The sequence below is a fragment of the Diprion similis genome, chromosome 6 (genome assembly GCF_021155765.1).
Source record: "Diprion similis isolate iyDipSimi1 chromosome 6, iyDipSimi1.1, whole genome shotgun sequence".
In the NCBI taxonomy this organism is placed as follows: Eukaryota; Metazoa; Arthropoda; class Insecta; order Hymenoptera; family Diprionidae; genus Diprion; species Diprion similis.
Genome location: NC_060110.1, coordinates 14,962,941 through 15,211,860, shown reverse-complemented (window position 1 = coordinate 15,211,860; position 248,920 = coordinate 14,962,941). Strand labels below are relative to the sequence as shown.

The 248,920-nt window shown below is 41.3% G+C and overlaps 12 protein-coding genes across 17 annotated transcripts; 9 read left to right on the top strand and 3 right to left on the bottom strand.

Moving 5' to 3' along the window:
• Nucleotides 1-21,594: 21,594 nt before the first annotated feature.
• LOC124406628 (cobalamin trafficking protein CblD) lies at nucleotides 21,595-23,854 on the bottom strand. Of its 2 annotated transcripts, none has more exons than XM_046882107.1 (5): nucleotides 23,763-23,854; nucleotides 23,447-23,585; nucleotides 22,184-22,629; nucleotides 21,868-22,084; nucleotides 21,595-21,737 (listed from the first exon to the last, which is right to left on the bottom strand). In XM_046882107.1, the coding sequence occupies exons 2-5, from the start codon at nucleotides 23,583-23,585 to the stop codon at nucleotides 21,664-21,666; spliced, it is 876 nt and encodes a 291-aa protein (XP_046738063.1). In that variant the 5' UTR covers nucleotides 23,763-23,854; the 3' UTR covers nucleotides 21,595-21,663. The 2 variants fall into 2 exon arrangements, with proteins under 2 accessions (XP_046738063.1, XP_046738062.1); XM_046882106.1 differs by having other exon boundaries at nucleotides 23,732-23,841.
• Nucleotides 23,855-24,117: 263 nt separating this feature from the next.
• LOC124407542 lies at nucleotides 24,118-38,520 on the top strand. Its single transcript, XM_046883778.1, has 7 exons — nucleotides 24,118-24,222; nucleotides 24,784-24,897; nucleotides 25,055-25,166; nucleotides 34,782-34,930; nucleotides 36,670-36,973; nucleotides 37,152-37,566; nucleotides 37,750-38,520. Exons 2-7 carry the CDS (start codon nucleotides 24,786-24,788, stop codon nucleotides 37,999-38,001), a joined length of 1,344 nt encoding a protein of 447 aa, XP_046739734.1. The 5' UTR covers nucleotides 24,118-24,222; nucleotides 24,784-24,785; the 3' UTR covers nucleotides 38,002-38,520.
• A 538-nt stretch (nucleotides 38,521-39,058) lies between these two features.
• Nucleotides 39,059-41,096, top strand: LOC124407543 (zinc finger HIT domain-containing protein 2). The gene is made up of 6 exons (XM_046883780.1): nucleotides 39,059-39,073; nucleotides 39,352-39,436; nucleotides 39,534-39,804; nucleotides 39,904-40,170; nucleotides 40,343-40,552; nucleotides 40,733-41,096. The coding sequence occupies exons 2-6, from the start codon at nucleotides 39,390-39,392 to the stop codon at nucleotides 41,057-41,059; spliced, it is 1,122 nt and encodes a 373-aa protein (XP_046739736.1). The 5' UTR covers nucleotides 39,059-39,073; nucleotides 39,352-39,389; the 3' UTR covers nucleotides 41,060-41,096.
• A 397-nt stretch (nucleotides 41,097-41,493) lies between these two features.
• Nucleotides 41,494-52,528, top strand: LOC124407541 (phosphatidylinositol 4-kinase alpha). Of its 2 annotated transcripts, none has more exons than XM_046883777.1 (13): nucleotides 41,494-41,657; nucleotides 42,605-42,998; nucleotides 43,091-43,915; nucleotides 44,930-45,178; nucleotides 45,421-45,619; nucleotides 45,711-47,031; nucleotides 47,270-47,473; nucleotides 47,890-49,392; nucleotides 49,547-49,774; nucleotides 49,862-50,208; nucleotides 50,353-50,638; nucleotides 50,825-51,231; nucleotides 51,316-52,528. In XM_046883777.1, exons 1-13 carry the CDS (start codon nucleotides 41,568-41,570, stop codon nucleotides 51,539-51,541), a joined length of 6,279 nt encoding a protein of 2,092 aa, XP_046739733.1. In that variant the 5' UTR covers nucleotides 41,494-41,567; the 3' UTR covers nucleotides 51,542-52,528. The 2 variants fall into 2 exon arrangements, with proteins under 2 accessions (XP_046739733.1, XP_046739732.1); XM_046883776.1 differs by having other exon boundaries at nucleotides 41,495-41,657; nucleotides 44,930-45,184.
• A 668-nt stretch (nucleotides 52,529-53,196) lies between these two features.
• LOC124407544 (NADH dehydrogenase [ubiquinone] 1 alpha subcomplex subunit 7-like) lies at nucleotides 53,197-54,139 on the bottom strand. Its single transcript, XM_046883781.1, has 3 exons — nucleotides 53,961-54,139; nucleotides 53,611-53,789; nucleotides 53,197-53,344 (listed from the first exon to the last, which is right to left on the bottom strand). Exons 1-3 carry the CDS (start codon nucleotides 54,027-54,029, stop codon nucleotides 53,284-53,286), a joined length of 309 nt encoding a protein of 102 aa, XP_046739737.1. The 5' UTR covers nucleotides 54,030-54,139; the 3' UTR covers nucleotides 53,197-53,283.
• A 144-nt stretch (nucleotides 54,140-54,283) lies between these two features.
• LOC124407077 (CCAAT/enhancer-binding protein zeta) lies at nucleotides 54,284-57,686 on the top strand. The gene is made up of 3 exons (XM_046882896.1): nucleotides 54,284-56,170; nucleotides 56,334-56,762; nucleotides 56,860-57,686. The coding sequence occupies exons 1-3, from the start codon at nucleotides 54,406-54,408 to the stop codon at nucleotides 57,360-57,362; spliced, it is 2,697 nt and encodes an 898-aa protein (XP_046738852.1). The 5' UTR covers nucleotides 54,284-54,405; the 3' UTR covers nucleotides 57,363-57,686.
• Nucleotides 57,687-58,155: 469 nt separating this feature from the next.
• On the top strand, nucleotides 58,156-62,249 carry LOC124406518. The gene is made up of 2 exons (XM_046881956.1): nucleotides 58,156-60,641; nucleotides 60,758-62,249. Exons 1-2 carry the CDS (start codon nucleotides 58,156-58,158, stop codon nucleotides 62,247-62,249), a joined length of 3,978 nt encoding a protein of 1,325 aa, XP_046737912.1.
• Nucleotides 62,037-63,680, bottom strand: LOC124407117 (U3 small nucleolar ribonucleoprotein protein IMP3). Its single transcript, XM_046882953.1, has 4 exons — nucleotides 63,459-63,680; nucleotides 62,973-63,287; nucleotides 62,461-62,533; nucleotides 62,037-62,300 (listed from the first exon to the last, which is right to left on the bottom strand). The coding sequence occupies exons 1-4, from the start codon at nucleotides 63,593-63,595 to the stop codon at nucleotides 62,277-62,279; spliced, it is 549 nt and encodes a 182-aa protein (XP_046738909.1). The 5' UTR covers nucleotides 63,596-63,680; the 3' UTR covers nucleotides 62,037-62,276.
• Nucleotides 63,681-63,871: 191 nt separating this feature from the next.
• Nucleotides 63,872-67,383, top strand: LOC124407006 (parafibromin). Its single transcript, XM_046882772.1, has 4 exons — nucleotides 63,872-64,057; nucleotides 65,007-66,280; nucleotides 66,489-66,630; nucleotides 67,153-67,383. The coding sequence occupies exons 1-4, from the start codon at nucleotides 63,927-63,929 to the stop codon at nucleotides 67,187-67,189; spliced, it is 1,584 nt and encodes a 527-aa protein (XP_046738728.1). The 5' UTR covers nucleotides 63,872-63,926; the 3' UTR covers nucleotides 67,190-67,383.
• A 346-nt stretch (nucleotides 67,384-67,729) lies between these two features.
• Nucleotides 67,730-76,539, top strand: LOC124406865 (putative serine/threonine-protein kinase YPL150W). The gene is made up of 6 exons (XM_046882511.1): nucleotides 67,730-68,019; nucleotides 70,451-71,473; nucleotides 71,810-71,987; nucleotides 72,092-72,385; nucleotides 73,077-73,319; nucleotides 74,509-76,539. The coding sequence occupies exons 2-6, from the start codon at nucleotides 70,452-70,454 to the stop codon at nucleotides 76,441-76,443; spliced, it is 3,672 nt and encodes a 1,223-aa protein (XP_046738467.1). The 5' UTR covers nucleotides 67,730-68,019; nucleotide 70,451; the 3' UTR covers nucleotides 76,444-76,539.
• Nucleotides 76,540-78,292: 1,753 nt separating this feature from the next.
• Nucleotides 78,293-247,166, top strand: LOC124407646 (protein sickie). Of its 4 annotated transcripts, XM_046883975.1 has the most exons (22): nucleotides 78,293-78,579; nucleotides 89,090-89,187; nucleotides 134,853-134,970; nucleotides 135,869-135,921; nucleotides 158,299-158,468; nucleotides 174,784-174,938; nucleotides 192,048-192,201; nucleotides 193,071-194,640; nucleotides 195,309-195,700; nucleotides 206,144-206,357; nucleotides 211,570-211,920; nucleotides 212,801-213,031; nucleotides 213,328-213,742; nucleotides 214,031-214,172; nucleotides 216,449-216,693; nucleotides 217,351-217,502; nucleotides 240,597-240,680; nucleotides 243,513-244,160; nucleotides 244,600-245,666; nucleotides 245,812-246,014; nucleotides 246,120-246,484; nucleotides 246,764-247,166. In XM_046883975.1, exons 2-22 carry the CDS (start codon nucleotides 89,125-89,127, stop codon nucleotides 246,926-246,928), a joined length of 6,957 nt encoding a protein of 2,318 aa, XP_046739931.1. In that variant the 5' UTR covers nucleotides 78,293-78,579; nucleotides 89,090-89,124; the 3' UTR covers nucleotides 246,929-247,166. The 4 variants fall into 4 exon arrangements, with proteins under 4 accessions (XP_046739931.1, XP_046739930.1, XP_046739933.1 ...); XM_046883974.1 differs by lacking the exons at nucleotides 78,293-78,579; nucleotides 89,090-89,187 and adding an exon at nucleotides 128,443-129,201; XM_046883977.1 differs by lacking the exons at nucleotides 78,293-78,579; nucleotides 89,090-89,187; nucleotides 134,853-134,970; nucleotides 135,869-135,921 and adding an exon at nucleotides 144,407-144,890.
• On the top strand, nucleotides 240,689-242,564 carry LOC124407647. The gene has a single exon (XM_046883978.1). It carries the CDS (start codon nucleotides 241,473-241,475, stop codon nucleotides 242,538-242,540), a length of 1,068 nt encoding a protein of 355 aa, XP_046739934.1. The 5' UTR covers nucleotides 240,689-241,472; the 3' UTR covers nucleotides 242,541-242,564.
• Nucleotides 247,167-248,920: the final 1,754 nt, after the last annotated feature.

Sequence of the window (248,920 nt, the reverse complement as noted above, 5' to 3'; positions counted from 1 at the left end):
GAACCCAATTATCACCCTCATTAAATTTGAATATACTTAAAATTTAGGTGCCCCCAATTGAAATATGATATAGCTAATGAAGTAGTGAATAATTGATCAATATCGAAAATTAATTGAAACTGTTGCGTGGAGCGCTGAATTTTTCAACACACATATGAGACGAGACCAATTTGTCAGTCGATATTTTCGATTAGAGGAAATTATATATCGCGCTCTCCCATAGAGTGATGATGAAATTTTTTCTTGCCTTTTAAAACCAAGAAACGCTGTACCAAAGTTGTAGGCACTAGTTTACAGTGTGTACGACTATTTTGTGATCTCGGAAACGTAATTACTGCCCGTGGGAGTCTCGCAAGACGCATTATGCAGACGCAGAGATTTCTCCCAGACATTGACATGGGGTTGAAAAATAGATGTGCAGAGTTCCGCGCGACGCTTCCGATACGTCATATATGTATACCCTTAATATATATACACATTATATACCCTTAGAGAACTTTTACAAATCCAACATTTAACCATATATACGATATGAATTTACACAATTTTTTACATTACGATTTTTGTACCTTGACGGAGTGATAATTTGCTAAGAATACTATATACGCGATTGTGAAGAGTTGACATTCAACGGCTAATGCGTGTATGATATGATAATACTTATACAATACATGTATTATACACTTACCTGAATTGAAGTATATACAACAAACGAGTTTTGGCGATATCTATATAGCAAATAAATGATGGCTTGAAGAAAAAGCAATTTTAGATGAATATTACATTCGGCGTGTGTATGCGGTCCACTAGCTTGTAAGTGAAACGATAGTCAAATTATTATTATCATTATTATAATTATTATCATCATTATTGTTGTTATTATTATTATTATTATTATTATTATTCAGATCGTTATTGCATGGCGCGTTTTCAATATTTTAGTAGACAATAGAAAAAAAAATATCTCTTATATCCGTAGACGACGTTTAGAAAATAAAATATGTCTGCGCCGTCGCTTTTTAAATCCGATAGCTTATACACAACAGAATCTATTCGATTTATCACTGTGTCTACTTGTTAGCCTAGAGTCAATGTTTACTTCAAGTAATGTCCAGAATTTTCGCTGTGAATCATTGCTGCACAACCTTACGCGGCCAGCAGCTCGTGCCTAGACACAAAAACTACAAAATTTCATTCTCGAGCTATCAATCTTAGAACTTTCCTCACCTCCTTAGTATTCAAATCTCGGATAATATGGGAAAAATCGCACAAGAAACCAGCCATGGCACGCGTAAGTTACACGTTGGCAAGGAAAGGAATAAATTATGTAAAAAATCAATTTAGAATTCTTCTGAAATTAGGTACCAGACTTAATTAAATATAGGTAAATGTTATGCGAAATAAACGACCAAACAGTTTCCACTTTTTCAACATCATTAATAATATTGCAATCTTACAATGGCTAATCTCAAATTTACCTTTTTCTTATTGATATATAAATAGTGAAATCAATACTGATCCGCAAAGTGAAAGGAGAATAATGCTTGGAAAATTTCGAAACACGTTCTGCAGACTTTCTTCCCTGCGACTAATACCTTAGAATTCAAATACTTTGCGGCCACGGTAACGCACAGGGTGTTCGGTACAAGAGACGGGAAGACAAAGAGAAGCAGGAGGGTGGGAGAACATTGTCACACTTTTGAATACTTCTTTCAGCCTGTTTTCTTTTTATTCGAGTTAAACGCATACAAGGAGGAGGTCTGCTTTGTTTTTGAAACGTAATTTTCAAACGCCATTACACAGGGCAACAGATACCTTTTATCCAATGCTTGACCACCGGTAGCAAAGAGCTGACGAAGTCACTTTATAACGACGGCAGAATCGACGAATCGCTTTGATTTCCGGTTCATTCAAACGCTGTTCAAGTATTAAATATCCGTGGCTTGCTTCGCTGGCACAAAAAAGTCAGCTCATTAGCGAATTTTGAATCATTATTGTTACTTATATGGCTCTACATTCTGCAGTAACTACCGAAGATCTACCGCATGTCAATGAATATTATACTTGGTGAATTAATTATTTATGAGGAGGCGATAAATATTCATTACTCGATAATAAATGTTTCTCATTGATTGTACGCCAGGAATATATTCAATCCAAATGCAAACGTGTACAACGTTTTACTATTGCACCTGCGATACATTGTTGCAACAGGGAAAATCATACGAGCAGGGAGCCGAATGAAAGGGAAACAAAATTCTGTTGCGGTGTCATAAAACTGTTGAATGCATGAATATATTAATAATACGGCGAAGCTGCAAAGCAAATATATGCTTGCTCGTTATAAAACCCGTTTAAGCGCAGACAATTTAACGCGGTTAGTTAAACTCCGGTTATATTACACGTATATTCTTGTGCTTGCTTATCCCCAGTCTGTGTATAAGAAAATTATAATGTATATGTATATATTTAATACGTATTGCGTGAAAAGCGAAGGATACTTTTTAAAGCTCGATGTAATCAAGAGTCGGGATTTGACACGCTTTCCGGGCATACTTCCGATATGAGTTGTTATATATATCTATATGGGTATAATATCCTACAGAAATGCAAATGGCTCCGTTAACGAGTCTAAAGTTATGCATGACAGACCAAAGAAAAATTTGCTAAATTTGCCAGAAACGTGTATTAGGTTGAACAAGAGATGTTCGAACTGATTGATTTCCATAGCTTAGAATCAAAGCACTTTTTGACGTCCTGAAAGAAATTCTCATTTTGACATGTCTCATCGTTATACTTCACTGTGAGTCTGAACGAGACCAGACTGCTGTAGTGATTGATTTGCAGCACCCAAGTTATACGGATGATTCAACCCTAATTTACATCCAGTGCTTGATACTTTTTAACGGACATCTAGATCATAAAAGCAGGCCTTTTACAGTTCTCGCATCAAAGGAGCACCTTATGGTTTTTGTCCTATCGCAGACCCGCGTCATTTTGGGAGAACTCTTTGTACCGACTCTACGTACGAGTGAAAAGCTCTTCGTAGTAGGCTCAGAAAATCATAAAAAAGCTTTGCCGAGAGGGTATGCACGTGTCCATGGTTGAATAAATAAAGGTCCATCAGACTCGCGTGCAAACGCGTGCCTTGTTCGTTTTATGAAAAGGCGATACGTCCGTATGCGTGGGGATTTATTTGGAACAAGTTGAAATGAATTTTGAAACTGGAAGGGTTGAATGGAGAAGTTCGGCGGTCCAATCAAGGCGTGCGCTTGATTGCTCGTTAATTAATGCGGTTGAACCCTTCACTCGCCTAGCTATTTCTCTCCCGACGTCCTCGCCATGATGCGTATTACACATACGCAGGCATGTTTGGAAGTGTATAGCTGCAGAGTCAGCACGCCGGTTACGCAATGCGGTCACCTGTCCAAACCACCTGTTGTGATCGGGTTATTGCGGACTTGTAAAATTGAAGAATTCTAAGCGATTGGGGGAAAGACTCGAACGATAGGTGCGGATAACGGCAAACCTACGCCGTAAGCTGACCCAGCTGCGAAAAACACATTTATTTTCCTAATGCGCGAAAAGAATCGCACGTGCGAGAGAAGGTGAGAGTGAGAAAAAGATGAAACAGTTGCACGCATCATCGTCGTTCAAAGTTATAAATGAGTCCTGTGGCAGCCTCTTGTGGGAAAAGCGATTCGAGCCGAAGGAGTACTTTTTCTCGCGAATAAAAATTCTCCCCTGCTGTAGACGCGACGGTGGATTTTTTACAGACTAAGTACGAAGCTGAAGCCAATTTTTATCGATTCAAACTCTTGAATAATTGCGTTTTTTTACGGCAGTCTGTACAAGCATAGAGTGTTAATTGCATGTATTACAAGTTTGCAGAAATAACAGTAAAGTTATTCTTCTTTTCCCCTAACCAATGGTGAGTTCAGGGCCACAAGATTGCTGGAAATTCTTTTCCTGCCCGTTTAGACCGCCCCTAAAATTTATCTCTGTACAATGCGCGCATGTACGAAGGCTTGTACAAGATGCTTCTTTAACTTTTTTACTCTACTCGCCTGACAGCTTCGGTGATCTTATAAAAAATTACGGTTCGGCCTCGTGCGCCTCGTGCTTCATTTTTCAAGAGTTTATATCAGAGAAAAAAAAGAATCCTGCTAAAAGTACAAAAAGTTTTCCTATCTACTCGTACCTGTCGTCCTCCCTGACCGTATAATCGTATATCTATAGGTATGTATGTATGTGTAGACTTATATAAATAGAACTTAACTTTCATCCTTCGATAATGAAGGCGATAAAATGAGGCTTGAAATTGGTTGCTGAATTCTTCGAAAGCGGCCTCACCTACCTTTGCAAGAGTGCTATCTATTCTCTTATTATATTTATTTATTATTATACTAATTGGACCGGATTATTTTCAAACAAATTGCCAAAACAATCGGGTGGGTGCTTTTCCTCTCTAATTAGTGAACGGATTTTTCACCCATTTCTAGGGATCGAAAACGGTGAAGTGTGTTTATTCAGAACACACCATCCCCGCGCAACGGGAACTTTTTTCAACCTCGTCAAGTGTGGGCATGGGTGTATACGCGGTTGTTTGAAAAACTCTGAGAGCTTAACGTCGACGCCACATGGTACCACACGCCGTAACGAGGGACCATCAATGGGTTCCCGAGGGACGGATTAGTAATGAGATATAAAATGAAAATCCGAACGAACCCAGCAGCTCGGTGCAAGGCTTGTATAGTAACGGCCGCAGTTATGATACCTGCTGTGAAATGTCACAGCATTCCGCTTTAACGACAGTTTAACTGGCTCACGTTCAGGGCTTCGTGCAGGCGTTTCCTGTCCGGTGGTCAGAGCGACGCCGAATGCGAGAGATTACAATATTCCATCAGAGCTATCGATAGATCGGAATTGCCAATTAATATCCGAACGTTGCGATACGTAGAGGCGGCGGATTAACGTGACGAACCTACCCAGCTAATTAATTCATCGGACCACGGGTTCGGAAAACGAGTGTCCTTCATAAATCGCGTAATTGAAAAGCCGCCGCCCGCCGAGCTGAAAGTCAAATTGAGTTAGGCGTTGTGGCAATTTTCACGCAGTGCGTGAGTAAGGATCACGCAGGAACCTTTTCATCCCAAAAACAAATCGTGAATTTTGCTTGACGTTCGCAAAACCTGCAATGCGATCATAAACTATGCGTGGTGCATTCGGGTGTCTAGTCAAGTGGCTCGTCTGATTTTAGAGAAATCCAATTACAGAATATCCAAGGGAAACACTTGATGATATTTCATTTAAAATAACCAGTTTGCAGACCCGAACAGACCTCGAGGTCTCTTTCCAATAGTCGGGCATTTTTTCCTGCCGTCGGTTCGTTTGGATGTAGCTTCAAATTTTATTCGCGCTGCAATGCGGAGAGATCGTTAAAAAGTTTATTCGCTGGCTACCGAATAAATCTAGAAATTCAACCCCCGATGCTCGCACAATAATTGGTTGTGTATATTGTACATACATGTGTGTCATGTATTCGAAAGGTTTTAATTCTGCGCAGAACTGCTGAAATCGCATACGGCTTCAACGAACCGTGACCATTTGCTGTTGACTATTTGCAAATCAATTTAGAAATAGAACGGTTACCTTTTAGTAATTTTCGAAATCATTGCAAAAATAATAAAATCATCAAGATATGTATTCCAAATGACGAGATTTAAATTACTTCACTTCACTTTCGGATTTTCCTGTGAGCAGAAATTAATTTTTTTTTCTCCTACCAATTTTCATGTTACGTATTTATATAAATAAACTGCTAATTATATTGAAAGGTTTCGAGGTCTGTGGGTTCTTAAAAAAATTTAAGTTTGCCATTCAGTTGTTTTTTCTTGGTTTTATCATATCAGAAAAATATATTCACTCTACCTGTATGGTAATTTCGAAAGAAACTTTGCATATCAATATCAAGTGCATGTGGCCAAGTGATTGTAAAATTAATCCTGATCCCAGGCGTGACTCTTCGACATTTTCGTAACATCTTTAGACTATAAAACTTTCCTAATCATTTCAAATGTTCCAAACTTCCTGCAGTTTTCACGGCTTCTTTCTTTCACCGCGATAAAAAGAGACGTCATTACCTTTCTTCACCTCCGCGCATAAAAACTTTGCTTAAATTTACCACTCTTATGCCAATAAATAATTATGTGAAAGAGAAAGAATTGTGATAATACGTTTCGTTGAAACGTGAAGATTCTCGGTTATCTTGGAGGAATATGAAAGAGTGACCTAAATCACATTTACAGTTTTACCTTGGGAACCTCGTCGCGCTGCTTTTTATTATTCATTACCGGGAAACAATTTCTTCGCCTTCCTCGTCGACACGTAACGCACGTATATGGTGCAACATTAACGTGTCGGGCATTCGGCACGTAACCTGCATAACGTAACTCATTGCCAGTTTCAAACATGGAAAACCTTCTGCCAATCCGCAATTATGCCGGCTGAAGAATTAAGAATCAACCACAAAATTCGGTGCATAACGCGCCCAGAAACCTTCTGTAACCTATAACCTGTACTTACGAAAGTGCGGATTCGCGTGACCAAACAGAAGCCAAACAGCCTGCCGCCCGAGGGGTTAATTTCCGGAAATGTCTGTCGTTCCAAAGTGAAGACGTTCTCGAGATAGGATCCCTTGCGATATTTTGTCCCAAGTTTACCCGGCTATACCTGCCTGCGAATAAATTACTGGGCCCAAGTTTACCCTTTAAACTTTACTACCCCGTTTCGAATATAATCGTATTAATCCGACGAGATTAAGCCCTGGGGTTTGTTCGCTACAATCCCTCATCTCTATATGCATACATGCGTCGAAATCACGGTAGAAATTATTGTCTCTGAACAGAACAACCAGCGATGAGAAATCCCTCGACGGTCTTACGGCACGAACTATCCACAATAATCTTCTCCTCTCGAATTGTTCCCCAGTGTTGCGCCAAGCGTGGCCGACTTAGCGTCGCTCTTACTACTTATTTTTTCGTCGGACGAACGTAGCGTGTTCCAAAGATTTGAACAATGCGCTAGCTTTGATCGTTTAAATTGTACTTTTGGCCCTTCGGACTCACAGCTATCAAGAGTTTCTCACTGTTGTTATAAACTTTTTGCACGCACTCAGGACACGGTCCCCAAACGATGGGTGACTTCGTGTTTGCAAGTTTTCCGAGTCAATGATACTGGGTCAATTTTATTTTTCTTCTTTGGAAGGTGCCGGATTGGAGACGTAACAAGTTTAAATTTCTTTGCTATTAGGGTTGACCTAAGAGTCTGGTAGAACGAAAAAATTGAAGAACAGAAGTTTAAATGCAGCAATTTAACGGGGTTGGATGAAAAAACGGGTCGTTCAATTCACCATTTCGAATGAATCATTTTGACAACGTGTCATAACAGTACGTGATCAATCTCGTTTGTCATTGAACCGAAAATTTTTTTTGGTACCAATAATGTCTGGTGGGGCAAATTTTACGTGTAATGATAAGTGTTTTGAAATGTGTTTCATTCATCATAACAATTCCTAGTTATGGAGCGCAATGTAGACGTTCTATATTGGTTATAGCATTATTGAAGTGTGTTCTGGTCAACAAGTGTACAATTTTGGACAAACAAGTAAACGAGCAAGAAAAGCTGCCGAAATTGAAGAATCGACTGGCACGTGAACTCCAGCAAGGAGTAAGCTTATATTCTAACATTATTTTGTTCTTATTCATGTTAAATACAAAGCATACAGAAATCTGAAAGAAATAAGTGGAAGGAATTCTGTAATGAAATTTATCCGACTGCTTCAGTGTGACACGCAAACAAGATTGTAAGACGTTTTGGGGAATAGACTACGAAAAATTATTCAACAATTACAATTATTTTACAATTACAATTAATTGCGTGATCTGACTTAGATAGTGAATAGAATTTACCGAATGTAACAGATATATGCGTGTCGATAAATCCGACTGACGACATTGAGTTTTATCAAATGAACAAACACAGTGTAAAGGGGCTACAAAAGAACGCTGTTTTGTCACTTGTATTTTATTTATTTCACTACGGAGAAAATTGCAAATATTGACATTCGTGCATGTATTTTATATGCACGACGCACAACGGACGCGTTACTAATTGGGGGTCGTAACTTTTTCAGCTGCAATTTATCCCTGCTAAAAATTGTAACTTGTCACCTTTCAACCTTTGCCATTTATTATCTCTCTCATAACCCGGATAAAAATCTGCATTAAAAAAGTTACGTAAATAATATAAATAAGGGTGGGTGGTGTGTTTGTTGTTAGACCGACGACCGACTTCTACGAAAAATTATTTTTTGTGGGAACTGGCTGGTGTTCATCATTTTTTCCTCCCCTCTCACTCGTCTTCTCGCCGACTCGCGTATCTTTTCATCATTTTACTTTTCGTGCACGCAATTCTTGATTATAGAACGGCCCTCGCCTTGTGACAAATTTATTAATTACGAAGGCCACAATTACGCATTTCCGTACCTGGTATTATCACCATTGTAAAACGGATGGGAAAAAAAAATTATTCACATCATTTTCATTGCCCTGCGTAACATGATACTTGGCGACTATAAATTCAAATGAATAAACTGAGCCGGTGCATAATTTATCGTCAATGTAAATGAATAAGTGTAATGATATTGATAAATTTAATGAAATGGAAAAACTGATTGATTACGAACAAAGTGTTTTGGGCTAGTGGATTAACGTTATGCCCAAAAGTCAAACGGTTCTCCAGTAATTAACTTGACCACTCGTGAATGGATCGTTTTAATCAATGCGCATGTATCCAATGTTAACAACTGATTTGGGCAAAGATTATACAATTCGGGTTCGCCCTATGTTCGCTGAAAATTTGCAAATTCATAACTGAGAACACGGGGTCAAATTAAAGGGAACAGCAGTACCCTGCTATAACTTTTCAGAACATCAGTTAAGGTGGATCGAATTTGCATGATCTTCATCGAATTAGGATGATGGATCTAAATTAATGGATTATGTCCGTGAAAATCGATGTGTTATTTCACGACAAAGTTGGACGTTTTATTTTTTATTTATTTTTTTTGTTGACGGCAATGTGAAGTAAAAAAATTAATGTTACTCGTTAATAGGATTTTCTATTTTTTATTCATCTGTACATTAGCTTGAGTGACTCAAGTCGTATTTATCATATTTTCAAGGTTAGAAATTGAAAGTAATATAGAGTTTCATGTAAACAATTTCATTCAGCTGCTTTATGTATAACATTTATATAATAACTTCCGTATAACATTTTCACCATTTGAAATTTTGCAAAACGATACATCTTTCAATGCACCATGTTTCATTGCCGGAATTTGAACGCGTTAGATTTACAACATATCGATAACTCAGATTAAAGGTATTTTTTTTCACCCTGCTTTCGCGAGATGTACGATGCCATGTGTTATAAGCTATGTAGAGCAGATCGAGTTGGATCGAAGGGAATATTCGGTAAATTCTGATTCCACGACCCCAACCGCAAGTTATAAGCCACCTCGAAAGTATGAGATTAAATTCACCGCCTTTCCGGAAGTCGATAACTCGTAGCTTACTCGCTCGATGGAATGAAATTCGACAGACTCCTTTCCGGTTTCGACACGACCCGAACTATTTTATCCCGATGAAAGAAAAAGTCACGAACCATCTTCAGCAAGACCGAAATTATCCTCGGCAAAAACGCAACCTGCAGCGAACATCGCCGGTTAATTTAAGATGTCTGATGATGAATAATTTTGGAAACTTTTTATAAGTTCAAGAAACCATCTCGAGACTTGCGTCATCGAGTTACGAATTGTTTTGGATGATCAGTGTCCCCGGGTGTCGGTTGTAAGCACGTTTCAAATCTGGCAGGCTTTATTCCTCAAGACTTCGAGTTGAATCCAAGATAATGGGATAGCGGTCCCAATGCGATCGTAAACGCGATTCGAAAGGCTGGATGAGAAGCTGAACGACTGTGGACTCGGAAATATATGAGATAATGGAGAGCTTTATTTTGCCGTTAGTCAAACCAACCACCCGCAGAACAGAAATAGAAAATCATTTTGATCCATCCCCGATCGCAAGCCCTGCATTTATGCTTCACAGCCCCCCTCAAAATGCAAAACAAAAAATCTGAACACCCACTTCGTTTCTTTCTCTCCGATCTCCTTTTTTTTCACACCTGTCAACCGGACAATAACGCTGGGCGCAGCTCGTATTTATAAGAGGCCTCAGGCCGCGACGTCGATCCGCGACGAATCTAGTCAAAGGAGTCAAACGAGTCAAATGGGTCAAATGGGTCAATTGGGTGTCGGTTTAGCCATCCGACCCTGCCGCCTGCCTGGGTAGGTACTCGTTAATTTCAGGGGCCGTATACTGGAACAAAAAAAAATCTAGGGGCTTCCCCGCCGGCTGTTAGCTTTCACCCCCGGCCCCTCCCCGCTCCCCTGACCTCCCCCCTCCGACACTCGGTGGGTATTCAAGTATTCGCACTCGTACCCACGCGGTGTGGGTGCAGCTTCGTCTGGTTCGTCCGCTCTCATCTTCATCCCCTCTCGCGTTTCACGAACAAGGAGAGAATAACTCTGGGACTTAAGACTCGGGGGCGAGGAGATCGTTACATCCTTTGGCCAAGATATCGATCCAGCTTAGGATGAACCACTGGGCGGTCGGTGAACCGCTCACTTGATACACGGAACTCAGCATCGAGACCTGGTTAAAGTCTTTTTCAACCTTTAACCCTCCGCCGACGTACGAGACTCTCCGCTATTTCGTCTTGATCTAAATTCTATTGGAATCAGGGAAGAATTGCTCAGCCATTCCATTGCACCGTCTGGAAATACCTTTTCGCCTTGTATTTGCTCAGTCTCTGCCCTTCGCCGCGTACGTCACATGCCTTATCGTATACCGCAAAGCTATTTCTAATTCGTCCTCTCGATACCGTCGATCCTTGGAATTATTCCCATCCTTCTCTGTATTTTCACCGCATTTTACCTGCAACTCTTAAAGACAGCTTTCAATTCAAAATTCTGTATGAAAAATTGGTCGGGAATGATTGATCGGGCAATGTTTCATTGATCCTTGGTACTGATGTATCTGGATACTTGTACAGATCTAAATCGATTTCTCATTACGATCAGGGCGTAATATCAGCCTATCGCTTCTTTAATTCGTCTGATAGGACGATTAAAAGGTCTCGATGATTCATTCCTTAAATTTCAAATCGACACACGTCGTACCTGTGGATTTCCCATCAAGTTATCTCAAATCAATATATGGAATGATTGTTTGTTTCGGCGTTGTTCCGAATTTAAATCTCCGAAATCTGTTGTTCTTCTTGAAACAGAGGTAGTTTTAACCTTGTATTTTATCGAGCACCTCGATATCCCGTGTGAAACTTGTGCCAAATACATTAATTCAAAACTTTCGCAGAGCAGGGTTGAAAGGCTTCATTTCATTTCAACATCTGCTGAGAATTATAATTGCAATGAGATGATGAAATCGTCGCTGTGGAAAGTGTAAGTTTTAATTGCACAACCTCGCAGGTCGGATGATTTTCCTGCTGATTAAAACCACAAACCCAGTACCACTCTACTTCTCGTTGTGTCATCCCGCTTCTCGGAATCTACCAAGTTCTCAAACATTGGTTGCCTGACGGATATAGACTCGCTGTGTTCCAAAAACAGCCGGCTTCCTATAACGTGCAGGTGTACTTTAACGCGAAAAAACCACATCAGCCATTGCACAGAAAAGATTCATTGATATTTATTAACCAAGTCTGATATTGTGGTCAAATATTACTTCATGAAAGTATTGCAGATTTGGGAGAAAAAAAAACACGGCGATCTGAATAATACTTCCTTGATTATGTTGTCGCGAAGTCTATTCTATGGCACTGAAATTTGTTCAATACTGATAATTTTTTCACAGCTTCATCCTTCATAATGAAATGCAGGATTTGCAACATCATATATTCACGTAAAGCCTTGAGAAACTATTTCAACTTACAAATACGTTGAGCTCAATTTGAATATCCCTGATTCAGCTCGTTTCGCATTTAGACAAGTCAATTATTCAGCTTGAAAGTGCATTTCTTGGCTTACGCTTCTGCTCATTGCCATACGTGGGTAGCTTTCATCGTAACTTGAGTCTGCATTTTGGAATTCTTTGTCAGTTTCCTAGTGCTTTTAGCTTGTCTGCTTCCTTTTCTTCTTTCTTCCACGTTTCGCGAGGAGGATATAAAATACTGGTATAATAGCTCACCGAATATGCAGTGAAATTAAGGGGTAAAAATGGCCTGTTAAAATGTTCTTTGACAACTTTTCACCATCGTTAATCAAGTTCCCCATTAATTTGAACCGCTAGCAAACTTTCGATGAAAAATTTAAGGACAAACGAGATAAACCACATGACGCGACGCAGGCTTTTGAGGGCTTACGTGACGCCGATTTAACATCGGTAGTACGGGGTAGTATCGGAGTTTAAAAAAAATTTAATTTCAGCTTCGAGTAAATTTTTATTCGTTAGTCAATATTTTTATTTTGCTTAATTCGCGCGTGCTCACAGTTACGCCCATGTAATTTACGAGTAAAATCCGACCGTCACACCCTCCCAAAGTTTTTACTTTTTGTATACAGTTTGGCTCTGGTTCATGATGTCAGCCTCAATTCTCGATACAGTTTCGTTACTGCAGGAATTCAAGAAGTAACTTTTCGTTTTTATCTGCTATCGCGAATTTATCGGGATATAATTCAATTTGCGGCCGTTTTTAAAATCACTTCAATTAATTTAATTTTTCTCTGTTGACATTAATCGATCGATGGAGGGAAACAGGGAGAAAGAGAGAGACAGAGGAATAGAGAGAATAGAATAGAATAGAATAGAATAGGATAGAACAATTTTTATTATATTAAGGCAGTGCACCCAAAAGTATATAAAGCGTTCATGAAGCCAAGAACCGAGAGAGAGCACAATATTTTAAAATTAAGTTGAATCTAGATGACAAATAAGTAAGTATCAGCGAGATACCTGCATAGTAAGAACAATATTGTGAAGTATATAATATAGTTACACTAGTAGGTGGTGAAGGAACACAGATCCACGACTAACCTAGGCTAGAACCAATACCGATATTACTGTTGCCAAAGACTATGAGGAGCCTTGCATATGTCGAGGGGGGGGATGACGATTCTCGAGCCGAACAGCTGAAACCAGTGTCGATTTTTGATAAACAGAAGTCCTGCATACAGGTACGGCAAGGTTGGAGAGGGATGCTCTCGATGACTGAACACGCGAGGATTCATTACAACACACAGAGAGAAAGAGAAAGAGAAAAGTAAATAACCCCGCAGCCGTATCTAAAGTAATTTCTTCCCACGTTACATCGCGTAATTATAGCTATTCGTTAGGGAAATTGAAAATTTCCTCACTTTATATGCGTAACAACATAATAACCGTCCAACTTTTCGACGATTTCTTTGCATGCCATTCGTGCCACGGCGCCGGCGTTCCCTCGTCAATGTAAGCATTATGCATACGTGTGTATACCAGCATATTATACGTATATCTACACGTGCGGGCGAGGGTAAAAGATTACGGGTCGCTGGTCGGGAGTTCTTGCAGGTTGTTGTTTGCATAGTTATACATACATACGTATACGAAAGGGGAAGTTCGGCGACCCTGAGGGAGATTCGCCTGTTCTTGAACTAGCCTTCAGACCTTCGCGTCGCGGCGTCGCCTCAAAACCCGTGTTGTGCTTGTCTCTCGAGGGATCAGGAAGGAACTACGCCCCCCACATTTATTCGACCAGCCTTCACTTACAGCCAAACATGGCGCTCCCGTTTCTAATTGATTGTCAGCGAAATTCTGTTTTGCCTCCCTTGATAATTGCCCGCACTCAACTAATGGGTACCATCAATTTCGCCAACGTGAAAATATCCTGGCCACATTTACACACTCCAGGGTGCGGTCCTTGTTTGCGCACGGATTTACGTTGCCGTATGTCGGCGCAACAGGTTTAATTCTACTTATGTTGTTGCGAGAAACGGAGAAACTCATAATAGAGACTATATTAAAATGACAAGTATTGCCAAACGGATATTGAGTACGTCGATTTAAAATTAAATCGATTAAAAGCTGATTGTGGTACATTACATTATGCATGATGCATTTACTCTCGGGTGAAACGTGGATGGATTTCAGACCAATCCTCATATCGCTGTTAACAAGGTAAATTAACCACCGTAAAAAAACGCTCGTCCAGTATCGATGAAAGAGCAGCAAATGGTGTAACTAGAATTCTCGGATATTTCTGTTTGGTAACTATAGGTGTTTCTGTATACACACAACCTAAACGGGTCGAGCTTTATCTCCGTTTGGAAACGAGCCAGTACAGCGACACTTGAAATACACGTTCAGCTTGCGAAGAAATTGCGGGGTCCTGCAGGGTTGGTGTAATTGGTATTGGAAGATAATCGTGTATTCGTAGAACCACTTCTGAGCCAACAATAGCGGTCTGGAACAATTTGCGATAAAATCTACACGTTGGCGAGTCTCAGTAAAAGAAACCACGAAAGCGCAACGTAAGATTGTTAGGATATTTGTCATTTTGCAAAATAGTTTACGTCTTCAAACGCGAAAGGAACTAGAACCATATTCGCTGCACAGTCGAATCACAAACTATAATTTAACTATTAATCTCAACCCAAGAAAACAAGTCAGTTTGGCCCATTTTTCATTTATCTGCACCCCATATTTCACCCATAACGCTTTGTGACAACATTTCGGTAGTTAATGTAATGCGCAGCGGCAGGGAAAAGAGGATTTTTTAGCCAATATCCGAAAAAGCGTATAACGTAAATCGATTTAGCTCTCTTTGCCTTTCAGCGCTTCAATTAAAATCGATCACGAACACCTGAACTCTGCCTTTTTTTTAATCCAGTCTCCAATCCTTATCCATTATCTCGTTACAATAATTATCACATCCTCATGGTATTGAAACATTTCGGTAAAGTCTCAGACCGTTTGAAAAGAATTTTAGTATTAAGTGGTTTCCCGTTCTATTCATAATCCGTTCTCGCCGTGTGGACGTTACAGCTGTCAGTTGGTCGTGGAAAGTTAGCCCAAGGGAATCCGGGAGTGCCTCATCGGCCAATTAAGGAGCGCAACTTGCGATGTGAGGGTCACGAAGCCATAACGATGTCGAGAAGATCGATTGGTCTATACTTATGCGGCAAGGTACTCTTTCAATTTCGTTTAATTTTCGTTGGTCACATCGAAATTTCGTTCGTACAGTGAATATCGTGGCAATTACTTCGGCAAGCATGTGTATGTTATGAAACGACCAGTGGGGGTTGAAAAAGGGGGAGGAAAAAATCAATGAAACAAAATTACACCCTCCGCAAGCCTTTGTGATTGCCGCGTCACTGGAAAATTACTTCAACTCGATTTAACTTTTGAACTTCTCTAGTTTGCTCCCGGAAAATCGACCTGCCTTCAAGCCACCCCGTAGCTCAGCGCAATTCTAATCAGTCTGGCATTAACGAACCGTTTAGCTTGACTTCAGGATTGATACTCAGACATGAGGGAGAGCCAACATTACACGGATCATAATTGCAAATACTTTTCTTAGGAGTTTCAAAGCTGTGCTCGAGTAAACTACTTACAAAAATTTCCTCCCTGATGATTCTACGTCCCCTTTGACACGACCCGTATAACCACTTCACAGCACGTACATTTGTATATAAATTGAACATTTATCTCGTCGAATTATCATCCGTGGGCGCTCTTTCAAAGTATTCGTTTGACCAGAAGTTTCACCTGATAATCTACATTGCTGATTAAAGAGATAGAAAGAACGAACTTTTTCTGCCCACGCGTACGACGGCACATTGTGAGATTAGCATTTACCTGCGCGAAAAATCTTGTCAGAAAATGCAGTAATAAACCTGAAACGCGAATGCAGTTTGCGCAAAATGCGTTCGACGAGCTGAATGACGTATCGTGACAAATGGAAACACATGATATGACAGAGTTTCCAACGCCCTGTCATTGAAGTGAGCTCCGATACCCCGAGGGGATGGCGTTACACACTCAAGCATCGAAACACGTTTTCTGGTTGGTATAGGATCCACATAATAATCAGGAGCTACGCAGGTTTCAATATGTGACTGATATTTATGCACGTATGTACATATACGTCTGGCTGCTTTTAGTTGCGAATAACATTGAAAGAACGTTGTCTCAATTTCAAGATAAATGTCGACAGTATCCACCATGCAGGGATAAAAATGAAAGAATTTCACTCGTTAAAGTGCAGTGATGTGTAGTAGCGCGGATGTAACTGCAGTCTTTATACATGAATATTGAGATCATACCGATCTTAGATATTTCAACCCTAAACTCTAATCTACAAGTTGCAGAATTTAGCGAGGACTGCAAAAGAAGTGTGCTTCTTCAGCGTCAATCTAATCCAATTTCCTAGAAAAAAAACGTATAGGTAATGCGATAGTGAGTTTTTGTTATATCGTGTTTGGCAACATACGTCGGTGAAACCGCGGAGACCAATCGGCGGTGTCGATGCTTCATTGATTTCTTAAACTCATACCAATCACAACCGTGTATGTATCATACAACACTATGTCACTATTCGTAGTGGCTGCTGATTCATGTAAATCAATAAAATGTGCAGCCCACATTCAACCCTAGCGCATTGCAAGCTCATATTTATTTCCTCGCAGGCACTATACGGGTGTGTCATTTACTTGCTGCGATTAATTATAAAAAAATGTAGCGCAGGGTGCGTTCGGCCCGCATGATGTAACCCGATGGAACCTTGATCTACGCCGTAGAATAGAACAGCCCCAATTGCACATCATCCCCCTACGTTATGACATTATATCTCACGGCGTTTACTGAACTTACGAAACGACCGGTTGTTGCTGCATTGCGACCGCTGCTGCAGCTGCTGCTGCTACTGTAACTGGCAAATTTAAGCGCCACTCGTTCATTCAACCCGAACACAAACATTGCATGTATATGTACCTAATTTCAGTACAGCGTAACGCGGTACGTATGAATCGACCAGCTTGTCCTAAATCCCGATTGATTAATTAACCAACCCCTGCTGTATGAATTGGCCCTCCAAATAGTCGGAGTTGCGAATTCTGTACACCTGTGTACGTATAACTCCCAATTATATCCTGTAAGCATGAATTTACCCGCCAACGTTATATCAGAATAAGCAACATCTACTTGATACCGGGAAATTGGGAAATTTGCGAAGTTTGCGAACTGCAAATCATGTCTACGGTACCCTTTCTGTTTTTAAGCATGCATCGCAGTGACCTTTCCTCACATGTACAAGAATTGGTATTCATTTCGGATAAGGAGATACCTACAATTAAAAAGTTGTACGCACTACGTTTCTCTGGCAGTTAATCAGGTGGAACAAATATCGCGTGCTGATGAAACAATTCGCTCTTTTCTCCAGCATCGTTAGATCTTTCATCGTTTGCTTGACGCAAGCCAACATTAATACCTATCAGCTTTTACGCGCAATATATGTTGCATAACCGCGCTCATTTCGGCCAAGGTGATGATCTATTTCCCAATCTCATACCCAGCCCGATATCCCCTGTATAATACGCCGTCGGTATAGAGTCTACAGACTGAAACAGGCCACGGATAATCCGCATAATCCACGCGACGTGTTATGCGACGGAAGCCTGTGGGTCTACTTATGGTTAATAAACATGACGGAAATATTGATATAAGACTACCTGCACAGGCACGATTTCGAATTATTTGTCGCACATTTATACATACCTATAGTTGTGAAGGCTTTGAAAACGTTTCGTTTACTTTCTAAAACAAACGCTGTGTAGATTATCCTCGCCGTGCCTTTCAAGATCTTCGATGTATGAGGATATGATACGCGGATTTAACTGAATAAACTGAAGATATGAGATGGCATTATTCGAACGCCAGATTCGGAAATTATTCTTCAAATTCAAATATTTGACATGTCATAGCGTGGGGTGGAAATACCATTGACAAGAGAGTTTCGACGGACCGGGACAAAATCAATACAACCGATGTTGATTGTACGTTTGCAATTTCTTTTCGATTGTACGGTCATTTCCAGTACTCGTTAGTCTTCGAGCGTCAGTGATTTGTGCCCAATAAAATGACAGCAAGAATAATTTAGACACGATTTCATATCTAGGCTTCTATGGATGCTTGAAAACTGAGAATTCAACTTGCAAAACTGACATTTACTGCACGTATGCGTTTGGTACATGAATTGTCGACGGTTAATTAATTCCAATGTGTAGAAACGAGAGGAGTTTAAAGTCTTGAAGCAAATTTTTAAAGGTAACAGTACAATATGATTTTTTTATTCCTGTTTTGGTACTACAATGTGTGATCTACGTGCTACTCAGAAATGTTCAACGTTACCTGATTAAAGTATAACTCGAATGAACTGCTTTAAATTTTTATTTGACCAACGTCAGGAGGAATTTTTTCTCATTTCTGTTTTAGCATAATTTTTTTTCTGGCGTAATAAATTCCTTCCGATATTTCTAATTATACCGCATTCACCTCCGTTTTGTTATAATAAATTGTAATAAGCAATAAAAAGGAAAATTGAATAATTTCGATCAAAGATTGACGGCATTAGCACGATAAAGGAGTGAATGAATCATGAAATATTAATAATACATGTCGATTGATGAGGAAAATTGAGTTTATCCAATTAAGAAGTCGATTGTAAAATGCAATTATATATCGACGCGGAAGACAAGCAATGAATAATGACTCGTGTCGTATTTATCATCAACTTTTCACCATACAATGAAGCATTTATTACAATCTCTACTCAAAGACCGACACCTGTTAAAACCGAATATACATGTACATATATACATATAGGTATATATACGGATAGAGAAAACGTGTAACCACACCGAAACGCAGTGCGCGTGAATTTGATTCAGGCTAATGAAAGCCCGAAGGAGCCTGAAAAGTTTCGAGACTATGAAAAAACGCGTATTCCAGAGCCCTTGCAGACAGCCATAATGTCTTTGATTACAAATTAACGAATAAATTAATTTATACCTGTAAAGTAAATATACAATAATTGTATAGTGTGATAAGATCGTATATGTGTAAGAAACAGATATTTGCGGACCATAGCCTAGCGAATAGGCATTTTTTTTAATATCGATGTTCGCTGTATATTATAATATAGTAAATTATCATATTACTGTAATTATATCGAATAAAGAAAACCAATCAAATATCTTATATATCTATATATCTATATTGTGTATATATATATATATATATATATAGATATAATATATATATATAAAGATATTCAAATAAACTAAATGTATCGTATTTGTACTATATCTCCGATATTCCTATGTATCCATACTTGTTTATTTACTTGAAAAATAAATCAATGATAAATGTCTAGTGATGGTGGTACAGCAAAAATGTAATATAATAATAATCAGAATGATGATAATAATGAACGGACGTATCTCAAAATATGCCAATTATTTTTCGTATTATAACCGTGACAACGGACAAGTACAGTTGCTTGTTTGACGAGAAATGTATGTACCACGCTGTCTGCAGGTGAATTACCAAAGCACCTGTGATGATTCAATTATTGTAATTAGACAAACCAATTTCACGTCCTCAGTCGCTACCACCAACTATTCATATGCCCATCGGCATTTTCTTCCGACGGTTAATTGATTTTTCGAATAATTAGCTTAATGAATGAACGTCTTCGTTTTACATTCAAGATTTATGCGACATTTTAAATTCACATTTAATATTATCCAAGAGAAGCAATATTCACAAACTTGGATAATCGCTTTTATATCTAGATGCGTTTTTTTATCATCGGGAATTGAATAATTCACTTTCAGTCTTCACAATTCAAATTACTCCAATGCCTATAATGCATCCTATGCCCATCAGCAAATAGAATTCATTGATATTGTGTATGCGGACTGCAGAAAATCAATAGCTTACTAATTAGTAGCTTACTAATTCTGTGAGAACAAATTGCCTACTGATATAATCTATGTGATCGTCTATCACCAGCCAACTAATTACCGCTTCTCTCATACCTATAGAATATATTACTCTTCCAACGAATAATGTAAAACAAAAAGATTATTTTGGTTGATATTTATTGTCAAACTTATACATGTGAATTTTTTTCTTTCCTTGACCGCCTAATAATTGTGTAATGAAATGCTGAAGAATTGACACTGCGAATATACTATCATTCAAAGAATACGATACGACATGTTTTAGATGCTAGTCAAGTGATGTTTTTTAAGTGCATACATACAGGAACGAAGGGAGTTGGGCTTGTAAAAATTTGTGTACAGCACATCAAGCATTCTTTTATACTCGCCATCAGATCAAATAATTGTATTAATAATAATAATAAAAATAATATTCATCAATTTGAAGAGTAAAAAACGGCATCATTTTTTCAAGAACACTTTGTACGTCAGATATAAATACAACTCAAATCTATTTCATTTCTTTGCTGTACTTCCTACACTATTGTATTCCTACACATACCTATTATACATATATTTATACTATAGTATACATATGAATCCTAGTTACCTATACTTCATTGTGTAATTTAATGTATCATTAATCATTTCACACTCAAAAGTGCATTGTATTTACATACATCTCGATACCTAATGGCAGAAACAAGATATTTGTATATGCTGCGTTGTATTATAATCTACCACTGTAAACTGCTTTATTCTCTGTGTGTTTTTTCCCCTCTTTCTCACTACTTTCGAGTATATTTTTTCCGCAGTTATACTTCAATTAAAAACTACCTTCGTAATCAATAAAACCAGCTCCGTGTAATAATTCTTTATACTTCAGATAAGTCGAGAAACGACTGATATCGGTTTTTAAAGAGTTTGAAAAAAAGGCTACATGGGGTTTTAAAATTCGTATTCCAGCGAATTTATTTTAATTAAACAATCCTGTAGTACATATTTTTCACTAGCGTAAATCTTCGAATTTCATGTTTATTTGATAAACTGAATAATTTAGTTCTTTCAATACTCATTGAATATGTTCACGATTTAACGTGAAGATACGTATGTACATATTCTGATTTACATTCAAGGTATCCATTGGAATAGGGAAGTCTCGCAGTGCCGACCAACCTAGAGTACCGATGGAAGTTAGTTATCGCTTCCCTTTGACAGACCCAACAACTTTTGTCGATACCAAAAGCTGATTCGTACTGCACGTCTCTGCCCTGAATGTCTTACAATTAGCTTAACAATCAGATATCACCATTCATCAGTCAATTTCTGGTTAGTGGGCTGCCATTGATGGTAGGTTTTTTATTAAATAAATTTTGCTTCATACGAACATAAGTATGAAGTGAATTGGTATTAAGAAGTCAATAAAATGAATCAACACTAGTTGGTATAATGGAAAACGAATTTTTCTTCTCTTTCTGTTTATCTTAATTCAACAACTAATCAGCGATATTGAATTGACAATTTCTTCTAACACCATTTGATACATGTCATTGCTCGTTTAGATCATTCACAAGGTCCTTTAAAAACTCCGTGCTGGGAGGTGCTGTTGTATAAAGACTTCCTGAAATCAAATTGAACACCAATTACTTGTTAAAAACTATATTGCTGACAGATATCCATGCTGCCTTCATACGTGGATCTGATTAATAACAGTCTTGTTCAAATTGATGTATTCTGCACAACCCACTCACCGATAAAATTCCTTTGATCACTATCAATTGAGATGACCTTGCAGAATCTTTTCTGTTCAATTTTAAATCCAAGGCATCTAAAACGCTCATCTGTTTTATACAGAGTACCATTTTTATGGGGGTTCAAGTACGGCTGTCCACTGAATGGATTTATGAAATCAGCCCAGTAGCCAATCATTTTGAGCTTAGTACAGATGTCAGATGCCGCAAGAAGGAACTGCAGAAAAATATAAGAAAAAAGAAACATTATGAATTGATGAAAATGAATGGTTGGTTCGGTAGTTTTGAGAAAAAATTTGGACTATATTATACTTACATATTTAGCTAACTTTTCAGTTTCAACTTCTTTGCTCCATCTCATTGTTTCAAGATTTGGTTTTTGACTGATGGTCACGATCGTTAACTGCGGCGAGTTTATCTCCATACATCCAGGGAATAACTCGGTTATACCTTTTCGCAACAATACTGGGCATTCTTGAGCCACACAATGTAAAATTGGTCGACTAGATTCAAGTAAAGTATCGTCAGATTTTTCCGGTACAGATTCATACGTATCTGAGCGTTGTGGACAAGAATTGGCGGCTTCCATCAAATTCTCAATGCTATTCTCATCATCTAACACTATTGAACGCGTTTCCACCTGAGCCGTTGTCGAAGCATCTAGCCAGCCAGGACCAACACTCCCAGGTAAATAAAATCGGAAACCCCTTGGCGCCAATAATTCCCAGTTGGGATTTGCCCCAAATACAGTGTTTTCCACATCTAAAAAATACGCAAACGTTGAGTTTTTTTTTCCAAAAGGAGAATATTGGAGTGGCATGAAAATTAGTCTTGGCAACTTGCTGAGGCTGAGTAAATTTTTACACATGATCATTCTTACTCTCAATTGTGTCATTCAATCAGTTGTCAATAGTTTGTAAAATCAGTACTTTCTAAAAAGTTCTGATCGGAACTGATACTCAATTTATCTAACAGTTCATTGTAACGTGTAAACAACATATTCACTTCTCAGTTCATCTATGAAGTACCACTTTATGATAAATAATGTGTATAAATCCTTGATTAGTACATTCTGAGTTATGATTGCATTTTTATTAGTAATTTTCATATAATCTTGGTTTTTGCAAACAGGATAAAACAAATTTGTCCTTAAAAGATCAAGTTTGACATCAAATTCATTTTCCAACTATGATCAATCCGTCAATGAATTGCAATTCTATTAAAAGAATGACTGCCAAATATGACGCGTAATGATGAATGTCAAGTATAATCAAAACTTGAATTATTTTCAATGAATATATCAACACTTGATGTTAAATGTTTTAATAACCTCAGATATTTTCTTATTGCATCACTTTATCCATGCTTCATCAGATACTAATATTTGTAAGATAAGACCGAATGAGCCGAGGATCCAAATCGTCGAAACATTAATCGGTTCTGACTAAATATATGTATTTAACATAAGGTCGTAAAGCCAGCTGAGGTCATATTGCCAAATCTAGAATAATGTTAGCCTGTTTTTCTAAGGTCAGTGATAGCGCATGAATAAAGAGTAAAGACAAATGAAGCCCTTTACCTTCGAGCGGTTCGTTGTTGGATTTAACAACCTTGTATGTACTTGTATTCTTTTGACTGCGTCGTGAGTACTTAGCCTTCAAAATGAAACTGACGGAGGTAGAATTGCAATTCCTTTGCAATATTTTGGCGCAAAACATCTAGAATAATATAAAATTGGATGGGTTAGGTTATGCCTACTGAAATCGCACCAGTTTCTTGATGAGAAATTTTTCTAAACAAAATTGCTTTGCTATTCCAGAGGTTTCTAAATGAAAAATTTACAAAAACACAATGTAATATGCGCCTTATTACCATTGAGGTGTAATTTTACATACTAGATTTAGATTACGTATCGAAGACGATTCAACTACCCAAGTTTACTTTCGCGGAACTTCATTTTGCACATTGACTGAAGCTTATCGACGCTAGATGTAGCTACGTGTTCGGAATTCAAACAAACCGGTCACGTGACTGTGATACGCGCGTGTTTTGAACTAGCAACTCTGCTATTTGTATATAAAAATACCCTAACCGTGGCTAATAATTTACGAAAAGAGAAAAAAATTTCCAATTTATTTTATTAGTAATTGTCCTTGAACACACGCCTCGGTAATTTGTTTGTAGAATGCAGGAAGTATACTTTCTGGCAGAATGGAGTTGAAGCTTTTCGTCCGTTGACTGAAGATGTATATTCGATCAACGCTTTGGCTGCCAGCCGCTAGGATTCCTCAGCTACCTGTTTTGTGTGTTGTTTTTATATAATTGCTTATCGGCCCTTATCCGGGTACTGAAAAAGTAAGTTTTTTAAATGACTAAAAATAGTATAGATCCTCACTTAAGCTGCCAAACAATTGGCAGTACATCTCACTAGTTGACATTGTCTTCTTCTATCTCAGCATTTCGGTGAAGGAAATGGAACCCTTGAGGTTAGAATCGCCACGGTCTTACGGTTAGCGGTAATAAAGAAATCCGAAACTTCTTCATTGATCTTCACTTATTTTATCTAATAGGTTAATCTATTTCAGTGAAATAAAAACAGAGTGTACACCAATCTACCAATCTGTATACTCTGTGTTTGAGTATATACATTTCTTATTGAAAACAATATTGCGCAAAGCATTCATTGTTCCTTTATTTATAAATTTTAAACATTCTTTGGATTGTTTGTTCCGTTCCATAGACTGGAGCTAGGAAACAAAAGTGCAATGAAGTCGCCAATTTATTTATACGATTATTATTGTATCGTTTGAAGGTATCATTCATTTTATATCTATGAATCCTTCTAAAACTTTATGCGAAACGATGGATAGGTGTGAAATTCGTTATTATTGACACTGTCTCATCGGTAAATTTCAGCCATGACAAAGACCAAGTCATTGGACATAGCCAACCCACTTCAAAATGACAAGCTGAGCGTGAATGAGAAGATTCTTAAAGAATGTCACAATCTCTACATAGAGCCGGAAAAAGGTACCATATGCGCTTCAGAAATATTGAATGATATCTGCTATATGAAACTGTGACTTCGTGTTCTTAAAATCTAAGTGTTTCATCCTGGTTCTTCAAGCTCTGGTATTTGAAGTACTGCAAATGCTCATTCGATCATGTCTTCTTTCTATACCTGCAGGTCTAATTCATATAGCAAGTCAATTTGGGTTGAAATTACTTGCCCCAAGGAAAAAAATAGTCATTCTACTGATCGGTAACCATTCTGCCGGCAAATCATCATTCATCAACTGGTGAGTGAAAATTAAAGATCTTATTGAAAAGTGTCGATTATACCATATTAAATTATAAAGCAATGTATCATTTTGATAACAGCAGAAGATCAAATAACTAATGTAATTGTTATAAACAAGAAATTTGATTTCAAATGTCTTTTCACCTGTATAAATTAGTCTTTATATTCTTCCATAGTAAGTCTTTTAGTTACAATTATTTTTCTTTGAGAAACTAATTATTACTGTAACAGCTATTAATTTATTGCAATTGATGAATCATTTTCTTTATTAACCTTGATCGTAGCACAAATAGCACAAACAGTGGCTGTGCATCCTCACCTAATTCACTAGGAAACACTCTTAAAAATCTCTTTACACGTATAGAAAAACTTCCACACATGAAAAGTATAAACACTTTTTGTGTCCTGCTGCGTTTAGTTACGGCCTGAGGCCCAGATGCTTTGGCAGTTTTTTGCTGTAGTCAAGTGTACGCATCCCTTTTCTGAGCTTATCTCATCATACACTCAGCAGCTTTGGTGTCCCTCGAATTTGTCTACTGCAGGCCGTCTTCCGTTATCCTAAGTCAGTTTAAACCGTCTAAACGGATTAGAAAACATCTGCGACTTCCGAAACATTCTAATATAATCCTATTAACAAGTTGGTAACTTAGAGAGGGAATACGACTATTGGCAAAGAAGTAAAATGTTTAGTCTGAACAAGTATCGAAAGAACACGATGATTAAAATTATACAGTGTGAAAATGTATTAAACATATTATACTGTATTCCTTGGAAGTTCGGCAATATTTTATTTTTCATCTTTCGTAACAGACAAATATTGCCGAAGTAAAAACGAGGAAAGAATGAGAAAAAAAAAAAAAATTATTTCATTCTGCAAGCATAAAATTGTTTTAAAATCAGGGCAAGTGATCAGAATTAAAAAAGCTGGCTAACGTGCATTCTTGTCAGACAAATGGCGCGACAGCCAAATATGTAACAGAATGCAGCATTGAAGACCGTAAAAGTAACGCGCCGTACAATTAGGTGCGTACCTAATTGCCGCATTTAGTTCGTAATGATATCGGTCGAGGTCAATTGTTGGCGCGAACGCTAGTTGGCTTACGAATCAAAAAATTATGATCAAATTCACGATCGCGTTAATCCGCGAATGAAGATAAAACGAGTCTGACGAGTTCACCGGATTTTTAAGACAAGATTTATAATGCGCCGCGCCGGTTACACTCAGCGACTGCAACAGTTTTGCTTACAGCATTCTTACAACTCGAAATATAATTCCCACCGCGAAGCAGAAGGATCGGCGACAAAAAATTGACCCAATAGAATAAGAAGAGTAGCCGAATGGTGCATTCCAACATTCTGACTCGGCGGTGCAACAATATCCAACCGAAATTCATTGCCGAACGTAATGCTCGTAATAGTTACGCATCATCGGTATACAACGAAATCGGATAATTTTCCAACGTTCAATATTTGCGGAAATTCTAGTTAAACTTGACACGAATAATCCAAGCTTTGTCGTCGTTCGCGCAATTTTACAACATGACACGCACCTCAACACGTGCAACATTCCTCGAGAATGATTGTTATTTATGAAGAAAACCTTGAATTTTTTTTTCTTTGTTTTTTGTGGTCTGTCTAATTATAATATAAGGACTTAAACACGGACCTGTAAGAAACAGCTGCTACGATAAAAGTTATGTTAAATAGCATACTGTGGTCTCTCCACATCGATATTGTTTGAGGAAACTGAGCGTCAACTGTTTACTCAATGACGCAAAAACATTTACTCAAATGCGTAGTTTTTGCGTGCACGTATTAACTTGATATCTTTTTTCTTAAACCACCGGCTATCCTGCAGCAGGGTAGGTAGGTATACCGACCCGTGGTTTTCGTATCAGACGACACACTTCCGTACTAGATTGTTTCTTGGTGAGACCGCGAAAAACGGTTGGAATTATTTGTTCCAAGAATTATTTCCTCTACATGCAAACATAAAAATATATATAATATTTAAGGAAACCACCTCTATTCTTCCGGTTCACGCTTCATCTATCCTTGGTAATAAGCCGGAAAACTTTTGTACCCGGTGATATAGAACAAACTGTTGTTACACTCGCATACAGGTCTAACAAAAGCATTTATCGCTGCATTCGAGACACTGCAGCTGAGGCTAGACGGAATGCAGCTAACTGCAGATATAACGCAAAACGTTACACATAGAGTGTTTTACCATATTCATCAAACGGGAAATGCAAATGCGTTGTCTCTCGACTACATGCTCTCGTGGTTAGGGACACTGCCCTCTGACCCTATCCCACCCTCTCCCTCTATCGCCTGACGGTATTTTTCACTTACAATTAAACCTGCTCTATCCAGCTCTCAGACCACGATCCAAGAATTTTGATTTCAACGGTCGTCGTTATCGCTTGTCTTCGCCTATAATCGTAAGCTTGGCGCCTCGAAACCATTCGTATGCGCAAATTAAGTATATAGAGAAAATAAAACGATACACCGTTTCGTCTGTAAGCACCACTTATCTTCTTTCCTAATCATATCTTTTTTCCAAATTAATTCCTAATAATACTTCCGGTTAGTCACCGGAAATGTCGTTGATAGTTCTTGCTATTAGCCAGCGGTTGTTAAAAAAGTAAGCCTACGTAAGCCGCAGATGTATGTACATATTGAAATTGTAAACTTACAGAATGGGATAAACTCTACCGGTGTGAAACTCAAAAGTGCGATTAGGAACCGGGCTGCACGTTGCAGGAACGGATATCATATATCCGCAGATGTATTCTGGTGGTAATTTATCTATCGCAGCATTCCTTTGTATTATGTATCTCGTACAATCTCGACTGTCGCTCATTATATGCCCGATGCATGCAGTGGGTATACGTGATCGAGATAAAGTGTCAAAAGTTCCAGGGAATTCCGACTGAGATTATATTAATGAGTAGGTTGGACCTTCTCTACACATATACATATACCTATACCAAATTACGATATCGACCCCTAAAATTTTCGTCTTATCTTCTGCCCGTGGATATCTCACATCCGCTAGCATTTATATGCCAGCGTATTGGAGTTTACGGCTGCTAAGTAACTGCAATCAACCGTATATATATGCCATATACTATTTTTGACATTATCATTAAATCGCATTAACCTGGACCAGGATATCCTGTCAACGTGCTTGTTACACAAAGTCTGTGTATAAATTGTGTAACCGAAAAACGTTTAACTTTGTATCACATGTATAGAAGTCCTGAGATTAATACGTGATTCCCCTAGCCTTAGACACCTGCCCGCTGCGCAAATTCCCATGCACATTTGCGGCGCATCAGGTAGAAAAAACAATCCATTGCACACCTCCGTCGAAGCCGATCCCGAGAGCCCCGAGTTACATACCAGTTATACATACGAGTACATACACGTATGACTGTACCGCATGTGTTATAGGCATAGATCAAACGTGCAGTCGACAAGTCGTTGAATTCTCCATGTAAAAAGCATCGCCGCGGGGGCCTGAAAATCATCGTATATTTGTACAACGTGTACGTACGTATATGTACATATAACGTATAGCGTTAACATCCTCTTTAGGGGGGCCCTTGAAAAGCGCGCGAAGGTAAGCAGCCTCTTGCCCCTCTCCTACCTCTACCCTCATCCCCATCTGCACCAGAACAGGACACAAAGAGCCTGCGTGTGTACATGCGTATACAGACACACATACGTACATACATACATACATACATACGACATCACCACGTGCTTTGCGCAGCGTTTGTCTCGCCCCCGACCCCGCTCCGGGCCTAGGAGATTCAACTCAGTTTTATCTTGGACACCATCCGAGTCGTTTGCGGTTGCGTGGCCCTGCAGCAGAAACGGTGCGATTCTGAATATCTGAGCAAATTTTGTTATTCGTCTCGGCTGTAATATAACATATATACCTATACTTGTATATATACATATACATATATGTATACATATGTTTTTTATTTTTTTTATTTTTCTATTTTTCAACAACTCGCACGCAAATCATGTCGAGTCGACGCAAATCTCCAAGGGTTATCGAAATTCTAGTGGACAAGTCGCCCTCCTTTGCGGTGCCCCGGCAAACCGCATCTGCTGCTTGCCGGGGAAGGAAAACTTGTGATATTTGAGTGCGGTTTTGCCGAGCTTATGCAGTGACTCATACTATTTTAAAGTAAGTGACCGCACTGTGTGCGATAATATGTGAACCTACATGTATTGTACACTTTATCTTCTTGACCGCCCTTTTTTCTTATCCTTCAACTCTTTTTTTATTTGTATACGCCTGCTTAGCCATAAATTATGTTATTTTACTTGGAAAACTGTGATTTGCGATAACGCGGAGGGTAAACGTACATATATATAACACATAATGCAATCGCCTTAAAGCTTGCGATATTTTCTTTCCCGAGTATTCGTCTAATCTCGCTCACGCAGATGTAATTCGTCGTACATACGCGCACAGCGCCCACCAAAATTTCAAATATGAAAGAGAACAACGCGCAGCTCATATGTGATGTATGATATGATGTATAATACCTACTGTGTTATACGAGAATTGTTCGCATAATTTTAGAGTCGGATAGCTTCGGTTTCTTACGTTCTGTTTCAGTAAGTATATCGATGCATTACGCCGGGACCTCGATTGCTGCACAATCATCCGTCACTTATGCATGTAAGATTTTACACTCATTTATTTCGTTACACTTTGATGTACTGTACATATTACGTCAACTTTCAATAATACGGACTCGGATGCAGGAATGACGAAAAAGTCAATATCGAGCTTACAGTCAATATCTTCAACTCCGAATGCAAAAGGCTATGTAACCTCATGTGTAATGCATGATTCACGCGGAAAAACATTCTGTGGCATAAATAGATATGTATATATGAATGTGTTGAAAAAACATTCGTTCACTGTCACGCCGTGTGCTGCACCGGCCAATTTTTATCGAACGATCGGCAAGTCACACTCGATCTCTCGAGTTCAAAAACCTCGAAAAAAAATATATTTTCGTTATACATTTTTGTATGACCGAACGGAAACTGCGCTCAAAGCCGGAGCATCTTTAAAGTCGAGAAACGCGAGTGTAGACTGCAGGTATGTTTAACACTTACGCGATGAACAATGATAATATATAATACTTACCTTGGCAATGTATTGAGAATACGTGAATAATTCATTCGTCAATTCATACGCAAAAAAATACTGCGTTCAACCTAAGCGTCAAGGTTCAAAACGGATTGTTCATACAGTTTGCTGTGTTACTTCTGTTACTATGTTATTTGAGCTATCTATATATTTTCTGGTGAAAAGGCAACTCTGGATTTTTTTTCTTCATCGCCAGTATTATATTCGGGCCCATAAACTTAAGGAAAATGAGATTCACTAATAAGCGCTTGGACCGTTGGACGCGAAATATTTCAGCGCTCAAACCATTTGCCAGTCAACGTCAAGTCGTCAACGACATAGCGTGGCCTTATTCTCCCGTCAAATCGACCGATAATAATTGGGAACTCCTGGCTCCATAATTCGTTATAATCCGGCACATCCAACAATAAGACTGTCATAGCCATATCGGAGAATTTTACGTACGCCGTACGTCATCGACTGTATTTTTTCTGCGGAATTATAATCATCATGTACAATACACATGCGTTCCTTCTTTCCTATTACAACATCGTGATGCTATAATGCGGCTGTAGGATTGTATCGATATTCTTATTAGTAATTAAAAAGCGTTTCATGCTTCCAGCTTGCTAATTATATGATTTAAAGATCCGATAAATATTCTGCTTTCTGTTTACTATTATGCATAAAAGAGTACTAATAATGATAATTTGATTAAACTGTAACGCAGAGCTTTCCCAAAATCTGGTGGAGACTGAAATCAGCGCGTCCCTAATATAAGGCGAAACGATCAGTGGGGCTAGAAAACGCATTTGAATGATACAGTTGTTGATAGCTTTATGTAAAATTTGCTGGTAACTTTCGTGTACCTACATATATACATACATACATACATACAAAGAAGCATTGATGCGTATATGTATAAAAATGGTATACTGATTGTGAGTTTCGTGAATTCTCGCATTGCCGATGTTCATACCGTGGAATCCGTACAAAGGCTTCTTCGAGGAAACTATAATATAGTATAGTATAGTATAGTATACACACACATATATATATATACACACACACACACACACATGTGTAGACCCAGTGTTCAATTTTTTAAATTTCTATAGAACGCACTGAATAGACCATCGTGGGCCTTGCCGCCTTATGAGCGTAATGGCCACACATGGGTTCGGCATAAGGCGAAGGGAGACCGCATAATCTAAACATTTTTTCTTATCTTTTTTTCAAACTTTCAACTCTATTTGGGCGTATAATAAACTGCAACGACGGCGCTACACGTTGTTTTTCCTTCACTTCTACAGGTCAGCATTAACATTGTAAATTTCTCTCCAACCGCTGGACACTGGTTTATTTATGTCCTCCGCTGCACAAATATGTCGTGCTACTACTAACCTGTCTCTTAGAAGGTTAATCGAACTTTTTTAACCGCATCAGAAATTCGGTTCAGAACGAAGCTTACAACGAGTTACACGCGTTACACGTCTACGTAATACTATTAAACGTTGAAATTACGAAACTCTGAATAAGTACGGCGTCAAACCGCCGGTGCTAATGCCCATTTCGATAACTGTGTCCAGCTTCATCGACGTTTAAGAATCCGTTGGATTTTTCATGCTGCAATTATTTGTGCCAGTTTTAGTAGGTATTCGCAAACTAATTGGCTAATTATCGAACGATATCTAAACGAGTTGCGCTTCTGACGTAACACTCGGAATATTTTGCGATCATGATGATCCATCGCGAGCGGATCTCAACCCCCTCGACTCGAGCGTTCTCGAGTCTCAACATGTGGGTCAACCGTGTCGAGCCATGCATGTTGGAAGCTGGATGGAGTGGCTGGGGGCTAGTAGGTACCTTTGGGATTTTTCAAAAAAATAAACCGTTTCCCTTGGGTCTAGCCGGGATTTACGACACGACCGCTACGCTCCGTGTAAGGTATATTACTATATGCGAGAGAAAGATGAGCCTGCACGCTGCAGCTTATAGTCGCCTCGAAAAGGTTGCCCACATCTGGTGGCGCAAGAAAGCGTCGTTACCGAGAATCTTCATGGGAACCCTTCTCCAAATGCTAATCAGTCATGCCTTGTCACATATTTTCTCCCTTTGTTCCCGCTTCAATTCTCGATTTCACGTACCGCGTACCTTTTTATACCATTGCAACTATGTAGGTAATGGCATGTATGGCTAGTACTCTTCAATTTTACCCTTACGCAAGCGACTATTTACATGAATGACGGATAATGCCAACGGAAATGTGCAGTGTTTCACGTTAGTGTATGCAAAGTATAGCATTATACGTGTGAAATGTGCTTGAGAAAACAGGAATGTCAGTTTGAACCATTCAAGCCACTATAAATATCAGTTGTCGTGGAGGCAATATACTGTACTCACAATAAAGCCATACGCCGTTATACTTGACGTTGGAAATTAATGAGACCAGGGTATGTTGACTTTGACAAATGGAGAAATTACAAATAAAACGTTGAATTTTTTCGTTTTTTAAATTATAACAGAGTGGTTTAGTATTCGGAAATGGTGACGAAGTGAACCTGCGTACCCTGGATCGCCTGCAGGCAGTAGTTTTAAATTCACAAGAAGTGCCTAATACGGTGTTGACAAGTTCATGTTTTTACAACAGATACGGGTGTATGTTATTTCAAGCCCGCTGACGCATAGTTATGGTATAAATAAACGTCATTTTGCGCTCTAATGTGGCCGTAATTTATTGTTGAAACTATAACGGATTCATAATCACTATAATTCTCATGTTATAAATAATATCGTGATATAATACGTCAATATTAACTATTCTCCGTTATATCGTCGCATTATTCGTAATATTCTAATCAGCCGTCAATCCAGAGGCCAGAATTTCCTCTTTGTCGTCACATTATCTCTTCTATAGTTAATGTCGGTGACTCGCAACTGTATAATAACGGAAGCTGGAGAACGATATGCAGGTTATTTTAACGATGTGAACAGAAAACGAGTTTCATCACCAACTTGCAGGCGTGAATCACCGCACTGTGCAAATTGATATTATTCATTTTTTCCCTCATTTTTCAACTTTACATCCGAGTTTTTGTATCTCTTTGTCTTTCATAATTGTATGGCAAGCAAATTTCTGACAAAAAAAAACCTCTTTGTGATTACTCAACGTGCAGTTACATTACTGTGCGATGTATTCATATATAAGATAATTATACAATTTCAAACGAGGTTCAGATTGATAACGTTATATCGTAACGAAACATTTGGAAAAAATTTACGATTTTAAAAAATTTTCTAATGATTTTTTTATGTAGCTAAGATTTCGAAATATGAGTGTGTTTTGTTTCGTCATGGTTTACTGAATTTCAGACCATTCCAAAAATGTGAGATAACGGTTTTTCCTCAGCATGAACCGCTACGATAACGTTACTAACTTCAATACGATAAATTCAAGCCTTGTGACGTTTTTTCTCTGCGTCGTGAAAAAACGCCGTCCCGATGGTACCGTCATTCCCACCTTCCGAATTTCATTCTCATGTATATTATTTACCTAAATTAGTAATAAAATAATTCAATGACTTGTCGAACTCAAAGCTAGCATTTCTCAATCAATAATATTTAAGTTGAACGCTGGTTAGCAAAACAATGAATGATTTCATATCCGTACAGATCACTAGTAAAGTCAATATCGTAACGCGATTACTGCGATTTCGAAAGCCACGATCACAAGGTATACGCTCTCCGTATACGTAAATCATGCGATCCACAATAAACGCATTCAAAGTGGAGTTTACCATATTTAACATTATTTATACAAGTAAAGATGTAAGATTACGAAGTACGCCGCATGTTTCCCGTTTCTCGCTCGCCAGTTCGACCGCAGCGATAAATGCCAATGTGGCGTACGTTGCACGCATTGAAGATAACAAGTCTGTTCCACAAGCCGAATCAGCGTTTTGCACGTTCTTATTATTCCACCGATGTATATTATTTCATAGAAAATAATTACCGCTGTATTTTATTCTCACACCGTTTGCAACGTTATTGAATCAATTCACTTTGTTCATTTATACTGCGTTGATCGTCGTTAACTTAATTGTATAAAGAATTACAGTCAATTTTCCCATTAATTATTCATCACTACACTTATCGTTTTTATTTCGAATTTCTTCTTCTTCAATAGCAAGAAAACGTAGACGCCGCAACGTATGTAAATCGTGGTTTATATGATGTAGTAGACCTTACATATAAGTCTTGAAAAAAAGCGACGGCATTTATTATCAAACTTGACTGTGATTTCAATTTCTGATTCAAAAAGGACGACTTTACCTGTTTCCTACTTTTTTCGAATATTTACGGACAATATTTTGACTCTTTATATTTTGAAATATTTCGCCAGATAAGTCTTAAGTCCAACTTAGTTACAATATTTTTTAAATTTAGGTATGTCGAAGAACATGTGCAAAAAACTGGGGTCGCAATTGAGACGCAAGGTATCTGCCTCGTGACATCAGGCAAAAGGCGAGAATCGTTGATGGGAAATGCAACGTTACATCTTTACCCACACTTCAAGCCTCTCCAAAAAATGTCGGGTATGTGTTTAAATTTTTTTTAGCATATGTAACTGTTCTTGCAAAATTATTCTAGAACGTCTCAAATTGAAATACAATAAAGTTAATTCTATTGCTATACAGGTGTCAGGTTTTCATTTCTTCCATATATCCGGTTCATTTATCTTTACAACTTTTTCCTGATTGCTTTAAGTTCCCAATTAATAGACCAAATAAAACCATAATAAATACAGGAGGCATGCCCCCTCTAATTCAACTCTGATTGTCTTGGGTTTAATCAACATGTTCCGGTCAACAACAGTCATTCTTTCTCTATGCCATTTTTCAAATTTTTACCCTTTGCAAAAGAGGCGGTAAAATTTTTTCTATTCATTTTGTTGTGAATAAAAAAGAAATTAATATCGTTGACTGAAAATGAAAATTTATCAAAACTATGCCTATTCAATATAGTTCTTGCGACACTTTCAAAATCGAAATTAATGTAAATTTGTAAGTTTAATAATAATCGAAAATAAATAATGGTTCAAGATGAAACTGCGAATACCTTTTGAAATTGGGGCAACGATGTACGAAAAATATTATTGAATCCGTGACAGTTAGATTTGACCATGAGGGAAATTGACGCGAAATGCTTTTCAATTTTTTTTCCCTATTTTTTTTCATCGGATTTCAAGAATAAGGTAATAATAATAACATGGTATTGTTGTGCAACTAACAATCCGTAATCTTAGTTTCGCTTCTGAATCTTCAGTAATTATTTATTCACAAAATAATAAGCACCGTTTGATTGAAATTAAATAAGTGTTAGCAAGAAAATTAAAATAAATGTTACAATACATATTCGGAATTTACTATTTGGTCGTAAAAATCAAGACTCTTTCATATTTGTAATACAAAAATATTTCATTCAGTTGATTGATATTTTTTTTAAAACTTGTAAAGATCGGATAACCAAACAGGCTATGAGAAATGAGCATGCATTGTACGCTCTAACTTGGGAGAACTCAGCTAAGCTCCTGGTATCTCGGTTTGTGTGATCAACGCCCCTTCCTGTTTCCTTGCCTTGGTTAAAGTCAGTCCCACAATTTCCTGTGGGTGGAGCAGAGATTCCCATATATATTGGTTGGTTTTACACAAAGTTCTCATATTCGTATTGTCGCCCAAACTGAGTAGACCTCTCTTAGCTTAGCGTTGAAGTGCTGCCTTGAGGTACAAAGAAGTTAAAATCCTTTCATGTAGACATTGGCAAAGGATAATGGAAGTAAAAACGTGCACTACCCATCTCACTGTCACCGGGATTACTTGACATGGTATGAAATACTATAAATTTAAAAAAATTTCACTCCGCTTAGAGATTTATCGACTCTCTCACAATTTACAGTTACTGTATATTTTACTTGAAAATCTAATCTAAAACAACGAAGAATGGAGGAGCTATGGCGACTGACTTTAATCTATAGAAATAGATATATTTCTTAGGACGATCAACACTCAACTATAATCTGAAGAGTGAAATATTGGAGATACCTGTCATTCGAAATTAACTACAGTGCGGCTCATCATCGGGCACTTTGCTATTTTAAATGCAAGCTGCCTAGTGAAGGGCAACATTGTGGTTAAATACCATCATCGCCAGCGCACCTCAGATACCTTGCTGTTATTATTAGCATAATTATACGAGTCAAATATATTACACATAGCAATTTCAATTTTTCAATTTATTTCAATCAAAATCTTATTACTTTCAATTTATGTTATAGGAGTCCTGGATTTTTTGTCGACTGAAATTTCAACTTCTAATAAGAAGAAATTTAGTCTGGTTACATTTGTGGATACTCCAGGGCTGGTCGACGGTGACATGCAGTACCTATTTGATGTGAACGAAACAATTCTGTGGCTTGGCAGCATGGCAGACTTGATATTTGTATTTTTTGATCCAATTGGCCAAGCACTGTGCAAGAGAACCTTGAATCTAGTCGAAAAACTGAATTCAACAAATGCTGAGAAAATGAGGTTTTATTTATCCAAGGCAGACGATGCTGGAAATGAGTCGGACAGACAAAGGTATGCAATATCGAAAAAAAAACAATCATAATTACCTAGCTCTGGATATTAATAGATTTTAGTCGGTTGGGAAAAATTTAATTAATTACATGTCAGGAGATAGAAGATTATAAAAGTTGAGAGTATTTGTAGACATGCTGTCACTACCTTTATTTAATAATACTTTTTTGAATTTCAGAGTAATGATGCAGATAGTTCAAGAGCTTTGCAAGAGACCAGGATTAAACCGTACAGGTTTTGACATGCCAACAATTTTTATACCAGAATTGAACAAGCCTTCTAAATGTACTAATCAAATTGAAGAAATCTGTCGTGATATCGAGAAGACAATCGATAGAACTATACAGAATACCTTGAACACGTTGGAAAAAGATTGCAACAATATTAAAGCTCTAATTCGTCAAGGACTTTCCAAAGATGAAGCTGACAAAAACTACAATTATAAGACTATTTTACGCACTGCAATGATGGGAGGCGCTGCTGCTATCATGCCCTTCCTGCTGTGCTTACACCTCGTCATTTCTGGTCTGGGAACCGATTTTATGCACACGGTATTTGGCGAGGAGTTTACATATATACTACACAAATATTTGGTAAATATCTACGGTATAATATATCTAATCTGTGTTTCAATTTTTTAAATATTTTGTTCCATTAGAAATCTGTTATTAATTGTTGAGTTATCTGTTAGCCTTAAAAAATTTGAAAATTAATTCCTAGATATGCATTCAAAATCTTAATCAGTTCTTCATGTGTTTTTCTTCTTTTTCTCTTAGAGCCCTGTAAGGATCTTATGGTCGATTGTGCCTGCAAGTCAACAGTGGAACATATTTCTTCTGGTGCTTGCCTTGTCTGCTGTTTTGTTCCTGCTAACACAGTCATCCCTAGGTCTGAGAACAACATTGACACGCAAGCAGAAGCACTCGTATATTGAGATGTTAGAACATGTCTGCAATGTTGTTGTTCCTAAGAAAACGCAATTGTATTTTGAATACTTGGAACAGAGTGTAGGTGATCATGATTTGTGAAATTGAATATCTGTTCCTTGTGAGGTATTGATAGATGTATAAACTTCGACAAAAATATTTTATACCACGAACCTAGTATACAATTTATCTGACAATTTTTTCATTCATGTACGCCATTCATCGTTCTCCATGTTCATTGTACTAGATCTATGAAACTTTCAATCCAATCACAGTATTGACCTTGCTGGACGCAGAGTGAATTATTTTCCGAAATTTCGTGTTTATTGATTGCCAAAAAAAATTACTAATTGTATTACTTTAACGCCGAAGAATAATGATAGAATAATTTTATTGAAAACTTGTGATGTGGTATTAACAATTATTGTATTGTTTTATTATACTAAAAAATAATCTCAATTTACAGAGATCTGATTAATTGTAAATGACTACCAGTGGCGTTTTAATCACTTAAGTTGCCTGGATTTACATGACAAAATGGCGGCTACAGAAATTTAGATGTCAAATCAGGCATTTATTGAATTTTTAAATAAATATGCAATACACTGTGATTTTGAAATACAGCAATTTATACTCATGTTATTCCATCCTTTAATAAACACATCCCTAGAATCTATCACTGTGATCTGTATCTTACAGGGACTGAAGCATACGTACATACGTATACAGATCTCGTCATAGACACTTAATTATTGAAAATTTCAGCTTTCATAATGAACTGATGAACGCATATACATTTTACTGTCATATTGTTCTCAGAAAATATACATGCTTCTAGCAGAGCCCAACTTTTTATTTTACATCAAGCCTGAAACATGCAATCTCTAGGCTTTGATAAAAATCCACCAGAAACCGCTATGACTAATACAAACCGATATTGAAGTAATTGAAAGTACTCGAGATGTGCTCGAGATATAGGCTCACCCGGAAATTTTGGAATATATATCAAAATAATCTGAAAATATAAATTCTTGCTAATCTATTGTGTAAAAGCATGTCGAGACGTCGTTGGCAACGTTGTTGGTGATACCGATTATTATAAAACATTCGATTTATTTCTCATATACTTTGTGCATCTAATTGCAGTTACTATCAAAGCACAGCAATCATAATACATTTGGAATATTTGCAGAAAAAATGTATATCGAGATTTCTTTAGCGTTGAACTTCCAACTCCGTGTTATTGCGCAGGTATACATACACCGGAGCAGTTCATTAGCCGTCATTTCAAATTAGAGATTTGCGCGGCACTACAGACACATGTGACTCAAGACGACTGGTATGACGTGATCTAGCCTAACCTAACCTAGTACAAAACAATTATTCGTAAACATGGAACTGTATGGAACTTACTGGTAATATTAACTAAAGAAGCATGTTCAACAATAACTCCAGAGAATAGTACGAATATCTAATTTGAAAACAATAAGATGGAGGGCAACTCATCGACGGAAAACTACATCAAATTGTGTAAAATGCAAGTATTGCCTATACGCTGAATTCAAGCTTTGTTTATTATTGATACACATTAGCTAAGCGTTGCAGTTATTTAACCAATAAGATCATTTGTACAGATGTGATCTCAATGTGCACAAATATCTGTGCCCCAGATGTGGTATAGAATATTGTTCCGTCGATTGTTACAAATCTGAAAAACATTCAGAATGTTCAGAGAGCTTCTACAGAGGTTGTGTTGAGGAGGAATTAAGATTCAATGAAAAGGACCCAGAAACCAGGAAAAAGATGCTGGAAATTTTGCAAAGAATGCACGAGGAACATGCGAATGACATGGAAGAAATTGAGGAGCTAGCGCAACAAGAATTGGACTCTGACGACGATGAAGAAGTTAGTCACGGTTTATTTTATTACCTAATTTTAAGTTAACTTAAACTGCGACATATGTGGCTTCAACTTTACATCACTATAGACAAATTTCCCCCGTAGGTACCAGATTTATCTGATCGTTTACAAAATATCGATTTGGATGACGCTGATTCTGTTTGGGCTGCTTTGACTGATGGTGAAAAACAAGAATTTGAAACTTTACTACGCAATGGTGAGATGGAGAAATTGTTGCCTCCATGGAAGCCTTGGTGGTCTTACCGAGCAGATACGAAACTAGTGGAAGATCTGAGTAAAACAAGCAAGGCATTTGACTACAAACAAAACTGCCCACGGATAAAAGATATCAAACACTACAATGAGATATCGGTAATTTGTTATTTACATATGTCGGGATAGCCCACAGTTGTAGAGTTCATACGAAATAAGCTTTCCGAGGAAAAAAACTAAGTCATTTATTCTACTGAGTACCATTTGGTATACATAAATATATTGAAGTTTATTGCACTCTAATCGTGTGTAAAATTGTTTGTTTGTTCAGAAAGTGCCACCAGCTGAATGTGTGAAAAATAACATTTTGAACGTCCTGCACGCTTATGCTTTTAGCGCTTTATATTTCAATGGCGACCATCACAATTTCCCTAAGGAAGCAATATCTATACTTATAGAACTTTCTAATAATCTCAGAGAAAATGAAGTTTTCATTCAAGCTGATCTAGCCATTGAATCTGTTTCCCAACAAGCTATAAATGTGAGTATTATTTTTTTGTTCTGGTTCTATCCTTGTTATTCGTTTCAAATTTTTCCTAGGCTATACAAAGTGTAATTTTGACGAAATCGCTTCAACAGTTGAAAAGCATTACTGTTAGATAAGTGACGTCCAATGGATTAAGCTTCTTCATATAAAAACAATATTTCTGTTGATACACAGTGTCGTTCGCTAGTCGTTGACTCGGAAAACATAGTGGCGACAAAGAATGCATTGACTTGCATTCTGCAAGGACCTGAAGATTCCAACAAGTATTTCTACGTAAAAGCTGCTTTTTCTGACCTACATCAGCTTTTTTCAAAGTGTATAGAGTCAAGCAAACTAAAGAATACCTCTAGAAGCACCAGCAACGAATTCTCCAAACGATTTCCCGACCATGGTGCAATTTCTGCAACGGATATACCTCGAAACAAGTTGAAACTTTATTTGAAAAAAATCGAATACTATCTTTCTTGGGTTGAAAGCTATGGCTCGAACCTGTACACGTAGATTTATCATATGAGAATAAAATTATTTATATAAACCACATAGCTAATATTATTGACATGGTTCCTACATGGCATAATTATTAAGTTTAAATTTGCTGCAGACAAAACAGTTGTACAATACTGAAAATCCAAAGCATAACTATGCTAAATGATACCAGGATTAAAGTTTGATTATTAATAAAACCAACAATTGATCGCCTTGACGGTTTAATGTCTCCTATAATCATAAAACAGAAAAACATATTGCGGCTACTATAAAATGCTGAAAAATAGCAGATAAACGACCTCAGGATCGATAAATCGATTTAATCCTGTTAAGAATTCCATGCTAATTAAATAGAATATCATGATGTTCGAAAAGGCGCATGCGCCTGATTGCGATAAATGCGTCTGTGAGATAATCGGGCGGCGTGGGATTCAGTTCATCAGAAACGCAAGCACACAAGTTGTAGGTAGATAGTGCGCCTGTCTGTCTGCCGCGCTGACTGGCGTTGACAGTTTCGCGCAAAATGGCAGCTGATGAGAAATTATTTTTCTCAAATACTGTTCAACATTTGGCGAGATCATTGGCAGCGATTAAACCTACACCGTGGGAAAAGGTGAGCTTCAAGAACTATCGACCGTAAATTCAATAGCTAGACCGTAAATTAACCTAAGGCTTGGAGATCGAGTTAGGTTATCTTTCTCGTTCATCAACAAATCTCTTATGATTCACTGTCAATTTTAGATGACACATTCCGATTGTTACGTAACTTTTATTTATAGATAAACTTTTAGAACTTGAAGATTAATTCATTCGTCAATATAGGTTTCTTTATAAATACCCACTCCTAATTATAAATCAATAATTGTGTAGGAAAATTAGTTTCTATTTTTATCTATCGTTTCGTTATTTATATTTTTTCTTTTTTTTTAATCACATTACTGTGCGCTTAAAGCTAAGATAAATTTTCTGTAGTAGATATGCGCTTAATGAAATTCCATGCATAATAATAGTTGTTACTGATTCGATAACCCACAATTTCCTGTGATTACGACTTGCAAATGTAGCGTAAACAACAATTTCTTGCGCGTCACTCTCGGTTATACAACAATAGTAGCACACTTTATTGACGTGAATAATAAACACATACAATTATATTTTACCATTTGTCAGTATCAGCTAATTATTTGTTAACAAGTATATACCATGTAATTATATTAGGAAAAATATTATTTTATTATATTTATCAGATTATTTCAGAACCTGTTGAATGAATAATGAATAAACATGCTATTGACTCGCATATTATATGGTTAATGAACCTTAATTCATCCAAATTGAATCTGTGCCAACTTTTGTTCATGTTAAATCTTCATGCAGCTCTCTTTTCTCCTTGATGTTTTGTTCTTTTTATATTTTATTTATCAAATGAATATAAATAGCAATGTATTCGAAAACGAAGTTGCTATTACTGCATGAAACAAAATGAATGAATCATTTTTCTTCAAACAATTAAAGCTGAAATTAATTATTGTACTCTAGTATGGCATATTTTATCTTTAGGTGAACAGGTTATTCAAGTTATGTCCACAAGAATCAGCACAAGGTGTATACAGACTAGACCATCGTGGTCAGGATGCGGTCATTGCGCTGGGCATATATTTTTTAGAATCACATCTCCAGCACAGAGACAAAATTCTGCCTTACTTACTGAAGCTATTGAAAGGTCTTTCAAAAGCAGTATGGCTCGCTGAAGTCAAAAGTACTCCTAATGACAGGATTCCAATCGCTGAACGATTCAGCTTTTGTTTGAATACACTGCTTAGCGATATAGCTACCAAATGTGAACCGGTGAGGGAAGAGATCATAACGTCCCAAGTTGAGATTCTAGGCGTTTTAACGAACTTGATAAGAGGCTGCAAAGATCAGGATGGCACACGGAGTATGCAAGCAAAATGTGAGTTCAAGTGAGCTCAGCTTCACCATTGAAATAAACACTTTATTTACTTTTTTTGTGACACGAATTACCCATTTCATTTTCATTATCAGTGTCCCTCTGCAAATGTCTGGTGCCCATATTGATTGGACTTGCCCGTTCGATGGGACGATTTTGCAGTTCGGATCCGCCACTACTAAGTCGTATTTTTCCACGTCCAGAGCCTCCAATTCCACCACCGCAGAGTTTCACTGAAAAATCTCCGCTCAACAAGAAAAAAAGTTTCAACAATTTTCGTTCCATAATTCCACGCTCATTGAGTGGAAATTTGAATCCACATACGTTAGAAATATTACAGTTAACAGATGTTGTGGATTACGCATCGACAACCAAAAGGCCATCGCTGCAGTCTTATTCGTCAGTTCCTTACGATGCAACGACATACTTTTTCAGCAAATATGGCTCGAGTTTCAATCAATTTCCGCAAATGCGGTTCACTGAAAGCCCGGAGAAACGAGCTACTCTACAACTCAGCATTGTTCACTTGCAAAGTGTCCTGGCATTAGCAAAAAAATTACTTACTAAAGATGTGCTCATATTCCTTGATGAGGAAGCTCAACAGGTTTATAACTCTGGACAGGTCTTGGTATTTCCATACAAAACATTCAGCGAAACAATGAATCTAGTGATGGTAACACTACTCAGAGAATTATTGCAAAATCAAAGAGACTTACCAACACCTTTCACAAGAGATGTCCAAGAATTTGTTAAAGGCTTGTTTTTATCCGGTCAAACAGAACTACAATCTAGGAATCATGATGCAAGTGAGAGAGAAGATATGGACACAAATTTTCAAACAGTCAATAAATTCAAAGTAAATGTTATGGCAAATTCAGCTTGTGTGGATCTCTTGGTTTGGGCTATAGGCGATGAAACTGGTAAGTTGATTTTCGAATATATAAGGATACATAAATAAACTAAATACCAACCATACCAACTAAATCGCTTTATTATTTTTTTTATTCTTTCGGTTAAAATATGTCAGTGATACAAATATTTTCTGAAATTATGTAAAAAGTTTTTGTGACGAGGTATTCATTGAAATAATGAAGTTTGATTAGCTTTCGATATGTTTCCAGCAAATGAGGAGTATGATTTATCCGCATTGTACGCAGATATAAGTTCTATGCTGATCGGCGAGGGTATTTCAGTTCCCTTGTGTTCCGTTTTGAATGATTCCTAAACTAACAATCTGTTGTATTCTGTATCCTTGATTTAAGGTAGATTCAATTCATGTATTTCTCACAAGCAAGCATTTGTTGATCGCCCAAAAACTTGTGCATAAATATTGGTCAGCAAAAATCCAAGATTTTACTTCTGAATATCAGGTATCTGTATGTAGTTATACAGAATACAACTTTACTCATCTTTGTGCAATAGTTTAGAAGAATTAATCGATGCTGCTGTCTTGAATTGATCATAAAGACTCTTAGTTACTGTCGATTGGAAAGCTTCATCAGAGGTTTACCAATGGTGATTTCGCCTTAGCAGATTTCACTGTCGTAGACAGTTCTTGCTACTTTCTACATCAACAATCCCTGTGTCATGGAATTGTAGTAGTGCCACATAATTATTTTATACAGTTTACTTTGTTTGCAGTATCTCTCATCTGTCTGCCAAGATTACTATAAATTTTCATGATGAAATAAAAAGAAAACCTCAATGCCATGATAAGATCCAATTCTCTTTCTTTGCATCACGACAGTTAGAGGCGTGTGTAATTAGCATGGTGTACAATTATTTGACGCTCTATAAATTATAATGGCAACTACTGATGTAGTAAAATCTGATTTATTATGGGAATAATCGAACTTCTTTTATGAAAAAAGTAATGTAGATAAATAATAACTATATTTTACAATTACGATGATTAAAATTTCTCTCTTTTTCAGGTGCTGACAGTCTCTGTGGAAGGTTAACCGAGAAAATAAACTCTAACCACGGTCACAAATTAGTACTGGCCCATATGCCTTTGCTCATGGTTTGTCTTGAAGGGTTGGGGAAACTAGCTCAGAAATTTCCGAATATAGCTACGACCTCGATTTACTGTCTACGCGACTTTTTGGTTACTCCATCCCCTATTCTATCAAAACTTCATCGCCAACACAATGACAAACATGGCAAAGATCATCAATTCAAAGTTACAAGTACTTTAAATCTCTTAATTCATGTAATACGAGTAATACTTAGGTGATAAATGCAGCTTGAAGGTATCTAAATTTCTCTGGGAACTTTGGAACTCTGTTCAGTTTTCTGTTTTCATTCTTTTCTGTGTGAGTGCAGTGCTTTAGAATTCAAGATAAAGTTTTACTTTTAAGCTGCAAGCATTCCGTTGTATTATTTTTTATTGAAATAGATATTATCACGTGATATTTGATTTCAGTTCAGGGAAAGGAAATGAAGACAGTGGATACTAAGCAAACAGCTTCACAGACGCAAAGTGCTTTTGAAAAACTTAGAGATGCTGCGATTGAAAATTTGTGCATTGCCTTGGAAGCGGCTCACTCGGTTGATCCATTTTGTGTGCCTGCTTTGGTGGCAAGTGTTTCCAACAGACTATTCACAGCAGAAAAGAGTGACAGGTATAAATACTGTCCGTTAAGTATGTATAAAAATTAGTGTATTATTAAATTTAATGAAATATCAGTTGACCTCTCTGTTTTTTTCCATTAGTGAAACTTCTCTTATTTCGACTAACATCGTTATCATGTTGGGACACGTAGCAGTTGCACTGAAAGATACGCCAAAAACAACTGATACAATCCTGCAATTCTTCCAACAACGATTTTGCCGAGTACCAAGTGCCCTAGATATTTTGATTGTAGATCAACTAGGATGTATGATCATTTCTAAATGCGAACCCCAGGTTTATGAAGAAATAATGAGAATGTTCACTACAATTACTGTTGAATCAGGGAGTGCTGCTTACACCACAAATGATGAACGAAAACAGTATAGACACGTTTCCGGTGCCGTGATAAACGCATTGGCTAATATTGCTGCAAATCTCAAAGGAGAATCAGAATTGAATGATTTGTTAGTTCGATTACTCGAATTATTTGTACAACTTGGCTTGGAAGGAAAACGGGCTAGTGACAAAGCACCTAACCCACAGAAAGCTTCGAGCAGTGCTGGTAACTTGGGTGTATTAATTCCAGTAATTGCAGTGCTTATGCGGCGGTTACCTCCAATAAGACTCCCGAAACCTAGGTTATTGAAGTTGTTCAAAGATTTTTGGTTATACTGTGTCGTAATGGGATTTACGGCAGCAGATTCAGGGCTGTGGCCATTAGAGTGGTATGAGGGTGTGAAAGAAATTGCAGTTAAATCCCCATACCTAATTTCTCAAACTTCAGCTCGCTTGGAAATGCGTGAATTGCAATACACATCTGCTGTCAGAAATGATAGCGTGTCTCTCAATGAACTACAGGAATTGAAGTCACAGATACTCAAGATGCTAAATAGATCCAGCGACATCACAACATACGTAAATAAGTTACAATTTGCTCAGTGTACTTATCTGTTATCAGTCTATTGGCTAGAAACATTGAGGGTGACATACAGCCCGGAACCAAGCTTGCAACCGATGTTAGAATACCTGAGTGACACCGCTCTCCAAAAGGATAAAAGTGGGATGTGGCAGTGCATTTGCTGCGTCAGCGATTCAGTATTTATGAAATTCAAAGAAGTTATGCAACACAAGCCAAAAGATGAACAAAGGGAAAAGGAATTAGAAAGTCATGCTCAATTCTTATTGGTCAACTTTAATCACGTACATAAACAAATCAGAAGGGTTGCCGATAAATATCTCAGCACTCTGGTCGACGCCTTTCCACATTTATTATGGAATTGTAGAGTTCTTTGGAGTATGTTGGATATTTTACAAGTTCTTTCATTTTCGCTACAACTTGATCCAAACGAGGAAACACCAACTCTAAAAATACCCAGCACGCCTTACAGCATTCAATTAATGGATACTCGTGAAGCAAGAGAAGTGAGTAAATAGAACAGTAATTATGGTTTTAAAGTAGAACTATTTCTTGGGTAGTTAGGACCGAATATTTTACTTTAAAAGAATATTTTATCAATTCCTTTCCACAGTTATTCCAACTGTCGTGAAATTTGAAAGTTACTTTGACTATATTTCGAAGGTGTTGAACCCCGATTGATCATCTCCCGTTTTGTACTTGAGAAATTAAAATGCTTGAGAATATGGTTATTACTTATTTCAGAGTATAGTGAAAGATTTTGCTGCAAGGTGTAAAGGCATTGTTCAAGAAGCCATGAAGTGGGCGCCTCATGCAACCAGGTCACACTTGCAGGAATATATTAATCAGATACCGTCATCCGGAATGTGGCATCATGCTGGATTGGCATTAGCTACTGATTCGGTCTTGGAGTTTACTGACATCACCATTCACACAGCTCCAATTAATGTATGTATACTTACAACCTCGATACTCATTAATCTCTGTGTGTAGTTTTGGAGTCCTAAGTTATATTGAATGGTAAATTTCATGGTGAAAAATTTGGATACTATGAATTGTTTCCTTTCAAGAATTGCTGCTAAGTATGGTTTTTTCTGTTGTGTATTATAAAATTCCCAGGTATACGAATTGAACATCAGAAAACTTCATACTGAGTGCATTTAGAAATTCGATAATCAGGTTGCTTTTGCTACGTCATTACAAAGTGTTCGCGTCAATTGCCATTGTGTAATATTATATTAAAATTTAAGTCGAGCTGATATTATTAGACATGTTACGAACATTTGCAATAAACACAGTATTACACTTACAGCAAATATACTTGAGAGTTACTAGTAAACAAAAAATTTTTATTTTTGTTATAGACAAATTCGTTAGACAAAAAGGCAAGATACGTTAAGGGGAATAGTTCAAAACTAGTCTCTATGATGTCAATGCGATCACGTTATGCAGGTGAAGTTTCTGGAATGTTAGCACTTGATCAAGATGAATCCCCATCATCAGAACTGATAACCTTTAATGTGACCCAGAATAATAAAGTTATCAGTAAGTTAATCTCATCAGTCTGGAGGGCTTGCAGAAACAGAAGTGATTCTCAGCACAGAGTTGCTCTCTGGCGTGCAACTGCTCTGTTGATTTCTACGCCTGGAATTCATAGAACATTGTTGCACACAGTAGCATGTTCACAAATTGAATTATTCACCGACGATGCTATGATAACAGCAGTTGAATGTTGGCAATGGATACTAACGGCACGACCAGACCTGAAACTGAGATTTTTACAAGAAATGTTAGCTGCTTGGCAATACACCGTAGACAAAAAAATGGGTGTATTCTCTTTAGAACAAGAAGAAGTCAGTGCCCTAGCCGTTTACGAGGGTTGTCAGCTAGAACCGAATTCACCCTATGTGAAGCCTCACGATATTTGGGTGACATTCATAGCCGAACTAATCGAAACTGCAAAGTATTGTTGTCAGGAAACAATCGAAATGATTGCAATGCTAATCCATAGATCTTTGCCAATGGCTGTAGGGACATGCGAAGATCACTTGAACAGACATGTCGCTGCTGTTGGAGTTCGTTTCAAGTTGTTATCCTGTGGTTTGCTGCTACTGCAGGGAGATATCCTACCGAAATCATTGAGCAAGAATGTGCTCAGAGAGAGAATATACTGCAATTGTTTAGATTACTTTTGCCGGGCTCCGCAAACACCAACTCAAAGTATAGGTCAACTCAGCGAAGACATAACAACGTTAATACGATTTTGGCAAATAATGCACAGCGACAAGAAGTACTTGACTGCAAATGGAGTCGGTGACTTTGATCTCTATGGACCTCATAACAATTTGACTTCAACATTACAATCCGACATAAGAGCCTCTACAACAAGCAGTGAATTAACAAGACCTGTTACAGGGTGGATAAATACAGTGCCTTTATCAGCTAGTACAAATACTTTGAGTAAAAGAAGCTCTCGTAGTAAAAGAATTGTCAATGCTGACGTCTTTGTTAAAGATTACATAAAGAAACGTAATCTTATACTAGAGCTATTGGCTGTTGAAGTAGAACTATTGTTAGTCTGGAGAAATCCTGGAGGCAGACAAGATTTGGCAATGGCTGGTGAAAATCATATTGCTGAGTGGAGAGCTAAAGCAACAAACGAAAAAACATGGAGAGACTACACTAGGCTTGCCTGGGAGATCAGTCCTGTTTTGGCTGTGTTTCTACCAGTCAGACTGAAGAACTCTGATAGCATTGTAAGCGAAGTATCCCGTCAAGTGAGATTGAACCCAATATTAGTGGCTCATGTTCCTGAAGCTCTGCAATACTTAGTTACCACTGACACACTACTGAATGACGCACCTGAAGTGAGTATATTACTGGATTAACCGAGTATTTACTTGCAAGGATTAAGCTTCGATAAGACTTGAAAACTTACCGCATTCAGCCAAAGAACTGCAAAACAAAACCATAAAGAACAGAGTTCTAATATTCACTGATTCGAAATTATTGTTGTTTCAGCTCGTGTACATGTTAACTTGGGCCCGAGTTTCTCCTATTCAAGCTTTGGCTTACTTTTCACGTCAATTTCCACATCATCCAATTTCCGCTCAGTATGCGGTAAGAGTATTGAGCAGTTATCCGGCTGATGCCGTTCTATTTTATATCCCACAACTCGTGCAGGCTGTCCGGCACGATGCTATGGGTTATGTAATAGAGTTTATTAAGGCCATTGCTAAAAGGTCACAGGTATGCAAAACATGATACTAATTACACAGTCAAAGACTGTTATGTTACGAAGCTTGATAGCAGATGATATTATAAGTTATTTTTTAGGTGGTGGGTCATCAATTGATTTGGAATATGCACACAAACATGTATATGGACGAGGACAAACAATTAAAGGATCCAGTGCTCTACGACATTCTAGATTCTCTGATCAAAAGCATCCTCAGTGCTCTGTCTGGTCCTGCTAAACAATTTTATGACAGAGAATTTGACTTCTTTGGTAAAATCACAAGTATTTCTGGTGAAATAAGACCATATCCAAAGGGTGCAGAGCGCAAGCAAGCCTGCTTACAGGCTTTAAGTAAAATAAAAGTGCAGCCTGGGTGTTATTTGCCATCTAATCCTGAAGCTGTGGTTTTAGATATTGATTACAACAGTGGAACACCTATGCAGAGGTGAGTTGAAGAATTTTTTAGGTATCAATTTATTTACATAGCACATTCAGATGGATTGAATAGGCTTTCTTGTTAATTATTTAAAAATGATGCTGCCAAGTATAATTGGGAATATCTTTGTACTTAATTGTGTATAAATTTCAGTGCTGCCAAGGCTCCATTTCTTGCACGATTCAAAGTGCAAAAGTACGGTATCAATGAATTGGAGCATATCGCAATGGCCGTGTCTACAAATTCCAGACTTGAAAATGGAAGAGACCATCATAATATGGGTGTGGAAATGTGGCAAGCAGCAATATTTAAAGTAGGCGATGATGTGAGGCAAGACATGCTGGCCCTTCAAGTGATTGGGATCTTTAAGAATATTTTTCAACTCGTTGGTCTAGATTTATATCTATTTCCATACAGAGTTGTAGCTACAGCACCAGGGGTAAGAATTTTTCATAAAAATAGATGATTTAATTATTTGTATGTGTGCATTATTTTTTACATTTTTCATTTCCAACTTCTGCACAAAGAATATCCAAGATTTACCTGCATGTGTAAAGAATTAAAAATAATGTAATAATTTTCACTGCTTGCAACTTTCAATAATTTATCCAAAATAATTTTTCAGTGTGGCGTAATAGAATGTGTACCACATGCAAAATCCCGAGACCAACTTGGACGACAAACAGACATCACTATGTATGAATACTTTATCACCAAGTATGGAGATGAGCAAACTAAAGAATTCCAATGTGCGAGAAGAAATTTCATCAAATCTATGGCAGCCTACAGTGTGATCACGTACTTATTACAAATCAAAGACAGACATAACGGGAATATTATGCTGGATGATGAAGGGCATATTATTCACATAGACTTTGGATTCATGTTCGAATCATCTCCAGGCGGAAATCTCGGATTTGAGCCAGACATAAAACTTACCGATGAAATGGTTTACGTTATGGGTGGGAAAATGGAAGCAGCACCGTTCAGATGGTTTATGGAACTATGCGTTCAGGCATATTTGGCGGTTCGGTCAGTATACATATTAAAAATACAGAGTTTTACTCACATTCTACGTCTTAGTTTTCCTGGCATTTCGATTTTTTTTTCCTTCAGGCCATATCAAGAGGCAATTATTTCGCTTGTGTCACTGATGCTGGATACAGGATTACCGTGCTTCCGTGGTCAAACAATAAAGCTACTACGCTCTCGATTCGCTCCATCAGCCACCGATCGTGAGGCAGCTGCATTCATGCTCAATGTCATCAGGAGCAGTTTCCTTAATTTCCGAACTAAAACGTATGACATGATACAATATTACCAGAATCAAATACCATATTAAGTCACATGGTAAGTATAAGGCCAATTTAATTACAGTATTGTACAACAGTATCAAAAAAAAAAACTTTAGTAGGTATTTATATGATTTCTCCTGAAAGTGGAAATATACCTTAAAGCCACCCACAGTCTGAAATCGAAATATATGTGTAAGTGTTAGGTGCTAATATTTTTTAAGGACTGGTCGTACCTGCCGAAATTCTCCTGTAATTGGTTTCATTGAAATAGCTGGAATGGCCTTGCAATACTACACAGTCAAGAAGATCACTATTTTTTTCGTCAAGACCATTTTGTACCGTTCATATTAAACGTAATGAAACATGATTCAAATTCTTTATCGAATATCGGTTTTTAGAAATAAATTTCACTCCAAATACACCAGTTCTTCAAAAATATCACTTTTTGTGGTATATTTCATTTTAGTATGAAAATTTTGTGAAATTATTTAGTAAGTCAGCTGAAAACTATTTATTTTGGCCCTTAAACAAACGATGTATACAAAGATTAAAGAAAGAACTTGTGATGATTCCTTGTTGTTTGCAAGATATACGTCTCCGTGTAAGTACCTTCATGCAGTCAAATGTTTTAGCAAGACTGTGAAAACATTGCATATTGGCTCACATACAATATACTTCTATGTTTATAGAGATGATGTTTATATGTTCCACTTATACCGCAAGCACCAAGGAAGGCGAGTTCAGTCAGTTATTCAGTACTTCTTACATTTCACTTTTGAACTGTGGCTTGCAGCCTTCCAATTAATATACAGCCACACAGAATTGAATCTTCAAAATATCATTGTAAAATAAGGATATTACATCTTAGGTATTCATTGTTCAAAAGGATATTACTATATTACTGTTATCACTGTTAAATGAAATGATATTACCAATATTTATCATGTTAACGAGAACTGTGTACATTCCATTGATTTATTTATTGATTTACACTTAGGAATTGTTACTATGCAATAAATTAATAAAGATACTATCTATGTTCATCTCATTATCAGCCTATTTCGGCATAAGAAGTGCGTTAAGCATAATTTTTATCATTTTATTGATCAACTTAACAGGTGATTTTAGGATCATGTACAGATTTAAATAAGCACAACTTAATTTATTTTGGTCTAAAATCTCAGATATATTGAATTTATTATGAATCTCAGGCAGATTCTTTAATGTTTCACCTTGCTTGACACGGTAATATATTTATTCTCTCCTGTTTATGGTCCTTATTATTTAATAATAAATAATGTTCTTATAATTTAATATATTACAATTCTTGTGAGTAATTATTGTATGTACATACTAAGAAGTGGAAATTAAAAAGGCATATATATATGTATATACTTTATATGTATTTTCCATATCTCTTAGGAAATGTCAGAATTCATTAATTGAAGAACATACATTGACAATAACGGAGAATTCTAAATCCGTGGTGCTACAAATGAAATACAAAATGTTAAGGTACTTGAAATCAGTACATCTAATTCATGAAATAATTAATCAATTCACGTAATCGTGACTATCAATGGATCCTCACTACAACAGGCGATACTTAAAGACTTTGTTCATCTTTACGGCATTATTCATACAACACGTCATAAGTAATCAGGTTGGGAGAAAAAGTTCAAATTGTATCCAGCATCCAATGTAGTAATTATCAGCATATATTTATTTCGTTTATTTACATTCAAATTTCACCACTGTAATTCTACGCCAACTACCATTTCTTAATTACTTAATTACATTCGAACACTCTTCCAGGTGTGACCGGTTTAACTTCAGTTGATACTGCGCCACTAAAATTGCAATTAAAAAAAATTATATTACTTTTCTTTTACTTTGAGAACTTATCGATACAGTTAAAGTATAGTATTTGATATAAAAGAAAGATCTACGTTAAATGAAGAAACTTTTTTAAAGTACTTAAAAAAATGTACTGAAGGTTTTCTCTTCCAGTCTCGGAACTATACATAATAATCGAATTCTAGTCATATTGGTGAATAATTATAACTTATAAACAACCCTAGAGTTGTCGAAAATATGTTATAAGTGAATGACTCACGATGGAGCGATTTGGTGACTGGTGGGAATAACTGTTGGGGGTTTCACCTCACGTCTCGCATCCCTGGTAAAGTAGTAGATCTTTGAGGTCTTGTGATATGGACCACCAGGTATTTCAGGTGGAGGTTGTGTGCGGGCAGCAAGACAGTCAGCAAAGCGCAGAGCATTTACATGATCTTTCTGTAATCGAGAATTTTATACACATAGAGAGACAGCAATAAAAAATCGGTGATATTGAAGCAATTTGGCTTGATGTAATCGAACTTGGTGTATAATCATTATGTAAGCAATCAACTTAACCTCTAAACGTAAATTATGTCGTTATTTTTAAATATCAATCCGTGGGCTTACCCCACGTAACCATTTACGAATTAGATTCACCATCCCGGTGACCGAACGATGTTCAACGGCGCCAGGCATTATTGCTAATTTATGTTAACTCAAATTATGCGAAAATTTACTTCACTTCCAGCAGGAACTGTCAAATAACAAATCCTCACCGACGATCACAGTATTTTGAGATAGTGAACTCAGTTCACTCAGACGTCTGTAAGAACGAAGCGCAGTGCGCCATGAAATGGCCATGAATCAATTTCGGGCATGGGCTGCCGCTCTACATTGCTCTTACGCCTATGGCGTTGACTGGCGTTGACCGTTGGAGCAACATGGTTAACTTGGTGGTGTGCAGTTAACACATGTGCGCTTAGTTAACCTAAAAACCAACCTGAAAACTGCTGCAGATGATCATCATTTGAGAAAAACTCATACAAGTGCGGTGACAATAACGAAAGTGACAATGTCGAAGTCAAATCACAATGTGAGGGACCTGAATAAAGCGAAGTTTGACAAATGGTATGAAGAATTTCCTAAAACACATGACATCATTGCATCTGGTAAAACCGAATTGGAAATTATAGAGCTGAAAGATGAGGCTAAAAAGTGTTTGGACGCAGATACAGCAGCCTTCAATTTGAAACAATCGAAGTTGGGAAAGTCAGATTTTTCCTGGATGAAAACGTTCCTGTCCAAAGGTACAGTCGCAGACAAAGTCGCAGCGTCGGTCATACTGATTCAAGACAATCCTAAGTACAATTTGTCGCGGCTAAGTAATCTCGTCTCAATGGTTAAAGTTTCTAAAAAGAAACAATGCACAATGATTATAGATACGTTGCAGGAATTATTCTCGTCAGACTTACTACACCCAGACTACAAGTTATTTACATTCGAGCAGCAAAATTTTATCCTGTTGAGCGATAAGCTTTTCGCCAACAATCCTATCAAGCGAAGGCAGCTACTTGCTCATTGGTATTTTGAAGATCAGCTTAAGATGTGCTACTCTCAATTTATCGATGCATTAAACACTGTTGCTCACGACACGCTTGATGCAAATAAAGAAAAAGCTATTACCAATATGTACAAATTGTTGGCAAAAAACGCTGAGCAAGAAGAAAAGCTCTTGGCACACATTGTGAACAAAATTGGTGATCCAAGTGCTAAAGTTGCCTCCAAGGCAGTATTTTGCTTGGGACAATTGCTGGACGAGCATCCGAACATGAAGCAAGTAGTCCTCAACGAAGTGGAAAAGTTATTGTTCAGAAAAAATGTAACGCCAAAAGCACAATATTATGCAATCTGCCTGCTGACACAATTCGTTCTTGATGATGAAAGCAAAGAGGTAGCGAATAATTTGATATCACTATACTTTAGCTTTTTTAAGGCTTGCCTCAAAAAAGGAGAAGTCGACTCTAGGATGATGGGGGCTCTGCTCATGGGAGTGAATCGTGCCTTTCCATTCTCAGAAATGGATCCAACAAAACTGGAGGAGCATATTGATACTATATATAAAGTCGTTCATATCGGGTCCTTCAACGTCAGTGTAAATGCTCTCAGTCTGCTGCATCAAATCGTTGGTAAAGAAGATAAACAATCTAATCGATTCTATTGCGCTATGTATAAAAAACTCATGGATCCACATATTGGAACAACAACTCATCAAGCGATGTTTCTTAGTCTACTGTTCAAAGTTCTCAAAAAAGATACTAGCATTATACGCACGAAAGCATTCATCAAAAGAATACTGCAAGTTTCAATTTACTTACCTACGAATATGATTTGTGCTATTCTTTACATGATCTCACAAGTATTCAAAGCTAAAAAAGGTGTCTACATTGGAATGTTTAAAAAAAATCATGACGCTGCTACTTCGAGAAATACAAACACTGAGATAGTGCTCGATGATACTGAAGAAGGAATACTGAAAAAGGACGAAGCGGAAGATCAAGAAGAAGGAGAAGAAGATGAAGAAGAAGAAGAAAGCGAAGAAAAGGAGGAAGAAAAGACTACTATTACATTATCTAATGTTAAAGTAACGCCGATAGAAAATTTGCTCGAAACTGTGGAGCCGAAAATCGAAGTAAAAGAAGAAAATGTTAAAGCATATAATCCTTTTCACCGGAATCCACTTTATTCAGGTGCCAACTTGAGTTATTACCATGAACTTTGGCCACTCACATTTCATTTTCATCCTACGGTGACTCTATTTGCGAATACAATAATCAAAGGTAATGTATAAGAATTCAGAGTAAAAAATTTTCAAGCAGTTTAGGAAACAAAATTAATATGTCAGAAATTTTTGTACAAAGAAATTTAGAAATTTAAATGAACTGATGTATTAAAAATGTATACCTCTACATTCAATAATTATCTAATTCATTCTTAATTCAGGAAAACCAATCGTCTACACTGGAGACCCACTTCAGGATTTCACCTTGATTAGATTTCTTGACAGATATGTGTTCAAAAATCCAAAGAAATTGGAAGAAAACAAAATATTGATTAACCAAAAAAATCCTCTTGCTAAGCGTTCATCTTATATGGCGAAAGGTGTGAAGTCAATGCCAGTGAATAGTAAAACGTATTTAAATGAAGATGAGAATAAAATACCAGCAGACGAGTTATTTCTATACAATTATTTGAAGAGCCAAAATTTGATAACTAAAGACGATAATGAAGACGACGATGAAGATGATGACTTGGAGAGTGTAAACAGTGAGGAATTTAACACAATGCTGGATGGACTTGGTAAAGACAAAGATTTCGATGACATTGACATTGCCGGTGAAATAAGTGCCTCGAAAAAAAAGAGGAAAAAAGGTAAAAACTTATCGCAGTTACATTCTACGATAAGATTTATAAAATCATAATGAAAGGTGACACGATTAGATACAATATTTATGTTGTTTGTTTCCAGGAGAAGAAGAAAGTGAGAATGAATCATCAGATGACAGTGATGTCGATGAAGATAGTGATGAATCTATCGACCAAGACGATAATGGATCTGAAGAAGAGATACTAAGTGATATGGAGCAAGACGATGAAGATGACCTCGAGGGTATAGATGATGAGGATCTTAGTGACATGGACTTTGGTGACGATGATGATGATGAGGACCAGTCTGATGAGTCCTCTCCCCATAAAACCAGCAAAGGCAAGATGAGGAAAAAATCGAATTATGACCAAAACGTGTTTGCTGCTGCAGAAGAATTCGCAGAGCTTCTTGACCAGGAAGGTACCTCAAAATCTAAACACGGTGGAGCAAATACTTTGAGCAGTGTCGATAAAGCAGCGGTAAAACAACTGGACTGGGAAGAGAAAAGGCACAGGTGGATCAAAGGATATAATAAGAGTATAGGAAAATCAAAACCTAGGACTGGTTCACAAAAAAAGGGTGTTAAAAGATTTAAAAAACGATGACTTAGGATGGATTAATGTAAATAAAACGAATCAATGGTTCGTGTTCATTTTGTAAAATGGATTAAAAAAAAAAAACGAAACGTATCGCTTAAGATTTACTCACGTTATGAAGTGAGTTCTCGAGATCCGTAAATTACCTATGTAATTTCAATGTCAGATAAGTGATTTTTGGTGCATACTTGAACACCGAGTAAGCTACTTCAACGTCTTTCAACATTATTTCTGGTTACAAGCTACCCAGGAACTATGGGTTTTTTTCTTTGTTTTTCCAATAGCTAAAATTCATAATACATAACGATACCACATTACTCTATCTATTCAGTGATCAACGACTTTTTTCTCAATACAACCTCACCGTTCTAACATTCATCCCATGTATACGATATATCACAGCAATGAAACAAAAAAATGGTCGCTAACGATAATCAACTTAATAAGTTTCTTTTATATGTATATAAGATTAATGGTTATTTTTGCTACCGAAATACCCGGTACAATTATCATAACCATGTTTCACGTTCATCACGTTTTTTAGTAGAAACGCAAGTTGCATGCTTCAAAATTCAAGTGAAATAAATTGGACATGAAAAGAAAAGTAAACAGCCTTGCACGCATGGTGTAAGTTTAAAATTCGAACTCGCCATTGGCGTAGCCGTGTAGGTTGTTGAAATGTGCTGACCAATAAACAGTCACCGTTGGGCGGAATCTGTGCAGCGTACACGAAGCTGATTAGATATTCAGTATAGTCAGTACGGAACCTGTTCAAAATAGTTTAAATCAGGGGCAGTCAGAAATGGCAAATCCGAAATATGAATTAACGATAACCTGTAAATCACCGCGATCGCCACAATCGGCCGAGAAAATAATTAAAGAAACTGGGGATGTACTTGAAGATACCCAAAGTATTAAAAGTATGAGTTCTAACTTTTTTGATGAATTTGAATATGGGGATAAAAACAATTGCATTAATTCGAACATAAAAAATGATAATTTCGTCACTACAAAAGTAACACCGAAGGATACCATTGACCAGATACTCACTGATGACCCAGCTCAGACCATGAACGTAAATGAGAGTTTTGATATGAATTCGGACATCCAAGGAAGCTTGTGCTCTCAATGCAAATTCACGAATAGACTTAACAGCTACATTGAACGCACCGTTAATACTTCAGTCGGAATGGAAAAGGAGTTTCAAGAATATTTTGCCATATCTGAAACTAGCAGTCTCTCACCCATGATGAAAGGAGCCATAGATGTATTCGAACCTGCGTATGATGGTAAAACCAAAAATGGAACAAGGTATATTTTTCCAAGCATTTCAAATTCATCAAATCCGAGTATTGGTTTACAGAATTCTTCATTTGCTCCTGATTTGTTATTAGAATCAAATCGACCAAAAATCTCTGAGCAGTATTCAAATCAAACTGAAAAAACAGCACTGATACTTGATCAATCCCCAACTACAAACTCCGTTGAGATTTGCTATAGGAAATCAAGCAAGGAGCAATTAATATATTGTAAACGATTTCTTACCGTACCGATTTCTGAAACTTGTTTGGTAGAGTTTATTCCATCAAAAAAGACTTGTTTTCACAGTCTAAGAAAGTTTAAATCTGAAGATAACATCCCAGCTAAGCTTGCAGGGAGTGAGAGTCATAACAGAAACAAATCTTCTGTTCTACCTGACAAATTTATGTCAGATTTGATTGAACGATTTGGACCGATACCCTTCACCAAAGGCAACTGTTCTACGGAGATTGTAAAATGCAACGAGAATGTCAGTAATGCTGTTCTTCCAAGACAGACAGAAAACAAATGTTCTGACAATTGGAATAATGATAAAGTAAATACAGAAAATTCAACACAGGTTTGTGTGCTGCGTCAAACTTTCTCTACAAAATTAGAAGACATAAAACAAGGAGAGGTGGGTACGGACCTCGGACAAACATGCAGGTCAAATAATAACACATCGGTTGAAAGCTGTGATATTTTTTTAAAACAATTAACGCCATCAGAAAATCTGAATGTACAAGATATTACCACAGAAGACAGCAGTTCTACATTTAATCAAAGCACAATTGAAGAAGTGTATTTCATGGCTTCTAATGATAACATTGACTGCTCAAGCACTACTGAAATATTCCAAACATTACCTCAGCACAAAACTGATGGAAATGATTCACTGCAATGCACACTCAATGACAAGATGATCGGAGATACACGTTCTACAGAAAAGTTGATTGATTTAAATCTTCAACAACTTACCAACTCAACTAGTCAACCCATTCATGACGAATCAAAGAAGAACAATATCACCATTAACAGAGACTCAGGCAGCATTGCTGACATGATTAATTTAAGATCTGAAAATGATGAGATGCAAAGTCCATCCACTGATCCTATACTAAAATCTGATCCACATTTGTCTGTAATACAGTTGGAGGTCATCCAGAAAGAAAAGGAAACGACAGGGAAGACCATCGTTCTTATTAATTCTAGCGACGATCTAGCGAAAAACTCCGAATCGCTAAGGGATCAACAGCTCGGAAGTGAAAAAGGTTTGGGAATTTCAAGTAACTCCTTCTTAGAACTTTCGGTAGAATCACAGATGGATAACATAGAAGAAAAAGACACACTTAGAATGAAAGAAATCATTCCTATTCATACAAATAATAGCACCACGAGTTTCATAACTTCACAGAATTTAAGTGAGGAAAATGCAGAGACAACAAACAGGCAGCTAGCTGTTTTAGATAAAGTTAATAATAATGTTGCTGGAGAAAAAATAAATTTATCAGATAATGTGAATAGAGAATTTCCGATTGGGGAAAAATTTAAGAGGGTTGAGAAGGAAGATGAGAGGACATTAGAAAAGGGAATGCCTTCTAACTCGACCAACAATATCTGTACAAATTTTGGTTTGACAAGAGATGATAATATTCGGAGTACAAAAAGTCAGACACCCCCAGGCAATTTTACCTTGGATATGCTGTCTGAGTCACAATTCCAAACGATCGAAACGGAGGCTTATGCTAAAGCGGAAGAAATAAATGTCCAATTAAAGAAGAGAGCAACAATTCAAGGCAGTGTAAACAAACAAAATATATTCTTTAAACCTGAACAGATAGGTATTACTACTATGGACACGAACGATCTAGTGCTGCCCAATTGGGTGGTAAATCGAGCTCCTGAACCAGACTACGACAAGATGAGACGTGCCTTTCAGAAAAGACGACAGTATGTGAAAATACTACTTCAAGAAATACTCAGGCTTAGGTATGCAGTATATTTTAGTTTTTCTGCATATGATATAGACAACGATCTATAGGTCAATAAATTACATAGTCACATTGATCATGATTGTAAATTCATCGCAACATTATCATTTTCAGTACAATAGTTTCCAAGGTAGGGACTATGCTTCGTGCAGAGCCCGCAGAAAACAACTTGAAGCCACATGTGGACAGTGTTTTCCAGCTTCAAGACTTCGATTCTATTCACCGAGTACATAATAGAGCAGATGACCTGTACAATGAAGCTACTATTTGTGAGACTCCTAGTGATACAAAAACCAATGTTCAAACTTCTAATGCAGTGAAAGACCTTAAAGGTAAAGACATATTTTATGTACCACCATCAAATATGTCATTTCCAAATACCCCTAAAAATTTTCCTAACAACGTAAATAATCTGCCCAATAGTATCGAAGTTTCCACTAACACGGTAACACTTAAGAATAGTGTATGCACTGATATAACAGCAGGTCTTAAAAGTGAAAAATTTTATGTACCTCCGACAAATAAATCCGAATATGATACCGTTCCAACTATCAATCAACAAATAGATACAAAGTTGAAGGATGGCAAAATTACTGAAGCATTTGTGCGTCACAATGCCTCAATTATCTTTAGCTCCCTGAAGCAAATTCCGAATAATCATACAACTTATAAACCAGATATCAGGACTGTATGGCACTCTGGCCAAGAAAGTGGTGCCATTCCGGAAAAATCGTTCAGCAAAACTAAAATTCCAAAAAACAATCAAACAGTTCGACAACAAATCGCTGCAGGATATGAAATGCCACAGTTAAATTCAAGTGCTTCAGTTTTTACCAATAATACAGCATCCAAAAATGTTGAAGATGGAAAAACTAACATATGTGACTTGGATAATTCAAAACCAGTTAATAAGAACACAATTTTCTATGTACCCGATGAATGGTCATCAGTGTCAGGTAATCACGTTGAATTAGACAGTATAAAAAATGATTCAACTCGTTCTTATAAGTTTCCAATGCCATCAACATCTCAAGCTAGATCAAATGAACATTCAAAACTATTGGTCAATGATGTATGGGCCATGAACACACAAAAAGCACAATTTAATAGGAAAAATCTAGAAAATGTGCAGCCAACTATTAAAAACATTTTTTATTCACCTCATGAATCATCAGTTTCAAATAATACATTATTTACAAGTAAATTCGCAGAATCAGCTGGTACAAAAACAGACTTTCCAATACCTTCTTCGGCCCATCTAAGACCAGATCAATGCCTTAGAATATCTAACAGTAATGTGGTAGTCTCAGACACATTGAAGAGAAAAAATAACATTCATAATGCGACCAATGCAAAGCGTGCTCGTGAAAACACAATTTTTTATTCACCTGAGAAATTGTCATTACCATCAAAAGATTTATTCTCAACAAGTGATTTCCCGGAAATACACAATACAACAAATCCGAGACTTTCTTCATATAATTATTCGTTGCCTTCAGTCCACGTGAGACCAGGGAGACCATCAAGACTGTTGAATAATTCTGCAGTTTTTTACAATGGTAATAAGGATCAGGTGACAGATTTCAGAGAACCATATCGCCATTGAATGTTCTGCGGCATTTTATTAAAATGTTCATATACCCTCAAAGTCATCTTTCTGAAACAGTACAGCAGATGCAATTGATTAGATAAATGATTGTCACAAATTATAGCGAACTTTGTTCAAGTATGTTGTGTATTGGAACATTTTCTTAAATTTTGCAACACAAAGTGTAACCGACGACATAATATTACTTGCTCTAGAAAGTGATACCTACCATTTCATTGTATTCCAACACATGTTTCCTTATTGCCGAGGTATCAACCCATGTCACAAAGTCTTCCAAGTTTCTAGAAATGAGGATTATTACAATTAGTATTTTAAGAATGTCAATTTGAGATAGTTTGCAAAATTTGAAAATTTATAAATATCTATTACAGTTAATTTTATTTGGTCTTAGTATTTGCATATTAGAACTAAATTTAGTGTTTAATATCAAACTGAAAAATTACTTCATGTCTTTCAAATGTCAGGTGAATAAGAATTATTTTTTAGTTCTAAGAACTTTACTGTGAACCAGGAAGAACTCTAAAAGTATTCACAGAAATATCTTTTACGTTACTCTGGTACGTTATAACCTAAATACAATATGTATTATTGTCTAATTTTATTAACACTATTGTCAACTACCTTTCGTAAGTTAAACAATTATATTGCTACATTTTTAAAAATAATGCCATTTGATTTTGATTAAATTAGGTAGTGAATGATTTGAAGAGAAGTATGTACCTTGTTACAAGGAATGCCGGGTCCTTGATGACTTCAGGTCCAACTCGTACATGAGCTTGCTCGATTAGTTTTGTCGCCGTTTTGATGGTTTCACTCATTTTATTGCGAACCATAACGACAGCTAATCTTCTTCTACAAAAACAACTGGCTGTAACTTTCTCGCACAGAGATAAATCCCACTTGGTGGAAATGAGACCCATCATGTACAATTTTTCGAGCAACATGGCACTTTGCTCTATTCTGAATGGATGCTCAGCATCTACTTCCTTGATCTTCCTAGCCAGTTCTCGAATTTGTCGTGATAATTTGTTGTATCTAAAACAAAATAATTTTTTTACGTGCACAGAATTTAAAGATTAGAAACACAAAGTATAGTTTTAGGGAAACAACAGCTCGGGTAATGTCAATATCTCTCATCAAATAGAAATGTTATGAATGAATATTTTGATCATATGGAGGTTATATTGTAAATGACAGTTAACTCACTTCGTATAATCTTCTCTTTTTTGGATTCGGTACTTTTTCAAAATTTTAACCTCATGCAAGTTATTGTCTACCTCCCAAGAAATGAAGTCTACTTTTTTCAGCAACTTCTTCTCGTGATGTTTCAATTTTCGAACCATCTTTCGAATTCAAAAATATCACGATTTGCACGAACACGTGTTGTCTTGTCGACAGGCGAGACTGGTTTTCAGCGGAAGGCAATGGGTGCGTTCACTTAGGCGCTTGCGGCGTTCGGACATATATATAGGTACACACATACAACGGCGTATAAAATGCTGTAAGATGAGGTGGCGCTCGCAGCGCTCAAAGTGTTTCGAAGCGCCCAAGCGAACGCACCCAATCTCGACTTTGTAATATTTGATTTGGTCTGTACGCGGTGCCTGTACAACCTCGGTAGAAGCGTGCGTGGACAGTAGGAATTACGGAACGAAACCATCGCAGTAAACAACCATGGCGGATCCGTTGAGTTTGCTTCGCCAGTTCAACGTAAATAAAAAGGAGATTATTGAACGCGAAAACCAAATTATATTTGGTGAATTCTCATGGCCAAAAAATGTCAAGACAAACTATTTGACATACGGGTAAGGATCTCATCGAAACAATCTCATTATATTTCTGATATTACTTTCCAATCTGGGTAAACTACAACTGAAAATATTGTCTACTGTATAGCTTTTCGTTTAACTTTTTTTGCTGTAAAGATTGTTCAAGTTTTCACATTGCATTCATGTGTAGCTGACTGAAATCAGTGCTTGACAATCCTTATTTTTCATCACTATTTCAAAAATTGGTTACTTTAATGGCAGATGAAACGCGACGCAGACCATTGCTCAAAGAATTTGTACACGTACAATCAAGTGAAAAGCCTGTTCGCATGATGCGAATAAGCTCTGATACGTTGAGTAAATGTGGCAAACAAACGCAGTATAGTTGAAGTGCTCCCTTCACTTTTGCATTATTTTTCCACTGTTTACAAATTTGAAACCTAATTTCTACTAGCATTCAGATATTGTACTTTGATGGCAAATGTTCAAATATTATCCACGATGTGAAAAAAGAGGTTTCATTATACCTTCTCACATACTTTTACTCCAGTGATTCGCATAATAAACAAAACATGTTAATTGAATTTATTATTGTATAATCATGGATTTAAACACTATAAAATTTGAAATTGAAACTGTAAACAATTATCTATATCTATAATTATCCAAAACGATCGCGCAGTGTTTATATATTGATTTCAAATCGATTGATACAATTGGTCCAAACTCAGCGAGAAATCAGACTTCAATGACGTGATGAAACTCAAATAAGAAATAATAGCTTAATCATTGTCAAAATGTGAAATGTCATGAATTTCATGAATTGTCTGATTTTTTTTTTTATATATAAGAAGGTAAGATCTCAATTGCAAGCGTTTCAATGCCATGTTAATTTTTGGGTTTGTCTACAAATCGACGTATATTTTGGAGCCTGTGTAATTACTTGAATGTGAAATTCTAAAAGTTTTTTGGTTACATTTTGCAGATCTGGAAAAGAAGGCACTCCTAAAGAGTACTATACCCTTGAGTGCCTTTTGTTTTTACTGAAACATGTCCAACTCACGCATCCAGTGTATGTGCGGCAAGCCGCCGCGGAGAATATACCTGTGGTGCGCCGTCCGGACAGAAAAGATCTGCTGGCATACCTTAATGGTGAAACAGCCACTTCAGCCTCCATAGATAAATCAGCCCCATTGGAAATCCCAACACAAGTAAAACGGACTGCCGAAGATGGGCTAGACGCAGGACTTTCTAAGAAGCCACGTTTCGAGGAGACACACGTTCAGAAAGTAAAGGAACAATTGGCAGCGCGACTGGATGCTCCAAAAGAAGCTTCTGTCACAGTTGACAATATTAAATCTCTTTCAGAGGCAATGTCTGTTGAGAAAATTGCTGCAATCAAAGCTAAACGTTTGGCAAAAAAACGTACCACAATTAAAGAAAATGACGATATCGGCATGGGCTCGGATTTGCGTGTTATACTAGACATGGATGTCGATGATACTAAGGACATCGTATCTAGAGAAAGACAGTGGAGAACTAGAGCTACGATACTTCAAAGTGCAGGCAAAATGTTTGCCAAAAACATATTTGCCATACTTCAAAGTATCAAAGCTAGAGAAGAAGGCAGGATGCAAAAAGGGCCTACGATACCCGCACCAATGGTTACACCGAGGTCTACACCTATGCGCCCGTTGCCGCAACCAGCCGTCTACAATCGTTACGACCAGGAAAGATTTATTCGGCAAAAAGAAGAAACTGAGGGATTCAAAATCGACACAATGGGAACTTACCATGGTATGACGCTAAAGTCTGTGACTGAAGGTACCAATCCTGCAATAAGAAAGCCCACAGTCAATCCCGCTGCTACACCAAGCTCCGGGTTACTTCCTGCATCTGCTGCAAAACTAACTCCACAACAAGCAGCTCAGAATAAAAGACCAAGTAGAACACCGATAATAATTATACCCAGTGCAACTACATCTCTCATAACGATGTACAATGCCAAAGAAGTATTGCAAGAATTGAAGTATGTTAGCAATGAAGAAAAGCGAGCGCAAGGTGGTAAAAGGGAGAATGAGATTCTTCTTCAGCGAAGAAAAGACGGTGGTCTCACTGTCCCTTATAGAGTTGTTGATAATCCCCAAAAGTTGACCAATGCAGATTGGGAAAGAGTCGTTGCGGTGTTCGTAATGGGCCCCGCATGGCAGTTCAAAGGCTGGCCTTATGACGGAAATCCTGTTGAGATATTTTCGAAAAGTAAGATAACTAATTCAATATATTTACATCATTGGTTAATCTCACTTCGATATGTGATAGATCCTGTAGTTTTATTCTGTAAATAAGTTTTTCTCATCAAAACTTTTTTTTTACTTTGTAGTGGGAGAATTCAAACAGGTTTTTATATTATTGCCTTTTAGAAGAATGCCTGATCAAGTTTTATGTGCTCTTACTAATATGATTTCAGTTTGTGCCTTTCATTTGAAGTACGACGAAATGAAGCTAGATGCAAATGTTGCCAAGTGGGCAGTAACTGTTGTGGAATTGAGTCGCACCAAGAGGCATCTAGATAGAGCAGCATTGATGGTTTTCTGGGAGCAATTGGACAAGTAAGATCAATTTATGTATCAAATAGTGAAGTTCATAATTTCCCACAATTACAGAATATCAAAAGCTGTTTTGGCGTTCAGACTATTTTTACATTTATTTGAAATACATTACAGCATGCGTGTTGTCAAACTTTCGCGTTTTTCCAAAGTTTTATTATTATTATTATTTTGCTGTTAATACCAGCAATTTCTTGTAAAGTTACATGTATGAGGACTCGTGTTACCAACTTTGTTTAAACATCGAACTCGACTTGCAATGTAGTTTAACTCCGTTCAGAGTAGAACAGGGTGAGCATAACCAATCCCTAATAGATCAGCAGTAGTTTGCAGGAATAAACGGATTGGAAAAGGCGTAGAGCAGTTGACTTTTTTTTGTCAACTTTTTGTCTATGAAGAGAGAACTAGAAGTAGATCAAATTCTGAGAGTATGATTTCTGGTCTCCAGTACGTAAAAAGACCTGTAAGCTGTTGACTTTCTAATTTATGAGATACGGTGTCGTAATGGTTTCATTTCTGTTTCAGACATATGATCAAGAATAAACCACATCTGCGATTTTAATAACTGAACATGAACCGTGACTCTAAGCAGCCTGTACTATATAGATGATATGATCATCCACTCACAGCATACACATGCACCTATATTAAGTATATAACATAACTAATACGGTTTATAATTGTTAAAAAAAAAAGAGAGTATAGCATTATCAAGTGTAAATATTGGTATAAAAACGAATAAAATGAGTACATAAAATTATATGGAAATGTAGATTAACAAAAATGAAAATAACGTGTGTTAATATATTGTACCGGCTAAGTCGCATAATATAAACTAATTACCGTTGTGTATAACGATAAGTACTCAGCTAGTTATAAGTGGTAATAATTTTTTTTCATTCTGAAAAATTTTCTATCCTGTCATAAAACGTAAATGTTTTCGTAGCTCTGAATGGTTAGAATGGTTTGCGGCTAAGCTTGTGGTGTGAGGTCTCAGCCCGTGGAGATTGGTCTGCCATTTTTTCCTCTTATCCCCTTCCGGCAGCCGCTGTGTTTTCGTTTACGCGTGGCTTACGCCTATGTGTTATGTCGGTATGTATCTACACGCTTACTCTACAAGAATTATCGGATCGCAGTCTGCCTTCGGAGAAAGATCGTGGTGCGTGAATTGGGGATTTGTGCGGGGAAGAAATCAATCTGTCGAAGGGAAATAAAAGATCGCGTGGGTGCTGTAACGTAATATAGGAGTGTTTATTCTCTAGTTGAGTAACAAATCCGTTGAAGCGTGAAGTTTTGTTTCCTTGAAAATATGTCAGGCCAGTAGTGAATCATTTCTGCCGTTCCAGTCAGCGTATTTTATCAATCCAGCCATCGTCAGTTGCAGAGAGACAGGTGAACCACCGTACTTTAATCATTTCATTATTCCTCCTCCGTTATGACTAATGAAACGACTCTTAATACGATAGCGAGCCGAGTAACAACCCAGGGTTTTACATCCGCGTTGAGTGTACTACGTTAAAGGATTAGACCGGATCTGTAGGTTAGAAAACCCTCCGTCGTACGATCTGTCAGAGTTGCCTCGTTATCTTTATACGTCAATACCAATCGGCCGGTATATACAGTTAATTTTTCTATCACGTGTAAAATTGTGACCGGTAAACCTGCGCGGATTCTACGATATTTTCATGAATACATTTGCGATGAGATTGCCCGATTCTTCGATTAGTAATTTATACTGCCGGGATTCGTAACTGTGAAAATTAGCGTATAAATTAACGCACGTACAGGGTGTTGCAACTCGGACTGTTAGGGATTAACGCAATTGTTATACCAAGTTTAAACATACATTTTGAAACAGTTTAATTGCTGTTACCGTGGGTCATTGTACCACCCTCTCTTAACGCGCCAGCCCCTCCCCTCCTCCTACGAGTTGTACCCTGTGCATACCTATAGGTATGATATTTATACACACAGAGCATGCACGGTATACCTATATCTACGTATGGTTTAGATCTTATCGTTATATCTCCCTCTCTTTTCTATGGTGTTGTCGCGTTTTGGCTGATATTAGTCATGCGTTTTGCATGTTTTGCATACTGATTTGCAATTACAGTGTACCCTTTGTACACTGATTACCTATTATGCAGTTATACATCATTGCAGTACTTACCAGAGCGTACGATATGTATGCTCAGAGGCAAAGAATTTTAAAGCTATGGGATTAACTCTGGAATTTTAGGGTGGTAACAGATATAGTTTAAACGCTTACCTGTGATTCCATGGCGTTACCACTTTTCCTCAATTATTTACTTTCCTAACACACTTTATATTGATGGCTAAAAATAATCCAGTGTTGTAATCGTAGTTGCCTAAAGTTCATTCCCCTTTTGCTTTTCAACTCTTGCTTACCTGTTCACTGATGTAACACAATACTTTAAACTCTTATTTCCCCGTTATTCAGTCACGCTTTTATACAATCACTCCTTTCTTTGTGTGTACATGCAGTTTTGCTCTTCATTCATGCATATTTTTATTCGTGAAAATATAGACAACATATCAAGGTAAGGAAAATCTTGGAAATTAAACCATCAGTTGCTTGTTATCCAAGTAAAGTTTCCAATTCACATTGCAAAGTAACTGTATATTAGACATCATCTTGATGTGTATCGTTCTGCTTTATTTGGATACAAATTATTGCAGCAAAACTGCTTGGTATTGTGTTATTAACAAAAATACTTGTCACATTGGACGACAGAATCGAAGCTACTTATTGTTTAACCAAATCAATATTGTATTTATTCTCTAGCTTTTCAGTTGTTGTTTAATAAACATTTGTATCAGCTTAAAAATAAGACAAAAATTGAAGTTATCGGCAGAAACCATAATTTTGTATATTCAAAAATACTTTTCCTGAACAAAAATACCTTGATCGAATGTATTTTGTGAAGTGAAACTTTCTAATAACCGTGTAATGATAAGTTGCCGAATATGGTGCTGCCTTAGTTAATCACATAGCTAGGACAGTAGATGAAATTATAGTTTTCAAAGCGTCAATTACGTATTTATTGTAAATGGCAGTTGGAATTTTTAAATTCTGACACTAAATTTATAAAAAATTTATTCTTGATACTTTCAACACGACAAAAATGTGCAATGATGTGCCCTGTATCTTAAAATTATTTAAAATAAGAAACAAGCAATGGAATTATTTCAAATGCATTACTGTTTCAAACTATTGAGTCAGGTCTTGTTACTAAATTCAATTACGTTACAAACAAGAAAAATATTCATGGGAAATATTCAAGTACCATGTACAGTTAACTCGTCATTTTATCATCATGTGATTTTCTGTTCAGCATGTAAAATTGAATAATTAACAAGCTAAAATGGTAGAAGTGCTTGTAAGCCATTATAACGAGCCCAGAACAGTGGTACGATTTTCGTCAAACATTAGGGAGAAGTAACTATCAACATTTATAAACAAGCTTGATTTGTTGAAACAAATGTAATCCATACCAATCTATTGTTTATTATGTTTTGTCCGAACCAGCTGTTGCATAGAGTTTAGTAAACTGTATATCACTCCTGATGATATAACTGTATGTGTGGTAGTCAGAAATGGTGGATTGGGGGAATTTTTAAATTTGTGAACAATATCATAGTCCTACTGTTATATTTGCAATCACATTTAGATTTTCCTTAATACATGAACACAAGATTTTTGTTCTATTGTTTTTTGTAACTGGTAAAATGTCTTGAAGTTAGAATATATTATAAATGAATATGTTACGTGATAGTTAAAAGTTGATTGTTTGAAACGCAGGATGATGGAGGAACCGTTGAGTCGGGGCGCCTCGCCTTCGGGAGGCAGCAGTCTCTCTGGAGGAGGTGAAGTAGGCGCTATGACAAATGTGACACTGGAAGAACGCTTGCTTGATGTAACATCACGGCACTCGTTGAACTTGCTCCGAACACCACCAGCAAAGAAGGCGAAACGCGTCCGTTTTTTTCGTAACGGAGACAAATTCTATACCGGTGTAGTAATGGCAGTGACCCCTGAAAGATACAGAAGCTTCGATAGCTTGGCAACAGATTTGACAAGAGCATTAATTTCAAATGTAACATTGCCCAATGGAGTTAGAGCCATTTACACAATGGATGGAAGGAAAGTGGTAAGTGTCGGCGATCTGGAGGATGGAAAATGTTACGTTTGCTCTGGACAAGGTGAGACTTTCAAAAAAGTTGAATATTCTGCATCAAAAGTTCGGCGGGGCAGCTCGCTATCTGGACTTCCGCAGTCACCGGCTGGAACCGGTCGGCCGACTACTTCTGTTCCTATCTATGTTCAGGCCAAAATTGTGACGCTGATTAGGCATGGAACGAAACCTCGCAGGGTGTTACGGCTCTTGTTGAACAAACGAAATGCTCCGAGTCTTGAGCATGCTTTAGAAGCCATCACAGAAGCAGTTAAGTTAGATTCTGGTGCTGTGAGAAAAGTTTATACTTTGAGTGGTGTTCAGGTCACAACGTTGGAACAGTTTTTTCAAAATGACGAAATTTTCTTGGCTTATGGTACGGACAAATCAGCTCAGGAAGATTTCGAATTAGACTTTGAGGAATCCAAAGCCGTTCAAAGCTTCAGGAAAGGCCCTTGTCTGGCTAAGAGATATGGGGGTCCCATGCCTCCGATGCCGAAAAAATCAGGAAAGAAAGCTCTCAGCATACCACAAGTCAGAACACCAAGTCCTGTTTTCGTACAACTACCACTACCGCTCAGGATGCATTTTGTAGCTGGACATGTTATCGGAGATGGAAATTTTGCCGTTGTACGGCACTGTATCCAGAGGTGAGATTCGTAATGATATTGGACTTTGTTCGTGCTTTTACTTATCATTCCACTCGTACAATAATTATAAAGTTTTTTTTTTACATACACATATTAGAGGAGCTTCAAAATTTTTATTACTTATTTACATTTATTGTAAAGATATAGTATTGTAAGATAAAAGATGAAGATAACGTATTGTAAGATTTATTCAATTACAGATTTTTCACTTCATGATAATTCATTTTTAATTGTGGTACTCATCGTCAGTGCCATTCTAAAACTGATTGCTGTAATGTAATTTGGTGTCTTCTGTTTGTCTATTTCACTTTCATTTTGAAAGTCTGTTGTTTGCAGGAGAACTGGAGGAGAGTACGCGTTGAAAATTATCGATAAATATAAATGCCAAGGTCAAGGAACAATGCTGGACAGCGAAATTGCAATAATGAAACAAGTTTGTCACCCAAATATAATTAGTTTGATTGCCGAACAAGAAACAACTGACCAATTGTTCTTAGTCATGGAATTAGTCAAGGTAAAGACAACCTGGTTTCACTACTATTGTTCTCCTTCCTCCATTCTTAGAACTACGTTCCTTTAGGTGAATTGCTTTCTAAACTAAACCTTATTTTTTATCAGGGTGGTGATCTATTTGATGCAATTGCTGCTGCCACGAAATTTTCCGAAGCAGAGGCTAGCGTGATGATCACTCATTTAATATCAGCCTTAGCGTACTTACACGCGCACCACATAGTACATCGTGACGTCAAACCAGAGAATCTCCTAGTCGAGATGGAAGGAAGTCGTGTAACATGTTTGAAGTTGGGAGACTTCGGTCTTGCACAACTCGTCAGGGAACCTTTGTACACGGTTTGCGGAACCCCTACCTATGTTGCTCCTGAAATACTTGCTGAAGTTGGCTACGGATTAAAGGTAAATTAGTCGGTTTTTTTTCTGTTCCTCGAAATTTGAATATCTAATGAATTTTATGCATCTATTTGGATAAATCATTTGGCACCTTCAATTGGTTTAAGTTTTGAGAATAAACTGAGCATTGAACAGATTATGGAATGCCGATGGTCTGTGTGAGCTACTTAGGAACATATAGACAGATATGGATAGACAACTTTCCTCCTACAGTTACACCTACTAATTTTGTCACAAGTCAGCTGCGTTTCCATTTATGTGTCAGTTAAACTGTAAACTTCTTATATCTGATGTATTCGTATATATATTCTTGGGCATGTGTACTTGAAATTCACATGGATAACACTATCTCGTTTATACTCGAGGGTGGAAAATATTTGTAAATGGAAAAAGTTGTCGAAAAAAAGTGGAAAATGCTGTCAATTTAAATTTTCAAGACAGGCAAAGTTTCTTTGAATTATTAATTTTTTAATTACTTTAAAAGGTACTTGGTGATTTTACATGGATGAGATTTACAATTAGCTTCAGTCATTCACACTTACCTGACCATTCACCCTGTACGACTTATTCTTTTCTGACTATAAATATTCTTAATCATACATTAATCTGCCTACGCTTTATATGAGAAATATTCATAAGTATAAATGAAGTTGATTTTCGATGCAAAAGTTGAATGCTTGCTTTTTTTTATTCACAGATTGATGTGTGGGCTGCCGGTGTAATTATGTATATTCTGTTGTGTGGCTTTCCGCCATTTGTGTCTCCCGAAAATGAGCAAGAGGAGTTGTTTGAGCGTATTTTGAGTGGTCATTACGAGTACACAGCACCGTACTGGGACTCTGTATCTGAATCAGCCAAACAGCTGATATCGAATATGCTCCAGGTGCAACCGGAGCTGAGATTTAGTGCCGAAGACGTTCTGGACCATCCATGGCTTTCGGTAATTTTTTTCTCGTATATTTTTTATAATTAGATTCACTGGGTCACACTAGTTTATCTTTGCATGCCTGAAAACTCATACCTGTAGGTTATTTTTTTGCAGCCCTAAACGCCCATTTCGGTTACAGTAAAAACGAAAATTCTATGAATGGTTAATTCCAGTGATAAGTTCTGTTCTGTCTATACGCAGCTACATTTATCCCTAATCGAATACATAATACTTCAGCATTTTGTTGGTTAGTAGCTTGATTCAATAGCTTTATTTCGAGTACAGCTTTGACTCTCATTATAGTCTCTTACTGGCGTATACGCTAGGCTCTGTTGTAACGAACTTTGAACTGGATACCATTTTATTACCTAGCACTTATTGGCACGTTTCTTAGCTTTGCATTATAAGACGGTCGCACTACTTGATTTCAGATTATAAAGTATTTCAAGTTTATCCATTGCAAAATGTAAATAAGGTGACATATAATCTTGGTGTGTAAACTAAATGTGAGATGTTCTCCAAGGGTGTAGGTGTAACAAGATTTAACCGTAGAAAGTACTGAAAAATTGGGATAAATTGAGTACGCGATTGCAATTTATGAGACAAAATTATTAATTGCATATTTTCAGGTTTCAATTCATATTGTTGAGGGGGGAATTTGATGCTACAATACTTCGCATTTGTAAATTTTCTTTCGTCATATTAAGATTGTGGTGATCACTAGCTGAGCACCTTACAAGTCACAAAACTTTGTACATCAATAGTTATATCAGGGATAGTCTCCAAGACTAGTCTGTCTGCAACAGATTCTTCATTAGTGAAATATCGTATTCTATATATTTTAAATTTCGATAATGGAGCCTGATGCGGTTTATCTTGTAAACCGAACAGAAATTAGGGTTTTCCGAATCTTTTTTTTATTTAGCATAAGAAAAAGGTGTTATTTTGGTAGTTGCACTTTACGTATAATTTATTACAGCTTATAACATGTATTTTGTTTGCCAGTATACCTTTTCTTCAGACAGTGTAGACAGCTCAGCTTCGTAAAATTGCTTACGTAAGAAGCCGTTGATTTGATCCTTGGTTGTGATTCGCTTCTGTCATACAAGTCACGCAGTGCAAGTTCCTCGCAGCAGCTTTTGTAGTGGTTTGTTGTATCTGTAGCGGTATTTTCTTTTGTTTGGTCTCTGTACACTAACAGAGCTTTTTAGGAGGCGAGCAGACCACTTCAGCAGCTGCAGAACCGGCGGAGCAATACTGGCATAAGCAGCGTAAGCCGATAAGACAAGCCACGTATGACTTCAGCTATGACTATGGAACGAGAAGACAAGAATCTAGCAATAACACAGGAACCGATGGTCAATACGCCTACATGGCGCCCACTTCGTCTCTGTCAGACTCTGTGTTTACTCAGGGACGCTGGTCTGAGTTTCCAAAATCTCAAAAAACATATTGTAATGTTTCTCTGTCCGCATCGGACACGCACATCAATGAAATTGATTTTCTGAATGGATATTGTAATGCTAATGAACCACAGTCTCTTGATACCGCCTGCTTGGAAGACATTAGAGCAATGACAAAATCCATGCATGACTTAATGAATAACATAGGTCAGATGAGTGATGCCGATATCAAAGAAAGACCAAATTCAGCTTTAAATTCTGTACCGTCGGTGAACGGCGCCTTAATCCATCCTAGTTTCAACAATAAAAATGGAAAATTGACTACTAAAGAGAGAAATTATGGTAGCTCTATGTCAGAAATTGCAACACGCAATGAAAGTCCTACATTAAAATCAAACCGTCGTTCGTCTTCCGTTAGGAATGGACATTCGTTGTCTGACGTCCGCGGGAGAATTAGTGCCGGATCGAAATCTTCTAATCAGCGGCAGAAGTATGGCAGTGGAGGTAGTATTGAAGAGAATAAAAAAGTACGTTCACGGAAAAGTACTCACGCCAAGTCTGTCGAAAAACTTCAATCATTGAAATCGACACATCGTGATCCTTCAGACTGCTCGGGAATTTCAGATCATGGTATTCAAATTGGTAAACGTTATTCTGAAAAAGAAACCCATTCTAAAATCAATTCGCATAAAGCGCAACAAACTTCAAACAATAATGCATCAAAATTCACAAAGTTTGCTAAGACTAGGTATGTAGATACCGTAGATTTAAGTACCGGGTCCAATTATGATGGAAGATCAAGCTCCGATAATGATATTGAAACTTCAGATAGCTTTGTCAATATACAATTTGCAAAGTCAGCTCATTGTCAGAGCTCTGACTCTTCTCACAGTATCGAGTCCACGGATAGCTTTGAAAATGTTCAGTTCATCAAGTTCACTAAGAGTGATAAGATCTATGAAGCGAAATCGTCAGATCAGACTGGCGAAAGAGAAAGGAACCCTATTTCTAGCACAGATGATAAAAAAAATGTTTTAAATTCAAGTCGTATCCAATCTCCATTGGAACACAGTATTTCCAAATCAGCCAAAAAAATACAGAATACTAACCAGTCACAAAAAGTTAGTAAAAGTCAGGAAAGCGCATCGAAAATTACTGGAAAATCTGTAGTCAAGCGAAGGGAAAAGAAACCATCCCATATCAGTAACTCTACAGATGAACTCAGTTCAACGAGGAATGAAGTTCATAGAAATAAAAGATATAGTTGTCATACTCCACACGTGGGTAGAAGGATGTTAGGTGGGAAGGATGTTGATGAAAAACTTAACCAAACGTTGAGCACTGAGTACGTGACGAAAAATAAGAAGTCTAGTTCCACTGATGAGCTGAACGATACGAAGCAAAAACAATCGAATAAATCGAAAAGGTATAGCTTATATTACACGCCACAGCCCTCGCGAAAAAATTACAGTAGTGATGGTAAAGATGCAAAGAATTCAAAAAAACTCATAAACGAAAGTATCTCACAGTTGGGTAGCCAACAAACAGATTTTGGAAAAAATATGACTGAGACAATTACCTCGAGCACAAGAAAGGATGTAAAGAATAGAAAGTCGGTTTTGCAAACGACAACAGCAGCCAGCAGAAATAGGTCCAACAAACAAAGTATTCATATAAAACCGGACATCGGTAACATTAAACCAACACAGACGAAATTAGTTAAAAAGTCATAATAATTAATATACCGACAGTTAATTAAGAACGATCTCGATTAGGGGTGACCTAATAGGCACAAAATATCTGAAATTACGTATGTGACTGAAGAAAAGGAAAAAAATGTTTTAGAGTCGAACTGACTAGGAATCATAGGAATGTGGTAGAATGAATATTTTTTAATGACGTATGCGTATAAATGCTTATAAGGCCAATTTGGATTAAGGTCACGACATGGAAGTATTGTTTGTGTTAAAATAACTTATTTATTTAGATATCTTAATTTCAAAACTGACGGAAAATATATAGGAACCAAAACATGCCAAATGCATTTAAATAGATTTATTTTATATTCTTCCCTCATAAAACTATAATACAGCATAATACTCCAACGTGAATTGATGGTTAATCGTTAAAGAGTATAGGCGTCTAGGGAATTAGGTGAATAGCAATGTAATATACAAGAGTCCCAAGACTTGAGGCTTTACCTCCGCTGGGTTACAGAGATAAGTGATAGGGCACTAATTCACGATTAACTGGTTACTGTATGCATACAACGAGTAGCTGTCTCTTTTGCTCAAGAAAAACTCCGCCTAACGTAATTGCTAGATGGGATATTTTTATACAAAATTATTACAACAATGATGACTCTGAGCAATAAATGAAACGGTAATCACGGTATTGAAATGAAAACGCCTTAAGAACAAAATCATTCAGTGACGTCCTCGCTTTAGATCTGATCAAGGCTGTTGTAATTATTTATAATTGTAATTATACACATTATCACGAATATTGATTTCTCTGTTACCCAGAATTAGCTGGATATCCCGCATAGTACTTTTCTAACGCAAATTAATTTTTCTATTTAGCTATGTACATAGAGATAGTATCATGTAATTGAAAGAATACCACAGAGATCTGTGTTTATTATTTACATAACGATAGCTAATTTTTAGACGTGTATGATAGCTTGTGGTAGCCGTGATGTAATTGTAGTCAATTCGTGAATTGTACTTATAATTAATCAATGTTACTCCCGTGTAATTTTTCCTCATACTCGCCCGCGGAGAGCGCCAGAAGTATACTGTATTATTAATTTATAAATGATAATTTTTACGAGGAAGTGAATAATAAATTCTTGCTATTGTTAACGTACGCCAAATATTGCGGAGTGATTATACGGATACCAAATTTCGTTAATAAACGGTATAATTTTTTATATTAAAAACATAGTATACACATTATAACTATATAATTATCAAGCAAATTAGATGTTAAAAATTCGCTACGCGTATTACCTAATCCTATGATATAATATATCCAACTAAACTAAAACTAAACGTGTAAATTTATTGTATTAATTTTATTATCAAGAACAAAGTAATTAAAAGACAAGTACAACTATACATTTCGTTTCCGGCACCATCTTTACTCCTAACACTGTTCACTTTTCTACTCCCACATTGATTTCATTCAAGTCAAAGAAACCGGAACATTATTAACTCAATGTTCATCTCCGTCAAGATTTTCAACACAAAACAGATGTGTATTAAAGTGGGTAGCGCAAAATTTGTTGAAAAAAAAATTCGTAAATCCCGCAGTTTGTTATCGGCGGAGCTGATAACAAAAGTGCGCGAACTTGAGTTCGCTTTCGAGTCTGAAGCGCGGAGCGACAACGGCCAACGTCGTGTTTTGAATAAACCGACGTAACGTAGCGTTAAACAGGCCGCAGAGTCAGTACTTGACGAATAAAGAATAAACTGTGTCTAAGCTAAATTCTCAAATGCGATAGGTGGTCAGATTGAACGAAGCCGCTAGGCGGCCGGCATTTGTTTCGACGTTACGCAGCTGTTGACGGATCCGTTGGCACACCGCGGGCGCCGCGATGTCTAACCTTCTCGGTATGTTTCCACTCGGAGCCTTTCGTCAGTTACACGCTTGCAAGCGTGCGGTGAGGGTGCCCGCCCTACAGGCGCCCTTTACCTGCCCGACTTTGGGAAATCAACGCGTGTTGACAATGCGAATAACCTGCATATCAACCAGTGACAGTCGTGCCTAAAATCCATATCAGTAGTTTCGAGTTTTTACTAGTGAGAGTTGTGACATGTTTCTGTTTACCTTGGTGATCGGTGATTGACTGGAGCACCGCTATATAGGTAATTGTTTACTGTCAAGATTATACTAGATATTGTACGACAATTTCAACATCCATGTACACCGACTAACTAGAGCAGCCAATCAGATCAAACGACTGTATTGTGGAAGGTTATCATGTGATAGTTGCTCACAGTTTACTCTTAAACCTCGCACAATCAACTCGGAACGAATATATTCAGTTTGACTTAAACTAGGCGAGATATTCGAAACCGCGGAAGGGTGATCCTCGTGTGCTTCGTGGTTCGAAATAGCGGTGAAATATTATTTACACTACGTACTCGGCGCACCGTGCACCGCTTTTAGAGCCTAAATATATTATCTACTATAGCGTACTTTGTCAACATTGACAAACGGTAAGTGAGTTTGGGGGGGGGGGGGGGGGGGTAATTTTTTTTTATCTGCTTCGATATGTCTACCTTTTCTACAACTTTTCATCAGACGAAAGACTGAGAGTAGAATAATATTTACTTGTTCATGATATTATACTAGTTGTTTAAAAATTACGGATCATGAGTCATACGTTTCCAAATTTTCAATTCATTTGGCATATATTTATCGAATGATGCATAACGTCTGCGGATCATCAATTGCGAAGATTAATAGAAATTCTGTTCAACAATTATTGTTATATGTTAGGTGGAACAAATGACGAACATTAGTAAATAAAATGCCGTAATAAGCTAGTGGAAAGAAAAATTCTTGAACGTACCAGACGCCTGCACAGATAACGAAATTTTTGTTAATGGTCTTGAAAAATTATTACCTCTCTGATAATATATCACGTAAGTATTCACGTGATTGCTGCAACGATAGGGAATATTCAAAGAAAGGTCATTTCTCAAATGACTTGATGTAACGAAAGAGTTTCGGTTGAAATTTATGTTCATTTTTGAATAAATTAAATCGATCAATTAGATCTGTATTCGATATACAGATTAAAATCCTTGAGTACAATTTCTATTTATACATTGATATTGCATATGCTCAGTGTGTGTATAAATTTAGTAGGTACTTATTTGAATTTCAAATATTTTCGCGAGATACCGTCCACATTTGATGCAGATTTGCGAAGACTTAGTGCAAGATTATTCTTCGTTTTCTGTACCGACAATTCATTAGCAAGCGTGATAAATTTGTCTGTGATTTCTACCTACCTTTCTTACTTCAAATTCGGCTTATCGTATCGTTGGAAACTTTTAATTAACGAACCTAGTTTGCCGCTCCCGGCAGTAGGGCTTACTTTTTGTGGACATCGGGTATGTCCATGCGTATACAATATTCATACCTACGCGAGGCTTCACTTGTACCTATTCCTTGTATCGCTGAACACCGCGTGATCTACAGATTAGAAAAATCAGATAACCGTCGTTTCCATCTTTCATCTGGACGTGCGTTATCCGTCGCCCCAGCATCACGTGACACGCTCAATTAATCAACAGGGGAAATTAGAGGGTTATTAATTACCTACGGATACGACAGATCTGTTACCTGCATGCTTGGGCGTTGCCAATATCCGCAGACGTTTTAATTTTTTTCTTTTCTTCAGTAAAATTACGCAATACCGTTTTACCTTTTTCGGTACGACTCGTCGTGCCATATACGTGAGAACCGTCTAACTAATCGCTTATATGATTCATCACAAATTGTATACGCTGCTGGCAATACACTTTATACCTACCTTAGTTATAGCCAATGGCCGATACCACGAAGGAGCGCGTTTTGTTGATGTTTTCTTTTGATTATTTACTCTTACCGATGACCGAGAACAACGCGAATTGCTGGTTCCTGTTTTTATTATTCATTATATATGAACATCTTTCACGCGAATCAGTAGACTGATGAATGAATTCTGTGTTATGTATATTTTGACCATATATAATATGTACATAGTATTTTAGTTCGGGTTGATACGAGAGGGAGAACGAGACTGTATTTATAAGTTGTCACATTACCCTTCACGGCTGCTACGTGAAAAGAGCTGTAGTATCCAATTTGTCAAAACCTTTTTGAAAACGAAACTCATGGGGCTGAAAGTATTATACTTACATGGCGCTTTCTTTACCCTTGGAGACGTTGATGTGATAAATTTTTTTTAGTCATTCGTTTACCGTCATTTGCAGTCGAATGCATGAAGATTTATATATAATAGATGTATGTGCGATAGAAGTAAATTGGGATAATGTTCAGAAAAGAGAAAACTTTATGCCGAGAGAAGATATACATTACACCTCGTACTTTACTCGCCATTGGTAGCAAAATTATATGAAGTGAATTACCCATACAAAGCAAATGAGGCAAGTTACTTTATGACAACGTTTACGTCGTTTCCGTCAACCTCATGAACTATAGAATTAGACAGTATATAACTATCCCCCTACGATATATACATACATATACGTCATGCAGTAATTTATGTGCATTACGTGGGGTGAAATTAACGCGTTGGGGCATTAGAGGTTGGAAAAAAACTCTTGCCGGATTTAGGGATACATATAGGTAGGTAGGTCCGTAGTACGTCGGTATTACACAAGTTGTGAGAAATTTTGGAAACTGTAATTTGTCCTCATTTGCTCGCACGGTTCAAGTTTTTTGGTGAGGCATGCAGTTCACAAAGTGCAATATTTTCACGTTATGGCGGGAAAAATAATGCGAGGTAAGTGGGTAAATCGGCCATTATTAACGTTGGTATGCAAATAAACAGATGTAGCTATGGCTATAGCTTATATAGTGAAGCGAGGGTGGAGAAACGCGTCGAGTCGTTATCGCGCCCGATGCGTAAATCAAAGTCGCTTAGAGTGGAGAATTACTACGTCATTAAGTAGTATATATTTAGCGAAGTGTTTTACGTCGTGGCAAGAGATTCGTTGTCAACGGAAAATGCAAAAACTGCGTGTCATCGTCCGGCAGATTTGCCTGCTCTGGTGATCCAAAGAGATCGTGATCCCCGTTGGCTCTACGGTGATCCTGCCGCAGATGAATGCCATCGCATTTATCACTTCGAGTACGTCTACTATGTATGTACGAGCATCGCACATGCGAGCGAGGCGAGCTAAATGGACGCTAAATGGTCTGACGTGAAAATTATCGCGCCTCATTTGAACGTTATCCTTGAGCAGAAACCGACAATCACCTCAGACTCCGAAGTTGGTAATTAACCGAACGAAGGGCATTCGGGATCGAACCGATCCAGTTAGTTCCATGTTTCGTAAGGTTGAGGTTCTCTCACTTCTATGTTTAGTATTGCGAAGCATGGACGTTGAGACTGTTCATAATTGCCACTTAATTATTATTTATTTAACAAACTTTTGTAATAATCGCCTAAATGTTGACAACAAGAGTGCAGGTGTGTGCGAGTTTTATTCTGAATCCGGAGGAAAAAGACTGCTGTAGATAACAAATTATATAGCCTAATTTGGAATCAGAGGTACCTATTGTATAATCTTACGACGGGAGTGATTAAACACGTTGTAGTAAACACGTAAACACACTTATTTAAATCATTTGTCAGGTCACCGATTAGCGTCAATGTTACTTTTAACGACACACGCCTGCTAACAAACGGCGAACACAGAGCCTCGAAAACGATTTACGTGACACGCAAGTCGTAAAGTGATAAAGACGTCCGGATTGTGATGTAACCGCGGATCGGATGCAGGAAGGCCTTTGTCTTTCTCGGCGTCGATGTGGTGAACGACGAAAGGAAAGGCAAGGCAAGGCAAGGAAGGGAAAGCGAGAATTTCACCCATCGCGTTTGAAATTCCTACGGGACATCCGCACGGAGGAAAACCTGGAGCTGTAAGGACTACGATGTACAACGTCGCCTAGCCGGAGGTGCGTCGACGTCGTCGACTATGTTTGTTGATATACTTACACCCGGCATTTGCACACGTCGCGTCGGTAAATGCCTATAGGTATACTCATACTATACATATAATACGTACGACACAATACGACGAGGGTGCATTGCGGCGAAGGGAAAGGCGATATACTCGTGTTGTAAGGGGTACTAATGGATGGGGCAGGATGCCCACGACGTCGCGTGTCTTGTGGCATAACCATAGACTACAAAGGAAAGATAAAGATAGGGTTAATTTACTTACCCTTCCGTGTTTAATCGATGTTACCGTAAGGACAAGTACATACTTTGGTGTCGTAGGTATCATCTATTGGTTATCAATGCGTTCAGCATCGTTACTCTATTTCTGGAGACTGAAAGATAATTTGGATTCAGAGATTCAAGAGGATCTATATCTATGTCGTGTACGTATACGCATCGTAGGAGAAACTGTAAAATATGAAGTGATTACAAAAGACGTGGTATCTGATGACGAAAAGCTTCAGTAGCTCCGTTGGTAGTTTGTTGTACTCTTTTTTTGTCGACTATCATCGTTCCTCTTGAAGATTAACCGCCAAAAGTAGGTTATCCGAATTTATGAAGCAGCCCGTATCATTATTCTTCTTTAAGAAAAAAAATCCGTCCTACGTCGTAAATCATTTGACGCCGATAACATTTCGGATTTTTTTTTTTTTTTTTTCTTTGAACACGATAGATTTTCACCGTCATTATTTTGTTGGTCAATTGTTGAGATGGTTATAACGAGAAACAGAAGCAATCACAGAAACTGCCAAGATCGTAAAAATCTCAAAACGATATTGAGCGAGATGGGCTTACGTGGTAGTTATTCATGTAAAATAATGTGATGTCAATCGAATCGTTGCAAGTACGTTATTCAGTCATTGCTCGATGTCCGTACTGACGGTTTGGCACAGCGATTACTGCGTCTAGTCACGTAACATTTTTCGTATCGTATACAATTTAGTCATAAAAATTCTCTAAATTCCGCGTATACCTATACGTGTATAAAGTGTAGGGTGGATTTAACTCGACCGTGAGGAATTGTGTGCTTGTCTGACGCTTGGAATTCCCCTGAAATCAAGTCTTGCGTACATTATGATCCTGCAGTTTATAGCAGCAGCAGCAGCAGCGATTCGGGGGAGGAAAAATATTATGGGACATTACAGACCTGTTATCAAAAAATGGTGTGAACGTAATTGACCTTTAGCAAAATTTTTCTCACCCCAGGAGTTATTCGACTTTAAAGACCTCCTCTTCAGCGACTCGAAAGCTGGCACTGAATATTCTAACCGTTTAAACCAGCGCACGCTTATAGATATAACGAAAGTAAAACGAGATCCGCGCAGGGTATGCAGCATAAGAATGCTGAAGCTCAGTGGGGGAGGGGGAGAAAAATTGAATTGGTAAATTCGACGGACACGGTGTTCTCTACAGGAATAACAAATCGAATTTTCTGTCCTCCGGAGAAATCACAAAATCACGGAACACCATGGCGGGGGTGGAAGGAGTATTTTTTCCCGCCACTCTCTCCTCCTCACCCTCCTCCTCCTTCTTCTTCTTCTTTCTCTCCTTCTTCTCTTCTTCCGCTCCTCCAAAATATCGAGGGTTAAGCAAACACTCATGGAAGTGCGCAAGGCTCTCTCTTTTATACCCTGCATACCACACGCCGCTCGGCTTGGGGCTATCCAAGTGCCCACGAAGGGTTGAGGACCTGAGGGACCGTCGCCAGAGGTGCCGGATACGGGATTCTGGATCTTCCAAGCTGGATATGGATGGACTGCTCTCCTGAACTCCTCTGATAGAGATATTAATCTTTCCGTGCCCCCCGGTTAGCTCCGTCTTTCTCAGGATCGGCTGGCTTACGTGCGTCTAGGTGCCTTTGTGAGTTTCACTCTCTGTCACACTCTCTCCCTCTCTCTCTCTTCCGTCTCCCTTACCCTCGCACACGTATGAAAAGTGAAGTACCATATGTCTGTGTCCAACGGATAAACTACGTCGGGTCGGCTGCCCAAGTTTCGACTGTGTACCGGGGAGTTTACAGCTCGTGGGTGCGTGACCTCGCCTTTTTCATTACTTTTTCCCCCCTCTTCCCGTCATTTTTTCATTTTTTTTCTTTCTCCTTTGCCTCTTTTTCGTTGCAAACGATCCTCCATGGATAAATATAAAAATAAGATGATGGAAAATAATAAGATGAAGGAAAAAAGGGATGCACGATGTTCCCGACGTCCGACAAAGGGTTTCATTGAGTACGGACACCGTCGTTACATTTTTACGATTTCCTTTTATCCGCATAGTATAAAGTTCGCGAATTTTGCACCACTCTAGAGCTAATGGGGTCTTCTTATCGGCCCGCATCTATATTATTTCAACACCGAGGTACCATATCAATTCTGTGAAATTAAGGTCACCAATATTTACACTATACATATACAGATTGTTAGATAGAAAATTTTGAATCAAGCAAAGTCTTTGAAGTAAATTTGTCCGATACATGGACAGTTGCGATAATGCCTATACGAATACTACAAGAAAAAATATTGCTCAAATTTAATCTGCAGTCACATAATCCATATAATTTTTCTTGATCATTGTAGTTCAACGTTTACAGATAAACTTGTTTTAAATCATTTCCTCAGAACTCCCTAACGATTGTACAAGAATCAAAGATGTCAGTTTGGTAGTTAGGAGGAGTGCATTTACCGTCAAGTTCATTAAAATTCGCGCGCCTTGATCAAAGTTCCATTCAAGTAAGCCCTGCACCTCTTGACAGTCCCTCCGACTCCACAGGCATGTAAACTTTGTAAATTCAATCAGACCTGGTAAAAGTTTGAGTTCTCATTGCATAGTCATTACGCGACGTTCGTGCTCATGCGTACTGTACGACCTGAGTCATTACACACGTATACTATACGGTAATGAGGACAGGTGGTAAACCACGATCATACGCACCACGGACAAAAGAGAAAGAGAGAGAGAGAGGGAGGAGTGTATCGCTCTCTCCCCCTCTCACACAAAGAGGAAGGGGGTAGTGCACACCGCGTACGGTGTTGCACTCGGTTGTGTTATGGCATTGCGAGGGTGGGGACGATATCGATCCTCTGCAACGGGGAGTAGGTAGACCTTATGGTGCCGCGCCGTCCTCGTCGCCGGAACCCGGGCCGACGTATACCACGTGTGTCTTCCGTTCAAGAATTAAACTTACTTGTTAGTGCAGCAGAAAATATGTTGGAATGTCTCGATTCGAATGATTGTCTGCATCTTTTTCATTAGAAATTACAGTATAACGGTAGAATCGTTTGATGTTCGGGTTCTGAAAAAGGAGGAGGCAGGAGAATTTTTTTTTTTCTCAGATTGTATTTCATGCGTGGGAAAATGTAGAGTCGATTGGACGATCGAGTCTACTTAGAATGTTATTCGTATATCGGTATATATCAGACTTTATTTATTTATTTATTTTTTTTTGTACAATTTTAAAACTTATATCATATCACATTGACGTGTTAACAAGGTGAGAAAAAATGTTGCCGAGACTTGATTTTCAGAGAGTCTAGATTGTGCGTGTATATTATGTAAAAATACACCGTAAGCATTGAATAGCGTGTGCAATGGCACAAACTTTCGGATATGGTGATTAAAGCGATACTTCCGTTAGCTGTTATCCGAGAGTAGATATCATCGGGTCTTTCAATCACTGTCACAGTGTAACCCTCAACGCGGTGTCACCGTTGGCCGAAAGTATCACCATTAGATTGATATAAAAGCCCGTTATCTCGAATAGAAAGTTCCGTTTTTGTGTCGTTTTTTTTCGCTTCACCTCTAATTATTCTATTTGAGAACTAAATCCGATAAAATATAGAGCCCTGACTTATCGATGCTTGGCCATTAATTTATTTATGGAGCAATAATGTACCGAGCCAGCGAATGGGCAAGCCTATAAGTATATTAAACGCAATGGCTGCTGGGCAAGTCTATCTTGCACCCCGTGTCAGGCCTCATTAGACGGCATGGGACCCCATATATATTGCCTCGAGGGGAAACCCCACTTCGAGTACTGAACCGGAAACTAACGACGTGAACCTCTCTCGCGGCCTGCACTTCCGATATATCGGATATGGATCGAAGCGCTAAGCCATTGGATACATCCAGTGGAAACCAATTTGTTGCATCTTATCTCGTAGGCCTCGTAAATATTGCGAGGTATAACTGAAATTTTACGCATGTCAGGCTTTCGTATTCACAATTATTCGGAAACCAAGCGAATGAAAGGAAAACGAAGAAATGCGAGAAAACGAGATGGAATTTCAAACGCAAAAACCGGATTAGTTCTTTTAGACGTATCAATGCCAGGTCAATTTTCATTTCCGCCTTTAAGAAAATTGATACTTTTGAATATGTTATGTGATGTTATTATAATTTTTTAAACATACGTTTCTCATATACATTCAAATAGTATCTGTAAAAGTGAAGCAATTGAGGAACTCCTTCACAAATTGGCAATTGCGAGTTTAAGGATAGTGATAATAAATTCCATCTCACATTATCTTGCACCAAGTCTCTCCTTGTTGCTCATGTACTTGAACCTTGCAGCATTTGACCTTGTCACGTAGTCATTATTCCATAACATTCGAGGTACTTTATCTTTAGTTGCTGCAACAGGCGGGCCTCTCCGTTCTCGACCATTTTTATTGTACACCCGTCATTAATCACCGCCAATTCTTGCATGATTAACACGTTTTAGATTCGATTAAATTTTACCCGCGAGCACGTTTCATTTGTCTGAATTTAGTTGATTGAATTTTTCAGCTCTTCACATAAGCGTCCGTGTTACATTCATAGACGAGAACGTAATTACACGTCTAGCCATTAACCATTATCGTCTATCTTTTATTTTAGGGTTTCTTGTACCAAGATGCAGACTTTCATTCGATTCTTTGGAAAATACGTGAAACACTACACCAATAATAGTACTATTGAATTTCCTTCATGCGGATGGCAAAAAAATCTCGAAAAAATTGCCACAGTAATCCGAAAATTTACGTTAACAATTTTTTTTACGATGATGTACGACTATAACACGCTGTAGGATCTGCAGGATCTGCAGCGTGTAGAACGCTGTTAGAATCTCGAGGATATATATTCGACGGCGAATCCAAGGGAAAAATTTTGCTCCCCCGGTGTTACTCACGGCTTCCTAGCTCCCCGCAGCATCCTGGACAGGCTCTCCCCCGTCAATTGGTACCTGGGTCACGTACCTCTTCGTATTGACAGCCAGCCAGCCAGCCAGCCTGCCTTCCTGGTTTCCTGCAGACTCATGCTGGCGCGTTTCGCCCTCTGTACCCTGCCTGACATCCCTTGGACGCCCTTGGTTGCTGGGAAAATGGTAAAAATGGTGAAAATTCAGGAAACTGTGGTGGGTTAGGAGAATTCGAACAGAGTATTTGCAGAAATTTAATCATTTTGGAAAATGCTGTCTGTACAAGTTTTGCAGTATGTGGAAAATCAGGTTAAATTGTGCTCGGTTAGGTGGAAAATTTGAGGAATCGGAGATATTTCGAGTCTCAAGGTATATGAGATATTCTTGAAACGTATTCGCAGGTGACTTGTGTCACGTTTTAGAACGAATTCTAATGTTGAGTCATATTTATAGTGGCATGCGTCAGCGGGTTTTCGAGTATAAGGGTCGTTTTTTCAATTCCGTATCGCTTTTGTACCTTGGATTTCTCAATTTCGCTACAATTCTGAGGATCGGTATTTTACACGAGTAAAGGGATAAAAATGCGCTCTAGCAATCCTCAAAATACTCCATCCAGTTTTGGCGCACATTTCAAATTTCACAAAATCAAAATTACGATGTTGTATTAATTTATTTCTTATCTTTTACAAAGACGTCCTCAGCTTTTTAATAAAAAATTCGATTCCATGCCGCTTCAACATTTATAGCTTGTGGTTATCAAGGTCTGTGCCAAGTTTCAAGTCAATCATTTTACGCCTCGCTGTTGTACGAATGACACGACATACCGGAATTTACGCGAAAAACTTCCCTCAGGCTTGAAAATCTCTCTCGGTTGATAACACCGTGTGACAACAGATTGGGGAGATGTTGACGGGATCTTTGCACGTGTTAGAATCCGTAAATCGATGAACCGCGATAAACTTCTATAAATCGGCGAGTAATCGTGGCTCGGATTTACTGCCGTGTTCGGTTTACACGACCTTGAGATGACCAGAAGATCACAGCAGCCCCATCGGCTTCGTACTTCGTACGCGTTTCACCCCTCAAGGGTCGTGATGAGGATGACCTTCCCCGGCGAACGACGTAAAGGGCCGTCGCCTGGAGGCTGTAAATTGCAAGTCACCATATCCAGGCATGCAACACCGCCTGTTCGAGGGTCGACAAGCAACCGGAAGTCAACTGCTGCGATGTTATTTACTTATTTGTCTTCCTCGATATGCCCTGTATATATAGTCGAAGGATCTCGTAGAGCAGAGCTCGACGACTTAGCCATTAAGCCGGGTCGTCGGCTCGACTTATAATATATATATAGGTGTCCAAAATCTGGGCGTTACATCCCTCGATAATTTCCTAACATGTCATGTCCTTTACCGATTAATTATTATCCTTAACCAGAGGTTTTTGTTTCTGATTTTTCCAGGGATATCGCACGTTCACTGCAGTGATGTCCTAGCGATGAACCTGCAGGTCCAGACGGCGAGTCAACGTGCGAGGTGCTCCCCGCAGGAGACCGTCAAGGTAAGACTAACACGCTGCAGATCGTATATTTTAGTCACATTCTACCATAGCTGATTCCTTGAAGTTCTATTGGTTGTATGATATCGAAGAAACCTGAACACCCTCAAGTTTTTTATGACCAATTCCATAAACCGTATAAGATGAACGTGAGATTTCGTACGTTTATAGGATTATCCGTTTCTCAACGAGTTCACTAACAATTTCAAGATCATTATTGCATATACACAATTGTTATATCGCGATGTATACTTTCACACGTGGTACACGCGACATCAATGTTGGGAGTATAAATTTAACTCCACTTTGACTTTTCATTTCAATTTTTACCGTGAAAAGTCAATTGTCACTCATCATGATTAAAAACGAATTGATGATATATACGGTCAAACATTATACAAATAACAAAACAACATGTTTAAAGTATTTTGTGAAGATTATTTATGCGTTCTTAAAAAAGATCTCCAACTGATTATATATCAGCTGTAAACTGTAGAGTATGAAAATTGTTGATCTTCAAGCTTGACGCGTATTAAGTTACACGAAAATTATGTACAAATTCTGTAGCACCTTGACGTCAACAGTGACGATGCTGAAGTCGCAAGTTGTGGATTTTTGCATAAGAAAAAGGCAGCTCACGGTGCGGGGAAAAGTTTCAGCAAAGCGTCGGGTCGCGCGCCCTGAATATATTCCTCGCGTTAACCGAAAACAGTTGCGGTTGCGGGTTAACGCGGCCCGTGGCTCGAAAATGCGGGCTTAGCTCGCGGGGGCGGCTGCAGAGAGGTGAGAGATTTTTGGCGAGGGGTGGGAAGGGTGGTGGGGTGGAGTAGAGGAGAGCGGAAGAGGGTGCGGAGGACCACGCCCCGGCCATGAGGATGAGATGATACGCGCCCCCGCCTCCATCCCTTGAGATTCCCCAGTTTGCCACCCCGCGCGAGCCATCCCTGAGTCGGATAATTAAGGGTACAACAGGAGGCAGCCACCGGCGGGTTCTTCCGTGAAACAGGGGAAACTCGGAAACTAAATGTTAAATTGGCTTACGCCAGCTTACGGGCACAATGCCTGCCCTGGCAAATTTCCCTATTATTTCAGACATTATCTAAACGTTTCTCATCTTCTCTTCCGGATATGCCCGGAGGTACGTCGCGACGCCCTCTCGATTCGCGTCGGGATCAGGTTCTCCGGCATCCCGGCATAACAAAACACCGCGTATAACACTCGAGTCGATTTTCTTCTCTCGGATGACGCGACGGTGTGCGACTACATCTATTTACCTACATATACCCAGCTTCGTATCATTGTCCCGTACTCCGCACCCTTCGCAAATATGACACCACACTTTCGATGGGGCAGACATGTGCTCATTGTGTAGCCCTATACTTGGATGATACTTGCTGTGTATTGTACCAGGTACGGAGACGCGCTCAACTCGATTTAGAGAGATTGGATTCGGCACATGAGGCCATCTAGGCACACGTAGAGAATAGTACAGGGTGTTCTCAATAATTAACATCCACACGAATATAAATTGATGTGGCAAAAAGATTGTCGAGGGAATATGCAGGGATGTTATATAGTTGGATCTCGCAGGAACCATGAAAACTTTTGTGCAAATCGATAGAAATAATGTTCGATGTCAAGTGTGATTCGTTGGCATTCATTTTAGCAACGAAATCAAATTTATTGCAGGTGTTAAACATGTCACTTCTGAGAGAGATTTGAAAAGATAATGCGGATGTAGACATATTATCTAGATGTCGAATGAGAATATTGTCTAAAAAGTGAAAAAAAATTGTAGAATCCTATCCTACGATGACATATGAATTCTAATCAAACGCAGGTTCAAACGACGTCTGATTCCAATGCATTTATTTGACTAGTATCGTGTAGAAGGCCGGTTGGCAGTGGCAGCTGTCTTTACACGCGGACATCACGTAGGTTGGTTTATCTCCAGACTCGTCATCTCGAGTTTCGCTGACGAGAGCACAGCCGCCATGTACCCCAGCCATTTACGCTGTGCAGGATGTCGGTTCCTGGATTTCAGCCTAGGTCCTCACCGACTTTCTCCGATAATCGTTTTCGGGTCGTGACGGATTTCGCCCGGCTGACTCTTTTTTCACCCCACCCAGCTGTAAATTACCGGTAATATTAATCTTCGATTAAACCTTATCGCAGTTCGAGTCCTCGGGCAGGCAGGCAGCTGGAAAATTCGTTGGTGCGAAAAAGTGCCTTATCTCGGCGGGACCTCGGCTTCGACCGACGCCTCGCTGCGTCGCGACGCCTCGTGGAGCGCGTGAAAATGAGAATGGGGGAGACGGAGACGGCCCGGGTACAATATGCCGTTGCGACGTCGTCCCGACCCTCCCCAGCCATTCCATTTCCCGTCGTTCCGGACCGTTCTCAAACGGCGGAGGGAGAGACGCCGAAATGCCGGGCCAATTTCGAGAGCCGATAGCCTATCGATATCAAATGTTAGAATTCTTAATCAACGCGTCTCGGATATACGCGGAATTCTCTGCAGTTCTCGGAACAGCGAAAATCGAATGTGAAACGCCCCCAGCAGCCACTTTAAACGCGCTTTTCTCGGCTCCAAATGTTTCCTTCTTTCACCTTTTTCTTACTTTACCGTTTTTTCCCCGTCTTTTTGGGCTCCTTGTTCCTGGGGTGAAACGCCGGGGTCGCCGATATGTATCGTCTCCGAAACGCGTTGGAGTAAACTTGATCTCTCTCGACCTAAATATCACTCGAAATCCGAAAGGACGGACCATGCTCTGCGGCTCGGAACAAAAGTTGAACAAGATTGAATTATTCAACGCGCGGGGGGTGTATCTCTGCCTGTCTCATCCCTGATGTCCTTTTTCCACGAACGACGAGCTGCCCCTCGGCTGATCCCTGATGTGATGCCGCGCCGCATCCTGGGCTCTGCAAACTTGTCCGTTGGTCGTCGGACAACCAGACCACGTTCCTTGTATGTCGACAATCTTTGTGGTCAAGCTGCGGTTTCCCTTCAATGGCATTCGATGAATATGTGATGAGAGAAATGAAAATCAACATATAACAAGGAGGAAAAAAGAGAAAAAGAAGCCATGTTAAGGGAATTCTGTCCTTCGGAGGACTATCAAAATGAATGTAATATCCCAGTTTGTGCTCATTTTCAGTATGAATAAAATATCCGGGTTTTATTCTTAAGGTGTAACCAAAATTTCTCTACGTAACAGCGGTTCATTATGCAAATTCGATTCAATATTACCAGATAACAGTTCCAAGAAACCAGAGTAATTTAATAAAACATTGAATTATCATTGATAATGTGTCAAATTTCTTCAATAGTTATTCGATATTGTTGTTGAAAATCAAGTTTGGAATCAGGCCATGAATCGACTGTATATAATTGTATTTGAAAACTTTTGTCACGCAAAAAAAGTTTTCATAATACTACAATAGATTATCCGTCTCCTCCTCGATCACGATTTTTTTATTCGTTCGTCCAGTTCATGTCCGCATAAAAACGACGGTGCATATACCGTCGATCAAATCGTCACGCCATCTGGCGTCCCTCCATTCGCCATCCAAATATTACTCAGTCCTCCGCACGTCATTTGACTGACGCAGCTTAATATTTTGCCTTCGTGGCCAAAGGGTTAATAATTATTAGACACAGTTCGGTGAACTGCGCGGCAAAGTTTACATACAAATGTACGAATTTGGGGGCTGATTGTGAGTTCTCTATCGCGCGCAGAGTGGTATATTCGGATAATATAAATCTCTTATATACATATATGTCATTGCAAAGGACAATCTGGTGCTCGAATAATTGTTGCAACATATTATCGAAAAGATATTTTAAGGAAAAAAAGTACAAGTCATTTTTAAACATTCTTCAAGTAAAATTCAATGGAAAATCGTCTAGAAAATTTTTATTAAGAAAAGATCTTAGATCGTTGAATCTTTCAAGGCCTTAATATATATACAATTTTCAAAATTATGTTAATTGCAATTTAAAATCCTGTCAAATCGTTCCTTCATCGTTTACACGATTGTTGTCTTCGCTTATAGACTGTAATTTTACACTGAGCGGGTAAAATCGTGCATCTAAAAATTGTTCGATTTTACCAATTCCGAAATCATACAATCTCGGGAAAAGCAAAGTATTCCGGATACGTTTTCGAATAACACGTCACTAATTCAGCCGGTAAAACAGCGATCCTATAATATTGGCAAGCGCGTTGACTTGTGCGATGAAAGTTGTTCGGAGGAGCGTCGTCGAGTCGTTTACTGCGGCAGTAGTGCACGTAGGGTGTTAGTCAGACACGCGCCAAGTGGGCTAATCCAATAGGTTCCGCACGGCGTGAATTCGGCGGATAGGTGAATTTAATTCGGTTCCTGGAGCATCCCGGAAGTTCATTGCGGCGGCAGCCCGAGTGGCAGGATGGCTCGGTAGTTGGGTACATTAGACGCAGGGCTTGCAGCGAGGCATCGCACAGTAGTCAGAGCCGTGTTGGGCCCGACCAACCCGCAGGGACGCCGACGGCGCGCACCACTCGCTACAGCTGCTGTCACATAAATATCCCCAAACCCTCGGATTCTGGAGTCTCTCTGCAGCCCCTCGCTGGTAAAGTTGTACAAACTCAGCTATCGATTCTCAACTCTTATATTGCCGACCAAAGGCGGCCCCTGGAAGATGCTCAGATTCGAAAAGCTCAAAATCGTGATCCGAAGTTTTTACTGGGTTTTCAAATTCCCTGATAAGCTCTAATCTCGTGGTATAATGAAAGAAAGAAAAAAAAAATTTGTTGTATTCGTCGTTGTTAGTGTGGAAAGTTTACCTTTCGCTCTACGATATGCTTTTTAAGGTCTATAACAAGAAGATCCATTAGCTTGTAATATATAATGTGAAAGAAAAAAGTGAAGAGATTTTTATGATCTCAGTTTATTGGTATCAATTTCTTACTTAGAATCGATTGAAGTTTGAAAAAGATTGGCAAATTCTGTGCTCGAGTTATAAATTAGAAAAAACGAAAATTCTTATCTCAAAGATTTTGAATTTTCACAACACGCAGAAATGTAAAGGAGTTATTTCTTGATACGAATTGAATTTTTTCTGCTACATTCTGCTTTTCCTTCTTTGTCTTCGTCTCAAATCGCGATAATGAATCCACGCTAGATTGACGTTGTGCACTTCGGGAATTAGCAGCGAAGCGTAAGGGGAGACGGACAAGTTTCTTAATTGGCTGAAAGTAACGGGTCCGTTTTGCGCGCGAGTCTTCCTGAAAGATCGTCAGGTGGTCGTGGCCCTCGCTATAATCGAGGTCTCTCGCCTCTCCAGGACCCTCTTGGAGGGGTGGGTGGTGAGGGTCAGACTTGCGAGTCTCGACGGAGAAAATTTTCACAATTCTGAACCTCTGCAAGACTCGCCTGAGACCCTGGAATACCATAGTCTGAGGGTCAGGACACAGAAGCGTCACTTTTCGTTCGTTGAACCTTTTTGCAGACTTGTCTCTCTGCACCACGTGTAACGTTGTAACTCAAAGAAGAACGATACGTCCTTTGTTTGAGAAATTATGATTTCGGTTGCTAAACAATTTTTCCTTCTCCTGACGTTTTACTACCTCGCAGCAAATGTAGCCATGACGAGAAAAAAAAATATTTCTTAATTAAGCGTATATCGATATCCGTCCATTTGTTTTTGCTTCTAGCAAGATGTATTCGGAAACAACTATTAGCGTCTTGCACCGTTCGGGGGTGAAACTCCCTTTCAAGACTGTGGAGAGTGAATAATTGCTTGTGATTAATTATCGATGGCGCAGCTTGTACAGACTGGGTAAAAAGCTTGGAATGATAATTGCACTATATATTCTTAGGTAGCGAAAAATTATGCGCATTATTCAATCACGCGAGGACCTTGAAACTGTTCACATTACAGTGGGAATCGAGTTTTAATAAATGTTAATAACAATCGTTCCTGACCGTAGAAAGAAATTCTAACTGCAATTGACAAGAAGCTGATTTTAAGTTATACGGATGAACCAAATGTACCCGAGAAAAGTGATTCCAAATATTGGGTTGATTTTATTTCGATGAACATATCTAACAACGTCGTGTGCGCAAAGAGTTGAAAGTCGATTCACAGTTTCGCGATATCCGTGCTGTTTCTACGAATTTCTGCTTCCTATTCCAGTCTAGACTGCACGTATCTCTGGTCTCACGTACGCACCAACAGGTATGCCTGAGTTTCCTAACTGAGGAATGCGACCTTGATAGCTGAGAATGGCGGGTTGGATTTCACCGGGCGTTTCTTTTCCCGCTAATTTCCATGCCGAACGATTCGAGTTTGTTGGATTCGGATTCGGTGCCGCCTTGACGACACTCCGACACGCAGCGAAGCGTGCGTCAAACGACTCGGTTTACCGCATCGTTAAACCTCCGCAAACGATATTCTTTAATCTCCCCCTATATCCACATAACAGAGAGTCGAGGCTGCATGGAACCATTTTTTATATCAGAATAAAATTAACCTTTAACCGTGCAGGCTGCAGTCAAGCTTATATATTGCAGGGCGGATGGTTTATCGCCAACGATATTCGACCAGACAGACCACGATTCGTCTTTGCAAAAGACGTTTGATCAAAGCTTACGTTAGCTCGAGTCGTCGGAGATTCGTCTTCACCAGCAGCCCCATCCTGCGAATACCCAGTCGAGTGTCCTCGCGCCGCCGAGTGTCCTTCACCCTTAATGGAATTCATAACGAACGACAATATCACGGGGGTCTCCTTGCCCCCATTTTCTCGCTCCTTTTTTATTCAGCTTACTTTCCGCTCTCGCCTTCCGCCCAGGAAATTTCATCTCACGTGTATAAGGTACGTTGTGGATCGCGATACGTCTGTGCACCAACCAATCCTGAAATTCACAACAGCTCTCCATTGCGTAGACTGACTTTCGCCCCACTGCAGACCTCGGCGTTTATCGTCTGCAACGCGGCGCCGAATGGCGGAGGTCGATGCTGCAGGGTGTTGCTCCATGAGCAACCAACGCGATGTTTGCCGCTACTGCGGACCCTACGAGGTACATTTAATTAGAATATAGTAGGTACACCGGCGCCCGCCAACGTTCAACGGGGATGTTTTGTCAGCCGGTTTCTCGCCCCCCTTTTAAACTCAGCCAGTTTTAGCACGCGATGAAATTTAACAAAATTATTATCCATCCCTTCGTTAGGATCAGTGCGTGTAACTCTGTACATCGGTATAAAATTGATCAATGTAAATCGGTATTTAAAAAAGATCAATCAAGAGGAATCCATCTCGGTGGTCAGATTTCACGACGTGATATTTTTACCCGGCTTACGATAACTTCAACCGGTTGTGAAATATCGAATTCTTCACCTCCCTCATCCCTCACACTCCGCTAAATACGAGGTCCATTATTCGCATGGGTACCCGCTGTAGCGATTTTGACGTGGCTAATTAAGGGAGCACTTTGCATACCTACACTATAATGGGGATGGATACACAGGCAGGTACACTCGCAAAACTATCGCTGGAATGGGATGGACAAACTGTCTGTGCGTCGTGGGTGTCACCTAATTTTCAAATTTTTCAAATTTTGATATATCGGTCATTCGCAATATTGACCCTTTCAAGTTTTGACCTTCACCCACGGAGAATTTTGGTTGGAATTGATTTAGCTGAATCTGATCGTGTACGGATACATATTTTTTGACACGTTCGTCATCTTGATGGTCGAGAAATGTGACTTTTCTTCATCCGGTTGGTTACACTTGGCTTGACGAATTGAATTGAATATTTTAATAAGGAAATTATTTTGTCGAATACATCGTAGATATTACTAGAATAGATGTCGAGCGCTAAACTTTTGTTTCCATTAGCAAATGCGTATTTGTTTTGCTACGCGTAAGATGGAAGAGGGGACAAGGAATGGAGAAGATTTGGAAGGGATCTCCACACTGGATGTTTGACAACTGAATAATTAGGGCTGCCAATCAACCTCCGAATTACTACCGAGGGTGCAGCGGTGTCAAATGCCATGAAATCCCACCAAACCCAACAGCATCTGTGTTTGGGAAACGCGGTTTTGCAATAGCCATTTTGCCGTGGATAATCACTCATACCGAATGGAATTACTTTTCCTGACTGTAATATCGACGCGTGAAATTAACAAGAAAACGATCTTTTTTTTTATAACAAATGAGGGATAATTCTAATGTGTTAATCTGCCGCATAACATGGAGTTTGTTTTATAACCTCGACCGAATAGCGCCGACTTTTACTTTTCCGGCATGAAAAGTGAAATCGACGAGGCGCCGTCGCAGCTTGCGCGAACAATTTGGCTAATTGTAATTGTGCACAGCCGATGCCAAACTCAGCGTATTCCTGCCCCCATTATTCGAGAAGTATGTATAAATTTTCAGACTCGGTCGTTTACCCACGTGCGCGGAGGCCGCCCACGTGACGAATGCTGCGGCGACGAACGTACAACGACGTCGTTACGCCACCGTCCGCGTCGCGACGCCCACGAGCAATATATATCCTCGGTATGTGTTATATGTATAGGTATATACACCCGCGATACCGGCGCACCGTCATATATCGAATCACCGCGGTGTTTGGTGAAACATACATAATTCACCCTGCACGACGCACGTATAGGTATACAGACGTGGGGAAATTCTCACATTGGCAAAAATTTGTCTGCGTGTTATAAAGGGGTTTGAAGTTACACCTTTGCAGGCATCCTTTGACCCGCCTTGAATCGAACCTTTCGATGCGCAAAGGGTGGACAGTTGTTTAGTCGTACGTTTCGAGAATTGTCTTTTTCTTTGTTTTTTGAAGTATATAAGAAAAATTCAGGGATTTTTCATGGGTATAATACTTGAAAAATCATTTCGAAAAACCGTTCATAGCGAATGAAAACTTTGTTACCATTTCCTTCTTGTTCTACTGTGTTTATTACATTTTATTTCACGTTTTCATTGGCTGATTGATTGATTGTTTTCGCAACTTCGGATAAACATGAGAAAAATCCTCGAAGCTCCCGTTCACCAAAAGTATATTATAACAGAATTTTATTACCCGCTGTTTCGTCGAGAAGAAGACTCGTATTTTATTCAGGAAACCGGTGTATATGCTCGAGGAACTGCAGGGGGTTGGAAAGGGCGGGCCAAGGTGCGCGTGACAGTCGGCAATAACGTTAAGAAAGAAGAAAGTGTCTCTGGAAGTCGCAGCGGTGAGCCTCTTCAGGGAGACCCATCACCGGAAAAAAAACTCTCGTATTTATAGGCTGTACCTTGCAATCGCGACACGTAAGTGCAGGTATATCAATGCTGTAACCCCATAGCGATAGGGTGCGCAGATTGCGATACACGGGTGAACACGTTATTCATTTGTTGTTATTTGTTGCTCTAATAAAATCGGACGATTAACGAAATGTTTGAATTCCCGGCCACTTTTTCGCGGGTAATTAAAAGTGCAGTCCGATTGTTAATCAGCGGTTCTCAGGTCGTTGGCATTTGCGTTGAAATTGGTAAAAGCCTCTCGACGGTTCGAGACAATCCCTTAAAATTTAGAGCCTCGCCACCCGCCTACCCCGATACATATATATATATATATATATATACCTACACCTAGCTGCTCTTAGGCAAGCAGAAGCACCTTTATCTGACTAGTAATAAATAAGGGTCTTGATCAGGCCTAGAGAACTCGCCCCTCTACTACCGTTGCCCTGGCAATACTGCAACGCGATAACTTTTCTATCTCTTCCGTGGAACTCAGGTGCTCGGAGTCCTTTTTAGTCTTGTACACTTGTCGCGCGGAATGTTTGCTCTTATCGCCGTCAAAGCTCGACTTCAGGAGTGTGCTTTTTACTCCTGCTGCAGGAATAACTCGGGTGTATAATAAGAGAGGAGAAAAACGTGAGAAATAAAAAAGTAGAATATATAGAAGAGACTTTCGCTGTACGCGCGTTATTATATGATTTAATTAGAAAAATTAACTCGTGTGATGTTGCGGACGGAACGTGTAGGCTGTTTATGCTTTCAAAAAAAGAAAGAACTTCTTTTTGCCGCCGTCACGCCGTCTCACCCCTTTTTATCCGGTATACGTCGAAAAGCACACCTGTGGCAAAGTTTACATCACACGTGATATGTGATATCGTATTTTCCTGCAGAAAGTATTTTAGCCACGCCGTTGCGAGGCGGAGGGAGAAAAAAAAAATTAGAGACCCTAGAAAGAATTTGGAAAAGCACTTTTGTCAAGTAAAACTTTTTTCCCCTGACGTAACGTGAAGTCGAAGTATATTATATAATGTATTTTATGTAAAAAATAATCGCTACTACTATGTACCACCGTGAAGAGTTCAATTTCGAAGAGAATTAAAATTCGAAATTTTCTTTGGAGAGAAGTTTCAAGTTCGGATAGCGTTCAATCAAATAATTAAAAGAGTGACAAAAAAAAATAGTTTGCGTTTTCTTTCTCGGTGTGAAATAACCAAAAAACGATCAATAGTTTTAGAAAATTCAGTGAGCGGCGTTTTCGTATGATTTTTATAATTTTTGCTCCTCTGCCGTTTCGCCAGTGCTTTCCAAGGGTACGCAGGTATTACAGTAAGTACGCGAAACGCGCGGCAGTGCGTTTCTTGGACAAAACTTGAGCGTCGCGACGCCGCGCAAGCTCGGTAGGGCCACGTGGGAGTACTAACCCCCTGTATTGTGCAGGGTGCGTCATTCGAGACGACGAATTCACCGTGAAATCAGCAGAGAAATCTTGAGATTTGCTTGTACCTGCGCTGCTTCGCAGCATCTTTTCCTGCCCCTATCTTTTCAGACAGAGTATATATAAAATTGCCTTGTATAAAAGTCTGCCTCGTTTTTATACGGGGTTCATTTCGCGTGATATATATGTTAACATCGCGCATATAAATGACGTGAATGAATAAATTTCGTCTACAATATTTATAGATAAATTAACTTATTACCATGATTAAACACTTAGAATTATAATTTATTTGCTTCCCGTTTCGATTCACGCATCCGCCATGGGGGATACAACATGTGGGTTACTGTATCTCAGTTTCGTTAACTTAACGAATTGGGCACCACGTGCTTTTCACGAGCCACAACCGCTTCCGTAAACAGAGGGTAGACACGGATACATATATGGAACAACACGCGTGTTCTATTACGTCACGGTGACTTGCAGCCCCGTAAATTGGTCACAGCACATAGCTACCGCTTTATTAGCTTACCCCACTTTATCGTTTCTATGCCTGCATGGCACGCGTAGATTTTCATTCCGATTAGAAAGATTTTCGATACAGATTTTTCAAATCGGGTAGGTATTACTCACTCTGAGTGTGTTCATAAAGTGCATACGCGTGATTAAGTTCTCAAAATCAGAAATTATAAGAAATTTATAGATCCTGTTCTGATCATTGATCTAGTAGTCAAATTTGATTTGTTGGTTTAGATTATTAAAGTGATTCAGTTTTGCGACCGAGCAATTAATGGATTCGAAAGTGAATAATTAAAATAAGTAAAATTGGAATCGATCGATTCCTTTCCGTTAATCGAAGATTTCGTCGATGAAGAGTTTAATGTGAATTTATAATTCTGCATTACTTATCATCTTCTGCGTTGTTTTCGCGTTATAATTCGTCACACGAAAAATTGTATACTCTAAGCCAGTTCTGAAATTCATTTCAAACATTTCTCATTGGATATTTAAACATTCACAACACAATTCCAAATCGCTATCGAGTTAAGGTTGCATCTATGCAGGTAGCCGAGGTGGTTGCCGAGTAGTTGAAGTTCCCACCGTAAAGTCGGGACAATAGAATCGCAGCGGCGGGATTCGAATTAATGGCAAATCCATAGTCACCCTTTGCGCTGCTTGGTTCTCAGAGTCGCCGAGGCGACGAGTTCGTTCCTACGCCACTGGCAGCGCGCTCTGCCTTTTTATCATCTGCACAGTAGTTCCATCTCTGAACGAAAAGCGGAAATGTTTTCGGGGTGGTTCCGCGCTTTTACAGGGGTGGCAGGACGCTTCCTTACCGACAGGAAATGGGGGAGGGTTTCATCAATTTCCAAATGATTTAGCAATTAGGTAGCACCGTCGCACCGTCGCACGTTACTTATTGAAATATTTATCAGCACCCCTTTTTCAATGAATATATTAAAACGCGTATCCTCACCCTCTCGGAGGATCGACCTCAGACAGGGAAGAGAATGTAAATAAAGGTGTTAAAGTTTTTTTTTTCGCCTCTCGCCTCGACACGGTGTTTTACTTTAAACTCATTAGACCACGTGGTAGGTACCGTAAATAAAAAGAAATTTATCCAACCAATTTAAAAGTGCAACTTGTATACTTTTTTTTTGTTTTGTTTGTTTCTTCCTTTTTTTTTTTGCACAACTTTACCCAATACCACGCTTTATTACCGCAGCAGCCGAGTGCGGTGATACTCTCTCGTAAACCGTGACTTTCTCGTTTTATTAGTTTCTCAAGAGCGTGCAGCTGTGTATGTGTCGTGTGGAGACGTATGAAATTAATGCCTGGGTATTATTTCCGCCAAGTAAACAACCGTATCTGGTAACTTTTTTAATATAAAAGTAAACTCGGACCGCGCGACATGTTTCTGATTATTACAAGATGGTATCCCGAAGTGATTCGTATTTCCGAAAGTTTCCAATTCAAAGTAGAGAATTCAATTATGGAAAATTTGTTAGAATTTTATTAGGGTAATGAGATTGCTCAGACCATTAATTGATTATTACATATGAAAAAACTCAAGCGAGTCCGATTGATGCCTCCAACACATAAAAGAGGTAGTGGCTCTTCGGCTATATATATATATGTATACGTTTTTTTACACACAAGGATACAGTATTTATACACCTACATAAGTTAAACGACGCATAATTGGAACTAAGCCGTTTTCGGTAGATCGAGGGGGAGAATATAATCTTGGTACGGGAGTGCAGGCAGCATGTAACAGGATAGTGGGGATTATAAGTTGTAAGCCTCCGTGGCGAATCCATTCGTTAGCCAAAGCTTGCGGGTGACCGAAACCGGATTTTGATTCGACAAAATTTAACCAAATTTCTCTTCCCATATCCCCGCGGTCTGTGGTCAAGCTGCTTTGCCACCGGCAATTTTTATCCTTCCAATAATATATCAACGGTAGTAAAGATGTGAAACGGTAATGGGAGTCGCGAGCAATGACAATAACGCGCTGCAATTTGCGAATCAAAATAAATGGCGCAAAGTGTGTCACTTCAGACACTTTGAAGCCTGAACACCAATGATGATGTAAATCGTCATTCATAAATGGAGTTTGGATGTCATTCCTAATACGATTCTACACGATTTGACCGATTTAAATCGTCGAGGATACTTTACCAGGGAGCACACTGTTGGCTGTTAATTGACTTAATATCGACATAACGTCGACTTTTTCTAGTTGAATAATGGTCAGCCTCTGGATGAGTGTACTATCTGGGTTTGCTAGTTATGCATCTGTCCATTCTGGAGCTTGTTTAGATTTTCGAGGGTATAGGAAAGAGCAGATCGATGCATTGCTCGTCTGGCTTAAAGCAATTGAGACTTTGGAGTGACCAATAAGGCAATAACGTAAAGTGGATTCCACTTTCTCCACGTCGATGCTGAGCTTATTTCGCATCTCCTCATTCGCAAGCTTCTTTGTAACTTTCGTATTTTCAATCCTATTTTAGCATGATCCGCGCTACTGCACACTCCACATTTTAATACCGGTTTCTTCTTCGCGATTTCTCTCACCCGTCTCACTTATCTTCGCAAAATAGTAGAATCGCAGCCCTTACCCTTTATATATCACTGAGACACCGTACCAAGTGCTCCACGTAACGCCCTAAGGAGTATTTATTTCGCGACCTGAGACAGCTAAGGGATGATCTTTCACTCCCTTGTTCCTTTCAGCTCGAGCTAAGTTCCCATTCCTCGAGGTATACAGCGCAAATGGCAATGAGTCATAGTTCACGCGGATTTTCACACGGGATTTTACTGGTGTGTTTGTCTCTTTATCGTGGACACCTTTCTCGCTGGGATCTCGGCGGGTTCGCCTTAGCAAACACTGAATCGCGATTGGAGCCTGGTCCGGAAATGAAATTCCCTGATTGAGGATGACGTCATCTTTTGTCGTCGTTGTCGTCGGATTCTTCCTCACTGACTGGGCAAACTTGCAGAAATACTCTCACCTCCTCTCACACCGTATACTCTATACACTATACATATACGTATACATCGCCAGTGGAATTACTTCCTGTTATCATTTGCTATACTCAGGTTACCTATTTATTACAATACAAACACGGGTTTGTAGAATATCTCATCTGAAATCTAAATGAGTATTTTTAGAATGAACCAATAGTGTGATCACATCCGTTTCCCCGCTGGTGGTCTACAGGCTTGATCATTACTCTTCGCACCGATCTCATCAATCGTACATTCTAAATGCAAAGCTATATGTTCATGAATTTTTTATTACACCCATTTGGTCTTGATCGTCATTGGTTGTTCTTCGGGTATAAGGAAGGCATCGATATACTTATCTTTGTATCGTTTCAAATTTCAAAAACTCAAGTATTTCGACTTACGAATGATTCACGAGTTGAAAATTTACATCATCTGCAAGCTTTGATGATATTATAGGATTGAATAATCTGAAATGTCTCTGCCAAATGCCGAGCTGATTGCCTAACTGTCCTTTGTTCTACCCCAGGGAGCTATTTAATGTCGTTGTATATTTTTATCTGTGTGGAGTAAAAAACAAGGTATTCGACACATGGCCGCATATTAGCCGAACACGTGGTCGGTTCATCGGATACTCCTCCACCATTATGTAGATGACAATCGAGTTGATCCCTTTTTATAATTACGGATGACTGTTCTGATGTTACTTCAACTCCCCAATGCCACATTTCGTTTATACTAAATTCCAGTATAATAAAAAGATAACTCGTCAGAGAATTGAGAAATGGCAGTTTATTATACCGTTGAAGGTCCGCCCATCGGACACGTTTTTGTCCGTTATGTCGTGTATTAGAGCCAAAAACGCTGCACCGAGTCTCGGGGGTGAGTTTCGACGTCATAAATTGTCCCATCGAGCGACGCGGTGTATAAAAGAGCTTCGCTTTTTGTTTTATCGAATAAATAGGCTAGCCGGTTTCTTCTCTGCCATACATATAACGCGCAACCATGTCAATCGATCGTTGTGCCCGATTGCGTGCTCGTTTCAACCCCCCTGCATAATCATAAAATATTTTTCTTTATCTTATTATCTCGGCGTGGTAAAGCGTTCCTCTGATCGACGTCGAACATTGGGATGCAGAGATACTCTCTTTACGGAAATACGGACGAAGGTATTTGGAAGAAGAATCGAAATCCTTGATCAATCCGGTTAAATTATTCCGCCGATTTGATCCTCGCGTCGCCCTTCCCGCGTCCTGGCCGCAATTGGTGTCAAAATATTTTCAAACAAAAAGGCACCACCCCGCACCCTTTTCTCATTGTGTGTATATAACGCTCGTGCCATAACTGCAACAGTGTTGCCTCGCCCACGGCCAGCAGTAGGGGTCGAATCATCCCTCCTACGTTGGGGCCGTTCGCCCTATGGTATCAGATGAGATTGTATCCAAATGCTATTCATGAGCCACTGTGTATGCCTTCGTTCGACGTTGTGAAACCCCGGACACACACAGTGAGCTGTGTAAAGAGATGGAAACAACTGATATCACAAAGACATTTCTATCGCTGTCCACCTACCCTTAATACTGCCCATCAACGACTACATCGAACTTCTCGCTTAAATGACCATACTCAGTGCGAACGTAATCGATTTTCATTGTCGATGATGCCACACATTCTTTCCTCCACCCTTGTGCAATCGCACAACTCATCGTCAGTCGTGATGAAATGATAGGATTGTTTTCATTTGGTGTTTATTTTATTTTTTTTTATTTATTATCATTTTTCAAAGCTTGCCCTTCACTCAATCTTCACATACATATCTGATTAATGTGTATATCCATTTTCTAATCTAGTTTCCTGCTATACAATTTAAACGTGTTTCACTTAATTTCTTTGATATCCTTACGGTAAATATCGTGACGCAGGTTTCGAGTATCACTCCCTTCACTGTGCCAATAAACATGAAAGACGGTGTAACAGAGAGTGGAAATTTGAGCGTCTTATCAAGCGCAGTCCTTCGGGAGTCGTTGACCATTTTGTTCACGCTGCGTATGAAATTGCGAATGTGCAGGTTCGAAAGGGTGCTCCAAAGCCTGTTGCAGGGAAATTCAGTGACGCATTTCTGGTGGCGCGGTTTCAGATGTGAGGTTTGCCCTGCGTCGAGTCGTGTCGAAGGCACATGGGACGTGGTTTTCATGGGTGTTGCGTGTTTCAATATGGTGCATCGCACATCGCGCATCGGGCACCCACCACCCCGTACACATAGCTTGCCCCTGCGGCCCAATATAATTAGTTTTTCGCCCCGTGGCCATGATAGGGGATGGATGCGTGGCTGATGCCGCAAGGGCTAGGACCTCGGGCAATGCTGTTGCAGGCTCGCAGGAGCCGTAGGCGCCAGGACGATCGTCGAGGGTAACTTGCCGAGGGTCCTGCCGCTCCTGCTTAGCCTCGAGGCATAGTCAGTTCGCTGGGGGCACTCTTGGCAAGTGCATCTATTGTCTGGACGCAAGAGTCCGCGAAATACGGTTATGGTGTCTGCACTCATCGAGACCTGCATGAGCAGAGCCACCCTTCCTTGCATTCGAGATTCCGTCAAATCCCCGCCGTCACAACACGAGCTCGATGTGCAAGGATTACAGTGCGTGGTTTAGTGGTCTGCAGCCTTGACGGATTGACACTTGATACGATCGTCATCATCATCGTCTGCAGGAATATTCGACAAGAGTTGAATATACAATATTTCGTTGGTGCCATGGTGAAGTTGGTGAAAAGTGTATAAGCTAACGTGCAAAAATCATCATAGACACGTTTCGCGGCATGAAAATAGATGCTGGAGAAGCTTGATGATTATTTTTACCGGTAGATGCCTGTTTTTCCCAGAGATTTAACTCGGGGTGAAGAAATCGAAAAATGTACACCGAATATACGCATATGCAATTAGGTAACGGAGGAACCTTGGCAGCTGTTGGCTTTACATCTGATTTTTATTAGTTTTATCATCAAGTATGAGTTCCGGACGCATAGACTCATCGCGCACTAAGTGCACAACACACGGGGTGCAGGAGGTATAAAAATGGCTAGATGCAAGCAGAACTTCCGGTTCGACTCGGCCGTCAAATAGGGCCGGAGAACCGGAGAGGCGCAAAAATACAAAAATAAAAATTACGCGCGTACGCGTAAATTCTTTTTTATTCTTTAATTTTTTTTTCTATGCCACATGTTGTGCGTACAGAAATCACGGGTCCATTAACTGCAACGTACTGAAAAGTATACACTAGCGGGGCAGAAATACGCAAGTGTGTTGAAAAATGAGCGAAAAATATTCTATATATTTAGATATTATGTCGCGGAAGTAGCCGCGGCAGGGGGAGGGGGGGATGGGAAATGATGTTCTCCAGACGACGAACTTTTCACGTCGACTGGGACTCCCCCAGTGACGAAACTGGAACCGTAAAGCGACGCCCGGCGTCGTTTAGCGTCTCGTCGCACCCCACGTGCCCCGGACAGTCTATATTTAACGCAGACGTAAGGAATTGCATCGAGAGCGTGCAATACTACCAAGTTAAGGACTGCACCGGTGGTTTTGGACTGAAGCTGGTAGAGTCCTTGTACGTGAACGACGCGTCCTCGTCGCCAAGGATTTCCACGGATCCGGGGGCGACGGTGATCGCAAGATTTATAACAGATGAGAAATCGATCGCTGGATCGAGGCGGGTGCCGAATACCGAGGATATATTTTCGGCTGATAAAGAAGAATTGGCTATTCAAAACAGGCCCGTTAAGGATAATAGAAACGGAGGCGGTTCGCTGTCGAGTTTTCGAACGGGTCTTCAATCTCTGCACCCGTCTGACTGTAAAAAGGATCAGGTTGAAAGTTTATCGGAGAATGAGGAGGATACGGGGCGAGATCTCGGCGTCGAGGAAACCCTCGATACTGAGGGCATCGATGATGATCTAGCAAAGAGGGCTCAGATCTCGAGCCTTGTATCACCTATTCGCCCTCCGGTTTCATCCACGACCTCCGAATTGCCCTCGAGCAGGGAAAGCTTTGGGCTTAAGCTAACGCAGAGGCCGTTCAAGTTCTCGTCGAGGTCGAAAATCCTTGGGAGAAATCAAACGAACGAAAGTTGCGACGAACCTGCATCAAGGAAGTCGGGAATCCCTAGACCAAGAGTGAAAAAATCTACCTCCCAAAACTTTGCACTGCTTGGCAGAGGGCTGGTCAATTCAAGCTCGGAGAGTTCAGGCATTGGATCTCCGCTCTCTCCCCTCTCTCCGAACCAAGATACAGCGAAGCTCCCCGCGACTTCCGGGAGGACCGGAAACCCCATCAAGACTAGCGACAGCGCCAGTTCCGGTCTGGGATCACCGGATTCTCCGCTTTCACCGGATAGTCAGAAGTATTCGGCTGCGTATCTGATTCACGATCAGCTGGAAAAACTGCACAATTGCTCCTGCGAGAGACGACAAGTTCAGGTAAAACGAAGGTCAATCAACTTTCACGTTGACACGATATTGGCTCGTTAGTATTCCCGGTTTTTTGCTTTCCTTGTTTTTGTGTTTTTGGTTTCATTCATTTTCGCACCGGTACTCGATCATCATCTCAGTTTATCATACAGGTTTCTTAATTATGTCTGGCTATAGATATATCATTTATAATAGACGGATGTATGGATTGGTTATCTGCGAGAGTTCGAGGCTAGCTGTTAATTAGACACGTCTGTTTTCATAATTAATAGATCCGTTGCTCTATGCGAAATTCGGTGTTCGAATTGACCGGAGGGTAATTACAGAGTCGAATACACATCGGATGATGTCGTTGGCGAATTTAATTGCGACTAATGCTGTCGGATCACTCAGTGCAGTAACCAGTCTTTTTGATACCCTAGGTGAAACAGAAATATTGCGCCTTTATGAAACTCGTCCGTTTTATGGACTAGTAGAACACTGAAATGATTGAGAAAAATAACTCATTAGAAGTATTAATATCACTTTTCACAAAGCGAGTAAAAAAAGGTACCGTGAAATTACAACATTGTTTTCAGTGATTGGAGCTGTGGCTGTAAACCTCTTTCTTCTACGACAAAAAATTCAGTCACCTTAAAAATTGTAGGGACGAACTGGTCTAGATGCTGTAGCAAGGAGTCGATTCCAATGGGTCTAAGGTTTTTAGGACGAAAAATGCAGAGTGACTTTAGAAATTCGAAAAATCTTCATCTCCGTTCTAAGTGGTTAGTATATTAGTTGTTTAGTTGTCGTTTTCGAGTTCCTCGTCTCCCGTATACTAGGAAATGGTTCGTAATGATATTATGATTGATGATTAATATTCGTCGAATTTTAATTTATTCAATAAAGTGAATGTGAAGATTATTATTTGGTGAATACAATCGAATGTGAGGTCTGGAGATGTGTCTTAAGAAAGACTTGGTTTTATTGTTAGAAAAGTGAGATATGTGCTCGTTCAATGTTAGAATACGAGCGAGTTTAGAGACAAAGCATGTGAGTGCAGAAAAGGTGTGAGAATCTACAGTGACGGGAATGGAATTAGCTGAGTAAGGGCGATAGCGAGTAGCGTAAGGCTGGATGGAGATGGGGGGAGGATAGAGACTACAGTGTTCATATAAGAAATGTAGAAGAGTTATAGCAAGTTGGAGTAATACACCGGACGTAACGGATTTTTGAAATCGTTAGAATTAATTATCTCATACGAATTATATTGCCAGATCGCTGCTACGAATGATTCTTAGATTTTTAGATACACTGAATGATTTTGTGTTTCAATTTCTATCATGGATTTCTAAAAAAAATTTTTTTCTCTCCTAACTTCCTCAAACATTTGGTTTTTTCATTTGCAGAATCTTTGAAATTAAATTTTCATTGCTGACGGTAATTTGGCGAATTCACTCGAATTTCACCGTGACAATGAAATTAATCGCGATGTTTTGGTGGAGATTTTTCAAAATAAAACGGAGTATTTCTTAACCCAATAATTAAAATTCTCAGCGTATGTCAAGCTTTCGTCGCAAACTGTGACGAATGTGGTTTCGATAAATTTTATTGCTTTTCAAAGGTAAGGTTGCATTTCCGCGAACACACGCTTACCTCTCCATCCGTATAACAAGTACCAAGTTTTATTCGTAACCATAAACACGCGTCTAATTCTAAGTACATCTACGCTACACATGCTCGTATTTCTGACACGTGGGTGTGTCCAACGATATGTCGCAATACGGCGAGCTGAGAGACAAGGACGAAGCAATTCGATTTAGCGCACGTTGCAGAATCCCGCAGATTGGGACGTCCAGTGTTGAAACAGAGGCTATAAATCTTGTGAGTCACATTCGGCGACGGGGGTGGGGTTGGGCTTTTGGGGATGGGGGTTTCCACGTGGTGCTGAGGAATTGCCCGGGACTCGGTGACGCATCCGGAGTGCGTAGGCATGCGCGAGGAGTCGAGATCACAGGCATGCACCTCTCATTCATACGCCCACAGGCCTCGCCCCGAATCCACCCTCTTTTGCACCCTCGTCCCTTTTCTTTTTCTACCTCAAAAGCTCGCAGTTTCCCGAGTTACCGCGGGGTGAAAGAACCCCGTCTTTTCTACGCCCCTTCTTTTCTTGCTTCGTCGTTCGATGGCGCCACTGTTGCTCTGCCTCGTGCTCGATCTCCTAATCTGCCAAACTAGGTCAACCCGGTGCCAATTTTGTCCCTTTTTTTAAACCACACGTTAATTGCGTCTTAGATTTATTGAAATATTAACTAGATTCGAGAGCGAACTTTAGTTTCTTTGAATTCCAGAATTTGAGACTTTTATATATCAATACAACAAATTGACGATCGAAATTGTACAAGTTTTATGCAAGTCAATGACTAGAAGTATATAGACAATGAAAAATGATCAATCTTCAAGTCTGATTGTGAATAATTCACGTTGTATAAACGAAAAAACTTCTGAAATTCGTACGCAGTGTGTCATCAAGTTTACACTGAGAAGCTTTCGGTTGAAATGTCGAAGAATGGGACTCGGGGTTAAGGATCGCAATAAGTCACTGCAGTGATAAGCTGCACGAAATTCCATTCGATTCTTAAGCAACTGTAGGGCCGGGTTGCAATTCTGAGTAATTTTATGCCTGCTGGTTGGGAATTTGGCGATATATCTTTGACCGAGTTGCCGTTATCTTTGCAGCTGCTGAGGGCAAGGGGAAAAAAAATGATATCTGTAATGGGATGAAGGAGGACTGTGAGACAGCAGCTGTGGTTGTGCTTGAGGGGAGAAAATAAGTGCGGTAAAGAAAGTTGATTATGGGGATAATTAACGGACCTTTGATTCTCGGAAATCCTCAGACTTTTTCTGTTCCCATTAGTACCTACTCCGAATTGTGGTTTGCATACGTCTATACCTACGGGGCAAACGAGGGATTGCATATGGTGTAACGGTAAAACAAATAATAATAGGCACGCGGCGGCAAGTCGCAAAGTGATGTGTGTGTGTGTGTGTGTGTGTGTGTGTGTGTGAAGGCCTGTGCGAAAAATCAGTGTTTCGAAGAAGATAAACAAAAAAACAAACAAAAAAAAGAAAAGAAAAGACAAGGAAAGAACAGATAGCATCCAACAACTTTGTCCGCCTCTTTGCGTCGCCCAGCCAACCTCGAGGCGAGACGGATATGAAAAAGAAACACTAATAAAAAACGAGGGAACGCTTACGCTTCGAGTGTGCAGTCTGCGTTATATTCTCGCTTTGAACTTGCGTTTTATTTTTATTTTTTTATTATTTTTTTTTATATTTTGCTTCGTCGTTTTTCACCCGTCGTATGTACCAGAGCCAGTCGCTAGTTCGAAAATCAAACGATATTTTCGCACTTTTGATCCAGTTGAACTTCGCAAATTTTACAGTCTTTTCCTTGCATTGTCACGCCGACTGCGTTCTTTTGTGAGTGAAGGAATTGTGGCCTATACTCAATTAATTTGCGATGAGTGAGCGCTTACTCAGTTGACGGATCGACACATCGATGTCTACAATCGATTCCTCTCAGCTGTTCGAACCCATTCATAGCTGTACTTGTTGCGTCATACTATGTAAGTAGGCGTCTAGTGTTATTGACTTTTAGTTCGCCTCGGGGAATGACATTGACCGTGGGACGTCGTTGCCTTGGTTTATTCTTACCTCGACGTATGAATTATCGCATATGACGTAAGAAAAAAATAACAAAAGTGTGCGGTTAAAATTATTTACGACTCTGGATTATCCAAGTCGGTAGTTAAAATATGGGAAAGAAATTCTTCGGCTATATTTCATGATTAATTCTCTAAAAGAATTTAAATTTCTCTGTGATATTGATGCAGTTACTAGTCCAAACTTTTTGAAAGACTAATCTACGCAAAGGAAAACGATAACCATTCATATTCGGCGATAATAATAATCGATTGCACGAGGTCCTTATTGCGGTGTACGTTTATCTAAATTGTCGGAATTAGACGATTCACTCCCGACGATTTATCCGGCGAATAGAATATCTAAACGTATATCCTCTCCACTTTGCATATCGGTCCCGTAAAACGAAAACTAATATCGCAATTTTGCAAACCTAATCCCATAATGCAATCACCCATTCAGACCAAGCTCGAGAATTATACATTCGGAAAAAAATATTAAGCGCTCGGAGGATGAAGCGTGGATTTGTAAATGCATATATGGGGGTTTATTTCTACTTACGGTATAGATATATTTAATATACATATGTATGGTATGTGTATATATATATATATGTATACTCACGCGTATGTATGATTCGTCGTCGAATTATATTGTACAGCGAGGCAAGTAAGCCACATCATCCCTCTTATATATACGCGGGACCGCATAGAAACATATTGAACAAAACAACACTTATTCCGCGCGGCTTCGCTCCCCTTGAAAAGCGTTTCCCCCCGTGTTTGTATAAGCACGCTCCCCCATCCCAACAGGTGAATCCATTTTCTCTCGTTTGTATTTTCGACGTTTTCTATGGCGTTTCTCCGAGCGATTTGATAGAATTTTTTTTATATCTCGTCTTCTCGTGCCTCTTTTTTTTTTTTTTTATTTATTTATTTTTTTATTTTATTTTGATTCCCTTTTTTCTTTGTCGGAATGCTTTCTCGCTCGCAACGTTTCGGGTCTTTCGTTCGATGTTTCGCAACTTCCTTTCAATTAACACTAAATGTATTTCGAGGGATGACGGCGAATGAAATAAAAAGCAGCTGCGTATATACAGACCGAAATTGGACGACCCTCCGGCTGAATGAAACATATTATATTCTCAGCCATTTATCCTTTTTTGTATTCTTCCTTTTATGGGAGGGAAGGATCACCGGCGTGTATTTCGTTAAAAATGAAAACCTCCTCCGTTGTCCACGTTGCGTTTAATACCTACCTACAGGAATTATTTCAATCACTTTGAAATGCAATAACGTCGTCAAAAATTATTCTCCTCTTATGTGGACTAAACGAGGCGAATTCGGTTCGTAAATGTAACATAAATCGGATTAAAAAGAAAGGAAAAAGATGAAAAAAAATATATATATAAAAAAAAAAAAAAAAACGCTTCACGTTCCATCGCTTGCGATACGTCGCGATTCGCAAAGGGGTCCTGCAATACCGAATATATAATATTCGCGGAATAAGTTCACTTTCATGTGGAAAAAATGAGGCCGTAATCCCGAAGCCAGTGACATGGCAATAACGGTTTCCGTAAGCTACCCTCGGCAGTAAGGGAGGATGTTCCGGGTATCGCTCCTGCGACTCTCTTCCTCTTTGACGATGGATCCGGGCAGAAGAACCCACCGTCCATCCGGATCCTTTCATTTTCGGAATGAGATACCGTTTTCGCCTGCGGTGAGAACCTCTGGCATAAAGCTGAGCCGCGCAGGGTTGACAGGGCGCATTATTATATTGAATCCGTAGAAACGGAAAAGCTATATAGTCCCGGTCGACTGCGGGGGCGGCGTTTCTCTGTGTGCGAACAATACACGGGTTCGACGTGTAGACGAGGACGGTTTACACGCCCTCGATGCTGCGGTGTGAGTTTATTAATTATAGCGGTGACGAGGCAGCCTCTGGCTTGGTGCCCTCCGGCTGTCCATCCATCAAAACCCCATAAGTCACACGCGGAAACGCTGCAGGTTGCGCCGCAAATCGATAGATGCGGCGATCCGTTTAAGGAGCCGCATCCTTCGTGTTTTCTGGCCCGATTTGGTCGACGGATTACAAGTGCGAGCACTCTATTAGCGTCGAGCCAACATTTCTTTCCGAGTTCGAAATACCATTCGTCAAAGCTTTGCTCACGCGTGTAACCCTATAAACGGTATTAATCATACTAATGAGCATCGTAGAAAACACTGTGGAGCAACGGCGAGTGATCATATCGATTTTTCTTCACTGTGTTGGAAAAGAATTTATACGGTAAAATTATTATACTTAATAATAGTGGGAAAAGTGTGGTGCGATGTATGTGGTATTAGTGAATTTTCATAGTCGGTATACATTGACTTACGTAATTAAGAAAACGAAGCGTAGCCACATACATGGAACGAAGATTAAATCCTTAACTGCGATCTCCAGGAAAAAGTTACGTCCAAAATAATAATCCCTCCGAATCCGAACCACATGGAGTAATCATCTCCTTATCGACTGATTGCTCTTGACTCTGTTACACTTTGAGCTAGATGAAAATGGAAGGAAAAGTTCGACCTTAACAACCCTGTAATGATTTCCGTACAATTGTATGCAGGCGTATATGTATACATATAGGTATATACAGAATGCACACCGGCTATGGGGAATGTCTCGCGAGTTCGGGCAGTCGTGACGAAGAGAGATACGTATCTGCTGGTCGAATTAAAACCCCATATAATAGGCCCGGTTGAGTGACGTGTGCGTGCAACAGTATGATGATGGATATGGTTCGGTATCTCCACGCTTCTATGGGCCACCAACTTGACGGCGAAAGTTAGTTAGGCGGTTTATATACCTCGGGAAAAGTATAGCCTTCTACTCTCCCGTTATGCATGCACTCGCACCCCCTTCCCTTAACCCTATATCGTAAAGCTACGGGGTTATAGGTAGCCGTAGTGGTGCCAATCCAACGTGCAGGCGACGTCAAAATACAAACTTATTTAGCATGCATGTAAAGTCTTCTGGCACGGTGAGCATTCACCATAAATATGTATGCATAATATGGCCTGCGGAGGTGCCGTTCCGTCGTGGATATGTATATGGTGGGCATGGGCAGCCGGCGATACACTACATCCCCACTATATTTTCATCTTACCCTCTCTTTCTACCGCTTTTCCTCCTCTCTTGTCCCCTTGTGCAGCCCTCTGCAAATGCGTTTATAATATTCACCCCCGTTGAGTGGAAAGAGAGTCGCAATGCCGATCGAGCCGTCCATGGGGCGCTTTCCATCCGGTTTCTGATGGTCGGAGTACCGCGCTCTACTAATTCACCCCCGAATCAGAAATTCCGCCTTTCAATGCTACGTCGGATCCTCATGGGGCATTGGGACCATTTTCTGCTCGTCGGAAATACGGGGTCTGTCTATTTTACTTCGGGATTTTAACACCGATGTAGAAGAATTCCTGCAGGACCTTGAACTGCAGATGTCCTGGTACACGGAGTGAAATATTCATACGCGAGTGCGTTTTTCGCAAAAGTTTTACATTGTTTTACAGTTGATTTGCCCTGTGAAATCTGCTATCATTTGAAGATTTTCAGCAACCTAATTTCACCACCGACTTTTTAGCGTTTCGATTGAAAAGGTCAGGAGTTGAGTGCCCAAGCATCCCCTTGGAATGGGATTGTTCACAGAACTTATACTTTACTGTGCTAAAAAGAAAACCTTGTAAAAAGAAACTAAAAAATATTTAACCAATGACTTTTCTCGATGTTATGATAAATAAAATAGATATGATCGCGATGAATCAATACAGGTATAATAACTGTATAATAACGTATCACTTTCATGCATAAACAGACGGTGATTAGCGTAATTGACGACCAGTTGCGAGAATCGTTAGCGAGAGGTATGAATATATATAACCAATTTCGTTTTGCATCGCTTTCCGTGTCCGCAGTGAAAACACCGCGAACTTCAACTCGTCCATCTCGGCGCTTCGATTATACCGGGTAAAACGCCAAACGAAGCCAATTAACAGTTTATTTGTCATAAAGAAAAAAGCGTCGTACCGAGACAAACAATCGGGGAGTTATATCGATCGTTAAAAAAAGATGCAATGAAAGCCAACTCCCGAAGTTATTAACGGTCATGCAGCCAACGGGACGAGTTTTATCGAACCGAATTGCAGTAGTACGGTTCAGGATTACGCGGGTGGTGCTGGCACGATAACAGCAAAGTTTCATCCAACTCCTGCGGAAGCTGTAACTCTAACGACTCGAGCAATTCTCACAAGCCTATCACGAACTGCCGCTAATTGTAAAACGCCTGTAAACACCTCGCAGCCTAAAACCGTAACACAATCAATTCGGCTCAAATTAGCTGGATACTTCAGCTCCAAATTTTGACATCCCGAAATACGAGAGACCGGGACGCAATAATAACGCGCTTGTCACTGCAGCGTCTGATTGTGAGCGGAATTCGCAACAGTGGGCAATAATTGGCGCTTTGGTCAATAGACCCATTAGCTTCGGATATGTGGAATTCCAGGCACACGCATGGCCAATTCTTACTCGTGAATGTTCGCAGTTCGTGCAGAGCGAGTCACGGTGTGGGTTCATGGTGAACACAACTAGCACACGAGTAAGAGCTGCACTGCCAAAGTAGCGCGTACGTGTTCGCGCGCGCGCCCTTGCACCAGCCGTTCGTCCTGTGGACGGTGCGCTCCTTGAACCATTCAGTCCCTGCGGGGAATCCTCGCGGGAACCTCTTACCGTGTCCGCTCAGTGGTAGTCGTCGTGAAAGAGCGTCCGGTGAACGGAAGTGGTCGAAGGTGTTCGAAGGTGGTGGTTGGAGAGGTCATCGTTTATTGTTGCAATCTTTTTTTTATTTTTTTTTGGAAACTCCTACGGTACTTGTGGAGTCGGTGTGGGTAAATTTGAAAAATGGGCGTACGATGTCAGGAAGCTCAGGACTGAAGCTACCGAGTAATTATAGGCAGACAGGAACCAGACCCAAGGTGAAAACGTCTAAATTGACGTCTCCAAAGCCGGTCAGGTCCTCCTCCATTGCCAATGGTAATAATAATAAGCGGCAGGAAGTCGGTTTTCAATCACTCACTGCCGAGGCTCGCTGTCAGAATTCTAACGACAAACAGATCAAAGTTTCCTCGAGTCTGTCGCCGAAGAATTCTCCGAAGAAATCACCGAGGAGGCTGTATATTCCAGCCGAGGATCAAGATCAGGACACTAGTTTCTCACCGAGAAACTCGCCGAAACGTTCGCCGAAGAGATTATTACCTTCTTTGGAGGACGCTTCTCGACAGGTTACCATGGGACTCGCTTTCAAGCCGCAAAATAACTTTCAGGACGACATGCGCGACATGTCCTTCCTCGAGTTTGAGACCAAGTATACCCTCGAAAAGGAGCTTCTTCTATCCAGGTACGAACTACGAAACGAGTACGATGGCTGTGGTGGCCTCACGCCCACTAGGATGGGCGTTTACACCGAGCTGCCTGACCCTTGTCGTAATTTTGAAACCGTGACAAACTCCTGCCTGCAACCTGCTGCCGAAGGATTCAGCTTTGCTCCTGGATGGGCGTTGAACGCTGAACATTTTTACCAGTGGCAACAGCGGGGGAAAACCACCAAAGAGGTACGCTGCAGTTTTATGACAAACTGCATCGACGTGCAGGTTCACCATATTGCTGCTGCACTTGCGCGTATAAATGCTCAGTGAAGGTGGTAAGAGACCGTCAAAATTGGCTCGAAATTTTTATTCGGAGATACTTACTTCACGCGACGAATTTCATGCCCAGTGGTTTTACGGTGTTGGAGTTTAATTGAGGAGCTACTTTAATCACGCGTAATACCGACTCGTATCTGAATGTGACTCATTCGCTTCGCTCGTGTTGGCTCGATGCCAGATATTAATATTCCGATCGAATTTTCAATGGTTTCTATCTCTTTGGACGAGCATTGCCCCAGGCGAAGAGTGAAGGGAATATTATGCCTATACGCTTTGAGATTCATGTTTATCAGCTAATCAAGGTGGCTCAGATAGTTGATAGTAATTATCACTGAATTCGATTTGATGTAACGGAAATATCCACATTGGTTTATCACTAAACGGCAATTTATCACACGTAATCAATCATCGTCAATTTACTCTGAAATTATAACCTGTCCTCGAAACAGGTAATATAAACGGTCAAGTTACATCGTTACCGAACGAATATCTATGCATCATTATTTCTCATGATAAACACATTAGAAGAAGAAGAATATATTTAAAATCTGAATGTAAATCGTGACAAGTCAATATTTCCTTATATTGTCACGATCAATTAGGTACTTTGAATTTGATCGTTGAATTCGAATTGATTCATTTAAAAATATCGCAATAAATACTTACGTTGAAAAATTGTATCTTCCAGAACGCAGAGTTAAAATTTTAAGTTTCCCTTTATATATATATAGAGTGAGTGGCGCGTACGACAACAATGAGATTTGATGCGGTGAATAAAGCGAGCGAAGTGCTCGAAAGGCCGGTGTTAACATAATTGAAGTTATTCCAGCACCGAAGAGTGAGTCAATTAATATCGTTGGAATTCGCAAATTTGCAAGCTGTCAGTTGCAGCTCTTCACTCGGTTTCGTCCGCCTCTGGCTTCTCCGGGAGAGAACAACAATGACTTCTTCCCTTTCCCTTTGGGTCCTAAAAGCCTCAGGGAAGTCTCGGTAGGCTCGGTGGCACGGCTTTGAAACCCACTCGTTCGTTCGTTCGTTTGCATTACGATTCAATTCACTTATGCAAAAATATCCATATATATATATATACGTATAGTGTACACCGAAGTATCTCTTCGAAGTTCATTCCTGCACTCCGCGGTTCGTTTTGCTTTTCCTTTCCTTCGTCAACTCTCGAATGGCGCATGAATGAGCACGCGATCCGACTTACGGCTTACGGTTAATTTTAATGGAAATAAAATCGTCCGGTTCCTCATACACTTGCAGGCACATGTATTGCATTTTTTATTTACAATATAATCCCAGCTCAGACCGCTGCACTACGTGGTGAAAGCTGCTGTTTCTTTCCCGCGAGATTTCTTATTTTACTTTTTAATCGAGACACTTTCTGTAAATTACCTAAGCTCGGTACGACGCCTCGAGGCACGTTTGGGGTGGCTGCATCATCAAGGAAGCAATATTCTCTCTTCGGTGGCGGCGCACCACCGAGAAAATACACCTCAATTTATATCAAGGCTCAAAATTATCCTCACAATCACTGTGCGGTCGCCCGCATCCATCCATGGGGTTTACGTAATTTTCATTTATTTATTTCATCCAAGCGTGGGATTCTGACGTCACGAGATTCTCTTTACCCATAAAATATTCAACAAATTAAAACACGAACCTCGTGCAGCCGTTCTTAGAGGCGTCGCGTCGGTATTTCCATCTTCTACTCTCAAAATTGTTGCGGTTATTCGCACATCTTTGCTCGCATTCTCGGATGATCCATCCTCACAGATCAGCCTGACGATCTGGTCTAATGCTTATCGCCTCTCCGACTGCAGAGGGTGTTTTTCTTAGTTGGGCGGGCCCGTACTCGATGCATCCATAAGAGGCTGTAGAACCGTATGAATTTCTTAGGGTGGTTTTAGACGGGCTAATACAGTGCCCGAGGGTGTCGAAACACTTTGATCAATCCCCTGTCCGCGCTTCGTTGGTGTTTACTCTGAGGGCGACGAGAGCGGAGCTACTACCAGCATCTTACGCCGCTGCAGCTAGAGCTCGAGATTCAATATCGCGAAATCTCTACCACGCTTCGTGGAAGCAGCTTTGCTGCAATGCAGGCTATCGTACGCCATGCGTCAGATGCCCGGGCGATCAATCGCTCGGAAAAATTGACTTTTCCCGCACATATTGCTTCCAGCTAGCCGATTCTTCACCCCGAATGTATATGTACATATATATATAGATTAATTTGATTAGCAACATATTTTCTTTATACCGCTGTCATAACTTTTACGTTCCCCATCCATGGGCATTGCAGACGTATGATGGTAGCTTTATGGTACGCCTACCGTGCTTTCGTGGTCATGGAATGTGCAGGCCGTGCCGAATTTCATCTTACCCAAAAATTACATCTTGACTATGATTTTCTCTCGAAGTATAAGTTACATACTCTTGGAGAACGAATCTTACTTTAATTTCGCAAAAACATTTTTATCGGCAAATCTTCAAGTCTAACATAACAGTCTTATGCAAGATTCTTTGTATTAAAATAGTAGCAAAAATAAGGGAAACGCTAAAAAATGAGGAAGGGAAAATGAACGCTCCAACGGCAATCGCGAGAGCTTCAAATACGTCTGTATTTATCGCAATATCGAATATCAAGTTTCGCAAATTGGGAACAGGGCGAGTTGTTACAGGTTCCATGAGTCATTGCTTGGGCTGATTGAATCAGAGATCCATTTTGGGCGAAGATTGTCGGATGGAGATATTTGGTTCGCCCCGAGGGCTTGGGGTAGGTTATACTTCCCTGCAGTCGGGACTTGGGCCGACCTCTGACCCCGCTCCGAGACCGGGTCGCGTCCCAGTTCTAAATTAGTTGCTTCGATTGCCAATTTTCGCCTCCCCCAAGTTGAAATTCTATCCTACAAACTCACGGGAGCTCGGCACACGGCGGCGGCTTGACTTACGACCCTCTCTAATGTATACACGGACACGTGTATGGACGGGTATACAACTTCCGGTTAGACGCTGCGGCGCGTTTTCTTCTTATATCTCTCCGTCGAATGAATAAAAATGGAATCGCTTTCTTCGTCGATGTCGTAGGTCGTGGACAAAGTCAAGTAAGAATCGTCATTTTGTTTGATTCGTTCGTCATATTTATGAGAGAAATTTTATCGTAGGAACTGACGTCATTCGTTAACAACGGCTAACTCTCCGTTTCCGGGAACGAGGACGCGTGTCTCGGGGGCCATTTCTTATCTCTTCCTTGTATACAAGCACATGCCTACACAATCCCGTTGGATTTATTTTCGTTTTGTCATCGCTCTGCAGCCAACTTACACGGGCGATGCTTATTGTCTGCGAATGAAACGAAACGCATGTGCTCCGCCTTATTTTAGGCCTTGTTTTTCTGTTGCAGTCATCCTAGAAAACTGTTTTTTTTTTTTTTTTACTAATTTCTATACGTCGAGTGACATGACGTCTCAGAGAATTTAGAAAAAAAAAAAAACCGGTGACGTCACTCTTTGTTGCGAAAATACTCGGTCAAAAAACACTTTGCTTCGTCCATTTGTGATCGAAAATTTCTGCGAATGAAACAGAACGAGGCCTTGGAGAATTTGTGTATTTTTATGGCACCGGAAGGTACTCGGAAGATGTCTTTCGAGATTTCTAAATATAAATGAAACTTGGAAAATACGTAACATCCGAAAGAAAAAACTACACTTTGGCTCTATTTCTATGTCCGTTGTACGTATACAGCTCGGTGAAAGCTGTGACATTTTTTTTGGCGTATCAAGGTGGGTGGTTACAAAGTGGAGGAAGCAATCGTCGTTTGAATCAAGTCACCCGGTACATAAGTAGCTACAGTTTGTCAGCGTTGATCCTTGTACGAGATATACGTTAACCAGCAACTGACGAGGTTGATTAACGCGAGTGCATTTTCCACCCGTGTAGTTAATCCTCGTCTTTGATGGCCAAACTTCAGCCCCGAGTGTTCCATTTCGTAAACAACAGAAAGCGAATCAGCGCAGGTAACTCGATAAACCCGTGCAGTCGATCCATTTGTTCGGCTGAAAATCAAGCTCACATTTCCCATCGAATCCCCCGGCGTCGTCTGGGGGCTGAAAAAATAGACAAATCCGTCAACCCTCCTTCGGCGGCGGACGAGCCCGTGTAAACGGCCAGATTTTTTCTCCTCGTCGCTTTTTCTTCTTCCTTTTATTTACCGTCGTGGACAACCGTGTTGGCGAGCAGCTCGTCACCCCATACGGATAAATTACTTGTCGTAATTCGATTATCAAGGGCGTTCCTGGGAATGACTGGAGGAGAGCCGCAGATGCAGCCTTCAATTGGGACGAATTCGAGCGGGTTCAAGGGAGAGGAAATCGGGATGGGAGGGATTAGTCCAAATTCCGGTGGTCCTTTGCATCCCGGATGGGATTTCGTCTGAGTAAACCAATTTGGACATCTGGATTAATGGATTGTGTATCCCGCAAATTAGTTGTGCCTACTACTCTAAATTGATGCACTCACGTCGGAATACGACCCGAACCGCGATCTACAGCTGATCAAATCCAGTGCGTCATAATCCATTTTTTTTTTCATCAGACAATTAATGCTCACCCCTCAAACAAATTTCCGTTCTCAATCGGGTACTTGAATTATAAAGGGAAACAATTTTCAAGTCTATAATACATTCGAATTTCAGACAAAACGCGTTGCTCCTAAAATACCCAATTTTTAAAAATAATTTGTCATCTTTTTGTTCAGAAACAATTTACACTGTTACACCGTTTGGTAAAGTCAGCGCCTTTCTCTTATCGTAGATCTTAACTCGGTCACGTTCAAATTGCTGCCATATGGGGTTACTCGAGCTTCAACGCTAGTCTTAATAACGCGAAGACAGCAAAAGCCGCCAACCGCAGCTTCACAAAGCGATCAAAAGTGGTAACAGCTAAATATAGAAACGTGAGTTCGTTTCTCCGAGGTCTTAATGAGGCTCGATTGCGCATTTGCATCTCTCTACCGTTCACGCCGCAGGTTCAACGGTGCACCTTCTTTTCCCCTCTCTTTCTCCTTATTCTTATTCTAATTGTAAGTACAGCTCAATTTTTTCGAGGAGATACATGTATTTATACACCCTTGATTTCATGATTTTTTGTAAGTGACCCCTGCAGATTCCGATCGATTTTCGATGTGTACCTTAGAAGCGAATGACCCCCTACTTTTCGGTCCATATCTTCTTTCTTCATCCCCACGTGCAATCTCATGTGCGATACAAGTCTTTACAAAATCTACCAATGAACGGATGGGTGCGAAACTAGCAGAGCGAAGACGAGGGCGACGTCCCGTTGATCTAGCTTCGGGTAGAACCCTTGGGGGCCAAACCCTGCCTCGAAATGTCAGGGCTCGTTAGGACGAACCCGAGTTAGGGTATCTTCCGGAGGTGCCCCGTGTCTGTCACTGCAAGGCGGCCGAACAGAATGCAGGCGCGTACGTGAGGAGGAAAAATTATCGCAATTCCGTATTCTGCCTGCGGGCGAATGTGTGCCGTTGAGGACGCCCCGATCCGTCAATTGGATTCGACGTAGTGGGTGCATTCTGCGATTCCTGAACCCGAGGGCTGCGCTTGTAATTTCACGCGTCCGTCAATCACGGCTTGTAACGTAACAGGGAATCGGCGTCTTATAGTTTATAGTCCGAGCTTTGAAAATCGGTGTAAAGTTCAGTTCCGTCAGGGTACTCAGGACGGAAATCACTCGCTTAACCTGCAGCTACATCGGTAAATCGGGGGAAATCGTAAAGCTCGAAAAGCTTGTAACGGTAAAAGTCCCGCTGGTGTCGTCACGACTGACTCTGCTTCGCGGTCATATTTCAGGGCTTAACGATTATTGGAAGAAGTAACGTGCTCGGTTGTAATTATACGTCGACACGTAATGCTGCTACTGCTGTCGCTGGTGACGTCGAAGGTTTATTATACCCAGTAATTGTACGCACCTATCTACACGCAGAGCTCATGTGTGTGGTTTTTCCCAGCACGACAGTGTACGACGGTCAAGGTTTCAGAGAATTTTTTTATAATCTACATGTGGTTTGCATTTTCTTATAATTCCTTAGTGGAGTATGTCGTTTAGACTTTTTTTCTTCTGGCCGTGAACAATTTTCCTTTTAGGGAAATGACGTTTTTTTATCTTAAATACGTATCATCTTTTATTTACAACGACTGTTCGGAGGAATCAATACCACTTTGAATATGTCTGGAGTTCTTTTCTTTTTTCTTTTTTTCATTGAAAAGAAAATTCTCGCTCTCAGCCGAGTGGAGAAATGAAAAGTAAAAATTAAGGTCGATGACGAAAATTCAGGGCGGGTATTTAATCGTAGTTCAACGATTATTATACACTTATAATAATTATACGCACACAGTATGTCATTATAGCCGATACTTATAACCTACACGAGTTCCATGGGTATAATAAATGTGCATATCGCGTCTAGCCACTCTCGTGTCGAGGCCCACACGGGTCCAGCTGACAATGGGAGGGTTGGGCTCGGAGGGATCCTTCTGGACGACGTCGCGATGCGGTTCGGCTCGTCGCCGGTCTTCTCTCTCGCCTCGTATATACGGATGGACGCGTGTGTGTTATAATGATATGTACGTCTCACTCATTCATAAAACATGCCCACGTGGTCGCATGGCGCCTACCCGAGTAATGTATGTCCTGGTAAAAAGACGATTGTGAGTAAAATAGCGTCTCTCGAACCGAGAATTGTGTTACCCGAAGAAAAAAGAAGCAGAAATAAAAGGCAAGGGGGTGAAAGAGGGAAGGAGAGAGAGAGAGAGAGAGAGATGGAGAGAGGATACGGCGGTTCCCAAATAAATTATCAGGGCTGCTCGGCTGCTGCTCAGCCAGTGCAGGTTAAAATGGGGTGAAATTTCAATGCATTATACACGCATAATGCGAACTTGTTACCGCATAAATATTTATTCGGCTACTTTCTCCGTCTTGAACGCATACCGATCAGCATCAGCTCGCTCCCGTGACATCCGAATTCACGCGCGACCTTTTGCACCTTTGATATGTGAGTATGTGTCTGTATACTATGTATGTGTACGTGTATACGGATACCGAGGCATAAAAATTACTCGGTTCGGTTACCATGGCAACTTTTACCCGCGAGGGATGCACGTATTCCTCTAGGACACGTACTACGCGCACGTCCTGAGGGAAGAGGGCGCATCCTCTAGCTTTTGGGGATCGCTAACTAGGTTACAGAGGTTCCCAACCGTCCAGCCCCCCAGTCACCCGACCGTCTTCATTATCCCTCCGATTCTCTTCCCTCTGAACCTACCTACCGTATCCTGTGCAAAACTATATATACGTGGCTTATTTAACGCCGGCTTGACCGACCGATGGTAATATACCCTTTGCATAAATTTGTCTATAAGATTGCCTTGAATTTTTTGAAGCAGAAATTTCCTCTTGACGACGATTTTTGCCTTCGAATTCTATTTTTCGTTTCGTTTAGTATTCACGATCGTATAAATGTCTATATAAAGTCTTGTCGAGTCTCTTTATGACTATGTCCTGGAATGAAAAAATTCATCTTCCATTAGTCACGTGTCAGAAGGAGCTAGGAAACGGTTGATGCTTGCATAATCATGTGTGGTTATAAACGTAAATAGACACGCGTTTGATTAACGTTTTCTTTGTAACATTGCGAAGTACTGTAAGGTATCTATAAAAAATTGCTATTTTCCCGTGTTCCTTTATATTAAGGATGTTCAAAAAAGTATATTAGGAATGGCTTGAAACCTTGTTTTTCACTTGTCCTACTTCACGCGTAGGAAAATTTTATCAAACGAGCAAAATAAAAGCAGTACGAGGTAACGCAGATTTGAAAATTGTTCAACACGTGTTTCCGCTCAGCACACGTTGACCGATCGCAGTTGTCGTATTACGTATTTACGTGCACACAAATATATACGCACGAAGGACACACACAGTTCAAACGAATGCCTTATGGCCGCGATGTGCGAACTTTACAACGATATATGTACACTCACGGAGGCGTAATTGGTGTGTGTGTGTGTGTGTGTGCGTTTGCGTGTAAAGTGTATATAGGAAATGGGCACTCGTCCAGCTGAAAGAGGATTTTCTTTTTTTCCACATTTCTTTCTGTTTTTGCTTTTACTACTATCCCACTGCGTTTTGCCCCTCTTCCTGCTCTACTCTCAACTCCATCTCGCTTCTCCGTGTCTCTTCGCCCCGCTTAACCCCGTTTCATATCAATCCCTCTTTATCCAGCACTCGCGGCGTGATCCACGCTGCACGTGTGTAGGTATTATACGTTTATAACGTTCACGTGTACAGGAGGCAACGATCCCCTACACTCGAGGTGGATGGAAGGCGAACATGTGGCCTCTGTTACTACTTAGCTTTTTCTCTCCCCCTCCCCCCTCCCCCCTCTCCCTTCTTCTCGGGCTATCCTGCACGAGCTTTGGCTCCTCTCAATTCGTCCGTCTCTCCTTTCCATGTCCCTACGCAGGCCCGCCTTGTCCGTAGTCCCTCACTTTTTTGCGTCGGAAGCGCCACGTGCTCGTGCGGAGCTTTTTTACCCGCGCGTTTCCCCATCTACCCTCCGTCGGACGGGCTTCATTCGTCCTTCTTTTGTTTTTACGCGGGAGATTTAAGATCTCGCGCCGGGACTTTAACTCGAGGATTTCAGATGCAGGGGGACGACGGTGACAATAATTAGACGTTATCTAGAATTTGTAATAATTCTGTCCTTCAACACGCGCGATCGTTACAACTTGGCTTCTGTTTGTGTTTTTAATTCACATTCTTTTTTTATTCTCTTTCTCTCTCTCTCTCTCTCTTTCACCCTTCAATTACAAAGCCTCTGACAGGCGTCTTTGTATACATGTATGTATATGTATATGCTTATATGTTCACACGTGGGTCGGGGGATCACCCACGAATCACGATTGCTCTCTGCTTATAACCCTGCGGCTGGGTCCCTCGTTTTTCGAGTTTCGTCTGCTCGTCAATCTCTGTTATACTTTATTTCTTTACGAATTACGAGGGAAATGACCTTTTATCTCTAAATATGTTCTTTCTACGTCGTGTAAACAGAAATTTTACCTTAGATAATCACTGTCTGTACTGATTATAATTTTTTCAAAACGTTTTACGTTTTATACAGCATGACAGAATTTTCCGTTAATTATAATATTGGGCTTTATGCTAAAAGCCTTGTCAAAAATATTTCTGTTCAGCTTTCATACTATGAATACGTAAAATTTTCACGATAAACCATTCAAAGGAAGTTTGGAGATAACAGAAAAAGAAAAAATGCGAAAATAAATTTCGCGGATCATTCGTTAACGAAAAGTTTGACTTTGTGGCTACCAAAGGAGAACGGCATCGTGAGTTCGCGACGTTAAGTTACGACAATTACCGAGGCTCTTCAGTCGCCCGCGGGACTGTTCTGAATCGTAATAAAGTACTTGGCGCATGATTCGAATGATAATGGGCATTTCGACCACATTGATACAACAAAGAATAACGAACTTTGCACTCCGTGAGGATTGGATGAATGAATGTGCGGTAACGCAACTGCATCGACGAATATACGGAGAGATTGAGATCATGAACGAGAAATGATCAGGCTGGCTGCGATGCAGAGGAGGCAATTATTTACTAATTAATTTATAGCCGCGGTAAAGCTTCGGCCAATGGCTGTTGGTAATTCGTTAATTTGTTTTATTTCCCGGGTTGTTAGTTAGCCGCAGAAGAAGCCTAGAAGGAAGGCTGAAAGTTAGCCGCGCAGTAGCTGACTAAAGTAACGCATCTATTCCGGTAATCTTATGAAAGTTACCGCGGCTAGGCTACAGGCTGCTCTAACCCTAATCTCTAATCACCCAATCATCTGTTCGTTTCTCTCAGATGTTATTTTCGTTCGGTGGATGGAATGGTATTGTCCCAACGACGGCCTCTTCGGCTACGCCGGGGCCGAGACACCCGGTGCGGATGGACGTTATTATTTCTTAACCAACCCACGAACTTCACTAGCAGCTCATTTTTACCTTCGACTGATATATATTTCGCCTCGAACCTTCGCCTTTTCTGTCACTTTTTTGGACCCTTAACCCTTGGATCCTCGTTCTAATAACTTTGATCATATCCCCCTGTTTGACAATCTTGTTTCTTGTTGGACCGCAGTATTTTACCTCGCATAAACCGCGGTACCATTTTGTTGTATAATAAATTACATCATTTTTTTGAAAACATATATAATTCCAGCGATTTATGTACGTTAGTGCTCCTCAATTATTATGTTGGCAGTTCTTGATAAATTTTTTGAATGGTCGGATTAATTTATAATGTTCAGTGGCCATAACATGCTGTTACACATATATGTTTTAGTGACCACAAAGCTTTGAATTCAGAAATCGCGTCATTTGAAAAGTAATTCCGTTGATCTTATATTTCCTCGCGTTTCTTTTCTTTTTTCATAAGCACATCGGCGAGCAAGGAAAAATATTTGAAAAGCAACTGGTATTTCAATTTTTATATCACCAGAGTGTATTCTAAATATTCAGAAGGAAAACCGTAACTTCTAAAAAGCGTTAAAATCACAAGCATGAAGGAAGTTTAATTGCACATGCATAAAAAAGAAGGGAAAATTAGAAAGGACGGACTTGCAGCCAACTTGATTCAGCGGCACACAGGTATGTCAGTGTAAAATAATCGACGTCTCCGTCCTTTGCATCGCGACTATTATTTTAGGTCAATATTTTGACTGCCTGAGGCATCTGCACACACTGGCGCACGTCGACGCCGGGCGTCGCAGTGGATTCAGTCACGTCTAGTACGCCGCACCGTCGAGACGCACGTTCCGCTCGTCGCGGTCTGCCTTTGAAAATGTGCGCGCCGATCAGGGAGGCCCAAAACGCTATTGAAACCTTCTTAAACACTTCGAAGATTCGTAAAAAGTTATGAAACTCGGGGTTAAATGTATAGTTGTCTAATATTAATGTCGATTATTAAACTTCACGGTGAAATATTATATGAATACAAAAATTTCTTTATAAATATATTTATCGGTATTAAATTTTTTACAAGCCAAATTCTATCACACAGTGCCAATATAACTCAAGGTGAACACCCTTGAGGATCATTTTTTCCCTTTATATAATAAAAAGCGTGATTTCCATCAAGAACGACAGCGAAACTTGATTTCTTAACAATTCACGCATTAGGCATCGAAGGGTTTGATTTCATGGTGCCGTTACCGTCTCGTCCTTCGGTCACGTGGTTGCACCAAGGATAGCTGAGTTCGGTTGAGTTTGAGCCGTGTTGTTGTGAATGTCACAGTTGATCCGACGTCTAGATTGAGTCTAGACGGGTCGAGATCATAAATTCCGTTGACAATTTGGTGCTGCGAAGAGAGGCTGACCGAGAGAGGATACTGGTGCAACACTGTAGTGATTGCGGGTGCTTTTTAGGTGTCCTTAAAAAGGTTCGTCGGAATCATTAGGTGGACATTCAGTGCGGTTTGTAAGTGGCGTAGAAATATATAGAGCCGGTGCGGGACGAGACGGATGCCCACTTCGGACACGCATACCTTAGCGCCTTTAAACCTCTCAACCTTTTAACCTTTAAGCTCTTTAAACTCCTTAAGCCTTATCTTTATTGCACGGGAGGACACCGCGACACTCTCTAATATACATACCTACGGACATATCCGTACTCACACGCTACTGTCCACCAAACGTGGCCTGGCAAAGCCTCGTTGAAGCACCAAAGTCCGGGATTATGGCTTGCATCAGAGCTCCAAGGTCCGTACAAGGCTCAACCGACGACGTCAAGATCGACCCTACTACTCGAAACATTGTACAGGTATTTCACCCTCCTATCCTCTCGACGTGGGACCCTCGTGTCATTTACACTATCCCCAGAACTTTCATTTTAACCCAGTCACTCGTTATAGCTTTGCCGGGAAATTGCTCTTACCAAATACTGTTGGTATATTGCTAGGCCAAGAATGGTGTAAAAGTGTTTAAATGCTGACTATAAATTAACGAACAGAAGGACTAGCAATATTTATGCCAAGATACTTTTTATTTTACACATATTAATTTCAACTGGTGTGTTCTAAGAGATTATACTGTTTGCGGATATTTTCAAAAGCTGAACGACTGAGCGTTAAAGAGAAGCTGAAAGTTCGGTGTTAGGATCCTTTTAGCAGTGAAATAATTGATTCCTCTTCATTACACCATTGCGGCATGGAAGTAGTTTGATTTTTAACGAATGCACATCTCGGATGATCAATGAATAAAGGCTGGAACCACAGATCCATCAATTACTGCAAAAATGCAACGTTCCTTTCGGTTTATATATTATATATGTATATGTATACTGGCGTATCATTAGAAAAGGAAGTGACGCTCATTTCGAGAGACGATTTACATCCACCTAGCTTGCACCTCTTACTATAAAGTTGTCAACGCGGTTTGACTAGCAGGCAAAACCCATTGTTCACGTAACTCATTCGACCATCTGTCTTCTGCATGGTCTATAACGTACCTCCATCAACATAAGCTTTGGATCGTTAAATTCTGAAAAAACATGTTGATCAAGACAAATAGAGGGATGAGTGTTGACTTTTTTATTGAAACGTCTCAGAGGCGTTTATATATTTAGAATGGCTATTCGGTTACTGCTGCAGTAGATAAAGATGATGTTGTGCAAAGACGATGGCAAGTGACCAGTCAGCCTTGTTCGTGCCGCAATTGTACATTCCATTCTTCCAAATGTCTCTGTATGATGCTTCTTTAAAACCTTTCTTTAAAAAAAACCTCTCAGATCAAAGTGGGACGTGTAGAGATCATTTAACGCACAAATCCGCGCTCACCATGATCATCTTTGCGGTGAAGGATGCGCCCAGAGCGCAAAAATTGTGCAGCAAGCGCAGAACAGCGCACGTCTAATTAACCATCGGGAAGACAGACGTGCGGATGAGGACAATGAGGATTCGTCCGTTGTGCACACCTACGCGAAATCTACGACATTAGCACGTTGGGTTAGGTTGCAATAAGCGTTGTTCAGTCCTCGTCGTGGGTTCTGCACCGCTTTATTAACACCTACGGTTAACGTGCGGGGTGGAAAGGTTAGGTTGGAGAACTCGAGTGGTTGTTCGAGGATTTGCGAGACCCTCATCCTCTGTGTTCGAAGCAACGCTCGGTAATTTGAGAATCGGCAATGCGACGAGCCTGGATTCAAGATCCACTCGTTCTTGGGTCTGAAATTGTCTTATCCATAGTTTCTTCCTTTTATCGCGTAACTGTAGTTACCGTGAATTGTTTTAAGATTATTCTCATACCGAACAACGGCTTATTATAATATATACAAAACCAAGAATTCAACGTAAAACGCTGACTCAATTTTTTTCACAATTAGTTTGAACCAAGCTTTCCCTTGTATTTATTTACTTTTTTTTTGTTTTTTTTTTTTCGTTTTACGCAGAAGCGGTGATTGATCGTTCGCTGGTTTGTGCAGGAATGACGAACGTTGGAATTTCCGGAGAGGCTAAATTTTATATTTAAAATAACGAGAAGTGTTGAAACATGTTAGTGTGCCAGTAGTTCGTATAGCTACTGTGAGCTGGCTAATCGGGCTACTAACCACACCGTATCTGGTCGTAATTTCAGGGCCATTACACGCCAATAACATCGTCCCATAACTCAAAATTTTACACCCTTAACCTCAATCCGGTGTGGACCTTGTTGTCATACCTTCATGACCGAATTTCGAACATTCCAATCGGAGGAGAAGAATCCCTCGTTGGCTTATCCCTTTACAGAAAATTCTTTTATCTCTTTTTGATCATGCGCGATCAAGGAGCGTACATTCATCTTATTCGTTCTTTGGTCACGAGTCCTGCCAACTACTTGAGTGAATAATTTGGCTCCCGGACGTTTGACTGTGGAAAACACAACACAAGATGATAACGGAAAATCCTTTGGACTGCTATCAGATATGCATCTCAAGTCGAGGCAGTGTTCGATCGCTTCTGGAGGCATTCAGCTCTCTTTGAGTTGTATGAGACTGTAAATCCGGAGCAAAAGAGGCCGCCAGAGTTATCGGTATTTTGGTATTTACAGTGGCGATGCAGGACGCACTGCCTGCGCTTGGAATAATAGAGATTAGGAGTGACCCGAAATTATGAAGGAAGTGATCTTGGTTTTCTCTTTGGACGGCTCAAAAATAGGTCCGCCGTGGTGTGTACGCCGGTGACTAACCCCCCGTCCTCTCTTCCTCTCTTCCTCTCTTCTCTCTCACTTCACTCCATTTTAGAATACCCTCTCCCGCTCTCCCTATCTTTTGCTCTCCAGCTTCTTCCTACTCTGTGACACTCTCCTCTTCTCTCATCTCCGCGTATTTTACCTCATCTCATTTCATCCTCTCTCTCTCTCTCTCTCCTTCTTCTTCTCCCTTTAGCTCTCTTCCCGCCCGTCGCAAAAACATTGGCTCTTTCCCAGCACAATAAACACTACGAATCCAAGAGTGCTGATGCACTCCACGCAAGCAATACACACACTGCCCATGCATACTTTAAATACGCCTTCTGTTTTGGCGCAGGACCTTTACGTCTCTCGCACATTATACAGGCATATCTATAGATCGGCCAACGTCAGAGGCTCCCGACGATGTACATACAAGGCACAACACACAGCGTGTAGGTACACGCATCGAACAATACACTGTATAATGTGCACTTTATACCTGTATATTATAACCGGGCGTAGGTTTCATTGTTACATCCGTCGGTCTGGAGGAGATTCGAGATCGTCATCTTTTCCGTTGTTATTATCATCGTTATTATCGTCGTCATCGTCGATCTATACGTATACGACAGTATTATTTTGTCACTCGGTCTAGCGATGGAACACAATAGACAACGTCGGGTCGACTTGATTACATCGAACTTAATGCTACGCGACGCTCATACCGATGTATGTATTTCTCACTTGCGTAGGACATCTCCACGCAGTAGGTAAAGATGAATTATAAAAGTCCGTTACACATACAACCCTCGTCACGCCTACGCACATACATTCAATACTCGCGATGGATTATTGTCGTACCTATAGTTGCAGCAATGCGTGTGCAACTCGGTGACTAACAATAAGTATACCGAGTGCGTCAGGCAACCGCATCACTACATTCACAACGAGGGTGGTGAAGAGATGCATTGTGGCTGGTACGTTTTGTGCGCTTTCAAGGGTTGGACACCGTCGTCAATTCCTTTCGTTTCGACTCATTCAGTCCAGACGCGTGCTAGCTTTTTTCGATTGACAACTTCGTTTACTCACCGATCTGATATTTTTCCTTTTTTTCTTTCATTTTCTCACAATCATCTTGTAGACTTGTACCAATGACTGCGAGAATTAATTATCGCGACTTCGTGATTCGTCTGCGAGCAACGGTGAAGGAAATATGTTATTCCTCGTCTAATTTCACCATAAAACCAATCTTGATGTCTAGTTTATACTAATATATGTAATCTTTTGTCTGTTTACAATAAACTCGAGAACCAGTGAACCGATTTACGTGAAAGTCGCACATGCATAAGTTATGAAAAATTGATCCAATTAGTATATAACAATTGCCGAGTCTAGTCTCTTACATACGGGCCATATAATGCAGTTCATTGCTGTTATATTTGATTCCATTGCCGATCAACTAGCTTCCCATTCCTTAGTCCTGATCCGTTGGGCCGTTATAACGTGACCGCAGCTACCGGAATTCGTAACCTCGATCGCAGCTGGTATCTGCACCCGTAAATTCAGCACCGAGGTGCACCGTATCACGAACCGAACAGGTGATCATTACGTATCACGCTCTACAATTAGGAAAAAATTGAATCGTGCTGAGAATTTTTAATTTTGTATGCACGATCAGACTTCCTCTCGAGATTTCTCGGTATTCTCATTTCTTCTCTTTTCACTTCTCTGCCGTGATCAGCTTCAAGAAAGATGAGCCCCATTGGGCAAATTGAGGTGGTATTTTCTCGAAACGTGAATGTACCACATTTCGGTTGACGAGAACAAAATGTTGACGAAAAGTCAGATGCTTCTGATTCTCAAAAATTTCTGCAATAATAACGTGACGATTCGAAGGCTTACGAGCTCGAACTTGACCTTCCGCGATCAACTGAAAATTGTCGCCTTTCTCTTGCTTTCTTATTTTCTTCACATTTGATCACAGAGTCGTTGATCCTTTGCTTCGCGTCTCAATCGAGTTTCTTCGACATTGAGATAAGAGGGCAAATTTTACGAGTTTACGAACGACCGCTTGTTACTAAATCGATTCGCTGTTACGATTTGAGATAGTGGTGGTATCGTGTCGTTGATGTGGTTCGAGTTGTTGTTGAGAGGCAATGAGCCAGTTCAGATAAGTTACGGATTGGGACGCGTGAGGTTCCCGAACCTTCACTATACAGTCCACCTTACACCCCAGAACGTCAATTATGGTACGCACGCGATTGTTCGCAGGTAACTGCAAAACGAGTTGCAGTTTGCATGCTACATATTTACTGCCAATCTCAGCTGCTACCGCAAATCCTCGACATCTGCTGCAGCACCGGGTGAATAAAAATATTAATCAACTCAACGGTTCTAGAGCTCCATAAACACGAGATCCTATTCGCTGACCGTTACAATGCCCTGCTTGTACGAGGCCACTAAAGTTTACAATTAGGTGCATGCGTGCATACCTACGCGATTGATCTTTGCACGGTAATGTTCGATGTTTATTTTCTCATCTTGATTGTAGCTCCTATAAATTAAGATTAATCTGCGAATCATTCGTCGACTTCAATGTTACTCTTTTCGATCGCTTTTGTATAGCGTGAAATATGAATCTTTATTTATTCTTTAAGCACGATTGTTCTCTATGTGGTTAAGATTCCATGTGTTGTAACCCTCAGCTGAATTGTAGGAGAGAGGAATATTTTGTTAGTTCTTTCATCGCATATCCATATGGCATGTTATTGTCATACAAAGTTTGGAGTGTTGAATCGAATATTGAAAAACAAAAAAAAAAATACAAGAAACGAGTCACTTACACTATCACTATATAGTGAAATACAGCTTGAAACATAAGAGCCTGATCCATTAAAGAAAAATCTCGTTGTACGAAGCTGAGGCTCGTTTTTTCTTCCTCGCGTGACAAAATTCCGCCGGTTTATCCGTGCATGCGTCGGGTTACCGTGGACAACTCTCTGCAGAGGTCCGTTATCATCAGCCTTCTTAGTAACCGAAAACGATCTAGATCAACGTCTTACCCAGAATACTTAGGAGGACCGGATAGAGGCGATGGTAGTAAAGGAGGAAGTGAGAGAGCGCGAACGTTTCGTTTCTCCGAAACACTCGATGGTTTTATCCGCTTCTCTCTACCCCAAATACATACATATATATTTATAAACGCATATACCTTGCAGTTATATGCATTTGCGCTAATGAACCCCTTCAATTTTCTTGTTTCAGATATACACAGACTGGGCGAATCATTATCTGGAGCGAGGCGGTTCTCGTCGAAGGGTTGCGGACCTCCAGGCCGACCTCTGTGACGGAGTTCTGCTTGCCGACCTTGTCGAGGCTGTCAGTAAGTACATTAATATCGTCAGGACCTCTCGCAGGACTCCCAGGCGAGAGTAGCAGGTGGTTTATTGTTAGACAACCTCCGCGGAGGACCCCAAATGCGTTGTACCAACCGGCGAATCTAGATCTAGTCTTGACCGAGGCGCGAATGGAGTACATCGTGTTTCTAGACAGTGCCAACCTCGTGCCAGAATTACTCAGTTTAATGCGAATTTAAACAGCTGGCTTTGACACGTGCTAACAGTGGCGGTGATGCGTTAAACATATTTCTCCATTTTACGATCTTCGTGTAAAATCGATTATTTTCATCCTAATACCTGGAAAGTAGGGAGAATTTTTGGAAAGCTCATCGAATGAGATTGCAGGGATTTTTTTTATTCGGATTTAGATACGCGTAGGCTGGCAATTGAAAAGAAACAGAGGTTTGCCATACGCGTTTCTAAGAATTTCTAAGCACCTTCTAAGCCTGTCAGCCCTGCACTCGCGTCCCGAATAATTTATTGTTCCGTTTTAACGTGGCGATGAGGGTTTTGGTATATTCTTTCAACTAAATTAGGAAGTAACTGTGCATGAAACACTTAAATGGTAACCGACAGTTAGAGTTTATGAGTCGTGTGGCTCACGTGCTAACTCGTAAGCCATATGCCAGGCGTTATGATATGTGCGTATGCACCATCCTACATTATACTCATACAGCCATACATACATAGGCAATTCCACGTTTATTTGATTGTGTTGGACAATAGGTATATGCAGAGCAAGCAGAATGTTGTCTCGATTTGATTGTTGCATACCGTTTCTCTCTATTTCAAATTAATATGTATGTATACATATATATATATATTTTATAGGTCACTGGCCAATTAATTATATATTGATTAACAATCAACTCATTGTTTCAGCCAATCAGAAAGTAATCGACGTCAATCGAAAGCCGAGAAATACGCAGCAAATGGTGAGTAAATTGTTTCCTCTTCTTCAATCTTTATTATAGATAAAATTTTCTTGCTATTTTCGTTGTATTGTATCCATAGAATTTTATTCAGAGAGGTTTTAACGCTATATCGAAAGTTACATAATACCTACCATCCGAACGTGGAATAATGCTATCGTAGAGAATTTTTCAGTGCGAAATAAAAAATGAAAATAGCCAAGATAATTAGTTAATGAAACTTTTCATTGACTTGAGGCGTGCATAAAATTGAACCCACGGATCTTTTTTTGACGAGCGATGACGACCGCGGGACAAAAGGCGCAAGTTTATTTTAAGTGCATCTTGAGATTAGAATCAATATGCCGGGGATGAGAAACGGACGGGTAGACCGAAGACGATTAGAGAACCGGGCTGTGATCCCATTTAAAATGAAGATATCGGCCCGCCTACGGGCTCGGAAAAGCCTTAAAACCGGTGGGCGTTTGTTGGGTGAATCTTGAGTCATCGTGGGTATCGAACTAAGACGCATCGCCTCCGACTTGGGGTTCGTTCGTGAGATGGTTAGACCGTCACGTATAAGGTGGACGGGATGGGACCGGACGGGACGCCGGGTCCCTGAGGTGGACGAGGAGTACAAAGTATAAAGGAACCGAGAAGTACCTACACGTGTTTGCGTTTCCACTCGATCCATGGGGGTCCCACCGGTGATCTATGGGGTCTTCGGCGCGCAGCTGTGCGGCGCGTGCCTCAACCGAAATATCCATATAAGCGCCATATTTTTTTTTCTATTTTTAAATAACTACCCCGGGTGCAGTAAACGGTTCGCACCGAGTGTCGAGTACCGCTGTAAACATTGACGACTAAGAACGGAGAGCGAGAGATGAAAATCCTATCGCGCACCCACGCGGCTATAAATATATGCGGACATGCTCGTACGGAGACCTAAACATACGTATACTATGAATCTTTTAAACAGTCATCCACTACCATGCAGGTTTCTGTGTCACTGGGCTGAACCATGCTTAAACGTTGTGATCCTCGAGTCGTCATTTCACACACACGCACACACATACATAATTTTTAGCAGAGGATCGTAACCTGGTGTACATTTCTTTCTTTTCATGTATAATATATTTCACAAATATAGATGTAAAAGAGTGCGGGCACGTTTTTGCTACATTCTTATCAAGGATGGTGCTGGTACTTATTAAAGTCCGTTTTTTTCATATGTTAATTTCACTTTCACGTGCAAATGTGTGGAATGCTTCTGCATTCGAAATTTGTATGGATGTACCTAAAATATATTTGTAGTAAAAAAAAGTTCCGTTCTGACAATCGAAGTGATCGTAGACCTCTTCGTACTGAGATCCGATCTATTCCTCAAATATGATTTCAGTCTTTCATCAGCTAGTTAGTTTGAAATTAGACTTTTCTTCTAATTAAGACAGATTTTACTAGCCGCTGCAGATCGTTGTTTATAAATAATATTTGTCGCCGGATCGCTATGGTTATACGACAACGACCAAAGTAAACGGGGTTAGGCGAATATTTTCTGGACAGATTCCAACCGCCGGAAGTATCCTCTCGTAAGAGCCGGGCGACGACGCCTCGTTACCGCGATTACTTTCTGCTTCCAGTAATTAGCTGTAATCACCTCGTATTACCTCATACACAGCAAAACCGTTCTTCGAAGATTCGGGCCAGCAGCTCGGACCAGTGACACGTAGAATCTGGAAATATTTACAGACTAGAAGACGACTAATGTTATACGTTATACGTTTTGCGTATCCGGCTTAAGGAATCCAAGATGATTTTTATGTGAAATTGAATTTAAATGACAATTATTAACGTGATAATTCACCCATAATCAAATCACCAGAACATCGTAAGTCGCGATTTGATTGTTGATACAACTTTCATGGTCAATAATTGAGCGACGTAAGAGAGAAATGAAAATGTGTCATTTGAAGGTAAAAAACCGTGACCAAGAGTGTCGAATTGAATACTCAAACGCGACCTAAGGTCCTGACTACTAGGCTCAGCAGGAGCATAAAACGATGATTTACGATGTCGGTCTCGCGGGCGATGAAATTTTAGAAAAACAAGTCTCCGTAAAATAAAGCGCTAACAAGCCTCAACACAGATACACGGCCGCCAAGGCTGATTAGCATAAGAAATAGCGTCTCGTCGTATCTGGTAATTAAACTGTCTAAAAATTTTACTACCTTCAGCCGCGTAAGTATTCCGCTGATTTAACCCACCGCGTGACGCAGCTGGATGCAAGTCGACTGTGTTGTTACTTTATAGTCAAATGTTAGGAAGTACTTGGAACCTTACCGATTCGCGAATTTTCACCAGCAAAGGCGCCACGCTGTACAACGTTGTCTGTTATTAAACTTTACGCGTGCAAAACGCGAGACTTACGTGAGTAGTGTTTTCCTGATTGTGGTTCACGCACTGAATTACCACGCCATGTGACACGCAACCGAGAAACCATTGAGCTCGGTCGTTTCCCCACCCCCATTTAGCTTTTTGATTGTTTGGATCGATTTTTATTTTGCAAAAATTGCGCGAAGAAGAAATCAAGAAAAAGACAATGTTAAGGAAATAATTATCCCACGAGGTTGGACAAGAAAAATCGAGATGCTTTCGGAACAAGCGAACGAACGGCAGCGTCATCTATGGAGTCGCCAGTGGTCTAGCCGCTCTACTATAATCTATTTCTATTTCACGAGATCCTATGACTCACGAAGATTAGTCAACTCCACTACCAGAGGCCTTAACAAATTTTCTATTCCAATTTATAAATACGGTGGAAAAATGGTCAAGTCTCGAGTCTGGACGTACCTGCAGCAGTTTAACGGCGTATTGTATGCATGTGTGGTTGAAGTTAGTAAGGTTACTGTAACGATGTGTGTTCAGGAAAAATCTTTACTTCGAACACATCAAAGTAATCGGAAATTAAGTTTGAACATACCGAAGCAAATATATCCTTATTTTTCAAAAGTCAACACCTTGAAAGTCATCCTAAAATTGTAGAATAAAGAATTTCTTCCTGATGTTTCGTGACGTTAACGTTGCTTACTTCAATCTCGTTATTGTATTATGACAACGATTACCTTGCACTGCAGGAAAATTTACAGGATAATATCTAAATAATTATACTCTGCTATAGCGATGAAAAAGTCGGTGCCCTTTACCCAAGTACCGATGAACATGACGATCTGGAGCGAGCGATTTGGACCGATCTAATTACCCCTCGTTTCTACGCGTAATCGACGATTCCGAGCCTAACTGCCTGGCGATAAACTGTAAGAGGTAATCGCGATAACCTCGGACCGTGTTATCTTGTAAAATTAATCGGTAAAACCTGACTTCCGAACGATGCGGTTAAAGTAGTCGAAGCGGCGGGTTACACCTGCTGCACATCGTTAAAGAGCACAACGGAAGGTCATCGAGATGGTAAGTTATGCGGTTGATGAGCAATTGACGCTGCACACTTATACGGTAGTACAAGGCGTGCTAAAGTATGCTAGAGAGACAAATTGTTAATTGCGGTAGCTACACGCGTCTCGTCGCTAAGAACTTTCTCTGCTGCGCATATCAGCTACAGAGAGTTCCTCCTTTCGACGCAGCTGATGATGCCACGCTGCGTTGCGCTCTGCAATTAAGCCGGAATGCTATACAGCTGTATTTGTAATTATTGTCGAATTCAGAGACACTCCACCAAATTTCAGAGGGACACACTCGGCGAGAGTAGAAGGCACGAAGTGTGTCTGAGGAAAAAAGAAGAGGAGGATAAAAAAACGAGGCGAGAGGAAGTTGAACGATCGGAGAACCGAGGTCTCGCCGTTTTTAACCGCGTGCTTAAATTCGACGCGGTTAAACCGATATTTTGAGCGAATCGGATCGGATCGGCGACCTTTGGCGTCCAGAAACGATTTTTTTGCAAATTCACGACGCACGCAGCTTTGATCGATCTTTGATAAACCGGTACAATGGCGTAATGCATCATATGAAATCGTTGTGCGGAACCGATTGAATGCTATATAAAATTTACTTCCGTGAACCGGTCAAACATAACCCAGAACGAATTAACTTCACGTTTCGACGGGCCGATGGTCCGATTTTTGATAACGATTTTTCACCGGTCATTCCAAGTTGGAAAGACGAGTGTATATATACAAGGTTAGTAAAAAGTGCGGTACGGGCAGTCCTTCTTTGACTTGTTGCTGCAGTAGCTGGTATAACATACCTGTGTGAAGATCCACGTGACGCGCATCGGTAAATCCATTGCTGTATTCCAACCGCAAGTATTTGTTCGTTTCTTGGCCGTATAATCGACTTGTGAGTCCCTCGAGAAGAAGTCGGCCTATCGAATCGCGGGAAAACAATTAAAATTGACGCTGGACGGCAGCATGGATTGATATGATCTGACTCGAATATATGTATTTAATGAGATACTTATCGAGTAACGGAATTGAATTTTGTAAAAGGAAGAAGGAAGAAAAAAGAAATGATACAAAAAGTATTCTCTATCGCTAATGATATTTGATTGAGGAAGGTGGAAGAAAAAAAAAAAAAAAAAAAAAAAAACTGATGGCAAAGGAGAATATTAAAACCTCATGGATCGTTGCGGGGCTTACATTCATAATGGCCTACTGAACGAGGTAATTTATTTAGATTGCTAGGAGTGAGAAGGAGAGAGAGAGAGAGAGAGAGAGAAAGAGAAAAAAGGAAAGAAAAAATCACCCACCATATCCCACGTAAAATATACTCGTTTGCGCCGTTACTTCGTCATTTCTCTAACTCGTCTAAGAATCAGTTGAATACACAAGTTTTCAGGAAACACGAAAATTACTGCGCGGGCGCACGCGATCTCCTAATATCCAACCACTTGACGCATCCTCGTCAACGGATCTGAGTAGGTGTGCGCCTACAAGTTCGTCTGGATCTCTGATATACATATAAACTTGAGGTAGCGCAGGGCAATTTGCATAATTTCCTAAAGGCCGTACCTATAGTTGTTAATTAATCCATTGCTACAGGCGTAGGAGTTTCCGATCGTTCATTCCCAGTCTAGCGCGATCAGTTCGTACGACGGGGACGTTAATTTATGGAAAACTGTTTTATTGAGATTAATTAAATCCACTCCGTTCAATGTTGAGATTAATTCACGGGCCAACTGGCTGCGTCGCGCTATTCTTATTGTGGGCACTCGCGAGTTGGGACCGAGATTAGATGATGGGTCGTACAGTTAACCCGCTCATATACACGTGTCTCTAGATCTAAGATTAGTTCTACGTACGTGATTTCTCGGGATGATCTCCACCCGCAATTATCTCGCGGATGTACGATGTATGTATGTAAGTAACCTTCCTAGTAATTGCGATTCTTTACTCCTCTTCGTTGAAACGTGCGTCCATTGTAAACCGCGTACATACAGTCTATGTATCTGCGTCTATGACTGAGATATTAATTACCGTATTTATACCGCAGTCATCGCGGCACGCCGAGGAATGTTGATCTATTCTTTTTCGCTGACAAAGGTACTCCGTGCTCACGATGTTCTAGATCAGTTGTGTTGTCGAAACTTACATATATGTACATACGTGCAGACAGAATCTATACAGCTAAAAATAATATACACCTTGTCATTTTTTTTAAATTACCTACAGACGTTTATCTTCTCGATTCGAAGCGTAATTTTATTTATTTTTCCATCAGTCTTCTATTGCCTGATTTTTTTTTCTTTTCTTCTCTTTCTCTTCTTCTATATAACCTATGGGAATAGTCTGCGCCACGATTTCAACGTGTAGAATGGTGTGTTGATATTGGAATTATTTATAGACGATTTATAATTACTGCTGGACTTTTAATCCGCAATGGGAATTTATATTGTTTCACGTTTTTTTTAAGGACAAGTATTTAGTTTTTTTGCTGAATGCTCGACGTATTGAGGAGTGACGAATGATTGACGAAATATTGGAATTCGTGAAGATTTCAGGAAAATTTTCAACTTCTGATAAATCTATTTGAACACGGGGAAAATGTCGTACAGAAATTGACAAACGTTTTTTTTTCGTTTTCTTTTCTACGCAATCATCTAATTGCAAGAATCTAATTTTTATGATTATTCAGGAATGCTTTGATACAAAAATATTGTTACAACTATTAACTAGTTCCGATTTCAAATCCGCCATCCATACGAATCTCATGAAATTCATAACCTTCACAGCTTCCATTTTCATTCTCCTTCGATCGGTCCGCGGACACGAATGATGCGCATCTCGACACGTACACGCCGCGCATGTAGCAGCATGGATATTCCACTGTAGCCATTCTTCTGTGGCACTTAAGGATCACGCAGTGATTTCTGTAGGGTTATATTTCATCCCTCTTTATATCTCTCTCCGCTCATCTCGTCCCAAGTAAAGGTGTATGGCACATATACATATACACATACTCACATCATTCTGTATGCATGCGTTAAAGTTTTGTAGAAAGGCCATAAACGTATATTAGACCGCGTACCTATAGTACAGCGTCGTGTAAGGCTGCGCGTCGCCCTACAGAGCTTGTTATCTGATTAATATTTTGATTTCAACCGGGTGGTCTCAATATTTCTAGATTTTTATAATCCGAAGAGGTTGAAGTAGACACAAGGATTAAGGCCTGACTCTGTATATACAATATACATATATACATGCTATGCAGAAGGAACTCGGCGAGCCTCTATAAGATAAAGAGATGCGGACGCATAACGTTTGTGGTCGAAATACGGAGGCTGCACCAGGGGTTCGGTCACGGGTCTGCCACACCCCCGTGAAGGGAGAAACCAGGCCACCTGTGGTGCCGGTTTTACGGTAACCGTACATAAAACATTTCACTTCCCTGGAGTACACCAGAAAAAGGACAGAAAAAAACATGTTCTTTACTCTAGTTTTTTTCTTTACTTTTTTCTTTCTTTTCTCGTTTTTCGGATCGCGTCTAAAAAGGAGAAACAGAGTAGGAGGGGTCAAGGGGTTTCGCGATCGTTTAGTGCAGATTCGAAGCGCGGCTTCTCGGTGACGCTGCGTCGGCTGCGGTCGTCGTAGCTTGTAAATTCATTAGTCGTCAGGACCAATTAAACTGCTTTATTCGCTTTCCAGTTGTATAGGTATACTAGCGCACTGTTCCGTCGAGTTCTGCAGTCGTTAGGCATGGTAAATAGTTGGCAAAAAGTATAAATAAATATATATATATGTATATATATATAAAAAAAAAAAACTCCGTCCTCGAGTATTCTATCACCGTGAAGCGTTGAGTGCTCCAATCACGCTGTGTTGTGGCAAGATGTTGTACCTGTGGATTAAGTGTTCTCGACTTGAAAACACCCAAAACTCACCGGAAGAGCGAAAAACAAATAATGAATAGCACAGACTTGCGTGTTTTAGTTAATTGCGCGAGTGAAACATAGCAAATTAGACACTCGTAATTATTGTAAATTGTTCGACTTCAAAAATTTCGAAAAAAATGTTAGAAAATCCACAAGAAGTAAAAATATTTCTTAACCACTTTTGCTTCTTGCCAAGTATAATACCTGTGAGATCCTTCACAAGGATTTTTCATTACCTAAATACCGTGCAGCGCAGCGATGAAAGATATCGGAGAAAAAAAAAAAAAAAAAAAAAAGAAACAAAATTGCGAGTCATGGGGAAGAACCTGCATCCCTGTTTTCGGTATAGAAATTAAACCCTCGTTTTGTACGAAAAATGTAGGTATAATATAGTTTTGAAAATAGGAAGGATATTTTGAAAAATTTCATCCAATCAGCCGAGCATTGTGTTCGGAATAGGAACTCCAGCGGGAATGTTTCCTATTCAGGGTTCCTCAGGGCCTTGGGGAATTAGTTATAACGTATATCCGTAGTTTCCAGCGTGTGCAACGTGCCCGTGTCTCGACCGAATCTCAGCGTATGCGTGCCCAAGTGACGTCAGTGGAACCGCGATCAAACGTCCAATCGTCGGTCGGCTACCTGGACCACGTGACGTATACACGTTACGTTAACATGCCTCGTAGTGCGTACTCGACTTGCTCGTACTCTCTAGTCTCTTTTATTCACTATCACACGTGGCTGTTCCCCCAGCGTGTAAGTGCTCGGTAGAGAGAGAGAGAGAGAGAGAGAGTGAGAAAATAAGAGAGAGAGAAAGAGAGAGAGGGAGAGAGGGAGAGAGAAAACAGCCTTATTGGAGCCTGAGCCTGAGAGTCGAGTGTTTCACCGTGAGCTAGTGTGTCGCGAGAGGTCCAGTAGCACGGATGCTGTGTCCGATCTCTTCGCAACGGTCCGCAAGCGTGCGACTGGCAAGCTGACTCGATCGGGCTTTCAAATTGCCCGCGCAAATTTGCCGATTTTGTTTATGACCGTGTCGCGCCACGCGAATAAAATACACTAACTAAGCGCAGTTTATTTCTGCACAAAATTTACTCGCGTTATTAGAGATGCGAGAGAAATACTCGCGTCTGTGATAAATAAACTCTTTGATAATATTGGCCAAGAGTTTGTGGACCAAGGTTTGATGGTGATTGCATCGGCTTCGCCCGAGCCTGCAGTGCAGTTAAAGTGAAGTATACTTAGACTCGGAATCGATTACTACACATTTCGACGTTGGTCGGTACTAAGAAAGATCTCATAGACGACGCTATTCCTAGATAAAATACCAATCGGTAATCAATTTTAACGATAAGAAAAAGTTTGTGTTTCATTTGTAAAACTTTTGTCGTTTCGTCCTTCAACGTTCCTGGAGTTCTATATGGTGAATTGGCGATACATGTTTTAATCAGTAAATTGAAATCGAGTTGATCGTCGTCTCGAATGACACTGGATGCCAAACTTTATTACGCTCGAGAAAATTTGAGGAAAAGCATTTTCCGATAAACTACTTAAGTTCAGCTTATAACGATCGACGAAATTAGTTCCTCGCAGCCAGGATGACATCGTGCTTATACAGGTAATTGATTTGGAGAATATATACAATATTTTTAGTAATCGTATCGAAATACCGCAAAACAAATTATTATGCTCGGTTAACCGTAAGAAATGAATTAGAAAATTTTCAATTTACAATTTACAAAAGATTTCCAAGCATTATGTGGAATATTACATTGATATACTTCTGGTTGCGTGTTTTCCTTAAAAATTGTGTAAACTATGGAATTGTATGGTTTTTCGATTTGGCAAAACTGCGACAGAAGTCGAAAATTTAGAAAGTCGTTTCGACTACCAGAACTGTCAAGACAATCCGAGTTTTTGTTGTACTTGATTATCGATTGTCAAAGGTGAAAAATAAAAACCTATATTTGAGGTTGTGGATAACCGGATCATTTTTGGATTTCAATTGTTGCAAGATACTATAAGTTGAAAAAAAAAAAAAAAACTAGCATACCTAATTTCTAGTCTAATAAAAACAGCAAATAACTGAATTGATCGTTAACTTTTCTATCACGTACGTAATATAAAATGTAACCGAACATGCATAGATCGATTGAAGGGATTGAAAAGTGAAACATGGACTGTTCTCAAGTCTTAAACTGTGCTCACAGTGATCGTACATCGATTACTGAAAGTGAGTTACATGGAGTAGTGATTCGAATACGTAAAGAAGAGCGGTCTCTAAATTTTTCATAGAATTTTAAGAATTTCGTATGCGGACGATGACGCTTTTACGCTCTATCAAACGTTCGTTTTCAAGTGCGGCAAGTCGAGGGAGCGGGTGAACGTGCACCGACCTACTTGTGCATGTATAAAGTGCATATTGCGAACACGTGGGTATTTCCAAATCACGCTATACAGTCGTTAAGCAACGAACGGTGACCAGGCATTGACCGGTTGTCAATAATTATGTAGATTATTGTTGGACCACGATCAATAGCTACGGGCATGTTCCCCCATACTTTTGAGTAACATGCATTGGTGCATTGGTGCATTGCCGCATTGGTGCATTGGTGCATTGTGCACGGGATAGGCGGCTAATGAGGACACCAGTTTTAAGGTGTTTTAAATCCAGGTTTTATAATCGCTCTACTTGACCGGCAATCCTCGAACCTGTTCTATGGTGTGCACGTCGATAATACGAGCCCAAGCGAAGGGAGGAGGGCAAAGAGGACTGATATTTATTCCCGTATTTACAAGCTATTTCTGAGAACAAGGAAATAACGTGACTCACTAGTTTACACTCGGTCATGCGCGCGGCTCGACTTTTCTACGGGATCTAGATAAATATGATTTCTTTCGAAACGATTCGTAACGCTCAAACCTGCAATGCGTGCATCAACTTACTTCTTTTTATAGACGTGACGACTTTTACACCAACGCATATTACGTCCTTTATGTATCCACGTGTATATTCATGTCTCGGAAATGTAATGTAGTCTTTTACTCGTCTCTCCCGTTGCCTGTGGTAACTCAACCAAATTGGCTGATCGCCAGGAGTAAATTGATCGTTGGATCCAGATACACGAGCATACGTGATACGATTCGTAAACGGGAGGAATTGGCTTTTCTCACATCCGTTAACTCGTCCGCGGATTCTGCATTGTTCGAAAATTCAGCAAAAACCTGCAGCTTATCGGCGTTACACTTCGTTTACGAGGCTGAAACTAGCAGCTACAATTAATAGCCAAACGTTGTAATGTTCATCCAAATCAGGTAGTGGAGTTCGAAATATTGTGAAACACCTTGACTCACCCCCCCCCCCCCCCCCCCCCCTCACCGCCAAATACTTTTATAAAATTATGAGAATAAAACCGAGACGCATTTTTCTATTTCGAAAAATTTGAATGCTCTTGGGTGTTGACTCTGGCTTCAGGTTTATACTTTTTTTCGTTTCTCCTTTCCACGATGTTTTGGAACAGCATACACTGTGTATATTATCTATGCATGGAGGCGGTTGAAAAAAGTCATACTGATAAGAATCGGTGATACCTACATTTGGAAAAAATTGAAAACACTTTGTCGAGCATCGAATTTCGTTGTTGTTGTTTTTTTATTTCGTTTCTTTTTTCCGTAACCTTGCGAATCTCTTTGCGAAACAAACCTCATTCCGTCAGTCAGACTCGTTGTGTTTTACGTAACTCTTAGCAAAGTCCTTGGTGCGGATCACGTATTGTTATGACTGGTTGCCGGAGTTTACCGTGTCCCCGGGTTTCCGTAGAATGGAAATTGATGAAAAACTATGAGTTATATGCGTGCATATAATATACACACGTGCGAATTCCGCAAGGAAAGTAGCGCCAACCCATGCACGTACCAATTAGCCGCTAGTGCCCATGGCACGTGTGTTCCTCGACAGCCACTCCAGCAGCAGCCTAATGCACTTACCTTTCCGAGTTGGTATGTAGCTTGGTTTCACCGTGGGGCTAACGAGTCGATTGACTCACCTCGAATAGGCATCGAATAGGGTATACATACAATAATACGAGTGTACATACGTATAGATATATAACTGGCGGTATTATTGCACGTGCGAAATGTGAATTGAAACGAAATGCAAAGCCAAGGAGGCGAGAAGCAGCTGAGAAACCAATCGTGTTATTTAATAATCCAGCTTACATCGCCTCTCGTCTCGTCTCGTCTCGTTTCGTCTCGCTTCGCGTGAATGCTGCATTTCGAGCCAAGCCTTCTGCGGTCTCGTTAAGACCTTATCATGTGACTTAATTGTATACATTCGGTTTGGCTCTTTCTCGCTCGCTGCCACACTCCGTATATGCATGTACGTGCATTATATGCCAATTCGGGCAGACGTGACAGCAACGGCTCGAACCACACGACGATAATAATTCAGTATTCAGCGTACACGCTCGCTGGTATGCGTGCTCGTTTGTGTTTACAAATATATACGTATGCGTATTTATATTTGTGTATATATGTATGCATAGGCGAGGGAAGTTAATGTATGAGCTTCGTTGATTTAATCACCGCATCGAGAATACAAGGACCTCTTTAATCCTTCGAAGGCGTTCTTCGAAAGTTACACAAACTTATTACATCCTGTCGCTCTAGATATTTTTCGCGTGATATATGCCACGTTATGTTCCAATTTGTCATTTCGATGAATTAAACGAATTTGACGTATATTTTGTTCACTCTCTGGCCTGTATTCTGAAATAATGATTGATAGTGAATCTGTGTATGAGAAAACGATGCGACGTGGTGTAGATTGACGATTCACCAGGTATACAATCTTCACTCCAATACCATCTGCAGATATCTTTCGGTCTGAAAAACTTGGACGGTTACTTTCTGGCATGTTTTAATACCGTCGTCAGACGATCCGAACAATTGGAACATTGTTTGCTGTGGAAAACATGTTTCGGTTCGTCGGCATCGCCGCTAAAACGAAATCTAGTGAATTTGATACAGCAAAGTTGTGACGAAAGGCATAATTATCCCCCTTCTTCCTGTCTTTGCAAGAGAATAAATTTTGAGAGTATTTTGACGTTTGAAAGTGCGCATAGTTTTGGCATGGTCAAGGCTGAATAGCCGGTTAAATGCAACGATTAAACTCGTGCCACTGACTTATTGGACTGTCTCGACGACCAGAGAGCGGGGAAAGATTCATGGCATATCGGTCGTTAAGACAACCATGTCACGATCTCCTGGAATCTTATTTGAAAAATTTATCGCCAAGGCCTGATGGTGTCATGTGACAGGTGCGTGGGAATAATAGATCGGTCCATCGTGAAACGAAAAAGGATTACCAACATATCACACCATGTTTCAAGTTTATATAAATTGCCATCAGATTTAAAAAATAACGCATCTTCGCATCTAATTGTGTTTCGCAATTTAAAGTCTTAAAGAAAAATTCCACAGACTATCTTCACGTAATATACGTCAAGAGATCGAATTCCCAGGACAATTGACCGACGCGCGGATGAATTAGCCCAACGACCTCTGAAGTGAATTAAAAAGAGAAGGGAATTTACCTGTAGGTGTGTGCGAATTACCACACGACTCGGGATCAAATTAGTCTGAAATATCTCAGTAAACAGTGTTTACCCATCTACCTTGCTACTTGCGGGTGATCCGCGCCCCGGGCAGTCGTCGTTCCAAATGTACAAGACGAGCTCGAAAGGTGTGGCTTACACGATACTGTGTTATTCCATCACGTTCGTCAAAGCCACGTGACGTGTATCCAGTCTCTCAGGTGTGCATTTCGTCTCATTGTTGGGACCGTGTTACATACCTGCCATTAGCGGATACAACGCTCGTTGCTTTCAGCTATTTCAATTTTCAACTTGATATCACTGGGAGGTATCGATCGCAAACTCGATACCCTAAATGACTAATACAAATCTGATGCGGTTGATGATTTCATTTTTTTCTCTTCAAAGTATAGCAAAAACAGTCAGCGATGTGAAAACGAGGAAGGGTCAATTAGCTGGGTGAAACTCGTTTTATGGTCAATTGATCGCGGTAATTACGGACGGCTTTTGATTGTTGAAAATATGGAACGTGGGTAATACTAGCAGAGCCATGTCGAAAAACTCGTCCATAAGTTGCAGCAAAAGTATTATCGATGATCTTTGGGTGCCAATTGCAGTGTGCTCGGATTACACAATTGAGGTCTCGGATTTTTCTCATTAGAAAAATTTGTTTTCGATATTGCTCTCCTGATTTTTATTTTTACACTTAAGATATCAATGAAGGACTGTTTTACACGCCATATCGACATCATTTTCTTCGGAGAATTGACGGTTACGGATAAATACCGTCAAAAACTAAAGAATCTTTTTTTTTTTTTGTTTTGTTTTCTTTTTCTAAGACATAAAGACTTGCACAAAAATTCTCAATGTTACACATAATCAGCAACTGAAGAGCACGATGCTGCTAATATCTCGCACATGAATTTGTAGAAAGCAAATTTTAGCCGTATCTATTCCAATAAACAATGTTGACATTCGATACTTATACGATTATTACGCGTGCGGATATTCTCGCTTTTTCTTGAGTAATTTTTCGCGCTGCAAATATTACCGCATCACCGTTACATTCCGCGGTCCGTTACCCCAGATTCAAGAAGCCCGGACCTCTTCTTCTGTGCCCGCGTTCGTTCGTTCGTTCGTTCCTTCGTTCCTTCGTTCGTTTACTCGTCTGAGCTCACCTGCTGGCCCACAGACCTCCTGATGCCCTCCGATTTGCATCTTTCTTCTGGGTCCGCAATTCCCGTTCTCGGATTCAACAGTGCGGTCACTTCACAAGGGCTCCGTGAGTCCGGAGGAGGATCACCTTCATACGACGAAAAGGATATGTGCTTATACATATACCTACCGCAGGATTTCTGAACCGACAATGCGCTGACTCTTTTATCGTTACAGACGCTATTATCTGTACAGTGAAACTATCATTGATTGCAAGTGTTCGAATATCGTCTCGGTATGTTGGGTATTAGGAAATATGATATTATCTAGTAATTGCTATTGCACTTCAGCTGAACATGCAATCACCAGGAGTTTAGCGTTTTTTTTTCGCTGCGCAAATGTCCAAATCATCGATGTAGCTACTAATTTCTTAATGGCAACGTATTTTCTGTTTTTACAGAATTGCCATTTACAGTCACACGAGTGAAATAAAAATAGTGTATTATACAACGAAGTACCTACGCATTGTGTACAAGTGGTTGTAACATTAGTACCTGCATATTAGTGTTCTTTATACGTCAAAGAACTCGATTCAATTATTTATGGTTCCGATTGTGGGTAGGCTTCTTTTTACCAGGAGCTGCGCACCGTCGTTCGAATCTCGTGGTACATGTGTCGCCTTCTTCGAGAATAAATTTAACAAGATACCCGTGACGTCCCGTAGGGACTGCACTCATGGGCACTCACTTTTTATCTTCTTATTACAACTATCTTTCAAATTCGTGGATGTGCACTGAGGAATAACTGTTGAAGCATGGGCGCTGGACGTTGAGTGACTCTCTAAAGAAAATACTTCTGCCGATGAGAATGTTTTTAAGAAGAAGAAAAAATTTCATCCAACGGTGATTAAAAAAAAAAAAAAAAAAAGCAACAACACAAACAAAATAAATAAATAAACACTCGCCATGCTTAACGCCGGAGGAAGAAGCGAACTTACATTTCAATCGAAGTGCGTGTAAACCGATGAGGGTAAATTTTTAACGATATTCTTGAGTAACGTTCGAAAGTATACGACGTTAAATATTTGTGAATTAACCGATTATCTCGCCTGTACGGCGTTACGTAATATGCAAAATTATTAGATATTCGTCGTTCAAATGTGAAGGACGAGTATTGCTCGACGATACTGAGGATTATCTTTTCTAGACACCGGTAGGCATCGCGATTACATCACGCGGAATTGTTGATTATTATTTCCAATTCGTCACCGTTGGACATTGCAGTGTATACCTACTTTATACGTATGAAATCGCGTGTGACGCTATAAACTATACACATGCCTGTCTCCGCAATTATTTTGCCATTAAGTAAATTGCAATTTCTCTCCTTATTACCTGGTAGTTCCCGCGTGTCGATGACGTCATATCTGTCATTCTCGATTCACGCCCCGATATGCCTAAGAGAGAGAGGGAAAAGAAAAAAAGAAAAGTACCACCATTCGCATCATTGCGTAACATCGTTCGCTGATTTTGGTCGCAGTGTTAATGACCGATGGCTCGTCCGACTGTCGCTACATGGCAAAGAATAACGTATATATATATATATATATATATGGATCTACCTACCTATACGTCTAGCAGTCGCGTGCCTTCCGCCTTTTTCAGGAAGCAAAACTATCATTATTTTTATCAGGAAGACGAGCAACAGCAGCAGCTTCCTGCGGGCCATGTGCGCCTCGAGACCTCTCTATCTAAATATATACATAACTTAGCTTAGCCGAGCGAGGCCTAGACTAGAACAGACAAAACGACCGACCGACCGACCGACGGACAGATAGACAGACAGCCGGAGCCGTGTGCCCACTACCATGATGCAGCGAGTTGGGCAAGCAAGGTTTGAAACGCTTTTTAGGCGCCGCAGAAATTTCCCTCGGTTATTACACGCGTCGTACACACGCTCCGCGTCTTTTCCTCTTCCTACAAGACAGCTTCGTCTCGTTCGAGGTGTTAAGGACTCGTTCCGTCTGACACAGGCGAGAATATCGAGCCCTAAGCAGAGCTTCATTAGGATCGGTTATTTTCGTCACCGTAGCCGTCAGGCTCTCTTCAACGTCGACGAGGGGATCTTGTGAAATATCGTGGAGGTATACGAATGGCCTGGAACCTCTGCGACCTTTCCAATGTCGAGGACTTTTCTTCTTGCGGCAAACTTGAACGGGTTGGAGGAAATCTGCAGGTAGCCTTGATCTTACACAGTTCACCGAAATCAGTCAAAGATTTTGCAATAGTTATTGTGCAAAACAGCGTCAAGTATTTTAATGACAATGAATAATTTGAAGGGTAACGTGTCGTTAATAAATAGCATAACTGTATCAGGTGTACCGGATCCCGTTTCCAGATGCTGTTAAGAGACCTCGAGTGGTCTGCGACGCGTTCGGGAATGATCTGTGTTTTTGTCGCCCTTTGTAACGCCTCGGAATCCGAATTTTTGTTGTCCTTCTGGTGTGACTCAACTGGCGGAATTCCAGTCGACGAACATCGGATTCCCTGCTGATCCAAGGAGTGTATAATAGCTAGAGGAATTGTTTGTCGTATTACAATTCGAAGCTCCATGTGACTAGAATTTTTAATCTGTATAATTTGAATGCCGGTTGTTCTCTGGTTTCGATAATGCGAATCATCCAACCTTTGAGATACGAAAGCGAAGTGATTTCCTTCGGTATTAAATTTATCTGAAATTGTTTTTTAAATTTTTATGCAAAATGTTCGCAACAACGAATTTCCCTGCATGGATCCGTCGCGACGTCGCGATTTTGACTAACTCTTTCCACTTTCGGACCTTTTCGCTTGAAATTACGAGAGGAAACCGCCCAATTAGCGGTAATCTTTTCATCGGTCGCTGGAATCAGTTGTATTTAATTTCTAGTATCGTGTAATAAGTTCTGAGCAATTGCCTGTGAGCCACGCGTTTGCCGAAGTTCTCTCTTCCTTCCATTCCGTTTCTTCCGTTGATATTTGACAGGAAAATAGCTCGGAGTCTGTTTGCGTGGACTAAAAATAATGAATCTAAGGTGGTAGGTGGCTGTTCTCGACACCATCAGAATCCCGTTATGCATTTCGAGGGTACCTACTTGAATAACGATGAAGTTTTCAATCGTCAATGTTTTCGGCAAAGATTTTATTCGAAGCATCAGATATTTTCCCGGTTCGTGACCTGTGAAGCGATTCTCTCTCTCCGCGTTCTTCTATACAATAACTCTTTTTCAGGTACGACTAACGCGATTCGAGAGCGGGAGGAGATCGTGTCGGTCCCATAAAGTCCGGGTCTTATGTACGACTATTCCCAATCTGTAACGCTGTCGTCGCTGCGTAAAATGACGCAGCATAATCTGAGTAGGTATCGTAGACACGCGGTTCTCGCTGATCGTATACCTACCGCGTGCGAAAAAAGGTGTAATTATTTTATGACTTGAGAAAAAAATGTGGAAAAAATTCAGGCTAATATCCATGTTGAACCAGCTCGTAAACAGAAGTCGAGAGAGCGAGAGAGAGATTGAGTAAAAAACGTGCTAAAAAAAGAAAAAGATAAATACGAAAAGCTGAGAGAATTGCATAATTTTCCGGGCTTCACGATCCTCTTTATCGCTGTGCGAGAGTTCGTGTCGCAAAAGCAAGTTAATTAATCGATGCTGCAAGCTGAGGGGGGGAGAATGAGAGGAGGGGGGAGATCGTCGGTGTTTTATACGACAATTAAACCGGATGGCAGAGGTACGTGAATTACCTTATCGAGAACACAAACTCAGGAGAGAAAACTCTGTACACGTAGCCCATAAATATGTAGGTGCCCGATTTCAAAGAAATTCCATCGCCCGTATATATTCCGAGCGCGCAGTAATTATTGCCCTCTCTTCCTTCTTCAAAAGCCTCACTCCGCGACTATGAGTGGATGAGTGGGGGGTGATTTTTCTTCTTTTTGTCCGTTGGCTGTCTTGTCTCCGTGCGTTCATACGGTATGTGTACTATACCGGCATCCACCGCTGGGAAGGAATAACTTGATCAGGTTACAAGAATTGATTCGGTTTCCATAGAGAGAGGATGTTGGACAAGTTGATCGTTGTCTGCCTCTTCCTAGCCCGTATCGTATATTCGGCCTTAACCCAGGTGTCCAAGGCAAGAACAAGTGGATTGAGATGTCTTGAGGAAATTTTCTACTCAAGTATAAATTTTAGGGAACAGGTCCGAGGGTTGGTGTGGTTCGGAAAATCCACAAACCACGATATTATACCGTTGCACTCGTTTCCGTTGAAATACGAGACGGAGAAGGACTGGAACGGAATATTTCATCCGGGACGAAGAAGCGTACCTACCTGCGTTATTGACACTGCAGTACGTTCCTCTGAGAAAATACTGATCCCTGGGTCTGAATAGACAGACGCTTTGCTGTTTGCACTGGATCTCTCGGCTCAGCCGAGCGAGTAAGAGTCGTCGTGAGCACCCCGAGCTGGAGTTGATATTACAGGTATTTGCACCAGAGAAAGGAGCCGCAGGACAGTTTCTGCGGATAATAATTTTTGTCACGCGTCTGATATCTCCGTAAAGGCAAAGCGTGTGAGTTTTTTAACGCATGCCTCGTTCCGGGGACGCGGGGGGCGCCGATCACCCAATGATCACTTTCTTCGCCGCCGCGTTCGCGGCACTCTGTCCCTGTATATATCCTTACTGTCCCGCTGCAGGGGAGAAGAGGACGACACCGGTCCCACGGGTCCGCAAGAAGATGTAACTCGCCGGGATTCTGCAATGGAACCCGGCGACCTGCCGATGCCTACTCGTGCCTCTTATTCTTCGATTGTGAGTCCTCCTCTCGCGGTCCCCGAAGACGATTCTCCTTCTCCGCGTCGTCGCGGAGATGTCCTCTTATGGTAGCGCTTCGCCTTCAGCGCCTCCGCGATAAAAATAAACAACAACAACGAAAAAGGAAAAAGGACAAAGATGAAATGTAAAAAAATATAATCGAGTTGCCCTCCGCTCGCTTGCAGCTTCCATGTACGCTGGTATAAGAGTGTAAGTTATAAAGACAAAACACAGTCGTAGTTTACGTCGCTGCAGGAGAGGCAGAGTGAGAGTGAGAGAGAGAGAGAGAGAGAGAGAGAGAGAGAGAGAGAGAGAGAGAGAGAGAGAGAGAGAGGTTGCGTAAGGATGCTGCATTTCCTCTCTCGTCTCTCCGCAACGAGACGGGATACGTTTCTCTAGGTGGTTTATCTGCTCGGGCGCATCCTTGTTTGATATTCCCTGGTGTCTCGTAGATTCGGACCCACTCTTCCTACGTACAATCTGGCCTTAGTCATGCACTCTCTAGGTAGGAGTCCAACGATGACCGACAACGAGGTTTCGTCCCTACTGCCAAGGGAGTGGTTTGGTTTAGAGGGTATAAGGGTACCATTCCCTTGCTATTCTGTAGGAATATACCTTTTTAGTATGAAATTTCGATGCCAGGTTCCAGTCGGTGATAAAAACTGTTCTTACATGAGATTCTAATATTATTGCACTTGAAATTGAAATTTATTGAAGAAATATCTTACATCACTTTCAGCTTCCAGTTAACTTCTTTTCTGTCCGAAAAGAAATGCGAGTTCGATTTTATACGAATCTTGTGATAATGATGTATAGAATCAAACTCGCATTTTGTTTCGTACTGAAAAAAGGTTAGTTAATCGAAAGGTTAAAGCGTTGAAGAATATTACTGTACATTGTGAATGTGTGGTTTTTTGACATCTGTGTTTTTCCTCCCACGATCCTTTCACACGTTGAACGATGGTCAGGTCAGCAGTAATTCATTATGTCTACTGCATCAGCGTGTTGCAGCAGAGTTTATTACCGTAGAGAAGATAATAATAATAGGTACTAATTAAAGCGATGCAGCTTTTATAGCATTCCGTCACTCAGCAACGATCATACCCAGTACTCCAGGTGCGGGGAAAAGTATTGTCACGTTACAGCAAGGCATAAAATTGCAATTATCAAACGTAAATAAATCCTCAATTTCCTAGGGTTGGTTATTCACTCCTATCTGGTCACTGGAAACTACCCCTCCGAGTACGAAGCGTAGGTGGTGAAGTTATTGTAGCTCTGAAGCCAATACGAGAAAGAGGGATCAGGCCGAACTTCCAGGCGAGCAACGAACCGACGAATTCCCCTGTCCGCAAGTGCATCAAAGAGATGAATTTCGGATGAAAGTGCACTGCGGAGACCCGGGGGAAGGGGGGGGGGGGGATCCCGGAGAGGAACACGAACCCCGAACCCCTTTGCTTGCGTCGCGAATCTGCGAGGAGTGGGTACCAAAGTCTAGATACCCATGCATACAGATACCGATTGTACGTGCAAGTGCATGCTCCGTCGCTGCAATCTCTCTCTCGCTCTTTCTCTCTCTTTCTCTGTCCTCTCCGAGTCTACCCTCGTTCGAAGGTAAGAGCGATCTATTTCAGATCCAGTTTACCTGGAAGCTGAACTCGAGCCTTGTGACCTTGCTCGCTTTGTTTTTACACGATTGCCTCTCTCGCGGCATCAATTGTCACTCGTAATCAGAGCGCGAGGAGGAGAAAGAACGAGATTATGTCAGTGGCTGCACCTGATGCAGACTGATATTGAATTGTCACCTGACTCGACGGTCTTCGCAGAGATCACTCTTGATCGGATACTACCTAGTAGGGTTCGTCATCTGATGTGAATTAATACCAGACTTCTCGGTGATTCTGAGACCTGGAGTAAGTCGGAAAGCGTTGAGAGGACTGATTGGGTGTAGTCGCGACTCGGTGGTCGGTGGTCGGTGGTCAACGTTGAAAACAGCTTTTGCAAGTATTGTTTGGTGACTCACCGTCAACAGGGTTCTCTGCACGCGGCACGGCTTGCTTTACGTCTAACGTAAGCCGCGAGGCTGAGGCTGAAACTAAGAACAATAGAAACAAAAGAACAACGCTTATGAAGGTAGGGTAGGGTCGTATACCTACATGCCAAACCCACCTATGTACACACTGGCATTTACTCGGAGTATGTAGAGCTAAACTATGTAGGCTCAAATAAAACTACGTACGAGTATGCTTGTGTGTATAATTACACGTACTTTGTTATACCTTAGGTATACATACTTGAGTATTCAGATATACGGTAGGTATACCTAGTAGGTATAGGAGGTAGGTAGGTACCCCATGCTCTATGGTCAACGTGCGGTCACGTTTCGTGGAGTACACACGTGGAGCCTGGTTGCAAAGGCCTAATTGCAGCTGGTTGACACAGAGTTGGGTGCATATTCCAGAGTCAGGAAGGCGACATGGTATATATGGATACACTACAGGGTGGTGGTGAGGAATTTGCTTGAGATGTGAATAAAGGCTAGAGAGGAGATTATCTCATCCTCTTTCGTTCCTTGGCAAACCGAATATAAAACTGGTGAATTTTAAATGCACATTTAGTCGATTGTACATATTTCAATTTTATTGCGCGGACAAGTGGATAGTGATAGTAGATAGCGAATAACGCGAATATATGTGCATGCAAAATCGAATGAGTGAAATCCACACCACTCCAGTTCCTGATGCGTATCATTCTTTTCTGTGTTTTGGTATATAATGTTTTATAATTGGATTAGTTCAATCAGGTTTTGTATGTTTTGAAAGGCTACGTTTTTCCATGCGGCAAATGTTCATATGATTTCTTGTTTAGACACCTCAATCATGCCTGGTTTGTTAATTTGAAAAGAAATCATTAAATATAATGAATTTTTTTTTTGTGTTTTACCCGAAACCGGTTGTGAACTATCCGACAAGTTCTGCACGGATACTTTCCGACACGTAAAAACCGACGGTAACAAAAAGTTTTGTGACACGTGCATAGAGGCAGCTTGTGGTTGGCGTGAAATTAACATTATAGGTATATGGAAATAGGTAGAGGGTTATGGTTACGGATTCCGTTGCATAATTCCTGCAGATATAAAATAAGGTTAGTGTGGGAAACGAGAAGTCAAACTACTATAATCTAGCGAAGATAAAATTTTATCAAGCAATTCAGTAATTACTAGCTTCTAGCTTTTTATCCTTAATTTGCAATGTAAACGGGAATCTGATTACGTTTACTGTTTTTGTTCGAGTCATTTCATGCAGGCATTGCATTAAAACTGTATGTGTATACATTAGCTTAAGCTGATGGGAGGAAAGTTGTAAGTGAAACAAATTCTTTGTTCCCTCCGAGATGACACTAATGCGTTACTTTAATATTTCATGCGTAGGTGGAGAACGTGAGCTTGTGCGTCGGGGCGCTTCGCGCACTCGGTGCAGACGTCGGGGCGGTGAATCCCGGTGAGCTTGCCTCCGGGTCCACCCTACGCCCCGTCCTGGCCCTTCTCTTCGCCTTGTCGCGACATAAGCAACGGGCCAAACAACTTCAAGACATGCCTCGGTGAGTCACGCTTTTGTTAAGTCCAAGCTGTTTCCAGAACCACCTTTCTGACTACTAATTACAACTGTAACAATTACTCGCTCCTGGAATCCCTATGATTTACTTGGAGCACAGTTTCAAAGCCATGCGCTGCTTTTCTGCGAAACTCGCACAAGTCGTTTAACTTTCCTCTGTTCTGGACGTGGACTTGGAGGAAAATTGACTGATTGTGTTTCCTCTTGATGTTCTCTCAGATTCACTATTTCCAGAAGTTGCGAGTTTCTAAATTCCACTCGCTTTTTAATAAAACTCCTTGTTGAACGAAGAATCGAATTTTGAAATACCTGCTAGTATTAACTCGCCGGAATCTAGAGATTTGTTAGATCGGTAAAAAAAAAAATTCGTCGGCTCATGTAACACACTTTCGTTGATACGATTACCGACGGCTTTTATCGGTCGGTAAGTTACCGGCTCATGGTAACTTGGCATCTGTCAATAACGTTATCGACCGTTCCCTGCTCCGTCTCATCGGTTGGTAACGTCGACTACTTCGAGACGCGCAGAAGAGTAGTTCGAATTTACTCTAGGTAGGTAAGAATCGGGAAATGTCGAATACCAGTAAAATCGCTTACAACGGTACAAAGAAATACAAAAAATTGCCACCGATTGACCTCCCACTTGCAAGCAATTGTAACTAATAGAAACTCGCTTAAATTGTGGGTACAATGAGCCATCAAAATTCATGTTACAAAATTTCCCATTGCCATAAATGGTATCGATTCCAAATTGTTCAGGGCCAGGTTCGAAATCAATTGAGCGAATCTATACATCCTAACGACGCATGTTAGGAAATGACGATTAGAAAAAATAGACACTGGATAAACGAAAGTTATAGCATCGACCATACAACGGAAGATAGTTATAGCGGAACGATTTGTTTGGAGGCCCGATTCGTCCGGAGTAGAACAAATAATTTACATTATTTTCGAACCGTCCCTGCAGCCGAACTGACGACGAAACTCAGTTAATTATTCTGCCCGTAACGGAGACTCAAGAAGTAATAAAACCGTTCGTAAAAAGAAAACGAATATCCAGGCAAGCACGGGCAGGAAGAAACGGGTATACGATTCTTGAGGCTCAACGAGGTCTGAGCACTAAAGCATCCCGTCTAGATACTGGGGTGAGATAGTCTAAGTGCACCGAAATGCGGCGGATATCTGGTTACTTGCATCAAGATTCTCAGCAGCACTGTATTCTACTCAGGCCTAGTGTTACCCACATTTATGTATGTGTTACGTGTGTATTGGTATACACGTATATTTGTGCACAGTAGGTATTACATAGCTGTCCAAGTAGATAGAATAAGCGCATATATACATACATCAGCCATTCATCCACACGAAATATACTCATTTCTACCTGCCTTAGGGTATTACAAGGCAAGTCTGCGGGTTCATTGTACAATGGAGAACCGTATTTCGCAAAACAATATGCACTGTCAACAATGATCAGAACAGATAAGACTCTGTTCAAACTTTGCGGGAAAGTTCTGTATCAACGGCTTCGTATATGGTTATTTATATCTGTACGTAGGTACTTTACAGAGTTGCGAGTACATTTACATAATCGTAATGTTCTCGCTCGAAACGAAAGGAAACGAAACGCTGTGATTGAATTCAGCAGTCATAAAATAGTTAGTTTATAAAAAAGCAATGTCGGTAAGCTGCACATTTTTTCTTTATTGTCCATACAATATCTAATATACTAACAAATGATTTTCTCTGTTATGCTCGACAACGAAGATGGAGTGTATTACTTATTCCCGGTAGCATTTTTGTTTTAATTAACAAAAAAGTGGAAAGAAAATTATGCAGAGGCTATGGGTCACGTGTATTCTGCTTCGCGCGGCTCGCAGGCCAGCCTGGCAACTTGGGGCCGAGACTTGAAATATTTTAATTACTCCGGGCGCAGTTAATTCTTAATAGCAACTGCCAGGGTGACTGTTAAGAGAGAAGTGTTCTGTGCTGGTGCCTCGTTCCCGTAGTGCGAAACAGGATCGTTGAGGAGGAGCACTTGCTCTCGGGCTTCTGGAGTTCCCAGTTGGAAATATGTGTATGTAATTGTGCGGTTCTCTCCCTTAGGAAATGAAGCTGTAATCTTGTTTGGCAGTTGAAGAATGAGTCTTGCAGAATTTTTAATCAGGCCACAATCCTTGTTTCTAGTGCACTTTACTCCTTGTAACGTTTCACCTGATGTTATACTTCGTATTGTTATTACACTGTTTCCTACTTCCGTTTTTTTCCAACGTATTTAACATCCGCACTTACTGGTTGTGCTTGGTGTGCAACATTAATCTACGATGATCATTTCAAAGTATCGAGTTACAATGTGGGTCTGCTAAATGAAGATAAATCATTGCTCCCGATTGTGATCACAGTCCTCATATTATACAGCTCGATAACCGTTTTACCGCGTGTACTCATTTATTAATGTAATTGTGCGGGATTGCCTTGGGAAACGAAGTTGTAATCTCGTTTGGCATGTTGAATAATGACTCTTACACAATTTCTTGTTATATACCACGCACAATGTTCATTATTCTTTTCGCTCAACTTCGAGGGTATTGTATGAGTCTCTTGTACTGCCTGCATAGATATATGTTCAAGGGAACATCAGTTTGTTCAGGTGCTTCAGATAATATATTCAAACTCGATTTTTGGTTTGAGAAATTATACTATTTCTGGAAGCTCATATTTAATATGTATATTTGCTTTGCCAAACGGACTGAAACTTGATTTCGTCGAAAAGTATAGTTAATCGTTATTAGAAAAGCAGCGGAAATGTCAAAGAACACAAAACTCCATGGAAATAAGGAGAAACTGCGGCCTTTCCACGACGGTGATTAAAATCCCATCCCAATGTGGATGCCGGCTCGTGTACTCATTTTAATACCCTGGACACCGAGAGCATATTAATACTGAGAACCCTTTGTGAAGCCTTCGGTGGTCTCTTACCATTTCAACAATGTACCATTATGCCACGCGCGGCTGTGCCGAGGCCATGCATGCGATGTAGGTACCTCATACCTGCGGCCGTAGGAGCCACCACCCATTATAATACGTTCCTCGGCAATGCTTTCAATACGAGCTGATGTCGTGTATACGAGGAATCATATATACGCAGCAACACACTCGTCAGGCTTGGATGGCTATGCGAATACCTTCCGACACCTGGTACATACACAGCGATGCTGCTGCAGGTACGAAGAGAGGAAGATAGGCAGCTTGAACGTGGCTGCTGGATCCATTGGTAACTGTAAGTACAGCGAACGACACATCGATGCAGAAGTGGAGGAGGCGGCGAGTCGTGGGGCGCACAACAATGCATCATGAGCGTTAAAGTAAAAATCTTTGGAGAACCGGGTAGGGGTGCGAGTCGAGCCACTCGGTTTGATTCTCGTTACCCATTCGTCCGCCCCAGGGGAAAGCGGCGACGCTATTGGTCATGCGCTCGACGAAGGGACGGAGGGGAGGCTGCGGAGACGAGAGAGAGAGAGAGAGAGAAAGGCCATGTGGCTATGGGAATCGGCTCCTTCCTTCAGTTTCAAACAGACCATCAACGATGCCTACACCATGGCCACGCCATGGGCTCCGTTGAACTTGCACTCGGCGTTTGACAGGCGCATGTGAGCGGTGCGGTTTTTGAGTTAACGAAAGTGCTGCACCGGAACGTTTGTTTTCCAATATTTTATGTGCTTCTTTGTGATGTTGGCTCCGGGTTAAATTGACCGCGAATTTCCTTTCTTTTTTTTTTTTGTTTCGTTTTAATTTCAAGTTTTTCTTTTTCAATTTTACCTGCGTTGTGTTTGGACGAATGTGACGATAATTAATTGTACAAATTGCAACGGATTTCGGTGTTTCGTGTATTAATCACGATGCGTTATCGGCGCGTCGACGAAATATCTTACTTTGGACATGTTGCATTCACACGGGGGTGAATTTATTCCAATCTCTGGGCAGATTGTTCTTGACACATGCTGTCAAATTCAGTAAGCATAAAAAGTTTTCGTCCCCGGTTTTGGGCTACGGTAAATCGCCGTGCCGTTTGGAATATGATTTACGATTTTTACTGCTCTCATCGGTCGCCAGGTGAGGCATAAAAACTTACATCCGAAATTGAAATGTCACGAGGGGATCCGGAAGTTTTGTACCAGTTGTTTTAGTTTCGTTAGTTTTCAAATTCCGGAAGATGCGTGATCCGATTTTTTGCCGCGAAAATCGATTAACGTATTTATACGATGGTGATTGTAACATATCTGAATACAGCTGTGTAAGTTAGGCTGTAACACATACCGATTTCTGGTGATACATAAATATACGTAAATATTATAAAAACAAACATAATCATTAGTATTAGCTGTCAAAGAATTATTTAAATCACATGTATAATAAAATTACTTATCTCGGGATTTTAAATAAAGTGATATGAACCGAGTTCACGTCTTCCTTATCAGTGATAAATAAATTAAACTAACGTAAATATGGGAAATAGCAACAGCAACAGTAGCAGCAGCAGAAAAGCGCGGAGTCTGCCGAACTCACCTGAGGCTCACAGGTATTTTTCTCACTGTTTCAAATACGCATATATACATAAAATACTATCACTGCCTGCGGGACTTTGAACACATCCGATCTACCAATAAATCCTCGGCGTTGCTTGCACTTCGATCGGTTATTTTTGCATTTGCAGAACGATCGCAACGGCCGGTGCGGGGATAATATCGCGATCGGAGCGCAGCAACAAAGGCGGGATTTACAAATTATTACACGAGCTGCTAGACAGTGTGCATATCGAAGCTCGGCATGGCAGTGACCGTTTGCTCGGATATTCGCTTGGCGATTCTCATTTGTTTCACGAGCCGTCGCGCACGGTACTTGCGATCTATATTAAGATTGAAAAAATTGAAAACCAGATCTGAGAGTCAAGCCCTCTGCAGAGACCGGTTAGCACGTTGTGTCTTTTAACACCTTTTGCCTTCTATGATTTTAAAATAAACCGGTGGGACACGCAAGCCCGTTTCTCCGAACCGATTTCAGACCTCGACGTTGTAGCTGTCGCGACTCGTCGGCTCTCCTGCACACGCATTTCCTTCGATTGGAAATCTGCACGGCACGCGAAACGATATCGACGTCAATACGATACGAGGACAATTCCCGCGTAACGCGAGAAAATTTACGCGGCTGCTGGAATGGTTTCGCCCAGAATTAAGCGTACACCTAATTCTTCGACTTCCACGTTAACCGGGCAACGTTCGAATCATCAGAAATGCCAAATATCGACGGTTACCAGCCGAGAAGCGTGGGCGGACCGGCCCTTCTTCGAACACGAATGCATTACACAGGTACTATATACGTTATGCGCGTTCCTGAGACGCTGGGAATATAAAAGGGGGTTCCCCCTGTTCCTGTAGCGACGCCACGCCGGGCCACGTATTATACTACCGGCAGGTAGGTAAGAATGTCGCGGGGATGAGCAAATAGTGAAATAAAGAACGAGAGAAGGGAAGGAGAGGAAATGAAACGACACGAAACGAAACGAAATGAAATGAAATAAAGCGTAGAAGATATTGTCGACGCTTTACAAGTCTGGACATGCGAGAGACGTTTGTTCTTTCATACCGTCTTTATAACCCAGTGCTTGCACAATAGGTTGCACTAACGAGATGCAGTGCGCATTCTCTTTGTCCCCGTAGCGTCGTCGAGTTGTCTGGATTGCACGAAAAAAGCGAGAACCACTTGACGAATTTCGAATCAGACGCGGGCAGAATCATTTTGTACGACGAAATTCTAATTGAGCTGCAAATCGGCGATACATGTGAAAAATTCATCGCAATCTGTCACGCGCAATGGGAGAGGGAAACGGAAATCAAAGAGGCGACGGGGACTCGTTGAAAGCACGTGGAGCTGACTGATGCACTTTCTCCAAATCTTTATTCTTCCTTGTATCCCTTTGGTCCTCGGACGTGCGACTGCGGTTTGTCGATAATAATAATTCCTTTCTTCTCTCGGTTCTCTCCATCGACGTTCCTCCTCTACGCGGGTGCTGCGCAACGTGTTAGTATACTCGTACATGTCTACAGTGCGTATATATTTATTATTACGCGGTATACGGTTTTTATCACGTTCAAATATCTTTATTTAGCAAACGAGTTCAAAGACATCGCAAGTGACTCAATGTTTTGGATGTGAATGACCACAGAAATAGATTTCTCGACTTTTGTACCTACGCAACGTGCGTTCGTATGCGGTACATGTATCCCTGTATGCATATAAATAAACGGTATATAGCCATGGCTTTTGTACATACATGATACGTATGCACCCAACGACCTATCGTACGTGGAGCAGTACATATAATACCGTACGTGCGTAATTTCACAGTAATTGTATCGTCGACTAGCCGGAGTGGTTTATTACAGGTCCCGTTTCTCGCATCCTGCGTAACCGATCAAACCAATAGTTTTCTATTCCATATTTTTAATTTATTTCTTTCAATTCTTTAAATTTACCGGAAATAATTCATTCATTCATTTATAAGAAGCTTGTAAATATATATAGAAGCTTCTTTTATATATATATATACAGCTGTGGATTAGTTCTAAAACCAGTGCAGGCTACACTCGTTCAAATTTCGATTGGATTTTAGTCATAGATTCGGAGTTGGCCGCAGGCGACTTGTAGTTAATGCAATAATTCGTTGCTCTGCAGATTGGAGAATCTCATTCTGTAGAGGCAAATTGGCTCCGATCGCTTTTCACACTGGGGATAAAGTCATACACCAACTTTCTTTGTCTGCTGTTTTATCGCGTTTTGGTACCAAACATAACACAAACACTGTATGTGTTATCTTATATATATTGCTTTATCTAACTTGTTACGAATTTTCTTGCCAAGATTCAGTCTAAGATATGAAAATATTAAATTTCATCCGTTTTGATTACAATTTCAAGCTCATCTTATATTTACACATCCCTTTCAAACCGCAGTGTATTAATATTAATGTATTATTCAAATTCAGCCCACACGCTCAATGACCGTTGTGGAAATACGACTGAATGACGGAACGCTGCCTGAAATTTACTCATTTTTCAACCTCGGTTGACACAAGGAATTAGGTACCTATTATATCCGGTATAATTTTGATACCGATTCTCGACAAAGAGGCTACGCCCTCGGCTTCCCTTACTTCTCCTTGGGCTTAGTAGCCGGATTTTAATTACGTTTCGACGAAAGAAATCCATTCCGGAGGAAGTGCTATTAATATTATTTAAACGCGCGAGCGTTCATAACTCATTCTCTTAGCTTGGGGAGGGCTTCGAACCCCGCAGCTGAGAGGGTGACAAAATCGAAATCTACCACTCGCCGGCGAATCCCTGTACCTACGCATCCGTCACACGCTTGTATGAACCGACAACACGCTGAAATTCAGAACGCGAGCGCGTCTTTCCACCACCCCGTTGTCAATCCGTTTCTCCCTTCTCGATATTCGTCTACGGCAGCTGCTTTGTGTCCGCCTATTCTACTTCATTCGTCTCGAGATTTCGGTTTTGCTCCGGGGCTTTTCGTCTGTTTACAATCCCTTCATGCGGCCTCACGCCTGACACATGTTACAAGCTATTTGGGGGATGCACGGCTGCTCGGTCGCAGCAGCGTCTCATATGTGAGGAAGTACTTGTCGAGGTGATTGGGACTGGTTAATCTTCGACAAAATGGAGAAAGCACAAATCGCACATTGTCTCGTGATATTAAAACGCGACTCAATCTGTGTCTTACATATTTACAAAATTCTTTTAATCATCTTCATTTATACTCAAACTCACCCTCATCTGTTCCAATCGTTTGAACAATATTGTCTATTTTATTGATCGTTTATTCTTATTATGATCACATTATGTCACGTTAAGTTTCATTTGCAGTTATAATTGAAGCAACCCGGTAAATCATCACGGTTTAACCAGGTGTAGCGATAGGAATCTGTTAGAGGTGCATGCTTGCATACGTGCAATCCTGGGTTTAATGCAGTCGAGGCGGGTGGGTGTGGATTCGGAATATGCGACGTGGCATGTACATATCGCGGCTGAACATTGCACAGTTACGCCCAGCTATAGTTGTACCTTTAACTCGACCAGTATGCGCTCCGTGTACGTAGACGGATAGGTTCGCGTCCGTAATTCATTCCGGCAATTAGGGGTAATTGCGTGTCATACCCTCGGGCCAGCGCTCAAACCGTCTGTCCGTCTGCCTAACCAAGGAAAGCCGTAAAGTGCGCTGAGCTGCACTCTCGAGGTGCAGGGTATATATTTAGAAGGGGTAGAGAGCCACCTTTCCTTCCGCAGCAAGAAGACAGAGAGTGAGACTACGGCATTCTCGGATAATGCGCCATACAGCCTCCGTTTCATGTCCGTTCGTCTCTGATAGGTACTCGACTCGGGAGATCGATCATCCGCCTGAATATACCATGCATCGCGCGTAGTTATACTTATCTGTAACAAGCTTGTGACGCTGGGTAAATCACGAGAAACCAACACCAGTTATCCCGAGGGGGTTGATACTTATTTTGAACAGGATATTGAGGCAAATTTATTGTAAATAACAGCACCGAATGGTCAGGGAGATGTTCACGAGCCCATGAAACGAGGATTGTATACATATAATAGTTTAAAGAGTTTTAACGTAGCTTCGCTTATGATCGCATCGCGTTACACGTGTGTTAAACACTTTACACATGATGAACCATCGCTCGAGCGAGCAAACAATATATTCAGTCACTCGGATCGTTCAACTTCCAATCCTTTGCGTCCGGTCGAAGGTTTAGAATGAATTTTGCGTCATTATAATATACTTGTTATTGAAATTTTTCACTCTTCTTCGGCAAAATTCACATACGATACAAAATGTTATATCAGCGTCGTAATGAAGTCACAGCTATATTTGAGCTCGGGTTTTATTTAATCCGTTGACATTAGGTGTGCCATTGGGATTTAATATGTCCGTTTGCGTGGGAATGCTCAAAAGCGACGATGAGCCGTGCTGTTGTGAACGCGGTAGTTTTTTTCTTTGTCGCTGATCTAACCTGTCATTGTCAAAACGCGTTGTACATATTTCATCCGCTTTTTAATAACAGACGTTTCTCACAAATTTGTATATTTCTACATGCTATTGTATATTGTACGTATAACAGAAGTCACAAATCTGCGCTGTCAAATTTGTCTTCTTTTTCTACAACGGAAATAAATCGTCGACTTAGTCGAGGGAGGACCCGTAACGTCTCATAGAATAATTACTTGGGATTAGCCATAAAAAGTGTACCATTTTGATTTCTAAACAATCCTCATTATTAAATCATCAGGAATGATTAATGCTCGACTCGCTGAATTAGAAAAAAAGAAATTCGAAGTAGAATCGTGCCATGACGATAATGGTGTTAAAATGAATGTGTCATTGCGTGAAATTACCTAATTACTGAATAATACTTGCTCGGAAGTCTGGTGAAACTCGAACTTTCTGAATATTAAAAATTCGTCATTTGACGGATGATTCTGCAAGGATATATCGATTCACATAATTAGCGAAGAACGAACTGTAACACCGTACAAGCAATTATCAAGCCTTGAAATTTCCTGCCGTTCTGCTTGCACTTACAAAAAAATGTCGGGGAGTCTATGCGGCGTGAACGGAGCCGAAAGATTTGCCACGCTCTCAGCGAGAGCTCGTATGTAGCTCTAACACACATCCAAGTATTTGTATATACTTGCATACGCCGCGTACGTATGTACACACATTGAGGTATCAGGTATGGTGCCGGTCGGGCAGGTAGGTAGGTATAAGCCGAGCTAGTCCGGCGAGCTCGACGAGCTGGTTCAGAATTAAAAGCAACAAAAAACGCTGCAGCACCGTGCCGCCGTCGTGGACATATTTACGATATCAGATGCGCGTTTGCTCGCCCCCGCCTTCTGGGGGGAGGGAGGCACACCTCCGGAATTCCTAAAGTCCAGCTTTGTTTCCGTCCTTCTACGGCTCTTCGTCGAGGCTCCTTTTTCTCCCATCGTGTTTCGAGTGTCCAATGAATATCGCTTCAGCCTAAGAATATTTATACAGATTGATTTTAAATCTCGTACGTTGCATACTCATCGCGTAAATTCGTTAAAATATTGTGCAAGTTTGTGATATATTTTTAAAGTAGTTTGCCAATTTTATTCTCGATCCAGCGATGAGCGAATATAACACGTGATATAGGCACAACGATTCCGCGACATCGACGATATATAATTTTCACAACGAGTTAGCGATGATGGAAAGCTTTGTTCTTACTGTAATTCTTACGTTCTCCGCGTTTCTTCCAGATCGTTGCTCTACCAGGGAAAGCGACACCTGCGATATAACTTCCGGCCGCAATCTGCGGCTCGCCGCGCTGTTTCCCTGCAGCATCCCCCTCATGCCAGATCAATCGAATTATCAAGTGACAAGGGCAGAAATACACTCCCGCATTAATTATCTCGCAACGGAGTCCCGGTTTACGATGCCGTTGTCGAAACTCCCCGCACCTCGAGTAGCTGCCATCCCCTTCTGAAGCGTACAATACTCCCTCAAATTGCTGAATTTTTTTCACCCTGTCCCTCTACGGATTATGTGTATGTCCACCGAGGCGCATGTTCGTGGGTATTTATTGCACGCGGTGGAGGCCACTGTCAGCCAACTGCAGAACCGCGTCACAACCCAACGGAGTTGCTGAATGCGAGCAGCACATGTGAGATCGTGAGGGGCCCGGCTAATTACCAGCCTCCCCCTCCCCTCCACCGGCCTCCTCTTTCCTCTTCTCCACACTTCGTACGGATGAACGGACCGATGGACGGATGGCTCTGCCTTGGAACTTCCCCTTCCCCGCCGCACACACGCGGAATTCTCACTGCATCCAGATCCCTGGCGGAATTGTCGTTTGTACTTTTCTACACACCTATAACGCTCCTCCGGTTGGACATGGACATGGACATGGACTCCACCTATACACCACATTTGTACGAAAGCACCGGACCGTGTTCCCTGCTGTTGATGAAAACACGTCATCTGCACACGCCGGTTATTTCCGACCGAGGAATATCAGACCGTCAGGGTGGGCGCCCTGACTAGGGTCGTGTTGGACACGTATGGCTTTCTTTGTTTCGGTGCACGTAATCGATCCTACAATGGACCTAATGAGCAAAAAATATTGCATTTCATATTCGGAGTGGAGGTCGTCGTAATTGGAGATTCGGAAAATTTCTGGTTTCATGGGAAATCGTACCGTGCTAATTGTACGAGGTGTTGAAAAATTGACTGCCAATTTTACTGGATGAATTTGTCGTCAAGAAAATGGATTGGCTACCGCGTAACGCACTTTCAGAATTGGATGTCAATTGAACTCTGAAACACCGTCCGGACAAAGATCAACACCAAGGATGCAGCTTGGACTAGCCTCTTAAAGACTTTTCGGTGCATGTGATCCAGGCTTCCCGCAGGAGTTGAGAAAATTCTCTCTAAAAACCGGTCGAGAAATGACGAGGAGGTGTTCTACCGGGCGGGCTGATGGTTGAAAAGCGAAGTGACTGAAAGTGTCACTTCTGGTAATATACCGTCACGTATATCGTGCTTATAGCTCAAAGTATGTAAATATTTGTATTATATGCACGTACTGAAAGGAGCAGCCACTTGACACGAGCTGCCCACGAAATGGTGGGTGGTGAGACACCCTCGGCTGAGTCTGTACCCGGTCTGGCTGAATAACGAGCGTCAACTTAAATTAAGGCTTTCTCGAGGTGTTAGCTACGCTCGTCCCGAACGAATTCCGAGTATCCGGTTTCGCTGTGAATTATCACTGATATAGTTGTTAACCATAACTTGCCGAAAGCGGATCAACAACCTTATAAACGAAGATTTTAACGAGTCTGAGATGATATTGTTGTAAGCTGACCAATTCGCAGGGCTTTCGACGCGTACAGGCGTGAGTCTCTTTTGGATTTACGAGGCTAAAACGTTGAGAGAGACTAACTATAATTTACACCTGTGCTTGCGATCGTAAGTTTTGAACAACGATCGGGGTGCGGGAAAAGGAAGAGGAGGGAGCAAGTCAGCAACCTACCCGTTGCCAACGCATTGAATCACTGCAATGTCAGGCCGTACAAACTGCTCGGCACAAACTTGACTTCGAGTTGTATTTCTTCCGAGCATATAACTCACGAGTCACGCAGCCTCCGAGTCGAACTTTGATGTCAATTGCATTTCGTCTCTCCCTATCCCTCTCCCTCAGACCGCCCAACTATACCGACTCCGATTTCACGTGCCGCCTGCTTTTTGTTCCCCGCTGCAGTGCAGCGGAGACTCCAATTCCAAGATTTAATAAGTCCCTGGTGTGAGGGAAATCTCGCGCAATCCGTAGGCAACACAATGTTCCTCCTGTGTCGCCGCTCCGGAAGCCAATTTCGCGCCAAAGCCGTTTCACCGCCTTGAAAATTCTATTAAACTTAGTCGCCGGCTCCTCCTACGATTTGGCCGCGGGCTTCTCTCTCTCCTTTGAGAATCACCCGCCCCGCGATACACCGTCTCAGACTAAATATTTACCCTCCCGTGTATAACTTAACCAGGTTTAAGTTGCGGCACGGAGAGACCGGGTTTATGGACCTTGATACACCGTGTGTGCTACCATTTGCCATGCGGTGTTCACCTCGTCACGATCGATTTGCGATACTGTGACGTTAAACATCCGCTTCATTCGCGCGGAATTCCGACATCGTATTTGCCAACTCGACCCCACGGGTTCACCGCCAGTCCCGAAACTCCATACAATGATCCCATGATATCACATATACCGTGACCCGATATTCAGAAGCGTGGCACAAAATTCACCCGTCGCCGTTATCGACTCTATTCTTATCTTCTTTATGTTTATGTGCGCGCGCGCGCACACTCTTCTCCTTCTTCTTCTTCTTCCACCTTTCATTTCATCGTTTCACGCATCAACCCCACCGCCTACTATATAACGCCGTATTGTGTAAGGGTAGATTTTTTTCATAACGTGATATCGCACGTGCAATGGACATCGGCGCGGGGGGGGGAGGGGTTCAACGAGATTGGAATGTATATATATATAGTGCCGAGTAAACGAATTATTCCGGAGAACAAATGTATCTTCTTTCATCTATAGAAGTTTCCTTTTCATAGATAGGTTTTCACCTACAATCTAACGATGGAAGACAGCTTGTATCGTCTTAATTGTAAAGTTCTGTTATTTTGTTAAAATCCTGAGGCAGACCTTCAAGCTAGCTTTGACAGTTTGGAGTAACAATCCAATTTATGGCCACAAACTTATCGCAGGGGCTGCTGCTTTTGTGTACGGTGAAATCTTCAGGCAGGTGTGTACCATGAGGAAACATTGACAAAGATTAGGTTTGAGCCACGCGCGTACCTGTATTGTCAACATACTTTGGCTGATGTTTTAGATGAGATTGCCTCGATACACTCAGCCGTAGCGACAGGAAGCTGCAGCTGCGGAACCCAGCACGATATTAGTGGACATTGTGAACTCGCTCGATTCTGCGAATTGCGCGACAAAGGAGGCGTATCATAGTCGTGTCGTCACAGTCTAGTGATCGTAACTTTAAATTGCAAATTACCTTTCCCTTTCCTCGGCGTTGAAACAACCGCGGGTCCGTTTGCATTAATGATCAATTGCATACTCGATTAACCAGGCTACGTTGCAAACGAACCCTAATCGATTCATAATACTTTTATTTGCAGTGTACGCGATATTATACGAAATTGCGAAATAAATGAACAAGTAGCACTTATAACGGCTGGTTGTAATATTTCACCCTGTATCAGGAACTCAGGGTATCTATTTCTTGATATAAGTGTGTATCTGGTCACTCGGAGCACAAAGTTCATAAACCATATTTTAATCCTGAAAGAAAATAGTCTATCGAAGGGATGACTGGTTTACTCTGGTACTAAATTAACATTCTGAAATACAGCGGAGCTGTGGGATTCCTTTTTACGAGTTTGGGACGACTTGTACATTTCACTCGTCTCGAGAGTTTATACTTTAGTGTTCAGGTAGTTGTCGCGTACAGCGGACGGGCTGCATTTTTTTATATTTAGCTTTAGTGAAATACTGTAATTACAGTACTGGTTACAAAACTCTCCGTAAGTACCGTCGTATCGTCGACGTAAGCGCATAGAGATTTTTTTGGTGAGAGCATAACGTGGAGCAACGTGGTGTTTCATTATTATCATTATTCAGTTTACACAACTTTTCATGTGATGATCGTCGAGATGTTAGAAAAACAGGATCGAATTGCTTAGACTCTCTTTGTGTTACTTTAGCTTTTTTTTTATTATTAGATAATGGATGACCGATTTTGTAGATATTTTTCAATAAGTGAAAAAGGGTTGCCGAGTCTTTTGACAATTGTTGCCGAATGTGTTTCAAAGGAAATTTCACACTGCAGCGGTACGAAAAAGGTGCGATTAATCAAACCAGTAAGGTAGACCTGTGAGTAGGTATAATTATCTATCTCTGGAGATTTTCATCTACTGAAACCGGTCGAAGAACCTGACATGCAATATAAGGAGACGGAAAATTTGCGAGCATTCGGTATGTGGAGAGTGAAGTGTTTTGTTACATGCTTCCGTACGAGTATCTAACCACCTTATAGCTGCGAGAGTAATATACCAAAGTTGCGGAGCCGCATAGTGGAGATCGGAATGCTTGGCATCCTTACCTCGCGGTGTTTCAACGCGGCTGGACATGTTATTTTGAGATAAATTTCCCGACAAATTATATCTGCGATAGTCTGAAGGCTCGGAGGGTGAAGTATGACGTCGAGTCGACGAGACGGTGGAAAACTCCGAGGAGCCGCGGTTATAAATCAACCGTTCAACGAGAAACATCCACGCTATCTCGGCTTTGAGATAATTTTTCGCTTCGCCCTTTCGCGGTCGCCCATCTCGTCCGCTTTTCTCATGAGACAAGAGCGAGGAAGCACCCAATCGGAAACTTCCTTCGCCGCAAGGAGGTTTTACTGCTTCCCTTCTTTCGGGAAAAGATAAGAAAATATACGTTTCAAATTCTAAAAAACACCAGCACAACGCACCTGATTGTAGAGAGCCTTGAATTCTTTCACTTCTAGATACCTCCGCTGAAAATTCTTCTCTTGGACCGACAGGTGCCTGTCTGGCAGGTGCAGCTCGCACTTCAGACTTAGAAAAAAAACGTTCTTGGAATACAGTAGAATTACTTAAAATATATTTGCTCATTGCCAAAAGGACTATTTGAACCCGGGTTGATTTCCGAGTGTGTACATTATGAGCACTCCGAATCAGAAATTCACTTTTCTCCACCTCTTTTCTCTGAACAAAGTGATCGCTATGCAGTGATTAATGTTGAACTTGAGTCGTTTCATCGCGACTTGGCATAATTGGACCAGTTACATTCGGGCATGTCTTAAGAATTTGCGAAGTTAGATGAGACTCTGGGATCTCCTAGCAGAATGATCGTTACGCGGCTCGGTTAAATTCCGTCTCATTATATGACGACAGTCAAGTGTCGTCAGGCGGCACTTTGCCGTCACCTTTAACGTAACGGGTACACGAGCTTACGCGTGTTTTACGCGATACAGTTTAGTAAACATAACTGCGTGCCGTGTGCCATTCGTGAGTGTTAATCCTGTCCGGCTTGCGTGGACGAGTGAATACGGGACACACGACAGAGTGCACGTACCTACGTGTGTCTGGATGCATAATCGTGAAGCGTGTCCGAGAAGATGGATTTGGACGGTTTGCTGGAATTTATGCTATTTACGAAAATAGAATTCAAATCTAGTCAGATTTCGTTGTTCTGACGAAATACTGGGGATAAAAACAGAGTTTACTCGTTCCATCAGACTGATGAGAATCGCTCAATTCTACTAGACTCAGATATTTTAGACACTGATCCAACCCTCGATCGGCAGTATTTCCCTCTTGCGGTCTGACAAGGAATCTGACACTTCCCTCCGCATTCCTTCACCCTTTCCTCGTCTCCATTCACACGTGAATCGGGTAACACTGGATGCAATCCGAATCGCTGGCATCTATGGTCGTTTCACCCCACGTATGGAGAGGCTTGTAATGTGTATCGAAGTGCAGGAAACTGATACAGGCGATAATTTCTCGTTTGCAATGCAGTAATAAATTTGTCTTCATAGACTTAAGGGCTAGCGGACGACAAATCGTTCCTTAAATAATTTCGTTCAATTTGATTACAGATTGCCTTCGCCCTACAATAAGCAGGCGGGTGCCGGCGGCCCGGGAGGTCAGGGTGGGACCAGCATCCCCTTGCCTGCGACCGTCGCTGCCACGAGAAGATGTCCTCCGGACAAAGTCAGGCCTGCACCATCACCGGCCCACCAAACGCAACTCGGTTAGTCACCGCAATCAATACTAATACATTATTCATGCCTGATTAAATTACCGATATTCTTAGTTCTGGTCATGGGGAAAATCCGTCCTCACTAAACGTAGGCGCCTAATGTGTCAAATGGACTTGAGAGGCCGCGAAGGGACGTTCGACCGGTTTTTATCTGAACTTTAAAGTACGATGTGCGTTGTTATTGACCGTTCCTGGAAAAATTTTGTTTTATATTTTAGAAAGCTCGAAAGTTATTGTGATTATTTTGATTTCACGTTAGGTTGGATCTAACCGAACGAGAACGTGAAAGGTAAAAGAAAGTTCATGGAAAAAAGGTATTCTAAAAATTTGCACGCAGTTATGGTAAGAGATGGATTTGCCGTTGCAGTATCAGGAGTATTCCGATTCCATAATGGAATACTTGTTCCAACTGCAGTACAATATTCCATCTAGTATAAAACTAATACTCATACTACGACGGGAAATCTATTTGTTAGTGTAGCATTCATGACTTCTAGTATAGGTATATCCATCCTTATCTCTGTATAATAGGCATCGCGTGCTACGTTTCGATTTGGGAATAACAGTGTAATTTTCTTGTTTTCCTGTAGGTGTTTATTTCGAGCGGTTGTCCTGAGGATTTAGTAAATTAAACGTGAAACGAGTCCCCGGTCGGCAGAGGGCGGGTCAGTGGGAATTCCAAGCAGAGATTCCGAGCGAAACGATTCGTGAATTATTTAAACGCCACTCATCTGGCCGGACCGAATTGCGTCAAGTTCACTCTCTCGTCCTCCGCAGACTCCCCGGGGGTCTTGTGTACCTTGTACGTTTGTGAAAATCTTCCCGCTGCCCCTTGATTATACCTATACACGGGGGTTGCGAAGAAGGGGAAAATTAAATTCGGCTTTCGAAGGGGGATGGGTTTTGGTTTAACGGAGAAAACCCCATTAGACCCCGTCAAGCCTTCCGCCTTTTAGCAACCCTTTGCGCATTTTGGAGCGTTTTAAGAGATATGGCCGCCGCCTCCGCCACGCAGCCTCTCTACCGTGCAGCAGGGGTTAATGCTGCACGCGTCTGTAAGCGAGTCTGCGTGTCCCTCAGCACCCACTGTGCATCCACACAAATGCAACATCGTACAACCAGCGCCCATATTATCCCCGCGTTCACGTCCACCTCTATACCGAAACTCCTCCATGCCTATGGGGTGCAACCCCATAGTTTATACTTTGCTCCATAATTCCAACTCCCGTGCCTAGGGCTCCCAATGTTACTGACCAGATGTGCACGCTGATTCCAGAGGGTTCTCAACGGAACCGATTACTTCTTGCTTCTTTGTCCCAGCTTCCCAGCACTCGTATGCCCGTTGATAAAATGCGGAGGTTAATTCGAGCGGAGTTTTCTTTGAATATTACTGAAATTGAGTGTATTCGATTCGTGTGTTACCTAAATGGATCGTGGGGGAATCAGGGACTTGCCAAAGTAATCATACATATGTCGTATTTCGTTCATACATGCTCGAATTAGACAGTCTTTATTGAGCAAGGGGCCAATTTCGCGATTGCGATGGACTTTTACTTTGTGTAAACAGAAAATAGATACTCCATTTGCGCGTATTGGCATTGCTCTTCAAACGGTGTTCGTATCACATCTGCGGATAGGGCTTTGAATTTCGTGTTTTGTACGACCCTCAAGAACTGATACGAAATCTCCAGAAGGCAAGTTCGTTAACAAAGGCCTAGAGAGATTCATTTTTTTAAATGGAATGGCTCTTCGGGATATACTAATTTCATAGGGACAAGATTCTTTTCTCTGTTAAAAAATTTCCAATCTGATCGACGAAAGTAAAAGTTGATCTGATCGTTATTCAGGGTAGCTTTACCCGCTGTAAATATCTTTGAGAGCACAGAATCTGACCGAGGTATGACCATTAAGACCATACGAGAGTTTGTGGATAAAAAATAGCATCAATCAGCTCAATAGAGAAACGAGATAGAGAGAGATAGAGAAAGAGCCGGAAATACAGATGCATGGGGATAAAAAAAAAAATCACGTGACGTACTGGTAAGACAATAAATACTTCATTAACGAGCCTGACTTGTTTTTTCGTCTTTTCGTGAGTACAATTCAAACACTGCCAGTGCGTTGTATGTACGAAACATTCGACTGAGAATCCGTGGCACGAGTAAATTGGAAGACTCAAAACCCGGTTGAGAATCTCTGGTTACGTTTAGGGGATGCTGCTGCGTTTTGCGTTGGTACATATACCCTACATCAAAGCGCGTGTCTCCCTGGATACGGACGGCGACGTCGACGCCGCGGCACCGTCGAGGACGCCCGTTAGAAATAGACGCGAGTCCCTGTTTTACGATACAGTTTTGAGCCGTTTTTTTTCCACTCTTCTTTCTCCTATCTCTACGATTCTCTATCTTTTCCTTTTTTCCATTCCGACGGCTCGGCTCGTGCCGTTCTTATTTATTAGATCCTTCAGACTAGACTCGGCTAGAACAGAGCTAGCCTAGGTCAGGATTTTACTTTACGGCAGTTTTACCGACGGAATAACAGACAACTCGGTTATTTCGGCGACTTAATATCCACGCACGATTACATGTATCCGTCTCGTAAACGTCCCAGGCAACGATCGCTGTTTGTGAACGGGGGCGAGAGCTTAAAAGCGTCGCAACGCTGAAGGACTCTGAACGTAGACACAGGGAAAAGGAGGAACCGACGGATGCACTACCGCGTCTAAAGCAGAAAGAGAGAGATTATACGAGGAGCGGAGAACCGAAGACTCATGAATTCACCTTGGGTACATGCCGACGGTACGTCTTGGGACTCAGGGTGCATCCCTCGCCACTGATTCCACCGGATTCAACGCTACTTAGCACTTAACGCTTACGAGCCAGTCAGGATGCTGCAGTCATCCTGCTGCCGACTCGGATATTGCACGAAGCCGAGACGTGAAGCTGCACCAGATACCGTGGGGAGGGTCGAGGGGGTTGCCCATGAAATTTATCAAGTTTATGGTGTGGCAGAAGTTAAGCTGCCGCCCGGCGCGTCTATATGGGGTCTGCCCAAGTGTTATGAAAATGATGATTTTTGGGGAAAGATTTCCCCGGAGGGTTGTAACAGATAATTCGACACGCTGCAAGTATCTTATGTATACGTATACATATATAAGTGAGCGTATCTATGTAGATATATGTAAGTATACGCCGCAGCATCTTGCAAACTTTTTTTCATTCACCCGCAGCCGTTTCCGCGATCGTGTCATTTTATTTGTTGTTATTTTATAAAAAAGTTAGAGAAAATCTGTGTATAACTTTACACCCGCATTTATTTTTCTCACTGCTGCGAGATGAAGGATCATATAGATCTTAAGTTTGTTGCGGATTGCAAACAATCGGTACACCCAACGTGTATAGGAGTAAAAGGAAAAATGAAAAAATAGCGGTACTGAAATTGTTTTCGTAATTCCCCTCACCCAAGCATCATAATTATATCTTGGAAAGTAACGCTCTCGAATATGAGAATGCTGGGAACTCGATGAGAAGTTTCGCGGGGGGATTGAGGGACTAATTAGTACTGCCTAGACTGACGGAGCGAGCAATGATAGTTTTCCAAGAGTTGGACTCGGACCTGCCGAGGTAATCCGGGTGAAATCTCGCAGTGTCTCAAGTAGTTTTAGCTCGGTGGAAATGGAGGGGGGCACCCTGCAGGGTCTACGTAATGGTCGTACACGCAGGGGTGTTAGTTTCGAAAGCGGGCGGTGGGAAATATTCGTCAGCACTGATATAAAGTATCTCCGTCCTGACTCGGGTAACGATCTAACCTAAGAACTAACGAGACTCGAGAAGAGGAGCAATGGATCTACAGCAGAAGAGTAAAATGGGGTTAGAAAGAGGTCGTCGCAGAGGAAGAGAAAAGCAGGAAGGGGATAAAACGACGTAGAGCAAACCTCGGACCGGTCCTTAACCCGGTTCGCGACCATGCAGTCAGGGGTGCTCGGTTTGAAAAACACGCGAAAAAATATCCTGCTGTCGAAACACATGTCAGATATTCGATGTTACTTAGGCTGAGAAGTACTGCTCGAGAACATTTGCGGGCCTTTAAATCTCTACGGTTAAAAATACAACCCTTCGGGTTATTCTCTTTCTCTCTCCCTCACTCTGACTCCGTGCGGAAGGAGTCAGTTTATACATCTATACATATACATATGAGCATAGTTGCCACAGCGTGACCGTCCGTACTATTTCTCGGTAATACATGTGTACGCATCATCCGGATAAAGATTCGGAGTGCTATTAATATATCAGGGGATTCAAAACAACGAGTCTCCACTCGAAACCTTTGTTTCGGAAATCCAAAGTCGAGTCACGGCTGATCATCCAGAACTTGCACCACGTAATCAGATACTAACGCTGAAAAACATCCGTGACTCGTCCAGCAGTCATGACTCTTTTTCTGTAACTTAATCGTAAAAAAACGTAAAGTACGATTACTGTTTCAAGATTCACCTGCTTCCTGACAGGTCAAAGCGGCGTCAACTATAACACAAATTACAGAATAACCTCCTTGAGCGATAAAAGGTATTACACCTTGAGGAGGTCATATTATTCACACCACGACTCCCTGGACACGGATATAATGGTCAACGCAATCCTGACACGCAACTCTTTGCCGAGCCACATAGCCGTCAAAAGCGATCCTTAGATAAGCTCGATTTAATTCGAATCGAGTTTCGCGGCTTGTCACATGAAGTTGACGACAACGCTGGCTACACCAACATCTGGAATTTAACTAAATCACGACGACAGCGAGTATTTATCTCAGATACAGTAGAAGTTTGTTGAAATTATCGGTGAATATGAATCCGCGATGCTATCCGTGAAACCGACCCGTATGTGGGGATAAACGCGGACCAATAGAAGATTAATGAAAGCGAGACTTCAATCTAATTGGTCGCAACGACATAGGGAACACGGTTATGAACCCGAGTGTGGGTGGCTGGATATTTCTTCACTCGCGTGAGATTCACGTCGATCCAGCAATTACATGGAAATATTGTACCTCCCTTACAACGGTGCTTTGGGGCTGACGCCAGGCTGATTCTCAGGGCTTGGTTTCTGCGCGTTTCCCCCACACCATCCGGGGTGCGAACCGCGTTTACGTGCGCCGGTCGGCGGGTGTTGGGGGTGCTGGCGCAGGTACTCGACACCCGTGTTGTAGAGTCGTCGGAGACCGACCGAGACCCGGCCGCGAGCCGAGGTCTCATGATCCATGAAAAACGCACACACCTCGCTTGATAAAAGAACACCAACACCGAGCCGCGTGGGCGGCCTTAAACAACGAGACAGAGACCCGAGGCCGCGAACACGGGAGTGAGTCGGTGTTACCTCGCTAAAGGAAATGTCGGATGTAAAAATCAGTTTCTCGAGGGAGGCTGCACTGAGAGGTGCAGTTGCCCAGGGTGATGTGGTTTTATAATTTTTACCCTCCGATCGACGGATTACCAACGCAAACTGCGGGCCAATTAGAGAGTATTTTCTCATTCTCAACGCCACGATGGACACGGACTTCGTGTTAGCTGCAAGGGTGAGTCCAATGCCAATGTTGTCTTCTTGTGTCTCACGTTATAGGTCCTGGTGGGCAGATGATGGGGCCGTTAGTCGTGTGTGCGAGTTTACGAAGCTCTTATATTTTGTTTTTCATTCATTGTTGCACAGTCACATCGTCTCCGTATAAAAGTTTCACGGTAGCAAGAGCACTCTGGATAATGCGTGGTACCAGAATGATGAGTAAAAGTTTATTTTCCCAAAATTCTGAGTACGGACATTTTTTTGATGGACGGAATTCAGGCATCAGAGATTTTCTCTGATTGTAAGTCGGTGGGAAGAAGGGTGCATACTTTGACGTTATTCGTGAATCGCGATTATAGAGCGGAGTTGGTGAATCCATGAATACGAACCCTTCGGTACGAAGTTTAGGGACAAGTGCTCGTCAAATTCTAGTTGAATTCAAGCCATTTGACATCGTTGAACAGTACTCTTGATTCGTTTCCGTTTTACCCGCATTCTCTGAAACGGAAATCACTGCTTCTATACGAGGGTCCGATCACTTACTTCGGGTTATGGAGTTATCGATTCTACTTAGAAAGCCGAAATTATGTTTCAATCGTTTATATCTCATCGCTTTACTCTACCCAATGTAAGTGATATCAGCAATACTAGAAAACTACCTGAGGAATTTCAGGCCACCACAAATTCTACTGCCGAAACATTCTTTGTATCGATTTATTTTCTCATTTCCTGTCCACTCTAAGCCCGGTTCGTGAATATGCTTGGATAAAATTCAACGACACGAAGGGGTGACCCCAGGAAATATTTGTACCGGAAATAAAGAAGCTTATAATTTTATTCCTCAGTCGTAATCGCGTGTATTGATCTTGCACACGCCTTGGTTATGATCGTGTTCCACGCGCTCACGGCGACACAACCTGCTGACCAGAATTAATCGCTCAGTCAGTCGCAACCTGATGTTAATCTTTTAGAATTCCTTTTTTTCTTTTGCCATTTTTTCTCCAGTACCGGATCAAAGACGTGGTAAAGAGAATCTGAAAGCATTTCGTCCTTAGTCGTACAAAACGCGAGGTCGCTGAGGTACCCGTCAACGCCCACATATGTGGAACGTCCCTTAAAGAGCTGCGGAAAAATCATGGATAGCTGCGAGTGCGGACGCACACAAATGTGTGTCTAGATCGTCTATTCACCGCATGTATGTCGTCCGTACTCCACCCCTATTCCACTATGTAGACGTTATGTAGATACATGTAGATTTCGCGACGTGTATAGGTGGGTAGACGCTGTTTACCGTACGGTTGTGGACCATCTTTACAGCTCGGTATAATATTCGCGTGCGCTTGTGCAACTAAAAAGAAAACAAACAAAAAAAAAAAATTGCACGTAGGAGATGCAGGCGCATGCACTACGCGGGTCGAGGTGCAGTTGGGTAAATGACGGTATATAGTAGACAGAGTTGCGCTTGCACACAAGAGAGAAAATACTGCAGTGACTCAAGTGAAGGCAGAAAACTCTTTTAGGTCCTCTCGCAGTCCTTTTCCTCTCGCTCCAGGCCTATGCAGCTCGCTCTGAGAGTCGAGGGTCAAAAATTTATTTATAGCTTCTAGCAGTCAGCTGTGTATCACGGCGATGTCGAATAGTAATAGTCGTTCTTCTTCTTTCTTCCTCATTAGGATTACTCTTATTATTCTTTCTCTCTTTTCCACAATTGGTGTGTTTCTGCTTACCCTCGTGATTCGTCCGCAATCGATCGACTCGAGTCTTGAACCCACACACCGCCATTATCGCAAATGTTCTGGTCACAGGTGAAAATTGTTAATTCCATAGATTCAGATTTTTCTCGTACATCGAAGTCTTTTTCATCCTCAGTAAAACCTCTTGTTTATACTGCAACGGTACCAGCTGCAAAGTCTCTCGGAGGTGTAGAGATTTTTTTTTTTTACTTTGATGTACACCGTTACGCAAGAGATGGCATATTCGAAGGCACAAAAAACCTTCGTTCCGGATTGTAATTATCAGAGATAACGGGATTTCCAGGGAATTGATGTAGCTCGTGTAATAACCACCCGATACTTTGGTGCTTTGCTCGTTCTTGCATGTCCCCTGCATAAGTCGGGCGGCGCTGTATATAACATTTTTAATGAAAGCACCAGACCGTCGTAAAAATCTTAATTAAAAGGACTTCGGGTCTTCTTTCCTTTTTCTCCTTTTTCCCTTTTCGTTTCTTTTTTTTTTTTTTTTTTTCTTTTACTTCTTATTCTCTTCTGGACTGACAGAAACGCGGCCTAATTTACAAGGCTGTACGAGGTAGAAACTGGTGACTGTTGACTCTGAAATTGCTCCAGGGGGATGCGGAGGGCCGAAAAAGAAAATAACAGGCCCGTTGAATGACTGGCGGCAACAGCTGTTCATCTCTCGAACGCTGCACCGGGAAGCTATTTGATTTTCACGCATTTGTACGGGGGGCAGGGCCGTGGCTTCTCTTTTTTCTTCTCCTCTACCCGAACTCAAAAACGACAAGTCTTACTCGTCGAGGACACGGACAAACCTGTACTCTGGATCTCCACCCTTGCCCACGCAAATCTAGGCGAAGGCAGGATCGAGTTTGCGCTTTCCACCGCTCGTCTCTAGGAGATATGAGAATCCTTTTTCGCCGTTGCAGGCGAGACTTAGGGAGATAGACCCGGCTTAGGACTCGATAGGATATTGGATTAGGGGTTGATTCGAGGGATGAAGCCAATTTGGTATATACAGAGTTACATTTTTCATGCACCCGTGCCGCACACACCCTATTTTCCCATCACGGGTATTCACGGGATATACGCACATGGGACTTCGTGAGCTGTTTTTTGTTCTGCATTTTTTTTATTCCTTGCACGGCGAGCGTTGGCGCGTGCAGAGCTTATCCAATTTCAGGTTATTGCTTTTGAATCAAATTTAACGAACTGATAATTTCGATTCTGAAATTACAAGTACAGGGACAACCTCTGCTGTGTCTTTGGAAAGCTAAAAATATGTCATATTTTAGTCCATGTAGTCGCTAGCTATAATATTTTTCAATTTTCAGAAAAGTAAATTTGGTATTACTCTTACAGTTCAATGATCTTTATTTGAAAATGGCAAACTCAATCCTCTGCTTTGAACGATGCAAAAATTTTTCAAAGAGAATTTGATTCTCGGCTAATGCATGACCAAGCGTAATGAGCTGTATAAGGCATTAAAATGTGGACGGAAATTCGATGGAACATTATTAGTCGTACGCCGATATTCTTCATTTCGAAATAACACAAATTACGCGAATAGTTCCGTAGTTTAATAAACTCGTTGTGTGATTACGACGTCAGTAAAAGTACGGTTAATTCTAATAATTTTTCCTGTTGTTAAAACAGTAGATTGAACGAGCTGAGTAGGTACACCGCACGTACACCGCCGCGGTTTCGTGCAGTATAAACTTTTCATATAAAGCATACTAATTAATTTCCCTTATATTTGCGTAGTTAAATTTCCTTTGCCAAGCTCTCATCCGGCTGCCCGACTCAACAGCTTTCCATCTTTCGCCCGGTATGGTACAGGGTAGGTGCAGAATGGGTGAATGGGTACTGCGTCTATATAGGGTTGAGCTCAATTCATCCGCGTCAAATTTTCATAAGAGGCTTACTCCGGCGGAGTTTATTAAGTCTTCGAGAAAAGATGATTAAATTTTATTCTCCCACACCTAGTGGTTGCGAGTAATGCTGTAGAGGTAGTATATATATATAAATAAGGTAGAGAGGTACGTTTGGCTAATCCGTCGGGGATGTTTAGTCCAGAATCACCTCTTCCTCCATCCATATCCAGAGGGGTCAATAGTTTACCGAAGCGTTGCACCCTCGCGCTGTCAGTTGCTTGTCTTATTTCCTTCGTCTCGTAACAATTTTTTTCTGATTTCCTTCGGTTATTTTTCTCCTCTCTTCTTTCTTTCACACACGTTTACATCCAGCTCGTGGGGTTAGCCGAGCCTGTGTCATGGGGCGGCTGCAGGGACGCCTAGCCAGGACTCCAGCCGGGCTGTCTAGGACACATGTCGGCAATTCTTTATCCGATGTCTCAATATAAATCGTCCTCTCTCACCTAACGGTATACTCGATCGATCGGTAAACCCGATGCCTACTCCACCGACAACCCCCATCCTCTCCCCCTCCTCACCCTTCATGGACGAGCTTCGAAACAACCTAGCTTTACATCACCATGGGTATGTATCCAACATCCAGCGGGATCTCCTACCTTCGCATCCATATACATGACGTCTGTACGTATGTGGATGTGTGCCTATAATCGATGTACAGGGTGGCTCGAGCCGTTCGCGGTTCGCGTCGAGAGATACATTCTTTATTTCCACTTCGTTTAAGAGATACTACGAGAAATGATCGCTGGGTTCAATCGTCTGAATTTTTCTTCTTTTGCTCTGTCATTTCTATGGACATTTATATTTTTCTTACACATTTATAACGTATTGTATGTAAGATTCAGACAGATAATATTTTGAAATTTTTTCACAAGTTATCGATCCACTTTAGTGAAAATCGTGGGCTAACTTATTGCGAATAATTTTTTCGCACAAGTAAGTCTTCATTTTGGAAATAGATTCCGACTGGCCGTGGGAAATTTTTTCAATTCAGTTGATTTTTAATCGCACTTGATCGTTGCGTGACGAATCGTTTTCATCTATATCTGTGTACTGGACTTTCTACCGAGGCAGGATTTCATCGCTGTTGCCGTTATCATTAATCTTTCGAATTCCAGTAGTTGGAAGAATACATTTGGCCGCGGATAGTATCTTCTTCTTCAAATAATATTCTTGAAATTTTTCTCGTTCCCCTCCATCTTTCACCCGCGAAATGTATCGTGTAGCTTCTATTTTTATGCTCACTTGCTAGACGGGAGTCCAATTAGTACAAATTAGTGCGTGTATGTAGGTAAAAAATTTAGAATTCCAGTTTTCGTTGTAAAAGCATCCGTCCCTCAGTTCCGTATAATGAGACAAGTTCGAGACGAACGGATTATCGGCACTTGAATATACTGAAGCAAGAGGGATCTTTTCCGAGTTAGATACAATATTTCCCTTAAAAACTCGGATTTATTACAAGATCATCCAAGCACACGTGTCGATATTTGACAAAGAGAATTACAGCTTGTGCGCTAACTGGGTTCGTGTTTCCTTACATCCTTCGTAGTAAAATTCAGGGTGAACTACTAGGGTGACCGAATAAAATTCGCTCATCTCCTCGTGAGTGTATCGTGTGATATAAGTATATATGATAGGGCTTGTCTCCGATATAGATCTACAAATATTCAATCAGTAGGCCGTAGCTGCCCCATGACTCACATCACATCCCATCCCTTCCTTTCCCTTCCCTCCCCTTCTTTCATCTCCTATCTCCATCCCCTAAAACACGAAGTCTGTTGAGCCTGACTGACACCCCCCTGTTTCCACCCTCGAGGGAACCGGACGCGTGCGGATCTATTCTCTTCGTCCCCGAACCGCACGTCGTTGGTAAACTAAACAACGTAATAGATAATAGACACCCTGAAAGTGAATGCTACATAGTAACAGACTGCAGAGAAGCTCTCGATCGTTACGTATTCAACCGATGCAAATGCAGTCTGTTATCGCAGAGTTCCTCCACCCGCCACCCGCCACCCGCCATCCACCAGACACGACGTGACGCGTCGCGACGTTACGCTGGGTATTTTGACGCCGGGGTTTCTCGCATGCGGAGGCTGTGCCGAAACACTTGGTGGTATTAGCCCCGTCCGGTCCCCAGGGCTTGTCGACATCGACCGTCAATATTAACGTAGCAGTAGCTAACATTCACCTACGTGTCGGGGGATACCTACCTACTTCGACATGCCGCACCGGAAAAATCCTTCGGGGTATTAAGAGATAATTCTGCTCGATGAGGACGGTCGTATTTCATCGTAAAACATCGCGGCTAGTATCATTCGTATCGTTTTTCAACAGGCTTTAGAATTTATTACTAAGCGAAAAGCAATTATTTAGTCTCGGGGGAAAAATTGCAGCAATTTGTGATCGAATGCTTCTACTTTGATATTAATAAATCTCTTTTTTTTAGGAAGAATAACTCGAGCGCGGCTAGGTTTCAATAATTGTCACGATTTCCGATTACTTGAAAAATAATTTTTATACTCCAATTGGGTAACGGTGAAACAGATATCGCGAGATTTGGAAAAATACTAAAATCAATTTTCCGAGACATTGTATAATAAGTAAATCATGTTTTATACGCTCTATACGCGTAATTTTACAGGAAAAAAATCGATGGCGAGTATCCCCGAATTGCTGCCATCAACTGTTTCATTCAATATTGGTTTGTTTATCATCCATTTACGCTAGGCAATACCTACTTCGAATAGGGCAAATGTTCAACAATGAATATGCTCAGTCCTTATCTCTAAAATTTGTACCCTAGATCATGTTACGCCTGAAGCATATAGGACCTCGTTATTCCCTCCTTTTGTAGTTGCTGTGCTGCGTTTCGCTAAAGTTAAACTCGAGACGAAATAACGAGGAAAAACCTACGGATATTCTCAGTAAATATTGATCTAGAAACGAACAGCTTTAAATTCATAAAGATTTGGCCACGGAACTCCACGGGAGCAAAGCCGCTTTACATCATACTTTCTTTACAATACGACGGTAACTTTATGTACAAGTTCAATGTAAGAAGCAAGAGCGAGGCGCAGAGGACTTGTGCGTTGAAAAAGTAGCCTCTGGTCAAAGAGAGGCTACTGTGTGCAGTTCCGACTAGCGCGGCACGCATCCTACAAGCGGAAAGATCGTAATTAATGGAGTGTGCAGGAGGCTCTAGACACTCCAGAGCTAATTCCCAGACGCGAAGGGCCCACCGTCGTTGTCGGAGAGCCCTTAAAAAAATTTTCAAATCTCCACTTTCCCTGGCAGTAGGTACAGTAGTTCGCAGTGTGCGAGAGAAGCACATGCATGTGTGTTCTATGAATAGAGCACACAGGCTGTTCGTCTATAACGCATGAAACGGTGGCCGTGCAATGGTGACTAACCACTGATTATCGGTAAGCCGTCAAACGGCCCGAGACTCTCCAGACACTCTTAGCTTCTTATCCCACTCTGACGTCACGGACGAATATGGAGAGAGGATATCGTCCATGGATGTCACTCAACGAGACGCAACTACCGGTCTGTGTAATAACGTTTTTCGAAAGAGGGTGTGCGAGAATATCTCCAAAGTAAATATTACATCCGTTCTGAAAATGATAACGTTACAAAGAAAAGCGAAAAAGAAAGAAAAAAATCGGAGGCACAGTTGTTGATAAATGTGAGCATTTCCATCAGACGTACGAGGCGAATCCAAACTTTGAACAATGTGCGGTGATTCGTGGAAAGACGATTGTTTGTATTTCGTAGGTCAATGTTAGCTGTCTCCTCGAGAGACGACTGTTTTCTTTCTCTTTTCATTCTTTCTTTTTTTTCTTCTGTCGAAGCAGTTAGGCACGCAGAGATAAAACTTTCGTCCCTATCTCCGTATGGTTATTTTTCTCTTTCTCGGATCGTACATCTCTGATCCCCACATCCAGCATGCATCTTAGTCTCACCGCGAAACTAATCGTCAGGTTTCCGAGCTCTGCAAAAAGTTCCTGAGAACACAGAGGGAAGCGACGGCATCCGAAGGTGAATAAAGAAAGAAAGGAAAAAAATGTGCGCGAGTGAATGAAAAAAAGCAAAGATAAACTCAACAGAGTGGGCAATTAAGATTAGCTCCAATTGCTCGTAAACCGAAGGAATATCCCCGACGTGACGACCGGGCAGCTCGACATTGCGGTACACATACCGGCGTGTAATGGACTCTTAACTACTCCTGCACGCATAATTTCAACGTGGTTCCCATCTCGAGTAGCCGCTGAGCCGAGGACGCGTCACCGGGTGTCGTTATCGCCGAGTTGACAATCTCTGAAGTTAATCTCCTTGGCCCGTCAATCGGCGAGTCCATCGTCGAGTGGCTAAAGTGACGTGTGTGCCTCCAGGCTTCGTGTGTTAACGGAGTGCGGTCGCGATGGGTAAACGCGTGGTCAATGCATCGCCTCTAGTCGCCTCTCCGTCTCTTCGCGTTACGTAGAGAGCTGAATTGCTCTGGTCGCAATTTCTGGGTACGCGGGTTCAGTCGGAGTTCATCTTCGTTGTGCTACTATATCGGAGTTTGCTTTTTTTGTATCAATAATCCTCCTGGAAAGCTACTGCTGGTCTATACACGTGAGTTTTCATTTACATTCTTACGTTGCGTGTGACAGAGACGCGGAAAAAGAGAGATATTTTCCTGCGAAAATATAATCAGCATCTCAGTTGAAGTCGAAAAGTTTATTGTACTCTGTCAGACTGCAGGGTAGCCAGATTTCAAGTGATTATACTATGAGGCACTGTCAAACGATGATCGAATCTATCTATAAAATAAGAAAGAGGGACGATTGCCAAGAGGAAATTTTTATCAGAGATAAGAATTGCAAGTGGATAGGAATTGGCGTATATACTGCATATAATATGAACGCTTTCAGGTAGCCGATTTCAATTTATTCTATTCAGCCTGTGACCTAGATGCCGAAGGAAAATTGGATCATGTTTCGTATTGGGATCTGAGAGCTCGTGCGGATATGTGCCAAGGGATGAGAACAAATTGCTACACACACGTTTCAATTTTTGTCATTGAATTCCGCCCCCTTTGTTTTAGAATGCCTGTCCTGTTTACCGAAATATTATTCCGTCATGAGGTTTTCTGTTCTATTCACTTGCGGCAACTTGTGCCAGCGAAATGTTTGCCAATTTAGTTTGTTATCTTATATGCACTGTACTGGCATCCTAAATACTTCCGCTTCGACATCTACGATTTGAATAAGAAAAAGTGAATTTGAGATGAAGCAAGAATGACACATCGCTGATTGGACCCGTGTACCGTGTTACAAAGCGTCGAGAAATCCATGAGAGTGTATTTTTGTAGCTGTATGGATCCGATCAGATTTTTAGCTTTGAAAAAATTACGTTTAGGTTTTTCGTTTTCCGCTGATTTCACCACGTAGCGTTTGACGGTAGTAAATTCGCTGTTATATTTATAGGTACAGGAGAAAAACGTGAAAGCTTTCCTTTGATCACCAATTGCCCACGGGGAAAAAACCCGGAGCGGACGTTTTCGTCCGATCCTAATGCATCCGAGGGATAAAAAAAATCTGGTCGACGTGGCTCTCGTGTGTATGTTTATGCCAATGAAAAAATGACCCACGTGTATATCGTAATGCTTGATTGTACGCACGTCAATTGTAAAATAGAAACTAATCCTGAGGTCGAGCGTTGCAATAATACGCGGCCCGGAGCCTCGAGCGCATCGTGGTCACGGGGGGGCTATTAATTTTACGAAAGATCGATCTTCGACGTAACTGTTCTTGCATACAATACCGAATGAATCATCTGTTCCGGCTAAGCAGCTCCCAGCCGATGCCTAGTCACGTTTAAAGCCTTCTCTTCTTCTTTTATTATCGGCACGGCGGCCAACCACCACCTAGCTGCCAACGTGTTTGGAATATATTATTTTGACACCCTATATTACGGTTGCCCGATGCCCCGGGCCCTTGGTGTCGTAAAAACCGTCATAAAATACGGATCTCAAGCCCCCGAGTTTGACACGCGTGACAAAATTCCGATTTTATTACTCTCGGATATATCTACGCTATATACGTAACCATCGTTGTTTTTATCATTGATGCATCTCTCTCTCTCTCTCTCTCTCTCTCTTTTTCTCTCACCTCCTCTCTCTCACTCGCTCACTCTTGCCCTCCTTTTTCACAGTGTTGATCCCTTTCATCCCAGGAAAAAAGCCATTACTCGATGACCATAGTCTCGTTGTTTTATACCTTTATCCTTTCCTTTTTACCTCGATTTTACCTTCGTCTTCATCCTTTTCTTAGCTGCAGCATTTATAACAGACTGGAATTTTTGCGAGACTGAAATCTCAATTGGGGTCGAGCAATTTCTAGTCGAGTGACTTACAGGCAGATTCACTTCGCCTCGGCGCTATACTCACGATTTACACATGCATGGGGGACTGTAGATCGTTGCTACAGATCGAGTGCTGCTTTTCAGAGCCGTTTAAATTAAGGCGACTTGAAACGAAGAGAGAAAATCATATTGGATCCCCCGTGAAGCCGTTGATTGGTGCCCTTGATGGTACATAAATACACCCGTACAGTCCCACGTGTATTATATATGATATTCGCCTACGTACATCATTTCGTCCAATTTATATACAGCGATAAATAGCAGTGCTGTGATTACCGAGTGTGCTAGTCGCCTCACCGCTACCCGTATATTCCTCGCCAAAATACCATGCATCCACATGTTTCGCATGGTTTAATATTTCTGCGCCATCCGGCAGACCATTGCGCAGTCTCGCATCACCCGGGTTCATACTGTATGTCAAATATATTAGGTATCAAAGACACATCCTTAACTCAAGCTGACCGGTACGGTTGTATAATTTTAATGATGCAATCAATCCCAATTTTATTTTACTGCCCAGCCATATTAGTAACCGTTATTCTCATATGATCTGATTTATCGTTAATCTCATACATGTTTAGTCGAATAAAATTCTGATCAAGTATTATAATTCGTCGTTAGTCTTTGTCTTTTAGCTACTCGAAACGCGCGATTGAAAATCTTAATTAAGAGACCAGCGTTCTCGATTTATTAAAATTTGTAGATTACAGTCCAAGCCCGTGATCGCTTTCATTATATTGCAACTATGTAATAGAAACAAAATACAGGGCCTGAAAATACATCAAAGATGATGTGCCAGGGGCAGGATTGTTTGAAAAATTGCAAGTGTGCACGAAATGAATGGTACATGTTTTAAAACTAATACGTCAAAAAATACGGTAGAGGATGGAGCATGATAACTTATGAAAACCATCAACCGTCGTGGTAGTTTAAGAAAGACGTGTAGCAACCCCAGCAGGAAGCTCTTATCCTTACGAAGCGGTGGGCATAACGTAGCAGTGAGCTAACGATCCAGAGAGAAATTTATAACGCTACACATATACATACTGGGAGAGAACGGGAGAGCCTGACGGATCCGACGATCATAATTTTGGCTTTCAAGCGTGCAAATGCCGTGGAGATTGTCGCCGAGTGGCGCCATCTGGGCAAGTTGTTGAGAACTTCGACCACCCCTTGGGCCTGAGCAGGTCTCCTCGGCAATCTCTTGTCCCCGTTCCTCCACACCTCGGCATGTTTCATCCTGGAAACTCTCTGCCCTCGCTTCATCTCCCCAGACATTATCATCTGCCTCTCGTGGAATACATAAAAGCTAAACAGGAGGTGGTTCATCGAAAATAGCATTATACATGCCTAGCCTTAGCGGGTCCCTTGAGCAATGCAGTCACCGGCATTGCCTTACACCAGCGTGCGTCTGATCGCAGTTTTTGATCCTTCCTTCTTACGATTAAAACGGTTATGTTCTCGTTTTAGGGCTGAAGCATGGAAACGGAGGGATAGGAAGCGCCAGCAGCTCCAGGAGCACAAGCCCTAGTCAACAGCAGCCCCCTCAGGGCGGCCTGTCCTTCATTCCACAGCCGAGAAGTCAGAACCCTGCGAACAGGCATCCTCCAGCAACTACTCCAAGGTACGTAGCCCCGCGGTTTTCCTTGTCGCTGATGTATACCGCAGCCCTTCAATCCCTTTCTCAACATCGTTGGGATCGAAAGAGGCAAACGAGTACTTTGTACCCCAGGCACGTATTTACGGCCCGCATGTAGACAGTTGGTACCTGCAAAGCGGGTGTCTGAGATATATACACATCAGCCCGGAAAAGCCTCGGCCTTTCTGGATTTTCGGGGTATTTAACGGCCCATCCTTCAATTTCACGCTTTCATCGGGTGAAAAGGTACAAGAAAACGGAAAAGCGAACGTGTACCACTACGCGCCGGGCTTTGTCTGTTCATCCCCTTCTCCAAATGCTTCGGGAATATTAAATCAAGCGGTTTTGTGACGGCCATCATTCACGCCCCGTTCGTCTTACACACCACCGTCGTTTTTCACCCTTCACGTTCCCTTGTTTCTTCGTTCATTTGCCAAATTTAGAGATATTACATCCCGAACGGTGGATTCCACCAGCTCTTCTCGTTGTCTCGTGTGTAAAGGTGTTCTTGAACTAGACAGGTAGCGGTGATCCATTGTCGTGGGTCGAAACCACTCGTATCTTTGATGTGTCGAAAATGTTAGTTAATTTTTATTTTTATACCCTCGATGCGCTTCCCGTGTAACGAAGCACTCTCTTATCCTCTCCGTTCTGCTCCCCTAAATTCCGAAGATCGTTACCCCTGTGCATGCACGTGGCAGGTGTTCGACCCTAAACGACCCACTGCAGAGTTGCCCAACAAGTGGTAGTTTGATGAGCACCCAAGGGATTCCGCCCTTCTGCTGCTCGTAGATTCTCGCATGGATTTCCGCCCCGTTCCGAAATATGTTAAACTCGGTGAATCTTGTTTTCAGCCCGCGGGCCTCGACCGTCGGCCGACCTGGTGGCCTCAGGGCGCCCCAGGCCTCGCCGTACGCAGCTCCGCAGCCGACGGTACAGCAACAGGGGAAGAACTCGGTCCTTGACAAATTCAAGCTCTTCAACAACAAGGAGAAGAATCAGGAACGAAGCAAAGCGTCTTCCGGCGTTTCAAAACGCACCTCAAGCTCGTCCGGGTTCTCATCGGCGAGGTCGGAACACTCGGACAGCTCGACTTCCCTCTGTGACCAGAGCAAGGTTCAGGTGGAATCCCCGAAGTCGAGAGCTCTCAAGTCTAAGCTTCAAGCGAAACCTGCGAAACAGGCGAGTCCCAAGGCGGCGAGGAAGGAACAGGCCAAGGCGCAGAGCAAAATCGCGAGGACGAAGGGACCAGAAAAGGGTCTCGCCTACACTCCGCCCGTAGACGACGCGAAGACTAGCAAAATCGCTAACATCACGCCGAAGCTCGTCTCGGACAAGAAGCCGAGCAACGCGGAATTCCTGAAGCCCACTGGTCAACTGCAGAAATCGAATGCCGCTCTGACGGCCCCGAAGACAGTCGCACCTCTGCAGGAAACTAAGATCGTTACGAACCAGAAATCGGAAACCAAGCACGCCCAGCGACCGAAAATGGAACTTCCGGGCAAAATATCCGACTCGAAAATTCAGCTCCAAGGGCTCAAGGGCCCTCCGAATGGACTGAACAAGGACATAATTGCCCAGAAGGTAGTCACCCCGAACAGCAACGGTTTCATCAAGCAAAACGCACAGGAGCACAACTATTCCGGGTCACCGATCTCACCGAGCCATGGGCAGGTCTCGCCCTTCGATAAAACCATGTCAATGAACCATTCGAACATATCGGACGCGCAGAATCATCACTTGGAGACGAATCAGCAGCAACAGCATTACTTCTCGACGGTAGACGAAGGCAACGAGAAGCAATATCTGACGGACGTAACACCCTCGCCGCAAAATGGTAATCAAAAATCAACTCCTACCGAAACGCGGACTGCAGAAGCTCGGACACCGAATCAGAATGAATCCTCGACGAAAACACTGTTGTCACCGGTTTCTCATCACCCTACGGACAGCGGTAATCAAGCCGATAATTACAACTCTGGGCAAGGTGACAACGACTCCTGCCAAAAGAAAATTAAGTCCGACGCCAGTCCCTCCGGTCAGGGATTCGAAACGCTACCGAACAACTTGGGCAATTCGATGCAAAATCTCGCGCCTGGTTCCAGCATTCCTAAACCCACCGCACTCGTCAAGGGCACCTCGAAACCCCCCAAGGATCCTTGCTATCTTGGCACTCCAACTCCCAACAAGTACAAGGCTGACAGTTTGCACCGGAAGCTCGATCCGAACACGGTCGCCATGGTCTCGCCGATGCCCAGTATTTCCGACCTCATGTCCGAGAGCTCGCACAGCAATTCGAACAGTACTGGACAGAGTAACTCGAGCGATAGCAGCGTCATATACAGGCCGAGCAGCGAGAGCGGAAGTGACATAAAAACTATTCCAAACAGGAAAATCGAGACTACCTTTGAACAAATGGAAAAGGTTAGTCGAGCTTACACTCGTTCTATCATCGTTGATCGGTGCTTTATTGATTGTCCGAAAGACGGGTGCCTTGGACCACGGAAAATAGATTTGACCTTTCACTTTTTTTTTTACTTCGCCAAATGCTAACAAAATTGACAGTAAAATTTATGAATGAATCGATATAACAGGCTTCGTCGATAGTATGAATTTCGTTTGTTGTAGGCTGTTAACGATGAGCGTATCTTCTCATTGTCAGTTTGATTTAGATACATCAGCCGTAATACGGTAATTAATCAGTCACTTTATATGCGTCGAGGTGGAGATTCGCGTTAAAAATGTTGACTTTACGCGGTCTTGAATAAACACGATAAGGATAGAATAAATTCGTTTACGAAGTATATATACGAAGTAAAAACATAAGAACCTGGGTTTACATTTACACATAGAATGATCTGTAATAAGGGTTCCAAAAATCATATTGGATTGAATCCTCTCTGTTTATGTTAGTTCGGTTATGCTCGGATACTATATAAAATTCAAAGATAAAAACTGTTTAGTATTGGCTGAAAAAAGATAGCGCTTCTTGTTATTAATTTTTAGAAATCTATTAGGATTGTACTCAGCTCTGACACGAACACCATGAAACCTTTCAACAAGTTCTAAAAACGATTGTTTCCTTCATCCAGGTTTTATCCGAAGTCCCAAACTGTGGAGGAGGCACCGTGGCGGAGGAGGACACGGAGATGACGGTGAAGCCGATGCAGCCTCTCCTCCGGGGGTACACGCCCGGTGCACGAGGACTGCAGACGTTGCCGAGCAGAACTACGACGCGGCAGTACACGGTGCTTCATTCATCGTCACATCACCACGTCGGACACGTCGGTCACGATTACGCGGACAGTGATATTGCTTCTGGGTATCTGAGCGACAGGGAAGTCCTGAGGGGAGGAGTCGGCGTCGGTGGCGGACCCGGGGTTGGAAGCAGAACTCTGTCGGACCTCTGCGACGGTTACATATCGGAGGGTGGCGCCCCGCTCTACGCTCGGAGAATCATCCCTGATTATTCTCACGATGACCGGTAAGAGATGAAAACGAGTAACCCGTGGTGTAGGAGAAAGTTGATCCAATTTACTCGGGAAAGATTTAAAACCAATCGTCCGAAAATTATTCGGCTCATCCCTTCGACGGAAAAGGGTTCGAGTTTTCAGCCAACCCAATTTCAAGCCTCAATTTTTCGCTGTCGTTTCGCTTTCGCTTGCCGTCCTGCTGGAAAAAGTTTAAACTGACGATCCGGTCACTTGCAATATATTTCAATGGGGATTTGAGTAGTCGGTGTTGTATCCCTAGTTGCGTGTAGGAATAGGTATTGGTTTTAGAAAACTGTCTCTCACAGATTTTTTATGATAAAATATTTTTGAATCGCGTGTAGAATCGGACCGTCAAAAATGTTATTCATTTCAAGAATTTCATTTTTCAATATTGAAGTCCTGTAAACCAGTCACAGCTTGAAGAATTTCAGATGAAAACAGGAACTTTCCATCACTTCCATGAAACAGCCGCAACGCATTACGAAACGCCCTTCTGGGAGTGGAATAAAATTTGTTCAAGCGTTTCGTGGCACCCGGGTTATATATGTATATGTATACGTAGAGCTGAGACAAGAGACGTTTCTGGCATACAGTACAGACCCTCCTAAAGAAGTGGACTGAAAGAATGATGGTACACAAAGACGAAAACCGCGAAACTCCCCACATAAATTCTGACCCAGTAAGCATGAAAACTTAGAAAATTGTACGACCTAAGCATGGTTGATGAAGTCGCGGGTATGAGAGGCCGAGAAAAGTGCGCTACGTCATATCGATGTCGACCTTTATCCTAAAGGATCAGCCACAATGTTTTCACATTTCTCAAAATTCGGTCACTTTTTGTTCCGGTGCAAAGGTTGCAAAACATGTTGAGCATATTGATCATACGTGTCTACTTAGTCTTCGTGTACTTACACGTATGTGAAAATGTAACAGAGCTTATGTTAATGATCAAAAGAACGATGCATGTGCCGAATAAGCCTACGAACGACGTGGCCGACCACCTGGCGTTGACGGGGACTGATTACCCCTATCTCGATCGACATTTACGACTTATGTATACACATGGAAATATGTAATGTTAGTTGATATCACATCGAGAGAGTGGGAGAATCAATTAGAATTGAAATCGAAATTATAATTTATTTATTTTATATAATTTATGGGACTGGTTCCTATAGGTGGCATGAAAAGTTAAAAAAGTAAATCAGAAACATGAATAATACAAGGAAGGAAGAATTAGTGACTTACAAATAAATGCAACTAAGGCTAAGCAAATAGCATTGTCGAATTTCCGTTCAACGTCAAGGAATTAGGCATATAGCTCGACCTTGAACAGCCGCGGTATTTTTACCTCAATAACTGCGGAAGGTAGCAAATTCCAGAGATAGCATGTCGACACAGCAAAATACTTTTGACAGCAGACCGTCTGGCGAAACGGCACTTATGAACGTTGGGTTTTATCGGCGTCAGCAACTATAAGTTGCGTACGAGACTGTACAGGGCAGAAAAACTCTGCCAGGTAAGCAGACTTGCCACTGTGCAAAGTGTTAAACAACCAGAACCCGATTCTATAAAGCCTCCTGCTCCATTGGATAAGCCAGTTCAGTTTGAGCCTATAACGCGTAATAAGATCATTTCTGGCAATGCCTAAAATAAATTGAGAGCAGGACTTGACGAGATGCTGTAGTCTATACACCAAGCGTGTGTGGTCAGTCGTTATAACATCTGCAGAGTAGTCAATGTGAGAAAATATCAATGCAGTCACTAGACGTTTATGAAGTGCAACTGAAAACCAAGCTCTATTAAATTTTAGCGAAATAGTACATAGTCATATATCCCGTCAAGCTTGTCGGGAACATGCTATTCGAGGAACGACAGAAATTGAGACCAAAGTAGCTTACAAACTTATCAAAATGAGCGACCAGGGATCGGACATCAGTATGACGAATTTCCAAGTAACCGTGACAGTGACCGAATGAAGCAAAACGACAAGCTCTTGGAGTTGACAACTGAAACCCACACGATGCAGAAGGACCATCAAACTCCGGTTAGGTAGAGACCGCTGATATGCTAGGAATATACAACCGTTGTGAATTCATTGGATGACTACTGTTAACGTGCGGAAGTCACATGCTGGTAAAGGGGCTGCTAAGGATGATCGCCCGGGAGGTTGTCCGCAGAGCGAATCCGCGAAGATTCAACTCTGGTATCCTTCTTGAGATGAACTGCTCTATGCCTAGCCCAGGCATCTTCGAAGAAATGTCGCTTACAATTAGCATAACCACACATCTTATAGAGGAGTTTCCACTCTGTAGAGAAAAGGCTCGAGAGAATCATCGATCGATTTGGCAAGTAAGACTCTCGTGGCGACAGAAGTGACGAGAGAGAGAAGAAACGAGAGAGTATGTTTCCTATGTAGCAAGTAAAGCGACTTTGTGTTGGACTTTCATTATGTGCGAGGGTTCGACAACGAGACGTGTGTTGGGGACCTGCCGACTCGCGGTAATGTAGTCGCGGAGTTAAAAGACCGCTTTCATTCCAATTTCGTTTAATTAGCCGTAATTTGTTAGGCTAAGTTTGGAGGTTGAGCCTCAGCCGCTAATTACAACGCGGGTTGGATTAATTGAATTAAACCGGGTAAACTCTCGGCAAATAATTAATACCACGGTATGGAGGACACGTGCTGCGTGTCTAGGCTAATCACAGCTATTTTAAAACATCGTACGTTAATCTAGAATGCTTAGACTCACGTTCGTACGAGCTGACATTGATGTGAAATTTTGAATTACCTCGTGCATAAAGGGTGAAAAATAAGTAGAAAAAATTGGTCTACCTAATTTGTAAAGCAATAATGACGATCATTGTAAGAATCGAGTGGCAACGCCGAGAGATGAGATGAGACGGAAAAAAGCGACGCAATTGGAGGAAACTTCATTTCCAGGCAGGATATCATCGGCGTGGGGATTGAGGATACGTGGAATTAGGAAATGCGGGAAAACTAGTAACGACCGGGACGCAGTTTCATGGGAATTGACCGAGTGTTTTCTTCGGTTGGGAAATACGGGGCTGGTAGTCACGCGCGCATTTAAGCCAGTCCCTCCTTAACCCCGAGGTGAACTTTGCAGCACCGTCTGGCGCAAAGTTTCGGTTACGGGTTGGTCTATAAATTCTTTCGGGTCCGGCATGCAATTACTAGAAAACGCGGCCTACTACACCCGCGGCTGGACCTTTGCACCCTGCCTCCCGAATACACAGCGCCGAGGTGAGATCGATTCGTAGCAGTGTGCAAAGAGAGGATTAAATTTCGGGAAACTGTATCACCTTTCAAACGAACGATATAGGTGCAGGCACTACAGGAAACATGAGAAGCCCTTGTGTACCGTCCTACAAAGTCTAATACACCCTCTGGCCACATCGAGGGACGGATATTTCCAGCAACGACTTTAACGCTGAATGGTTTCCCGCGTTCGAGTGGCAATATACATCCTTGGAATATCCAAACACGACGTCCAATATCCAGAAAAACTTGCATTATCCGATCCTAACCAGTTTCAAGTCGTCTATTTCTATACCGGTGAAAAAAAAATTCCTCCCCGTATTCGAGCACTCAATATTCGCCGTCGGTCTTTGCCAAAAATTTCGCCCAGGCAGCGCAGATATTGGCTGCTGGCTTGAGAAGAGCTGCTTCGAAAACAACGCAACGGGGCACAGAGTTCGCTCTTCCCCCAGCTCGAGCAGGCTTAACGTGGCCGAATTCAATCCACGGGATTTAATCGGGATTATCCGTTTTGGCCCACTTCCGCCGCGGTCTCGACACCCTCGCTTCTTCCATAACCCGCCTGAACCTGGGTATAAGGGTGCCGTTGCATGCAGGGGTAGGTTTAAGGAATGGAAATCTGACGGAGTTGGCAGATATTTTTGCGGGAATCGAATACTCCGAATATCAAGGGAACGTGATCCTCGGGCCGTGTTTTTGGCCGCGCTTCCTCGAGCGAAGAACTATTGTCTTCATTCTAATGCAAGGAACATCTACCTCCACCTCGCCTCTCTCACTTCGCACTTCACCTTTGACTCCTTCCCCTTCATCCTCTATCAAAATTTGCCGTTTTTTTTTCTAACGGTTTTACACGTGATTTTCATTTCCGGATTGTAGTCGGTTGGACGTGCTTATTAAGATAACGTAACTCGAGTTGATGGATCAGGGGGATGGAATGTATCGTCTCGGTATAATTCAGTGAAATTGTATTCCATCCACTCCGATAGGGGAGTCGTAAAAACTGGAAGCTTCGGAAACTAGGTCCAGGGGTAAAGACATAAAAAAATTTTAATGGCTCAGTCACGTATAGGAAGCAGGTTCCCGCCCAGTCTTGACGCGTCTTTTTATCCAGCGCGTGTGGTGCGTGAACGAAAGTGAACGGCTGTATCTTCGAACCTTCAGAAAATTCGACACTGAAAATTCATAATCGGACAATTTTCGTGAATGAATTGCATTGGGGATCGATGAAAATGAGTATCATTTTTTACAGCCTATGCCTCGGGCGAAAAGTGACAAGTATTAATTGCAGATACTGGATAATACAGTATAGGTATGTATGTGATACAATATATCTGCGGTTGAAAGTGCAGTTGCCGAGGGGCGCAGGGGGGGGGGGGGTCGTTAAGAACAATGAGAAATGACCGAGAGGCGTGTTGGTGCGTCACGTGATGCCGGGTGCATTTAATGAATGCTATCTCTCAGCTGAATGCTGGCATTGTTACGTCTGAAGGAAGTCCTTTGTCGAGAAAGGGGCAGCCTTGGGCCTGCCGGAATAGACTATAATATCTATCTATTATCCGTCGTTATATCAGGCGCGTTACACAGGCGGGCCATTCCGCGCAGTTTTCACCCCTTGGCAGTCTTCTATTATCATCGAGATTTTCTCGCCTCTTAAACTCTGATAAACCGTTAAATGAGTTGTGTAGAAAGAAGAGTAATGAAAAAAAAACAGACAAAAAGAAAAAGAAAAAGAAGCGGAAATAAGAAAATTAAGTCGAATAATGGCGTTTAATGCCTCGCATGCTTAGGTAAAAGCGATGAATTTTTATGGCTTGCAGTAAGTTCTGCACGACGATGGGGCGTGCAGCAAGACTGTTTAGCATAAACACGCCTACCATCCATGCGGCACGGCGGCGACTTTATTATGCCCACCTTCCTTTCTACCTTCCTACCATATCGCGTTGAAAACCAGCGCAGAGTCATTAAACCTAAGCGTTCGGCTTTCGCCTGGCTTATTGTAGCTGCGGCCGTGACGCCCTCGCGAAATCTTGGACTTTTCATCTCTGATCGATATGGAATGGAAACCAGAGCGGCTTAACGATTCCCGCTCATTTTGCCTCCGCTCCTCGCGATTCACTTTTATACGCTTCATCAGCGCAGTGTTATCGCCGAGGTAAGAGGCTTCCTACCTCGATATGGCGTGTAATTAGCCTCCCTTAATAAGTGTACGTGTACTGTACATACCTATCTCGATATGCATCTAAATTCACAAGATTAGAAAAAAGATTAGCGTGTAGTCTCTTGCCCTGCATTGTTTGAAATTTCCCTAATTGGCCCGGATTAACTTAATTCTACTTGTTATCGAGGTTACTTGATTCTCACAACCAGTTTAGAATCGACACATGTACATTCGACAATCACTTTGAACGCTATCTGCTTATTTGTTTTTCAAGAGGAATAAACCCTCTGCAGTGGAGATAATTAATTGGCAATTCGCTACCACTTAATAGACCCGCGATATGAGTTCAATTAGAACTCTGGTAAACGATGCTTGAAAAGCATATTTTATGTGGGATGCATGCAGATTCACCCCCGCTGAATAGCGGCCGATTATTCAATGACTTTCGCTGGTTAAATTTAGAAGAATCATCGTTGGCGGCGTAAAAATACTTGGGTATTGTCAGAGATGAGCCCAAGGAACCTGCACGCGAAACGAAAAACTTTTCTCGATTCGCGGGTGAGATTGGCAGTATAAGAAAATGTCGAGCATCAAGCGAGTTCACAAAACGTGTAAAAGTTGTTGCTGATCGTACTTTGCAGAGAAAAAGGGGATCGAGCAACAACGCAAATGATATACATATACATATAAAATAATAAGCTATTCAACTTTTCACATCTCGCTCCGTTTCCATTCCCAACGTCGTATCGGTGCGAGAATTTTTTGCAATCAGTCTAGCGTTGAGAATTTTCAATCATATCTATACGACTTAGAACAAAGCAGGCGAACTATTTCATACCAAAAACCGTACGGCGAATATCTGTCGATATAATCGTCTGACGCAAGAGGCCTGTGTCTCCTTATCTCCCCATCGTCTCAGTAAATCGTGGATCACTGGGAGCGTTCAATCATATTTGGCACATATCCCTGAACCTACGAGACGTCGTTACATTATCCTAAACTGCGCAGGGTGAGGTGAGGGGATAAGGCAGGGGCGAAAGGAGGAACGATTTCGCAATTCGATATCACTTTGTGCAGGGTGAATACCAGTCCGTGTCATATTTTCGCGGGAAATGACGTCGGTTGTGTCAACCGGCCTAAACCGTCAGGCACTAGAACCGTAGGCATTTACTACCTCGGCGGGTAGTACGAAGCGATGACGCTTGCGTCCAGGGCGTCCTGTGACGTCACGTCGATCGATCCCCGGCACATCGCGCGGTGGCGCGACCTGCTGGCGTCGCGACGCCTACTGGCACCACGACGGGCGGGGAGTCCGGGGCAGCAGCGGACTGACAGTGATGATCCTGGCCCGGCCCGTCCACCAGGGTGATCCGAACGTGCCTCTTCGGGGATCTACGAGGTGGACGGAGAAAACGGTGGAAATAATTGTTAACATTGCGGCAGAAAATTACGGGGCTGCTTTATTAAACGATGTGACTATTTCTCGGGGGTTTTTCGTGCGCCGTCGCCGTCGCCGTGACGGTTCGAGACGATCGTGTTTTTCGAGTTTGTTGTAGGTATTGGGAAGCGAGGAGCCGGAGCGGACAAGGTAAAGTAGACTTTCACCCTCAACCTTATTGTGTACTCGGTTACTGTACATGTACACGCGTCGATTGGTAATCGGGTATGCATGTTTGGGCAGGCTATATTGTAGGAGTAGGAATTTTGCGAATTTAGTGTTTAGATGCAATACCGAGTCGGCGAAAATTAGACGAATAAGCTTTTGATCGAATTTTATCTGTCAAGAATTTCAGTCGGATGTTTTGAGCATCGTGTCGCGGTTTTTACACCCTGAGGTATTCTTTAGATGTCGTTTGACAGTAGTCTAACGTGACGCGAACTTTCAAAGACTCAATCTGTATCGCAGATATTACTTTTTGTCAAACTCCAAACTTCGATGTTACTTCGTGAATAAATTTTTCAATGATTTTCTAGGTTCTTTAGTACACCGCGCTGAATTAGTAGTCAACGTAAATTTTACTTTGTCATTAGTAGTTTCCGTTCGAGATGTGGAGAAATTTTCTTTGCGATTCATTGTTTTCGCGAAATATTGAACGAAGAAGTTTTTTAATATGTTATTCACGTAGATTTAAAAAATAAAAAAGGTCAAATTGGTAGCGATGAAACTCATTACACAATTTTCACAAAACATCTTAGTCAGTAGTTTTTTCAAAGTTTTGTGAGCAAGACGAAACATGTTTTCACCTCTTTAGGCTATTTAAATTTAGCCTTGATAACTTCATGATTTTTCGAATGTAGCAAGTCATTCAATTTTCCCCAATTGGAATCTTATGGAAAGACAAACGAAATCACCGCTCAGGCTTTCATTGATAATCCAAGTTAAAGACTGTCAATGGACAACCTAGGGACACTTATCGTAACTTTGATAACTCCAGGCTATGGTCTTCCTATCAATTATGAAAAACCGTTTTCTGTAGTTTGTAACCGTTGGTATCATGGTATAACCAGTCTTAAATGTGGATACTTTATGCTCATGCATTCTTCATGCTCGTAAAGGCTTGTGAGGTAGCTAAATGTCGTTAACCCATTCTCTTTGTGGCAGATAAAAGTGTAATCTACTGCCAGAACAGTGGTTTTAATTAGATAAACACACACAAAGACCGTGCATTATAATTGATAATTTTCAATGGGAGGACACATACTTTGAACTTGTCCCATCAGCTGTATAGGATTGAAGCTATTGTTATCCAACAGAATTGGTCAGTTTTGAAAAAGTCTCTGGGTTAGAATACTCCGTAGAATAGGCGGGGATGTTATTTCAGTTCACGATACAGTTGCCAATTAGCAGTGAGACAGAATTACAGTCCCACATTGAATAAAACAATATTGAGCCTTGTCTAATTCTGCTCAATATATGCACAGAACAAAGGAATCGACGAAGATATTAGTTTTGAGCGGCCTTCATATATTGTTATCTCGAAATCACCCGACCGAACGTATAACGATCTTCAGGATATGCCCATTTGTTCAATCTTTGAACGTGATCTTACTTATGATTGCGAATTAGCCACAGACTGATAACTTGATCAATAATTGAAGATTCGTCCTGCGACGGTGTTGGACCAGCATTAACGGAGAGACGTCACTTGACGGTTTACTTGGCAACCGTAGATGGATGAAGTTGGATTCATACCATAGCTGGAACTATTCCCAATCTTGTGATTATTTTCCCCAACCTTGCGGTTGAACATCACTGACGAGAATGATACGTAAGTTTTAATTGAATTCGCTGATGTTCGCGATCCTTCTAAAGTATCTGACGTTTTGCACTTTGCACACAATTGCAGACGTTTGATAACAATGAGGAATTATTCATTGACATTGTTGCGGTAAAAATTCAGTCTGCAGTCGTCAGTTTTGACGTGTTGCCGTTACAACTTCCGGTCTTCCAACGGAAACGTTTCACCGAGAAGAGTACTAGAGACTTTTGAAAAAAATAACACTTACAGTTTACAGTTGAAATGAACACTCACTGGACGATGAAGGAGAGATTTTCATCTCCCGCCGATGCATTTGGTTATTTGTGCAATACCCACCGTGTAGATCAAAGGTTTCGGATCGGGGAATCCAATCACTTAGTCCTGGTAGAATTTTTCGGACGGCCTTCAGGCTATTGCTTATGTAGATTGGTCGAGGCGAGCGTTCCAACGGAAGGACTGGGGGACGACAGTGAATTGGACTCTGGTCACTACGGGGTGACGGGGTGGGAATATTATATTGGTGGCGTGGAATAGATTGGGCCGATGGTTTAATCTCGCTAATAGAGCTATTCCTTCTGGAGACATAACCGAGAAGGAAGGCGTCTCTGCTCGTCGTAGGAATTGGTTAAGTGCTCCGAGACACAAAGGCCTTCCAAATACCGATATTAAGTGTAATGGCGTGATTACGCGTCTTCGTGGTGTGGAACAATGTGCTGGTTCACAGCTCCCTGAAGCGGATGGTGAAGCGTTACCACAGCGCCGAGTGTTAATGGCTCCTCATAACGATGGTTGACGTTCGAGAAGGTCATACGAGGTCGGGGAATGCCGAAGCTCGCGTTGGCGACCGACGTCTCCTCATAAATTTCTGAACCACACAGCGAGAGTCTGGTTTTTAGGCTGTGTTATCCATTCCGTCAAACGTACCAGAAATATTTCTACCGAGATGAGAGCTTTATTCGAAGCTTAAGGTCACTTATGGACTAAACACGTTGTCTGGTAAAGGTAATGAACCCTATCCGAAGTACCCTGAATTATGTGATATCCATACCGAATATTTTTATCTCTGTTTGCCCAGAATTTCAATCGCTGCTGGAGTATGAAGAGTTGAATATTTAGGGGGTTGAATTCAAGATGACAAAACGCGTCTGAGAATCTATGAAAAGAGAAGAATAAAAGGAGAAGAGAAAATACGGAGGTCGACACGCCTGCGTATCAGGGTTGCTTCTTCGCAGACGAAAGATACAGCGAGATAATAGTCCTCCCTGGAGATCCTCGAACGTGAAAACACTCCATATTCAATACCGCGGTCTTTTCATACGTACATAAGTTTTCGTAGAAAATTTTCTATACCTCTTGATTGTATGGAGATTGCGAATGCTCTCGGTATTGCGACGCGCCGGGTTCAACGAAACCGCACGTACCTCTACCTACCTTGATTACGGACGCGCATGCAGAGAATTCCTTGCAGTTGTATTCACACTTGCAAGTCACGAATCGCACGTATTCGCTGTTTACAACCACTCCGCTGTGATTGAGAACTATTGAGAATCAATTTCCGATGAAAGAGGTCGGAAAGCAGCCTTGCTCCGTAGCCGCGAAGACTGGACATTTTATCTTTTAGATGGTGAAATGGTAATGCAAACTGCGCCATTGTTGCTTTCACGAGAATTCCGTTATAACACGGAGACGGCTCGCTCTTTCGATTAACTATAAAGTGGCTCGTTTTATCACGTTTCAGACTGGTGAGTGGATCGAGACGAGAATTGTCCGGAGTTAAAGATCTGGTGTCCTCTCGGAGGGTCCAGAAGAGGCCGTCGGGCACCGGGAGGTCAGATGGTGGTGGTCTTTTAGGAGGCTGTAGCGGTGGAAGCGACGCCCTGGCCGAACTCACGATCGAGGAACTGGCTTCCATACCCGCGGCCAACCACGCTGGTCATCCCTCTCATCACAAGGTTAGTCATCCACGATTAATCAAGCATACTTCGAACTGGCAAATCGTTCAATACACATTCGCGGGGTGATTGATGGTGATATTTTAGAATGTCGTGGTACCTTATTCAGTATTTTCGGAATCATCGGAACGCGTGGATTTCAACACACAATGTATATCGGAAAGATGAATTATAAATTGACGTGTTCTAGTGTAAGTAGACAGCTGGTCCAACCTCATACCGTCATCCATTAATCTCTATCGGCTAACGACCCTTCCGCCAAGAGGTTCGCCGTAATTACGTTCCTCCACCTAAACGCATTACGCTTCATACTCTGATTGGTAAAAGGGTAATTAACTCCACCGATACAGAGCCTACCCGCCGTTTATTGTGGGGACACAAAAGCTGTTTCATGACACGTACTAATACCTTCAAGGCTTGGATGTGTAACGTGTATAACGAATAGTATCTCGGGCAGCAAGGCACCCCAGAGATTATGGCAAAATTTTTGAAAGTATTTAATTCGACTGTGAACTAATTTCGTTCAGTCCCAATGAAAATCAAGAAAATAATTTATTTTTGATCCATCAATAATATCAACATTTATCACTGATTTTCTAGTTGAAGTTAGCGAGTCATAAACTCATCTCTAATTGATTTCATTTTCACAAAGATGAATTCCGATCCATTTTGGAATTTCGGATACCATTGCGATTATCTCGAGTAGTCGGATCCATCCCGTCTTCAGACATTAATCTTTCTTCGAAATCTATTCCCTCGACTCCTCTTGCCGTCAGCAAAACTTCTTAGTAGTTGCAAAACTTAGACAGACTTGCTGACGTATGCATTGCGCTGAATATTGAACAGGGTGCAGGGGATGTTAACCCCGTCTTCTCAGACAACGCCATTCGACGAAGAAGCCATACGTCCAAGTTATCAAGAATGAGCTATACCATTACTTAAGGTCAACTCACGGTTAAGGGCAGCTGCAAGACTAAGTCGACGCGTTTTAATTTGAAGCGGGTCTCGCGTCCCCTCGTTCCCCCATAGCGCGGGTGTTTTTACGGCTTAAACTTTAACTGCACGCCTTGATGTACGTACAGCAGCAAACCTGTTACGAGACCTCGTCGGACGGGGTTTGGGACGCTCGTCGGTCTAGTTTTCCTCTTATTAACAATCCTAAGTGGTTTATGCGCCGCGCTGAGTCTTTAGAGTTAGGGCTAACCTAGGGGCATATTCATTCATTGCTGCAGATACAAAAGACCTGGGCATACTATACGTCATGTCCAAATTCTAAGGGAGCAATTAGGCCAAATTATTATTATAATCTTGGTTTAATCACCGCTACTCGAGTTCCGCTCCTTAATACTTTATTATTCATACTCATCTGGAAGAAAGGTGAAGATTGGCTGTACTCATTTACAACACGCAATATTTATCATAATCTATTATTCATTCCTTTTACCTTTGACACGGTTTGAGCTCAGCGTTATAAATTGTAAATAATAACCACTAGCTGAGATCTTAGAAATTATAATTATTCTTCAATCGCAAAGCAGCTTTGAAAGAATTTCGAAGTAAGAATGACTCTTGATTCGATAGTTCTCGTTTCTACTTCGTATGCTTTTTTCTCTGAAATGAGTTTACTGCAGTTGCCGAAATAACACACTTCAAATCATGTGCCATGCATCCACCTTTTGTTCAAACTAAAACCACGCGCTTCCGATCGCCGAGGCAACAATCTGTACTTCCTTTTCTTACTCGTTATCTTTAGTTCTCATCCAGAAAGCCGAAGGCTTATTTTGTCATCACGAGGTGAAGCAGCCGAAGAAATGGACGGGGTTAAGACTAGCCTACACTTATTGGTAAAACATTTGACCTCCTTTGCTAACCGTCTCTTCGCCACCGGTAAAGAGTGCGCAGCACTTATATATTTCTTAAGAAGGCCTCGTCGAGGCATCTTCTTCTGGTTCTCGGTGCTTCCCCGACTCCCGGAGAACTTCAGGGTCTCTTATCGATAAACTTTGAACGAAAATGGAGTGCTACCAAAACTCCGTTCGTTGTTGACTCTCTGTTAATCGCCTCGTCTCCATCTGTACTCCTTTTGTCTTGTCCCCTCTTTCTTCTGGGCTCGATGAGGCTTTCAACTCTTTCGACATGATTTTTATTTCTATTGAAGATCCTTTGCCTTCCTTTTGCACGCATTTCACTGAATCCATAGGAATTCAAAAATCAGTTGTTTTCTGATTTGACGAAAGCGATTGAGCGTAGTTCTGGATTAGAAATTCATATTTCTTTGTGATGTGGTATCGGATCAAAACAAGGTTCGAATCAAAAACTCAACAGGCACTGAAACTTTGAAGGTCTAAAAGTTTAGTCAATCCATTAATCGCCCAGGAATCTACATTCTCATGGTCTTTAAAATGACGTTCTGTTGGTCCTTTTTTTCAGATGTCAACTCGGTGTCCCACCCTTAACGTGATAAGACTCCCGGTATTCACGCAGTACCTATATAATAGAGGAATGGCGAAGAGAGAATGCCTTACGTCAGAAATTTCGGGCAAAGCGGATGTATAAGTCAATTTGGTCCTCCTACCCTCCAACCCCTAAATTAATGAACCCAAAAACTCCATGCCATCATGCCTGACCCGAAATCGACTTAAGGAGACTCAGACCACAGGCCGAAGATTGGACATCTTGATTGAATTATGCAGACGGGTCACGCCAGGTCGAGTTGCGCAATCGATATCAGCTAAGTAACAACAATCGGAGTCGGGGTGGACGCACTCTACATGTCGCTCGCTTACGACTCGACGCAAAACATTCACGCATTCACAACGCATGCGTACTATTATACCACCACCGTGTAAACGGTCATGCAGCCCTTTTTTTCGTGATAGGGCAGAAGCGTTGAGCGTTGAGCGTCGAACGTTGCGTGCGCGCAGCGCTTCGCGTACGCGTGTGCGTGTGTCTTACGCACCGTACGTATGTGTGTGTACGTCATAACACACCCGGCTCATATGGCAGCTGGGGGTGGTCGGTATGGTATATGTATGCCGATGTGGCCAGTTTACACGTGTCCATCGAAGTGCGTGCAAGTACTGTCCGGTCGCTCCGCCTCTTCTTTTCTCGCACAAGCGCGATTACGCAGTTTACTCTTCTGTCGAGCAAAGCGTACGCACCTACGGAAAACGGACCTGCGTGCCAATAATTTAATGCAACTGGTGTGACCCAAATATTCTCGGAGAGTAATGAGAGACCGTGCTGTACTTGCGCCGATCGTTGTCGCATTAAAGTTGTGACTTCATGTGCGCGATAAGAGTAATTTTCTTTCGTTATAACCGTGCCAGCGGACGGATCGAAAATTTAACTGTGGTGTAATCGGTAGTGTGCTGATAGGGCAGGTACTTTCACTTAGATTTCGAAATAATTTCTGCTCAGATACTTTATTCTTGTTATTAAAAGTACTAATTTCAACGAATTATCGAAAGATTGACGACGAATAATTGCGTAGAAGTGGTTCCAATTGCGGTTGGGAAGGTAAAAAGCGTCCGAGTGCATGTGACTAATCAGGGAAGAGTGACTAATCAAACCTGTAACAAAAGTCGTTTGGTTAAATGTTGCGGAGCTGGTAGTCTTGGGTGCAGATACGTAATCGATGGTGAGTTTTAAAAGTTATTTTTCATCATTTTGGACGTAGGGTATTTCGTTTTATACGTTGTTACGGCGGCGGCTCCTGATGTATCAGAGGCGCAGCCGTCTAACGGTAGAAAAAAGTTCAAAGCTTCATGGGAAATATTTATTGTTTCTACGGAGTCTACGTATAATCATAAGCCCGAAGTCATGGGCAACGTCTGGGTGTGGTAGGTGTCAACCGCCTCTGACAGCAAGGAACACGTGTGGCAGCCGTATGGTCGAAGGTATATACGTCGAATATGGTCATGGGGTATAAGAACTTGAACCGTATAGTTCACCATGTATAAGCTAAAGTGCGGCTCGGCCCAAACTGCGGACAGTTTACGGGGTGCGGAACCCCCATGACTCACCCATCGGGCTCGGAGAGATCCGTCGAGTGCAGTCACGGCGCTTCGAGAGTCGAGAGAGAGAGAGAGAGAGAGAGAGAGAGAGAGAGAGAGAGAGGGGAGGAGGATAAAGAGACACACCCCATCGAAAAACTCCAGAAAGACCCTTACTGACTCCTCTGATTCATGCAGCGGGAGGCTCGATGATACGGCCCCGTGGGAAATCGATAGAATCAAATTGGTCGCACGAGGAGAGTGTACAGACTTAGGTACACAGGCGGCTGCGTCTATGCTTGGTGTAGGTCGTGGAAAATTATTCAGGTCGAGAGAATTTTATTACGCAATCTTCTTTCGTCGATATTTCAGTCACGTATCTCAACTTTTATAGCATCGGTACACGTCCCTCCCTTTCCGCCACTTCCTTGGTCTTCTTCTTCCATCACGTTTTTCGCACCGATTTTTCGTTTACCTACTCAAATCTCAGATGCGAAAATGTGATTTGACGCGATGCGGTTATTTTATTATATTTTGTTTTTCAGGGTGTGATTTCTTATTTTAACTAGCTCGCTGTATCTGTGGAGATCGTGATAAATCTGAGAGCGCAAATTAGTGATGATCATCGTTGGGCAAAAAATTTTAAACTGCTAGGCATCAATTTGATATGCATCATAATATGTGTGGCGTTGTGTTATCTGTATCAGTGACGCGTCGCTATTTTAGGTTTTTACTGAAACTTTTGATCCTGTCTGAAATATTATTAACACCCTTTCACCATAAGTTTAATTTCATGACAATTGTAGCTGTATGAAAAATGTTCATAGACTGCCCGAAATGCTTGAATGTCACTTTTTTTTTTTTCACTCGGTGTAATCTTAGAAACGAAAGCTCTATGGAAGTGTTGAATCTCACTGCAGGTTTTCCGAATAATTGTGAATCTAAAACATTATATAGGTACTGCCGTAAAAACAATCAGAGAGGTTGAGCTGACCGTTGAGACCGTTGAGCGTCTTGAAATTAAGACTGTCAAAAAAGTTTTCTGACAAGTTGTGTACCTTGTAGTGTTTATTTTTCAAATATAGTCAAAGAAGTAATGTCTGTCGTCCTCAGTTGTTAGTTCAAGCTACTTTGATCAGATAATCGAATTTGAATACAGTTATGTACGATATGAATATGATAAACATGTGATAATGAAGAATGATGTTTAAAAACAGAGGGTGCCTGGAGGCGGTAGCGCGGTTGTGGGGGGTGGCGTTGTGGGCGGGAGTGCCACCCCCCAAGGGCCAGGTGTACAACAGCAGCAGGGACACCCCGCTGGGAACAACGTGGTACACAGAGTCGTCAGTTCGAGGCACCCAGGCGGTCACCATCACGTGAAAAAGTCTGACAGCTCGCAGCAAACTGACACCTCGGCCTTCAAGCAGCCCCAACAAAACAGCAACAGCTCAAACAGCAACTCGAACAGCCAACAATGGAAAATGTACATAGAGGCTGGCGCTGCGAGAGACAGGGACCCGACTGGCCATCCGGGCCCACCCAGTCCTAGTCCCTCTAGGCGATCCCAGGTCAGTCATAAGAATTTCGGAGAAATCCTTGTTCGACATTTATTTTATCCCTAGTCGTTAAAGTCAATGGGCAATCAGTGACTCAATTTCCTGCAATTTCGGCAAAAAAAGTCGAAAGGAAGGATTGTTGGCAAGAGAAGCGCTTAGATATGAATGGAAAACACAGTTGTTACAAACCTGGCAAAACTGTGGAAACTAGAAAATCGTCACAATCAATCTTTTTGGCAAACCTGACTGCAATTTTATAGCTTCAGAGGATGAATTTCTTGCTTATCGTGAGCCAGAGTCTCCGGTTACTTTAAAAAAAAAATCTTATCTAGTATTATTTGGTACAACCTTATTTTATTATTTTTGAAGTTTTAAGAACAGTTACCCAACCTTGATTAATTGTTTGACTTGAGTCATTCATGGTTTTTATCTGTTTGGCAAAATTTGTGATTTACTATATCTTTTCAAAACGTATTGCTTATGAGCTCTTGCGGTTCAGCTGCCGGCTGACAGCTCTTCGGAGATACGCGAATAGCGACTAACGAAGTGAAAAAGAAATTTATCCGTTACCATCTAGCTCTGCGGAGGACGAGATAAGTTTAGCCGTGTTTCATCCCGGTAAAGTGGAATGGAGCGTGGAACGCACAGGAAAACATTTGTTCCAATGACTGTTGCAATTACTAACGCAAAGAAAGGCTTTCCTCAAGCCACATTGCGGACTGCATGTGTGTATACCATGCGTGCTGGCCAAAGTGGAGAAACTGATATACGAAAATAGTCCTCGTCGTTAGTCATCCTCTTTCCGTTCTTTCCTTTTTCTGCACTGTCGTGTATGCGTGTGGTATGTATAGCATTATATGCTGCCTCGCGTGACGTGTCTCGCTCTTTTCAGGACAAGCATCGAAAACAGGCTATGGCGGAGTACGCGAATGGGGAGAAGCCACAGAAGGTTTCTTCCGGTACCTCGACCAGCAGTGGCGGTAGCAGCAAGGTCAGGGGGGTTCCACAGAGCTTCGGATACGTCAAAAGGCATAGTGCCGGAACCAGCAACACCAATGGTTCTCAAAACGGAAGCAAGGATCCTACCAGGACGGCGCAGGTCAGCGCTGTTCCTCGTACGAAGGTCAGTTTGGTAACGAAATCCAATCATCTTATATTTTTAATCGCTATACCAAAGTTCACCGTCCCAAAAAGAATCAAAAATATGAAATAAAAAATTTTCAAACATTGCGGGGTTTGTAGCACTATGAAATGAAAAATACTCTACACCTTGTAATGAATCGAATAAAGCACATTTCGAGATTAGGACGGACGTTTGGGATTCCAGAATATATCAATCCGATGCCAAGTTGCTACGCGGGTTTTTCCAACCCTGTAAATCACTGAAAACCTTCGAATGATCAAATAAATTTCATCTAGGTCAAGGTATCGGGTGGCACACAGACCTGCACGACCGAGCTTCAGGCGAACTCGGGGCAAAATCAAGGTCAGGGTCAAGGCCAAGGTCATCACTACAAGAGCTACAGCCTTACGGGGGCGAGTGCCAGCCAGTTATCGCAGTCGGTACGGGATCGGCTGATGCTGGGTTCTCAGAGCCTTCCGAAGCCGGGAAGTCCAGAGTTCACTGCCCTCTTCGCCGCGGCGCACCATCGCGGCGGTGCAACGTCTTCCTTCACTCCGCGGGTTCTCAAGCCCTCCGACGGCAGCCTCAGCGACACCTGCAGCAACTACGCCGCCCCCGATGTCCAGGGGTATTACGCCGGCAGCAGCCCCTACGCCACCACCTCGTGGATGCGACACAGCAACACCTATACACCCAGCGGGCGCAGCCAAGGTTAGTAATCCCCGATCGTACTTAAAGGACGTCTTATCTCTTTCGCGAGGTAATGAGGGATGGACTTATTTCGTTAGGCGGAAACGTGAACTACACACGAATCCACGATGGATGATAATTATTGACTCGATTCAAACGTGAGCAAATGTTTTAAATACCTGATGAATTTCGGTCCGTTAAGTGAATATTAACGTTTCTGGGACCGGTTTTTGTGGTTATCAGTGTTACTCTGATATTTATCTCGCAAGTGTCAATTTTTATTTCATTCTTCTTATTACCATCCGCCAGGTATGGGCCTGTGTGAAGCGGACAGCGTCGAGTCGCTTGGCTCCCATCGAGCCAGTTTAACCCACGCCCGCCTGCTGATGCACCAGAGGGATTCCACCGGATCACCAGCTCCGCCTCGGCTGAACAGAAGCAATTCGATCAGGTGAGAAGCTCATTCATCTCCATTTTGTATATCACGAATTTCATCGTCTGGTCTAAGGCCAAAAGATATAAGCCTCGAATTGATCAACCAAACAAATGTGTCGTGAGATTAAATATATCGGGGTTGATGTTAAATTCAGTGTTTTTTTCTTGTTCTGTGTTTGCTTATGGTAATGTTGAAGTGACAGGATTTGCGAGTGACGATTATCAAACTGACTAGAATGATAATTTTACACAAATATTAGAAATTGAAATTCGAGGCTTGTATTCAACCCATAGACTTGAATTACGAATCGAATCCTCATTTTCTTGCACTGTAAAAACATCCATTGAAGCACCTGTGTTTTTTTCTTGTCTACAATAGTTTCAAACGAATAATTCTGTACGTATAACAGTGCGGTGATATATTTTGATAAATTTTTTTTTTCGTCCACACAACAAAACTGCAATGTGAATGGTTTTATTCAAAAGAACAATCAATCTCTGAACAAAATAACTAAGCGATTTGATACCGTTTTAGCCATCTGCGGGACAGGACCTTCCCAAGGTAGAAAAACTGAAACAAAAAAAACAAAGAATCGTACACACACGATATATACGGCATCGATGTACCGTCCGAATCTTTTGATTGTGACCAATTTGAACTACCCAAGAATTTGTATCCAGCAACTCGAAGCCATAAATTAGGAAAATACTATTTTGGCGCAAAAAAGATAAACCGAAGATTATTGTTGAAGAAGACGGTAATCTTCGGAATAAAAGTTTGTTTTTGAGCAAAAATACCGCGATCTCAAATTTTAATATCATCATGCAGAATTTTCTAGTATTCAAGAAAAAGCCTACTGATAAAATCAACAAGTTTCTAACGGCTACATAAAATTCAGTTTATTCGAGCCTGTGCGTATGCAACCCACCATGCGTTCCGGCGTAGCTTCAAGCGGTCCACGTGGAGGTGGCGTTCAATTTGTACTCTGTTAGAACGATGGCTGTTTCGGTCAAAAGATTCCCGGCACATCGACGTATGAGAAAGTTTGACACTGTACTGAGTGGTTCACGTTTGGTAATAATTGGAGTAATTAAAGTAATCGAAGTAATTGGAGCGACGTGGTCGTAACAACGCTCGATTGTCTTCTTGCATTTGACAAGCTTATAAATATGTCTACACCAGTATTTTTCTTTTCCTTGTTTCTTTTTCTTTATCTTCTTTCTTTTCTTAATTCTTAACTCTTTCGTTTCATGTTTTCGGTTACTTTTCTTTTTCCTAAATGTCATTTGTGCGCCTTCGCATGCGTAGCAACCATAAATACACATACCTTATACCTAGGTATAATCAGTTGTGTTGATGTGTACAGCTTGGCCCTAAAAGACTCTTAGCGATCCGAAATATCAAACGTAGGGAAATAATTTTTTTTTCTCACGCACAAGACGATGCTTGATACAAATCACGCTAACAAAAAATTCCGCTCTAAGACTTCTCCAGTCCATTCTGTACATTGAGTCACAAAGAGTTTATTCTTTAGATTCTCGAGAAGTGAAATGAGAGCAAAAGAGTAAATGGGGAAAAAAGTAAAAGGGCAGAAAACTTTTGAGGCACTAATTGAACGTTTATGGCGAATGTGTATCATCAGTGACTGCAGTTGTTGGCGTAATTTCAAACTCGCTTGTTCACGTTAACGTTTTCTTCTCCTGTCTTATAATACCTTGCAACTTTTAGCGGATTGAGGACAAGAGAAATAAATTGTTGTTAAACCTTAACGAGTGAAATTATCAACCAATATCACAACTCGAGAATACGCTCTCTGTTTTGTTACTTCTTGTAACTTTAACTGCTTTCACAGTGCCTGTATAACGATACACTTTATCTTCAATTATCGTTTATTCGTATGTAGACAGGAGTGTCAGCAGATTGCACGGATATATACAGTACTGCGGTAACGAAAAAGAAACTTGGATAAATGAAAAAATTGAAACCGCAATGGTAATGGAGAATACAAAGAAAAGAGTATCATAATCATTTTTCAAAAGAATCAATAAAATTCAGTTCTGTGGTCTTCTTTACGATTATCCTAAACCAGCCAAAAACTAAGAATTAGTTCCTACAGTGCTATATATCCGCTTTTTGACATTTCCGAAATCACGCCTTGCATTAACTATCTCTGCGAAATTTCACATAAATAATAATAATAATAATTAAAAAAAGAAAACCAAACGAAGGTAAAACAATAATATTTCATTAATGATCTTCAACGTATTTGGGTTTATCTCTGATCGGTTTAGGTCGACGAAAAGTGAGAAAATGTACCCGTCCATGCTCGCCCGAGGAAGTGGCGCGTCTTCCTCCGTTGGGGAGGAGGTTGGTGTTGGAGTTGGGGTCGGTGTCGGAGTCGAACCCTACTACAGCGTGCCCGTAGGCTCAGCGGGATGTCCTGGACAACACTGGTCTCAACCAACATCACCGACACCCACGCATGCCCCGAGGCAACCCCCGAACCTCTATCAACACGTCCACAAAGATGACGACAGTAAGTTCATGTAGCGTACGAATTCGCGTATGCCCGAATATTTGTTGGTTAACATATTTAAAAACTGAAAATGGTAACTACATGAAATAACCGGAGACCTTTTATGCTCTTCGGTGTTTTTTTATCAAGTCTTAGTTGTTTTTTTTTTTTGCGTATTAAGGATAGTTGCGAAATTATACGTTCTCGAAAAGTGAAATCTGAGAGTATATGTAGAAGTTTAGATAGTCAGTATATATAGTGAGTTCATTACGTCGAGTGTAAAAAATTCTTTACAAACCTTGGCAATATGGTAAATCCCTTAAGTCGTCTTAAGAATTCGAAATGAATTCTGCAGTAAATCATAACTTTCCGAATAAGTTTTACACCTTCAGCATATTTTTTTTTTTTGTTTGTGGCCCGGAGAAAATACTGACCATAAAAATGAGACGAGAGAGTCTGTCAATTCTGCAGAAGTCGGTAAAAAGTTGTTGCGCATTAACGGGGTTTTGAAGTCAGTGAGACGATGCCGAAGCCAGCTGTTATACAAGCGCACCATTAAATTCTAGCAAACTGGTAGAATTTTTAACGACCTGCTGGACGACAGAATCTTTTAGACGGTGTTGTGCTATTTTTATTCGCTGGTACAACAAGCGTTTGACCTTTTTCTTTCACCCGCAGTTCACGGGTCCTCGGTGTCCCTGGTATCAACTGCCAGCAGCCTCTACAGTTCAGCCGAGGAGAAGCAGGCACACGAATTGCGCAAACTGAGACGCGAGCTTCTTGACGCACAAGAAAAGGTTCATTCCCTCACCAGCCAGCTGTCGACGAATGTGAGTGCTCTCTAAAATTGAATCGATTTATGATCCCGAATATTAGATTCTTCGAGGAAAGTAGTTTTAATTTCTGTTCGCGTAATGCACATTGCGGTGCAAATTTGTGTAAAGTATATTTGCTCGGTCATTGCACAGACGACTCGACGGTTTTTCACACCACTGCACAATTACACCTAGGTGTCAACGGTGCAGGGTCAATTACTTCTGTTTCGGAATATATTGCCACTCTCGCCGACTTTGCATCGCAGTGCTCACGCAATTCCAACGCAATTTGCAATTTGTTGAAACGCGCGTGAAGTGATCCAACAACGAGATACCATTTTTGCGACGGCTGCTAAAACGTTGTGATTGTATAAATGCTGTATCTACAAAATATTTTTAATGTGCTGGAGAAGCAGAAAAAAATTTATTTCAAATTACGTAAACCGTGTGCAAATCTTTTAAAGTTGAAACGAAATTCTGGTATAATTTACATATATCTATCCGAAAAGCAATTCGGATAAGAATATATCAACCGCAACATGGTAATTGCCGCAGCCATTACGGGTGCCGATGGGTATCCATAAGGAATGGATGTGGGTGAGGTAGCAGCTACTGCGAATTCTCGTAAGATTCATCGCTGCAAATCGGTTGAATTCGTAATGCGCATTAGCTTGAATTACTATTAAAGATGACTATAACGTATTCCCATCAAGTGAATACCGCGTAGCAAGTTTGAAATCCCCATAAAATATTTAACGTTAATGATTCGACGCTAACGTTTGATGAGGGATAGAGATTCAAGATGTTTAACCATTACCAGATTCATGTATAATTTCTACGTGACGTACGTTATCTTTCGAAATAAATGCAGAAAATATTTATACACGTGACTCAATCCGAAATGGGACTGCACTCATGCGGGCAATTTAATGGCAAGAAACTTTTGAATAATCAGCTTGAGATGAAGATGTATAGTTATGCAATTAGAAAATATTTATATATGCTATTGGTCCGATTAGTAACAACAATCAACGATCGGCATTCACTGCCATCCGTGATATTCAGTAAGTAGAAATCGGAAAAAAATTGTCGATGTCCAGTCTATTGGACAAAACCGGGTATTTAATCGTATATACCGAAAATTCTATCCAATTCAATTTTCTAGAAGATTATTGCTTGCCTAAGCTCTTGAGGTGCTTTGGAGAAAATTTAACCTGAATCACAGTCAAGCCGATGGTCAACGACCATGTCACTGATTTTTAGAGCGCGTTCCGTTAAGTTTGGCGTCCTCTGTTATACATATCTACGTGTGCAAATGACCCGCACTTTCCCAAACGTGACTGTCGAAGCAAATTAATTTTGTCGCTATTCCAACGCCGTTTTTTGATACATCAACGAAATATGAATGTGCTGGGAATTTCGATTGACGTGAAAATTCAACAATACCTGTCGAAGGTGGCTAATATTTTTTCCATTTATCGTTAGTCAGATGTTCCCGTTGCGACACGTCGTTTTAGTCATGGTAGGTATATTTTTGTAGTTACGCGCAGTTTGTCGGAATCGATTAAGCCATTTCCATGGGACATTTAGTGAAATTGATGCGCAAGCTGAAGTCGTAAAGCCAAACGACAACCGCTGCACCCACGCTTGTGTATTTCAAACCTCTATGTAATAAATGATATCGGTAGGCACATACGTGTGTGTGTGTGTGTGTGTGTGTGTGTGTGTGTGCACGAGATTTCATACCCATCCGAAACCAACGAAAGTAAAGCATAAAATATTATCGCCCCATGCCCGTTCGAGTCAATGGATAACGCTGGCTGCATTTTATCGCTCGCTATTGGTCGCCCGGCAATCTTTATTGGATTTTACGCAACGATGCTGCTGCATGTGCCTGGGTGCAGCGCCATATGAGAGACACGTATGGGTGCCGAGTATTTACACATAGTCCACTCACGAATCTCTCCCCGCACCTCGAAACGTTTGTAAATTATTTTTTTTTTCATTTTACTCATCCCGTTTCCACCATTTTTTGTCACCGCAATCCTGGACGTGTATATATATATGTATATACACTAGTTTTATTTCCTAGGCCATGTTTGTTTGTACTTTTCAAAAATATGTACCCACCCATATAGGACATGATAGTATTTCCACCATACGAGACCACGACGACTTTCCGCTTGATGTATATCTCAAACTACAGTTTCTCTAATATTAGCTTAGGATATCCAGCCGTACGCGTTGCAGCTGAGTAGTGGGGAATGAAAAGTAGAATGAAAAAAAAAGTTGTGGATATCAGACAAAGGAGAGATAGGATCCTGCAGCGTGCACTCGACGAATGTCCTGTTTAAGGCGAACCGCGCTAACGGTACCAACACACGCGCGCGTCTATTAGTGTGTAGACTAAGTCTGTTTCTTGAGCCGGTCATCGCTGCATCGCAGCTGTGAACTCACCGTCCTAAAGTACAACTTTTTGCCTTGATTTTTTGGGCTATGCGTGCCTGCGTCGCCTCTATCTTTATATCTGGCTTAGAAATAAAATTCGACATGCGTGCGGCCGCTAAGAAGCCGTAATACGGTACCTAGAGCACATACCTGTAATAGTCAAAAGTTGAAAGTGGCTCGGATAATACCAGTTACAGTTAGCTCGATACATGATTGGAATTTAGTTTCAATTGCTTTGAATATTGCTGGCGTGCTGCGTCAGTTTATTCCCTCATCATTTAGAACTGTAATTATTTCAATCACGAAGTCTGATTGGATTCGAAATTCAAAGTTGTGCCTTTTATTTGATTTTAAATAGCTATTTGGGAGGTCGATTATAAAAGAATTAAAAAAAGAATAGACGTAATTAAAATAATTGAGGAAAATACGACAAAATTTTTGAACATGAACAAACTTCTGGTTCTTTTGTTATCTAATCTCCTGTTAAGGGCATAGAATTGCAATGGTTTAGTTTCATACAATTGTATTTTTGTGTGAAAAATTTTACATGCACATAATACTGGGAAACCAAAAATAATTAGTTCGTGGTTTTTCTTTTTCCGATTAAACCGAAGTTGATGTAAATTCAATTGATTGAAAACTAGAACAATATTGATGTCGCTCGTGCTCGCGTGTCTATTTAATTGCTTATAGAATTCGCAATTACGATTTTGGACGAACCAGAAAAAATACGATTTGACTGTTTATCGTTTCTCTGCTCTATACAGAAATACTTTTTTCAAGTGCAATTGCATTCGTTACAGCTATTCATTGCAGGCTTGTTTGAAAAGACGACAGTATCTTGTTAGAAAGCATGAATATCGTAGAAAATAAATCACTACAAATCAAAGAAGGAAACGTATTTGTCCGTCGTATTCCTCTTCTTTTTTTTCTTCTCTTTCCTCTTACTTTATCGTATACGCAATGCAATTCCATGCCGTAGTACAATTTTGGCGCGAAAGGGCAACAATGCGACGACTATTGTTGCACCGGACGGTTCAACAAGTACCCTGCAGAAGGATGTCGTGGGGAGGGAAGGGGGCTTACGACGTCGCAAGGTCATTGTGCTCGGGCCAATCAACGTGAGGCGTCGCAGCGTCGCGTCTGAGATGCGGACGGTGGGGGAGGCGAGGCAGTCGGCGTCGAGACGCGGTTGAAGCAACAGTAGTCGGTGCCGGGACAGGTTGCCAGTGAACGCGGGTGGACGTGGATGTGCAGCACTGTATAAATAAAACTCCGCAGTCGTAAAACGATATCGAAATCCGAAGGACCAATTTTACAAAAACCCCCCAAAAAATTAAAAAATTAAATAAAATGTCGACGTCACGCCGATAGTGTTAAAAATAAAAATATAAACAAATTGGAATCTATTTTTTTTTTGCGATAGTTTCTTTTGTCACTGTTGTAATTTTTAGTTCAGTCTAACAGTGATAAGTGAAAACGATCACGTAATTACACAATTTTGTATATAGCTCTCTGTTTGGTGGTGACTCGCCGGCCTTAATTCCTTTATCTTATCGATATCTATAGGGTATGCTTACATATTGATTTATTTTTTACGATCGAATACCTTTGTCGTGACGTGTACCAAGCTTGATTTAAAAATTGTACCAGAGTTCGGCTATTTTATCAGTTATTTTTCACATCACCAAAAACCCAAATTTCGACGATCGCGATCCCAAACACAATTCAAAGAAAAAACAAAAAAATTATCTTCGTATAGCCGTGTGATTCCTTCGTCAATTCATGAATCGATGAATCCCTTTGGAAGATGCTATCTTGGCACTCGCACGATCTAAAAGTTCGAATCAAGTACATCGATAGATCTGCGACATATAAGGCGAATCGTGCAGAGCTGTGCAGAGTGCGTCCGTATTATACCGTTGCCGTTTGCAACTTCCCGCATTGAACATTCCGCGTGCGACCTCTCTTTCCACTTTTCTCTTCTTCTTCTACTACTACTTTTCTCCTCTTACGCTCGTATTCCTCGATTTTCTCCTCTCCTTTCCCCTGCGTACAAGCTGCGTGCCTCCCCTCCTCCCCCCTCCCCCCTCCCCCCTCCCCCTTCTTCCCTTCACTGTAGTCTTGTCACAATTTATTCCTATTCTCTTTAGCTATACGAGCTCCCCGAGTCCACTCGCTTCCTTATTCCCACCAACGATTCAGACATCGGTGCACCTGCCACGAGTTAAAACATCCCTGCCCGCCGACCTCGGTGGTCGAATAATTTTCTTTGATCTTCTTTCAATTTTGGTTGTGGGATGAGAACAAGGTCTACTTCGGAGACCGAAACGAGGTGTCGGATACGCGTAGTTCGCATGCTTTCCTAAGTATAATATCATTCACCTGTCGTCAAAGGCACGTGTAAAGGCCTCGCGCTGATCCTCACGTGGCTGCCGCAGCCAACATCTGCACGCCCAATAAATGTGGGCAGACGGGATGGAGTGACTGTATTCGTGCGTAAGATGCAGAACCGTTGCACATGCAACGGAGAAATGAGGAAGCTAGTCGAGAGCACGACGACGCGTTGAACGCCGATTTTCTTGATATACCGGTGAAATTTACGACTCCGTGGCCGTCCCATGACGAAGGGAGATCAACAAAAGTACCCGGAGGGTATTTCTGGGGCCCCTTATTCTCAGTGGGCGAACAACTTTGGGCCAGCCAGCCAGCCAGCCAGCCAGCCAGTCAGTCTCTTGGGAAAAGTTAGATACATACGGAGAGAATCGTTTTGGGGTCCCTGCACTGTGTCAACAGAACAGAAAAGCGAAAAGCCGAAACTGGCGTTACGTGTCGTTGCAGCAGGCAACGGTCGAGTCGAAACCGCGTTGGGCCAGAGAAAAATTCCCTCTTTTTTCGCTCCTACCGGATTCCCGTTTTCTAAAGGATTCAACAATCAACCCCAAAACCTTGTTCCCAGGTTTTTTTTCCATCTTTGAACGTCGTAAAACGGCGGAGTCAGGTAGCCGATTCTCCCTGCGCCGTTCGGCATTTGTGCCCTAATAATCCCGCAATCTGAAATTATTCTTACCTTTCACAGAATCCTCTGATCACAGAGATTAAGTAAGTTACGAATTAAAATTTCATCCGAATTTTTAAAGTATGCAAATATAAGTACCAGCACCGCATGAATAATGAAAACGGACGTTGTATATTAATACTTCCGGTGTGAGTATGTATAAACTGCTATGAAACTCTGTGAAAAGAAATTGATTGACCCGCCATTCAGGTTATTTATAATTGAGAAACTTTAAGAACTTTTTCACGAGTTAACCACTTTACAGGGAAAATTGATAGTTCAATTATAAACGAAGGGGGAATGGAAATAAAGAGAGAGAGAAAAAACGAAAGAACCGGGGGGTGTCCGCAGGCAAGAAGAAGGTGCCAGACAATCGCGATTGATTTTCAATTAAACTCGTCGCACGTCCCAACCGCACGTGTATCTTGCGTATATGCAACGCATTGCATGTATCTCCGGTGTGACGTGGTTTATAGCGTCCGTAACTTTTGATTTCGGAAAAATTGGTTAAATTTTCACGTGCGGACATATGATACTGTTCGGAATAAAAATGGTAGCTGGACACTGTGCAGCTGACCAAGATATTCGATTGAAAAAATTGGTCCCTGATTAACATCACGGTTGAAATATCAATTCAGCGAATTTAAACGTATTAATAAAACGTTAAACGGCTGGTTAATTATTAATATTCCGATGGCAATTTAGCGGCGACTCACACTCACTCCCATTGGCGTCGACCGGATGAAATCCCGGGTGAAATAAATCCGATATCGAGTTACTACTATTCGGTCTACAATTCTCTCTCGAGCGGAGCAAGAAGGGCCCGGATCCTGTAACTCGCTCCGACGCACACCATGTCCGCCCATCCCTTATACGTGCCAACACCATCGAGGGTTTTTCACCCGCTCTCCTCGTCGTTCTATCTAGTTTAGCTGCTCATCACAGGATCGCGATTCTGGAATCAGGTGCGCTGCGCGATGTTTTCTACTGTCATTTTCAACTCGTATAGTATAATCTTACGCTATTAAAAATTGACGAAGAAATCTTACGATCTTCTTATACCCATTCAGGTGTATACGCGAAATCTTGATCCAATTTAATCCTTCACCAATTACCGCGATCGGTATTATTAGTAGATATAACGCAGCGCGCATAGTTCTCGCAATGTCTGCTTCACTTCAAGGCGATTGCACTCGCCTTATAAATTCGACGCGGTTCTTCACTAGGGCTAAAAGGGGACGACTATATACGAAGGCATCGAGTGGCTAGTCCGAGATCGGTCGGGTTAGGCTCGGTTGTAGACGAGAACAAACCCTTCCGTGTTGTGCGCTCCACGCTTCGGGTTGATCTTCACATAACCATATTTAGCATCATCGTACTCCTGTTCCTGTACGCATCTCGGTCGAGGTGAAACACGGTATTGATCTTACGAATCGAAATCAATGCTATACAATCTCATCGTATGTACCATTTCAATGCTCGAATTATGCAAAATACTTGTATCAGGTTAGACGGAAGATTTCTAAAGTCGACTATATAATTCACCGATTCGTCTATCGGCGATCGTCAGGAATTCATGATCTCAATATTTTCCTGCAGTAATCGTTATCATTTCGAAAGAGTATCGGTAGTTTCATAAAATATAAATACCGGAGCCAATTAGACCGCGAGTTTAATGAATAAGAAAAATTCTCTCTACTCCTCGGCGATAAAACTGTAGCTAATATAATCAGTAAATTCGACTTTAGATCATTCGTTGTTACTTCGAGTTAATTTTAATCCACTCTCAAATGCAACCGGCGTCGCTGCCACGTCGATGTGGTGGTGATGGTTTCTTGATAGGCGAGATGGATTGGGTATATTAATCGCGTTGGATAGATTGATAAAACGAGATTTTATTGGGTCTCATCACCGAGTCAATGAAACGAAACAAAGCGGGGTTAATAGAATCGAATTTACTCAGCGGAGGAAATAAGACTTTGTTGGTTGAATACCGAGGATGCACTTACGCTACGCCCGTGTGCACTTGCTGCTTGCACGATGCGCAAGGTCCGAAAGATGAGTCGTGGGTAGCGTCCATTAGTAAACAGTCGCTTTGCTCGCGCTACGAACGTGGCCGTCGAGTGCGCGGGAGGGGGGAGGAGGACGGGGTTGGCGTCAGCCCTTCTCGCGATGCCGAAGACCGAAGACCCCGTCTTTATTGGAGCCAACTGGCCGACCAATCACCGTTTCTGTATCATTAAAACTGACGTAGTTGTTTTGTCTTTTGTATTCTCTTTAACTCATTTACCCCGGCGTTACGCTAGCTTCCCGTAGCTGATCATCACATACGACAAACACGCCATCCGAGGAGTAAGAACTTACGCACGTGATCCAATTGCGACTATGATCGTCATGTAAAAACCACGCCAAGAAATTGTGAAAATTATATACTTATTTTATATCGAATCGCGATGAATCCAAGAGAAAAGTACTCGTTTCGCGAGTACCATGAATACTCGCGGTTTCTGTTTTGACACCTTATGTATGCGCAATTGGCGCTTTATTACCTCAATGGAATTTACTTGAGTACATAATATGTCGTAACAGGTTGTACAAACCGACCTATTCGCCTTGTTCGAAATCGGCGGAAACAATATTATTATACAGGCGTGTAATAATCGGACGTCTATACCGTGTCATATACTGGATTATCTGTATGAAATTGGTTCTCGGTAAAGAAAACGTTACGAGCGTCTCGTTGTCCGGCCATCTTACAGTTCTCTTCCAGCGCTTATTTTCTTCTTCTTCTTCTTCTTCTCCTTTTCCCCTTTCCTCTTTTCTGTATTCCATTTTCGTATTTCTTTTTCTTCAACCGCGCAAAGCAGTCCATTCTACAACTCTTTGCGCCAGAGCTTGAAGTATATTTCTCCTACCTCCGTTTGTTCGTCTCTTTGTAGACTGCGCACAGCTGCCGCCGCTTCTCGTTTCTGCCCTACGGGCTCTCTCTCTCTCTCTCTCCTTCTTTCTCTCTCTCTCTCTTTTGCGCCGCGAGACCTCCAGGATTTCTTTGATATACGAATAAGTAGTTATAAATGTGCCCTTACCAAGCGCATTTACTTCCGTGATATTTTTCGTGCGTTGGAAAGCACAAGTTTCATTATATGTATGTATATAGTTGAAGGGGATCAGGAAATCAAGCGATAATTAAACCGTTGGTACGTCAAACAGTATGAATAATTATCGTGTCAATTTTTTACAACTGTTTGAAATGTGAATCCAACTACGAACAGAACCAATTCTTGTGGGAAAAAAAATTTGAGTGACACTGATCTTAGACTGAAAATATGACAAATTGCTCAATGCCGAACAGGTGGTGGATGCCATCGAGAGTGGGTTTGAGGTCCTGAGTTCTCAGAGGCTACGTGAAATATCTAAAATCATTCGTCATAATCTTGACGAAGTGGCAAAAGTCTGGAATTTTTTTAGCCATGTAAGAATCTGCCACCTCTTCAATAGCATTAACGATGGCGAAACTTGTGGTCTGTTGAAATGATCATTTAACGTCTTCTGGAGAATTGGCATGAGTACGGGGCTCAAAATAGAATTTTCGGACGTGATAGTCTCATATCATAACATTTCAACACTTGTACAAATCATTTCCAACACTGGCAACTGGCGCAAAGGGAAATCCTAATCATTTTGATCTCGACTGTACCTACACAGGGTTTCATATGAACTCGGAGATTGGTCAATTTAGAATAACGCATGCTTCAGGATTTATAAGGCGCGGAGATGTTTCGCGATCTAGGCTATAGGGTCGAGTTATTATTTTATACCTGGGATCGTATGGCCCACGGCGAAAAGCGTAGGTGCCATCTTTATCTCTGTCCGCGATAAGACTATCTCGAAATTCTATCAGTAAATAAACGACGCCACAAATGGCTGCGACAACAAGGCGTCTCGCTGCTGCAGCAACGCTACCGGTCTCTAGATGCCGATTCCTATACACATATTACACTGTACTTTGTAACATGCGGCAATCACACGTACCTATCTATATGTATACATAGGCAGCTGACGTAGGTGTGCGGTCATTTCACCGAGTTCCCACAGCTTCTAGGTTGTCGTAAGAGAGTTTCTTTTGATTTCAAAGTCTTAAAATTAATACATTTAAAGTACAGTAAATGACAACGTTTCGAGAGAATAATTAAATAGGCTCCGTTATACCATATTTATTATTATATATATGTATATAGGGTATAGCAATTGCATCCGATTCCACTTTCAATATTATAATATTTATTTACGAACGTTTTTATGCTGCACGCGTACAAAGACACACGAAGTAGACACGTATTTTTATTACTATTATTCTTGTTATTATCGAATATCTCTTCAATGCCGTAACTCGTTTTAATGCTTGCGTATTATACATACACACATAATTTCGCGGTCGCCTCTAGTCACGTCACGTCGTTAATTCTCCGCACCGAGCGATCGGAAATATCAGCCACGTAATCCTCCACGATCGTTTCATGAAATCGTTAGAAATCCTTTCCGCAATTTTGCGCGTAACGTATAATTATAGAGGTGAGATAAAGTAGGAAATAAAGAGAAAAAAAAAAACAAAAAAATCAAATCAAAAAAACATCGTCAGGGGAGAAGGGAAAAGGAAGAAAAAGAAATCGGTGATCCGAAAAACACGTATATGTCGTTCTCCAGGAAGAAGATCGCCGCAATGTGCGCCATATTTATGTTTCTCATCGTCAGCTTGTTCGACGTGTCTCGTTCGCCATATTTTCCTTCAGGCAGGGTCAAGTGTGCAACTGCAGTACACTACGAGAGAAGGCAGGTTGAAGGAGAAGATTTCCGTCCCCCTTATAAGACGCGGAGAACAGGCATCATCTGTTTCCCATTAACCGCATACCTATGACGACTAGTCCTCGGAAATTGAAAAAAAAACCACGAAAAGAAATCTTCGCAGTCTTGACGAAAACCCACTAAAGTGTGCATAATTGCGCGTTGAATAAAAATCAATTGAGGAACTGTTATACGTTAAAAAACCAACAAACAAAAAAAGAAAACCGATAAATCGTGTTGTAAGTATAATGGTTCTGAAATTATGGTATTTCAAAGTCGTTGCAGAGTTTTACTAGCGTCAGAGGACTAATTTTCAGCTGTGGAAAATACCGTAGAGATACTATATAGCTTCGAAATGCAATTAGAAGCATGCCGCAGAGTATTGGTAGAACTAATGGTACCTAGTACGCTACTGTTGAACCGAGGGTAACCGATCCCATCGAGACTCTGACCACTCGTCGGTTAGCTATATTGATATATGCATATATTCAGGAAATGAACTACTTTATTTCGAGGTTGTGGCTTATTCGCGAGTCGCTCGACACTGGCTCTGGTTTCCATCCGCGAAGCGAGTACCGTATATTTTGTACATTTGCATCGTAGAAATGGTTACACACATTACACAATACTTACTGTATATGTATATATATATATATATACACACATTAGAGAAAACCTGATAGCATTGACATTCGAGAACTAGAATGCGCAACGTCCAGTCCGTTGGTGATCGCGTGTATCTGTCTTGTCTCTGTCTCCTTGTGACCCCAGACTACCGTTCATCTTCTTCGTTGCATAATTTACAACGCGATAAAAAATTACCAGTATATTTAGTTAACGAGCTGTATGTAAATACGAAAGTTTGAAATATCAATTCGCATTTGTAACCAACGGTTAGCAGAAGTTGTTGGTCGATGCAATACACTTCGGTCTAAACCCTTAAGCTTCTAATTTATCGCGTTACTTAAAAATCGACTTGAAGACCTGGGCATTAATTTGACGAAAACAGTACGAGACTAGCTTGCTTTGAATCATAGAATTACTGGACGGACGTATAGCATGAAATTAAATTAACGATGAAAATATTTTCTTTAGTTATGTTAAGTATTAACGAGAAACGCGAGTAAAACGGATCTGTTCAATTGAGATCTCCATTTAACGATTTGACAACCGTTATTTATAGTTATTGATTTATGGGTATTGAACAGTATATAAGTGTGCCAACGGTTATCGATGAAGGCGAGCGTTCAATCGCGGAATACGGACGTCACTAACGTATAAAATGTTTCATTGACCCGATATAATCATTTCGTACCCGATATTCATCGAATGATTTGTGTCTCTGTTTGGCTTCTTGAGGGGCTTAAAGGAAAAAAAAAAAAAAAAAAAAAATTGTATTCGTTCATTTAATCTCCGGTCCAGATAACGTGGCGTGAAGATTATTCGAGTATAAATCGTGCAGGGCACGAAGGTCCTACGCGTAGTCTATAATTCTTCTGTTAAAGAAATGGTTTATCAAGGGGTCTCAGCGCTAATAATTTAAAAATCGGAAGGCTTATCGTCTGCTGTCGTCAATGTCTCCCTTGCGTTTGTTGAAAACTTGCCTCTCTCTGCTCCATCTCTCTATTCCACTCTATCTCCTTATGTTTTTCTTCCAAGCGACCGTGGTTGCTGGTATAGATAGATTCATAATTTCACGTAAACGTCGTCTCCGAGGATTCCGTAGCAAAAAAACTATGCACCGTCTATAGCACAAGATCGATTGGGGAATACAAAACGAAGGAATCGAAGCGTGCAGTAAGCTTGCTAGCAGGAAGCGCGGACAAGCGTGAACTGAATAAATCTTATTAACCATATCTCCAGCCGATTAAATACCGGCTATTGATCGTGCACAGTATCGGGGATATATTGGTCGCGCGTGTAAGTGATCGCGACACAATTAATTCGACGTCGAAATAAGAGGCATGGGCGCGCCGGATCTTTGTCAGTCTGCCCGAGGATAGAATACCTATATCTGTGACTCGAATCGGAATAATCCCGTCGATGAACAAGCTGAGAAAACAAATTAGGTAATCGATGAATATAAACGTTCGTCCGGCTAATATTATGCGTTTTAGTTATGCAACTTGGATGTCGACGAGGTTGAATGCTTGGGTTATTATATATATAGCTAGGTTTTGTCGAACGTTAGTAGATGAGTTCCAAACCAGTCTTACATATACATGTTAAACAAATACCTATCGTAACGTTACTACGTGATTTCTCATTGCTGAATTTACCCCAAAACGAATTGGCAAAAGTTTTCGTCCTGGAATTGCGCTGTTGTCGTCGATGCAGTTGCAACTCCGTCTCACGTAATGACAATTACGTTTTTTTTTTTTTTATTTATTGACAATTACTTGTATCGTCGTATACGCGTCTCGCAAAAGAGTTATTATGGTACACGTCATGAACAGGATGTTTCCCTCTTATTCTGTATACCACAAAGAGTGGTACTTGGATTTTATTGCTTTTACTTTAGTGCGATCGTTCGTACATCCAGTTTATCTTAATCGTTGCTTATTGCCGTGACCAGGAACCAACGATTTTGATAAGGTCCCCTGTTACAAAAACGCCGATCTGGGTCACCAACCTCGGAGATTCAAACTTATTGTGAAATCAAGATGCCTGTTGCGAAATCGTTCGAAATTCAACTGACAATTAGCCCGGTTAGTTATGATTATTGGCGCACCACCTATGATTTAGAACCTTGCCAAAGATCGCTTTCGACAATTAGTCCCGCAGCAAGCGTGTAATTTGTTTTTTACGACTGACCATTTTATAATTCTATCGCTATTAATTATTCAGTATTATCACCAGAAGCCGGTCTTCGGTGATGTTTTTTTTTCTATTCACCCTTTCCTCGTTTTTGATCCACTGATACGTTGCTTTGACTTCGAAGTTTAACAAAATTTGGTGCTTCATATACTCTTCCTCAGAGTTTTCTTAGAAATTTTAGATTTGTCTTTACTGTATACCATATTCAATCAGTTGGTGTAATATTTCTCTCATTCCAACCAATAGCAATGCCAAACAATCACAAGTAACTAGAGCACACGTGTGGCAACTGACTTAATAAATGGGAAAGGGACGAACGTAGAGGGGCCTAACGATTGTGATGGTTATAACACCAGGCAGCTTTATTTCACAATGGCGTACCATAAATTTATGGTACTTATTCCGAACTAAGTAAATACCCGTTCATATATCAAAATACATAACATCTTGTGCCCCGACGTGAATAAATAAAAAGTGACGAGTGTGTAACTAGTGGGGTATTGTCCATCTTCCAGCGATGCAGTTTCAATGGAAAAAGAAAAACATTTTGAGTAAACGAAAAATGCTTGTGTTCTGAGAAAAAGAAAAACACCTTGTTGTTTCCGCTACTCGAATATAGATCCCCGCAATGCTTCGATACGCGGCAAAGCTGACGATACTGGTGGAGCAGAACGTCTGAAGTCATCCTGAATGTGAATAAGATGCGAAAACATTCGACTCTACCTTGATTACTGGAGCAAAAATCATGGAACTCAACGTCTGCTCGAGACGCGTCCATGACGGATACGCGACAATTCGAGCTCGAGGTCGAAGCAGGCCGAGAGCCGTCTACAGATCTGACTCTGAAGAACTTCTTAAGGAAACCAATGGTCCTTATGCACCTATGGAGATGTCGTCGATCGTTCCTCTCCAAGGATCGGCGCGGGTACCGAGGTGGTGTGACGCGGGGGAGGATTCCTTCGCCGAAAACTACGGCACCCTCAAGGCCAGTCTAAGACGAGCCCCGTCCTTGAACGAGGGTCGAAAGTCAACACCAGACGACGAAGTCCCGGTACTGAACACGTTTGCGAGCAAGAGTAGACCGAGACGTCAATCCAGCTGCACCATTTCCTCCGAAAGTGGGACCTCCTTCATCGGTAGCGAACCGGAAGCTCCTCAGACGCCTGTCGCCACACCCGTTCTCCAAAATGGAGATGAGGCGAGGCGAGTCTATGACAGTGTTCCTCTCGATGGCGACAAGCACGCTACGATTGATTCGAACTGGGTACAGAAGGATGATCAAGCCGATGAGGAAAGATCCGTCGTAAGGTCACCGGAGGCGGTACAGTGCGAGATCGGATGGAAGAAGTTTGTAATCAGTGGTAACATTAACTTGAATGAGAATAATTGTGCCGTGGATAACTACGCGAGTCTGAGAAGCTCCGGGCGGAGAGGAGATGACGGTTTTCTCCACGCTGATAATAAGAACAACAAAAGAACGCCGGCGAACAAGACGAGGCAGCCAATTTACGCGATTCCTAACGTGCCTCGGTTGAACAATAAACCACCGCGGGCACCGAGAGATCCTGGTGTCGAGGGTAATTACGTACCGAGTGGTGATCTGTACCGTAGCACGGCCCGGTATATCGAGGATTTGAATAGAAACATCGCGAAAATTGATAAGAACTATGCGGAAATGAAGTCAGGGAACAACAGGAACTCCACGTACGGTATAATAAACAAAATCGCCAAGAACGATGTCGAGAATTCATCGAAAAACATTTACGGTGTTCACAGAAAGAGAGATATGGCCCCCATGCCACCGATTTCACCCAACTTTGGCGAACCTTCAGAGGACCGGGACTTCGAGTTCAAGGCGCCGAACGGAACGGCCAAAAAGATGGCGAAGCCAAGGCCGAATTCGTACGGAAAATTGCCTCCAAAAGTACTACCCAGGTCTTCGTCAATCGAGAGTACCTCATCCCCGTCGAGAAACTCGAATGGTTCATCATCTTCGGCGAAATCTACCGAATCTCTGTACGCCATCAGCGAGGCTTTGACCGGATTGCCAAAGAGCAGAGTAACCTTCCAAGAGCCGAATGTCTCGAAGAATAATTTCGGCTCGAACGAGATTACAGCGGACGTATGTCATACTCTTCCAGCTAAGCGATCGTCCTTCAGGAACCGGAAGGACAGGGTAAGACCACTGGATAATTCCAAGGAGGATATTCTTTCCGTAACATTGACGAACGCAACGGGCCGATCGGTGACCCTCGGTCGCAGAAACACGGAACGCATCCTTCGACAGCATCCATCAGAAGAAGAGATGGTGGACGATGTGTTTGTCGAAAACGGGAACAACGCGTTTCGCAGTTCACCTTCGAGAAAGGTGAGTCCAAAATCAGCAAAGATTGTCAGCACGATTACCCGCCGGAACAGCGCGCGCTCTCACGAGGATATCCTGAGTGATACCCTCGCAGTAGGGACGACTTATGGAACACTGCCGTACCGGAAGCCCAGGATGTCTCCCAGGCCGTTGCACAAGTCGAGCGAAGACGTGCTGGACGGTGCCAGGAATTGTGGTATCGAGGCCGAGAATCTAGGCAGAGCCTACAAGAGTACCGTTGACGTGAGGGACCACACCGAGCTCCTGAAAATCCAGAGGAGACACGGTTCCGGGAAGTGGATTAACGCCGTGCCCGTCTGCCTGCTCGACGCCACCGACGTCATCCTCAACGGTCAGCTTCAGCGCTCGAAGGAACTTCTCAACACCGAGAAGCGACCCGAGGAGAACTCGAATACCGCCATGGATACGGTGGATCATTACGCCATGCTCCAAGCGCAATTCCGCGGCGAGGGTGAGGACCAATCGAATCCAGTGGACGATAAGACCGCGAGAAAGTCCAGCAGAACTCGGACTAGACATAATTCTTTGGAACTGGACGCCGACGCGTCGGTCTTGATTAATAATATGAACTACGCTACTCTGCCGCGAAGAAGAGGGAACGCAGCTAAAGACGACCAGGACTCCGCTGATTGTCCGAAACGCTTGTCTGGCACCTTGCCGGTCCTGGAACCGCTGTACGAGCACGCCGTTAGTGACCCCGTGAAACCTAGGAACCCGGATAATGTGATTCCGTGGTGGGAGCTAGCCACTAGAAAGTACAGGCATAGGAGCTGCCCATCTTTGCAGGTAACACAGTTGTCGAAACAACAATATGCATGGTCAGATCTTGTGTTGAAAAAGTTAGACTCCACGGTCCGCGCGAGCAGGCGCCATCTAAATTAGGAAAAAAAATAAATAAATAAATAAAAGACGAAAACGTACAAATGTGGTTACACAATCTAGCCTCTCTGAACCGGCAAGCTTATTTTTAAATAGATAAGAATTTTGTGACTCTTTTATCTCCGTTCTCTAAGTAAAGAGCCGACGTCCCCTACCGATGACTCGCGTATGACAGTAATATGGTAGACATAGATAGTAATAGTACACAGCAGATGTTACATGAATTCTGACTGCTGCTAGTGGTGTAATTAGCGGTATAACAACTGTGTCAATACCATCGTTGCTTCGTAAATATGTCACTATATAAGTATTTTATTCCACTGTACGAAAGAACACTAGGTAAGTATAGGTAAGCCGGTAAGTCCGAAGTAGGTACATTGTAGAACAGCAGGTAGCTTCGTTGCTTCTTGCCTGTATGATACGTTCGAATACTGTTATTCTTGCATCTTGTTAAATTGAGTAACAATCGTCTATTATCAAGCTCAACACAATATAACCTTAAAAAAGGGAACCGAAGTCTTCGGGGATCTCACTTCTGGCTGGACTAACAATTTCTTTTTCTAATCGTAACCGTATGTGGTATCTATAGCCATATGAGAATTCTCTCGTTGTTGGACTACCGACGCAACTTGGAAACATTAAATCAAACCAACGGACAAACGGGGAGAATTGATGATGACCTCTGCGCCGCCTTCGTATAGGACTCTCTCTGGCCAAGCCCTACTTATACATTATACCACACTCTCAGCCTTGCCTTCGTGTGCATGATATGCACTCGTGTACATACGTGGTGGACGAAGTGGGTACACGCGAGCGACGAAACCGAGATGGATGTGTGGGTTGAGTATGCGATGCTCATCTCTCCGAGCGAACAATAGATCTGATTGAATAATTAGACGTAGTTGCACTACCTCCTCCTTGTATTCTATTTACTCATTTCACAGGGTATTTCTACTTCTGTCGCATACGTACGTCCGAAGTGAAGATCTCTCCGAGCTCTTTAAGCACTGTTCAGTGGCGCAGATTCTGTAGAATCAGAAGATTTGACATCAATGGACGGGCAGAATTTATCGTGTAATTCGTAAGTGCGACCACGGGCGTGGGGCAACGGGAGTGGCATGTCGCGTGTGCACGGCTGCTGCTTCTTTCGGTTACCAACCAAAGATTTATTTCATAAGACGCAGAGACGTCCCGGGTTTTCGTACTCGTGCAACGCGTCCCACGTAGGATAAGAAACAGCTAACCAGATGATGTAGGGCCCGAGTTTGCGTGGACGCCCTTATACTTCAGCCTGCAGGGCCATGCTCCGCAGCTTACCGATTCCGATTCCGATTCCGCGGACAGCCCACGGGTGACATCACGTCTCTAATTATTTCGTATATAACGCGCATCTAATCCCATTAACTTCATCAGGGCGCTGTCAAGATGGCAACCACGTGTTCATCCGTGATGCTAAGCGAAGCGACGCACACACACACACACACACACACACACACACACGAGGTCTTGTGGTGGGTTGCCTCTTGCGCGTCCGTATCTTCCTTCGCGTGTCTGTAGCCTGTATAGAGCGCACGCACGCATGTAACGCTGAGATAATGTTTCACGCCAGTTCTCTGTGGCCTGGGAACTGTTACTCCAGTTAACACTCCGTAACCTCCACCATGGCTGGGGTGCCTTCACACCGAACGATCGAATGATCGGACTGTATACCTTTATAGCTTCACTCTCATCATCTGATCAATGCCACTTCTAAACGATCTAAACGATCGCTCAGAGCCGGAAGATCAGGTCTCGTATCAAAAAACGGACTCACGACTATTGTCTGCGACAGGAAATGTCGGTAGTACAGTTTTGTCGCGGCTTAGGAATACCAACTATCGAACACACCTGTGTTGTATCAATTGACAATGGGCTTGAAAACTTCCCATCGCATCGTGCCGCGCATGCTGCTGTGCATTGACGTTGCATACTGATTTTATGTTACTGCAGCCGTCAGTGAAACATCGTCGGTTGTTTATCGTCACGCCGAAATGCTCCCGCGCTCATCCATGTTCATTCCCCTCAATTTTGGTGTGAACGCTGCCTTGTGGGTGGATCGAGAGTTAAGGGACCGTATCTCGAGACTTGGTTTTGTGACTATAATTTCATCGCAGCTGCGTCGTAGCAAGTGCACTATTTGCACGTTTTTTTAACGTGATATGTGCGTCGTTCATTTCGGCGCAACGTCTTGAAAACATTCAGAAGGTCAGCCGTTCAAAAAACTAACATTTCTTACCTTGATTCTCGTTGAGTACTACGCAGCAAATGATATGTCATGGTATTTTAAGGTCGCAATTGAGACTCAATCTCTGGGTATGTTTTTTTCTCAACTCTCCAGTGAAACCGGAAACGAGTTGCAAAATACAAATAAAATGTGTTTACGTTGTTCGAAAATCTAATCTGAATGCGGGATGAGCGAATGCGAGTGGAGCCTTACTTCCATCACTCCGAGATATCCAATTCTTCGTGCTCTTTGATTAAACTTATTTTGATTCCAAATTAGACTCGACGAGGTCACGACTCGTGAGGTTTGATCAATCTTTCGTGACCGTTTATAAAGCTACCAAGAGAATCAAAGAGTTTATTATTGTGTACGTGGGTGGTGCCATTTTCAAGAGTTTACTATATGGACTCAGCTTACGCAAATATCCTTCAGCCATATGTGACTATATCTTTCATTCGTTTATGTACCAGAAGTCGTAACCCGATCGAGAAGGTCGTGTTTGGCTAAAGGCGCGATAACGAAAACCAAAACTGCACTTTGAGTAAACAACTCTCGTGCCTAAGCAAATTACCCACTTGGACGGACCTTTTCCTGCTGTTGATTCATTATGTAAACAAATACCCGACAATCACGGACACAGACTAAGTGCCATTCCCGAATTCTTCTTCGCTTACGGAAATTAAAGTAAACGAACCAAAAATATTTTACCCGACTTTAGACGCTATACGACGTACTCACGATGTTCTCGATATTCTACTGCTAAGAAAGTGTCATTGACTTTCATGAGAACTCGGTAAGACGTGGAATAAAGTGTAAGGTAATGTACGGGATACGCGGGGATCTGCAATGTTTGACGCTGATTATGGAAGCCATCTTGCCAATATCGTGGTTGAATTTTATTCGATAATCATCATCGAGATGCCGATGATCACGTTACAATACGCTGCGTGCGTGAAATTTAATTTCCCTCAATCCTTAGAATTGATTTGGTCGAATCGTGTTGTTACAAAATGAATTTCGCTTCAATCCGAATACGCGCAACAGCATGACAGCTGCTGATTGATTCTCATGAGTTTTACCGAACAGGGTGGTACTTAACAACCATGTAAGTAATATAAGTACGGTATACTTTCTCTAGAGATTGTTGCATGCGTGATATCGTGTGGCTAACTAGCAATTTTCGATACTGTACATGCACCAAGTTGCGAGGCCCTCAAGGCTTGAATCTACTTAATTAAGTGAACGTTGGAATTATGAATATTATAAAAACAAAATAGAGACAGTGAGTCAAAGACGTTGTCTCCCAGTTTGCATACCTTGCCTTTGACATCGGACTCGATTCGAAACTCGCAGTATCTTCGTCGATCCTTGCGCTTCTTGTGCAGTTATCTTATTCATTTATGGTGGCTATATCCGCGTGTACTTACGTATATTTATAATACCTTGAATACAAACCAATGCTGTGGGTGCGGCCGTAAACTTGTAAATTGCAACCTATTGTTGATAGAATAGAATCCGTTGGTACAGACAGACGTATAGACATGGTACAGTAGCCAGCTGAGTGAATGACGTAGTCATCTGGGTTCGTCTCCTCGTATAGCTGAATATTAAACGAAACTAGGCTTCACTAGTTACGCAATTCCAATTATCTTACCCACTCATGACGACCACGACATACGATCTCAATTCTCAATCAGACCTTTCGCTACACGGTCTTGGGTCCTCGCGTTACGATACTTACATCACATACATGTACGAAACTCGATGCCTCATCGCTGTAAAAAAGATCCTCTTAACGAAGACCGCAGAAAGAGGCAAACAAATAGAAACCATCAACAGTTCTCGCAGTCATTGATCTCGAGAGATCCATAATAGCAGCGAGTATCGAGGAAGTGAAAAAGAGTCGCCCAAGTCACAATCGGCTTGGTTGCACTCAAGTTCACGTGAATCGGGACGTGACACCGATCGGTGCTAAATTAACATGAGAAGATTCGATTGGAACGGGTTTTCGGTGAAGCGTAGGAGGAAATAGACGTCAACGCTTTTCATGGATCGCCGTGTGTGTTCGAGATTAGATATCGGATTGAGCCCCCACGTCATGGTACAATGTTCACGTTTCGTTCCCTGCAACGGACTCCGGTCGGTGAATTTATCCATAACACACTGTTTGCATTTGAGTCACCGTCGTAAAGTTCCAGGAATGTTGAAAGATAGGACACTAATGTGGTACTTGAGATCCTGATTCCACAGATCCTTCGTAGCAGTGCCGTATAATACTTTGTTCAATCCACGATCCGGTATATTCCCACATTTCGTGGGAATTTGAAAAATCATCCAGAAGACAGTCGGGGGCATCAGTTTCAAACCGCGGCCCACCGCATGATCTTTTCTCGAATCAACACGATCCAGGATCGATACAGTTTTTCCGACTTTTGCCCGGTGTTTCTTTGAGGATATCGGTATTATACATCTAAATATCACAGCTCTCGGGTAATAATTTCTTAAAACTAGTCAACTAGCAACAAATGAGGTAAGTATCGACTGCCGTAGGAGCAATTTGATATCAGAAACTGATATCCAGATGTTACGCGTAGCGTTATTGTATACATCTTTTTTCCTTACACCTTTCAAATAGAAAATGGACCATCTATCCACCCATGTTTATAGTATATATTATGGAGGGAGCGTGCATTCGCCGAGGATACATGTAATATGTTTACATACAGAAATTTCAACCGGTGTGGCGGTGCGACGCGGCGCGTGGGCGCCGGTTTGGGTCAGTCGCCCACTGGTGCAGCGTCTTGCCAGACTAGCACGAACAATTTGATACGGTTTTTCTTATTACCAAGAGTTTATACTGGGCCATTGAAGTGCAAGGAGTAATACAGAGTTGCCAGCGCCATTATTTCTCGGTTCAAGTACAGAGCAGATCCGGGTTCGCTCGTCGCAAGGCTTATCATACCCATCATGGAAATTAAATTTACCGATGAATTGTTGAATAAAAACAGCCAGAAGCTCCGGCGAGGCCTCGAATAGGTTATTAGGGCGTAAGCCAATAAATAGACCTCGCGGGTATAGACAGGATGTTTACGAGTTGATTACTTCATTAACGCCGGCCATAATCAGAAGCCAAAAACGCTGGTAGATACCAGAAAAAGATGACAGGAATGACGAGCGTAAACTGTAGGAGGCGCCTCGGTGACTCTGCATACCAACGTTTCTCATTGTTAGCATGTTTCTCCGAAAAGGTTTTACTGCACTTTGTTCTCCGTTCTTTATTAGTGAATCATCCTTTCAATTGCAGCGGCAACCGTCAAAATTCTATATCCAACCGAATCTACACAGGTATAAACAGATGTATGTGATATGTTTTTCTTTTACCTGCGCGCTGCCGGCTTATGCTTATATTCACATTGCATTACAGTACCTAGAATCGAAACAGTAACATTCAAAGTGTCGCAATATCTTTGAATGGATGGCTTTTAATGCTTAACATGTTATAATACTACGTCTTGAGGATTACGTTCATTGCGCGGGCATTAGTCTGTTCGCAGCGGGTTCACTGAACCACAAGAGGTTCTCAGGTTCTATATCAAATTTTCTATTTCCAACCGAAGAAATCATTTAGATAACTAACTCCTCTTGCTTGTACTATGCCTCTCAAGAAAAAATAGAATCTATAACTTCGGACGAAAATAAAGTAGATTACTGCACCGCGAATGGTTATCATTGTCTATTACTTTATATATATGTATAGATGCAAGGTGCCGTCTGGCGTCGATGCCGATATAAAGCTGACCCAGAGTGAATCGAATAGAGCTGGTGAAGAAATCACGAAGAATAATCAATAAAAAGATGATGTGAAGAAGCTATGGAGTAATTTAAGTCGGTCTAGTTTAGTCAGATTCATCTTGCGACTGGTTTTAGAGCGCGTCTTATACACCTGACAGCGGCTGCTTATCTTATTGCTGTCAGGCCCCACTGTTGGGAAATATCATCGTAATTACACGTCCAGACCTAAGGACTTGCGCTACGCATACAGTGGCCTGCCGGACTCTTCAGCCCTGAAAGCCCAGGGCCCGAGGCCGGGTGCGCCAATGAATTTTTTTCATTCATTTTAACGTGCCAACAACAACCTTTGAGCACGTGTGCAGCTGTGTACGGCCCTATGTTCTGAAGTGTATAATTTTCTCCGATTCCACGACGAATTTTGTACGAAGAATAAACAAACCGTGATCAACGGAAACGTGTCGAATATTTTAGAATATTTTATACGCTAGATTTACACTAGATCCTAGATCCACAGTCTCGTTTATCAATATCCACGCTGGGATACGGGACTTGAATAAAATGACTGCTATTCTCTCGGGCGTAATATCAGCCTTTTAAATATTTTTATTCCACTTCCTGTTACAGGCACACGTTGTATCTGCCTTCGAACAGTCCCTGTCCAACATGACCCAGAGGCTGCAGTATCTCACCGCTACCGCCGAGAAAAAGGTAATTATTCAATTCCACTGCATAAGTATATACCACAAGCACGCGTCGGCTTCACCAGGGTTCAAGCTGCAGTTCAAGCGGAGTTCATGTCTTGTGGATAATGCACGCCGCCACGAGTACGATGTTTGTGTCACTGCTGTAGTACTCCAAGTCTTAGCATTGGCGTGGTTGACAATCTAGTAAGCTACTTCAACACGTTGTGGTTGACTGGGTGAACGGTTTTCGTTACATGGGGAGTAACATGTGTTCAATGTTAGGCTGCAGCGTGTGGAGATAAAAGTTACTTGATGGTGGGAGGAAAAAATGTGACGTCGGGTAATACCATCTGGTGAATGAAACGAGAGCATGCATGAATTTCGTCTGGCATACTATTCGTGAAATACATCGTACCGCCAGATTGCATCGTCATTACTATACATATTCAGTTATGTGGCTGGAAATTCAAGCTAAGAAGGGCTTCGTGGCCGGCTGAGTTCTTGCGCTGTAACCTGAAACAATTTCTGTATGAAAAACAAAAGATATAACGTCAAGAGAAGTAAGATCTTATTCCGTGAAATCGTTGTGGTGTCGAAAAAAAGAAATTACAAACCTCAAAATTACAAACATATAAATTTCGGTAAGCTTTCGGGAGAAAAATTAAATAAAATTCGTTTAAAAAATTATCAATATAATCTCCAAGCCACTCTAATTTGAAAAATTCAGTTTTCCGAAAATGCTAATCGACGTGGAGCGTCCTGCAATGGACCAAAGCCCTCCGCTATTGAGTTGAAAAGAGCCTTGAGTGCCATTGATATGACAGATCCTGAATACCAGCGGAATATCAGAGCTGACGAAAATGCAGTTATACTGCAGGAAATGAGTCGCTCCATCGTTGTAGCGCCCAGAACGACGGAAAATCGTGCAGAGTCTGTAACCGAGGATTCAAAAGCTACTACGGTTAAAAAGAATCGGAATGATTCAGATCACCAGGTTTCTGGCAACTCTCCAGTCAGTGCGTGGAGGAGGGCTTCGGAAGCGATAGCAACAATCTTCAGAAGTGGCCAGCGGTCGAGTATCAATCCACCTAGAAACGATGACCAAGAGTCCGGTGGTAACTTGACTCCAGATGTTGTTATCCAGGATCCAAAAAACCCCAGCCGTGGTCCCCGGAATCCGAATCGCCAAAAAAGAAACAACCATGATCCACGACTCGAAGACCTAAGCGCCACCGACAATCCCTTAATCCCCGGATTAAATCAGATCATTTCGCCTCCAGCTATCCCCATTTTAATATCCACCCTGTCAGAGGAAGATAGAATCATGCGTCTCAAAATGCCACCTTGCTCGGCTTCTGCCGGTCTCAGAAGGACGTCTGGTTCTTCGGAATCGAAGAGATCAGAAGTAAAAGCGTCAGCGGGAAGAGCAAGCTCGAAAGCCGCTCCAAATAATGTCAACTACTCTCAGAACAAGACGGAAAATTTCGAGGAGTTGGAGGGTCAAATAACCGCGGGCAGTCTTATCGGTTACAGCTCGAAACTTGATCGTGGATTGAGAAGAGTATCCCGTAAGCCTGAGCCCCTGTCCAATCCTAATGCAAAGACGAAGCTGGTGCCGAACCGGAATCTGCTTCCCGTAGCACTTGAAAATGCTGGTGGAGCTTTGGGTATTGGAGGATTAAGGGAATCGCCCACTAGGACTATTCCTCAAGACGACAAGGCTGACAAGCCCCTAGATCCAAGCTCGAAGTCCATGAGACAACTTTATAGCATGGCTGATTCGTGGAGTAGCGATTCTGTCACCAGTCACTCCGACATTTGTTCCTGTTGTCACAACAATGAATTTTGTCCTATCCATGGAAAAGCCAATATCACCCAAAAATAATCAGCGACAGTGAAAATAAATAAGCTATCGCACTCGTTGACTTTTTTGAATGATCATGTACGTGGAGAAGCTTATTCATAAACTCGTACACTTATCATAACTGCATCTGCATGTACATAGGAACTGTAATAGAGCCATAGAATAAAATCTGTTGAACGATTTTACTTCAGTACTTTTAGCGTTACGGCCAGGGCCGAATCTAAATGTGGTGATACCCGGGGCGAAGAAGTTCATTCGTTAAGGAATTAATTTTGCCATCATTATTTTTCGAACTCAATAATCTTATAATTATTAGGAAGAATATTCATCCATCGATAAATTTTAGTAAAGAAAAGTTATTTCCATTGTTGCACTTTGACTATTTATTTTGTACCGCGAAAGACATTGTTTTTGACACGTACATGGTAAAAGTATAACAAAAAATATATTTTCGTTTCCACAAAAAGATTACACTCATACTGAGATCTGCATTCTACTCCCATGTAGAAATCAGCTTTGCGAGGACCCTCATAAAGAATTTTCACTGAAAAAAAAGGATACCAAAAATTAATTCACAAGTTACGAAAGAAAAAATTCAGCTCTTGTTCGCTCATTTATTGTCTCTCAGTAAATTTGTTAAAAAAAACTCCGTACGTCAACTTGAGTACTTCAAAATCTTTTGTCAAATCCGTGATATTCTTAATCAAATCGCTTGCTATTAAAGATCAATATGAAGAGTATGTTGATATCGAGAATCATTTTTATTATCATTGATAATGAGATTTATTGAAATAAAAATGAAATTTGTATGAGAATCTCTTGTAACACATTTGTGGTGAATCGAAGATTTAAAAGTTTTTTATAGATAGGTAAATCGAATTAAGATTAATTATGACACGTAACCATTCCGATACTTGCTTATCGGATGTCTTGTAATTTAAAACATTATCACGATTCAATGATAAGTAAGGAATGCCATTTTTTTCTCTTCAGGATTCCGAACTACAAGAATTGAGAGATACGATAGAGCGACTGAGGAAACAGAGTGCCGAGGCTGGACTGAATGCGTCGAATCAAAATTCCGCGACGAACGGACGTCGACATACCCTCGGTGATTCGGAAAGCACAACCGGGTGCACAGGATCGAACAGCAACCATCAAGGGTCTTCAATGGCGAGGCAGTTGTCCGCGGACAGCGTGACATCGTTGAACTCTTTGAGCAGCGCCTGCTCAGCCAGTAGTCATCACAAGAAAAAAGGATGGCTTCGAAGTTCCTTTTCCAAGGCGTTCTCTCGCTCAAGGAAAAACCGTCACGGCTCTGTCTCAGACGCTGAAGATTGCAAGGATGGACCAGGCGAAATGAGTGCACCAAACAGCCCGAGGTTACCCACTGCAGCTAAACACGAATCTCGAAGCCAAGCTCAGGGCCCGAGGAGCAACGGACAAAGATCTCCGGAAAATGAAAACGGACTGACGGGTAGCAAGAGTAGCTCTGCGTTGTACAAAAAAGAGGACGAGGATGTTGACGAGCTGAAGAAACAATTACGGGAGAAAGATATGGTTCTTACTGATATTCGGTTGGAGGCTCTGTCGTCGGCACATCAGCTAGAATCTCTGAAGGATACAGTTATCAAAATGAGGGTATGTATTGATTCGGTGATTATTGAATCGAACTCATGACTAGTCGATGTTTTTGCATATATTTATGTCAGAGATAATTCAGCCAGCTGCACTACACCATAACCATGAATGTATTCTTATCTTATCACCTTTGAACTCTGTTAGGAAATTTTACAGTTTATAACAAATGAGGTTGTTGAATGTTTTCATCTGCCGTTTTACCAATATTTTAATAGCTTTTTTGTCTTGTTAGACTTTAATCATGGAACGCGATGTTTGATATCATTACCAAAATTGCGCTGCGTCTTATATAATGTAACATATTTACGAGGTCGTTCAGTATCACGAGTTTGATAAGTAAAGCCCAAGAACTAGTCCGGAGAGGTCGGGTATTGCCAGCGTTATTTACGCACCTGTTATAGTGATATTTTCTAATTACGTCTATCTTTTATTCATCTAGAACGAAATGCTGAACTTGAAGCAAAATAACGAGCGTCTACAGCGTTTGGTAACATCGAAATCCTTGACCTCCTCACAATCATCGTTGCCAAGCGATCCTGAAAGAAGATTCAGCATGACGGAGGTTGCCTCGAGCGTTGCGGCAATGTCAAGCGGAGGCAATCATCCTCAGGGTACCGATCAACTCGAGGATTTATCCGTCCCGGAACATTCGGTGGTTCAGACAACGACGACGATGACGAACGAACCTCCGATCGAGCAAGACACCGACGGAAAGAGAATCAACGTGGCGGTTTACCTCGGAAGTGAACGAAGCTTCAATTTAAACGTGGTCGGAAACACGTCGACAGACGGAAAGAACGAGCCGGCTCATTGCGTGATCGCTAGTGTCTGTATATCGAACAAGACCACTTGGGATTCTCTCGACGCCACCGTAAGACGGTGCTTCAAAGAGTACGTCGCCAGGGTGGATCCGGTGACGAATCTCGGCCTTGGAGTCGAGTGTATCGCCGCTTACCACCTCGGTGAATCTTCCCGCTGCACCACCGACTCTCAGTTACCGGAACTGCTGCCGTGTGGTTACCTCGTCGGTCACGTAAGAACGATCTACTTGGTTTTGTCAGGTTACTCATGGCTTGCCGTCGATACCTTGATTCCAAGATCCATAGTTCAGCGGCTGGTTTCACTCCTCACGGAACACCGCCGTGTTATATTGTGCGGCCCAAGTGACACTGGCAAGAGTTACCTCGCTGGAAAACTCGCACATGCTTTAGTCGACACCGACACCGAGACGAAGTATGCTGCCTCGGTCGCTACTGTCAACGTAGATGACAAGCCCAGCAAGGAACTCAGGCAGTATCTTGCTCACATCGCTGAACGGTGCGATTCGAGCGCTGCCGATGAACTACCACGCGTTATTATTCTAGAGAATTTACAACATGCCGCATCGCTTGGTGAATTGTTTAGCGGGCTACTAGGCACCAGGCATTCCTCCTGTCCGGCTATCATTGGCACCATGAGTCAGGCTACCTGTAGCACTACCAATCTTCAATTACATCATAATTTTAGGTGGGTAATCGCAATTTATCTCTTCAAGCTCTCTTGTAACTGTTAAATAAGGAGGAAACGAGGACTACTTCCGATGACTTTATATATTTGACAAATTCGGCAAAGTTATTCAATCATTAAATTCTTGTTTCTTTAATTTCAAAAGGTGGGTTTTGTGCGCTAACCACATGGAGCCGGTCAAGGGTTTCCTGGGACGTTATCTCAGACGAAGACTGCTGGAGCATGAGCTGCGAGAATCGGGGGGAACGCGAAACGCAAAAATGGCTGCAGTCGTTGAATGGATCCCCAGAGTTTGGCTACACGTGAACAAATTCCTTGAAACCCACAGCAGCTCTGACGTCACGATCGGTTGGTTACCGAAATTGATTTCTGTATATATAAAACAAAAATGAAAAATTAGTGACGTGTTTTGAAAATGATCGATTCGATGCAACTTGTTATCGCGTCTTTCAGGTCCACGGCTGTTCCTATCCTGTCCGATGGAAGTCGCAGGCTCCCAAGTCTGGTTTACGGGTGTATGGAATTACTCCGTGTTACCGTATTTGGTTGATGCGGTAAGAGAAGGACTGACCTTATACGGTCGGCGAATTAGCGGAAATGGTAACGGAGATTCTCCTTGGGAAGATCCTACCCACTTCATTACATCCAGCTACCCTTGGGTTGCACCTCACGCCGTTCACGGCGGGAGCGATGCTCTCCATCGAATGCGACCCGAGGACGTCGGCTATGACGTAAGTTCCGCTCATAATTCTGGCGTTGGTGCGTCCAGCGTGAAGAGCCTTGGCAGCACGCACAGTGACACGGAAGGCGATCCGTTGGTAAGTTTCAAATTAATCCGGGGTGTTCCATCTGTTGTTGAAGTATATTTCTCAATGAATCCTGTAGGAAATTGCTCAAATTCCGTAAAATATATAGGCGAGTGTTAAAAGACTTGTTATTCAGATTTAGAGCGAACACGATGTATAGGCCTTATTTCCTATAGGGATGTCTCATTAGATTAATTGATAAGCCGATGAACTTAATGAGCGGTATCTATATTTAGTAAAATTAATCTTTGATCAGGTTTATTCACGGCATTCAATAAATCGTTGTTACAGTTAAACATGCTGATGCGGCTACAGGAAGCAGCCAACTATTCAAGCCCGCACAGTAACGACAGTGACTCGGTTACGTCACTGGACTCTTCACACACGCGGCACTCCGAAGACCTGACTTGCAGCTCTTCAACCTCCTCCTCCAGAGGTGTTGAATCTACGCTTTAGAGTATATGAAATGAATTGCCATGTCGCAACTACGAAAACGGTATTACAAATTTACTACCTATCGCTAAATTTTAGAAGCGAGTGTATAAATGCCAAGACGATTGCTGAATTCAGGACGAAGGAGGTAAATGTGCATGTCAAAAACAAGTACATGCTGGTTTTGTTTTATATTTTTGTTTTTATCGTAATTACTCAAAAATTATCTGGTGTTGAATTGATAGTTTTAAAAATTTATTCTTCTATCAAAATATTTAAAAAAAAATTATGACACTCCCGAGAGTTTTTTTTTATTTGTACAAATATTTCTTGTAGATAAGATATTTTCTTTGTGTATATCTGCGATTGAAACGCATGAGAAAATAATTTATTTGTATTTCAGAATCGCAATATAATTATTTTAAATATCGATGCATAGGTTGGTTACAAATTCTATTACTTTCCCAACTTACAGTTTAAGTGTGAGCTTCATTTTTTTTCACTCAATAGGTGAGTAAATAAGTGAAAAATTAGTATGTACTATATAGGCGGTGAATGTTTATCACTAGTCATATTTCAAAGAACAGAAATCGACAGTACGTACGTAACTTGAATGTCTGAATAAAACAAAGTCGTAAAATTAATTCTTTACACTGTATTCAGCAGCTATCTTTTTGCCATTTATCATCGCTACTATTGTTGTTCATAACTAACACTCTTGACTATTAACTAAAGCTCTCGTCTCTCCTCCATGCTATCAGTGATTGTCTGTTGATTGAATAATAGTAGAGAAAAGAACAAATGTTATTCGTACACCATTTATTATACAGTACCATGCTGAAGTTGGTATGGATAGCTCGTGTTGTCGGCTATAGAGGCCTAGGTAGAATAGTAAGAAGAAAACGAAAAAAGAAACGCCTTTTCAATACAACGTAAAACCGTAGTATAAATTTCATATAGAAGGCATCGTCCGATCAAGATTACCAAATGTTTGTACAATACGTGCAATTGTTTTCCATTCTTGTAATATCTTATCAATCGCTTAAGAATCGCCTCAATGTTGATCGGTATTACTATAAGCATAAACTGTGTATATATTTGTAGCGCGATGCTCGAGGTTTATATTTCGATATGTATAGGCGATTGGTATGACAAAACATGTTCAATTGAAATGTGGAAGTAGAAGAGTCAATTCTAAGTAACCAGATTACAAAGTCATTTATCCGTCAAGTGATTAATCCACAAATATTTTTGCGATTTTTTAAAATTAGTACGGAAAAATGCGATGCAATAAGCTGCGCTGCCATTACAGTAGTGTGATTGTATTTTAAAACGAATATAATATCAAACGATATGTGAGTGTCGCAATAGTTGATAAAGACAGATGCGTTCTAAAATATCAATTCAAAACAGCATCAATTAATCATGTGAATATTTTTAACTTACAATTCTAGCCATACATAACAGACTACAGTATTATCGATTAAAATGGAGCTTACTTCAAACTGGGTGCTTCATATTATAATCGCGCGGCTTATGCACCTGCTATAATTGTTCCCATTTGTCACTCACTTTGAGCTAGTATTTCGACATAGGTTCTGGCGAGCTGTTAAAAAATTAAAAAAATTCAAAATCGTATTGATTGCCAGCGTGCACTATATTTATAACATAGAGAACTATCACGGGTCGTTTTGCCAAACAAGTCTAATAACTAAAGTATAACATACGTAACTGTGGAGAATAGTTTGGCACCCAGTATGAAGTATCATAATCAGGATTATACTTGCGCAAAGATAAAATCATTATTTATACATAATCATGCTATAATAAATTTTATTTAATACAAGTTGTTAATTTAATGATATAATATATGAACCAAAATAACGATGGTGTATATACATACATGTATCAGTGTACATGCATACACAACGCGTTTGTATCTATATATAAATATATATACGCATGCATTTATTAATAACGGTGGCAAAACGCTTAGTTTAAGATACATGAGTAATT

Bases quoted from the DNA above. Each gene is read 5' to 3' on its own strand.
- LOC124406628 (XM_046882107.1), bottom strand. From the start codon at position 23,585: ATGTTTTGCGCCAAAATATTGCAAAGGAATTGCAATTCTACCTCCGTC. The intron at 22,085-22,183 runs GTAAGTATAATA...ATTTTTCTGCAG, and splicing joins CTGAAAAGTTAGCTAAATAT to TTCCTTCTTGCGGCATCTGA. The intron at 21,738-21,867 runs GTGAGTGGGTTG...ATTTGATTTCAG, and splicing joins TGATCAAAGGAATTTTATCG to GAAGTCTTTATACAACAGCA.
- LOC124407542 (XM_046883778.1), top strand. From the start codon at position 24,786: ATGACAAAGACCAAGTCATTGGACATAGCCAACCCACTTCAAAATGAC. The intron at 34,931-36,669 runs GTATGTGTTTAA...TTTATGTTATAG, and splicing joins GCCTCTCCAAAAAATGTCGG to GAGTCCTGGATTTTTTGTCG. The intron at 36,974-37,151 runs GTATGCAATATC...TTTGAATTTCAG, and splicing joins AATGAGTCGGACAGACAAAG to AGTAATGATGCAGATAGTTC.
- LOC124407543 (XM_046883780.1), top strand. From the start codon at position 39,390: ATGGAGGGCAACTCATCGACGGAAAACTACATCAAATTGTGTAAAAT. The intron at 39,437-39,533 runs GCAAGTATTGCC...TCATTTGTACAG, and splicing joins TACATCAAATTGTGTAAAAT to ATGTGATCTCAATGTGCACA. The intron at 39,805-39,903 runs GTTAGTCACGGT...TTTCCCCCGTAG, and splicing joins ACTCTGACGACGATGAAGAA to GTACCAGATTTATCTGATCG.
- LOC124407541 (XM_046883776.1), top strand. From the start codon at position 41,568: ATGGCAGCTGATGAGAAATTATTTTTCTCAAATACTGTTCAACATTTG. The intron at 47,474-47,889 runs GTATGTATACTT...TTTTTGTTATAG, and splicing joins TTCACACAGCTCCAATTAAT to ACAAATTCGTTAGACAAAAA. The intron at 50,639-50,824 runs GTAAGAATTTTT...ATAATTTTTCAG, and splicing joins TTGTAGCTACAGCACCAGGG to TGTGGCGTAATAGAATGTGT.
- LOC124407544 (XM_046883781.1), bottom strand. From the start codon at position 54,029: ATGCCTGGCGCCGTTGAACATCGTTCGGTCACCGGGATGGTGAATCTA. The intron at 53,790-53,960 runs GTAAGCCCACGG...TCTCGATTACAG, and splicing joins TTCGTAAATGGTTACGTGGG to AAAGATCATGTAAATGCTCT. The intron at 53,345-53,610 runs GTGAGTCATTCA...TTGCAATTTTAG, and splicing joins AGTCACCAAATCGCTCCATC to TGGCGCAGTATCAACTGAAG.
- LOC124407077 (XM_046882896.1), top strand. From the start codon at position 54,406: ATGTCGAAGTCAAATCACAATGTGAGGGACCTGAATAAAGCGAAGTTT. The intron at 56,171-56,333 runs GTAATGTATAAG...TTCTTAATTCAG, and splicing joins TGCGAATACAATAATCAAAG to GAAAACCAATCGTCTACACT. The intron at 56,763-56,859 runs GTAAAAACTTAT...GTTTGTTTCCAG, and splicing joins GAAAAAAAAGAGGAAAAAAG to GAGAAGAAGAAAGTGAGAAT.
- LOC124406518 (XM_046881956.1), top strand. From the start codon at position 58,156: ATGGCAAATCCGAAATATGAATTAACGATAACCTGTAAATCACCGCGA. The intron at 60,642-60,757 runs GTATGCAGTATA...TATCATTTTCAG, and splicing joins CAAGAAATACTCAGGCTTAG to TACAATAGTTTCCAAGGTAG.
- LOC124407117 (XM_046882953.1), bottom strand. From the start codon at position 63,595: ATGGTTCGAAAATTGAAACATCACGAGAAGAAGTTGCTGAAAAAAGTA. The intron at 63,288-63,458 runs GTGAGTTAACTG...ATTTTGTTTTAG, and splicing joins AAAAGAGAAGATTATACGAA to ATACAACAAATTATCACGAC. The intron at 62,534-62,972 runs GTACATACTTCT...CCTCATTTCTAG, and splicing joins CCGGCATTCCTTGTAACAAG to AAACTTGGAAGACTTTGTGA.
- LOC124407006 (XM_046882772.1), top strand. From the start codon at position 63,927: ATGGCGGATCCGTTGAGTTTGCTTCGCCAGTTCAACGTAAATAAAAAG. The intron at 64,058-65,006 runs GTAAGGATCTCA...TACATTTTGCAG, and splicing joins ACAAACTATTTGACATACGG to ATCTGGAAAAGAAGGCACTC. The intron at 66,631-67,152 runs GTAAGATCAATT...TTTCTGTTTCAG, and splicing joins TTCTGGGAGCAATTGGACAA to ACATATGATCAAGAATAAAC.
- LOC124406865 (XM_046882511.1), top strand. From the start codon at position 70,452: ATGATGGAGGAACCGTTGAGTCGGGGCGCCTCGCCTTCGGGAGGCAGC. The intron at 72,386-73,076 runs GTAAATTAGTCG...TTTTATTCACAG, and splicing joins AAGTTGGCTACGGATTAAAG to ATTGATGTGTGGGCTGCCGG. The intron at 73,320-74,508 runs GTAATTTTTTTC...GTACACTAACAG, and splicing joins TGGACCATCCATGGCTTTCG to AGCTTTTTAGGAGGCGAGCA.
- LOC124407646 (XM_046883974.1), top strand. From the start codon at position 129,118: ATGGCTTGCATCAGAGCTCCAAGGTCCGTACAAGGCTCAACCGACGAC. The intron at 129,202-134,852 runs GTATTTCACCCT...TTCTTGTTTCAG, and splicing joins CTACTCGAAACATTGTACAG to ATATACACAGACTGGGCGAA. The intron at 192,202-193,070 runs GTACGTAGCCCC...TCTTGTTTTCAG, and splicing joins CCTCCAGCAACTACTCCAAG to CCCGCGGGCCTCGACCGTCG.
- LOC124407647 (XM_046883978.1), top strand. From the start codon at position 241,473: ATGACAGATCCTGAATACCAGCGGAATATCAGAGCTGACGAAAATGCA.